Source organism: Camponotus vicinus, unplaced genomic scaffold (assembly GCF_025532165.1).
Source record: "Camponotus vicinus isolate PSW18456_S1 unplaced genomic scaffold, iyCamVici1.0 SCAF_7, whole genome shotgun sequence".
Classification (NCBI taxonomy): domain Eukaryota; kingdom Metazoa; phylum Arthropoda; class Insecta; order Hymenoptera; family Formicidae; genus Camponotus; species Camponotus vicinus.
In genome coordinates, this window is record NW_028141979.1 from 3377350 (window position 1) to 3618361 (window position 241012).

At 33.8% G+C, this 241012-nt stretch overlaps 10 protein-coding genes, 3 long non-coding RNA genes and 2 pseudogenes across 29 annotated transcripts; 7 read left to right on the forward strand and 8 right to left on the reverse strand.

The window, feature by feature from the left end:
* Positions 1–6448: 6448 nt before the first annotated feature.
* Positions 6449–12658, reverse strand: LOC145973988 (uncharacterized). Its single transcript, XM_083103696.1, has 3 exons — positions 12307–12658; positions 7578–8712; positions 6449–7320 (listed from the first exon to the last, which is right to left on the reverse strand). The coding sequence occupies exons 1-3, from the start codon at positions 12386–12388 to the stop codon at positions 7188–7190; spliced, it is 1350 nt and encodes a 449-aa protein (XP_082959822.1). The 5' UTR covers positions 12389–12658; the 3' UTR covers positions 6449–7187.
* Positions 12659–30718: 18060 nt separating this feature from the next.
* LOC145974558 (uncharacterized) lies at positions 30719–33118 on the reverse strand (annotated as a pseudogene).
* A 2956-nt stretch (positions 33119–36074) lies between these two features.
* Positions 36075–37881, reverse strand: LOC145973999 (uncharacterized). 3 transcript variants are annotated; one of them, XR_014439605.1, is made up of 4 exons: positions 37514–37881; positions 36972–37090; positions 36334–36596; positions 36075–36266 (listed from the first exon to the last, which is right to left on the reverse strand). It is a non-coding gene; the product is annotated as an uncharacterized LOC145973999 (long non-coding RNA). The 3 variants fall into 3 exon arrangements; XR_014439604.1 differs by having other exon boundaries at positions 36334–36466; positions 36972–37093; XR_014439603.1 differs by having other exon boundaries at positions 36972–37093.
* Positions 37882–40623: 2742 nt separating this feature from the next.
* On the forward strand, positions 40624–110272 carry Vacht (Vesicular acetylcholine transporter). Of its 2 annotated transcripts, XM_083103706.1 has the most exons (11): positions 40624–41077; positions 42832–43026; positions 66818–66909; positions 81102–81293; positions 104108–104280; positions 105353–105533; positions 105770–105944; positions 107239–107468; positions 109076–109287; positions 109495–109617; positions 109857–110272. In XM_083103706.1, the coding sequence occupies exons 1-11, from the start codon at positions 40822–40824 to the stop codon at positions 110224–110226; spliced, it is 2199 nt and encodes a 732-aa protein (XP_082959832.1). In that variant the 5' UTR covers positions 40624–40821; the 3' UTR covers positions 110227–110272. The 2 variants fall into 2 exon arrangements, with proteins under 2 accessions (XP_082959832.1, XP_082959833.1); XM_083103707.1 differs by lacking the exons at positions 40624–41077; positions 66818–66909; positions 81102–81293; ... (5 more) ...; positions 109495–109617; positions 109857–110272 and adding an exon at positions 45550–52435 and having other exon boundaries at positions 42888–43026.
* Positions 110273–110275: 3 nt separating this feature from the next.
* LOC145973996 (choline O-acetyltransferase-like) lies at positions 110276–119106 on the forward strand. Its single transcript, XM_083103714.1, has 3 exons — positions 110276–110714; positions 112195–112395; positions 113124–119106. Exons 1-3 carry the CDS (start codon positions 110304–110306, stop codon positions 113328–113330), a joined length of 819 nt encoding a protein of 272 aa, XP_082959840.1. The 5' UTR covers positions 110276–110303; the 3' UTR covers positions 113331–119106.
* Positions 113095–129185, reverse strand: Mekk1 (mitogen-activated protein kinase kinase kinase 4). 3 transcript variants are annotated; one of them, XM_083103698.1, is made up of 19 exons: positions 128741–129185; positions 127348–127473; positions 126685–126967; positions 126297–126488; positions 125951–126141; positions 125374–125784; positions 124941–125189; positions 124478–124702; positions 123684–124100; positions 123472–123579; positions 123228–123399; positions 122698–123154; positions 122130–122492; positions 121849–122036; positions 121596–121764; positions 121392–121514; positions 121067–121218; positions 120603–120795; positions 113095–113595 (listed from the first exon to the last, which is right to left on the reverse strand). In XM_083103698.1, exons 1-18 carry the CDS (start codon positions 128821–128823, stop codon positions 120619–120621), a joined length of 4086 nt encoding a protein of 1361 aa, XP_082959824.1. In that variant the 5' UTR covers positions 128824–129185; the 3' UTR covers positions 113095–113595; positions 120603–120618. The 3 variants fall into 3 exon arrangements, with proteins under 3 accessions (XP_082959824.1, XP_082959823.1, XP_082959825.1); XM_083103697.1 differs by lacking the exon at positions 113095–113595 and adding an exon at positions 118013–120381; XM_083103699.1 differs by lacking the exon at positions 113095–113595 and adding an exon at positions 118013–120381 and having other exon boundaries at positions 128655–128775.
* A 386-nt stretch (positions 129186–129571) lies between these two features.
* Positions 129572–159744, reverse strand: Moe (moesin). 3 transcript variants are annotated; one of them, XM_083103710.1, is made up of 11 exons: positions 159475–159744; positions 158579–158650; positions 151682–151735; positions 148354–148533; positions 136766–136888; positions 135862–136134; positions 135071–135400; positions 134471–134713; positions 134122–134297; positions 133825–134041; positions 129572–133605 (listed from the first exon to the last, which is right to left on the reverse strand). In XM_083103710.1, the coding sequence occupies exons 3-11, from the start codon at positions 151691–151693 to the stop codon at positions 133441–133443; spliced, it is 1719 nt and encodes a 572-aa protein (XP_082959836.1). In that variant the 5' UTR covers positions 151694–151735; positions 158579–158650; positions 159475–159744; the 3' UTR covers positions 129572–133440. The 3 variants fall into 3 exon arrangements, with proteins under 3 accessions (XP_082959836.1, XP_082959835.1, XP_082959834.1); XM_083103709.1 differs by lacking the exons at positions 158579–158650; positions 159475–159744 and adding an exon at positions 157428–157621; XM_083103708.1 differs by lacking the exons at positions 151682–151735; positions 158579–158650; positions 159475–159744 and adding an exon at positions 148921–149185.
* Positions 159345–168177, forward strand: Herc4 (HECT and RLD domain containing E3 ubiquitin ligase 4). Of its 6 annotated transcripts, none has more exons than XM_083103704.1 (18): positions 159345–159601; positions 161715–161901; positions 161960–162070; positions 162171–162293; positions 162402–162677; positions 162795–162946; positions 163027–163143; positions 163334–163594; positions 163793–163923; positions 164113–164281; positions 164360–164653; positions 164970–165149; positions 165268–165354; positions 165440–165625; positions 165743–166053; positions 166141–166290; positions 166368–166707; positions 166799–168177. In XM_083103704.1, exons 2-18 carry the CDS (start codon positions 161787–161789, stop codon positions 166949–166951), a joined length of 3156 nt encoding a protein of 1051 aa, XP_082959830.1. In that variant the 5' UTR covers positions 159345–159601; positions 161715–161786; the 3' UTR covers positions 166952–168177. The 6 variants fall into 6 exon arrangements, with proteins under 6 accessions (XP_082959830.1, XP_082959827.1, XP_082959831.1 ...); XM_083103701.1 differs by lacking the exon at positions 159345–159601 and adding exons at positions 159680–159824; positions 160992–161069 and having other exon boundaries at positions 165743–166290; XM_083103705.1 differs by lacking the exon at positions 159345–159601 and adding an exon at positions 159694–159824.
* A 94-nt stretch (positions 168178–168271) lies between these two features.
* Positions 168272–181198, reverse strand: LOC145973995 (uncharacterized). The gene is made up of 7 exons (XM_083103713.1): positions 181052–181198; positions 176342–176507; positions 174863–174963; positions 172914–172993; positions 171006–171278; positions 170575–170709; positions 168272–169674 (listed from the first exon to the last, which is right to left on the reverse strand). Exons 2-7 carry the CDS (start codon positions 176464–176466, stop codon positions 169396–169398), a joined length of 993 nt encoding a protein of 330 aa, XP_082959839.1. The 5' UTR covers positions 176467–176507; positions 181052–181198; the 3' UTR covers positions 168272–169395.
* Positions 181199–181229: 31 nt separating this feature from the next.
* On the reverse strand, positions 181230–185144 carry LOC145973997 (uncharacterized). 2 transcript variants are annotated; one of them, XR_014439602.1, is made up of 4 exons: positions 184983–185144; positions 183281–183364; positions 182357–182441; positions 181230–181367 (listed from the first exon to the last, which is right to left on the reverse strand). It is a non-coding gene; the product is annotated as an uncharacterized LOC145973997 (long non-coding RNA). The 2 variants fall into 2 exon arrangements; XR_014439601.1 differs by lacking the exon at positions 184983–185144 and adding an exon at positions 184203–184376.
* On the forward strand, positions 184546–189326 carry LOC145973994 (uncharacterized). 2 transcript variants are annotated; one of them, XM_083103711.1, is made up of 5 exons: positions 184546–184998; positions 186732–187059; positions 187134–187406; positions 187493–187675; positions 187868–189324. In XM_083103711.1, the coding sequence occupies exons 1-5, from the start codon at positions 184834–184836 to the stop codon at positions 188236–188238; spliced, it is 1320 nt and encodes a 439-aa protein (XP_082959837.1). In that variant the 5' UTR covers positions 184546–184833; the 3' UTR covers positions 188239–189324. The 2 variants fall into 2 exon arrangements, with proteins under 2 accessions (XP_082959837.1, XP_082959838.1); XM_083103712.1 differs by lacking the exon at positions 184546–184998 and adding an exon at positions 185497–185662 and having other exon boundaries at positions 187868–189326.
* Positions 189327–190146: 820 nt separating this feature from the next.
* Positions 190147–199800, reverse strand: Sam-s (S-adenosylmethionine Synthetase). Of its 2 annotated transcripts, none has more exons than XM_083104152.1 (9): positions 199240–199800; positions 196676–196753; positions 196129–196251; positions 195459–195571; positions 193406–193549; positions 192828–193046; positions 192520–192702; positions 192260–192393; positions 190147–191949 (listed from the first exon to the last, which is right to left on the reverse strand). In XM_083104152.1, the coding sequence occupies exons 1-9, from the start codon at positions 199352–199354 to the stop codon at positions 191844–191846; spliced, it is 1215 nt and encodes a 404-aa protein (XP_082960278.1). In that variant the 5' UTR covers positions 199355–199800; the 3' UTR covers positions 190147–191843. The 2 variants fall into 2 exon arrangements, with proteins under 2 accessions (XP_082960278.1, XP_082960277.1); XM_083104151.1 differs by lacking the exon at positions 195459–195571 and adding an exon at positions 194548–194660 and having other exon boundaries at positions 199240–199798.
* Positions 199801–201115: 1315 nt separating this feature from the next.
* LOC145974364 (uncharacterized) lies at positions 201116–204375 on the forward strand. The gene is made up of 4 exons (XR_014439645.1): positions 201116–201320; positions 201589–201871; positions 202001–202091; positions 203614–204375. It is a non-coding gene; the product is annotated as an uncharacterized LOC145974364 (long non-coding RNA).
* Positions 204376–210310: 5935 nt separating this feature from the next.
* Positions 210311–216772, forward strand: LOC145974526 (phospholipase B1, membrane-associated-like; annotated as a pseudogene). Its single transcript, XR_014439724.1, has 7 exons — positions 210311–210643; positions 212470–212556; positions 213260–213471; positions 213966–214148; positions 214465–214763; positions 214987–215168; positions 215531–216772. The product of XR_014439724.1 is annotated as a phospholipase B1, membrane-associated-like (transcript).
* Positions 216773–216912: 140 nt separating this feature from the next.
* LOC145974527 (phospholipase B1, membrane-associated) lies at positions 216913–226068 on the forward strand. Its single transcript, XM_083104419.1, has 9 exons — positions 216913–217420; positions 218740–219087; positions 221972–222081; positions 222223–222427; positions 222604–222780; positions 222909–223068; positions 223547–223706; positions 223933–224084; positions 225267–226068. Exons 2-9 carry the CDS (start codon positions 218983–218985, stop codon positions 225443–225445), a joined length of 1248 nt encoding a protein of 415 aa, XP_082960545.1. The 5' UTR covers positions 216913–217420; positions 218740–218982; the 3' UTR covers positions 225446–226068.
* Positions 226069–241012: the final 14944 nt, after the last annotated feature.

Genomic DNA, 241012 nt, shown 5'->3' on the forward strand with positions numbered 1-241012 from the left:
AAAAATATGATTCGGAGCCCATGATTAATATGACTTTAAGTGTTATGTAAAAATAACATACAAATTAATTAAAAATTACATGAAAAAATAATTACAATAACTCGTAAGAAATGTTGAGGACATTAACATATAATAGTAATTATTTTAACTTAAATTATTTGTAATAGAAACATTTGATTTTAGTAAATTTGATTATTTTTGTACGTCAAAGTTCAAGATTATTTGAAGATTCACTTTAACTTTTCTTAGAATGTTAAACTGACTTTGAGACATGTTGATTGTTTAAAATGATTATGTTAAAAAAACTCAAAATAATATTCCATTTCTAAGAGACATATACAAAGTGTTAAGTTATGAAGTTGACATAAATGTAACACATGGAAACGTCATAAAAATAATAACATATATGTTGTATGTTAATTTTACATTAAAGTACTAATCAAAATGTGGTAACACAAGAAAATTTTAACATATGGACGCACAATTTTTTAATGTGTTTGTAACGATGACGAAATTATTTTATTATTTGGAATTATTTCTTACAATTTTTCTCATAGATATTTCTTTTCTCGTTATGAAGATTCAACAATATTCTGGATATTCTTTGTCATATTGGCGATAAATATTATTCAACCGGCGCTCCTTCAAGGTGTGTTAGAAAGAAACTCCATCCATCCAGTATGCCATCCTATCGCGTCTCTCACTACAATTAGTTCGCGCTATAATTAGTTAATGTGCGTTGTAATGTCGGCTATCCATGTCGGTGTTAGGAGAAGAGCTAAACGAAGCTTTTGTACTTGCAATCGATCGTTCTTCCTTCGCTTCGTCCAGTCGAACACACAAGACACGCACATATACACATACCCACACACAGACACACATATCCATTTACGTGCTAGAGTAACAGAAATACATATGTAAATACATTGTTAGAACCGGGTGGCATCGGAGGATGATGTAGCTGAAGAATGGCCGCTCGTCGTAGGATGTCAGGTTCCTCGCGATCTTATTATGTCGATCACGCTTAAAAAAACGATTATTGCCACAGATTTATTGCATAATTTTGATATTTTTATGTCTGTTATAAAATATGAATGTGATATTGATATGAAAAATCAATATCAAACAATATTTTATAAAAAATTAATCCTAGAACTTTAGATTAATTTTAGAATTCTAGATTAATCGTGGGATCTAACTTCAGTTTTTCACAGATATATTGAAATTTTTTCATATTAAGCTATTAATATTTATATTAAATTAATGAATTTTGTATCGAAATTCTTTCAGCAGTTAATAGTTTGCGTAGTTATTTAGAATATTTTTTTGGTATTATAATATCATAATATTTTTGCATTAAACGCGACTTGCGAAATCTTATCAGGCAGATCGCTCGTAGCGCAGATCCGTTGTGTTTATCATATAGTATATAACATAAATGTATGATGTAATCATGAGCAGTAAATGCAGTAAAGAGAGCTGGGTGATTTAGCGAATAATGAGAAAACAAAGTTTTAGAGACCACTTTGTCTCTCTATCTCTATTTATATGTATACATACACGAATGTATACGTACACGTTATGCATACATGAGAAGACTAAAGAATCCATAGGTGTTAATATCGCAGGTACGAGTTATCGCCGCCATTGTTAATTTTGAGGATCCGTTTGTTACGTCGTTCATATATATATGAATATATATATATTATAGCGCCGTTCTCGAAGATACACAATATACGCGCATGAATTGCCTAGAAAAGATATAGAATATTACGCTCGTTATACCTGATTGCTCATGTATTATATCATTATTTAACGCCAAAGGATGAGGACGCCGCGTTTCGAGACTGACATCAAGAGGCGGAGATTTAAAATATGATAATTTTCGAGGAAAGGGGTATAATTGAGGGGGGAATTAAAAAGAAAAATATATGATGTATCAAATAATTAAAAGAAAATTAAAATATTTCCGAAAATCGTTGCAGAAAATTGTAACTGAAGCGCTTATGTTTTGTACAGATCCGCCTCTGTGATTTTCGTTACATGCGACTCTTCGATTTTGCAACATTACAAGCGTACTCACGGTTGCTTTTCGAAACGCGACGTTGCGTGTAATGAGATAAGATGAGATACTTTAGATAATTTCGTAGTTAATAGAACAGTTTTGTATAATCTTAGTTCCTACTCACCCGATGAATTGTGATAAGAGCGTCTCTGACTTGATAATTTTGCGCATGTAACGGTTAATTTAAAGTCGTATCGTTTAATCATTTCTCTTTTCACATCGTCGCGTGAATAACGATAGATTCATCGTGCTTACAAATCTCTAGTTACCATTTTTCCAGACAAAATGCACAGCTATATCGGTTGTTTTTACTATAGAGCAGTGTGTGTGAGTCGAGTATATTTTTCTAATTTGCAAAGACATGTTTTTATTCTCTTGTTAGATCGGAATTGCTCGCTTGTTAAATTAATAAGACTCACATAAGACTTGCCTCCATATTAAAATTTTTGAATGTGCAAGATTGTTATTTCATAGGCAAGTAATAGCTATGAAAATATGGAATCTTTTATATGTTTGAAACGAAAGAATTTTAATATCGATACTATTAATTAGATATTAGATATGGAGGCGCTTTTAATTTAATATCGTATGTGAAAGAGGAAGAAAGGGCAGGAGTGTACGTGTGATATATTTGTAATCCAAATATCAAGAGTTAAAGAAAGCTTCTTTTATACTTCAACGATATAGTAATCTGCAATATAAGGTAAAAATCCTTTATGCGTAAAAAATATTCTAAGTTATCCAAAATATGTACATATATTTTAGCTCCGCGTGTCTTTACTACTTTTATAAACTATTTATTTCAGAAAGTATTTTGAGTGTTGGAAATGTTAACATCTTTCTCTTCAGTTTCTAAAAACTGCTTATGATGATTCTTCTTTCCGCGAAAGACTAAGCACGTTTTAAACACCTTTTAAATCGTTCGTGGCGTCCATTCATGCGCCTTGTTCGTTCACGAGCTTCTCTTCCACAGAGTTATTCAATGAAATCGAGGTATCCTTGTGTCCGAGGATTCTTGTAGATCCCCGCAATTTGTCAGAAGTCGTTACTTTTGATGCGTTTTCTGATGCGTGCTCGTACTATCCGTGGTAAATCTCGAGATGTGAAATTATACGACACGAGGATGCTTCGAGAGAGGATGCGCTCGTGCTTCGCGATGCGCGACTGGAAAGTGGGGAATACGAATAGAGCCGAGAAGCTCGTCGTCTTGGCATGCATCTCCGTGCATTTCCGTTCGTTCGTCATTAAACTTGGCGGACTTTCACTCGAATATTAAAGACGATGACGAGTCAGGCCGGCTAACTAATCGGAGACGCTCGTGGACAACGAGACTCGTTGTTCGAGGAGAAGCAATTATTATCCTTATTATATTTCTGTCGAAGCTCGAAAGTATCGCGGTGCAATGAACCATGTTTAAGGCTCGCACTGGAATACGAAAGTATCACGAACGAAAGTATCGCGAATTATTTTTGTACACAATGTTCACTTTCAGCCTTTCAGCAGCTGTGCGCGGGTTTTCCGAAGAGTATAGTCGTGTTTTAGCAGGTCCACGGCTGTTTTCACGTTTTCGATGTCTGGAATATCTATAAAAATATGCATACTTTTATTTCTAATTCGAATTAAATGACTGAAAGTAATGAGGACTTTAATAGGCTTATGAATCCAATTTTGATGGTAGATAAAAATTTTTGAATCCATAGAATCTTGAGATCTTGTATTCTCATATTCTTGCATCTTTTCTTTCATCTTCGCGTTTGTTTCTCAACATTCTCACTCGCAAAAAAAGATACATTACATTTTAATGTAATTATTTTAAATTCATCTGCATTGATTTAATTTTCAATCGAGCGACAATGACAAATGTTTAGCTCGATCGATGTTTGATATTTCATGATCAGTAGTCGAGTGTTAAATAGTTTTTATCGTTTCTTTTCTACGAGCTTAAGGAAAGAGGATAAGTCGCGTGTCAAAAGCGCGGAAAAAAAACTAATAGATGTTATAGCTTATGAGACTGCTCTCATAAGACGGCCACGTATCATCTACATATCAATGAACGTTGTAATCAGCGATACAACGAGAAACCTATACATATCATAAAGTGTGCTCTATTGTATATTAGATAATTTAGTCGCAGAGAAAAGAGGAGATTCGTAATAAAATATATAACAATATGAGATATGTATATAAAACATATATCTCTTCTTTGGGAGACGTTATCATTTTTTAAAATCGAGGCGAAGGAGGTGCTCGTGCTTCTTTTGAGCCAAAGTATCTTTTTTTTAATTATTGAATGCGAAATTTTCTACATTTTTTTCATATAAAAGATTCTCATGAGTAATAATATGAATTATTTATATTACCATAAGATATTTTTAACTAATTTAATACATTAATTATTAATATTAATTTATACATTCCAGCTGTTTTTTCAGCGAGAAATTATTCGCTTTTAATTTTCGATTGGAAAACTACTCTTCAATCCAAAGAAAATCAACTTAATCTAGAAAAAAATTGCGTATTTAGAAATTTACTCCCTGTAGAGCGAGGTTAATTCGTCGCGAATCAATAGCCAATATTCTGTATTGTGTAAAAAAAAAGAATAAAGAAACGAATGCGAAAGGCCGCGAATCAATAGATGGATAAGGACGATCTCTCCGACTGGAAATCGTCGATCATTTTACCGTTTAGAGACCAAACAAATGGCGTATATCTATACTAATATTACGCATCCCAAACGCACGGGGTGACTACCTAATGTAGAGTATTTATTAATCATGTATAAAAACAACAAGCGGCTCTCAGACCCTTTCCCTCTTCCCTCCCCCCATCCTCTTATCCTTCTCGCCCGAAAGATTATACCTATGTATATGTATTACAAAAGCGTTACTGTATTATAAGAGACATTATACGTGTATAATTGACAAACGAAAGAAATGTTGATTGTAAATGTTAAAAATAAACGGTGTACAAAAACGTCGGACGGTTCTTATTTGGTCGGCAATTACGTCGCGACGTTCTATCATCTCGATGAGATGAGTTACAGCTTATCCGACATTGTCTTCTCCTTCTTCAAACTCGATCCAAAAATAAAGGTTTATTTACTTCGAGGATTGTGGAGTACAATGTTTCACAATAGCATCTTGAGCGAATAATGCAAAAGCAGATGAGCCAGTTCGAGAATTGCATACTTGAGGAAAGAGAAGAAAATTTAAAATTTTTTAAATTATAAATTTACAGACATGAAGAATCAAGAACTTATATTGTATAATAAAAAAAAAGATTATTGTGTGAATAATAATTTCAAGAAATGTTATTAACTCTCTCGAGTCGCGACTGTGAATGCCACCCTGTTATTAACCTATGCATCTTTCAAAGATTGTGAACTTTGGTATTTGAAATGAGAATTATATTCCACAGAAATTACGTTGTACAAATAATTAAAAAAAAGAATGAGAAAACAAATTTAAAAGAATCTATAAAAAATCAACTTGCATTAATTTGTTAAGATATAAAATAAATACGCACTAAAAAAACTACTTGATTTAAGAAAAAAATAAAGATTATTTATTAGTAAAATTATTATGTAAATTTTAGTTTTGTTATGTATGCCATAAATAGATTTATATCATCCTCATCGTCCTGGAAATGTAATGTAAAAATTTAATAACAGAGTGGAACCGGGAGCAGAAGCAGCTAGTTGCAATATTTACCTGGACCATCTAGCGAGAAACCCGGAGCTCTCTCGGGATTAATCTTTGAGCGTCGGAGAATTTCATAGCAGCCATTCGATTGCACGTTTCAATTTTGCGATCCCTGCAAACGACGTGGTCAAGAAACACGAGGGCATGACTCGCGTTGAGGTGGCCGCGACGGAGCCTCGGATATCGATATGTGCTTTTAGACATTCAACGGCAGGAATAGAAAGAGAGCTCTTAGTTATTCATGCCTTCCCGGTATCCGAGCCATGAGAATCGATAAATCGACCGTTTGCCTGTGTCGGCCGACTAACCTTATGCCAAGTTTCTCCGTCTCGCTGATCGTCTTTCTGTACGATTGGCCGAATTTTCGTCGAGAAGCGAATGCATTTCCACCGGACATTATGATAATTGACGAAATAAATCGCAAGTAGATTTTATCAGATTTTATGGAAGAGAAAGATGATTGCGCGATTAAGGAAGAAAAAAAGAACGACTCAAAAAATCGAAATTTTGCTTTCTGATTTTGAAATGTGGATCTAGATAATGGATGCTCGTAGCACAAAGTAACGAAAAATTCTCAAGCATGCTTATTCCACATGAAATGAGATGACGTTCCTGAAAAAATATATTAGTTGTTTTTTTATTCAGTACGTTGGAATGGAAATAATAAGTTGATAAGACGAGATTCTTATCAGCGTACAGCGGCTTTATTATTAGTACAAAAAGCGTCTTTACAAAATAAATAAGTTACAGGCTCCGAATGTGGAAAATCGAGCTTTCTTCGTCTTGTTCGTTTTTTACTCTCTTCCTCTTTGCTTTTGGCATATCTTTCGATATCGGCAGTAACGATGCGCTTTTCTGGAAGCGTACGGAAGAGATGACATAGCCGTGATTGTGAAAAAAAAGAAAAAAGATCGATGCCTTGTTCTTTCGGCCATTCGCAGGAACGCGCCTGCCATGCATCAGGTATCATAATATTTCCTTGTTCGCAATTTTCCCGACCGAAAACCCATCGTTGTTGTTAAATCTTTAGCACGAATTTCGCGGATTTACGATGCGACGAACGGTCTTCGCACGCTTTCCCCGTCGGCTGCCAAGAAGAAATGTTTCTACGGAAGACCTCGCAGATATATCTGTCTTTGTGATTGTCACTCACGTTTATCGAAGACATATTCAATGATAACGAGATATTTCTAGCGTGGATCTCCTCTGTTATATACGACATTATCAGCTCATGTCTAGGACATCTTCATTAATAATTATGAGCTACCTTTTAATTAAAATTTCCTCTCGATTAAGAGCGATCGACGCCCGTTTACTGATACACGGATCAAACCGATTCTTGATGTCCAGTCCGAGAAACTTGATGGAAGCCGACGCGATCGAGCACGGAGATCGTCTCGCCGAGTGAACACGTGTCTGGATTAGTATTGGTATCCTCCATTACTGGCGTAACTCTGTCCGCCTCCGCCGCCGCCGCCGCCGCCACCGAAGCTCGGTGCACCGTAGGTCGACGATGGTCTGCCACCTCCGCCGCCTCCAGAGTATCCGCCAGAGCTGAGGAGGAAATCATGAGAAGAAATCATGAGAAAAACGTTCGATCGATAAATTTATGAATAAATGATAAAGAAACAATAAAAAATAGTCATTTAAGTTTGAGATTTTAAAGTGAATAAGGAATTTCAAAGAATTGAACTCTCTTCATAAACTGTGATATTAAACTAGGTGTTACAATAAGCCAATATCTTGTACAAAGTTGATTTTGTATTATCACAGAATAATTTCGTGTTTAATTATCACGAATATTTTCTTACCCGCCTCCACCGAAACCACCACCACCACCATTGGATGGGGCACCATAAGACGTTGACGGTCTTCCACCACCGCCGGAATATCCGCCGCCGCCGCCACCTCCCGAAGGTGCGCCGTAAGAGGAAGACGGCGCTCCGCCGCCACCGAATCCACCACCACCGAATCCGCCGCCACCGGAACTAGGCGCTCCGTAGCTAGAAGACGGTGCCCCTCCTCCGCCAGAACTAGGCGCACCATAGCTGCTGGATGGCGGTGCTCCATAGCTGCTGGACGGCGGTGCCCCGTAGCTACTGGAAGGAGCTCCTCCGCCGAAACCACCCCCGAATCCACCGCCGCCACCACCGCCGAATCCGCCGCCACCGCCGAATCCGCCACCTCCGCTGGAAGGCGCGCCATAGGTCGAAGACGGACGTCCTGCGGATGGTGCTCCATAGCCGCTGGACGGACGGGACGGAGCTCCGTAGCTAGAAGACGGTGCTCCTCCTCCGCCAGAACTAGGCGCACCATAACTGCTGGACGGCGGTGCTCCATAGCTGCTGGACGGCGGCGCTCCATAGCTGCTGGAAGGAGCTCCACCGCCGCCACCACCGCCGAATCCGCCGCCACCACCGAATCCACCGCCACCTCCGCTGGAAGGCGCACCATAGGTCGAAGACGGTCGTCCTACCGATGGCGCCCCATAGCCGCTGGACGGACGGGACGGAGCTCCGTAACTAGAAGACGGTGCCCCTCCTCCACCAGAGCTAGGCGCACCATAACTGCTGGACGGCGGTGCTCCGTAGCTGCTGGAAGGAGCTCCTCCGCCGAAACCACCCCCGCCGAATCCACCGCTGCCACCACCGCCACCACCTCCGGACGGTGCCCCGTAGCTTGTTGAAGGGGGTGCTCCATAGCTCGTTGAGGGGGGTGCTCCATAACTAGAGGACGGCGTTCCGCCGCCACCGGAGTATCCACCTCCACCTCCACCGCCACCACCACCGGAATATCCACCACCTCCGCCACCTTGACTGGGCGCTCCATAAGTCGAGGACGGTCGACCACCTCCGCCAGAGTATCCACCGCCACCTCCACTACCACCCCCTAAATTAGGGGTGCCGTAACTGGTTGAGGGTGGCAGATAGTTGCTCGAAATTGGCGCTGAAAATAATATTAGATCCAGAATTGCCGTTTTGAATAAAATATTTCTAGGTGAGGGGGGGATTTAAAAAAATGATATATCTTATATATCTCTTTTAACTGAAAATTCTATTATATTTTTATTAATTTTACGTCCAAGAAGGAATAGTTATTCATTTTATTCAGAGATACGCACTTTCTTTGATTATACACATTCTTTGCTCTTGACTATTCTTTCAACTTTTACTTTCCTGCATTACTAATGACTTTTTATTATATCTGTGTAGTAATGTCTTGGTAAAATTACTACTAATGAGAAACTTTATTGTTTGCGGCGAAGTCATTGGTGATGAGATAGTAAATAATGAACTTCGACAGTAACATAAATGCTATTGTCGAAGTTCATTATTTACGATCTCATCGCCAATTGCTATTTCCTAGCAATCGAGAGTCAATACACAGTAGAAATTCGAAAACTTTATTTTCTCTTTTGTTCAACAAGAATTTAGAAAGATGTTTAAGTAACCTCATCACGATGATACTTCAGCGGAAGTTTTACTTGATCGTATATTTAATGACTCTTGAGGATAAAAATTTCCGAGATCAACAGCGCGTAAAGTCGAAACAATTTTCTAAAATATAATAGCAAAAAAAATCATATAAAGATTAAAATTTACTCGGCATATTTTATTATATTTAAATTCACTCTTTGATTAAAGAATGCACGACGTTATGAGTCCCTCGTACACACAGAAAAATTGTGTATTCAAGTAAATATTACTTATTTTAAATATATCATAAGTTTGTATATCCGCAAATATATCATAAATTCATCACAAGCATTAAATTTAATTGAATATATTCTGAATTTTAATAAGTGCAGTATTTTAGTCAAGAATATTAAATTAAAACAAAAATTTGGTTTGCTTACTACATAAAGTAAGTTTGATTTTTCTTTGATACAACTTTACAATATTCTTGAAGAGAAAATAAATTCTTCTTTTGAGTACACGATAATGAGATTTTCTAACACTTGTGATGAGTATATTTTAAGACTATTGTCAAGAATATATTCTTTGTTGAAGAAAACTATTACTTAAAAAAAGAAAAATAAACTGAGTAATCGCTTTTCTTGGCAGTAGAATGATATTTTTCTCTGTGTATGAGTGAAAATTATGCTCACGTCGGAGATTCTTCCACCGATCCAGTGTGCGACGTAATCAGACCGTAACGATTTCTTATCCGCTACCTGCTCGACGCATCATCATCATCATCGGCGGGTTCGTCATCTCGTCGTAAGAGAGAAAGAGTAATTACGTGTCGATTGAGACGCCAACGCGAAATTTTCACGATAATCGCACGCGTGGAATTTTTACGCGTTAACGCTGATTGAGTCACGCTCGCTTTCATCGCGCGCTGATGCACCGGAACGACGTCCGATTGATTTATCGCGCGAACGTGACGCTTGAAGAAGCGATTTATCGCCGGTATCACATTTATAGCTAGGATCGGCAATCGTTGAATCCCGGTGTGTTAATTAATCCTTGATTAGCGATTCGCCATTCTCTTTTGTACCCTTCTGTCTATTATACAAGCGCACTTTTAATTCCGCCCATTCAATCTCGCAATCGAAATTAGCTGCCGTCTCGATTTTAAGAGGAATGAATAATTCATATTAATGAAATCGAATAATAACTGAAATAACGCTCGGGCTTCAATTGCGATGCACAAGGATTGGATGAAACAGAAAACGGAGAATATCCGGTAAAACGTTTTTAAAATGGTTTTAAAATACATATAAATATAAAACATAAATATAAAATAAGATAGAGCGAGAAATATAAAGACGACTTGTGCTAAAAGCCGACACGTTTAGGTGAACAATAAGTCCAAGTTTCAACGAGACACCTTCGCTCATTAAACGACGTATCTCGCGTATAATCAAAGTTCTGCAATAATTTGCAGCTTAAACAATGACTAATCCCGCTGAGTATATACGTGACGTTTACATGTGTGAAATCGAGACAATCGCTGCACAAAAGTGTGATGAAGTTTCAGCTTGCACGCTTTCGAACTAGATTACGCTAGATCGCGAGTGATAACGTCCTGATTTATACACCGATTCAACACGCCATGCGCAGTTTGCTAAAGATGCTGACCGATAGCTCACGTCGCCCTAATGCTCGACTATTTCAGGCCTCGCGCATTTTCTACTTTTTCGTGCGCCCCGATTTCACAAATTCGCCTGTGCCACTTGAAAGATTGCGGGAAAAAATATGGAATCGTTGAAATGATCGAAAGAAAGATGAAGTTTAGGGAAATTTTTCGAGAACAAACTACGATAATCTGAGATACAAAAACATGTTTGGATAACGAGAGTGCCAATTATCGGTTATTGCTGTACGCTTACTTGATGGCGTGCGTTAAGTGCGTGCAACTGCATAAAGTAGTACGCCAACAAGAATGCTTGAATCGGAGACTTGTATCGATCCGAAACACTCTCGCACTTTGCAAAACATTCTAATTAGGACTAGAGTACCTATATAGCATCTAATAAGAAAATTAATAAAAACGTTATGCGCTTTACGCTTGAAGAGCGTTGAAAGCAATATGAGGAACTTAATCATCGTGATTTAAATAATTAATAACTTGTTTTGGATCTTAATTAGACATTTTGTTACCTTGATTTGTGATAGCATAATGAGTGCATTATCATGATAATATGAATTGTATTTTTATCAAAATAATATTTTTACTCGTACTTGGCACTAGTTTAGAAATTATAATTTTCATAAAATCTCATTTAACATGTGAATGCTGATGATTAATTGGTTGAGAGTGAAAACGTTCTTCGAATCGTCGCGCGATCTCTTCGCTATTTTCTCACTCGTGCAAAAACAAAGCGCATCGCGGGACATCTGTTAAGCCTAACCGCGGACTTTCTAAGTTCTCCTATATGTTGTATGCAAATTAAAATATTATAATGATGACAGTACTAATTAAAAATATGACACGAGCCTATTCACGTAATGCGTAAATTTAACATAATGTGCTTCTTATACACAATATTATCTTTTAGATTTTATTAAATTCCACTAAAAACGTTACTCGAGTAACTTTAGTAAATAAATTTAGCACGGCATGATATTAAAGAGGAAGGAAGACGATTAATGTGATGCAAACAACTTTAATATATTATAAAAGTATCCTTCAAAGTTACTAATGCCATTTATCTTGTTTCATGTAATATAAAATATATAATTTTAAGGCTATTTTTACTTTCGCGAAACATTAATTGATTTATTACACTCTTCATTTAATAATATAAAACATTAATTGGCATGGGATCTCTCAAATCTCTCTGGTGTTAATACAAAATTAATTCTCTACTTAATCCCACGTCTCATATTATAGAAAGTTAACACATTTTCTTTTTAGAGAAACCTTTTCAAACTCGACATGACATCGACGTGAATCCATCAGCTGTGATCTTTCATTCTGCATGTCACGATATATCTATTCTTTCATAATTAATAAAACGCGGTGGGGTAGTTTCGGCTCACGAGACTGAAGAGTCGAAGTTTGAAGAAAGAAAGTTGAGGATCCTCCTCTTACCCTCGGCGTAGATGGGTCTCAGCAGCAGGGTCGTGGCCAGCACGGTCGCTGCCAGAGGAGCCCAGCTTCTCGCGGGTCTCATGGTCCCCGGCGATCGAACTCTCGTAGATGCCTTTGGAGTCTCTCGTCGCGCCGAGTCACATGCACGAATTTGCGTTCCTTGCGTTCGACCGAACGCGGGTGACGTTGTAGTTGTCTCTCTCTCTTTCTCTATTTTTCGAAGATACCGTCTCTCGCGTACGTGATACGAGGTAAACGAAAAGAAACAGATGCGGCGGCTCGACGTGGCCTGCTCGACGCACCCGTGCGATTTCGTCTAACGTGCTTCAAACAGCGTGCATCTCGCTTATATAGTTGGCCGTCTTTCGGAGAAAGTCCTCGTCGCGCGAATGCAGGAGGATGCTACCGACCAGGTGAGACACCCGGGGAACGTGGGAGGTAGGTGCGCGAAGGGGGATGCCGCCGGGGGGAATAGACGAACAAAATACACCGCGTAAGAATTGCTCGAAGTGGGGATCGAAGGACCACCGATTGCTCTCCGGAGGATCGGCAACGGGATGCTCGCTCGCGGTTGACCCTGGTCAGGCGGCGCGTTAACGAGGCGGCCCTTTTTTTCGTCCCGATGACGGACGGACGTTCTCTCGCGGCGAGAACTTGGCGCTCTCGTTGCGAGAAATGTTGGACGGCTGTGGCCTTGGTGTCATCTGGCTCTGATCGGATCAGCGAAAGTAATACAGCATCGTTTTCAAGCTGTAAGCCCGACGCGAGGCGAGGGATTCGAATCGATAGGAGATAAAATATTCCATCGGAAGATCAATCGTGACTCACTCGAAACATCGTGAAGATTTAAAAAGGATAAATTTCGATTTCAACGATGCATAAAAAAAATAGAAAATAGAAAAATGCGGCAGTAAACGATTTTTTCTTTAGCGAGAATTTTTCTAACATTCTGTAGATGTAGAATATTTCTTTTTATAATTTTAAATTCCTAGAGAATTATTTTCCGTCCGTAATCCACATAAATATCGAGTGAAATGAAACGTTTACAAATCGATAATTTATAAAAAATAATACGGCACATTATGAATGCGCTATGAGTTGTTTGTTTCACAAGCGACCTAAGTAAAGTTTCGAAAATCTCCGCGTCATTCTTTCAAGTCCTTTCTCCCAAAAGTAAGTCCAATGAAGACCATCTGTAAGCAAACAACGTGCGATCGAAAATTGTTCGCTCGTTATTCGTCGCACGCGCAGCTTCACTCGAGAAGCATACCTGTCGACTAGGAACTAGATAACTAAATCGAAGCAGAGAGGATACAAACACATTATATTGGCATTATAATATCCCTCGAGATTGACAAATACGTCATAATAAGAAAAAATGAGAAAAATACATTTTATGCTCCTAAAATTATAAATATATATTATTAAAATAGAAAATAATTAATAATTATATGCTATAAAAATATGTATTTAATTCTTAAAATTTTAATGAAATTTATGATTGATTATTGCTCGATTAAACATTTTCAGAAGAAGTACATTTCAAAAGAACGAAGAAACTTACTATAATAAAACGAATTTTGCGATTTGTCAAATGTTATATAAGTGTCAATTTAGGACATTCAGGTGATATTTGAGCAATTTGCCTGAAATATGTTTCGCTCTAATCCATTGTGATTTCTAGGTCGAGGACAGATCTATCTATACAAGAAGCCGCTCGCAAAAATGACGAGATCGTCGATGAAATATCGCACATTGTCGCGAAGATCATTTCATGACAACCCACAACCTCAATCGATCCTAAAAAAGACAAACAAAGGTATACCCGATAATAAGATATCTCGCGAGCGTGTCTCTTAAAATCCCACGATATTTATTAATCTCTAGAATTACATCATTTTATAAGTGAATTCTCGAAATTTTTGCACAGAAATCGTTTTTTAAACGCTTTATGTCTAATAAATACCTCGGGTCATTAACTGCAAAGGAGTGATTGATTAAACGCGAAGAAAAAATGAAAGTTAAGCAAGGAAAGTTATGAAAGGGAACATAAACGCAGAGGTAAAGACTTCTTTTTTGCGTCTGAAACTATCGCGTATACATATATACATCTATATAGTATACACAAAGAGATGTATCGCACTTCATAATCGGCTAAGCGCGACGTTATTCCGGCTTGATCGGCGCCGAGAGATTCTGAATTCTTCCTCTCCGCGAACAATTTTACTCGTTGCCCTAAACGCAAATGGCGCAACATGTAGTATAATCGATAATTTGTAATAGCGGGAGTTCTCGTATAATTTGTGTTCCGTTTCGTTGCTTGTTTCGTAGCCGGAGGCGCGATATTGCGTCACGCCCCAAGCATAATAACTTAATAGCGCACACGCGGAACGAGATGATGGAGAGAGAGAGAGAGAGAGAGAATTCTGTTGGAGCGCATTTGACGCTCGTTGACGAAAATGATTAACGTGTAGTATGTTGTCACGACAATGATTAATAAAATAGGGAAATAAGGAATTATGAAATAGATACACGATGTCAGAATGATCGAAACGCTTCTTATTTAATTTAATCTCGAATTTATTCGGTAATACATAGGTCAAATCATATAATAACAATTATTCGGGATTATATATCTCTCTAGATGTAGTATATCTTCGCTCTTTATTAATTATATAAAGAAATTAATTAACTTAATTTTTTTACTTTTTTTAGACAAAATAATATTAAATAATATTTAATATTTATATTAATAAATTATAATAAAAAAATATATAATATTTATATTAATATTTTTATTTATTTAATATTTATATTAATAAATTATAATAAAAATATATAATATAAATAATAAAAATATTTATATTAATAAATTTAATATTCATATTAATATTAAATTATATTTAATTTATTCTCTCTCAAGAATTTTATACACTTTTCGTTTCTATAAAAATTGGAATATTTTACACTAATAATTTTTATTTATAAACGATCGATTACAAAGAATCGTGAACAGCTGATCGCTACCTATGAATAATCTCGACAGTATTTCAACCGGTATCGTTGGTAGCCGGTCTAATTAGCGCGCGTGACAAGTCGCGAAGAGGAATCTCTTTGCGAACGCGAAGTTCACGAAACGATCCCGACACCTACGACGCTCTCACCGATTGCTGAAAGAGCGCCGCTCTTGCTAAATCGACGATTTATTATTGCTCGTGTAGCAATAACGCAAGCGCGGCGCGAGATGCGCGCTTGTATGCGACTACGACAATATTGCGGTAATGCGGATCGCTTGCTGGCCCGGTTTCAAGTGTTTCGATCTTGATCGATCATTGCGACATAATTGATGTGACGTGCCGCAAAAAAATGTACGCGCGATCAACCGGCGCATTGATCGATGGATCATCGATTGGCAATATTTGACGAATGAGTTCCCTTTTTTTGCGCGTGTTTTTTCAACTTGTAAACAGTTTTACAAGTGTTTAGACACTCGGATCATCAGAAGAGTTATAAGACAATTTGAAATAAAACTTTTTATCGATTTGAGAAAATTTATTTATTAGCAAAATCGATATTTCTTATTTTGTTAAGTGATATATGTCATAGAAAAGTTTTATTATATTAGGCGGATTAATATTTATGAGATTTCGAAATTGATCCGTAAAAAAATTAATATTGGAATTTAAAATGATCTGCAATTATTCAGCAGAAAGAGAGAAAAAAAATTAATTTTTTATTATGATAAATAAAAACATTGAATGCAGGCAAAATACACGAAGAATTAATCGGGAGCGACGCGGGTTGATCCTTTCGAAAGTCCCGCACGTACATTATTATTAGTCTGATTTATAGCGAGAAAACTTATTAATTACTCTTATGCACGCGCAGCTTTATGTATGCCGTTAATTGTTGACATTTTTCTCTTTTACCATGTTGGCAATTGAATTACGTAATCGAAGATGCTTTACGTTCTAGCTACCGAGATTGCGATTCGTCTGTCGCGTCATAAATTAAAAACTAGACGTGACTAAATGAGGAAATATCTCTTCGAGAAAGCTATTCTCGCGCCGACTTAGTAGATTAATTTTTTTACATATTAAAAAAAAAGAAATATTTTCTTGTTCCTTTTTTAACTCAGAGAATAATATTGCAAATGTCGAGTCCACCGATATATCCCACAGATCGGAGCACGTTACTCTGTCGTGGACTGCACCTTGAGGATCCTCCGAAAGACCGCTGGACCAGAGCAGACATTTTTCTCTTTTACCATGATGGCAATTGAATTACGTAATCGAAGATACTTTACGTTCTAGCTACCGAGATTGCGATTCGTCTGTCGCGTCGTAAATTAAAAACTAGACATGACTAAATGAAGAAACATCTCTTCGGGAAAGCTATTCTCGCGTCGACTTAGTAGATTAATTTTTTTACATATTAAAAAGAAGAAATTGTTTTCTTGTTCCTTTTTTAAATCAGAGAATAATATTGCAAATATCGAGTCCATCGATACGTCCCACAGATCGGATCACATTACTCTGACGTGGACTGCACCTTGAGGTCCTTCGAAAGACGCTGGACCAGAGCTCTCGATCGGCGATCCCGGCACAAAGACGCTCTGATCGGATGCGGTCTGCAATTTGCTCGGCGGCGAGCGGTCTCTGTGACCGCGCGAGATTATAGAACTGCTGGTTATTCAACGGCTATTCACAATGCATCGTTCCAGGTAAGCGCCGCCTCGAACTTCTTTTTACGTTTATCCACACCGCAATCATGACGTTCGTAAATTAGAGAACCGTCAGTCGAGACTAGCAATCGGTTGATCCTTGTGACTCTCCTCTCTTCCCTTTGTCACGTACCGATGTTTCACCAGCATCACCGACAAATTTCGGCGATCATAGATCCCTGACCTGTGAGCTATTTCTCCGTCACGTAACAGACGTGGATCGTTGCCAATCTTCGGGTTGGGTTCCCGAAATAAACGTAATTAATTCTACATTTAACGTCGACTCGATTCGACGATTAATCTACTCGCTTGTGCGGAAAATGGATGCCAGCAGTCCTATTCGCGAAGAAAACAGGAACCGGTTGTGACGCAAATCTCTTTCGGCAAGCGAAGAGGAGGCGCTTCCTTTCATTAGCTCTCGGAGTATTTTGCAAGCGCGCGTGAAGAAAGTGCGATCCGAGGTTTTTCCAGAGGTTTAGGCATGCGTTCGCTGGGGGGGACCAGAAAAGACGAAACCTCAGCAACAACAGCAACAGCGAGCACGATGCGAGAGCAGTCGGTGGTAAACAGATGGTTATGTGGCAGAGGAAAAGCGAAAGTCACGTCGGCCCCGCGGATTCCTCTCCTCCGTCCCCCCTCCTTCTCTCTCGAGCGCATTGTGTGCGCATCTCTGCGCCCCAGATAATTAATATCCGTGGTCGGGGAACCGGCATTTTCTGCGGCCGCCGATACGACTTTGTTGCCTCACGTTTCGAGCTAATTGATTAAAGGGATCATCATCATTATTACGTCGACGGCGCGATATGCTCGCGCGATTCTCTCGCTCCGTCCGTCGTCGCTTCAAGAGGGACGGGAACGATCGACGTTTCGCAACGGCATCGGCACGGGGATCGTTATGACACGACGACGGGGGATCGGCGCTCGGGACTGCCGATTAATCTATTTGTGCGTGGCGCGCGCCATTTTCCGGCTCGGGACGCGACGCGATGTAACGCTACGTGAATGCGATACGTAATGAACAGTGATGCAAAGTACCTGGTACTTGCTTTTTTTTTTTTATTTGAATACCGTTCGCAGCGAGTGTGCCTGCGATCGTGCGAGATAGGACACTAGGGGGAGAGAGGTATCGAGGGTAAATGTTGAAAATTTGATGAATTTGCCCAGCACTTTTCGCTATCGAGATGACCTTAATAACAGATATCATCAGATCATAAAAAAGCAAAAATATTATATCCTTAATAACCAGTGCGATTAATAACGAGTTGAGACACGTTTTAGCTCGAATGTATTCTTAGTTTCTTCTGTTATTTTTTTTTTTTACCTGTTTATGGTGAATTCCAGCGATCGTTTCTATTATCTTGATTACAAAAATACAGACGGAAAAAAAGTCTCATATTTTATCGTTTGCGGACGCGTATTTGTATCTAATAATATCGTAATTAAATTTAGTGGATATAGTCGTCTCTTTGGTCGATACATTATACGCTTGCCATTCGGCGAATTAAATCGTCAAATTTAATTAATTCTTCCATTTTGAGCTATTTCATTTTTATCGCCGACAGGTAGATGGTGAATAAATTGTCTGTGTTTTATGATTTATAGTTATTAATATATCTGCTTTTTCATGATTCCATATCTGGCTATCATCAACGTTTATTCAGTCAGATGGTACATATCGATTCCGCTTGACCCGAATCGAGAAAATAGAAAAAGATCGAACGTCGTGACACACTCGCAGCCAGAAACAGTCCCCCTCGGGGCTGAAATTGCGCAGAATCATCAACCTCATCGACAATTGCGAGTACGATATGCATTTGTCTTGTTCATCGTGTGTTGGGTATAGATTTTTTAGAGTGACAGTTCCCTTCTTCAATGTAACAGGGAAAAGACGAAGACTCGCTTGCATATCAAAAGAATTGCGACACCTTGAGAGAAGGTTTTGAGTTTACGGTTGAACGTGTACGGATCTACTTCGCGCCCCGTTCGTTCTACGTAATAAATTTTTCGACAAATGACTCTCCCCCTCGTCGAGAAAAAAATGTACGCGCGCGTGTAACAATTAATTCGCGTATAATAATAATGTATTACCGCGTAACGCGTAATTAAGCGCAGTCCCGATGAAATATTTCCCGCAGTGGCGTAATTTTTACTCTTAAGGAAGTAACGTAAAGCAAAGAAAGCAGCATTTAGCGGAGAGAAGCATCTTCCGTGATACGAAACACTGTGATTATCGTTCAATTATCTCGGTTGGATTATCAAAGTGTTAAACAACATTTCCGCGCTTTGTGAAACTTTGCATTTCCCGTAAACGTATCGCGGGATAAGATCTGACGCATCACACTTTGGAGATTTCGTGCGATTGGAGCGAATTAGTGAAAAAAAAAAGAAATTCAAGTTGTAAATTCTGCTTAAAAAGAGATATCATTCGAATATCGCGCTGCAATAAATCATAATCTTATATGCACAATTCACGCGAATAAAACCTCAGGTGACAAATGATTATTCAACAAAGACCTTCATTGGCTATTCATATCTCTTGAACGCTGAAAGTGTCGTAATGCGTGATTTTTTAAACGTCGCGTCTTGAGCGCGATTTACCACAACGAGAGATTCTTTTGAGCGGAATGCATCGCGTCGTCGAACGAATAATCTGTAAAAACCCGGAGCCGATCTTTGTATTCGAAATTTATCAAGGTCGCCTTTTACTTCGCAGACCTCGTTCATACTTTATTTGTCGGAGGACACAAGAATCCAATAGTTCAAGGATTTTTTTAAAGCTAATATAATCAAGGAACAGAAGACTCTTCAGCTATTTTATATTTCAGATATCGAACAACAAAAAAAAACTAGATAAAAGTTTACTTTATTAAAAGTGAAAAAACCCACGTGCAAGAGTAAATTATTTTTATTTAAATATCATACATTATTTTTAAAAACGAAAAATTATGTATCTAGATACTTTAAACTTTCTTCGTGCGCACGAAATCGACGTGTCGCGCCTCCCTCGTTTTTCTCGGGATACTTGAGGATGAAGTTCGAGCATTATTTCGCAATGTCGCGGCATCGCGAGTCGAGAAGGCCCCATCGCGGGCAATTAATCCGAAAGGTCGGCCGCCCATCATAATAGCCGTCAGAGCCGGGGACCCTCAGAGCGGAGCCATGATTTATTCAGGTGGATGAGCGAAGCGACTCGAAATAACTCGATGTGTACGTCGACCTTCCTCCCTCGTACCGCTTCCCGCCCCATGGCTCTCTTCCCTCCCTTGTCACTCGAGACGCGGTTGATCTACATGGAGGGTTTACCGTTCCTCGCTGGAACGAACCAGGACGATGTCTCGTTGACGGATACAATAGGCTCATAATTAAATATTCATTTGCAACACGTGGCGGTATCGATCCCGGCCATTGATCGTGTGCGAAGCAAACGCTCTCGAATGTGTGAGAGGAGGCTCAGAAATGCTCTGGTATAGTTTGCGTTTACCAGTGACGTGATAACTTCTGATGTCGCAATCAGTTTCTTTCTTCTTTATTTTCTTCTTTTTTCTGTGTTATTTAATAATAATTTATATATCTCGTATTATATGATCTATCTTTGAAATAAATAGAATGGTTAGAATTTACAATAAAATATAAATTCATATCCTACGTTATTTAAGAAATGAATTAATCTAAAGCAATATATGTACCATTAAATCAATTCAATATCTATTCTAAAGATTCTACAAATTTTTCAAGAACGCGAATTTACATCGACAGATTAATTTTCATTAAAATGAATATAGGAAAACATTAAACTCTTTCTATTTATTCCTAAATAAAAGATAATATGAACTTTATTTTTGCGTGATTTTACAGAGGAAAATAGAGAGAGATTTTAAAAATAAATATTTATTACATTCTCAAATATACGAAAAGCATCAATATCAATATTCTTTATTTGACATCAGATAAACTTTATTACTTTCGACAGTACATCTTCAATGTATACATATTGCGCGTGCGATAGCCACGCACGTGGATACGCAAGGAGATTGTCACCGGTGACATTGCGATATTCCCGCGTCGAGAGGAAAGTCATAATTACGGCCGTCTGCTTGAGATTTCACGGTTACCACGTTCGCACATCCGCGGGTTCCGTAATCGCACGGCGAGATCATCAGCACTCTCGCTGGCTCACCGAAAGTCGGAGATGGATGAATGACACCGGCTAAAGATCGAGGGAAATGAGATAGCAATCGTGCGATCGAAATTGAATCATTCATTAAATTGCTATCGGAAAAATTATAAACGATTTTTGCGCTCAGTTCAATCTCTTTGATTTGAAAAGATTTTATTCTATTTTCCGAAAAATTGAAATTTTTTGAAATTGTGCGTGTGTGAAAAAATATTATTAATGTAGAAATTTAAATCAATTAATGTACATCAATTATTGAATAATCAAAATTATTTATTTAACGCAAAAAGAGAAAGGGAAATTGCATTTCGTATACATAATTCAAATTACACAACATCCCTCCTCCATTGTCGATCTACTCAATATTTATAAAATTTACATACATTGCATAAAGAAATATGTAATTTTCCTTTAAATTGAGAAACATATTTCTGCCGAAAAGAGAACATGATTTGCAATTGCAATGTAATTATTATCGTAATAAAATTATGTTAGCGTAATTAAGTGTCGCGATGAAAATAACCGCGAAAGGTTGAGCCACGGTTACGCTTGCACATCATCGTTATTATATTTACAGCCGTGGAATCGCCGTTGACATGCACCTCGTTTCCGTGTATACGCTAGAACGCGGGAGAAAGGAAGTTTCCCTCGTTGTCGCGTCGCCGCATCTCCTTGAACTGGTGCACCTTGCCGTCACGTTCCCCGTGTACTAGCACGTATGCTTCTCACAGCTGATTGAATCGGCGAGCGAACTACAGGGTGACCAGTAAATTCCTCGAAGAATTTAATTGACTTCGAAGAATTCTATTGCACGTGCGCGATATATCTTTTTCCTTTAAATTATATTTGTAAATTTATATATTAATTTATTAATTTATTGCGTATAAAATTGTCGACTTTAATTACGCGACGATGGATTCTTTGGTGAATTTAGAATTAATTATTCTTGAAAGAAGATTTTAAGAAAGGCCATTATGTAATATGAAAACTATATTAAAAAAACTTTAGCAACGTACAACAATTTATGTTTATCCCTTGGTTTGGATTTTTTCTTTTTTTGAGAAAAAAAACAATATTAGTATTTTGATATTGTATCATTTATTCAGAATTCATATAAAAAGAATGTCTTTAGAGGATAGTAAATACACTTGAAATTTGAATATCGCGAGACATTTGCATATATTGAATCCGAACGTGTTTACCGCGTATCTCTGTGTCATCAGGAGAAAAAGGCGACCCGACACAACAACGTGTATCTCGTGTGTGAAAACGTGCCGGGCTTTAGACGACTGTAAAACGTAGCGAATGAACGAAGCCGTGCTTTCACTCAGTCAGACATTGTACAAACGTAGTTACTTTCTTTCGCAGATATAAGAGCGCGCGTTTTCGCGTAGGGCTGCCTGCCAAAGGCATCAGGAAGCGCGGCTAACGAGACGGGATTGCATCGATTCGATCAAAAAGTACTAAAAGGGAACGGGAATCGATGTAATTCACGGCAACCGTATCACTGCTTTTTACGCGTACATAAATGATGCGATGGATTCTAATCACGCGATGAGGATATAATTAGATCTCGTGCATTTAAAAATATACGATATGAATAATTAATTGGTATATTTTTTTCCATAAAAAAGGTACTATGAATATATGAATAAAAATGTATTATATATTCTGCTATATTATTTACATTTTACTACATAATTATATATATTATATTTTTACTATATAATTTATATGTTTTTCCATAAAAGAGATACTATGAATATATGAATAAAAATTTACTATATATTATTTTCATTTTACTACATTATTACATATAATATTTTTACTATATAATTTTTACTATACAATTCTCTATGAGAACACAATATTAGTTTTTAATTATAAAGAGAAATTATTTATTTCTCTCTCTCTCTCTCTCTTTCATGAATTTATTAATAAATTAAGTAACACATTTTTTACGTTTCTTTTGAAGCTAAAAATGTACTGTGCTTACCTTTTTATTTGTTAAGCTTCAATTCTTTAACAAAATCGGTTTTCCATCCGTATTTACTCTATCGATTCTCTATGATTATATAGTACATGCAATTATACTTATACATGTATACGATTAAAATGGCAAGATGGGAGATATTTCTTTAAGTCCGATATAAATCTATAAAATACGTTAACAGCTTTCGAGCAATATTTGAGGATGATATTTGCACCTACGTGTCAAATTTATAATAAAAGGCCTTCTGCGCGACAATGTCGTAAGACAGTTTCATCAACGTACAAGAAGCAAATCATGCATCGAGTTTTCGCGCCGAGCTGAGATTTCATTTATGTCGCAGGAATCTCGTATAAAAGGATTTTACGGATTCACCGTGGTATTACGTCGAAAACCTGACTTTAGTCGTGGGCGCGCGCGCGAGAAGAAAGTTTCATCTTCGGAATCTCTTCATCACCGATCGCTATTTGCAGCTGCGAAAAACTTCAATATATAAATATTTGCGGTGGAGTAATTTATAAATTCCCCTTTGCGAAAAAAATTGAAAGAAATAATATAAATAGAAAGAAATAATATAATAATATAAATATAACGCACTTTTATTTCAAATGTATATATATTCTTTCGAGAATTTTGGCTAAAGGAAAATATGATGAAACGTTCTTTCATCTTTTTTCTTGCATTCACCCCTCGTTTCTCAGAAGAAATCACTGTGCCAAGAGAAGACTGCCAATTCTAAAATTTTAGCGTAACTTTCTCCAGCGAAGACGTCAATTCGCTAAGATCGATCAGTGAAAGCACATGATAATTGATAGCAAATATAAAGAGACCCGTGCAAGAGATGTCGGAAAAGTCGATGCAGAGATCAAGTCAAGGATCTATCCTCTTGTGATATTTCCGGATATGTAATGTCTCTGCTTATTTTTATTTCAGGGAAAACAATCAAATTAAATCTTTAGAAATATTATAAATATATATTATAAATATTATAAATATATATTTAGAAGATTAGAAATATTATTAGAAATATTGGAAATATATTAAATAATTATAAATATTATAAATATATATTATAAATATTATAATTTATTTTATTAATAGAAAATGCTAAGAGTTTTGCAATAATTTTTTGAAATTGAAACGAAACTATCCAGATAATATTCCAGATAAAATTGATTTTAAAATTACATAGAATCAACTTATATTAGAACTAACTTATTTTGTAAGACAGAGAAAAAATGCACATATACATTCATAATAATTGTTTTATTCAAGCCGGAATATCGATCGGGTCGATTGCTCTCGTCAATTATTTATATTCTAGAATTTATATTAATCTCAAATAGCGAAGTACATTCGTTGAAGCGATTTGTTAGATATCGACGACCTGTTTCCTGGAATAAATCATCTGTTGAAGATCACGGACGCGCGTTACATAAGTTATGATTGTTCGATCGATTCAAGCCTCGATAAAATTGCGTTTTCTCGCGAAGAGTACTTGCATACATCGAGAATACTTGGCGTCAGGATACTTCGAGCGATAGCATACGTAGATAGATTTACAAGATCGTTCCTTTGCAATTTTGACGCTGACAAAGATTATAATACGACACGAGGTAAAAAGCGTAGCCGAAGGCAGTACGAGAGGAATCATTTGCACTCATGATTAATGGATGACCGTAGAGATTATCCTTATCGTCATTGGATGTCAAGTGCCATTAATAGACGCTTTTCTCCTGACTCACGAGATCTCGCGGTACAAGATCAAACAGATGATAGATAATTCTCCTGGCGTTTTATTACTATGTGTCCCGTATATGAAATATTCCTCTATGCTTTCTTAGGTAAAATTAATTTTAAACGAATATTTAAATCGAAATAAATGAAATAGCAAATTGAAATTTCGAAGAAAGACACTGAAATTAACGTCAAGAAATTTATGACAAAAAACATTTCGCGTAAAATCCGAAGCTGTCCAATTAAGCTGCCTCTGGATCAGTGAAGAAATGCAATTCGAGCATGTGGATCACACTTGGTGGGAAAATGATATGACGCCGATAAAAATAGATACGGGGTAACATCAATTACAGAAGAGTGACGCGACATGTAACCGATTCCTTTGTCTATGGGACGGCGACTTTGGTATGGCGTAACTTCAGCTTAAAGTTTCACTTTGTCGTATAAATATAGCACACGACTTTTCATATATAGCCCCACGATGCGCGGCGCATAATTCACTGACGTGGAATCTGACAGAGAAAATATGTATGTGATACGCGCTAACTCTCTATTTGTTTCATGACATGCTAGAATATCTCGCGATTCTTGGACGTACGTTTTATTTGGACTGGCATACCGCGTATTTCCGTAAAAACAGAGCGAAAGAAAATAGGAGTTGTTATTTTATCAATTACTTTTATTCTTTCTGAGAGAGAAAGAGAGAGAGAGAGGGAAATTTAAGGTCATAAATAAAATAATGAATGAAGAAAGCTAAGGAAGAATAACATCACTCCCTCTTCTTTAAATCATAAAAGAACAAGAGCAATTATGAGAATTCCAGTTTAAATTTTAATAATTTTCGTAATATAATATACAAGAGATAAACATTTTAATTATTAATTATTACAACATTTCCATCATACGTATCGTTGTCAGTTATTCAGATTTACTCAATATTTTAGCTTTATGCAAGTTTTAATGTTTCTTGCGAAACAAAGCCAGTAATATGATGTACATTACAATATTTCATTTCGTTTGACAGAATATCGACATAAATGAAACATCAATTAATAAATGTCATTTTCTGTTGTTTCATACGTGATTTCCTTCAGCAATTCTTGCGGATTCTTCCTCCCTAAAATACTTTAAACGCATCACCTTCGAATCTCTACAAATCCAACGATGACGAGTTCAACAAGACGATCAAGTATTGACGTCACGGGTCAAGAGAGTCGATCTTTAAACATCGTTTCCGGATGCGTCGGGCCCGATCCGTCGGTCGAATTATGCCGGGGGTGAATTTCACAACTGCGTCGCGCGAAGGCGCGACGGGGGTTGCATCCGGGGTGCACCGCGCGAGTTTCCGGGTGGAAAAGCTAACGTGGGCGTGGCGTCGCGAGGGTGAGAGGCGTGGTTACACGCGATCAATAAAACCACCGACCCTCTCACCCCGTCCCTTCGACGGGACATGCGACGTCGACGAGGAACGCGAGGGGGGGCGAGAGTTGGCAGCGAGAAAGGGTGCGGAGAAGGGGGGAGGACGCCACCGAAAAGCGGGCGCGGGGGTGGCAGGGGAGGAGGGGGGAGGCAGAGGAGAAGGCCCGGAGGGGTAGTCCGAGGGTGCATACAGAGTATCCCGTCGTACCTCATCGATCCCTCTCTGCGAACCTCCTCCCATCCTCGCGGACGCCCGCGCAACCCTCGCCGAGAGACTCGACCTCGCATCGCAAGTACCATGGCCTCTGGAATTACGCGGGAGACTTCATTCGCGACACGCAACGGTCACGCATCGTCGTCCGGTTCCGAGTGGGTAAAAGGACTCGTCATTCACAATCGGGATGCCTAATCTGAAAAATACACACACGTTGTAATCTTTTCTATAATCTCTCAACAAAAGAGTATAAAAATATATTTTAACTTCCTAAAATTCTTTACTATTTTAAAGATCACGATTTAAAGTGAAAAAATTGTATTTTTCTTCTCTATTTCTCTCTCTCTCTCTCGACTCTTTTGATAAAACAAAATTGATTGGACAAGATTAATTGGAAAAAATTTGTGAACAACAGATGTTAAATACAGCAAGAATCATTATAAAAAATGAAAATTATAATTATTAAATGAATATTTGTTATCATAAAATGTATACATTAGTAGCTATGCAGAGATAATAGGAAAGCTCTACCTTTTACAATCAAGTCAAATAAATTTTGTAGATGTTGATTTAAATATATATGTAATACCTAGAGGCATGGATAACATTGCATAATCGTTTGTTGATCAAACTGAATAAGCTAATTTCTACGGAACAAGTCGTAAATTTATCAAAATTCCTGCTCAATGACATAGTTTGACAAGTCGTAAATTTATCAAAATTCCTATTCAATGGCATAGTTATGCCAAACCCCACTATTCCATCAATGTAATACAACATCGATCCTTTTCTCCTGACCATTTATATGCTTCAACGTGTTCAGATTGGAATTGTCGCGATATTGCGTTTCCACAGGTCTCATTCGGGACACAATATCACGCGAGATTCGATTTAACCTTGTTACACGACTTTTCGCTAATATCGATACGTATATATATGACATAGATTATCATATATCTTATTTTTTTTATTAAGAAATATGAAAATTAATCTTGAACGTGATGTGCTTAGCTTGTGTGTGAAAATCCCACTTTTTATATACATAATTAATATAAATTACTCAAGGCTGTCACCTTGCAAATTTTTTTCAGAAAAAGGTTGATTCAAAATTTGTCAAAAAGTTTGTCTTTAAAATTTTTTTCGCCCGATAACACTTTACTTTTTCTATTTAATGCAAAACGAGTGTTTTGCGACAATCACGCGCAGGTTAATCTATTCACTACATGACTGATAAATGACTGACGCGTAAGTAAAATTACGAAAGAACGATCATTTCCTGTACCCGAACGCATACAACAGAGCGACGCGAGAAAAATGAAAGTAAAAATAAAAGATATAATACTAGAAAACGACACGGTTATTACAGACTTTAAATAAAGAAAGTATCAAACATAATAGGACACAAAGCTTTGATTCTTGCGTAAGATTTTACGGATTTTGCAAGAATTCACTTAAACACTGGCACTGTCTTTTTTATCGAAAGCAAAAAATACGTTTCTCTTTTTAGCATAATTAGGAGAGTCTCTTGCCAGATATAATTTTTGTGATTCTCGATGATACGTCAAGTGTAATACAAGTTTTGGAATTTACCTCCAAGACTGATCCTGGACATGCGTATTTGGCTAAATACTTTCATAGCAATATTGCGATATATTCGATATGTAAACAAGCTTTTTATAATAATATGTAGGAAGAATTCGTTATTAATATTAATAGGAATGTTCGTTATTAATATTAATATTAATAGGAATAATAAGAATTAATAAGAATTTGTTATTAATATTAATATTTGCTATAATTATTTATATTAATTATATTTTATATTAATATTAATATTTGCTATAATTATTCAAATCATAAAGACAATACAATCTCATCTAAAAATTTAAAATACTCTTACGTCCTGAATGCAATATTCTTTATAAAATTTCTCTCTACATTTCATATCATATTTTTAAAACCTACGATAAAGATGTAAATAATATTTACAGAAAAAATTTTTAAAATGAATCTGTTAGTAATATTTTTTTTAAATGGATTTTTTAAAGTTTTCAAGTAAACACATTTTTGGAGTACAATAATTCGACATTCTTTTCTCACGTTAAATCTCGACTATTATGATATCTTCCGTTTATCTGTGCAACATATACTCAAGTCTTTATACATATATAAGATTAAAGTTAATGATTCATTTTGCGGGGAAGGCCGCTTTCTCCTACGCGCACTAAATAGAATGCACTGCAGTTAATTAGCCGGGTATTCAAGAGAGGAGAACGAGGGGGCGTTTTATCACGATTTGCGAGATGCATTGCGAAAATTACGCGGATCGGTAAATCTTGTCAATCGGCGCATCGGTTCGCTCGTGTAAGCGAGTGAATAATGGCGAATCAACATTGAACTCCCAATGACGCTTGGTAATTCGATGATATATCATCGAATTGTAGAAGCTATCTATCTTTCTCTAGAAAAATATGCATCTTCAGGATAATGCTGCAACTGCACGCCAAGTTCTCGAAGAAGAGGCTTTTAGAGTTCACGTAATAAATGTATCCTAAATGTAGCGTAACAAATGTATCCTGAATGCGATTGATGATTCTGGCAATAACGCAATGTAGAATCAATCCTTCATCAATTTTTAAATATATAAAGATTTAAATAAATTGTCTTTGTGATTATTTTTTGAAGATAAAATGTAAAATCAAATATCATGCATATTTTCTGTTGGCTGTTGTTGCCTGGAAAATTTAAAACCATTTCTTTCTTGATAACTTTTTCATTCGGCAATACAAATATTGCAAATTGCATTCGATATTATATATCAATATTCTTTTTCTATTGTAAATTTAGTTTCTATTAATACAAAGTTCACATAAAATTAAAGGAAAGAATTTCACTATTTATTCAATTTTTTTATCAATTGATATATTATTTTTAGCAAAGCAGAAATTTCTTGTCTGACATTACAAGTAATTTATTAAAAACTACAATCATCTTCTGAAATACATTTTTTCTTTTCAGAGATTTTTGCTTCACTTAAGTAACGCCTTTATATACATTGCATCAGCGGATCTCTCTTGTGAAAGACATTGTCGGAAATGTTCTTAGATTCCGCGATTGCCTCCTAAGAATAAAGAAAGAGTCGGTTATTGAGGGAACAATCATGTCATTCTCATGAATCACATGATGTCGGACCTGACGTTGACCCAGCTGATCGAGCATGATCCGGCAGTGCCACAGGACAAGGCCAACAGACGAGCGTTATCTTCAAGTAAAATGATTATGCATATATGTGAGAATCTAACTATGCCAGGTAACTTTCGAACACAACTCCGTTAAAGTTTGCGTTGTGTGTTTTGTGTGCGTTTGTATGTCTGTGCGTGCGCGTATGTGTAGATTATCGTATTCCCACTACTCGAATTTGCACAAGATTAATACGACGTTAAATTAGCTTAATCTGTTAACATTGATAATACAAAATTCGCAAATTGCACTTGTAATTTATTAGTATGGCAAGTAGCAATATAATAGAAACTATACAATCCAATTTAATTGATCTTTAGAATTTAACAGTTTCTCTTTTAAAAGGATAAAAAATTTAAAAGAAATAATAATCTGAAGCATCATATATCACTTTATTGGAGTTGGAAGTAAATAAAAAAGCACCAGAATCTCTACTTTATCAATGTACAACGCCTCTCGCAATTTTCCATTACTGGACCGTTCTGTAATAATGGTTGACCGCCCACATGTTTTATTCACAGCGCGCACTCGCGATTCTTGGTTTCGCCGTCATATCGAACATGACTTTTCTAGCTGAATCGTGCGATTTCCTCCTCTAAATTTTCCAATCATTTCCTTGAGAGATTACAGCGATCATGCGAGCGGATTTTGTAATTCTCTCGTCTTCCTCGCGGCGTTTCTTACGTCTCTTTACAGCGCACTTTTCCGTCCGTCGTGGAAGATATCGATTGACGCGAAACGGGATCGCGTTATATTCTTAAGCGAAATGTTTGCGTTGTTTTAAAGCCGTCAAGCTAATCGATCCCGTGCGCAGGCCATGGTCACCGCGATTTACATCGCGCATACTCTACGAGTTATAATCTCGGCGATTATCTATGCACCGGCTGTCTTCGGCGACTACGTCGCTCTTGTGTCTTAAACGACTGTAAAATATAGAGTGCTGTAAGACACCTCAGTAAACATGAGATTGCACTCGGCTAGTCTATATTAAATGAAAAGATGACGTCTTTATACAAACAGCAATTGACATATTGCTACACGTATGATACATATTATAATATTTTATTACACGATTTGGATTTTTAAAAATTATGTAATTGGAGATTTGCAAGGATTGCTAAAATATCGACATAAAAGTGATAAAATATTTTTAAACATCTATATATCTCTGAATACATATTTTAGAGCTTAAAAGCAGGTATTGATAGAAATAATATTATTATTCATGATTGGAATTTTCTGAATTTTTAACCTTTATCGGAGGTGATGAAACCGCACCTGTTTATATCGCTTTCCCCGACTATTGATGCCTCGTTCGTACTTCGTTAGGCGAGTTCGATTATTTGCATGAGAAGCCTTGTTTACATCGCCGACAAACGCAGTTACGTAAATGCCATTAGCCGGTTAGGCGACAATTACGATTCCACGACATGCGTTTTCCTCTTCGTTGGCGCCGGTGGAACGAGAAATAAATACATAATTGCGTCAATCGATTTTTCATGTGCGTAACAGTAGGATTCCAGAATTTCGCAAGGCGCCATGGGCAGGTTGCCCACTTGCAATGTCGCCTGTTTAACGGCTCCTTGCCTCGGATATTGTGCAAACTCTAGCTACTAGGTACAAAACTTTTGCAAAAGATTAGATGTATGGCATTAAAAAACTTCCTTGCGTTTCCTCGTGTGAATATTTCAATATCGCTACGTGACAGAGAAGCGAATTACTATCGTAAATGTAAAAAAATATCACTGCGCTTTCGACACTCGTATTTCGATATCGTTAAATTTTTTACAAAATTATTTATCAAAATAAAGAATAAATCTTGATACTTTCGAGTTATGTAAGATGAATCATTAACATCTTCAAGACTCTCGATCCCTCATCACTGCCATAATATTTAACTTTGTTCAAGAATTGATTTTGCAAACCTTTTCATAGATTTTTAAGACAAATATTGCTCGAGAGAGAAGCGTGGCTTGACCTATCCATAATAATCACGTCATTCGAATCCTCGCATGCTAGAACACTCGAAGCAGCGAGGACAACGAAGCAAATGGTAATCTGGCTAATTTTAATAGTTACACGGAAGCGCGAATGAATCAAACGACCGCGGAAACGCAACGGAGAGAAAAGCGAGCCCGATCTCCGGAGATTTCAATTCGTCGCGAGCGAACCTCCTCTTTCTTCTCCCTGATTATCCTTTTTACCATCACCCGCTTCCTCTCTCGCTTTCAACGCTCATTATTTCAAACTTGCCTTTCAATTTATGTAAATCGCGTTCGCTCGTAACAGCGACGATGACGAAATTACGTAGGGAGGACTCTCGAACAAAGTAGTTGAACATTAGCGTATTTCGAATGTTTAAATAACCGATAAAAAAACCAATTCAAACGTGAAAGAATTTCTAAAGAAAAGGTAAAAAGAGGAAATTTGTCTAAAAGTTCTTGAGACCTGGAAAAATTCTAAAGTCGAAAAAGTTAAGGATTATGAAAATCTCTCTCTATATATATGTATATAAATATTATTAATTTACTAAAAAAATCTTTCTGTAAAGAATATGTAAAAGCGTTTTTAAAATTTTTCTACTTATTATATAATATATTATATATTATATATTATATTTATAAATATATTTATATTATTTACAAATAAAATATATAATATATTTATATATTAATTAATATTACATATATTGATTACACATAAATTATATTTAAAAAGCGAGAAAACGTAGAGAAACGTACAAATATTTGAAAATATAACGACCGAAAATTTTAGAAATAAATCGATAACATTATTTATATAATTAAAATTAAACTTTCTCTCCGAACTTCATTTTCCCGACGTAATTCCACTCTTATTTAAACGGGAGTGATCCGCGATCGAGAACGAAGGTTAATGCGTACCTGCCACAGCCAGAGTGTTCCCTTCCACGAGACGAGGCCAAAAATAAATTATTGTTCCGGCTCGCGTTCCCGCTCGGGGGTGCCGTCGTTCCCCTTTGTTCCAGCCAGCCCCCCTCGGGCCTAAACCATCCCTCCGCGGCGGCGCATCCACTCCTCCGTCGTCATCCGCAACGGCGTACCTAATATAATATTCCAGGCAATTACAGTGTTTGCGGATCAAACAGAGGGACTCGTTTCACCCCCGTTCGTGACGCGATGCCCTTCCTTCCTTCGGGGAGCTGGCAACCCCCCGTCGTCGCGAGCCGGTGCGGTGGTGAGAATCGCGCGGGTGGCTGCTGCCGGATATACGAGAACAATTTTCTGTCTGGTGTGCTTTTTTAATGGACTCGAGAACATTGACTGGCGTTTCGCATGATTATTCTCCGGCTGGGGATGATGTTTTAAATTTAGAACCGTCGGATATCTCTGTATCTTTATCCTCAGAGATTGTCACTCTTCTCCGACTTACAGAGCCTTTCAAATTTTTATCTTAGATTGATTAGATTGACAAGTTTATAAATGTTCAATGTTTTAATGAATATTGATAAAAAAAATTAAAAAAATAAATCTTGTAAAATAAAATAAATCTTATCAAAAAAATCTTATAAAAATAAATCTTATAAAAAAAATATTGTAATCTTCTCTTCGGATATTTCTATTTAAACGTCTAATTTTATATAATTGCGTTTAATAATAATAATTTTATAAAATTGCGTTTTATATAAAATTAGTGAAGGCTACTCTTCAAGATCACTGTAAAATTATTCCGGAAGAATACAGTCTTCGAATGACTGAATCGTGGAATTTTAAACTTAATTAACTCTTTAAAAAAAAAAGGATGAAAAGAATGAGGAAGAGAGCGAAATCATGATTCCAAGAGAGAAGACAGGTTAACAGCGTTCTGGAGAGAGAACGAAGAAAGGAAAAGTGACAAAGTGCGTGTGCAGGGACGGAGACACGCGTTTCCATCGAAAGAACACAAAGATTAGAACGTCTCTCACGGATAATCGTCGCGCGCTGTTTTTTTTCCGCTCCGGGTAATCGCTCTCATTTTTTCGCTTTTTTTTCTTTTGGCCTTCGTACGCGAAGCCGGGCGTTTGCGTTCCAGTTTTTAATTCCGTCTCGGGGCGATGCATCGTGGGCGTACGCGGACGAACCTATTGCGCGATTTGTATTCTTCTGTTGCGCCCACCTGGCATCGTCCGTCTCTTGCGCGAGTCTCTTGCCTCACCTTAGGTTCCCATAAGTGTTAGCCTACATGTCAGATGCTTGTCGCTGCTGTTGCATCCTCGGAGCGTGGTAGATGATATTCTCAATGCCTGCTGATTGTCCGCGAGAATTTTAACTTTTGTCTCCCGGAATTAATTTATCGATTTTAAGATTTTTTTACTGAATTAATTCATGAAAATGTAATTTTTTTAATAATAATATATGATAATATATTTTTTTAATAATAATATATGATATTCATGTGATAGAATTTTCTTTTATAAAATCACTTAAAAAATTAGAATACATGCACATACAAATATCGAAATAATATATAAATTGATAAAAAAATTCTTAAATTTTGTCGCGACTTAGAAACTGTTTATAGTTGACTTGAGAGATATATTTCGCGTGAAAATATTCAATTAATATCTATGTGTTGTTAGTTTCAGATCGAGACGACGTGATTTATCTGCATCGAATATCACATTTAATAAATCCTGCGTTTTCCGGAATCTTCTGATTTTCAATCTCGCGTCCTTTCCTTTCGTGGCACAGATGTTGGCGTGTCGCAAACATGGCAGCGTGAGCGGAACACTTTGCGACATTAACATTACACGATAGATTGGCGGTTGTACGGGAGCACGTGCATCGATTCCCCGCGAGCGTGCTTGCAAGCTGCCTGCCTATGCTAATGACACTTGGCGCTCGAACAAGTTGCAACGAGGTCCTTTCTCAACGCCGGGGTTCCGTCAAAGTTGCCCGTGCATCGCATTTTTAATCGGCTGTTAAACAGCCCGCGGAGGCGTCTTGCCGAGAATCTGCTTCTAATATGTGCTAATCCGCGAAGTTTAAACATCCCTTGTAAACTAAACAATGATATAACGTTCGTTGCGTAGTTGTTTACGAAAGGTCAGTATAAATTTTGCCTGACTCGCTAATAGAGTTAAGTTTCTGCAGAGCAAGCTGTGTACATACCTTGCTTAATTAAGAGATACTACTTGCATTACTTTCCGCACACAGAGAGTTTCCAAGAGCAGAAACTTAGCATCCTTCTGCATCGGACGTTTCTTAATTAATTTCATTTTTTTAATAAAAACTTTCTACACCGTTTCAAATCTTTACTCGCGATTGCGTTGTCCTTCGAATGTGCTAACGCATGACGCGTCTCGCCTCTGGACGTATCGCTCTCGCATACAATGGCAAGAGCGTTATAAACCGGGAACACAGTTAGAAGGACGCCGTTTACGCAATACGCACGTTATGCCGTGCACGGGATTGCTGAAATCCGGTAGGATTTGATTTCCTGCGACTCTCTTTTGTCTCTCTAACGAGATTTTGCGAGAGATTTGGCGCGCGGCCGCGAGAGTCGGCGAACTCGATCGTAAGGAACCGAATTACACGGGCCGTTCGCTTGATATTCCAGTCGTCGACTCTCTTCCTCATCGGATACTTTCTTCTCCCCCGCATGACACTCCTTCTCTCTTTCTTCTCCATTTTTTTTCTTCGCCCGCCGCTCCAGGAGTTCCGCGACCTGGAACGTGCCGCAGGCCTCACGCACGTACACGCATTTTCGTAATTACGAATGAATGCGTCTAGCTGACGTGGATCTTTCACCTTTACGAGGATTTCGTTGCCGCGGAATTTCCCGTCTTTTTGCATGCAAAAGAGAGTGCACATCTATAGTTCTAGATATCTGCATCGAATGCAATTTTGCATTTCTCGTCTTTTTGTTTTTCCTTTATATCTCTCTCATATCTTTTTTCACACTTCCATGTTTCTTCAGTTTGATGCGTCGATATTCGACATTTTGACGTTTCTCTAATATGCTATGAAAAAAATGTATAAACAGGGTAGGCCTTTATGTACAAAATAATGAGAGGAATCAATTGGTGTAAAGAACACACATAATTGTTTTGAAAAGAAAAAAATGTAATTTGCAATTAACAATTACATTTTTTTTTTCGAAACAATTATGTGTTTTCTTTACACCAATTGATTCCTCTCATTATTTTGTACATAAAAGTATTAAGGTAAGATAATCGAAAAATGAATATTTTACAAGATATTTTACGGTTTATGTAAAATTAAGAAATGATTTCAAGCCTCATAATTCGGAAAGTACTTAACGAAAACTAATTTAATTATAGTGTTTTGAAAAGCTCTCGAGATGAGTTACAAGAATATGCAAAAGCATATAGGGTGTCCCATTTAAAAAGTTGGAGGTGACCTTCACGTGATCTTCAGGTGACTCTTCAAGGTCAAACTAATGGCACCATCTTATGTCCCCCACGAAACCATACAACTTTTGTCTGAAACATTTTTGTCTTAAACTTATGGATTTTGAGATATTTCAGTGCGTAGATTAAAATGGCCTACCCTGTATTATGAATCTCTAATGATGATACGCAATGTCGTTAAATAATAATCCCTCGGGCATTGTATAACAGCGACCCGTATATCATTCGAGACTCAGTCATTTGTACTCTCCTCGTTTTATCTTCTATTCTTCCTGCGGCGAAACATTCACGCAACTTTAGACGTGACTCGTCACGCGTTCACGTATACGCTGCGTAATTACGCATCGCCATATTAAGATATTGCGAGGAGATATTCGTTAGTTTATACGACTAGCTTCGAACCTGCCCGAAAGATAATTGTCGAGAAAATAATGATGATTTAAGTGAGACACTCGCGCAAAAAGAGAAATTCGAAAAATTATGATAATTCACGAAAAAGAGTGTCGAGATTTTACGATTATTATATTGATAGAAAATTATTCAGCAAAAATAATTACTGTTTTATCTCGTAAGAGACGGAAGATACTAATATGGCGTAGATAATTAGGATCGAGACAATAAAGACGAGTTTATTAACGATACGATGTACATGTGTAATCAAAGAAAGTTCGAATGCGGGGAGAGAATAATGCTTTCATCATCAGCATTATCGGAATGTTGGTGTTATTTCTGTACACAAAGTAGAAATACAATATTTTACGTTAATTGGTCTCTTACTTATCGTTGACTATTCCATCTCGCGAGTCTCTAAACATCTCTTTTGAATAATGGTACAATAGTGACCTCAATGCTGCCATCAAAACTATCTTGATATTAAACAAGCATTTGTTCCTTCTCTGCTGTTGAAATAATAGAGACAATGAAATTTTGAACCGTAAATAAGTAGAAGTTTTTACTATTTATTTTTAAATTTATATAATATTTAAAAAAATATTTATAAATATTTTTTTTCAAATTGCATTTGGCATACAAAAACAAAGCCGCATTTCTCGTTTAATTTCTTTTACCTTACAAATTAATACGACTTTATATTTACTCTATATGTGCATATATTGATATTCCAGTGATATCCCTGATTTTTCTTTATTATTATAAATTAATACGACTTTATATTTACTCTGTATGTGCAATATACATATAAATGACGTAGATTTCTCTAAATATCAAACTAGATATTTAAATATATCCTTTTTAACATAGTGAAATAACACAAAAAAGACAATTAACTAGTTGCACAATGGAATCCATATTTGCATTACTTTATTAAATTACGTAATAGCTGCGGAATATTAAATATCGGTTAAGCCATCCAAGAGATGTCACGAATTATGCATTTTATAATATCCTGCGGCACGCGTGCGTCCGTTTTCATGTCGCGAGTCAGAGAAACGAGTCGTGATCGCCGATCCCAAGTCTTTCCAACGTGGAAAAGTGGAGCTGTCAGATAAACGCGGCGCGTAGCGCTCTCAAAGGCCATTAACGGCATCAACCGATGATCATTTATTTCTGTATCCGCGTCTGTCCGTCCGCGAATGGATTTAGCCGCAGAATACAAGTCGCGCGAAAGTCGACAGTGATGGAAAAACGTGACAGGTCCCATCCTCCCGCGGTCGCAGGTACAACGTTACGAATGATCCTCTCTGCGGACGCTACGGTGGTTGGCACATACGAATATGCGCTCGCGTTGGCCAAATGTTGGGTCAACAGTTGGGTCGACTGATCGATATCTATTTTCGGTTCCTGAACGAAAAGACACGAGCGCGAGCCAGCAGGTATTTAACGTTACGCGGCTGTGGAATAAATGGTACGAGAAAAAATTGCGACAAGACATAAAATGCAGAAAAAAATGGTTCATTTTTTAATAGGTCCCATTATGTTAAATTAAAGGAAAAAAAAAGATACAATTTGATATTCATGATATTTTTTTTAATAATATTCTTTATGCATAATAAATGCCTTTAAACCATCACTGTCTTCGTTAATGCCAGATTTCTTAACAGATTTAATTTATTTTGTTTGAAAGTCAAGTACTTTGGAAGCGTAATCCAATCAGGACAATCTTACTCGGGAAACAACGTATCGATTAGAGTTCTTTGGGATATATAATATAAATTCGATATCCTCATTATCTTTTTTAATATAAGATATAATAATCTGTTACTTTGATACTCTAAGAGAAAAAGCATGGAAAAGGAAAACTAGCTTCTTTACTTATTAATTCGTTCGCTGACTATCCTGTCGATCAGGATACAATAGCCACGCGACGTGCCTGGTTATGTCATCAAATGACATTGAGCAAGTGACGTAACCGTCGCGATCCGACGTCAAAAGCAGCCTCTAATTTAACATTTGATCGCTTCTACAATGACGCCTGCGAAGGAAGTGGCGTCATGGGAAAAATGTTGTATGACATTAATTCCCAATAAATTTTTAGAACTATTTACAATTATAATTTTCTCATCGATATATTGAATATAGATTGTTTATATTAAATTACGTAATTTATACATTATCAGGTAAACTCTTTCTAGCATAAAACAAATATAATAAATTAAAATTAATAATAAAGTAAAATAAATGTAATATATTAAAATTATTATTTATGTTACAACATTTTGTTGAATATTTCGATCAAAATCAAATTTTAATAACACTACTATCATACGTATTAAAAGATTTATAAAACAGTAAAAATTGTACTGGTTATCTTGATTATTTATTTATTTAACTTGAGTTTTGAAATTTCGCCGATAAAAGAAATGGAAGAAACAATTTTACGTTGAATAATTAAATAATAACAACGGATGATATATTAGTTGCTATATCATAAAACCTTTAGGAGCTTTCCTCGGCTTTAGAGTTCTTGCTCGATATTGGAAACTTCAACAGAAGAAGCATAGAACAATAAGTGAATGAGAAATTCACTAGCCTATACTTTATGATTCAAAGTTTAAAAGATTCTCTCTTCTCGTTAGTAATATTTAATGGCAATCACATTATCTGTATGTCAATGATTGCAGTTTATTACATCAAATTAAACCAATAATTATATTTAATACAATAAGTTTATGTTAGAAGAAAAATTGCAAATTTTTTACATTTTTTTACTAAGTTTTCAGCTAGTTTTTTTTAAAGTAAGTAAGTTAATCCCACTAAGGATTTTCTCCTTTTTAGCATCGTATTTTTATATAATACAATCCCAGAGGGCTTCGATAAAAATAAAAGAAAATGTGAGGGAAACGAGAGAAGGTGTTGAACTCGTAAGAATAACTAGCGCGTTTTTTAAATGTTAAAAATAAACTATACAGAACATGGAATTTTTGATATTGGATTTGGTACGCGTGTCAAGTAACGCGTGTTCGCTTCTGCTCGCAACCGACATAAAAAAAAAAGTACCTTTGATCTTATATATCTATGATTAACATTGATCGGTTTACGCAGGATTCGAGAAAGTCTAGTAGCACGAACTCGTTACGCAGTCTCGGTCACTCGACTTTTGACCTCTCGTATCCCGTATTTCGAAGCTGATTCTCAATCCCCTTATTCGCAACTACCTGGCTGCCTTGAATTTGCCATGTGTATTCTTATTCTTACACGAAAAAAAGAGAATGAAATAATTTTCAATTTGATTGGAATAGATTTTGCCAGATTTTTTTATATATATTATATAATATGAAAAAGAAAGGATCATTTTTAATCACATTAAAATTATCTTTGCATTATACTTCCATATCGAGAAAGAGATTTTAATCTATCTTTTACGTTGCTTTCCGTTTTGTATCGATAGGAAAGGGGAAGAAAAGGATAAATTTCATAAAAAATTTTAATGCAGTATCAAATAATGTATATATGTAATATCAATAATCAATCCAATGCTATCGTATATTATTAATTAATTTTTACTTGTGGTACGGCCAGAAATCTGACCTTAGGTATATTTCGAAAATTATAACGTCACTGAAAGCAAAACGATCGTGAACAGAGCCCAAAATTAATCAAACAGACTCGATATGCAAACCCTAATCTTGACTAACGCGTAGCAGCGTCGAAATTACATTTACAAATGTTATCCTAGCCGAACGCGATGATGGCGAACGCGTGGCGAATCCTCGCTTTAAGTACCGGTAAACGATCGTAATCCTCTAGAGCCTCCAGAGCCTCCAGCAAACGAAGACGGAAGAGAGCACGATGGCAATGTCTCTTGGAAAACTGAAGCGCGCTATACTCACGACGGAGCCGCCACTCGGGACAGGGTCTCGCAACCTTCCACCTCGCTCTACCCTCGCGCGACCAGGTGGCGGGTATGCACGCGATCCGCCGGTTGAAGAGCACTGGTCCCAGAAGGGAGGAGAAGAAACGAGCGGGGCCACGTTCGAGAACCCCTTCGGAACGGGTGGCAGCCCACATAGTCGCCTCGCACAGGTGAGGCCGATATCGACCTGACGCCAGAAATACCGGGCAGCATCGACCGTCGTCGTCGTCGTCGTTATACCTGGTCTCCCCCGCCTGCCACCCTCACCCGCCGCCGTCGTCACCCCCGGAGGATGCCGGCGCCCGCGTACAGTCAATGGTGGAGGGTTTGGGGGCTGACGCACGGCCTCGCCGCCGCCAATCCCTGGACCCTGGTGGTCGCGGCTGCGCCCTGTCGTGTTTTCCGCAGCGGAACCGCCGCCGACGCCGACGTCGCTACCGCTACCGCGACGGCAAGAGAGGGCGCCGTGGCGACCCGGTGGCGGGGAGGACTACGAGGGCAGACGTTCTAAAGCCACCCCGACGGAGAGACACGCCGAGACGCCCCTGCCATTGGGAGCCCTTCGGTCTTAGTAAGTATCCCGGCCGATCTCTCGTTCCTCTCTGCATTCTCGCATCATTTCTTTCTCTCGCTTGCTCATCTCGCTCTCTCGTCTTCCTCCTCGTATTTTCAAAGGTGCACGCGTTCGTGGAATTTCCTATGAATCTTCTTGATCCTGGTGCGCAGCTTGCGGGCTCGTTTGGCAGGAATCGGTAGTTTCCAATACGATTCGAGAGAGAGAGAGAGAGAGAATTAGAGTCTCGTATAATTTATAAATGTTCTCTTTCTCTCTTTTCGATGTTTGTTGAATGATGAAAAATTATTCCTGATAAACCTGAATTTTTAAAAATTTATGTTGATGCGACGGTAATCGTTGAGACATGCAATGCTTCCGGTATAAATTGCCCTTTCGATAATTTCGTGTACATGTTGAGATTTCTTGATTCATAAGATTCAATCGAATTCTCGAGGGATTAATAGAATTCACGCTTCTGCACAATTTTTCTTCACGCTCTTTTCTAACTTGCTTTGTCTGAATAACATGTGAACTAGCTAAAAAAGAGTTTAAAAAAATATATGTATATTATATATATATATATATATATATATATATATATATATATATATATATATATATTTGCACAAATCATATCGCATTATATATTAATTTTCAATTGGTTGTTCTGCAATCATTGCATCAGTTTTTCTCTTGAATCAATCTTGATTTTTTTAGATAAATTTATGTTATCTTAAAAATAATTAATATATCTATCTCTCACTTTATATTTATATCTATTATTACAGTTTGTGGCGCAACAATATTGCTTTATTTGCAATACAATATTTTAAATTAAATTTGATCGTTAAATCACGAAATAAAGATTTTTACTCTACTTATTACAAGATATAATTGCATTCTGACAAAAAATATAATAAAAATGACAGGATTGAGAATTAGAATTTAAAAAATAGCATAGATTTTTTCGTATGAATTTAAATTCTCCACCGAGAATGGGGTTTGTTGTGTAACGCGTGATCAAATTGACACTAAGGAAATCCTAGAGTTACGGTTGAAATTTGCGATTACAAGAACGACACGGATAATAAGGGACATTACTGAACTCCTCCTGCAAACAACGACGTACGAAATAACACGTGGCTGTCAAATAACTATATTACGATGCGACGATGCGGGGGAGTAAAAATTACCTTGGGAAGTTACGCACGTGTGTAATGCCCGGTCTTCCTCAAATGTGCACAGTATAAGAGAGCCGGATGTTATAGATAGATGCAGAAACGGTAAATTTAACCTGCCCATTGGTATAACGCGTACATAAGATAATAGAAAGGTTAGTAAAAATTGTGTCGAACGTATATATATACACGATAGGACATGAATATGTAGAGTAAAAGCGATGTTGCCTCACGCGCGATTGCGCGAGTTAAAAATATGATGATGATGATGAATTTCAACTCGAAGGTTGACGGACTCTCCCTTTATTTCATTCTTAAACCAGGTTCCTCTACAAAAGAGAGAGGGGAATAAACACACTTTTATAAGTGTAAATCTGTTATTACATAATTTGCGTGTAAAACCTGTTGTTGCTCTAGTAGAGACAATGCTATTTTTGCTATTTCAGACTTATGATGCTCTTGCAAACACACATTTTCTCTCGAAAGTATACACTCATGCATGTGCATTTTTTTTCTCAAAATAACAAATTTTTATTGCTACTAATCGTTCATAAATTAATCTAATAAGTAGAGATGCTGTCGCTGTTGCAGGCTCAGTTGTGAACTCGGCTGAAAAGGTGGAGGGCCCGGGGACGCGGGGAGCCAAGGAGTCGGTGAACGACTCGAAGGACGAAGACGGATCGGACGTCGCCTCGACTCTGAGCGGCTTGCTCGCCGGTCTTCCGACCTTGGCGGGCCCCCAACGCCTCGCCAATTCCCTCAGGCAGAAATTCGCCAGTAACTCCGGTGAGTCGATGAATTGTTTTTGCGTACGGCGTATGTCGTCGGGGAGGCTCGCGTTCCAAGTCCGCCTATCGATCACATCCGGGACGACGAGGACCACGACGACGATCGACAGGCGTCGTTTCGCGAACGCGAGAACCATCGTCTCGAAATCGATCGACCCCTATAATTCTGTGCCTCGGATTAAATGTTAAATATTGTAGCACAGGCTACGAGTACCAGCTGAATCTAAATCGTACTTTTTTTGTTTTACATTCACGAAAGGTTTCGATGAATTAGGATAATAACGGAGTATGTGAATAATGGAGTCGGAGCACGCAGCAAATCAAATTAAGTAGATATTTAATCCAGATTGCGGCGAATTGTCGCGTTCCCGAAAAAAGTTGCTAAGTGTACTTTATATTAATTGCGCTTACCAATTTTTCCCGTTTTTCGGCTTGCGAGAGAGATGTGGCTCTAGTTTCTACTGCCCTCAACCCTTTCGAGACACCCATTGTTTTACTGTACTCTTAAAGTATAATTATCGTATTTTCATCGTGCTCTTGCACTGCTCTCTTTGTTAATTTAAAAGGAAAAACGGAGAAAGTGACAAAAAGGATTTAGAAACATTCATGAATTGTATTTAAAAAAAGAAACTGCCTATTTTAATGCAATTTTTTTTATATAAAGTATTTTAATAATTTTAGTAATTTTTAAAAGCGACTTTTTTCATTTTTGATAACTGACAGTAGATTATGAAAATTTGAATGATTAAATTTTAGATTATATGGACATTTAAGTAATTAAAGTTTCATAATTACACAATAGTGTTATGAAGTCTTCTTTCGCTTAAAAATAATATGAAGATATAAATAATGCATTTGACGTTTAATCGAAAATTTAGAGCTCGCATTAAGGATACTATTTGTACATTTTTGTCGGTAGAATTTGATGAAAAGAAACTGATGCATTGTAAGGTTCCCCTTTTTATTCTCGATTCAAACTATGTTTTCGGCTTTGTATTTCAATTAGATTTTTCGCAATTATTTATTTGCAAGTTTATTTATTACTGGTTTCTTAATAAGATTTATTCGGATTAAATTGATTTCTCAATAAGATTTATTGATTTATTGATTTATTGATTAGATTCGTTATTGATTTCTCAATAAGATTTGGTTAAGCTTACCATTAATTTCCTAATAAGCTTTATATTAAATAATTATTGATTAAATTAATCGATGATTTCTTAATAAGATCTATTTCTGAATAACACTTATATTTCAGATGTTTGTTGCTTAAGTTGTTGATTAGTTTTGTCACCGATTTCTTCTAATAAATTTCGACACGTTAATAATTTATTATGAATATCTCTGAGAAAATATTGTTTCTTTATTATCTTTTCTATTTTCCTTATTGTTTTTTCTAATGATTATTCATAGATATCAGGCGATGAATATTAACTGATTAGATCAGGCACTCTCTTTGATCAATGATCTTATTTATCGCGCGTTGCTGCAACCTCACAAGGAAAGATTCTTAGTGTCTCGTTAGTCTCGATTGAATGCATTTAAAAGCGACCGTGTACGCATCATTCACTCTTATCCGACGTTTCAAATCACTTTTATAAAATAACCGCGAACACATGCAAATCGAACAATCATCAATGCAAAAAAACTTCGCGAAAAGAAAGGAAAAAGACGTAAGACATTTATTAATTTGATTAAGAATGATTATGATTATGGAAATTTAATTACTTAAATTCTTTACTCTTTATTTCTAAACCAAAGGAGGCCCTCTAATATTGTTCATTGTTTTTTTTATATTCATTTTATATGATTGGTCATCATTTTCAACTATGACAATTCGATAAAACTGTAACAATATTAACAATATCGAACAGCAATATCGCCATTAGTACTCCTAGTAACGTTAACATTCGTGAAGTGATTAGCGACCTTGCCAACAAAGTCTAGCACGCGTCGACCCTCGCCCCTTGTTTTCTTGGCGCTTTCCCGCGCTGTTTTTATCTCCACCGTGTAACACGATACACGATATAGGCTCAGGTATATAGAGTCGATCTCGCGACGCCTTATCGTGGGGGAGCCTCCATCCGGTGTCGTGTTCTCTTTCAAACACGCGCGGGGAAGCAACCCGGAAAGAGAGAAATAGTCTAGAGAGCGGGTGTGCATTTTCCTTGCTGCACAAAAGTGCTGCTTATCGTGATCGCGTGGTTGGGTCGGACAATGGATTCTGGGTGGTTTGGATGGACATCGTCGTTTCGCGCTGACCAGGCCGGGTCAGGGCTCCCCCCCATCTTCTTTTTCTTCTTCTTCTTTTTCTTCTTTTTCTTCAACTCTTCCCAATCCCGAGTCTCTTCTCCGACGCATTTTTTCTGACGGTAATCTCTTGCTAATCCGTCGCGAAGCCTGTCGGTTGCCGTCGCGAAGAAGCGGTATTGCGTAAACAGCGTGTAAAAGAAAAAGAAAACTCGCGCGAATCGGTTAATCGAACGCGAGAGCTAATCGCCAACTCGGTGATCTGTTGTAGGTTACCCCCGGCCCGGCCTGATGCGCGCCGCCCCTATCGCGACGATCTCCTCGTCACGTTCGCTTCCCGAGGTCGCACGACTGGTGACCGCGGTTAGTCTCACCCGTTAAGACACATACAAAAAAAGCGGAAGAGAAAACCGGTCGCTCCGCGAGCGGCCACTTAGAGAACATCATGACGACGATACCGATACTCAACATGGAATTCGGCGAAGTTAAGGAAGTCGTCTGGTCGAAGCTGCAGGAACCCAAGTCTCAGCGCAAGCTGATTCTTGTCATCGTCTCCGTGGCGTTGCTGCTGGATAACATGCTGTACATGGTGATAGTGCCGATTATACCCGACTATCTGAAATATGTGGGCGCGTTTGGGCCAGTCGAGGAGACGCCACCCAACTCCACCGATGCGCCGAGTCATCCCGGTCAGGACTCCGCTACCGGGATACTATTCGCATCGAAGGCGATCGTGCAGTTGATGGTCAATCCGTTCTCCGGTGCGTTGATCGACCGAATCGGCTACGACATACCTATGATGATCGGTCTCTGCATCATGTTCCTGTCAACCAGCGTGTTTGCGTGCGGCAAGAGCTACAGCGTGCTGTTCTTCGCGAGGAGTCTGCAAGGTGTTGGTTCCGCATTCGCCGATACTGCCGGCCTTGCCATGATCGCTGATCGCTTCACCGAGGAGTCGGAACGTTCGAAAGCGCTTGGCATCGCCTTGGCGTTTATCAGTTTCGGCTGTTTGGTCGCGCCGCCATTCGGCGGCGCTCTGTATCAGTTTGCCGGCAAGGAGGTGCCGTTCCTGATACTAGCATTCGTCAGTTTAGCGGACGGCTTCATGCTGCTGCTGGTGATGAAGCCGATCAAAGAACAGTTACGCGCTCGCAGTCACGAGCCCAAGTCGACGATACCGATCTGGCGATTGCTAATAGATCCGTACATCGCTGTATGTGCGGGTGCTCTGATGATGTCCAACGTCGCGCTAGCCTTTCTCGAGCCAACCATCTCGCTATGGATGGAAGACACGATGACTCACGACAACTGGAAGATCGGTATGGTATGGCTACCGGCTTTCTTCCCGCACGTAGTCGGTGTAATAATCACCGTGAAGATGGCTAAGCAATATCCACAGTATCAATGGCTGATGGCGGCCGGCGGACTCGCGCTCGAGGGCCTCTGCTGCTTCATTATACCATTCTCCACTTCGTATATAATGCTGATGGTACCTCTGTGCGGCATTTGCTTCGGCATCGCGCTTATCGACACCGCACTGCTGCCTACGCTAGGCTACTTGGTGGACGTCAGATATGTATCGGTCTACGGCAGCATCTACGCGATTGCAGACATCTCGTATAGCGTAGCGTACGCGGTGGGTCCGATCATAGCTGGCGGTGTGGTCGAGGCAATCGGTTTCACCGCGCTCAACATTGGCATCGCCTTCTCGAATCTTCTCTACGCGCCAGTGCTCTATTATTTGCGGCACATCTACGATTTCAAGCCGTTCCAGGATGAAGCAAACGTACTGATGCAGGATCCACCCGATAAGGAATACCAGACATACGTGTTGCAGGAGCAGCGGCCGATCACCGGCGAGATAGGTAACCACCTGAATCAGACACGCATGGAGACGAATATCGACCAAGGTTACGATCAGAACTATCAGACGCCCATGCAGACAAGTTATGGCGGCTACGGCGCGCAAAACACGAACATTGGCTACACTCAATCCGCGCACGAACAACCGCCGGTTTACAATCAACCGCAGGCAGGCTACGGTCAACCCGGCGACTACGGCCAGCAGAGGAATTACGTGGTCGACCAGGAGCAACCAGGCCAGGGTGGCCAGGTTGATGTGAATCCCTTCAGGAGACAGACGGACCAACGACCGGCCGGAGACAGCAATCCCTTTAGACAAGGAATGTATTAAGAGCGATGGCCGCCGCTACCGGTGTCGTCAACGATCGCTCGAAAGTGTGCGTTCGAGAGTCTTCGAGACAGGCTTCCACAACTTAACGGCAGAGAAACGACGTCGTAGGGCAGTTCGGCGAGATCCTCCTCAGGAGCGACAGCGATCGGGACGCTCGATCAGCCTGCGGAGGATCGCTGATCGCGCTCGCCGGATTTCGATCGTGCTCGAGGTTATCATCGGTGTTTTGTCGGGGATGATGAGAGGCAACGACTTCCAGAGTGATTTCCTCGGACTCTCGCGGAAGGTCATCCTCATGGTGAATCCTGACGGTCCTGGGATCCATGTGTAGCATCGGTAATAGGAATTACGAGTACGAAAAATAGAGAAGAAAAATAAAGAGAAACGTTGTTGAAAGATGCAGGATAAGTCGTTGAAAGACTGAGAGACGACGATTGGTATAGAAAAGATTCGCCGGAAGCGAGAATAAGGACCTCGAGGGAGACGAGTAATCGCAACATCGAAATAAAATAAAACAAAGAGTGAGAAGGAAGAGAAATGTATCGGTGCTATGGAGAGAAGAAAAAGTAGCATCCTACATCTAGGATGCGAGTCGTTGCGTAAAGTGTAAGGGGAAAGAAAGAGAAAGAGAGGATTCACGGCCGCGACGAAGGCTTCCTATCAGCAAGGACCTTCGCTCGCGGATTGCCGCCGGGCAAGTTTTGAATTTTTATCGTTTTCGTTGAAAATCGTTCTGCTTGCTGAACGGAAATATCATATCATTAATTAAGGCGTCAGAGAAATCTAGGAAGTAAGGCTTTAAGTTAGGTAGCCGATCATATAGAGGAGGGTTGTGACGAGGATGATCGAAGCTCGCGTTCCGCGAATCGCTCTTTATTGACAAAGTACTTGTCTCTCTGCTTCGATCTTTTCAAAGTTTTATTACAAGAAAAATTTAGGAGTGAAACTTGGATTGCTTGCGATCATCCGAGGCTTTCACATTCTAAAATCGTTATTTGTTACGCGTTTATTGTTAGTAAGGTTCTTTTCTACAACTGGAATAATCATTATAAATTATTATTAATAAAGATAACACGTGAAGTCTATTAAACATTTTTAATTCAATGTTTGAAATTGTTTTACACTCCTTTATCTATTTTCTTGTCTTCGAAAAGGAAGAAAACCTCTCTTTTTACAATTTTAATGAAATAAAATATAAGTATTTTTCTCAATTACTTGATAACACTTTAATAATTTTCTAATACTCACATGTATACACACAATAATTTAAAAAGATATTGTTCTAAATGACCGATTTTTGTTTCAATCGTTTAATTTCTTCTTACACTAATCGAGTACTTTGCTGCAATAACGGAGCAATAGCAGTACCAAAGCGCGAGCGCGTCAAAGTATAAACATATCTGTATTTTTATGAGATTACTTTTCTAATTATAGAGATATTTCGTTCGAACCGGATTTGGTTCATGCGGGAAATCGCGCGATATCTAGACGTAGACATGCATTTCTATATGTATATAAATATATCAAACTTTATCATGTGTCAGAGTGACTCGGCTGTAAGATTTCGCAGCAATTATCGCGAGACATCATTGCATGAGGAGAATATTTTTTAATTATTTCAAATATTTAAAATTCAAATATTTAATCAAATTTTTAAATTATATCAAATATTTAAAATTTGCTTCGCTTAAAACAACAATTTCATTTCAACTTACACAGAAAAAGAATAAGTGTCAAATCAAAACTTATATACTTAAACTAACGCGTTCATAGTTTCGTATATACGCAACAATTTATAATCTTCTTAAAAGAATTTAATAATTTTAAATTTTAATATTATAGTCTTATTTTAATACTGTAATTGTCATCTGAAGAATATATAATTATTTAATTCTACTTTAAGAAAATTATAATCTTTGATTTAAAAATGTCATTTTCCATCTAACATTGTTTCTTTTTCATTCAAGAAAATTAAATCTTAAATCATAAGAATATATTTTTCTTGATTAAATTATATAAAATGGCTTCATTCAAGTAAGCAATTATTCAAGCAATTATATTTTTCTGTAATTAACGCAATATAATCTCATTTCAAGATTTCCATGTTAAAACTAAATATATTTTCAAAACAAGAATGTCCTTTTTTCAGAGTATCTTGTATGTGTTTCCTTTTTTCGTAGGAATTTTTATTGAAACATTTATAAAAACGACGAAATAGCGTAGACTTGTGTTTCTCGTAGCTTTCGATATCTCTGTCAAGTCTTACGACCGAGTGCACGGCACACATCCGTACCTACTCGTCAATACTAAGAAGCGTTGGGAAAAGTGAATAAATAAATAAGTAATTAATTAACTAACGCCGTTACATTGATCATCGCCGGCGAGAAGGGCGCTTAAAAAAAGGAGGGGGAGGGTTCCTCGAACTTCAGGGAATCCGTTTCGCTCGCTTCGATCTTGGACCTCAGGATCACACGCCCGTCGTCGCGAGGATCCTCGAGGGTCGATTTCCGCGGGTGCTTTGAGTTAACAGTGCCTGAACTTTGCAGTTTTTACCCCCGTCGTGTGTCGCGAGAGATTACTAGTACGAATAACCGTTAACAAAAGTTCTCCCCGTAAAAGATCCAAGCAAGTGTGTAACCCGACCTAACGTAACGTAGACTCTCTATTAGACACTCGCTATACATATGTACCTAAACGTAGGCTATACGTTTTTGTTTTATAGCTGAGGAAGAGAGTAAAGAACGTTTTATCTCCGCAATGGCATTTCGTTTCTATGAGCTGGCCTCTAAAGTTAAGCATTTTATCGTAACGTGGCAACGTATGGCTCGCCGATAATTATCATCGCGATTCCGCTAATAAATTGAGCGAAAACTAACGCAATAATACCCTTTGAAATGATTAAAAAACACAAACTCTGTGATTTACCTGCTACAAGTTTTTTTAATTAAATCAATTAAATATATTTTTAATTACAAGTGCATTTAATTACTTCTCTATATTTTTGCAGAAAATGTCTTTTTTCGTTATTTTAAAATATATAATCGTATATTACACAAAGCTCATGCTTTTTTCGATTCGATAATCGAGTAAAACCGAGTTATTCCCTGTCAAAGAACTTGCGATAATTATCGACAAGACATTGCATCGGTTGCATTACGATTATACATACACATATTACATGTATATCATATAAAGAATTATTCGTAGCTTCTTCTGTCTCTTGTAAATACATGTTATGCGCGAAAGAGAGAAAAAAAGAAGCTTCTTTCCTTCGTGCGGATGCGTTGCATATTGGATGTCCTAGAACTATTGTCATTTCTTTCAATTACATATTCTTTAATCGATATTTTCATAATATAATAAAAGCTCAAACTTTAATTAAAACAAGATCCATTTTAAATTTGATAAAAAAGAAGATTTTTATTTTATTTATCTTCACACACATATCTACAAAGCTATTTTAGGAAATTTGTTGCATTTTTGCTTATGATACTCGAGTATTTTCGAAGCTTTAACAATAAAATAAGCGTAATTTCTATTGCTTTTAGCTCTTAATATTTGTGGTCTTCGATAGTTTTGTGACATCCAATGTATATCTTGCCTACTTGTATCATATCGTTCATGAATGTTGTGAAAGCGATGATGTATGTGCGAATAAAATCCTTTTTCTTCTGCGTCGGGGGACTAAAGGCCAGTGATGGGCACAGCTATTATTGTCCTGACATTCGTCTGCGTAGAATCTGTGTGAGGACCTTAAAAGCAAAGTGAAGAAAACTTCTCTTAGAACGAGATTAGTTTCTTTTTGAATAAAATAGAAGAGACGCGCGTGCATTTTTCGCGGTTTCCAAAAAAATGTGGTAACATAAATGATTTTTCTAAAAATGTAACAAGTACATTAAGAATTGCTTTTACGACTTATAATTTAAAAAGAAAATTCTTTCGGATCTAAGAATGATCTCTCTCTCTCTTTCAAGAAGAGGAGCATCGGTGATATTATTTTGCTTTTGAAATCCTCACTTACTGAACAATACAAGAGACTCGCTGTTGTCAGAAATTTTGTTAAGTTTCGATGATTATAAGATGGTACTATTTGTTGTAATTACTAAGAGTGAGAGGGAAAATGGAGAGAATTTCTCTTTCTTCTTGTGTACAGAGAAATTTCTAAATCATGTACCGATAATCTGTAGATAATTACCGGATAATTCGCGGATGAGTCGTTGCTTCTTCTTTACTTGATAAAAGTTCAAACTTAATTTAAAATTTGAACTTTTTAAAATATATATTAGATACCTACGTAAAAGATTATCGTTGAAAAGCAGTTTCTTTGATGAAGCAAAATAAACCAAGTGTATTCCCTATATCGAAACCTCGCTCTGTTGAGAATGGTGTTTAAAATGCAAACGTGAACGCTAGTTTCTCAACAATATTTTTCTCACCTCAAAACCGAGTCTAATTCCCAAGTGTTGCGAGAAAGGGGACGGCGACGGAGTGCCGGAGATCGACGATCTCCAGTTTATCATATTACGACATTGTGCGCAATACGCGAACACATATCATAAGAGAGAAAGAGAGAGAGAAAGAGAGAGAACGGAGGGAAAACATGGCCACCGGGATTATATATCTAATTATCCGTGCATAATGCATATTATCCGTGCGCGATAAAGGAGTCGGTCGTGCATCTCGAGATTATCCGTAAACATAGCGTAACTTAATTGCAATACGTCCGCACTTTGCGCGTATATATACACATACAGACACACAGACATAAACGATACACACACTCGCGAGACTATATACGTATACCATTAAAAACACACACATACACATGTATGTATGTATATTTAATTGATGATGAAAAACCAAGTAATTCGAAATGCGTATGTAATTGAAATCCTATGACACTGTAATGTTGTTGAACCGGTTATTAAAGATGTCATTGTTACCGAAGAATATCATGTGTTGCACTTTATGCTACATCGATGGCCTTTATCATGATTTCTTAAATCGTTAATTGAATATTCAATTATCCAATTCATAAGACCTTTCGAAATTATTTCTTATAATTTTGATTGAAAAGTTAATTTTCTTTTACGCAATATTTACAGGCAATTATTACTGTTTTATATCAAAGCGTCAATAATGATAAAAAATAATGTTAAAAAATAAAAATAATATTAAAATAAAAATAATAGATAAAAAAATAATATTAAAATAAAATATAGATCGCATTATATTATGCTCTCTTATAGAGTATTAATTAATAGACAAATTTAATTCATTTCGCCGAAAGTCGATCATCGGAAGAAAAGTCTAGTGCAATCGCCACGAATTGATCATAAATCATTTTCACATTTATATCAAAAGTATGATACAACTGTTCATCTTTTTCTCGCGATACGCTCAAGAAAAAAGAAGAGAGAAGGAGAGGGAGAAAGCAATATCCCAAGACGAATTATACCGGTATCATATCGCGGGATGCTGCAAAGGATCATGAACTTTGATCGACAAGTGACGAGAGACGGGCGAGGAAAGGGCTGTAAGCCCTTAAGAACATTGTCGCGCGGCACGCGCCGCGCGGAATTCGGGCCTAATGAAAAAGCGAGCGCGGAGAAGCGAAGCGAGAGGAGCGAGGCATTCACGGGATGTCTGCGGGGCCCTAGTGTCACCCTAACCCCATCAAAGTGTAATAATATTTATATTAGGGCGCAGCCCCGACAGAGGGTAGGACGAGCCCCAGAGATGCTCCGGAAGGGGCGTCCGTCCCTCACCCCCTTCTGTCTCCTGGTAACGACCGGCCCGCGGCTCGTTCCGCAGATATCGATCGCGGCCTCGTAACGAGTACGCCGCATCGATAACGCCACCATTCTCCACCGTATCGATTAATCAGACGAGATACGCGGGGTACACGAGGACGCGTGGATTTCGCGATCACGTATATAAAGCTTTGAGCTTAGAGCGCGATTATGTCAATATGAATTTTGTCAACGTCGTTTGGCGCGAGTTTTGCGCTATAGTTTTAACAAAATATTGAATTTCGTGGACAAAGTTTATTTTTCATTTTTACTAAAAAATTTCGTTCGTCTCGTTGATATATGATATAAGATACATGTTTAACACACATATATTTTTCTTGTCAAAGATTGAATTTTCTCTCTCAAAAAAAATCGATATATAAGTTTTCAAGCTGAAGCAAAGAAGAAGAGATGTAAAAATTGCAGGAGATACCAATAAATGAGAAGATTTTAATCTTCAACTAATTCTAGATATGAAGCTCGATTGATTATCAACATATTTAATTTTCAAGCTATAATAATATTTAAGAAAATGTGCATGATATAATTAATTTTAGAAAAGTTTCAATTTTCTTGCTACGGCGGAGTGTTTCGTTATACGAGTCACTTATTTTGAGTTACATAAGTAATGTGTACATATATATTATACTGCGGTCGTGTATAATCATCTCTCTCTACTCAGATCTTTACATGTCCCAGATCTCACAAGGTTGTTCTAGATTAAAGTCGATGCGTCGGTGTGCATGAATATTGATCCCTTTCTATTCTCGCGTCTGTAACGGTATCCAAATATTTTATATTTTTAGCTATATATTAGTAAAAAATATAAAACTTATATATTCTCCTTCTTATATAATAAATATTTCTTAAATTTTCAACATTTAAAATTTGATCTAAATTCTTTTGTGAATAGACCGTTTAATAGTTCTAATCAATGAACAATATCCTTCTTTTGGAGATTTCAACAAGCTTCTCTACGATTTCAACGAATCGTGACAAATTAAAAAAAAAACAAAAATTATATGTATCATAAATGAGAAAACATTTATGAAAGCGCAATTCAATTATGACGTCTTTTCAAAGGAAGTCTGAACAAAAATATAACAACAAAAATATTTGTCTCTAAAATAAAATTGAATATAAATATAATTCGCACTCGTGCATTATTTTATATCAACCGAGATAAGAAAGGAAGCAATAATTATCCATGATACGCTTCTAAACCAGAAAACCAGCATTAATTGATATAATTTATATTTACTTCCACGAATAAGATTTATAGAAAATGTGCAGGATAAATATATAATTTTAAATTAATATATAATTTCAAATTTTATATCATTTTTCCGAAATGAAAAGTTACAGGATTTATTAATAAATCGTCAACCACTCGTGCATTTAACGTTAATTTTGGATTAATAGTTAGAGAACGTCACCGACTGCAGATACGAAAATTACTCGAGTTTGTCAGCGGGAATTCGGTCGAGTGTATCCCGGGAACGGTTCCAAAGCGGCAAACGAGTCGGCAAATTGGATTCACGGGATGCTGGACGTTACGTCGGAGATGCGTGATCGGGATAAGGTGGTCCACACCGAACTCGATTAGATTTCTGGCGCCTCTCCCCTCCTCTTCGCTCCTTATTCTGACTCGCGACCCTTCGAGATTGGCCAGGCACGATTAATTGACGGTAGTCCCTTCGAGACTCCTCGACGAGATTCGAAACGACAGCTACGAATTCCAGGAGGGTGCGAAGAAAGGCATAAGGGTGTACGCACTCGACATGGATCCGTGTTGGATGTCAGTGCTTTAAGATTAAGTCATTTAGCTTAACTTGTTGATCGCGAATTTACGCTACGCTGTCTTGGAACGCGCTGAGAAGAGGAATCTTGTTACAGTGTAATTAAACTGCCGTCGCGAATTTTCAATGGATTTTTCGATAAAAAATTATAATTACAAAGATCGCAAAAGGTATAATTACAAAGATCACATTTCTTTCAATTGAGAAACTTGGAATATTGGTAACAAATTTTCGTTACGACATAATTCATTTTAATCAACTATATCGTGTGTAAATAATTGTGTTCAATGTTTGAATATAGGTTTTAATTATTTTTATTTAATCGTGTAAGTGTGAAGATTCCTATGACACAAATGTGTTATATGCGTTCATCGATTACGACACGCTCGTCATTATGTATGTCCCTCGGGGTATAAATCCATTTATCATACTGATACGTGTGCCTATATCGTTAATGACCGATTGTTAATGCTTGCTAATTAATGATCCCGCAGCGACTACCACAGTCGAAATTCAGGATCTAGAATGAGGAGTTCACTATCATTTGTCTTCGGTCAAATTGCGTGGAAAATAAATATAAAGCTGACAATGAATATAATATATAATGTCACGTTTGAAAGCGATAATAATTTTGGAAGAAATAAAAAAGATAAAATAAAACAAGAATATTGTTATATATTTTTCTTGAATTTTAATATCGAAGAAATAAAAAAAGCACCATGAAAATAATTAAACATAATCAATTTTACAACAGAAAATTAATTAATTTTCAACTAATATAAAAAGAAAGTTTATTCGGAGATGAACCAGTGACATTTGCCGTTTCTAGAACGCGATCCATATTCATAAGCTAATTTGGGAAATAGCATGATACTTTGAATGTGCGCACATGCTGAATTGGAGATCCAATTTAGAATGGTATTAATCTTGGCATTAATCTTGGTATAAAAGCATTCTCGCTTGCGATATCTTTGAGGACTTTCGATCCGCGAATCGGTCAATCGGTCAAAAAAAAAACCCGACTGGAGAAAAAAAGAGGAGTCACGAGTGGCGCTCGCGGTGGCAAAAGAAACATTGATTGAACACGAAGGGTGCCACGCCGGTGTTGTCGAGGACCGATGAGGCGAATAATCGGATTTAGGGATTATCAGCTCTCTTCGATGTCGGGTCAGTATCATCGTCATCGAATTTGGGTATCGTAAGCGAGATGAACGAGTCATCATCGTCGCAGTCATCGAAGTTGAAAATCTTCGATGTTACAAATTTATCTAGATAATAATTATCTTCACGGTTCGTTTAGAATTAAAGGAGAGGAGGGGAGAGAGAGTCAAAGACGGAATGATATTTAATGTGCCTTGTCTAGTTACATTTATACGACGTGAATTTTTCAAAGACTTTTTAACAAAATATAATGAAAGATATTATACATTTTCTCGTGAATTTATTTCTCTCTAAATAAAAGTCCGCATCGACCATTTTCAAGATACAAATTAGATACATAAGACAAGTTTCCCGTGAATTTCGTTTCAGAGGCGAAAATAAAGACTGAAATAAATATGCGTAAATAAATATGGGTAAAAGAAGCGACGATTTTGCGTCAATTCGAAATATCTTATAGTTCATAAGATCTGACATGAGTACCTCGCATCGCTGCCGGCATTTCCGCTTGCGTAGGCTACCGAACCCGCCTTCACGCGCATTTTACGCTGGACCCTCTTATCTCGACAATAAATTTCTTTCGACACGCCACGCGCGTTCTCCTCCATTCCGAGAATCATCCCTGGGCTGGGATAACCCTATCGAGTACTGTCGAACCAGTATCTGCGGTTCCTCGCACTTTGGAAAGATCCAGATAGGGATGCTGCGTTATGGTGCGTGTGGCCGATAATAACGCTAGTTTATCGCATGATTTATCAAGCGCGATCGTAACATTGGGGGTGGAAAGGGGGTCGGGACCGTCGCTGTGACAAATTGCCGGTCCGCAGGAAGGGTGAGAGAGAAAGAGAGAGAGAGAAAAAGAGATACAAAGAGAGATCGGTCTACGCCTACATCTGTTTCCGCGCTAATACCTTGTATAACTCTTACGGGGGGTTGAGGACTTAGGGGACAGTGACGGGAAGGGAAAGTGTGGCCCGGAAGCGAGAAAGAAAGAGCTCAAGCGAGAGAAAAAGAGAGAAAAAGAAGCTCGCTCGAAGATGTATCGCGCTCGATGTGTCGCCGCGACACAATAAATATAAATAATGCATCCCGTTCTCTTGCGAGATCGCGGATGCAGAAGATCGATGTGTCGATTTCCGTCGCGGTCGAGCGATCATCCATCATTTCGCGGATCCGCGTGGACATGATCCACGCACGTCATTTTATTATCGCGAAAGAAGCTAAAATGTACTTATCGATCTCGAATATAAAAGATTTGTTCTTATTCCACATTAAATTCTGTTTTAAATCAAACTTAATTTTAATGAAACATGAAAGTCTGCATTTCTTTAGGAAAAAGATTAAAAAACTTTCTGATGAAGAGATATATTATATATTATATTTTGTAGGGATTAATAAAAATTGAAAGTTTATTTGGTCTTTAACTTTATATTTGATAGAGATACGACAATATATTTATTTCAGTATTTTTTCTTAATTAAAACATTCAGTATATATTAATAAAATATTAAAATTTAATTTTTTAAATATGTATATAAGACAATAAATTTAGAGAAATAAAAAGTCCAAGATACACAGAGCTGCAATCTAAAGTTTGCGCATTTCTTATGTTGATAGATGTATATGCTGAAAAGCTGAGGGGGATTTAGACAACCATTCACACCTGTGTCCTTATAAGAGTCACGCATTTGTCTTCGAATTCTCGCATACTCTTAAACTTCTGAAATATATACGTATATTCATTTATTTTAGTTCATTTTATAAAATTTTCATCTTATAAAATCTTGCAATTGTCTCAAATAAAGTGATAATGTATATAATATACACATGTAAAAGAATATTTAATTGAATGGGGATACACTAAATAAAATTGCATGCATTAAAATATGATTGATCGTTATTATCTCAGGTTCGCATGCATATCTTACATTTAGCATTTAAGATGGATTCTCCTCCTTTTTAGTCAGAAAATGGAATTTAATATATTAATATTCTTGAATAAATAGATAATACGTAAAAGACAAAGTAGATCTTCTTAATATGTATATACATATTCTAATTTAAATTTAATCATATTTAATCCCAATTTATATATCTTTGGTTTTCATACAATTTATAAATCCATGTTTCAAAATTTGACAATCGATAACCGCAATTTTTAAATAAAAATAAATCAAGATAAATAAAGTTGCAAAATCAATTTATTCTTTTGTTATAACTGTCCGAGTAGCATAACTATCTTTAAAATTAATAGGACTCGATATATCAATCATAAAATGAATCTTTTATAATCAATCGATTTCAGATCGATATGCTTCTTTTATATGAAGCAATTCCACTTTTCGCCATTATCATCGCGTTCAAAGCAAGTCTCTGAAATAGTCAGTGCGCTTGACATGCCAATCTAAAGTTCGTGAAAATTTGTTACCGGCGGGGAAGGGCGACAGGGGGTCGGGGAGAAGGAGGTGGAAAACGTTACCCCCGTATCCACTTGTAGTCGGATGTGGCCTGTCCAAGTACATTCCCTTCACGACTTACGTGCTTTATCTGCCGCTGGTCGCCCCGAGGCTGACAAGCCCTGTATAGACGGAGCCGAGGAGAAGGGGCTCCGTAACAAACGCGGATCGTGTAAGGGGTCGAGGAGATAAAATGAGATCGTGTCTCGGGGTCGGGTGGCGGCAGGGGAGCGGCTGAAGACAGAGGAGAAAAGAAATTGGTACATCGTCCGGGAAGAATGAGCCGGCCCCGTTTCCGATACGAATATCTTGCCGGTGTATCCTAAGTGCCAGTGTTCGTGAGAGACGAGAGGACATTGTCTTTGCCGTCAGAAGAGACCGGAATCGCCCGATCGACCCTCCATTGATCCTTCGATGCGAGAGAATCGGAAGATATATTTCGGAATCGGAAGTAAAAATTTTATTGAGAAATGTGAAACCCTTTTTATATTTTTATCTCTCCATATCTCTTCATAAATCTTTACTTTAAATTCATGGGGAAATAAAAATACCGCCGATATACATGTAATCAGTCTAAGTAATTCATTTATTACTCGAAATAAATATTTTATCAGGAAATTTACGTCCTACGTAAAACGTTTTCTAAATATGTACGCTGATTATTTGTGAAACATGTCGAAATTACGTTAGCTTTAAAAGTATTTCCGCATGTCTCTCCCGATCCACTTGAACGAACTGAAGCCGCATTTACGACCGAATAAGATAGCGCACGTTATGCTTGATACGCTTACGTCACGTCCGACGATGCGTATTTCTCGACCACGCGCGACTCGGTTTAACCACAAACTACGTCTGCGTTTCTATTATCCAGTCGAGAGATAGCATATCGCGTTTTAGCATTACATTATAAACAGATGAAATAGCAGTCGATTAAACTTGATGTAAAAGATAATAAAAGATACAGTAGATGATATATAGTACATAAGACAATTAATTTAAATATCAATGTCGTGTTAAGCTATAATCATTCAAAAAGTAAAATTAAAAGCTTTAGAAAATTTTATTCTTTTTAGTTTTAAAAGATAATAATAAAATAAAATAAATAATATAAAAATAACATAATAGATAATAATAAAATAAAATAAATAATATAAAAATAATATAATAGATAATAATAAAATAAAATAAATAATATAATAGATAATAATAAAATAAAATAAATGATATAAAAAAGATAATAAATTCTAAACTTTTATTTATTAAGAGGATACGCTGTATATATGAGATTAATTATATAGGAATTATGAATTGATTAATGTTTCACATAAATATAAATTCCAAGGAAAATGATTAGACGCTATCTGGAAAACGGATGAGCCACTTTCCGGAATGGCTGGTAATTCGGTCGAATTACGGGAATCGCTCGCCAAACGAACAGCTGAAATAACCAGGAAGTGCGCTCGCGGTGCGAATCGCTCGGGAAGCGCCAAACGACCGCACTTCCGGTTCGTGCGGCCAAGTGTTTCCTACGCCCTACGCGCGAGGGGCGGCAACCCCTTCTGGGTGGTTGAGGGAGGGTAAAGGGCAACAATGCCGCGAGCAACCACTCAAGCGCCCGGCCTTTGTCTGAAAATCTCACTCGAGCTCTCCTTTTCGCTTTACCCTCTATCCCTCTATCCGCTCCCCCGTTTCGTCTCCTGCGTATTCTCGCCCCACCTTCTCGGTTCCCTTTCCGTTTGCCTCCTTTAACGGCGGGACACGTGTGATTGCTGTTTCTTTGAATTTTAAGAAAAAGACTCCCATGGGTACGTCTTTGTCTCACGTTACTTTGGCGTTCTGATCAAAAGAAGGAGAGAGCGAGGGAGGGACGGACACGCTTATTAAGCGGTTGAATTTAAGAGGAGGCGCTAGAGTTTATGACTGGGGCGAGGATGTCGAAGTCTCTGTACGAATATTCAAATAATATTCAAATTGCGCTATTTGGCGTATTAGGCTCCATGATGAACTTAATCGATCATAATATCAAAAGTAATAAATTGCAAAGTATTTTTATGCATTGGAAGCATCAAGAAAAAGACAAAAATAAAATAATTCAAATTGCGCGATAAATATATGAAAAAACATAAAAATAAAATACGAGAATTAAATAATTAATATTCCTTAGTAAAAAATGAATCATAACGTTACGTCATTAATAGAGGTTTATCTGTGACAGCTGAAAATTTACTTTGACATAGTCGATGCGATTCACTTTGACACAGTCGATGCGATTTATCTTGCCACTTAAACATACATTCAAATTGCGCTATTTGGCGTATTAGGCTCCATGATGAACTTAATCGATCATAATATCAAAAGTAATAAATTGCGAAGTACTTTTATGCATTCGAAGCATCAAGAAAAAGACAAAAATAAAATAATATTCAAATTGCGCGATAAATATAAGAAAAAAACATAAAATAAAATACGAGAATTAAATAATTAATATTCCTTGGTAAATAATGAATCATAACGTTACGTCATTAATAGAGGTCTATCTGTGACAGCTGAAGATTTACTTTGACATAGTCGATGCGATTCACTTTGACACAGTCGATGCGATTTATCTTGCCACTTAAACATACATTTATGACAAATATCACCGTATTTGCTCGCAATTATCAGTTAATTCCTAACAGCCGGTCAGTATTTTGCAACGCGCGCTAATTTTCGTTTCTCGAACTACTGGTCTTGAAAGGACGGCGATGCAACGGAGATCTCTCGCTACCGTCTGCGTAATCACCGACGTTAGAAGTTACGAAACGGGTTACAAAGTCGATTCTCGAGTGATGAAAGGCGCACTATTACGAGCCTACGCGCCTCGTTGTCCACCGCAAAAGTAGATAATAACACGCGTACATGTTTCAATAATACGTGCAATACCGTAATCCTAATAAATCCTGTTACCGAATTACACGAGTGAATTCTCCGTGGATTAATTCGCAATCATGAATTTAAAACTTGTTGACTGTGTATCTTTTAAATATTATATAGCACGATTATGCGAGTGCGCGTAATTCTGGTTTGCGAATCATACATCAATAATATTTAATACATATAAACATTATTGAGAGAGGCATTATTTGTAAATTATTATAAATAATTAATACGTGTGTTGATATATAAAAAAATATTAATATAAAATAATTTTCATCTACATTTGAATGAAATATAGAAGGTAAAATTTATAATTACAGATAAAACGTTTGTGCATAAAATATTGTGCAAAATAAATATTCATAAAAATTTGAGCTTAGAATTTATATATCTAACAGTGTTCTAAGTGGCGCATTGCGCCATCGCGTTCTGTCACATTTTTCTCGAACTCCTTCGAGATTTAATGATCCACTTTGAAAATGCGACACTATATCCGAACGATCTCTTTCGTAACATTTCGTAACAAGAGTAACATCTAAGATCGCGCCACGACTTTCATCGTGTGACCGTACCATCAAAATCGTTCGTAAAAGCGAACCGCCCGGCCTTATGAATAAAATACGCGTATGTCATTCGGTACACAACGGTGGTTCTAGGCGACGAAAACGACGACGACGACGACGATGAGGTTTCCGCCCTTACGCGCGCTGGTACCATGTTGCGTTATGGGTATCAGCCTGCCCATAAAACGGCATTAGCGCTTCCCCCATATGCCACCAAGTTTATTCGAACGGGAGGGAAAGAGCGATTCTCTCGCCGTTGAGAAGATATGTTGTTTTTGCTTACAGGACGACAAGGATCGTTCGAAGACGATCGATATAAGGTGCTAGTTAATTATATAATATATATTATATATTTTCTTCTTATTTAAAAAAAATATATATATATATATTTTTAATAAATAAAATTTTATGTATTTAAATAAAAAAAAATATATTTTTTTAATTTAAAATATAAAGAATGATATATTGCTTTCTTTTTCGTGTCTATAATTTAGAAATTTAAAATTGAAATAATAACAGTAAATTTATATTTTAAAATTGACTTTCCGATATAATCTGATTGCTAGATAAGTACCGATTTTATCGTTTTAATCAGAGCACGAACAGTGTTAATAAAGGCGGTCACTAGGAGTTGCTAAAGCACGTTTAAAATAAAAAACACGCAGATGTAGAATAATCAATTTTCCGCGCGAATCAGTCAGTGTTTTATACGCAACCATTACTTACTAAAAAAAATGTATAATATTAGACATCCAGTAATTTATTTGTCAAATAAACGTAACAATAGAAAAATAGATGAAGAAATTTTAGATTAGTTTCCGCGATCGTTTTAGCACCGTAAAGAATCTTGGCTATCTCACTCTACTGCCGTTGTTAAATCTTGCAAGAACACGATTGACTTCGGCACTCGAGAAAAACGAGATGAAACGATTGCATCCTCTTTGAACGACCTTCAAAATGGTGCTGGTCGAATACGTCCTCGCAGGGTGAAAGGCTCTTTATCGAGCAGGAAAAAGAAGAAAAAAAACCACGAACGTGATCGCAGCGCACGGGCGAATAAATGGCATGGGGACGCCGTTCCCTCCCATCTTCTTCTTGCCCGGGGCACCCCTTAAGCCTGGTCCACCCCGATGGGGTAATAGCGGACCGGCAGGGTGGCCGCAGTAACGACGCGTCGTCAGTTAATCAAGCCATTTCGTTCCTGCGGGATCGGAATGAGGATTCGGTCATCGATTTTCCTCCGGCCGCAGTCGTGCAACTTTCCCAACTTCGCAGAGAATATGACCGGAGAAAGTTGAAGTTCTCGTCTCCTCGCTCGCTCCTGCTAGACTATCTGCACGTATTTTGCGGTTGCCGGAGGAGCGAAGGAAAGAGAAGAAAAGCGGGTTCTCTCTCGCGAAAATACGACATGTAGTTAACGTCAAGTTTAACTCTCTCTATAATTTAAGTTTGAATTACAATTTTTTAATTATACAACTCGAAACAGCAATTCAAATATATACTCTGTCGATATAAATTCGAGTTTTACTTGGGAACTTTAAATATGTCTTCTCGTTAACGAAAATGACGAGATAAATATAAATGTAATACCTATATCGTCCCGCGAATATCAATAAAGACATGCGATATGGAAATCTCGTCGTATGGCGAGATAAGTTTTAATATACTTATGGAAGTTTGGTTCGTCGCGGAACAAGATCAGAAACTCTAGCGTTTCAATAGAACGACTTTTACAACTTTCTTCATGGTTGGATCCTTTTAGGATCTGAACTTTAATGTAAACGAGCTCAAATGCTTTGTTAATAAAATTGCACGGAAAAATTGTTTAGTCGCATTTTTTCTCATTTTCGATATATCGTGGCAATAAAAATAATATTAACACATATTTAAAATACAAAAAAAAACACAACACATAAATTTTCTTTGTGTATGTGCTTCACTAATATTTAATTTAATTATGCAAAAATTTTGTTTCAACATTCTCTTGTTGAGGAAAAGAGAATTGTTTCGAAATTAAACAAAGAATTTCTCTCCCTTTCTTTTTTCGTCTCTAAAATATCTTGTATTATGTTGCATGATATTATATTAGCATTAATATCAATTAAATTTATTAATTTGTAAAATAATTTATATTTTTTTAACATAATAAATAAAAAGTCATGTTATTTTCATTTTAATATTAATTCTATCACATTGCATAGTTACATTAATAACACATTTCATGTTATATTTCTATAATATTAATTTTTTTCTGAATATTATATCACATTTTCATCAAAATTAAGACAAAATGCGCTGTATACCATGTATACAGATAGGAAAACCACGAATATTCGATGTCGCTCGGTCAACCAGAATCTCTTAGAAGATCAAGTGAGTTGAAGTGTCCTCTCGTCTTGCTTATACCACCTGAAAGACCAGCGGGATCTTCTTCGGTGGTCACCTTCGATGGTACACGAGGTGCATTTCGGTCGTGTATTGTCATTGAAATTCCCGGATGATCTCTGGACGCGATCGGAGAAGGGGAAAAGGGTGAGCACCGCGCACAATTTCCGCCCATCGAGGTTCGACGATCGAGGGACGGGCCCCAGTCCCGTCGTAATCCCGCGACTGAAAGCCTCGTTTAATATTTATGATTTATTTCGGTTTAATTCGACGCGTAAACCAGAGGCGTATTTGTATTCTAGCGACTGGTTGGTTCGCCGTCAGAGCGACTTTAATCCCTTGAAACCGGATCCTAGCTAGAAGTTCAGAGTTTCACTCCACATTTCGAGAAAAGAATGTTTTCTGAATTCTATTCTGAATATAACATATTCTATTCTATTTTGAATGCGCTGCAAGCTTTCCCCGCTTTGTGGCGAGTTGCATCATCTTTGATTTATATGCATATTATGTAAGAGAACTCCGTAAAATAATAAAGGAATATTAACATACAATCTACTTAAAATAACCGAGGATAAAATCTCATTTCTACTTGCATCTCTTTAATTGTGTAAAATCTCTTCTTTGTAGTTGGGAAGCTGTTTATATCTCAAAAATTACTTCATTTCTTGATTAATGAAAAACGTTATTTTCTATGAAGCATGTATCTTATATTTTCTTTATTAAATTCCTCGGGATGGGATTGATTGTCTTCGTTATGAACGGGACACGTGTTGGATAATGTTGCAAAAGGGTTAATCGATGGAAAATCCGTTAATATACAGCGAAACAAGCTTCGAGAAGGCGGCGAAGGCCGTTTTACAAGCGCGGAGGAATCGTCGGCGTTATTGTCCCGGCAACAATGCGCGATAGAAATGCCTTCACCCTCGCATCCGGCGGTCCTAGAGGCCTAGGGGAGAGAATTACCCTCTGCATTAACTCGCGTAATTGAGATTTATTAATCCGGCGGCCGGTTAGTGGCCGCGCACCAGCCGTATCTTGTTCTCCACCCCGACCGAGGTTGGGACGTAACTTTATTATTATTATTATAGCGAAAAATACACGCGCGCATTCGCCCGGTAGAATTTTCCGTGGGGCAGAAGAAAGGCATTTGTCATCTTAAATGATTAAATAATATAGAAAAAGAATATTTACTTCATAAAATAGAAATAAAGGTATATATAAGCTGTTTTATTTCCGATTCACTGCATCTCTTTGTCTCTCCTTCTTATTTTAATTATTTAAATACCTTTGCCGAGGAGTAAATTTTAATCGTTCATGAAATCGCGATATGATAAGACATAAAGAGTATACATGTTTGCAGAATAATATGGTTACCAGAAGTTACGATAGGACATAAGCCTGCAGGGAAGTTTCATATTGCTAGATTAAGCGTTCAACCTCCACCTTGGAATCTCTCTCTCTCTCTCTCTCTCTCTCTATCTCTCTCTGTTTTGTCATCTTCTCCGTTTGCGTCTTAAGCCGGCCCTAAGTTATAAGCGCGACTTTCATTAAACGGCCCGATGACGGATCACTTTATCTCGTTTGTATTAAGGGCGGTGCTGAAACCGGATTTAGGCGACGATATTATGATTTCTAGAGGCACGATTGTCCTTAATTCAAGACTTCCCGGCTACGTGACCACGATTCATTTGCACATTATTGGCACGACAACGATAGTTTATGATTATGGCAGGTTCGAAAGGAACATTAAAAAATACTGCAGTTCCACAAACTTCAAAAGTACAAACAAAAATTTCATTCAGTAAAATTCATCCAATGTAAAATTTTACGAAACGATTCAAGAGAAATCGAATACAAATTTTTTATAAATTTAATATATGTAAGTTTATGATTTTAATTTAATAATATATAAATACTTGAAGTTTATAAGTCTTTCTCTTACAATTATTTAATCTGTTATGAAAATTTCATTGTATAAAAATATTCAACATTGATAATACATATAATTCCAAGAAATTTTTATTATTAAAACTCTTCAATTATAATATAAAAAATATTTTTTAAATATAATATAATCCAATTATAATGTAATTTTTTTAGATTCAACTCCTATTGTGTCTGTTTTAAAAGAGATGCATTTTGTATGTTCGAATGTCACTTCATTATTTTGTCAGTTGCTAGTCAAGCCACTTCGCGAGGAAACAGATGGCACATTGCATGCTGGATGAGAAATGTCCATCGATGTATAATGCAATTTTGTTTCTTGCTTCTTGCAGAGGGATGGCGAGACTCAGTGTTGGGGGCCCCGCGTCGTTTATTGGTGACTCTCGGCAGTCTCTCCAGGGACAGTTCGCCATGTCCTGCCGCGGTAAGTCACCACTTTGTTCATCCTTTATCAACAAAAAGCCCTACTGAAGCGATGATTCTTATTTGCCGTACCTCGACAAAGCGAGATACGTCGGAAGGGACTGGTCGATAAGATCTGGAAAGCTTCTTCTTGTCGTCTTATGACGACGATAATACAAACTAAAGTATGATTCTTGTGGAGACGAAAGGAAAAGAATCATAATGTAAACGTGTTCAGAATTTAAATAACACAACTTGAAATATTCCACGTTGAGCGTGGATTTTTGTATCTTTACTGCTTTTTATTTATTTTTGTACTTTAAGAAATTCTAAAAAAAATATTTCAATGATTTTTATTTTCAAAAATTTGATAAGCTTAATTTTTTATATTTTATAATTTTTTAATATTTCGTATCTTTTCTTTTATTAGAAAGATTGTATCAATTTTTTATCGTCTCTTATATAGTTCGTGCTTTTTATTTCAAAAAAGCTTGTATTTTTATGATAACACGAAGCGCTTAAATCCACATACTTTCTGGTCTATCTTTATCATTTTTTGGTTTTAAGTGAACGAGAAGAAATTTTATGATATTCGCAAAATTTGCGACGTATTCGTGCGCGAAATTATGAGATAATGTCGCTACGAATTTCTGCAACGTTAAAGCAAAAATCGCGTCATACGTGGAATATAAATAATATAAATTTTTATTAGCATTTCGACACACAATTGGTGCTACTGATTGTGTTGCCGAAATTTATAGCCTGGAATCGTTCCACGAATAGTGCATGTGCATGTCTACTGCGTTGGCGAGTGAATAAATTGTAGGTTTATGATAATACAACTGCATCTATCAAATACCACTGACATTTTTCTGACAATATATCACATTCTAACTCTTTGAGATATATATATTGAGTCTTTTTTATAAATTACTTAATTACTGAATAAAGAAATAAAGAAATATATCAAATATATTTTTAAATAAAAAAGAAATTACAATCTAATATTATATATAAATATTGTAACTTACGAGGAGATAATTTATAGATAGGGTGTATAATAAATAGAAACGTTCAAGATAGGGAATGAAAATAAAATCGTGAAATCTCTCTCTTTCGCGAGCAACGTCAAGCGAGATTCGAAGGCAAATTCAAAAATCGATTTACGTTTTGAGAGGCAGCTACTCGTTTATAATTTCGCAAGTGTTTTACCTGATTCCGCCCCGCGTGCATTCGCGATCGAACTCCGACACTGGATCCGCATGCAATAAATTCTTCCTTTCTCACAATATCTCTCTTCACCCCGCACACAGAGAAAAATGTATACTGTATTCAAGTAAATATTATTTATTTTAAGTATATCATAAGTTTGTATATCCGCAAATATATCATTCACCACAAGCATTAAATTTAATTAAATATATTCTAAATTTTAATAAGTGCAATATTTTAGTCAAGAATATTAAATTAAAAAACAAAAATTTGGTTTGCTTATTACATAAAGTAAGTTTGATTTTTCTTTGATTCAACTTTACAATATTCTTGAAGAGAAAATAAATTCTTCTTTCGAGCACACGAAAATGAGATTTTCTAACATCTGTGATGAGTATATTTTAAAACTATTGTCAAGAATATATTCTTTGTTGAAGAAACCTATTACTTAAAAAAAGAAAAATAAACTGAGCTAATCGCTTGTCTTGGCAGTAGAATGATATTTTTCTCTGTGCACGGCTGTCGCGTCAGTAACGAGATCGTATCTGACGCATCATGCCGCGTGTCATTTACATACTCTTCACCCCCGAGGCGATGTACGCGGGACGGGGGTGAGCCGTTCGGCCTTAGTTTGATTTACATTTCCAATACGGGGCCGAGGATCAGTCGTGCCCTCGAGGTGGCGGATGCGGGGATTGGTGTAGATGACGGAAAGAAGCGCTCACGCGAAAGTCTTACCTGCAAACCGCCCGCAGGAAACGAGATGAGATGCAAATTTACTTATGAAATGTATCACACTTTCGCTCGACGGCATATTTCAACAATATCATGTTTTTTCATATCTATATATTTTTTCCGTATTTTCTGCGATATTATTTGTACAATTGTGTGAATGCATGTGCGCACAAAAATACAAAGTTATTAATAATAAGATGTAATATAATCTTATTAGCATTTTCCTCTTTATATTAATCTATTATTTTTCATATTTTTTGATATTTTAAAAATATATATTTCTGGAGAATATAACGAGTTTTCTTCTCTTTGATAAATAAACAAGAAGTTAATATAATATCAAGAAAATCTCCGATATATTTTTACACAATACATTCACGATAAACTTTTATAAAACTGAATACTTATATCTACATTAAAATTATTTATGATGTAATATTTTTTTGTTGTGCCAATGTTATTTATCGATCTTTCAAAACTTTAAAATACGCGAAAGTCGCGAAACTATATTAAGGCTAATTAAGAGAAAGAAGAGAATCCGGTCGAGTTACTTGGAAGATACTGCGCGAACTTTGAACTACACTAATGCTCTACAACAGACAGAGAAGAATAAGTATGTCGGTGCACAAGTTGGGATAATGAATTCCATTAGGGCAAGAACTCACATCCAAAAACGCGATCGCCGTTAGCCGGCAGAAAAGTACGGGGCTTGAGTGGAAATATCGGGGGAAAATTGTTAGTCGGGAGAATCGCCTGTGGAAAGTTCATCGGCCAACTCTCCTTCCTGACGTGAACTTTTCTCCTGCATGGTTTCCCTTAAGGGAAACTTTAGTCGGAAAATTCCATGCACGAACGTACATATAAATGTGATATATGTGCGCTGTACATGCGACATAGTTATGTATGCACATATTGGATGTATCATCTAACTTTATTATTTGAAATATTATTTATTTTTAGTATTTCCGAAAGTGGTTTTTTACAAAGTAAAATGTTGTTTATTTTAATCTAGTATTATAATTTTAGCAAATTGCCATTTAACATATATAAATTTTGTGTGCTATTTTACGATATATATTTATTACTAAATTAACAAAATTTGTACAACACGTGGCAATTTGTTAAAAATGTAATACTAGATTCAAATAAACAACATTTTACTTTATAAAAGACATTTTCGTAAATACTAAAAATAAATAATATTTCAAATATATATGTAAAACGAGACTTTAAAAGTTCTTCAAATTTTTTCCAAAAACATATTTTTTTATATAACATATAAATATATCTTTAAATAATAAAATATAAATAATTAATATATAAATAATTTAAAATATAAATAAATAATATATAGATAATTTAAAATATAAATAAATAATTAATATATAAGTAATTTAAAATATAAATAAATAATTAATAAGATAATATAAATAATTAATATAAATAATTAATAAGATTTATATTAAAATATAAAAATATTTGTAAAATAATCATATAATATAATCATTTATATGAAATATAAGTTGCATTTTAAAATATCTTATTTTCTAAAAATACTTCTAAAATATCTCATTCAATTAAACGCTAGGACACTTAATTCCTTGCAAAAATATTACTTTAATTTTAATATTTCATGACATTTAAAAATATTGAATCTGATTTTAACTTAATTTTCTATGACATTCTAATAAATTATTGTTCGCGAGTCGCAGGTGCCGTCCAAAGAAATTGTGGTAAACCCTGCCAAAAACTATGGATCATTCAATAAGGTTGAGTATCTTTCGCAACTTTTTACTCCTCGCCTCCGTTAAACACGAGATGTGCCGCCACTTTGATATTAAACTTGCACTCATGTATTACGTTAACACTTTATCGTGCCCACGTGACTACGTACGTGTTTTCCCTAGCTGTCGTCTTTATCACGCTATTCGTAAAAATACATCACATTACATTGCAAATAACACGGTCAATTTAACTGTTAACTGCACCGAAAAGAAAATTGTTTTACACGACGCTTTTTAAAACACGATGATAAGTTAGTGAAGAAGATAATTATGCACATAAAAAAATTAAGTAGTTTAGTAAAGCATTATAAATTACACGATTACTTGTTTAATAAATTAGAAGAAATTTAGGGAGAAGATGTATGAGGAAAAAATGTTATTTTAGGAAAAAAATCAATTTCTAATTTGAAACGCGGTTTAAAGGATCTCGATATTTCTTTGAAAATTTCACAGCGGACTTTTTTAAGGAAAACTCGAGCTAAACAGTTATTCAATATGCCAGAACGTGTGCGAGTTTATAAATTTAAATCCTAACGCGTTACATCGATCATTGCTTATTCGCCCAAAGAGTCTATAGCAAGTGAGATTCCAGACGCCCATAAGAAAATTACTTTCGCGAGATGAAGGCATAGGAGAATAAGAAAGAGGGTGGAAGAGAGAAGAGGGTGGAGGTATTCGCGGCTCGTCACTTCCAATATTGGTTTTATATTGGATTTTCGTTTCTCTCTTATATACGACGCGTCTTTGATTTCAGTTGCTCTAAAAAAAAGACAACCCAATCCCGAATTTTGCTCGCTCATTCCGGAAGTAAAAGGGCGCATGCAAGAGAGGTGGAATAGAAATAAACGCGCCACGGTAGGTTATCGATCGCCAAACCAGGTGTTACCACGCCCATGTCAATTAATAACGAAAAACATAAAAACTCGCGTGGATTTGATGATTGGATTTATTACTCGTTGACAGCTAAAACGATTAAAAAGTTATCATCTTTATTAATAATATCATAATCAATTAAAAAATGCGCTCTTTGAAGAAAATAAAATAAAAAAATTTGAAACTTTGTTTATTTGCTTCATATTGCATAGATCGCTTGTTATAAGAGATAAAAAAACATACTTGATTTTTTTTTCTGCAAATATTTCACATGAGACACGAGCGTTTCTATTCAAGATAGATTTAATTGATGCTTAATTACTTCTCATGCAGAAGGTGTTCGCTTGTAAATCAAAGTTCGACATCGCTTGGCGTCAAACGTGATCGGGATCGCGATTCGTGATCACGGCACACGTCGAATGGGGTGTAGGATTGGCGAGCCGCAAGTCCACTTATTCTACCTGAATGCACCCTCAATCCCTTATAGTGTATTAAACATGGTCGAGTGGTTGGCCTTATCTATGAGTAACATCGATATCAATTTATACACAGCAATTTTGTGAATTTTAATGTTCACAATTTTTTCTAAACGATATAAAATTCCAAAGTATTATTTTCAAAATACATTTCTATCGTGCATATTATCAATAAATTTGAAGAGAATATATATAACGATTTTTAATCAAACAAAAAATATTGAAAATCATCTTCCATTAAATTTAAATTTGTTTGCTCAATATTTCTTAAGGATGCACTGTCATGCGATGATTGTAAATAACGCGTTATCGCAAGATCCGATAACGACTAATTTATTTACGAATCGCTGGGTGGTGCACACGTGAGTCACGTGCCATCTGTCATCTGCCATCCGCTCTATTATGACACGAGGAGTGCACTATGTCCTATTATACGCGATGACTGAGTTTCTCCTTCATCCCCGCGAACCGTGAGTCGACAAATTCGCGAACCTACCGATAGAATTGGAGATTCTGAGCTAATGATCGAGATTATTGATAGAAAAGATCAGGATAATTAATGAATGCCATTAAATGTCAAAGTGATTTGATTAAATAAACTATATATAATTTTAGATTTTATTGATTTTATACTTTCATAAGTTTTCCTTCATTTTTTACTTTTTTATATTATTTTTTCTATATTAAATTACATTGTTATTCTTAACAAAAATAATACAGTAGAAGCAGCTGTTTAAGGTCAGACGCTGGCGCTAGCGAAGAATTAATCAATTTTTAGCGCATCTTTTAACGCAATCTTCGTCTATCATTTAGCATAATATCAGAGCCTAAAATCTGTTATCTTCGTCGGATAATCTTGTAAGCCAATATGAGCTAATTACGACATTAAAGGCAACTCGACACGACTAGTAAATTCCAACGCGGAACGTTCTCGGAAATCAAAGCATTTCGTTGATGCTTGCAACGCCTTAATGCCTTTGCTCGCGATAAGCACTGTTCCGATAACTATGAGTTTGCAGTACGACGAGATGTCTCGAGATGTTCGTACAGTCGATCCATTTTCGTTAATAAGCACGATCGAGGGAGGGAGCTTGTTGAACTTCAAAGCGCGGACGAGTGTCGCTAACTAAACTCCGAAGCGATCAAGAGTAAGAGAGAAAGTGAAAGAGAGAGAGAGAGAGAGAGAGAGAGAGAGAGAGAGAGAGAGAGCGAGTGAGTGAGTTTGCCGTTTCCAATCTGAGTCCATTTCGTGATTAAGCGCAAACTTCTGAAGCAGCCCCCGAGGACGCGCGTAAATACGCGCAACATGCGTTACGCGCCTCCTATTCACGAAAGCGCGACTGACCCTACTCGAATCGCAAAGTTCGATCGTCGGCGAATAAATGCGAGATGCGAATAATGCGAGAAAGTAACCAAACTCGAATCTCTCTCGTCTCTCCTTTCCATTTATACTATTTCACTTATATTATGTGAATTTGCATGAAAAAAAATTCTATCGAAACGTAAAGAAATGTTAAAATTTAAAATTACATCAGACATACTTATTAAAAAACTCACTATATATGCAAACTTTTGAGTTTTATATTGTGCTTCTTCTATTATTAAGATGAGATAAAAATAGAAATAAATTTATAATTATGAGGGAGGGAAATTTTCTTCGGTTACATAATAATAATATTAATCTAAAAAAATATAAAATACAAGAAGAAAAAGAGATAAATAATATATATAATAAAAATATTAAATAAAAATTAAAAAAAGGAAATGAAAACAAATATGAATAAATAACACAATGGCAATCATTAATTATTTAATTTATAATTAGACTTAATTAATATATATGTAGTGAATTAACGTATTCTTAAAGGAACTATGTATCTCCTTTAATTTTGGCACGTATAAGGACTAGATCAAGAAGGTCCCGTAAACGTACAAACGGGACACTTTCGAATATTTTAAGGCGTTTAAAGTTGCACGAACGAAAACAAATCATCAACGAAGGAAGGAAGGGTCTCCCCAATGGGTCTCATCGATATCGGGTTGCTAATGGTGTAAGCCAAACCGGCTGCCATAAAAACGCACGTTGGTATAATTGAAGGGTGGACCGTATCGTCATCTATAGCGACTCTCTATCATTTTCCCTCTTTCTTTCTCTTAGTTTTTCTCGTCGGTCCATTCCTCTCGTTCCCATCGCTCTCTCTCACTCTCTTAATCGCTCGCTGAATTATTTTCCGACGAAACTAAATTGTACGGAAATTTATGCTTCCGGACGCAGAGAAGTGCCGGATATGTTCTCGTCCGTCATTATCAGCACTAATCGCTAATCAAATGTCTTATTTGCAGCTTCCGGATGATTTCGCGCTCAGAGCGCAAAGAGAATGAATTTGTGCAATAATAGAATGTTGACAACATCGTGAATTTACATTTCATGATTTCTTTTCAATGCCTGGATATTCGAATGTTTTACTTTTCTCAAACTATAATATTCACATATTCACGTATTATTTTATCGATTAAGAATCGAGATTTTTTGCGAAACTAGAAATAGTTCTTAGTATCGTCAATTCTCAATAATCAACAATTCAAAATAAATTAAATTTTATAAAGAAGGCAGATAGATATAAACTTTTTGAAGAATTCTTGTTAAAATGTTCGCAGAATCAGGATATATATGTAGCACTTTAAATCTCAGTGTATGACAGCACGTGGAGATTTGTAACAAGATGAAATTTTCCGGTCCTCTATTCTTATTTGGGTTATATTAAATTATATAAGCATTACGATAAAAAAGCATACGACAACAGGAAAAAGATATGAATATAACATAGTTATATACACAAGATTATATCGCGTATATTACACTTATATATATTTATATAATTTTAAAAATACTGTAACATTATTTTTTTGTATTATGTAATACTATTTACATCGTAACTTGAAAATCTTATTTTTTCTATATTTCCAAGTCGATTCATTTCTTTATAAAAACAGAAAAGAAAAATAAAACGCGAAATGGGACCGTGAGTTTTGCTTACTCATGCTACACGATATAACTACTCCTTTGGGAGACATTCACTCTTTCAAAAAACCATGTTAAATCGATACACGAATGTATTAAAGTTTTCTTGAAAAGAACCAAACGACGACGATCCCACTCTGCTATTATCGAACATTGGAATAAATTCTAATTAATTCAAGCCGAATCACTTGTCGCAGAGAAATATCGCTTAAAGACATGATTAATTATTCGCAAAACATTAAAGAAATCGATACATTTACGCTTAAATACGCTCATTATAAATGAATTATTTATTGCTTTACAGTATTGTCACAAGAGTATGAATATTTAGCTTCCTCTTCAGGATAAATCTTCCAGGTATTAAGCCTTCCCATCAGCGTCAAAGTGTATTCGTTGAGAGGGTTATATAATCATATAATTATATATTATATAATTTTTATTTTGTAATATAATATAATTTGTAATTTATTTTATAAGTGAGAGCGATTACCTACATCACGTTTTAACATAAATAAATAAATATACAATTTGAAATTAAAGATCCTAAGAATCATAATGAAACAATAATTCATAATTTTTATTTCTACCGCCGCTCGATTTTTACTTGAAATAAATAATCACGCGGAATATGAGCGGTTCAACAATTAATATATTGCATATAAAATCTAATGTTTATTTAAGAAACATTAAATTTCTTTTCTTTTAATTTAGTCACATGAAGAAATTATTTGCGTAAATTAATTTAATATTATTTTATGTCAAGTTTTCATATTTCAAGAAGATATCTTTTTTTTTTTGCAATTTGATATTTTTAAATTGCAGTTTATTAAATAATATATAACGTAGGACAATAAGTGGCGCATAAAACATGCACTTTATAATATTCTAAAAAAACAAATATCGAGAAGCTACGTGAAAGAAAATGAACACGCGAGACCGCGTGACTTCGATGTGACGTGACGAGATTGTGCGATGTCGTGGAACGCTCATGCTATTTTTTTCTTCAAGGCCGCTTGTGTTTTTCACGATGTGTACGCGATCGACGTCATCGAGGCTGCTGACGCAAATCAGGAAGATAAATTCGGGGGTACTAGGCATTCTTCCATGGGGGTCAAGTTCTCGGTCGCCTCATTAGAAACGCGAGCGTAATCCCAACCCGCTCTCCAATTACTGTTCGCCCGTTCCTGGTTCAAACCGGGTTCAGACTCGAGTCAATGGCGTAGACATGTCGTCAATTGCAGAGAAAATCTAGAAGTTTGAAGCAATAATTGTTCTTTTTTAAAAAATATTCTTCGTGTCAAGAGTTTTATAACAAATAATTTTTATTCATCGAAACGTCAAAGAATCTAATTTTTTGTTTAAATTTATATTAATAATTCAATAGTTTTTAAAATCAAAATAATATATATTTTTTAAGAAAAAGAGAGAAAGAGACTTTTTAAAATTTATATAATAAAAGGTTTCTAAAATTTTTACGACTAATATTAATAATTAATGAAATTAGAAGAAAAAATTGTTCTTTCAAAAATTAAAATTTATATAATAATATGAATTACGCTCTTTTTAAAACTTTTATAGACAGTTTCACAGGATAATTAAATTGTTCTGTCGGATTTGCCTGAAGGGTGGCAAGCTACGCCACTGCGGTGAGGCAGAAAAACCCTCTCCGCGCCCTTCGCCAGCGTACAAAGAGTTTGCGCGTCGTTCACGCAAAATCCGTAATTGCTTCGCACGGTTGCACATCCCTGACTGTTTGCCAATTTGCTCGGTTTGCCGCTGTTTGTGTTACACTGAAAATGTCGCGGCGGCGTCGGCGGCCATCAGGATGGTTTTTCATCCCTTGAAAATTATTTTAAGTCTCCAGTTTATATATATCATAGATTTTATCATATATAATGTTTTGTACTAGTATTATAAATTTAAAACTATATTTTCCTTCCATCATCAAATATAATTGCAATGATAATTGAAATTTTTTATTCAATTCTGTTAAAATATATTAAAATTTAACTGGAAAAAAATTTGAAATGTCTAAGAAACTAAATCGTGAATCAAAATCCTGGATTATTTTCATTAAAGCAAACTTGCGACTTTTAGAATTAGCTAAAATTGCTCAAGAGAAGAGCGGCGAGATTTCGAGATATTTCATAAAAATATGAATATACTGCATTTCAAGGATTCGTGCTGCGAGATGCTGAGGCGGTTAGTCTCCTTCATCGCCGGTATTTCTGGGCAAACATCATTAAGATCGCGAGAGAATCGCGCTAACGAGGAAAGAAGGAGCCGTTAAGGAAGACGTCGAGGCAGGACCAACGCCCTACGGCATCCTTTTTAAGTCCGTGGTGGAATATTATGAAGCGAAATCTTCGTTGCGCTTATTCGCGCCGTGGATAATCTGACTTTGATCGTCGTCATTCCTCCGGAGAAATTGGCGCGAACTTTCGTGCCCCTGGCAATCGTTTCGTCCTCTCGAGCGCCGCCGAAAAACTTATTTTCTCCTTGAATTGAAGAACAACCCCATCAAAGGAAAAGGACAGTTCATTTAAGCGCGAGCGACAGTATTCCCTAGAGATTGTTCATCGCGTCGATTAATGAGCAAAAACAAACTAATTGCGATATTTTCTCGAGAAAATAATTTATCTCAAATTTGGCAAAATTAGAAAAATAAAAATTGCATCATCAATTATCGAGAAATTGAAATTTAAAATTTAGTTATAATACGAGAAATTAGGTATAAAATATATAGCAAAAGTTTAACAATAAATTTCGTACTCTGTTTGCAACCGTATTTATATAACGCTCTTGCCAATGAAGAGCAACCCCTATATACATATGAATCTGTTAATATCGATGTTAATTCATATAAATCAGTTCGCTCATGCTCGGAGAAAAATATCACTGCACTATAAATTAAAATCGCAGTTTTCAATCCACGTAGAAATCAGTTCGATGATAATTGTGCAACGTATGTTTACGTTGATACTAATCAGCATCCGAATCCGAGCAACGCTCGGCTGGCTTCGATCAAGCACCCTCGTTTGCTCGACTCAATAATAATCAATCGGACGTGGCTGCCATTCGAACGTACTGAATTCGAAATAATTGCCTGTCCACTAGTACCCACTCATTCCCTCCCTCTCTCACTCGCCCCATCTCTTTTCTTTCCTTTCTCAGATGTGTAATAATCCGCTCGATGCAACACATTTTCCAGCAAATTATCGATTTACAAACTAATTTCTCGTAGTCCATTCGTGCGGAATTGTTCCGTTTCACTGTATTGTTTTATTTTTGCCCTCCTTTTAAATGTTTGTTTTTACTTTCAATTCATCAGTATCGACAATTGGAATTATTTTGAATAGTACCTAGTCGATAGAGCAGAATTGAATTTAATTGGCGTAGAAAATCAAAGTCTTATTTACCTCATTTTGCTTTATACTTTTAGTCATAATCGCATTTTTATGCATTCATAATTATTAAAAAACATAAACAGCATTATTATAAAAGTTATCATTTCAAAAACGTTAAAGTAAATAAAGTACTCTCACTTTTTTTTGTATGAATCTTAAAATTTGATATAATAATTGCAAAATATATTCTGCGTTAATATTAAACGCTTAAGGGAAAATATCATTTCCAATGTTATATTGTGTATAATACACGAAATAAAATTAAGAATTAACATCGCATGGGAGCAAAATTGTCCCCCCGAATTTTCAGTATACAGTTCTTCTTTACGAGGGTATCTTAGATAATGTGCATCCTCTATCACGAGAGCGACGATTCGCAATCTCCCGTGGAAGTCCCTGGTGGACCGTCGCGGTATGCAAACAGAATCGAGATAGGTCGAAAAAGCGGAAAAGGGGGCCCGGCAGGGAGAGAATTGGGGGCGGGGGTGCGATGGACTGCGGCGAGGGGAATCGTCGGATGGTCGTCTAACAGCGAGTACAGCGGGAGTGTTACTAATTGGAGGGGTACCGAGGGGAGGAAACCTTGTTATCTCTTAATTGCTACGACCCTCCGCGCTGTTTTGCATCGATAAGGAGCGGCTCCGTTGTTTCGCGAACCGTGTCGATCGTACTCATCGATCTGACTCCTCGACAGGATTATTCGGCTAAGGGATGTAACAACCCTTCGTCCTTCTCTCATACTCTTTAGTTTCTCTTTTCTCGTCCTGCGCGCGATGTTTTCTAATACACTAGTGCGCAATGCGACACACAATGATAAATCTCTGCAGTTAAACTCTAGTCTCTTCTTTCTTACAATTTTACGAGTTTACGTGAAGTGCAAAATCAAGGTGCAAAAAATAACAACTTTATAACTAAAGTCGTTCCGGTCATTTTTCTAAACTTTTATCGCAGAACCACGGTGAGTATTTTTATATGTGAAAGCAATTGTCCAAGAGATTGTATCGGGGGTACGATAATCCTTCCTTCCTTCCCCTTCTTTATACAACTCGCGACGATCGGCAGCAGGAGACGCGATTCGCGATTCCGCGCACGAAACGAATCCGGGGAACGCATTCTCGTAACGAGTTCGATTATCCTGCGTGGCATGAGTCAGCCGATCCCAATTCCTGCACCTCTCGCGACACGACGCACGCCCTCCCCCTCGTTTCATTTCGCCTTCCATATAACGGGTGTACGGATTCCCAGGAGGTTTTCCGCCCCTTTTCAAGCCTCATTGCTATGCACCGCTCGAAACTCCGCTAACGACCTTACACCCCGTCCCGCCGTCCCTTTCCCGGCGATCCCTCCTTTGGAGGCCACTGCGTTCTCGTATCCGAATCGCTCGGCCCGAAACTCCTCGCGTGTGTCCTGAGCCCTTTGATCGCGCGGGAATTCGCGTCGTAACAAGTTTCTTGACACGCGCGTACGGTAGGATTCTATTTATCGGAGCAGATAATACCAAGGGAAAGTTCTCCTGAAGAAAGTTCGAGGATCGGTAAAATACTTGAGGAGTTGAAAGTAACACGAGAGAGAGATAGAGAGAATTGACATTCTGCAAAACTAGTTCTCCTCATTTTTTACTTTTTCCTTAGGTCAAATTCTAATCGATTGATTCACAAAATGAACAAAGCGTTAATTTTTAAAAAATGTATATATTCTTTCTAAAAAGCCAGAAATAAATGCGATTACGTATTAATTTCCAAGTCTTATGAATACATTAATTTTCATATTTTTTGCGCGAGGCTCAATTAAGGATACTATGTTATTAACACAAACCCTAATTAAAGTTTTATAAATTACTCAAAGGAACACGTGCGACAAAATGGTTGGCCCAGGGGCTAATGAGTCTATAAACACGCGAATATAGTAAAAAGGGAGTAAAGTCCATTACAGGACGACAGCGAGTCTCTTTCTTCCTCTCCCTACTTTTCTCTCGCCCATGCTAGTTCGCCGGAAACACTCAAGCTGAAGGACGAGGGTGTTCGGATCGCAAAGTTGGTCTTGTTAGGCCTGCAAAAGGGGATTCCGCTCAACCAACCGTACTAGCCTTAAGGGCCCTTACTCCACCAGAGGCACGCTTCGTTTCTCGATTGATTCTTTATTTTACAATCGCCGTAGCTCCGCAAAGGGCAACGAATACACGTAGGGCCGGCGGTGGAGACAGCGCCGTTCGTGACCCTTCCGTCTGCCAATTTCCGGTTGCCCTACGTCATCGTTTTCTACATCGTCTATTCGTTTTTGACTCTCGGGTACTACGTTACGCAATAATAGCCAACACAGCTTGTAATATATTTAATTTCTAGATAAAGAGAGCCACCAGCCTCTTACAATGCTTTTTGTCTTTTTCTATAAATGTCAATTAATTCTAAAGAAAAATAAAAAAATACAAAAAAATAAATATATGTTCAAACCTGCAACAAGTAACAGTTAAAATAAAACTGCATATATATGTGTATGTGTTTTTTCTTGTGATAAATTGTATCACTGAATAATTTTAGAAAATATATGTATGCGATAGATAATAATAGTAATATTCGCAACATATACACCGCTTCTATTAAAAATCTAATCCATGTTTTTCATCGTATTTTAGATATAATGACTCGTTAAACCCGACCTTCTTTCTCGTAGTAATCGCCTATTTCCGTCATTTGTTCGATTTGCAGAAGGAGGAAACTCTACCGAATCTTCCGGTTTCGGACCTCGAGACGACCTTGCAGAAATACTTGGCGCAGGTCGAAGTCATCACGCCGAATCACCTGGAAAGGACTCGGAGCTTGGTAAAAGCCTTCCTCTCGGGTCCCGGGCCGAAACTCCAACAACGTCTCCTGGAACGTAGGCAGAAGATGACCAACTGGGTGAGTAATCATGTTTTTTTATACAAATAACAATCAAATTGTGACATCCACCTTTCAGCAAAATATATTATAATAATCTTACAAGTAAGAGCGAAAATCGAACTCTCTATATCTTGTTTAAAATTCGGTTGATAAAAGAATCGATATTTCGCTTTAAGAGACATTACATTCCATTTCACGTCTATGCAAATCTGTCCATGTAAATCTTGAGTTTACGAGCTTTCTTTCTAAATCATCAATGCGAGATCGGCTTCTCTATTCCGTAACATCGTCGAGAAGACATCGGTTCTGTCTCGGAAAGCCGAGTCAGACAGCGTAATCCCTAATACGGTCGTCGCTTTAAAACGAGGGTCTATCCGGCGAAGAGGAAGAAGAAAAAGCCACGGTGGTGTGTCACAGTCATGGGGATCGACCGGGAGAGAGAGATCCTCTCCGCGGCACCTCTAAGTGGCACAACACCATTTTCGTTTCAGACTGCGATGCCTCGGGAGAATTTACCTCTGCTACACAGGGTGTTCGCTTATCATTCTATCAATCGTGATATCGGGGAAGAATGGGATCAGTTCTCATATACGTATGCAGATTAAAATAATAACGTGCATGTTTGGCATCTAAACAAGTTTTTTAGAACAATGTTTGCAATGTTTCAAAATTTTGCGCATAAAATTTGCGTGTTCAATTACGATACTCTTTTTGTAATAATATCTAGATTAAATAAGATTACTTGAAATTAAAGAGAGAAAAATTCTTAAAAAATTTGTTTGTTTATTCAAAATATTATATTTCTTATTTATTCATAAATATTCGAAAATCGATAAATGTTTACAAAACTCTACTTAGATAAATTATTAAATTTTAGAAACTGAGAAATATCGAAAAACAAAAAGTCATATCTCATCAAAGATGCATATTAAGGAAATCCTTCGCACGTACAAATTTCTTGAATTTTATTAAAATTTCAGAATTTTATTAAAAATTCTAAGTGTTAATAAAATACCTTGCATTTTTTATACGGATATAAGAAGGTACGCGAAATAAGACTTACATTTCTAATTCTGTCGAATAAAAAAAAAATTCAAAATGTAATTCTCACATCTCATTTAAATTCTCATAGGGAGAGAAGTCGCATCTTATACATTTTAACAGAAAATATGCACGAATAAGTAAACACCCTGTATATCCCGAACGGCGAGAAGCGCGCTCCTGAGACGGAGTCGAGTATCCGCGCACGTTTCCCCGTGACTTTTGCCATCCCCTCATCCTGTGCGGGCGCTCCCGTGGGATTCCCGGTTCGATGCATGCGCCGGCTATAAGCCGCGTCTCGCACCCCCTCGCCGGGGCCGTGCTCCCCCCCGTGGCACATAAATAAATAAATAAATGGATTTACGAGGGCCCCGGCGCCTCCCTCCGCCCCTCGCAACGCACCGGTGAAAAGGGACGGACATGAGGGGGTCGCGCGCGGACTATACCGGAACAATGCAAATATTGCCGAAGGAATAAGGAGGACAAGAAGGGTGACACGGAGTCACATTGTACGTAAGATTGCCGAGCAGAGAGGCGACTGTGTCGGTCTAAATATGCGAAAAACGTTACTTCATTCTCGAGGTCCAGATGGACTCGTTTTCTGGGAAAGGTTTATTATCAGTATATCAAAAGTACGGTTGCGTCAATATGTCAAATGTACATTTTTGCGAGAAGTTGGGCAAAAAGTTTTATTTCCAGCATAAAATATCTTCACATAAATGAGAAGATGCATTTACGTTGTCGAGAAATGACGATAAATATTTGCGAATAATATTATGCTTTAGTTGATTCCGGACAGCAGCTGTCAGAAGTGTGTTATTTCCGCAGAGAAGTTTATTTGCAGTATAAAATATCTCCGCCAAGAGTAAAAACAGTGACGTGAAGTCACTATATATAAAATTTTCTAGACGATTAAATAAAGTGTGACAATTATGTATGATAGAGCTATAAGTACGATTAAATTTTATTTAAACTATTAGATGAAAAAATATTTTTACTTCTCTCTACAAATATTTTTATCAGTATATTTTATCAATATATTTTATCAGTATATTTTATCAGTATATTTTATCTCTGAAAAAACCTTTTATATCTGTCATGTACTTGGTATGAAATATATAATTAGATGCATCCCGAAATTTTTTCAAGCAACTGTTTTGCGAAATTATATTCATCAGAGAATATATTTTTCCATAGATCTGTGGTGTGGTATGTGTCACAATTCATACGCATTTATTTTATGCCCGAATTTATGATATGCCCGAAACTATTTTCATTAAATTGCAAATTAATTTAGTGGAATCCACCGCAATTTCATTCGAGGAATAAATTTCTTTCGCGAGAATAGAATCTGTTTGCGCGATAATTCTTCCTTCAGTGTGACCTCCTACACAGCGATCTCTTTATTTCTTACCACTCTGGGAGAAGTCTGTTCTTCTTTCTACATTTTCTCTCTCTTATGTAATTTTTCTAATTTAGCCGAACGGTCCATTCAGCGGGAAACGGTCGAGGCGTTTGCTCGCACAATCGTCGGCTCCGGGTTTTTCGATTTGCCGGCATACATCCGGAAATACATTCTCGTTTCTCGTTTCTTTAAGAGTCGCCGACGAGGTCCTCCCTCACCATCCGAACCAAAGTGTCGCGAAAAGCCAGACCGAAAGCAATTTTCTCGCCAGCGGCGGCTGTCGCAGGAATTGCCGTCGCTCTCCTTCTTGCTTTCCCTTTCACGATATCTCTTCATTCATCTGATCGATGGGAATACTCGGCCGCATTATCCAGTTACGCGTTTTGGGATGACGTATCGCAAAAGCGAACGCCGGTCAATTTAAGCGACACGACTAGACTAATTTTTAGAAATATGTGTACCATATAAATAGATTATACAATTTTATAATAATTATTTACATCAGAGGGAAAAATTTCATTTCTAGTATTGCATGCCAGCATTGATTAATTCATCCGTGTGTGAATCTTCGCGCTCGATCCCCTTTAAACTTGACATTTTTTCCGCGTTTGTTCTCCGGTGATAGTCGTCGCTTCGGGGTGAGAAAGGTATAAAAGCGCGTAGCGCGGGGTCGACGCCGAACCCAAAACCATGGGTTTCGGAGAGTCGCGATGGCGACGGTAAGCTAATATTACGGTGCCCCGCGGCGAACTGGAAAATCTCATTGGGGCCTCCATTATTCATCCGCAAGCCCGGGCCTGCCGCGACCCCGTCCGTTCATTCGTCCGTCTGTCCATTCGTTGCTTCATAGTTTCCGCGGTGGTAAATTCAATTCGAATTACAAACGCCCGGAATTAATCCCCGTCGCACTCGTCCCTTCTCGCGCTCTTGTCGCAACGTAACTCGTCGACGATGCGATTATGAAACGCTCGTGACTTCGCCGGTATGAGTCGCTCGCGAATTCGCAGACGTTTCCCGGAAATTAATTTCGCATCTTCTCTCTACTTCCGTAGAGAGAAATTTCTTGTACAGAGCGCGAAATAACAGTTCTTTGCAATTATCTTTCGAATAACAAACGTAATAAACATTTACATTAATAAACATTTCTCGAGAAAATAAATTCCGTTTTAAGTCATAAATTTTTACAAGCGTGTAACTTTGTATGTAATTGTAATCAAAGAATATGGAATGTCTTGATATTATATTTAATTTTTCTTGAAAATTAATTCGATATAAACTTTCTCTATTTTCAATAAATAATACAAAAGTCATAAATATTTTCATTGCCAAAAATTGAGTTCAGATTGATCCAAGAAATCTATGATTAAAAAATAATGCAAAACAGAATATCCTGCGTAGAAAGAAAGGACATTCTTGTTTTGAAAATATATTTAGTTTTAACATAGAAATCTTGAAATAAGGTTGTATTGCGTTAATTAAAGAAAAATATAATTGCTTGAATAATTGCTTACTCTTGAATGAAACCATTTTATATAGTTTAATCAAGAAAAATATATTCTCTCTATGATTTAAGATTTAATTTTCTTGAATGGAAAAGAAACAATGTTAGATAGAAAATAACATTTTTAAATCAAAGATTATAATTTTTTAAAAGTAGAATTAAATAATTATATATTCTTGAGGTGACAATTACAATATTAAAATAAGACTATAATATTGTTGAAATTTAAAATTATCAAAATTCTTCTAAGAAGATTATAAATTGTCGCGTATATATGAACGCGTTAGTTTAAGTATATAAGTTTTAATTTGACACTTATTTTTTTTCTGTGTGGCAAATTTAGTCCAAATCCGTGAAAAGGATATTTAAAAATTAGAAAGATATCGCTAAGAAAAATTTTAATTATTATTATTTGAATGGCAATTATATATTATTACACATATATGATATCTTAATGATATCCGTAAAATAAATAATATTGATCCAACACATTCGTACATATTTAAATGAGTATGAAAGTAGCGCGATGTCCCACTATAAAGCAGTTAAAGTAGATGTATCCTCTTTGGACACACAAGAAGACGAGATAAAGAGATAGGATGGAAGAGCAGGTGGATGCCACCCAGAAATATCACGAGCACGTGCAAATGGCCGCGTGTCGGGACTCAAGAGGGATCTTCTTCTGCGGGGAGATACGACAAAGTCTCATCCCCGCGTGAAGCTGGGAAAGGAGTGAAGTACGGAAAGGAAAAAGCAATAAACTTTTATGGCCGTAAGCTCTCACTTGCGTAAGTGACGGTGCCTCTCAGGCCAGGCAGGCACATCCGAAACTTGGAAAACATAATTTCACTCCTTGCCTCGTAAAATTGTTGGCTTAGGAGCTACATACATATATCGGCGAATGAAGAAATAAATTGGACACTTTAAAGTATATGTGGAGTAAATATCGAAGATTAATTAAAAATTAGAAAAAGAGTAAATGTACTAAATCTCTTTCAAATTTATTTACTGCCATAAAAAAATAGATATTATGCTCTGTCCTGAGAGGAAAAAAATATCGCGCTGAGGACTCCTTAAAATATTTGCAAATAAATTCACGTTAAAAGATCGTAAATTAAAATGTTAATTTATTTTAAAATATAATATAATGCAAAATTATGCAAATATAAAATAGTACGAAATAAAAAATAGTACGAAACAAAAGCTTCTCTCTTAATAGCTCGTGAGGAAGAAAACTGTTAATCCGACAAAGTTCGCCAGTATTTATTACATTTATTCTCCGCGGATAAAGAAGCAAAACTGCCGTCAAACTGAACAGCCGAGGAAAAAGAAAACTTTTCTCAGAGACACACGAGAAGAGGAAAACGGCTGATCCTATGAAGCCGAGCGTTTACTCGAACGAGCGGATCGAAAGCTAAACCGAGCCGGTGCTTTTTCGAGAGAGGGGTGTTCCCCGCCCCAAAGTACGTAACTTTTCTTATGAATCCCTGCGGACAGGAGAGAAAACGCGGGGTTGAATGAGGGTGGCCGTTTTACTTCGCGATCCACCTCGTGCCTGAGAAGAGAAGGGACTCGTCTCGCGTAAAAAGAAAATATTTCTCCCGTCGACACGCACTGGAGGCGATACAAAGGATCCTAGTTGCGCTTCTTTCCTTCCTTCCTTCCTTTCACTTCCTTTTTGTTCTATTTTGAGACGCGTCAAGGATCGTCCGACATGGTTCGGACGATAGAGCTGAAACCTCGACGGAATCGATATGCCACAAGGATATATGTTCCTTTTTCGTACCTTGTCTACCTTTACGTCAGCCATTTTTTTCTCTTATGAAAGTGTTATATCCTCTGTCATTACTTTTAATTTTATATTAAATAAATTGTGTTAGAGCTTATATAGTACATTTAATTGTTATGCATGATGCTCTGCATCTTATTAATTAATCATGAAATAATAGTTGATGAAATATAGACTCAATAAAAATTATAAGTATCTATTTGATCGTTTAATCTGTAAAAATGTTGACTATTAATTTAGCATTACAAAATCATAATTATCCTACTAATCAAGTAGGAGATATATTGCGGGATCATAACTATCCCATTAGCATCACTATTGACCATAAGCCAAAGCATCTTATTTGCAACGCGTGAGTTGATTTAAAGATGTTAATATAAAAACGCGTAAGACAACAAAATTATTGCTTACAATCATGTTATCGGAAGGCGCGAAAGAATTAAAGACGTTTTCACGCTTTCCAGTCGTGCAAATATCGAGGATGTTCGAGATTGAGTGTGATTATTTGCACGCAATCCTGTGTTGTAAATCGCGGCGCGAAAATATATACATAAGGTGTTCCAATAGTATAATACTCTTTCTCACAATTACATATATATATTAAATTAAATTAAAAAATTGCTAGCACATCAGGCCATGAAATTTACATTTAAAAGCTTAAGTAGATGACAAAAAATTTCATCTTACATTTAATTTCAAGTAAATTTTTATTACAACTAGATTATTGTTGTATTGAAACACTTGATGTTGAAACTTTAAAAATTGCACAATCGATGACGATATTTTAGAACATTTTTACAGACAAATTCTCCGCAAATTCTCCGACAATTCTCCGTTAAATAGTTTCTAATTAAACAGGGACACAATTTCTGATACATCCTGTGTAGATACACGGCAATATAAGATATTGCGGGTACATAAATTGTCGCCAACCAGAGACACTTATGGAAAGGGTAAACATGTGTATGTGTCACACTTTAAAATGTTACCTGTGGCAAGACTGCGTTTCTCTTGAGGTTCTCATCGTGACGTCAAATCCACATAAATTCATTTTGCTTAAATTAGAAAGCTAATTATAATTATTAAAGAATTCTTTAATTATCACGGAAATCCCAATTGATAATAAATGCGAATTATTATTTAATTAAAAAAGATTGCACCGTTGTGGGAAAAAATGCTCTGAATTTATGATGAAGAAAATCCCTGAAGAGAAACAGAATGAGAATACAGACTATGAAATATCCTACAGATATACGTTCATGAAAAAACGTCGAAATATGGACAATTTCGTATAGATAAAAAATAAATAAATAAATAAAAAGATTAAATTATATATTTAATTAAATTATAATCCAAGTGAATAATATATTTAAATCTGCACTGCTCTAAAAGAAATACTAAACATGGACGATCCATGTTTGCAAAGAATTCCTCGGTGCAGCGGCATCTCTTCCCACTTCGCCTAATCTTGGCAATTTAAATGTTTGTCCCCGACGCGGACGCAGGTCCACAATGGGATCGCGTATCGCCTGGCTTAGGGACGCGCTAGTAATCCCTTGTTGAAACAGTGCTAAGCCCTTACGGATTGTCTGTGGGATCGCTACGGCGATACGACGGCAAACGACGGCCTATATCCGAAGGGCGGCAACCCCTATCCGATGTTTTCGCTCTCGCGGTTTGTCCTATTCGTTTCGCCTTTCGCTATCGCCGCTCGTGTCACCTGTGCTTTATAGGTGTGCTCATCTTGCATTTTATTCGAAAAATTTCTCTAAGACTCTAAGCTCTATAACATTCTCATTAGAAAGATGTGATCGCGAAAAGAAACACAGATACTGTGCGGTAAAATTTTTATAAATAATTTCCAATTCGTTCTATCGCTCTCTTCATCAATACTCGGAGAATAAAGGAATGGAAACGAGCCCAAGAGACACGAACGAGCGGCAGGAACAAAACGAGTCGTTCACGAAATTGGCCGATATATCCGATACGCGGTGGGTAAATCGTCCCTACGCGAATAAGGGGTGCACGAAGCCAATCTCACTCGGGAGATTCACGGCGCGCGAAGGACATAATGCGAGGCGGAGGTGAACGACTAAAAAAATTCACAATTCAAAAAGAAACACACACACGGGACAAGGAAGATGATCTCTCGTGCATTTAAAGTGTACGTCATATGCATTAAAAATTAATCTGATTAAAAAGAATTGATATCATTCAAAATACAAGAGCATTTGATAAATTTGCAAAATTTCGATAGTTGTATATAAGAAAATAAATATAGAAAAATAAAATGTAAAACGTGCGATTCTTGCATGATATTTCTCATTTTCGAGGTAAAACAGATCGCAGAGAATATTATAAATAAGATGAGTTCAAATCAATTGTACATGTAAAACCTCTTAGAGAATACTTCAATGACGTCACTGCCATTTTCGGTGAAGCTGATTAAGTCAAGATAATCGTCTTTTATTCAAAAGAGCATCCGTCAACTTGCAAAAGAGAGAGAAATTGAATCCGCTCGACGTGATGCCGAGTCTTATATTCCAGAAGCACTTAAGAACGCAAATATTTATGGTGTCTTCCAGTCTCGAGCGAAAAACAAAACCTTCCCCTTTCGTAGAACATGAGAAAAAGGAAAATCTGTCTCTCTCTCTCTCTCTTTCTATCTCTATCTCTCGAGTAGATATACCCCGCGGGATTAACCTTTAATTCTATCCCGTCTCGACAGCCCCTTCTTCGTCCTTGAAGAAGGGTCCTCAGCATCAAATGCTCTCCGAGCCTCGACATGGACCAGAAACAAAACCGAAATGAAATTTTCGAAATGGTTTGACGAGCGGTTTGGTTTACATCTTTGTCTCTCCGAAGAAATATCGAGATCAAGAATAAAAACAAGGCGAACATAAATTTGGAATAATATTAGAATTATTTACGACATTAAAAAAGGCTATTCTGAAATAGCTCAGCGAATAGGTATTAGGCATACGAAAATAATTAAGCTATTTATAAACATCATAAAAGCATGTAATAAAGGCTAAAAATGCGGCCTTTAGGAAAGTATACGATTTATTACACGATTTATATCGCACTATTCGTCCAATGTGCTTGAATTTTAGGAAAACTACAATCTAAATCTCTCTCTTAAAACTTATCACGCGACGCGATTCGAGGGACAAGTTCGTGCAAACGTGCAACCGACGAGGAAATCGTCTCCGGGTTCGGGTGTGTACATGCAAGAAAAGACGATGTCGGCAGAGCAGGTCAGGTGGATCGATGCAGGTTGCTTACGGCAGCCCGCACACCTTCACAACTACACTGCACACACGCGAGCGATCCTTAACTAGAGAAAGAGAGAAAGAGAGAGAGGATCACTTACATTTATACATAAGAAAAAAATGCTTATTTGGTTTGTTCGCACGTAGCAATTCTTCCGCAACATATTGCAAGCGGTCTATTTTCGAAATCTTCATTGTGTCGACGATAATTAAATATCCCATAAATCTTCAGGAAAATCCAGATTTCCATAACACATCATTAGAATTTAAACAAATATCGTTATTATCTCATAGATAATGGATAATGAAAGCTTATGCATGTTGAACATAAAACGGGATTATGCTAATTGTAAGTTGTAAAGTTGTTTCTCGGTGAATCCATTTATCGAAGTCGCAGAGAGATGCGAGAGATTCATTTTTATAGAAAGGAAAGAATCTAGAATTGTAATAATTTTATATAAAAATTAAAATCAAAAATTTCAAGGTAAAACTTTTTGTAATTACTATTTATTTCCAAATTTAATTTAGATTAATTTAGATTATATCTTCTTTCTCTAAAATCAAACATTCTTTTTAATAAGACTATTAAAGACGTAAGGAACAAATAAAATAATATTGCATTGATCTTCAAAGTTGCTCTTCAAGTTTTCACGTATAACTTTGAGTTTTATCGGTTCATTATTCCGTTGCTATTCCAATTCACGACTAAAACGCGCAAAGATGCGTGTTATCGTCCGCGGGAAGGTAAAGGAACGAAGGATTGAACCCGAGAGAAAGAGAAAGAGAGAGAATCTATGATGATGCGCGGCGGAGGCTCGTCTCGTAAAGGTGTCCTCGATGGTGCGATGAGAGTGCGCAGAATCCGGGGTAACGATTGCAGGCAGGAGAGCACCGGAGGCGGCCATAGCACGCAGGCAGGTAAGGCGAGGTAAGGCTCCCGATTTGGGTCACCGCGACCTCGTCCCAAAGGCCGGACTTGCTAGAGGTTACGACCCGCTTAAAGAGAGCCGGATCGATTCGCATCGACCGACCTCCTCGTCAACCGGACCGCTTCCATCTCGCGATTCCGGATCGAAATGTCATTTGTCCGCAGCATCAGCTGGATGAGAGATACATCTGTTTGGTGTGGGTATAAATATATATTCTCTCTCTCTCTCAGAGATCGCGTGCCTTCTTATCTAAATGTATTTTTCATTTGATATCGTGTGCTCGAGCAAACAAAACCTGAAATCGAATAGTACTAGCTTCTTGAGAGAATTTTGCCTCATTTTTTATTTATGTTGACACTGACGTATGATTTTTACATTACATTCCCATGATGATACGGTTGCAAGTGCCAAGTATCCATTTTTGCATCACGTTCACGTCTGATATTACTACACCATCTGCATGATGGGAAGACTGAAGCAATTCTTTCGCAAGACTTGCAAAATCGAGAGAGAATGAAGAGGTGGCTTCTAAATTTGCAAACGTGAGCAAATTTAATATCGATATTTTCTCAATCTTTTCTGGATGATTTAAGGATATAAATCATCTTTATACAACAGTGACACAACGAAGGATATAAACGCGTAAAAAAGCTTATTAGAAAAAACTTGCAAAGTTTGCGATTGCGAAAGTTACAGATCGAGCTTATGCAAGGATCTGATACGGGAATTTCCACAAATCCTCAAAGTGTCCAACAAAAGCCCTACCTCCTCCGCTTCCCCTCTTTTATGCATTCTTCTTTTTCCTCGCGTGCAAAAAAAAGAAACGTGATGAACGATGCTGCGGGAAGAGGAGACGGAAAATGGGGGGAAAATTAATTCGAGATTTTCTAAGGCCGCGGGGGGCTCGTACCAAGATTGAGAACGTACGCTTAGTTAATCCCGCGGTCGCGAGGAACTTCCTGATCCCGTTTTCCTCGCGGATCAACGGATTCCCCCGAGCGCGCGATCCGTCGAAGTCTCCTCGTCGAGGTCTCCGCAATCTGGCTTCCTATTCCTACAGCCGGGATCGATTCCGCTTTTCGCCCGCAAACGCGAGATCCCGCGAATCTCTCGTGAACGAGATACGTTTGTGCAGAAAAAAAATTATATACGCACTCTCAATTTCTTATCGCGTTCGAGAGAGAGAGCAAGATTTTATATATTATATCGAAGAATTTTTCAAAAAATTATTTATATCAAAGAGAGCTTTTATTAATAATATTAATTTTAAATTATAAATTAATATTAAAAATATTTAATAATAATAAATATTTAATAATAAATTTAATTAATATTAAAAATATTAAAAATATTCAAAGAGAAGTTATTTTTATATCATATAACTATCACTTTCTAAATTATTTCTACAAAGAAAGAAGTATATGTAACAAAAAAATCTCTTAATGGCTAAAAAAACGAAGCTACATTCTTTCGGTACAAAAATTGCAGTAATTAACTCAGTCGAGTTCCTCATCCGATTATCTCATGCCGAACAAAAGATCGGAACTAATCATAATCGTCGTTATATTCATCGCGACAAAACGTTTCCCACGTAATTAGCACTTTCTCAATAATTCTTAATGTGCATTCAGATGTGTTTGGTGATGTATATGCGTTATATCCGCATGTCGACCTATAGGTGTAACGTTAAGTGTCTGAATAAGAAAACGAAAGCCCATTATTCGTTTCATCAAGTAAGAAAGCATACGCGGTTATATTATCCTAGTGAGTAAAACACATTTTAGAAAATACTACGCACATCATGCAACATTTCATTTTCATCCACATTAATTTTTACAAAATATTTGCTTGTCACGATAACAGTTTGACATTTTATACAAATTATTTTTCCAGAAGAATACGAATGCGTGTAAACGTTTTGAACATTTTTAAATCAGCTAATTTTTCATACGTCGCTTTATTGAACAGTAAAATATACAACGTAAACATACGTCAAGAAATTTAAATTCTAAAGTCGAGTAAAATTTAATCTTGCAATTAATTTCAAGCTCTGACAGGGGATAGAAGGATATATAAATATGTCGATTAAAATGTCTTGTAAAATTGCTAATGGAAAATGTTGATGGAAAATAGATGGAATTTATATCGACAACGTTTCGTCCTATAATTCGATAATATCGATATGTAACGAGAATGTTAATGGCAAATTAAAACAAATTCATTGGCAGCATAATTACAAAATAATCTTTCCTACGTCCAATCATAATCGAGTAATAAAGTACAAACGTTCGCGCGGCTATCACCGATATCATAGGATTAACCGATGTCTGAACAAACAGATTTATGAATTAATATCGCGCGTACGGACGGATGTAATAGAACGAACACGACGGATAACAGTGTAATTAACTATCGGCGTTAGAGTCGCCCTCCGACCGGCTTTTCTCCGGCGTAATTGCGAGCTGCGACCGGGGAATGCGGCCAATAAAATTAACATTATCCGGACCGTATCTGCGTTTATGCGTGTCGAAATGATTCGATCTAGGCTTTTGCGCAATCGCTATACGTCTATGGCGCATCGCGAGATATCCAATTTCCAATTGCATTCTAATTGCGAACTGCACCGTATTACAAAATTATAATGCAATGTTATGCGATGCGTATCAAGTATGTCTCGAAATGGATATGATGGAGTCGCGAGCGAAAATTGCTCGTACACAGAAAAAAATAAGTGTCAAATCAAAATTTATATACTTAAACTAACGCGTTCATTGTTTTGTATATACGCAACAATTTATAATCTTCTTAGAAGAATTTAATAATTTTAAATTTCAACAATATTACAATCTTATTTTAATATTGTAATTGTCACCTTAAGAATATATAATTATTTAATTCTACTTTAAGAAAATTATAATCTTTGATTTAAAAATGTTATTTTCTATCTAACATTGTTTCTTTTCCATTCAAGAAAATTAACTCTTAAATCATAAGAATATATTTTTCTTGATTGAATTATATAAAATGGCTTCATTCAAGTGAGCAATTATTCAAGCAATTATATTTTTCTTTAATTAACGCAATGTAATCTCATTTCAAGATTTCCATGTTAAAACTAAATATATTTTCAAAACAAGAATGTCCTTTTTTCTGTGTAGGCGACACAGAAATCGCGACTAGAATCCCCCTAGAAATTTGCGTCTGCGATATTTCGCTCTTTCTCGACGCGAGAAATACTCTTCTCAAAATATAACGCTCTTTCAAACGTCCATTTCTAATTGTAATCGACGTCGCTGCGCATCGGTGTTAAAGAGCTCTGAAAGTTTGATGAACAGATATTACGGGCCATGCTCTTTCACGACACATTTAACGCTAAATATAGCCTGATTCTCTTTTCACGCTGACATCGATCGCGCTCTTCGTGTGCGAATAAAAATTTCAGAATTTGCATTAAAAGTTTTATAAGAATATAACTGCAAATAGTGGATATATGAATGCTTGCTTTGTTAATGATATGTTACTTTCAACATAAATCTGAAATATTCGCACTTCGAAACGAGACATCAAGATTTCATTGGGAAAAATCGCAGGGTCATGCAAATAAAACGTCCTTAAAAATCTAGAATTATATTAATCTTAATATGTGTAGCTTTCAACCTGAAGATATACAAGGGGAGCAAAGTTGTGTCCGAATCGATTGTACATATGAACGTGTTTTTTATACATCTTCGTCTTTTCTAATTCACCGCGAATCACGCGATGGGGTTACACACGTGAGGGGAAGAAGCAAGAACGATCTATCGATTCGAGAGCGTTGTAGGCTCTCTTGACCCGAGACGAAGCGCGTTTTCACCGTAGTTAATGAAGTATCGCATTAAACGGGAAACTCGATACACACCGTGTACAATCGCAGTGCAAGTTGTCTGAAATACGAGCAGTTTCTCGACGAGGGAGCCTACCGGAATCTCGCCAAATTTTCGTCATATAGGCGAGACAAAAAATATATTAATTTCTTTCATATGTATGTAATTAGCACACACATGTATAGCAAGAAAAATGAAATTATCATACAATATTTAATAATTCAAAAGGATATAACGTTTAGTGATTATGCAAAATAAATGTTTTAATTCTATGTGAATGCATGCGAGGCTGCCAAGCGCAATATGTTAATTATTTTCATATGTAATTATTAGATACTAATTGCATAAATATGCGTGGAAGTAACTGAAAGTAATTAAAATTGACTCCGACATATTTTACATACATACAATATCATATTGCGCGTGTAAAGAATATATTATATACAGGGTGTTTCTTAATAAGTGCGAAAAATTTTAAGAGATGATTCTTTTCAGATGGGCTTTTAATATAAACATTAAAAATTTTTAATAAAAAATTGAATAGGGATTGCTAGTTACAATACGGGAGGCTGAAAAAAATATTAATAATTAATCTTTTTACTAGTAGAAAATATCCACCTAATTTCATTTCTTTAACTTGTTCCAAATTTGAGAAAAAAGTACAAGCCTAATTTTTACCCCCATTTTTGAAGAAGTGTAACTCCACAGGGAGGGATGTAGAAGTATATGTTTACATGAAAAACCCTCCTTAATTTTCGACAAAGAATCATTTCCTAAAATTTTTCCGCGCTTATTAAGAAACACCCTGTGTAACTTTTTCATTGTATTATTTATCGCGCTATTAATCGCTATTAATCGAAGAGCAATTAATGTACACGAATATTATATTAGAGGTGAAAGTATTTCAAGAATGCCTAATAGATCGTAACGCGAATTAATAATTAACTTTTACGGCATTCACGGTCGCGACGCGAAGCATGCAAACCACGTCGACGAGACACCGCCGGACACACACGTGTCAGACACACGCGGACGGTTGAGTTTTATCCCTGACACGGGCTGACGAGGTCGATAACGCCGCGTTTGCGCCGACCAGAGCGGAGGACGAGAATCCGGAGGAGGACGAGAGGGAGAGGTAGGTTCGAACAAATCAAAAGGGCGTCGAGAGAATTCGAGAGCTCGCGACTCGCTCGCTCGCTCGTTCGCTCGCCTCGTGTTTCGGCTTCTGTTGAAATCTCCGTAACTCGACACCCCCTCCCGGAATGCCGAGCCTCAATAGAGCGACGGGATTGATGTCTCCCGAAAGAGCGTCCGTCTCGCGATCCTTCGGGATTTCGAAAACGCTGTACAAATTTCGCGAGGTTACTCTCCGCCACACAGAAAAAAATTAAGTGTCAAATCAAAACTTGTATACTTAAACTAACGCGTTCGTTGTTTCATATATACGCAACAATTTATAATCTTCTTAGAAGAATTTAATAATTTTAAATTTCAACAATATTATTGTCTTATCTTAATATTGTAATTGTCACCTTAAGAATATATAATTATTTAATTCTACTTTAAGAAAATTATAATCTTTAATTTAAAAATGTTATTTTCCATCTAACATTGTTTCCTTTCCATTCAAGAAAATTAAATCTTAAATTATAAGAATATATTTTTCTCGATTGAACTATATAAAATGGCTTCATTCAAGTAAACAATTATTCAAGCAATTATATTTTTCTTTAATTAACGCAATATAATCTCATTTCAAGATTTCCATGTTAAAACTAAATATATTTTTAAAACAAGAATGTCCTTTTTTTCTGTGCAATTTTGCGTAGCGGATATTGTAAAATCATATTAATCCTTTTAATTCTGCGGCTTCTTCTACTAGTTGCAGACGCGAATCACGCTTCGACGATCCGCTATGACAGGCGATGTAAATTCCCAGCGATTCCTGATCTGCATTTCGCAACGAACACAGTTTGATTCCTATAATCTCGCGAGGCTTCCATGGAACACCTTTCGATTACATAGCATAACAAAAGGGAGACATTACAACCGTAACCGTTACACGGGGACCATTATCTGATAGTGTTATTACATATCATTATGTACTGTTTTATCGTCGCGACATGAGTGCTCAAGGCTATATACGAACACCGATAAATTGTTCTAAGTTTATTTTCACAGCAAGAAAAACTTTCAAATATCGATCTTATATATAATACTAGATCTCAATATTGCCAATCAAAATATTTATACTTAAAAAAGTTAATCTTTAAATTAAATTAAATGTCATTTTTGAAATTCTTTATAATTATACTTCATATTGATATTTAAAAAAGTTAATCTTTAAATTAAATTAAATAATATCATTTTTGAAATTCTTTATAACTAAGTTTAACGACTCAATCTGTCGCATAATTAAACCAGACGGGCCGACAGGATATCACCGCGATAGCACAAGGAATAGGGTTCTTGGATATCGATAAATCGTTCTTATTTTATTCAAATCGATCTTAATATCAATTAATAATATCAATTTTTGTCCAATCAAAGTATTTCTAGTTAAAGGAGTTAATTTTAAAATTACATTGGATAAAACACTTTTGAAATTCCTCGCAATTTGATTTGATAGCTCGATTTGTCGCGTGTCAATCATAGATGAAGCAGACATCGGATAAGATACGGAGGACAAGGACGACGGAACCTAAGAACGATGTAACGATTACGGACGAAAGTTCGCGGTAACCGGGACGACCGCGAAATTAGCTCCGTCACCGCCATCCGTCATTCTTGCTATAGACAGAACAAATCGTCGTCGTCCCCCAACTCGTTCCCGGGATGAAACCGAATTCTCGACGAGAATTATTCGATTATACACCGTGCGTCCCCCGCGACATCGACGACGATTAATAATGTTGATACAGTCCCGTGTGTGCGATGTAGGTGTGTTTCACACGTTGCTAAAGATAAGTGGAGCAAAAGTGATCGTTAGAATTCATTCCGCGAAATTATGCATCGCTCTTCTGCAATTTTAATCAAGGATTGATAGAATCTTTATATATTTCTTCCCGCGCGTTGCCATTAATAATTTTTTTATTTTACGCTGGAATATATTACTTGGAGGCTACTAGAAAAGAAACTTATCTCTTAATCATAATTAAAAAGAGAGAGAGAGAGAGAATAATTTTTTTCATCTTTAACGTTACAGCTACATAATTATAAAAGCTTATCATCCACCGTTAGTTCCCGAGAACTCTTTTATATTTTCTCGCTATAAAGCTATCTTGATAATATCGCTATCTTGATAATAAATTTTCCTGGGAATTTTTTAACTATAAAACAGACCAGGAATTCTTAGGAATTCGTGAAGAAAGTTTTTTTAGCGAACCCGTGAAACTATCTTATCCTATATATTCCGTGTCTAGGTGCGGTGAATAACGAATAAGCAGCGTGATCGCCCAACAAATGATGCATTGAAACGTTATTGCATCAGTTTGTTTCCTCATCGAGAACGACGACGTAGATCTGTTCTCGTAATTCTGCTCGTTAACGTTTCGTGTATCGTAGAGTTATTGCGGAGAGCGGACACGCGATATCCGACGTGTAGGAGTCCTGCGCAATCTGGAGGATTTTACTTCGCGAAATGCACCGCGCGATAAACAGCGAAGAATCAGAATGATGAATGCGCGCGTCATTGTATGTATATAGCTTGCGGTTAATTTTCCTTGGTAAGAATAAGCGTTCAGTTTACCATCACCTACATCAGCATTCATCAGTTGAATGATTGATTCGAAAAGATATCAGAATTGCACTATATCGACCTAGTAAAAAATATAAATATATCATAATAAATAATAAATGTGTATATATGAAAAGGCTCGCATAAATTATTACACTACTCCCTCAGGACTAGACTTTTATTATTTAAACAGATGCGCGTCATATCGATTGTTTTGACGTAACATTTATTAAAGTTATCGCCATTCGAAGCTTACGCTGCAGATTAAAATTAGCGTTTAGGTTTTATAGTGAAATGTGTATCGTAGATGCGACGATTCTGATCGGATCTTCCATATTCCACGATGATGCTGCGACTATACCGATCACGTGCGCCTACGTGTCTCATTAATCCGCGAAGAGCGGCGTGTTCGCGAAACGTCAAACGTCAACTTATTTCGCAAACATTTATTCATGCGCCGCGAGCAGAGACGTTGCCCGATCTTGGAGGTCTTTTTTCACTGATACATACGAGCGTGAAATTTTAATCGAATAAAATTTAATTATTTATTCTATTCCTATGACTTATTTTTCATTCCTTCATTAATTGATCATATTTTTATTTACGTTCATATTTTTATTACGTTTTCAAAAATGTAAAATTTGTTTATATTTTTAATAAAAATTGTGTTAACTTTTGACAATGTATCAAATGTTCCTATTTTCCTAACTGCTTGTATTAAATGTGTGTTTTATTGTAGATATATACGAGTTTTCGTATCTAATGTTTGAGATCTTCAATTAGGGAACGCGTTAGAGAGAGTTCACGAGGTGCAAGAGCAAAATTACTTAAGCATCTGGTAATTGTTCGCGTGATTGCGAGGAAGATTGCAGACGAATCCGCTTTCGCAGATCTCCGACGACGACGTGTGAACGCTCTCGGTATCGTGAAACGAATCAAGCTCTCTTCGAGACTCTTTATCTCACGTCAATGGGATACTTACCGCTGTGCCTATCCTTTTGCGAGAGCACTAATTACGCATACATGCGCGAAGATGCGGTGAACACGTGGGTCTGAGTGACGCAAGACGTTCATAATGCCGCCGAGTGTCTTTTCAAGTACGCAGTTACATGTTGTTAAGGTAATTAGTTAAGCAGCGCGATTATTACACACGCGAATCGCCTAACGTGTTCATTTACGCGATTTATTAAGAGATAGACGTTCGTTAACCCGTAAACCTGGATAAGTAGCAGTTGACAGAAGCCGCTCAGTTTTGAAATAAGAATTCCATGTGTTATTACAGTCTGGTGTTACAACAGCTATTGCTGTGGAAACGTGCAATTTCATATTTTTATATATATAATAAATGCACTGCTTATTATTATAATTGACTTGTTGAATTGAAAGCAAACTAAAGACAGTGATTTATTCATAACGTAACTTCACATGCATAGTAAAAAATTTAATATTTCTGTGCAATAATTCATTCAATATTTCTGTATAAATTAATTTAATTAAAAAGATTAAACTGACATAATTTTTTGTAAATTCTAGAAATTGAAGGATATAGAATTTAATTTTATTTATTTAGCTAATCTAATTCTTCCTTCTTTTTACTTTTAATTTTAATCGCCCTCTCGGGGGACAAATTTAATGAAATAATTTATTTAATTTAAAGTTTGAAAAAAAATCCTATTATGCATGCTCGCAAAATTTTTTTCAATTTTAAAATTTGTCAAAAATTTTTTTCTCTATGTATCTCTCAATTATAAATAGCTTGAAATAAATAAAATATCTAACGACAAATTTTGGTGCATCCGCGCTGAAGATGGATTTGCGTTGTTTGCTCGCGTGCATCCTCGCATATGCACAACGTTGCGCAGCGTGTTGCACATGTGAATCCACGTGGCGCAACGCGTTGTCGAAACATATTCAGCCATGCCTGAAGAAGCTGCTCGGCTCCGCGATCGGCAGTCAAAGTCGCCGGCTCTCTTTGGTCGAACAAGTCTTGTCCAATGGATCGACTATGCGAGACGAGCTCCCTTGGCGTGAACCGATTTGCGCTCACGATGCGTTGCACATCTCGCTTTGCGTAACTCGGATTCGTAGCAGAGATGCGCATCCGAGCAGAAGAGCAGCGTTTATCATACTCGAGTATAAATTAATCGAATCACAAATCATGTTTTTATTTTTTAATCAAATTAAAATTTTCAAAAAGTTATGTAATGCAAGAAATCTTCTTGGCAGAAGAAAAAAGAAAGAGATTTTATTTATTGAATTGTTTGCTCTGTTAAATAAAATTTCTATTAGCCTAAAGTCAAAGTATCGAGTAAAATTTAGCCGATTTTAAACGACACAGATTTTAAAGAAGAGCAACGTTTACTTTTTAAGCAAAATGAGATTTCCAAAAAATTATGCAACGCGATGTATAAAAAATCTTCTTGGTAAAATAAAAAAGAGCTTTTATTTAATGAATTGTTTGCTCTGTTAAATAAAATTTCTATTAACGTAAAGTATCGAGTAAGATTTAACCGATATTAAACGACACGGATTTTAAAGTTCTATTAAATGGGAAACTAGAAAATGAGAGATTATTATTGAGTTAAGCAGGGCCTAATAATTGTTATATTGATGAAGAAATGAATAATGCAGAAGAGCGATACTCACCCGCTCAGCTTCTTTTTAATGTTCAACGCACGCGAGGTATAATGATACCTATAGTACTTATATACGTCGAACTTAAATGTCACAACAATTACGGATCATTAATTTCTGCACGAAACGCCATTTTTTAATAAACAGAAAATAGGAGTGTTTGAGGTACATTCTGTAAAAAATATTGTTTCCACGCGGTCAATTACGACGGCAATTCAAAGTACATGCAGATTCACGTCTCCATTTAAATCGTGATCATATTCTCGCAATCTTACTGCAATCTTAATCGCGTAATTTTCGTCGATTTCTATGTTTTTTGCGGAAACATCATCGAAAAAAATTCTATTAGACATTTCATTGAATTTAAAAAAAAAAAGTTACCGAGAAACTAGATTTTAGAGAACAAAAATCCGCGGTCTGCGGAAAAAAGAAAGTTCTCATCCATGCGCGATGCCGTTGTTCGCTCTGGATCACCGAAATTATATCGGCAATCTAAAAAAAGAATCTCCGTCGACGTTTCTGCCCGTTGAAACGGTGTCATCTTTGGTCAAATATAGCCTCTATTCTGCGAATACGAGGTAAGTCGGGCTCGTAAGTTCTATCTATAAACGATTCGAAAGCACGGAGCACCTGATACATTATATCGACGTAGGGGACGGACTTCGTGAAACATGCATGCGAGCTTCTCGATTCGTTACACTGACCTGGAATCGTGAGAAAGAAGAAACTCCGCTTCGAGGGATGATACAATTATTGCGCGTGACATGACCAGCATTAAAATATACGGTCCGATCATATGGGATATTCCGCTACTGAATATTTCTCTATCATTATTGAACTCTTTGATCTGGAGTAAATTTTTTATCGACCAAAAAGGAGGGCTTCATTTTTATCGCAAGCTTTTGGCATCCAATGTTTTGTATAGTAATTGATTCTTCGAAAAGATTGCTTGTTTTTCAAAAATTTATTATTTCCAAAATTGACTTTGAATTAAATAGAAACGCCTCTCTATGAGAGTTAAACTCCCTATTTATATTTTACTTTGTCGTGATATTGAATACGATTTCGTATTATGAAACGTTGACGCAAAACTGTCCGCGGACGTGCATATTTTCCTCGTAAATAAACGGGGTACGTTCTACTATAAGTTTCTCGTGCGAGAGAGACAGATGTTGCGGAAAACATTCTTCTTGACGCGGCGATAATACATATTCCTATATTTGTATCTTCTCGACTATCTCGTTATGCGAGAAAGTCTGCGAATGAATCATAAAATAAATAGAAGCTATCTCAAACATTTCGCAAAACGCGGATAAGCGACAAAATATAATCTATATACGTAGTATTAAGTAACAAACTTCGCACTCGTGTATTTCCCGTAATACATACATACATATATGCGAGTTTTAAATGATATGACAATGTTGAATAAGAGTATTAAACACTTAGCGTATTAAAACGAGCGAGATATTAAAGAATGTCGTTCTGGGAATTCCCACGTTTTTAAGGTGATTAAAGTTGAATGATCAAAAGATATTTCAATAAAGTACTTTTCTTCCAAGAGATTCTAAAGAGAAAAGAGAAACAAGATAGAAATTATAAAAATTATTCAGAGAGAATATAATTCTGTAAAATATTTTAAAATCTCTCTAAGGATTAGCTTTTTAATTTTTAGTTCATTCCTAGAAAGTTTTAGTTCATTCTCTGCTACACTTTACATATATTAATATAATAAAAAATCTATTTAGATGCTATGATTTATGTGTGCTATGATTTTTAAAAACATTCTTTGAATATGATTTTGAAGAGACTTTTCCCCTTTTAGAGCGAGCGACTTTAAATCACGCGACCGAAAATGAAGGCAACGACAAAATTCGATTGTTTAATCCGCATTTAATGACGCGCCGGGGCTAATCCCCGATTACCGAATATGAAAAACGACGTCGCGACGTTAAAGCGACGTTAAATTACGCGACAAATTACACGCAATTAAAAAAATGCAGGAAATCGAAATTAAATCTCGTGCTTATGATGTAATTTACAACGGAAGAAATGTCGGAGATGCAAGATTTAAAATATGTCGCTGACTTTCTTGCCTCTAAGAAACACATAGCATATATATTATTATTATTATATAAAGTTGCCTTTGTGTGGATTTTGATAAAAATTGCGTGCAATATTTTGTCCGAATGAGTGATTTATCTCCGGGAAGTGCAAATCTTTGATATATTAGCGTCTTTCTCGCACTTCACATTTCAGATCATTGTCGGTCAAATAATTACACTCGTGACTACTACTGATGCGATTTCCCCGACGCGCATCTCTTTTCTAATTTGTTTTATTTCGAGTGGTATAACCACTTCCGGATACTTTCACGCAACGTCGCGCGGCGTCATTTCGAGTAATTAACGTAATTATTATTATGCAATACTACAACCTCGCGATACTTCACTGCGCGTTATAACGTAACGATTGTTATTACCCATCACATAAATCGAAGACTGTTATATAATTTTGAATTATAACCAGCAATTAATAATCTTCCCTTTGTAATTATAATTTGCAATAATTACGTTCGTTCGATTACAATTTATAATTATTATTTGCGCAATGTGTGCATAAAGATTTATATATTTATTGACATATATTGATTCGTTTGCAGGCGACAGATTGGTGGCTAAATGACATGTACATGTCCATTCCACTGGCTCTGCCGATCAACAGCAACCCCGGCGTGGCCGCGAAGCCGAAGAGATTTGCAAACCAACAGGAAGCCGCGGTATTTCTCGCGCGATTTCTCTCCGAGCTGCTTAATTATCAGGAATTACTCGACAGGTAATGCTCCAATTCTCCAGCAGCTTTGTTCTTTCTCTCCGATGATCCAAGATGAAGGAGTTCCTGAAACAAAATTTCGTTAGATATAGCGGTGTTTTCTTCAACTTCATTTCCAATGATACATTTTCGATCATCTTTGGTATGATTATTTTTCTGCAAACACTATTGTTTCATTTCGAATGATACATTCAGGATGATCGTTATTAAAATCGAAAAGAGCGTCTTAAGATAATCGCGATTGACGCGAGAAAGCGACATGATGAGACGCGACGTGCCAATCGACTCATCGTCGTCGTCTTGTTGGGGACAAAAAGAAGCCGCACTGAAATCAATTTAGAGAGAGGGCGTACGTCTGCGAGGAAATCCGGACCGTAAGATCCATAGAAAGCGAGCATAAAGAGGAAAGGGAGTCGCGACGAGAATGAGCGGACGTTCCCGCTCCGCGCGTGGAGCGCGGCTCAAAGGATCCACGGTATCCTGCATCCGGACGGGAATAAGCCGGGGCTGCGCGTAGAGAGTCCTTTCTTTCAAAAACTAACGCAAATTCGCGGGAGGCCGCCGTCGGTCTTCTTAATAGCCCGTCTCGTCTCGCGAAGAAGAGGAGATATGCATTCTTGTGGAAATTGATCCTGCTCCTGTATGATTTCGGATTTTCCAAACCTCACTATTTTTATTATGTAAGATTTTTACCATCGCGAATGTGCAAATGTCTCAATTCAATTTTTAATAATAATTAATATAAGAATTTTTTAAATATTAATCAGTAATTTAATATTAAATATTAGTAATTTAATATGAATAGTAATTTAGTATTAAAATATATTAAATAAAATAATTTAATATTGACATATAATATTAAATATTAAGTTATTAATATTATTAATTAAGATTGATTTTTCTTCTGATTAAGAATTTCAAAATCAACAATATTTACATCTTTATGAGCATTTTTATACGCTTCTGTTCTTCATATTTTGATTAAAAGGCTATTTTATCTTACTTATATGACAAAAAGGAACGTGCAAAATAAAATACCACGATGCAAAAAAAATGAGCTTTAAACTTTGAATAGATCTGGATTGGAAGTTGAACGTGTGAAGTCCAAGGACGGTAAAACCATGCAACCGCTCTGCATGGCGCAGCATTATCAAATGTTCCGGATTTATCGGCGACCCGGTGTGAACGTCGACGAGCAAATTATCCTGGATAGAGCGTCCTCCGGCGACCATATTATTATCGCGCATCACAATCAGGTAACGACGTGAATCAAAGTTGAACAATGTTGTAATTAATGCGCATGAAATCTCGCTCTTAGTATTTCAAGAATTTCATTTATCGATTATATTTCACGTACTATTTCATGTTTATTTAGTTAAAAACTCAACTGTTTAATTCGCAACATCGATGTAATATTTATCAAGGAATACGATATCAAGAGAATAAATACATGTATTTTATGCGTGATGCCACTTCAATCATTTTGTTGTAGTTTTATAGTGTGCCGGTAAGAGCGTCCGATCGAGGTCGTATCACCGAAGTCGAATTGGTCCAACAATTATTAAAGATCATGGAGACTAAGGCCGATCCCAGAACACCGCCCGTTGGAATTCTCACGACCGCGAAACGACCAGCCTGGGCGAAGGCGCGGGAGGAGTTGATAAAAAGTGCGTGTAATATTTAAAAATGTCGATTAAACACGATCACCCAATTCGCGAAGAGAACATCCTACTTTAAGCCCTTTCTTCTTACGCTAATAAATTCTAAAAAAACCGCAAAAAATTGTCAAAAATTCCAAAACTGGCTATTACTTAATATTAAAATAAGTTAATTGAAGCAAAATCTCTCATGTGACTTTTCAGTTTTTCAAGAAAAGTAAGAGATCTTTTATTTCACAATTCCTTAATTTTCTTAATATATTGCTTTTACTATTTTTTATTTAATCTACAAAGAAAGTAAAACTTTATTGAATTATATACATGATATCTAATTTTTTATAAAAAATAAAATTAGAATAACTCAATCTCAATGTCAGGTAATCAATTTAAATTCGCGAAAATTATTTTCTGTATTACGATTTATCCTCGTTTTAAAGAGGAACGTGATGATCCAGTTACCCAAAAAATATTAGCCTAGTTGTGTCTTTAGACGACCCTCGTTGCCACGTGTCTACCCTCTTGCCATAATTATCCACCCGCGTTCTCCGCTTCACCAATATTCGCAATATTCCCATTAACTCTCTAATCCGACCTTGCTCAACGGGAACCTACGACCTATCTATCTACCTACTCCTACAAATCGAATGAACGGCTGGCAATAACGAGTTAACGGCGACATGCATTGATTAATTAACGGCGAGAAAATCGCGGATAGATAACGAAACAGAGAGATTGTAGAGAGGTCTCGTTAAAGTAAAAATATTCTCCGAGTTTCCCGTGTTATGACAGATCTCGCCAGCGCAAATGTGCTGATGTTTCGCACGATAACGCATACTAAAATTAATTAAACTATTTAAACTGCGTTACGTAACTCCAGTTGTTGTCTTTCTCATTTCGAGATAAAAAAAAGCGATTTTTGTTGTCTATATGCGTGAATATATCACAGCGATATATCACAGCGAAATTAATAAAAATCCTTACAATATATAAATCATGGATGTGTATCTTAAATCGATTTCAAATTTAATTTGTGTGAAAAATCTCTCTAATTTTTAAATGAAAAAAAATCATAGGAAAAAAATTGTTTTCCAAATATTTTTGAAAATAAATTGCAATTATTTCTTTCCAGTTTGATTCCTATCGCAGCTGCAGTGTACTGTTACTTCATCATTACTACATACCTATGCTACACACATAAACATTATAACAGAACATAACAATGTTAGACTCGGTGCGAAAATCCCCATATTATTGTAGCTGATTATTATCGGAATTAACGAGAGACACTACAAACGACTTCTAGACGAGCGCAATCGTCACAATCTGGAGCTGTTGGAGCGCTGTCTATGCGTCGTTTGCATCGACGACGATGTGCTGCCAACCACGTTTAACAATCCCATGAAGAAGGAGGACCGATGGATCGGCGATCGAGATTACGCGAACGTGCTTCATCACGCTCTTCACGGCGGAGGGTCCCGACACTTGGGCGCGAATCGTTGGTTCGACAAGACCTTCCACGCTATTCTCGGCAAGGTATGTATGCGTTTAATTTAACGGTCAAATTTAAATAAACGTAATTAAATGCAATCATAACATTAATTAACGTACACAGAAAAAAATAAGTGTCAAATCAAAACTTATATACTTAAACTAACGCATTCATTGTTTCGTATATACGCAACAATTTATAATCTCCTTAGAAGAATTTAATAATTTTAAATTTCAACAATATTATAGTCTTATTTTAATATTGTAATTGTCATCTCAAGAATATATAATTATTTAATTCTACTATTTAATTCTACTATTTAATTCTATTATTTAATTCTTTAAAAAAATTATAATCTTTGATTTAAAAATGCTACTTTCGATCTAACATTGTTTCTTTTCCATTCAAGACAATTAAATCTTAAATCATAAGAATATATTTTTCTCGATTGAACTATATAAAATGGCTTCATTCAAGTAAGCAATTATTCAAGCAATTATATTTTTCTTTAATTAACGTAATATAATTTAATTTCAAGATTTCCATGTTAAAATTAAATATATTTTCAAAACAAGAATGTCCTTTTTTTCTGTGTATGCAACATTAAAGATCGACATTCGATTATACGGGAAATCGAGCTCCTGATTAATGCAATACATTAACGTGCACAAGGGTGAACGTGTGTTCAACCAGATGTAAACAGGAAATACGCAATGCGGCGCGAATAATATACCCGGTACGCATAAAATAGCGCCATTCGCAATCCTTCGCGAATCCTCAATCAAATGCAGCTAACGACTCGCGGTGGATACCTATGTATTTTCCGCGGATGCGGATCCCCCTCGGTCAAATTGAACTTATCACTTTCACCGTTTCCAAGACTACCTTTCGATATGATTGGTGTCAGGGTTCACGGGCGAAATCGTTATTCGTGAATCTGCGACTTACGACACCGCGCTTTCATATCCTGTGCGATGAAATATCTTTTAGTCTTTTCTTATCGCGATATTTGTGCTTGAGGAACGAAAATAGCGATATAATTCAACCCAATTTCATATTATGCTATTTATGATGGAATAATTAATTTGTCGTGCTAGAGATACGGTATTTACAGCTTCTGTGTCTATAATTATAGTCTATATACATATGTATATATCTGCAATGATCAAATTATGTAGGTTTGTAAATTGTATAAATTGTGTAAATTAATGTAAATGAGATAGTTTAATTTTTCATTTTAGTCATGTATGTAGATATTAATATTATTTATTATTTATTAATGAAATCATATATTAATATTTGTTGATATAATAATTGAGTTTTTGTGTAATAATATGTGTATACGTAAATGGTAATAGATGAATTATAAATTTTAATTATATATTTAATACATTTATTTTTGTATTATATATTTATTTAAATATAATTAGCATTTTTTTACTTGCAAACATTTTTTAAATCATTTTCTCATGGTTTACTTGAATTAGAATCTTATGTATTTTATATATTTCCAAATCAATTGACAATAATATTATTATTTAATGAAAGTTATTCGTAGTTTCTAGAGTTTAAAAAAGAGTTTTTAAATGGATCTTGTTATTCTAGTAATAGCTACTGGTCTATGATTTTTTCATACATCTTTACAACGCAGGATGGAATGTGGGGATTGACGTACGAGCATTCCGCTGGTGAGGCATCGGCCATCTTCAAAGCTTTCGAGGACTTGACCGAGAAAGTGGACTCTATGTCACCACCGGATGAGAATCTAGTACCCTCGCATCTTCCGGCACCCGAAAAACTGGAGTGGTGCCTCACCGAGCAAAGTCTGAACGACATCAGAGAAGCTATGATAAACTTTGATGCGTGAGTACTCGGAAGAAGATCGAAGGCTTTATTTTTCTTTATAGCAAATCAAATTCGTGGAAAAAATTGTTAAAGAAAAATCGACTCGGAAAAATCTTTAATCTCTGATTTATAGCGCAACATCTTGCGTAGTTGATCGTCCTGTAAAAGAAAAGCTCCTGTGCCTAAATTTGTATCCACAATCAGAAATAATATTTTTATGTTTAGGCTGGTCGAAGATTTGGATCTTTGTATTTTATGGTTCGAAGATTATTCCAAAGACTTCATAAAGTCATGCAGAGTTAGTCCCGATGCGTATATACAATTGGCGCTTCAGCTGACGTATTTCAGGTAAAATATCTAGAATTGATGGAGTTGTCCTCTTTAAATTTAATTCATATTATTGAATTTTTTTCATCTTTTATTTTTTGATAACCTTTTGATGGCAAAAATCTTTTATTTTTCCCTTCTATTATTACATCAAACAATGAAAAATCTATCGAGAATAATTCGATGAAGAATCAAAGCATCGACAAATTAAATTTCGAGCTCTTGCTGATCTCATCGGAACGATCTTGGGATGTTTGCAGACTCCATGGGAAATTAGTGGCCACTTACGAGAGCGCTAGCATCCGAAGGTTCGCGTTAGGTCGAGTGGACTGCATCCGAGCAGCCAGTCCGGAAGCCCTCGCGTGGGCGAAGGCCATGTGTCAGGGTGATCCTCACGGTCAAACGAGTCAGTCCAACAACGCCGTTGACGGGAGTCCCAAAAGAGTTCAGTTCACCATTTACAGTGTAACTGAAACTTGGCATTTTTCTTATGCGATTCTCGTGTCGTGTAAAACACACAACTCGAGTAGACTCGACAGAGTTGCGACAAGGTCGAGCGGAATGCGTTTATTTATTTTACTTTTTAGCTTCGTTATTGCCTTATCCTGCCACGCTAATTGCATTTTATAAATAAATAAATTTTATTTATACATGAGTTATATATTATATATTTTGTATATAATTTTTATAATAATATAAAATAATTTATGAATAATTTTTTAATTAAGAAACCTATTTGGTTGCATAAAATAACGAAACCTTGTATACGTGCCGATGATACAAAATTTAAAACAATGGATATTATAATGATTGAAAGTGTGCATTGCAAAAATTTTTTTTACAATTTAAGAGATTGCCAATTAAAAATGTTATTTGCAAAAATCTTTCATATTTTCAATCGGGAATCTCTTAAGTCGGTAATTTTTCAAATGTGCATTTTAATAATTATTGCAGAGCAATTTTATTTTATAAAAAAATTTAAAGTAGTAAAAAGTGATTACTCAAAAATATTGTTATTTATGTATATCACGATATATTTTTTGCAGTGCTATGAAAAGTTTCTCAATGGTTGGTCGCATTGTCCATTTGCATTGCCAATTGAATCTACCTACAAAAAGGTTTCGATTTACGGTGCTTTTTTCCGTTTATAAACGTATGTCCCTTGTCTTTCGTTATTAAAAATTACATATCTTCTTCATTCAGATTAGATTATTATTATTATTATTTACATTATATTTGTCGTTGTTAATTTCATTAATTGATTATTTCAGTGTAATATTTTTATAATTACACGATTTTTTCAATGCTTTGCTATATATTACACTATGCACATGTATATTTATCTATAACCTGCACGAAGATATTGGCGTGTGAAAGTGTTATATGTGAATTTTTGTAAAAAAATTATTTATATATATACGTCATTTATTTTGAGATCAAAAGCATATTGAACAACTTATACTTATACTTTTTAATCATATTTAGATAATTCTTTTCTTTAAAAGTTTATGTTCTATCATACATAAAGATAAAAAAACATCAAAATAAGTTTTAATTTAAGAAATCCAAAACAAAGAAGAAGATACAATAACAAAAGACGGTATATCAAATGAAATTTATAATTTTGAGCAGCTGTGCCGGACGATGAACGAAAGAAAAAATAAATACTCTAGAAAAAGGCAATCAATTAGACCTGGCCGCGATAAAGTTCAGTTTCATTTTTCCTTCGCGATCGAGTGTTTACACGATCCTCGAGAGGCCCCGGGCAAGTTTCGCGAGGATATTCCGTTTGTTTCCCTTACACAAACCACCCTCGTTCGGAAAATACTGCGGCAACGAGCTGTTGTTTCTCATTTACCGCGCTCTGTTGTTTTCCCCTTTACAACACATCCCCGATGTGTTATCTCAGCCATTCCTTTTCCCCCCCATCGTCACTTTTAGACTTCTCATAGCGAATGTTCGTTATAAAAACATTGCTTCAAACAAACGCATCTTTTTCGAGAAACAATCCATTAATTTATGATATCTGCTTCATATCTTGATTGATCAAAAAACTTAATTATTTTATCAAAATATATATTCAATTATTTTTTCCGCCTAATATAACTTATATTTTAATTTAATTTGTGACATTAATTTTATCATTTTATTTTATTCATATATTATATGATAATATGTGATATTTTAAAAACATTTATTTGACAATAAATGTCTATTGCTTTCACGTTCAATGTTGCTTTTTACTGTGACACTTCAGAAGCAGAAGGCTTATCACACACAAAGTGTTGTCTCTATCACAAAATAATCACAAAAGAAATTCATTGTACAATTAAATCATGAAGGAGAGAAATTATTATTATTAGTTATAGCAAGATTGGCCTTACAATTCAAGGGGAATCTATAAATGAAATTTGTCGAATATCATAAAAGTAAATCAGCCATCTAATTCATATGATTAAAATAAAAGATGTAATAGTTCCTTCATAATTTCTCTCCGAATATTGTTGTTCGATATATCGCGAAAATCTTCGTCGAAAGAAGAATCACAAAATCGATCGCTGGACTCAATTGAACGTTGCTTCCGGCTCGCTTCTCCAGGCGGAAAGGATCAAGGAGCTGTTTGACCTGGCGGTGCAAAGGCAGACCAAAGAGATGAATGACAACATATATGGTCAGGGTATCGACAACCACTTGATGGGCCTGCGTTATGTGGCGAAGGAGGCCGGCGAGCCGATGCCGGAGCTCTTCACGGACGAGGCTTACGCGATCGTTAATCACTTCGCCCTCTCGACGTCACAGGTCAGTGATCAGGGACGATTCGAATCACAAGCCTCCCGAATCCGTCATCGGCGTCGATCTCGCAAAATTCGCGACACTTTTGCCGCCCAATTAATATCACGATGTTTATACATCGCACATATTTTACAAATTATTTATTATAATTAAATATACTTGCGTTATAAATGTATCTGAGAAATGGAAATTTTAATAGTGTTGATTTCTTTGAAAGGATGACAGCTAGTGGTAATTTAAAATCTGTTCAGAGTAGGATATTTTCTTTGCTTTTTAATTATCTGTTACTACGCCAATGCGGCTCCTAAAGACCGTTATTTAAAGTCGTCTGTCACGACGATAATATAAGTTAAGACCCGGACGTGTTACAATCTTTATATACAGGTAGTTAATGATTCGGACAGCTCGAGGTCGACACGATTAGTTTGTTTAAGAAGAAGTGATGTAACTAAGGTAGAGTTATGTGCATAAAATTCCAACGTGACATTTATTATCCTGTTATCGTGAGAGATATTTCTTTTAAAATATTCCATAAAATTCAAATCTTGCATTCCATTCACCTTGAAATCTCTCGTGTTTTTCTAAAAAATAAGATAGCTTCTTTAGCTTCATAATAGCATCAGAAAATGTCTAAATCTTGACTTAAACAAATAGAATAGACTTAAACAAATACATTCTCTTGCGACGATATTAATAACATGATACCTTAAATGAAGAGAAGATCGATTTTGCAGGTGACCACGAAGAACGACGTGATCGTCGGGTACGGGCCGGTGGTGCCAGATGGTTACGGGTGCGCTTACAACTTGAGGAAAAACGGCTTCATCTTCTCAGTCTCGGCCTTTCACAGCGATGGTCGGACCAGCGCGATGCAATTCGCGCAAACGCTGGAGCAGAGTCTGCGGGATATGGCGGCTATGATAAAGAATTCGAAGAAGTGATAGATGCGCGATTAACGTTCATAGAACCACAAACACAGCCTCCCGTCCATCTTGGCGGGGATGTAGAGGTGAGATAGAAGAGGATGAGCTTCTCACGAATCACGAGGGTGGTTCAAAACGTATTGAACCTACGAGACGCATGTTGAATGACAGCCCACTTCTTGATGTCTTTTGACACGCTGTCGAAACATTCGAATCGGTTTTACAGCAGAAACGGCATCTTTTTCTTATTTCCGTATCATCTTTGCGTCGTCAGACTTCAAAGCTGAGAAAAAGGCAGTTTCATATATCATAGATTTCGTACGATGAATTATTTGCATTTAACTATTCATTGTGAAGGAAACACGGGGAGCACGACTTTCAAAGCACCCTTGCACGTAGGAAATACTTGTCGTATAGATTTAAGAAATGCGAGCGTAGGCGTAGCGCAGAAAGATTTAGGAACTCGCTCCCGCACAATTCGTTAGATATATCGCTGGTTTGATATAATCCTTAGGGAGTACATAGAAGAGGGAAGGTAGATGAGCGTTGCCGAAGCGCGCAAACTCATTGAAAGCTGTCGTAATCCTTAAGGTACTCTTCGATCACATGGTCTAATACTAGAAGAACTTGTCTGTTTTTTAGAGGAGACTACATACAAAATACACACAAACACGTGCGTGAACATCATTTCGCATCATTAGCGAATTGAAGATCCTTCAGCGGTAGCCGTCAAATACTAGGCGAGTACGTTGTAGATCGTTTTAAAACTCTAGTCCGCTCAAGGAGAGAGGAGTAAAGTTTCTTCGAGTGTTATGCCCGAGCGCTGGAAAAGTCGCTCTTCTGCCACGTTTCGTACTTTCAGAAGCTTATACTTTAAGAATACGTCGACGTTTCCTCGACACTCGTTCATCGATTTGCTGAACGCAACAATTTTTCTCCTCGATAGCGTCGAACAAATAATGTTCCTACATCTTGAAATATGAAAGATATCGCGTTCTTAATCTCTTTCCATCGCAAAATCGACTCTTCAAAGAAGAACTTTTGAAGTCATCTGAGAGTAAAGCTATCCGCACTATCATTCTATAGCGTAACGATTCGCTTTTCTCGTAAATTCATCGCGTCATTCGCATTCTTTCTCATAGGTTGACCAAGTTACTGTTATTTTTTTAGAGATGCGATCCAATTTGCGAGACTTCGACGGTTGACTTGATATGAACGTTGATCTTATATCGCAGACGTAGCTTTCCAGCGCGCGGGGCTCGTCTACCGCAGGCAGGAACACTCTAAATGTGGCCAATCTCATCGTATGTTGGCGCCCGCACAGTAAACTCTTGTCCAATTCTTAGGTAGGTCGGCGGATCGCGCCGCTCGAGATTGTCAAGAGACGGGGTCGATCGTCGACGGTATAGCTCTATCTGTTGTCTCTATCGCGCTATTCTTCTACTTCCTACGATTTACAATCTAGATAGCCGATTACCTATACCTAGCCAGAGATTGAGACCGATATTGATATTGTAATTAACTACATCTATAACAATTGAAATTCAATGATAATTGCATGTGTAATTAATGTTGATATAATAGTTGTATATGTAATTAATATCTTGAGAGATATATTATACTTATATATATATCTATGAGATAATCTCTCTTTTGTTGAGATTTCAGATTTCGTAATATTGAAGATGTAAACAAAGATGATCTCATTGATATATGCTATACCGGTCTCAAACCTTGGTATTAATATGTGCTGATCTCACGAATTGGAGGAGATAGATCTTACCAATTCTGCAATTTAGACAAATTTATCGCTCGATGCGATTTCTATGCTGATATTGTTACGCTCGTATTAGGCCGCATTTATGATGATTTAATATGTATTATTGTTAAGGACTCTCTGAAAGAGAGTCAAATAAAAGCTTAAATATCGAAACGATTTCTTAAAAATAGTATCTTAAAGATGTTTTATCTCGCATTTTTTAATATGACGAAATTATTGCTCATTTAAATTTGAGTCATCTATGATTTCTTAATAATTAATAATGAAATATAAAAAAATTTTTAATTTTAAAACAAACTTAATAAAAATTTAATGTGTGGCTTTTTAGTCAAGAAAATGTTACATATATTTAAAAAGTAATAAGTTATACAATAAATATGATTATCTCTTTCAATATTTTTAATAAAAAAAAAATTAATTGAAATGAACTAAAGAATCTGCAATTAATATAATGAGATAACATCTATGATATTAAATATTGACTTTTTAGAAAAATCTATTACATATTTAAGATATATATCAGATGCACATGCATAAAATTATATTCATATAATAATAACTCTTTCATTGATAATTCCTTTTTTCTCAACAATAATACATTTGAATCATCTCACCGGATAAAAGTAAAAAAATTACGCACTTCTTCGGCGATTTAAATAATTTAGACGATCTGTTGTGCTCGCCGTGTCCTCTCGTACCGATTAGTGTTATTATTAATAGTATCGTGTGATTGTTCTAGTCGTAATGATGATTGATTAGCGAAAAGCACCATCTCGTCACGATTATTAAGTAAAGTGCTTAAGTATCGCATTTAATTAGCTTCCTAATTCTAGTCAATTAAAGCATAATTCTAGTTAATTGCTAAAGAAAATGAGGGAAAATCGATATAATAGAAAAGGCTTAGGACGAGGAAATTTTTTTACCATCTTTGTGCGGGAAATATCAACTACATATCTTATCATCTCATCTTATGATGTGACTTATCATCATAATCTTGATATCTCATGCAATTCTGATAATAAAAAAATGTTTATCCTTAACTTTTGATATATCGAATCTTCTTCATTCTTACTTATATATTATCAATGTTAAATGTAACAGATCCGTTGATGTTTTCATATTTTACGATATCGTGTTAGAGTCCTTTTTTCTGTTTTATTGTATTAATCTTTGTTAATTTGTTAAAAAAGCGAATTATCTTGCTCGTTCAATTAAAAATTTCAACACTTTTTGTCCGGTCTTAAAATATTCCGCCGCATCATGTCGTTTCTTTCGAGCTTATCATTGCCCGATTGATTCGTTATAAATCACGTCTTCGAATTTTGTTAAAGTTAATCGCGCGGGGAAAAGCAGGCGAAAAATTTATCACTCGCGAAATGTACGAGAGAGCACGGTGCCTCTTCGTTATTGTTAGAAAAACGGTGAAAGTGACAAAAAAATGTGTATATTATATAACGCGTGCGCGTTCGAAAGTATGTACATACATGTTTGTATGCAGGGGACAGCCACCAAAAATGTGCAATATCTGTTGAAAGCATTTTCGGAGCAAATCGCATCAATATTTGATAGTGTTCTTATGTTTAATTATAAAGTTTATTATATACATATATATATATTTATATATATTTCCGGTGCGACTCGCTCCCAAAGTGTATTATTTCCCCCTCCTCCCGTTTGTTTCAGTTGTACCCTGTATACGATATGTACAAGTATCCTCTATATTAGATATAAGAGAGAAAAACACAAATACTATATAAACTATTATTAATTTAAGACCAGAAAATACGATTAGAGATACTTTACTTATACATATCGCGAGAAACTATTGTGATCGCACTTTTGCGGCCAAGAATATCGTATGCATATCAGGCGAAAGCCAACGTAGCGAACGATCTTATTCCGGGATAAAACATATCCTGATAAATCGATAGGAACGCTTACGAATGTAATTACAAACATATAACTTGTGAGAGTTCTCTAAGTCTATAGTAGATAAAAATATATCGATATGTTACATTATTCGTTGTTTTTGGAGTGATCTCGATCTCGTACTGCGTGAACCGCGACAAAATGGTTCTATAATTCTTTCCACAATGTAAGTACTGCCATGTTTAATTATGGAACGAATAATAATTGCCAATCAACATTGATATTCATTTAAATGAATTTTAAGTATAAAGATTATACATTTAATGTATGTGTTAAATAAAAGACAAATATATGAAATAATTAGCAAAAGCCCGAAAAAAACAGCAGGTATTTAAAACTACGGCAAAAATTCTTATATATAATTGGCAATTAAAAATACTTCTCATAGTTCCAAAAATCTGTAAGCAATCGGTATATCTATAGTTATGAGTGATGGAAATATTATTTCTACAAACATGTTGATTATTAGAAAATATACACTTTAATATATGCGTTAAGACTGTTAATGTTAGCGTCACACGGAGTGGTAAAGCATAATAAGAATGAAAGTATAAATATATAATTATAGCGTATCTGTGAAAGTAGTATTAATAGTAATAGATGTAGGATTCATCTTATGGAATTATGAGAATTTAACGAAATAATTTTATAAGAGCAATTATCATATGCTCTTTTAAGAATATCAACAAGAAATATAAAACTAAGCGTCAAGGTTTACGTATGCGAATCGTTGTGTGTGAAAAGGTCGCTTTCATTGTTGTTAAAATATTCATTAAAAAATTAGTATATATATATATATATATATATATATATATATATACTAATTTTTTTGTACATTTACTGAGCTTTTTCCATTCTTCGATCAGTGCTTGAATCTTTGCAAGACTATGAAGTATGCTACATAAAACGAGAACTATAGGGGCACATGTGAGAATAATAATGTCATACTTTAGACTAATAAACGCCATTATAGGGAATGCAATCATTTAAGTCAGTTTTTAAAGATTTTAATTTGTGTCATACTTTTGTCTCTTTTTCTCATGTAATATAAAATATTATCTACAATTCTTATTCCGATTTATCTAATGTAATTTAGCAGTCCTTTTTGCTTTTAATTTTTTATATATTAAATATCATAAGAAAATAATATTCATGTGTTATGTAATAATGTTAAATATCAAATATAAATGATAATTATTTTGTTGTAAATATCATAATCGCTTTTTCATTATTTTCATAAAAAATCTTTAATTCTATTAAAAATTCTTATTTTATTATATTACATAATACATGAATATCATTGAGATATATATGATGTATTGCAATATTGTGACTCCATTGGTCAAATTCTTTGTATATATACCATACTTAATTTATTTCATCGTTTTATACTTTCAGTTTCTCATATACCATATGCAGAAGAAAAAATTAAATTATTGTCGTAACTGGATATAGATATAATAGGTGCAAAAAATAAAAAATAAGATCCGATACACCATAATACTGAAAAATTAAAACAATGATTTCTAGCTATATTTTTAACGCCATATATTATAAATAATTCATACACAACCCAATAATTTATATAACAGAAACTCTGACGCAAACATATTCATAATTTGACATACTTAGTTTAATATTTTAAATAATTGCCCATCATTTGCAGTTTGCATAAGCTCTTGGGTAATGTATGACTGATTTTAATTTTTAAATGAACAATTTAGATCTCTTTATTTTTTATAAGTGAAAGAAATTATTCAACCTTTTTGGCTAAAATTATTTATTTAGTTGAGCTACTTAATGCACTTTACAAAATAAATAAATGTACAATCAAAATTTGAATTTCTTTCCTTAAAGATAAAGAGATTGTTCAGATATAAGAATTAAAAATCATGGCGTAAGTTATATACCTTCGTGCGTAAAACGTTCGATAAATAAATGAATAAATACATTCGGCTTTCCGTATGCGCGCGGAAAGCATACACAGCATACCTCTGCTAAGTAATTGATCCACAAAGTATGTTGTATCATCACGTGTGTACGCGTTTCCTCGTGCAGAAAAATAAACTCCATCAAAATAACAAATGTTGTTGCCCGTTTTATTCTTTTATTCTCGCTTGTTTTATTTAAAATAGAATTTTTATTGTATAATAGTAACAAGTCATTCACTTCGTCTACGAAGCAAATTAACATAATGTAGACACAACATTCGAAGCTGCCGTTATATAAGATATATTACCTTAAAAATATATATATTAACAATACTTACAATTAATCACATCTCTTAGTCGCAATTAACGTCAAAACTTGAATTTTACATATCTAATTGAAAAATGGAGTTTGATGTGATATGAGTGTTTGACATTTAATGCTAATTGTGAAGTGTATATATTCCTTGGAATGTGAAGCGACTTGCGTTTACTGTTCACATATCAATTTATATCTAAGGTATGTAGCACTATGTTATATCTTATATGAACTATAAATGCAAATATAAAACAAAAAATATATGTTTTGCCTTTGTCTTTTAGATAAAACTAAAGAGAAATATACGTTTCTCAATTTTATATTTTATATACCTAAATACACCATATGTGTATTCCTTGTATATTCTTTTAAACATATGATACTATTTAATCAAACTAGATTGTATGTATAGATTTTATATGCAATTACATTTTCAAAATGCTTTCACTGCCTTTCAGTTTACCAAGCTAAGTTACTGAACTTATTCTAGCATGGTTAGCTTAGATCATTGTAATAGATCACACGTAATAGATATAAGGATACAAAGGGTATCTCTAAAATTACACTTTCTTTTTCTTTCCATCAAATATTTCTTAGTAAATCTTATCATTCAGTCTCTATCAAAGATTCTATTAGGACAAAATTTGTTTCGAATTATTTGTAAAATTCAATTTTGTTATTTACATTTTGCTAGCTATATATGTCAAAATTTAGTTTACAACAATTATCAGTGCTAAAAATATGTTATTAAACATATTTAGCTTCATCATTTATTAATTGTAGACAAAAGAAAGTGTTTTTCTTATGAAATAAATTCCTTATAATTATATCGTAAATTATATGATCACAATAGTACTTATGTATTATATACTGATCCGATCTGATCAATGGTTAAAGTATTCTCAAATACAATCGCCATTTCTTTATATAGTCTGCCATAAATACTATATACTTTTAAGAAAGTCTCATTAAAATATATATTAATAGCTAAATCTATGAAAAATGCAAATAAAAAATATAACCAACATATAATATATTATATGTCTTGTGAAACAATTTTACCAATAAAGTACATATGCTAGTTTTACATTTTCACAAAGACCAAGTTATTCCCTGTAAGAAAAGTAGATAAAGATAGTAGATAAAAAACAAAGAAATTAAAAAATTATATTCTTTTTTAATATTACATTAAATTTATGAAGCATTGGAACTTATTTGAAGAAATTATTTGTGTACACAACAAAGTCTATGCAAAAATGTATTTTACTTCAAAATCGCTAAGAGAAAAAGATTACATATTTAAAAGATTTAAAAAATTCCTAAATGATACTCACATCTTTCTGAATACTCTTAATACCGTGGCAGGTCAGCATTGACGTCTTCGTACTCTCCTAATGCGAAAGAATGTGTAAGAAGTATATTCGCAGTCGATCTTTTCTTTGGATCATGCTGCAGGCATTTCTTTACTAGATCTATGCCTTCTACAGAAAGATTCTTAGGAAGTGCTGGTGTTTCTCCCATTCCAACCTTGCAAAAGTAAAAAATTTCGAATTAAATGATGCTAATATGTATAATGCGTAAAATAATTTTAAAAAAGTTTCAGTTTCAGATACACATACACATGCGCGCGTGCGCAAATTCTTGTAAAAAAAAGAGAAAAAAGATAGTTTAAATTTAAATTCCTCAATTATTAATTTTAAAAAACTAATTCTTATCTTCTTAAAATTATAAAAATTATTATATATATAAAATTGCTTAATTTATAACAATTTATTATAAAATTTAATTACAAGGTTACCTTAAACATAATTTGATAATTCGAATCATAATCCGACCACGGCCGTCGTCCGCTCGCCATTTCAATGATGCAGCAACCAACCGACCAAATATCGACAGCTCTGCCATGTCCACTGCTTTCTGACTTCATAAATACTTCCGGTGCCATATAAGCTTTAAATAATCAAAGAATTAAGTGCTAAATAGAAATTAAGTAATAAGAATGTATTTTTCATATTCATAAAGAGATTCCCCAGATACTTTATTAAATTTTTAATATCAGTAATATAATAAATTGCATGATAAATCTATTAAAGATTTTATTGTATAATAATTGAAACACAAACCTTGAGTGCCGACAAAACCTTGGAGTTCCCCAGGCATCGTTGTATGCGCTTTAATCTGCACCGCGCTACCAAAGTCACCGAGTTTCAGGCAATTGCCTTCATTTGTTAAAAAGATATTCGCAGCTGTAAAAAAAGGTGCAGTTGTAAAAAATAATATAGACTGGATAATATTACTTTATGAAAAACTATCTTTGAATAATTTACTTTTAATATCTCGATGAACTATCCCATGAGAATGCAGCGCTGCTACAGCCGAAAGGAGTTGATGAGTATATTTCCTGATCAAAGATTCTGGCAATCCGTTGCCACTACCAGCCACCAAACTCTCAAGAGTTCCTTCCGCACAGAATTCCATAAAGATCAACATCTCTTCCTAAAAATAAAATTTATAATAATACATATTTATTGTGCTACAAAATGACATATCGTCTCGACGATTATGTTATGTTTATCGTACACGCTGAATTTCCAGTCCATAATATCGCACTAAATGTTGATGCTGGATTCCCTCGAATATCTGTAATTCCTCAGCAACACGCCTGATCGCTCTGTGATCGCCAGGTTGCAACTGCACTTCTTTCATGGCTAGCAGTTCACCTGTTTGATTGTTCACTACTGTGTACACTTTACCGAATCTTCCTTGGCCTGCATAATAAAATTCGTTCGTTAATATTATAATTATGAATGTTAATATATTTAATGATAGATAATTACCAATAACAAATAATTTTAACGTACCTATCTTAATACCTCTCTGCCACGTGAATGTAACTCTTCGCATCTTGATATGAACTCTATCGACTCCTTTTCTGTCAGTGATTTGTCCGATGAGCTCTCGACTCTTTAATCTTTCATCGAGATCGCTCTCCATTTTTTTGATCGCACGAATGACTCTCTCATGCCTCTGCATGCCCTGTTCGGATGTGTTTACTATTAAAAGGTTACCGTCAACCATGCTCGATGAGTTACATTTTTTCGCATTAACTAATAATTCGGGTGACTTCAAAGCTTCCCGTGGTTTTTGAGAAAGACTCATGCTCGTGGTTCTAGTACGACCGTGACTCGGCGATGAAGCTCTTGATCGCGACAGTCTTCTTAAATCTAAAAACAAAAAATATTAAAAATCGCAATAAAATTTATTCATTTAAACACTTTTATGGCCAAATATTTGAGATGATTGTTTGACAGAAACTTATAAAAAATTGAATTAATCTCCAATTAAATTTCATAACAGCAAAAAGTAATCAAGAAACTGCTGCCATAAAAGAATTACAATTTATAACAAGAAAATCATAGATTACTCTACTTTCTGTCTCCGGCGTCGATCCTACAACCGATACTGTTCCCACCACATGAGATATGCAACGATCCATGCATGTCTTCAACTCTTCAAACTCTTGATCGGTGAGATGTTTCGTGTTTTGAGGCTCGCACACCGTTATCAAGAACTCCAGACCTTGGTTCGCCCATCTGGGTCTTAAGCCGCGGCCACGCTCGCATCGCGTCCTTACGAATTCCATCCACAACAACGCGAATGATACTAGACCCCGCGCTAAAATGGCCTTTTCTTCTAGCGAGAACAATTTGCACATCTCCTTGTGAAATTCGAAGCCCATTCTGTAAGCTTGATGAAGAATCTCACGGATTCTCGATCGTAAAGGTGTTTGATCGTTCTCGGTGTTTAATTGTTCCACTTCATCGACATCTTTTTGAAAATCCTCGATCACTACCGTTATGCGATGCCTTAAATCTAAGACTGTATTCTATAAATAAAAAAAGGCAAGAAAATTTAGCATTTTGTTTAGTTTTCTCAATAAAGTCTACAAAATTCTTTACCTTCAACAGTTTCAATGATTCCTCTAATTTCTGATCAGTTACTGGCCATTTCTCGATATCACGTTTCAGGCATTTGGCAAGATTGATGCTCTTCACGATTTTTTCCCGAGCTTCTACAAACATTCCCTGCCACTCGCGGCCCACAAACAAATGGAATCTGAATTGTGTTTCACTGTAAAACAAATAACTATAAAGTATCTAAAATAAGCAAAACACAGGTAAACAAATTAAATTTCTGTCTTACTTGCATGACAATTCGTCGTCCTCTTTTTCTTCCAAATTTTCGCAAATCTCGCGAGTCCGTTCAGTGAGAAATTCATTAACTTGCTTGATCATCGTACGTGCAATTTCGCTATAAAAAATATACAAACATATAACAATAAAAATTGAAATATAATAATAATAATCGCAAAATAATAATTTAGGTTGTTTTATCTATTTCGATATTTTACTCACTAGAATTTCATGCCAGCAATCTTGTATCCATCACTTATGTTTCCAGCAATGGACTTGACAAACAACCACTCATCCATGATTAGATTCTTATGAAAGCTATCGTGCTGCACCATGTCCACCCACTGTTGAAGATAATCTAGATAGACCTCAAACACGGCTTTTAAGCTCTCATCGAAATACTTGACGTCTTCCTCGAACAGACTCTCGCAACCGGTTTCGTCGCTGGCGACGGCAGCGCGAGAGTGCGCAGCGAACCGGTCGCGATGAATACAGGCGATCCTGAGACCCTCTCGAAGCTCTCGCATGAGCTGTCGGACCGACAACGGACTCGGTTGCTCCGGCTTCTGTTCTAATCTCATTCTTAGAAATTCGTGAACTACGTCCAACGGTACACGTGAGAGAAACATGAAAGCTGCCCTACAACATAACAGTTTACAGCATGTTTAACCCTTTTCACTCTATCAAATTCAAATAAAAATATTGTCTGGTAGATTCAAAATCTGATCCAAATTATATTTAAAAATTTTTCTAAGAAAGAGTTCATCATTTAAAAGTACTCTATATTTTTTTTTACAGATGCAATATTATTGAAAATGTAGGTATTTATTTTATTTTTTCCTATTTTTTATTTTAGTTTTAATTTAATTCAATCTCATGGACGTTTTAGATTTAATTTGATCATCAAATTTAAGCTAATTTAAGCTCATTTAATTTAAGCTAAAATATTGGAATGAAATAAATTTCTCAATCTGAGCAAAGTTGGGAAATTCCTTTAAATAAAAAATTTCAAATACCTATACGATGGCAAATTTAACTCCTTTGCTTCGGGACTCCAAATGCCATATCGTCGTAGCTCTTTGTCACCTTCGTATTCTTCATTCGCATTGCTATCGCATCCCTCGCAGTCATTTTTTTCCAAAGTTAATCTTGCTTTTCTCAAGACAGATGTATGTAATCGATCCAGAAAATTTAGACTTTTTCTAAGGCCTCTCGTTTTCAATACATCCTCGATGTATTTTCTGAGTGTGCAAACAAAAATTATTTATATTATATAATTCAATAATATTTATATTGTATAACAAAATTCTAAATTTTATCAAATTACTTTGAAATAAAATAAGGATACAAGAAAATTTATAATAAATTTTATAATACCAAAAAGTTATTATTCTTAATACATTTAAAGTATTTAGATATTAGTATTTAGATATAGTAGAAAAGGGAGATTAAATATACATTTAAAAATTCAAAGTATACCTGTAAGCGTGTCGCTCGAATTCGACTAAATAGAAATCGAGTCGATCGATTCTTTCATCTTCCACATATGAGAATGAAATTTCCGGAGTAGGCGGCAGCGACTGTGATATAAAAGATAATCCTCCTACTGAGGAATTATTACTATTATTACTATCAGAGGGACTGGAAGTTTCGTCGTGTTGAGGTAGCTCAAATCGCACCATGCATTGTCGTTGCTCCGTAGAATCTACAGTGTCTGAAGATCGCGAACTAAGGATAGAAACACACACAATCGATTATCTAATTCTGAAATTTCTATATACATCAAACAGAATTTAAAGATGTCTCTATCTCGAATAAAAATAAAATTCTCATTTATAATGTATGAAGAAATTCGAAAAATACAATATATTTCAAATTATTGGGAGGATATGATGCAATTCAAATAATGTACCTAATGCCAGAGTCGTTGAAATCTTCCTGTTTCTTCTTACCATGCAGCATCATGAGCAATCTGCCCAATATTTGTAACTTGAGCCGATGGTGTTTCGTCATGTTGTACCAAAGACACATAGCTTTCACTCTATCGGTGAATTCTGGACTCTTGTATAACGGATAATTAACAGCAAATGCTTGGCAGGATGGATATAAGGCTTCTGCTGCCTCCAGACGAGCTAATAGACCTTCCACTTGTTGTAACGCTTCTCCCTGTGCACGCACGCACGCACGGCAGTACATGGAAAAACAACCCGGACATACACCTAATTCGATGTTCGGACTGGAACCAGGATTCGTGGATCGATCGCTCGCAGTGTCGCTAGGACTGATGCAACCTTCCTCATGCGTATCCGCCATAGGATCGTATCTAATGAAATAATTGCGTTTATTTCATACATATATATTACTATTATTTTTGTTTCTTACAATCAATTGTTGATATATATTGTGCATATTAATTTACAATTTCACAAAGAAAAGATCTTTTCGCATTTCTGAAGTAATATCTTGAAAATCTTAATGTTTTTGCTTACCTGTACTCCATTATTTCTGTAAGCAGAGCCTCTACTGTTTCGCGTTGACGACATAAATATTCATCCTGCGCCATCGGGCTACGATCTGCATGATGCGCCTGTAGTTCCAGCCATATCAAGTCCTTTAATTCGTTTTGCCACCTACTTTCTTCGTGACTCATTTGACGGCGACAATTTCGCTCTGTACTTCCCTGTATAAAAAAAAGATTTGCTCTGTAGTTTTGAAAAACTTGGTATTTATTTTATATTATATTATACAAAAAAAGTCAAATTGCTTTAATTTGTCTAAATTTATTAAATGTATAACAAATGTAAGTTTTATGTGCAATAAGTTTAAGATACTTACCAATTTAATTAAGAAAGAAAAAGTGTCGTGAAATATTCGTCTGTCTTCTAAGCTTTGCGTTCTCGGCGATTGCGCACGTAAACTCTCTTCGTTTATCAACACGCTTCTTTCGTTGCTTTCTCGCTGCACTTTTTTCTCTTCAACATCAACCGGCTTGGATCGCAAACAGCGAAATCTATTTCTAGTCTCAATCTGTGAGAAAGATTGACAACTGCTTGATAACATGCCAAAACAGTGAATAGTAAAAGAGCTTGTTTAGGGCAAGAGTTCAGAAAATTTAACACGAGTCGAATAATCGGCTTTTGACTGATAGATTAGAAATATACGCAGATATTATAATTATGCTTTCTAAATACAATTAATAATGAAAATTATTTTTTTGTCGAACCTTGATTTGATTCGGCGTCGACACCGTCGCCATGTCGCCATTATGTTTCTCGGCATAATTGTAAGCAGCTTCTACATCGAGCTTCAAATCTCTTTCATTACCGCGCAATAGTTTCAAACTTCTCTTGCACTTTCTACTGCCCTCCTTCGTATCCTCCTTCGCCTCGTTCTCGCAATCTTTGTCCGCTTTATCGCACATTTCGTTGAAGATAATAGTGTCCAGGGTGTTGCGCCTTCGAATAGTTATCTTCGGCCAAGCTTCTTTTTCTACAGATTTAAGATCACTAAAAACGACAAAAAAGCTAAAGGTAGTCACATACTTCATAGTTATAATTAGCAACGAGTTAGTCGATATAAAAACTACTTTTAATAAACAATGTTTCTATACTTTCTGTATTTGTTAAAAATAATTTCTTTATTTCTTATAATTACGAATATCCTTTCTGTCTTAAAATTATATATAAAAATATCATATCGTTTATACTTATTTTACAATTACTCATTAAATTCACTTATATTTAATATATTGCAAGATATATTACACAATTTTAATTATTTTTGTTAAAAAGTTATATTATGCTAAATGAAATATTTGTGTGTAATGATTGTTTTTTTTAGCAGAATTATTCGCGCGAATCTAAAATTTGCAGTTTTAATTATATACCTGCTAGAGAACTTTTGCTTCATGTGCCTTTTCTTGCGACTGAGACGAGTCCTGGGCGGAGTTTGTCCGTAAATATCGGACATCGCGTGTAGCGATTCCTCGAATTCGTTCGACGAATCAGCCTTACTGCAAACATGATGTTTAATCGAATATATATTTCCGCCGGAAGGTTTGTCGCTGATTATTGTCGGGAAAATTTCACAAGACAGGATGTTACTTTTAAAATAAATCATTATCTTCTAGAGAGCTATCTTTATGCAATTTCTCATTGCGTTTAATTATGTGATTTTTTTTTTAAGAATATTCAACATTTTAAGATATAATTCCACGAAAAACATTTTACTTTTGGATCTAAAATAATGTGAGTTGCAACATATTTATATGCTCGAATGTGGACTTTGATGACAATTTGTTAAAATATTTTTGTAACATAAAAAGAATCTTCAACTTTAACTTTGATATATAAAACTATTGCTATATTGAAAAGCACTACTTGTTTCTTACACTTAATGCAAAGTTAATATTTAATTAAATCGTAAAAGTTTGATTTTCATATTATTTTTATCTGTTATATTAATAATATAATAACAGATAAATTGTCGTTAAATTTTCAGATTAGAACATTTATATATAAATATGTTGCTTATTATCTTAAAGATATGACAATTTCCTTAATAATTATTACAATTACATCTATCAAATTAAGAGTTTATAAATTCGCATCAAAATTTCATTAAATATTCTGTTTAAAACAGATTCGTATAAAGAATCTCTAATTCTTTATTGTTGCAAACATTATTGTATCATACAAGAAAATATACATACATATCATACAAGAAAACATTCAACAATACAAATATAGAAAAGTGATTTTTTTTTATCATTTTTCTATTTTAGAAAAATTTCTGAAAAAGATAAACAAATAATTATATAATTATGTGTATGATGTAATTATAACAATGTGTGAACATATTGGATATCAATCATAATCTACAGTGTCAAGAACTGATAAACGGCAAGAAACTACAGATTTCGTCTACTGACAAACGGAGATGCGTCTTGCATGATACAAATTGCCGAGTTTGCAATAAAGTGTCTCCTTCGCGCTTTGATTGTCGATCATCTTGTAACTTCGATGCGGAATCGTCGCAAAACTGGCAACGGATGAGTGTCGAATGTATTCGAGGCACAAAAATTCAGAGAGACGAATATTCACTGTCAAGCGTACGTCAAAGTGTCGCGCATCAGTTGAACCGCCGAAAATAACCCGGCGGATAGCTAGCCTATGTAAACAATGAGCGTGTCACCTATAACGATGCGACGCGGGCGCCGGTTCTCATTATCGAAGTGCGCCGTAAATTACATGCGAAGCCACGTGTCACCAAGCACCCACCTGCCATAATCGGCGTCCTCGTCGTCGGTCGACTCGTAGCCGGGAATTCTCATGGCATGGTTCGATTCGACGAGACGCGACATTCTTCACACCTGCACGAGAAACGCGCACGTCGTCATTTCTGAAAATCATCGCCGAAGCGCATGCGCCGCGCGCCGTGACGTTTGCCGAAGATCACCGAAGATCACCGACAGCTGTCAAGGCGGTAATCTTCAAACGTGCCAAAGCTTGCATCTTTTTAAAGTGCCTAAAAAGAATTTTATAAAGAGTTCGATTAAGATAATTCATACATGCACAATTTACGTTTTAACTCTAAAGAACAATATTAATATTAATCTGTTACTATTGAACGATACTTATTTGTAGATTGCTGATATTTCCAGGATGATGTTCAGGTTTTCGGTTGTCCCCTCTTTGGTGATTCTTCAGACATCTTTTCTAAAATATTTTATTTTGTTCTTATATTATTTTTGTATTTATATTATATGAATAGTCTTATCTTATTAAAATTTTAATGTTCAAATGTCAATTCTTATATGGCATTTTATTTGACATTGCTAATTTATCTCGAAAGTTAGGAAATTTAAATTTAAGTATGCAAAAAAATAATCAATATTGAAATAATTTAATAAGAGCATATTTATGGATCTAAATAATATTCTAGCAATCCTAGATTTGTTATCACTTATTTCTATCTAGTTTTCAATTTTTTATTCTTTTAGTCATTTTATTGTAAAACTGTAAAGAACTTTAAAAATTTTAATTTTAATTCTTTATTATATAAATAGATTAATAATCTATTTAACAGAGGATTGGCAGCTGTCAGCCGACTTGAGATATGAATCTTTTATTTAAACAATCTTTAGTTTCCTCAGGAAAGTACAAGTAGTTTTTACATTATATCTTTCATCTCGCACCAACAAATAATATTCAGTTTATAATATTTAATTTTCACTAAAATATCTCGTTGTGTGTTCCGCTGTTCTCAATAATTCAATAATAATACTGTTACAAGAGAATGTTTCTTTCACAACTGCAGATAAGTGAAAAAGTATTGAATTGTGTATATAAAAGTATCGAATTATGTTACGATGTCGCAGAGTTTTGTTCAATAGCTTAAATAGAAGACGAATAGAACACGTGATAAAGGTGCTAAATGCACATTTGGCTATATTACAAATCTAAAGAAAATTACCATAGTACTACATGGTACTTTCATGAGGGACAAAATACAAACATAGTTTCGCTTTGTTAAGATCTACCTTCGTGAGTGCAAAGGAAAGATTAAGACATGTTATTTAACTCTAGAATGCACATTTCAAAGATAAAAATAATTTTACATAAACGCGACACAAAACACGTATTTTCTCGCTATGAAATTTTACAAATATCGAATCGAGCTGAGAATTTGTTACATTTATTTGTAAAAAATCATAAATTAGACAGTTTTGTTTTTTCACGCTAATTATTTATTTCAATCACATATATTCTAATATCTTGCAAATACAATCAAGTATTGTAATTTAAACGAATGAATATCTAATATCGTATTTCCACAAACGATACGAACGATTCGAGAATCTGTACCGATTCGGAAGCCAAAAGAATTGTACAGAAAGTGCATTTTAAAGTTAAGTACATTCCAAAAGATAAGTGGAAATTCATCCATTTTTTTTGCGAAGAGGCAAAAAAGGTCAAGGCGTAATGTTCAAATCGATAGTTTAAATGGAATATTTATAATTCGTTATTCACAGAAATTCAAAATATAGATCATGGAGATAAAGTACTTTACAGGAAATTCTTCTGGAATGTTTCAATAAAAATCCATCGGTTTCGCCAAAGCGTTTAATCGCCAAAGAATATCGAGACGAGTTCTCAAGTTTGCTCTCGCCTATTTTATCGACTATTAGAATGTCATCGTGCGATCTCTTTAATTAGTATGTAATATTGTTTCCATTTTGTTCGCACATATACATTTAGTCGCAAGTTTATACATTCTTAAATGAAAAGCTAAAACAAAATTGAGAATAACAAATTGTCAATTACTTTTTTTAGATACATCTATTCACTCGTAGGAAAAATTCGGCTGCACAAATATATATGTGCATAGAAAAAATTTAAAAAAGCAATTAAAAGAATAACGCATAAAAATATTAGAATCTTCTTCCCAAATGCACTGCTTCTTTAACATATCTAAATTGCGACTAAATCTATTTGCTAGATTACCTTACAGAATATAAATTGACGACTATAAAATGCTTCGCTTTAGTTTTCATTCAATATTATCTGTATAATAATAATAATAATTATTAATATAATAATAATAATAATAAAATAACGCTACTAAATTGTAAACATTAATATTAATAATATAACACTACTAATTCGTAAATTTTTAATATTAAATATAATCAAAAAATATCTATGGTTATTACTCCTGTACTTTTCCTTCCTTTTTGCTTCATATATTATTGTAATGCATGGTTGATGAGAATAATATAACAAAATACAAATTTTGGTACGACAATCATGTTTACATTTTAATAATTTCGCGATCTGCCTTCGAAAATGAAGCTCATGCATCTCTCATCCGTATCATATTTTATTATCGCTCTTTGTTTTCATTCCATCATATGAGAAAATTGGCAGCATTTCTCGAAGTTACACATTACTTCAAGTTTCGTTAATTTTAATTTCATTGCGTAGGATTCTCTTAAAAGGACAAAAAGTTTTAAAAATTACAATGGCATTAGACTTACCCAAATTGCCATAAATGTTTGTTTTCGATATCACTAGGCCTCTCTCACACGTTAATTACTTCCTTCATCGCATTCTCTCCCTCTCTCGCATTCGTTCCCTCATTCTTTCTTGGAAATCTTGGTAGCTAATCCATTCGCAGATATCGCGCAGTTCAATCTTGTGTTGAAAGTATGCGAGAAGATGAATCCTTTATGGCGCGATATCCTTACATCTCTCCTTCTTTCTCTTCGCTAATGTCATTATATTAGTATACTACCTACAGTACTTCGATATATATATATGTATATTTATATCAAGTAAAGGCCACGAGTGTGTTCAATATAAAATTGCTAATATTATCGAAACTCGCTCGTACGAAAATAGCTCGATACGGTTTTATCGGTAATGAATAGGCCACGCCATCGTTGAATCGCTTACGTTTAACCTGGGGTGATGGACTGCGCTGCGATAATGATTCGTGTGTGACGAACAAGGGAACAATATTTTTCACAACTACGATAGACAACACGTTTATTTTGAAAGAGAATTGTTATAATAAAATTTTGAAAATGAATTTAATATAGGTATTCTCATTTCTATACAATTGTCAAAATTTGTCCACAAATATGTATATTTCAACATATATACATAATCTAATTATTTTCCCAATAATTTCATATTGTTCAAGAACAATTTGTGGATTTTATTAATCTGAAATATGAGTAGAATCGAATGTGTCACGAGATTCCCTTGCTTGAAACGGTCGCTGCCCAATACGAACTTCAAGAAAATTACGCCTAAATTTCTACCTAACTCGCTACAATATAAACCGTGCTCCTAAATCTTGATTCCTCTATGGCCAATGTCCGGAAGTGGCTTACAAATCCGATTAACTATATCAATGTATAGTGTCAAGCAACTGCCCGAACAAACTCCTGTCTACAAATATGGCTCGCGAATTAAGCGTACAAAATAGAAGTTGTCCGTTAACGGGTAACGACCGCGAGTATCATCACGACGCATCAGTAAAGATGTAAATAGCTGTGATAATGATGCTGATGACGTGTGCTTTTTGAAAGCGATTTTCTTAATAACGAGGACGGACGATACGCGACGGCGCGATAAGGATCGCGACGGGCAAGGCAGAGCTTAGGTAACCAACTGTTAAAGATCGCGGAATAAGTGATCGGCAGTAAAGCTTATCGTGAAGCGAGACCAGTATTAGCACCTCACAATATATGAAAATGTTAGGCCCGTTGATGCGCGGAGAAAAGATTAAGTAATAAGATTAAGTAAAGGTAACGAACTGTGATGTAAATTTTCTTGCCATTTCAGCGAGAAGTATGTCTGCATCTAAGATAATAAAATTGCTTGGTAAATTATTAGTATATAGAAAATAATATAAGATTCAGAACTATTTCCAATTAGCTAGAGTATTTAAAAAAAAAAAATAAAATTACCATTTTTTTCACAAGACATACTTGCATAAAATAACGAGAAAATTTATCCGCGCTGCGGAGGCACGTGATGATTCTCGATAGAATCGAGATCGTGCAGCATTAATTTATGTGGAAGCATACGTGGAAGACGGTGCGAGTCGCTCGCTCTCGTCGCGTTCTCCTCGCCAAAAAACGTGCGAGCTTTGATTATCAGTTTGCATGAGGATAGAATCTCGTCATTGATCTAACGTGTCAGACAAATATCATACTCGTTAGTAATTCTCGATAATCACGACGTCATCCGTGCGCGAACTTTGAGAAAGGTTAAACTGATCGAATATGTTATTCAAATGATTCTATTTATACATCGATTGTAAAATTTATTACCTTTCTCTATTTCTTTTTCTATCTTTATCTTATCAGTATCTCGTTATCATTTTACTGCATTCCCCATTTCCACGAAGTCAAGTGAGAAATTGATAGGAAAGGATAAGGTAAGCGATTAGATGCACGTACACTAATTTACATGTTCTCGAACTGATCAACACGACGCTTGGTATTGCCCTTGCGAATCTCGCGAAGTGTCTTGTATTTGTCGCGACCTTGGCGCACGTTTTCCCTGTGAATCTTATCCATCACCGTTTCCTTGGTTTCGTCGCGCGACTGAGCGAGATCTTGTTTCAATGCCTGTCAATGGATATATTCTATAATTACAATAATGTTTCACGTGGTATAATAAAATAATGTTTCACGTGTATAAAATCAAATTTGTATTAAACATCGGAAACATATTTGTAAGCTTTAGAGAATAAATATTTGCAATATTTTAAATTAGATACAATTATAAAATGATTATTTAAAATTAAAAATAAAAAACCGAATAAAACGTATTAAAATTAAATATACCTTCAATTGATCGTGGAGACGTTCGTTTCTTTCTGCTAAAGTGCGTCGTTCCTCAACAGGATCGATTATAGTTTCGTCAGTCGCAAGGTCCTTAGTGACGTCTCCTTGAGGCACTTCATCCTCACCCTCTTCCTCGCCCTCTTCATTTTCCTCGACATGATGATGATGCGGGGTCTGATTGGCTTGATATTGCCGGTCAGCTTCTTCTTGTCTCAATCTTGCATAATAAGATGTAACATACAATTATTACCAATTATATTTAAAAAAAAAGGATGAAAAAAAGGAAAATTGCTATACTTGGCAGCTTCAAATTCTGCTTGTAATCTTCTAGCTTCCGCGTCCTTAGCCTCCACCTCTGATTGTATGCGTTGCACCTCCTCCTGCTTAGCTCTTATTTCCTGTTCGAGTTTAGCGCGTTCTGCAGCCTCCATTTCGTGCGAGAGTTCCAATTTTTCCATCATGGCTGTCAATTCCTGCACGATAACACGAAGATTAAAAAGATAACAAAGATAAAAAAAATCATGCATAAGATAAATGTGCATAATAAAACGAATATTAATTATGTGAAAATTTATAAAAAAAGTAACAATAGAATTATTTATTCTTGGCAATTTTAAACTACGTAATTAAATAAATTCGCTCTCACCTTCTGGCGATTTTCTAGCTCTTCTTTGGCAGCCTGTAACTGTTTCAGTTGTTCCTCCAAACGTCGAATCATTTCCTGAGCTTCATTCAATTCAGCTTGCCGCCTGTCCATTTCTTCCGCCATGTTTCTTAGCCTTTCTTCGTATTCCTGCTGTTTCTTCTCCGCACGTTCTCGGGCAGCTATTTCCAATTGCAGTTTTTCTCTCTGTTGTTGTTTTGCAATCTTTTCGTCTCTAGCTTGAGCCTAATAAAGAAATCAAAATTTTATCAATCTCTCATCACAATTTGACACTTAAGATATCAATGTTCATTATTATTATTCACTTTTTTTATAAATAATTAAAATAAATTTTAACAGCCATACATTTGTTGTATTTTTCAACTTCTTGTACCATTAAATAATATTATTTTAATCCTTAAACAAATTCAATATGCTATATAATGGTTACATAAAATAATGCCCAATAAATTAATCATTAATGATAACGTTATATAATCAAGATTTAGTAGATAAGTAAAGGTATATCAATATATATATAATTTACTTATATCGATTTCATAGTTCAAATATGACATATCATTGACACATAATATTCCATACCTTCATCTGCTGTACGTCGATCGTATCCGGCTTACGTCTGCGCATGTAGAGCTCGTGATTGCCCATACATAGTGCGAGAATTCTTTTGTTAATCTTCACTCTGCTAGCGAAAAAGACAAAGTCCGGTGCCTTCTTGTCGATTGGCTTGATTATAAATTTCTTATCGTTGAACGAGATATTCCGTATCTCAGACCACGGAAAGCCGATTTTTGGCGTAAGCTTATCGTCCTTCTCGTAGATGTTCAAACCTAAAGCATCCACACCCAACCAAAGGTCTGTGCCCTTCTTGTTGCGAATTTCAAAGTAATTCACACCATACATCTCTAAGTCCTACGGAAAGCAAGAAATAAAAAAAAAATACTAAAACAATACTAGAGACACCAAAAATAGCAGCATTTCTCAACTTTTCACATAGTAAAATGTAAACTACAAAAATAGAATTCACGTTAAAAAAAAATAAAAAAAACTTAGTTAAAAACTAGTTAAAAAATACTGCCTCCTAAACAAACATTGAGTTAAAATACAAGATTACATGAATAATTATAAAGTATAATTAAAACAAAACGTATAGTTATCGTAGATGCGACAAGTCTTCAGGAATGAATCAAGAAAGCTTACAGAAACAGAATTCGTAAAATAAAAATTTCAAAGATCACTTACACAATATATACAAAAATAATTTTGCAGTGAAAATAAATATCTATACACGCGCCATCTATCCGCTTTCGCCTGAAGCCTTCGTCTTTGTGGATTTCAGATTTACATCCTGTACACGCTACTTAAACAGATACCTGAGCAATTTTCAGATACTCCATCATGGCGTCTTCTCGCAACATGCCACGATGTTCCTGCCACCAATTTGTAATAGAACTATCCCATTCATCTTTGCTCATCTTATGTTGGTCAACGACGCGCTGTGGCAACAGTCGATCGTTCGCCAGGAAGCCAGTGGGATGATTGCCCTTCTGATAATCTCCATGTCTCGCTTGAACGGCGTATGAGGCCAGCAGGACGGATGTTTCCGGTGGGCAATATATTTCGTCCGTGAGGATAGAATTCTTCACCTGCAATCAATCAAAAAGCGTTGATTGTAAGATATCAATTAATAAAAAGATGTAATTAATTTTTTTGTATAATAATATTGATCAACGTGTATATTATGCTAAAATTCAATAATAAAAAAATCGCAACTTATATAACAAATAATTAATATAAAATATCTAAAAATAACGCGTGTAAATATATATTTCATGTGTTTGAGATAAAAATATTTTTTATTTAAAATTTCGGCGATAATTTGGCGAAAATCATCACTCTTCTCGAACATTGACCATATCTGCTTGTCTCAATAGCAAAAAAATTGAAACACATTTCTTGCAGTCGCGTATCCGTTGCGGAAAATAAAACGATGGGAAAAAGCAAATCAGATAAACGAATGACCATCCGGTACACGTGGCTTACTTGGAGCGACGAATAAATGAACTGCATTGTTGTTACGTTACTCGCTCTCGAATACGATTATATCGACACACGATCCAGTCTCACTGCTTTTACAGTGCATAACACGACCTGTTCTGTGACAAGGCTCAGAAATTATTTTACGAAACAGTGAAGAGCAGCGAATTAAATATTGTGTACATAAACTAAAACTGCATAAATATGATAAAGATAAATATTTGACTAACAATTTTTTACCTGAAGGTAAAAAAGTCGAAGCGTAATATCTTGTATCAGTTCCTCGGCGACGTCCTCGGGATAGAATTTTGCACGGAATTTGAACTGCAGTGGAGTCTCTTTCTTCACCTCCTGATTCATCACCTGTAAAATAAATGAAAAATAAATAACTCCGCTAAAATTATTCATCATGCTTGAGCAAAGATCACATTTGTCGCTCAAATGTGTAAAAGCATGCGGTGTTTAAGGATCGCGTTATGAAGATAATGATTAGACATGCGGAGAAAAGTTCTTGTGATGTAAGGATTATAGATGAATATACGAGACACACATGTGATAACGGATGTATAAAATACATTAAAATATAGTGAAAAAATTTGGCGTCAAAATATAATGCATTGAAAAGGAAATGTATTGATTTTCGCATGTTATATTTTATATATTTATATGTATTTGAATATGTATATGAAAATTAAACACGATATGAGAAAAACATTATTACATTATATTTTACATTTTTTGCTTGTAAAAAATTTCGATTTCACAAATTCTGATAAATTCTTTTTTATATATGTATTTGAATATTCATATCTCACCGCAAACATATTCATGTCTTGTTTGCATTGTTATTATCAGACAACAGTTCGTCATAATTATGTAACGCGCACGATATCAGCATTATCGATCAAAGACGAATATCTTTTCTACCTCTTTCTATTTCTTAAATATAATTCAAAAATATTCGTCGTTCGAAAATGTGTAATTATAATGAAAGTGCGTGTGTATGTACACTCATATATTCTGTGCTCTGGTGTTTGGCATTTGTGCCAAAAATCAAAAAGAATTATTCTTTTTTGTCCTAAAATATACGTGTTTTTCAAGCATATCATTTTACGTTAATTAAAAAAATTACGAATTAATTTTAAAAATACTATATTGCAAAACAAAAAAATTTTAAATAATAAAATATTGCATTGCTTACGAAATCACTTAACAGTAATTTATATTTAATAGCGAAATTTTCCCTTATTGTCAGTGGAATTTCCCATCAATAGCTTCGACAAATGGAATCGACCGTTCTTCCTAAAGACGCAGACGCGATTTCGTCTTCACATCAATTGATGACGATATAATCGCTTTTATTGGATTACATTAAGACACTCAAAATGATAATATCGCAAAAGTATTTCAACACGATGAATGTGTTCGTCTTAATCATTTATTTTCCATTCTCATGGAATCTTATCCAGGTGTATCACTGAAAGAACTTACGTCACGATAGTTAGCTCATCGAAAGTTTATACTTCTCGTGTTTGTCGACTATTTATCTATGAGTTTTATATATATAGCGATGAATATAAAAATATTGCTTAAAACAACATTATCTGCGCTATACTAGATAAGCATTGAAAGTTTCTGATAATTATCGCAATGAAAATTGCAATGAAAAATAAAAGTGCACTTTTTCGTGGTATTTCAAACACAATGTCTGAAAATGATACAAAACGTGTAATAATGCAATATATGCTACGTGTACTACTTTCAATATCAAGTGAGAAAGATTTAGTAATGTCACATAATACAGGACTCTTTATTTTATCATCTTTTTCTCTCGCATGAACTGCCAAACATAGAGAAATGTTAATTTATATTATATTTATTTTATAATAAAAATAAAAATCATAATAGTTGTATATTACAACTGATAATTTTTAAAAGACAGTGATATTTAAATTTATTATGCTGTTACATAATATTTCTAAGTAAATCGTAAATAAAAATGAGATTTATTATATGTCTATAATTTATTCTTCTTGTAAGAATAACAAGAATAAAACAAGATTTCGCTGTCATATATTTTCTACATAATTTATTTATAAATAGATACGAGATGTGCTCGATTTCTCGAATAAGTATTATCAGGAGTTATGTTTATTCTAGTGATTAATTCAACTAATATCAAACAAACGATGATAAACGATTATTCTGACATGTTATTTCTCTACTTAATTTGAAATTTTTTAAAAAATCTGGACATTAAAAATACATTGAAATAAAATGTGAGGATCAGAAAATTCTTTGTAATCTTACGTGGCAGATTTTTTGAAGACCGCACGGAATCACCTGCAATTATTTATCAATGTCACATATTGCTTTTACAATTATAATGTTATTGATGCATTTTTGCATCCGAAGATGATTTTCGTTTCATATGACAGATCAAAAAAGTATGTATTAATGTTACAGATAAAAAAAGAAAAGAAATAAATCGATTATGTGTTTGAGCAGCCATCTATCTAATATTAATTTATGATAAAATTATACTTTCGAATGATTATTTTACCAGCAAATTTCACTTATTTTATCAGCATATTTCGACACGCATACATCATAGAATATTACGTATATCCGTCAGAAAACAATAAAAATAACAAGGTTAATTGAATTACGGGAAACTCTAACGTATATATTTTTTACAACAGATGCAGCTTTTTTCAAATAAACGAATTGTCGCATCCGTATGTTAGATACGTTTCAAGGACAGCATTTAAAAAATCACCAGTCATGATTATGATCATGATTATGATGTAACGGCATTGCCTTTTTATTAAATAACATATGATTTGTTGCCTTTAACTATTTTCACGGCAAATAGTTAAGGCGATGTTTTTTTACAGCAACAGGTATGTAAAGTGCGATCGGTTTCTCCTTTAGAGAATAAATATTTGCAAAGAGAAGTTTTACACAAGTCTCAGATTTTTGTTAATCAAGATATATTTCAGGAAAAACAGCACTCGCGAGAGAGTTTGTGTCGCTAAAATCGTGCATCACTTCTCGTTTGGGCAACATGCAACACTTATGCTCAAAAATTATTCACAACTTACCCTAGACAAGAATGAAAGTCCACGCTTCCAGTTGTTAGTATTGCGGTTGGCATGCGTTTAAAGAATAAAAATATGGTAAAGTTAAAGTATTGCGGTGTATAAAACCATCCCGCGTATATCGGCCACGAACACACGTCCTTGAAATCATTACGTCGATTCGAGATATGTTGGATTTACGGTAAATCAGGTAAATCATGTCTTATAATGACAATAATAATTTTAAGGACGTCACTGGCACGAAGAAGAATTTAACTCAAGTCAGCAGAGAAGGAAGGTCGTCTTACATCCAATGTAATTCCTATAATTCTAAGTATAATGTCCCATGCATAACTAAGAAAAGTATCGCTATACTCTCTCGTAAAAATATGAAAGTATTTTTTTCCTAACGCAAATTAAAAATTTTGACACATTCAAAATTAATTCTTGTCGGTTTTGTGATAATAAAATTTGTAATTATTTTAATGGCTATATGTAAATTACGATTTAATTTTTTCCTTTAAATAATATAAACTTCATCCTTATAACTAATATATATACACAATATATATCACTTATTACATATAAAGAAACATCATAAATTTATAAGAGTAATTTATAAGAGCTATTCAGACCGTCAGGGACCGTCTCGAGGATAATATTCGCCGTTCCTGACGGAGTGACGTCTTCTAAATCTGTTCGATACCAAAAATAACTGAGAGCTATGAATTTGTAAAGTCTTATGTGGTCATCGATAAATAAAATCATATCCATAAATCACGTTATTGAACAGTCTAAAAGAATTTTCAAATTATAATTTAGGTATCATTTGCATGCATTTAATATTTAATGCTATAGTAACTTTAATTATCGATATTAATATTTTTAACATTAAATTTCTTCAAATTGATTATTCGTTCTTTATTGAAATTATAATTAAGTCTCTATCAAAATAAAATCTAATTAAAATTAATTAAGAAACGCAATAATTATTTAGATGTATATATCATTAAATTTTATTTAAATTTAATAAATGTTTAATGTTATTTTTCCAGTTTTCCCAAACTTCTATGATTGAGAGAAATTATCAAGTAGCTTTATAAGAGATCTTATAAAATTTTAAGAGTTTCCAAATTATTTAATCTTTTTTATAGTAATATTAATATTATAAACATTTCAAAGGCTTCTCAAGATCGTAAGACAGTTTGAGAATAAAATAACAAATCCCTCGCCACTTTTTAGTTCAATTTGTCCTCATCAGTTAGTGCAATACAATCACGGATTTGCATGCACAGCCCAGCGTGGCCTTACAAATATGCGCGATAACACAACAGGAATACCGCAGGAGAGAGACGCGGAGGATGGGTCGGAATGACACACAGAAAACGCACGTATCGGTTGCTAGATCCTGTAATGCAAACTGTTACATAACAGTCTACAGTCCACGAGAAGCGCACCTGTGCGAATTGTCTTCTTTTTCGACTTGTAACCTGTTACGGAGCGGTGATCAAGCATTCCCGGGACCAGCCGGTTAAAGGTTTGTAAAGAGTCCTTGAGACCGCATCAACCATCGTCTACTTTGAGACTATTTTTACGCGAGGCCTTTATCGCACTTTATTACGATCGCTCTCTGACAGTGACACTTACGCGATAATAAAATTAAGTATTGTTAGAATGTGGTTTAAACAAGAGAAATAGAAGAAAATGCGATAAATTGCGTCATTTCCTGTTTTTTTACGAAATAAAAACTTGTGTATTTATTTTATTAAAATTAAAATAATGTAATTTAATATTCTTTCTTAAATAATAAGGATATTGTATATCTTTCCATTTTATACGTTTAAAAAATAATGTTTATTTTTTATTTTTTATCTGTGATGCTAATTCATTTCCTGATTTACTTCTCCGCCATATTCAGTTATATTTCATCACTTTAATTTTATCAATGAAAGATTTTTTTATTGACGATTTTAAATTTTCCATGCTCTGCGAAGTAAAATTTGGTGTTAATCCCTATCTGAAAAGTACTTTGGATATTTACATGCATCATGCTTCATGGTTGCTACAACGAATTATGATCCAATTAGCGATAAATTTATCGCGCAGTTAATTGCGCGATTAGAAGCATTATAAGTTACTCATTATTATAGAATTCCGACTATGCCATAATCATTGATAACGCCATCATTTTACATCGTATTAATAATTAATAAATATAATAAATATGTGATGGCAACATATTCAGCAACATACCGCTGTCATCATCATTGCTTTTTATAAGTCGATTGATTGTTCGCGTAATTTTATTTTTTGAAGAAACGAAAAATTAAAAATCGCTTCACAAATATAGATAACTTGTGTGAAAGAAAATTAGTTGAAGATTAAACAATTTCTTGGACTTTTCTCATTTTTGCAGGTTCTAGAAATGATAAAAAATATCTCTTGATATATATTTTTTTAATTTAATATATATTTCCTAGATAATCCATGACGTATTCTCTATTATATGAAAGAATTTCTTTGTTGAGCCTTGACAGAAAAAAAATGCGCGCAATGTAATCTCGACAAGCGTATCGCACTCGAACAAACACTCGCAATTTGTGCGAGAGTCGACCTCCATTTAAGGGTTAATATGAATCCTAATTGGGAGAAAGTGACACATAGGAACACTTGAGAGAGAAGCGACCGAAGTAATCAACGATAACCGCGGCAAATTAGGATAATGCATAAAAAGAGATACAATCCAATCTCAGGACGAGAAAGAAAAAAAAACAGAGTTACAAGAAGATGTTCCCAGTGAATAATCCTTAAATTGTAATAAAATTCCAATCTTAGGATTCTGTAAAAAATTTGTAGTTAATTTTTACTGGATAAAAATATCAAGGCGTATCTCTCTTTTCATTAGAAGCAACTAATAAGGAAACTTTCTCGCGAAGAAATTCTTCAAGTGACTTCTCATCGCGTGACTCATCGAGCGGTATTTTCATATAAGTGACGTAACACGCTCGATTGGATCGTTTAATAAGCGACACGCATATCAGACAATGTACACGCGGACGATCTTGTTCGCGTTCCTCTTTCTCATTTCTCTCTTTTATCGTGACCGCGATACGATAAGGCGCTCTGCTTCTGCAAAACCGTCGCACAGCATAATGTTCTAGTTTTATTCTTTTTTTTTTTTTAATACCTATGCGCCTCATAAGTTTCTTTTCTTGCGAAACGATTGACTCAGCAGGATGTATATCTTTTTTTCCCAGATGAAAATACCAAGCGATGAAATGCGGAGATTCCATTTTTTACAAGTGTAACGCATAGGCTTTTATCTACAAATTCTTTCGAATCAATCTATTATACAATTTAAAAAAAAATGAAGAAAAATTTAAAAAATATATTTATAAATAAATATAAAAATTTTTTATTAAATATCAATTTTAATAGACTTAACATAAACCATCGCTATCGTTCTCATCACGTGCAAAAATAATCATCCTGCATACAATCAATCATCATCAAATTATTTTTTCATGATGCTCTCCCAGAGTTCTTTCCTCGGAACGTGTGAAAAGTTTGTGTCCTTTCGAGCTCTTACCAGACCATCGTCGAACTCGTCGTCGTCTGTATCCGAGTCTGAGCAGCCTCTCAGCTTTCGAACTTTCTTTTTCACCTCCTTCTTCACCACCCTTGCTATCGCGCTCTCCGGCTGCGTGCAATCGTCTCGTCATTAAGAGAAGAATTTAAGGAACGTGCACAAGGTGCCAAATGACTCATTACAGGAATGCTATCGGGATAATCATCGTTATCGAGCGACTACTATATCAGTTTACTGCAATGCTATGCAGAAAATTAAGTTAAAAACAATGACTCAAGATTTAATTAATGTATTATACTCATAATAATCGCTGCTATATTTGTATAACAGATAACATAATTTATCTAATCTTCTCGCTGATGCTTTTACAAATGAGATTATCTAAAGCCGTCAGAAGTTGCGGTAAAGCTCTCTATAAACAAGAAACGATTTAATCTTTCAAGACACTTTTCTCTTCATTTTTCTTCACAATCTGTACAAGTATTTCTCAGATTGAAAGATTCTTAAGTATGAGAAAAATAACTGGAAAAAGATTTCCTTTGCTACGTAAGTAATAATCTTGAGATTAAAATAATCTCAGGATTATTACTTTTACAAAGATTCGAATCTTATTTTAATATGCATCTTTTAATATTTGAAAGAAAAATCGTATATCTAAAGTACTTCATAAAAGAAAATTCATGTCATAAATAAGAAACGACTTAATCTTCAAGACACTTTTCTCTTCATTTTTCTTCACAATTTGTACAAGTATTTCTCAGATTGAAAGATTCTTAAATATGAGAAAAATAACTGGAAAAAGATTTATTTTGCTACGTAAGTAATAATCTTAAGATTAAAATAATCTCAGGATTATTACTTTTACAAAGATTCGAATTTTATTTTAATATGCACCTTTTATTTGAAAGAAAAATATATCTAAAATATTTAATATTTAATTTAATAAAAAAAAATTCATGTCATAAAGGAAGCTCGCGTTTCTCTCGTTAAAAGTACGAGTCGTAGTAAACGATTGTAGATATTTCCCTCGTATGTTAACACGTTAACCTATATATTTTTTCCCATCTTTGTTCTTTAACAGCTATTCAGTCGAGTTGGAGAGACTATAGTTCTGTGATTTTCATTTATCACATGGAAGTGTGCTACCGACGACGCATATCTACGTATACTGCAAGGTTCAACGTACGAACAGCGATTGCGAAATAACTACTGTGATTTATATTAATCTTGATAAATTCTATGGAAGAATAAAATTCAGGTAGTTTACTTCTTTATATATTTTAAATTTAATAAAAAGTAGAGTGAAACATCATTGTTAGGCCGATTTATTTCCATGCAATTTACTGCAATAAATTTAGAAATTTGATTTCTACTGTTAGATAGGGACGAAATTATTAATTATTGCATCGATAAAAATATAGAAAAGTTTCGAATGTGTTTTGAAAATTATTATATCGTTCAAAAAAATTAGGTTTAGCATAGTTTTAATGCATATAATTGATTGATACTAAATTATAATTTTAAGTACTGAAGATACAGAAACACGAGGAAACTATAAAACAGACGCGGTTATTTAAAAATGCCAAGATAAAACTACTTAAACGGGCATTATTGCCATGCCAGCTGGTTTTCAATGGCTAGTACAGACTACAAGTTCTTGCCTATATTCCATCCACGACAATTTTCACCTGGCAAGCACCTGTCGCGTCGGGTTTTTCTCCATTTTCCTGTTGGAGGCGTTTGAAAGTCTAAGTCCACGATTAGAACAAGAAACCTGAAAAGAATGAGTTTCCGCCGAGGCCTGATGTGAAAATCATTGGCCTGTTGGAAAAAAGGTGACTGACAAGTTGAACGACAAGTGGCGACTGTGTCAAGGTGAAGGCGCGTCGTCTCCGACACTAACCAGCCGGTGAAAGCCGATAAAGTGTCTGCTTTGCTCTGCGAATAACTGTACCTGGACTCGAAAATTAAAATTATTTGAATTTGCGGATAAATCAAAAAATTGAATGATCTATAGTCACTCACCAAAGGTATTAATTTTTTTAAAACAATTACGCTGATCAATTTAATTATATGTATTATAATGTCAAGAATTTCTTTCATAAGATATAGGGTCAGTTTCACCATCTCCGGTTAACTTAATCGGCCCATTAAATTTGTCATCAGAATTGCCAACCACAAGACGTCAATATTAATATTTAATATATTTAATAATACTTTTAATTAATTTACATACTTATTTAATATTATATGCACGTGGCAATAACAATATTACACACTCACTTAATAGCTGCTAATATGTATAATAAGATGTCTGTGAATAAAAATTAGTTTAAGTTTTGTAGTTGGCAATTCTTAAATTTAATCGGCTGATTGAGTTAACCGGAGATGGTGAAACTGACCCATATTCACGTAATCAAAAATATGCACTAGTGTAATCATAGAAAAAATTTGAATAAAAAATTTCTAAAAGACACATGTGCGATTAATTTTAATGTTTATCATTGAAAAAGTTTTGAAATACGTGCAATTTTCACAGACTGATATATAATTATAATTTTCTTAACTATAATCATTCCGTCAATTGTTTGAACAATATAATAATTTTCAAAATATATTTAAAATATATTCAAAACTCTTATCTATAGTTTTTTCCTTATAATAGCTCTACTCGTGCAATAAGCTCCTGTTTAGATGATTGAAATCAAATTCCTAGATTTTTTATAATAAATTATATACAATAAATCAAAAAATGTTGTTCTATTTAATTTTTTATAAAATATTAAAGAGAATGTAACATATAAAGATGAAAAAAGCAACAGATTCTTTCTAGACCGGTTATTTATGGATGCAAATCTTGCAAGGAAAGTACGCTTCGAAAGTTTCTCGAAGTCAATCTGATACGCATCGGGAGTCCCCATTTCCGACCAAGTTGCGATTCTCGAAAGTATCGCTCGTAAATGCACATTTAGCGAATGATTTTAATAATGTCTTTAAACGCGGTTTAGTATGAAAGCACAGATTCATATAAAATAAAATTTAGATAGGAAAATTCCTGTAGAATTAGAAAAAAATTATGTAAAAAATATTTCAAAATAATAAATTTGAAAAAAAAAATAAATCCAACAAATTTGAAAAAAAAATAAATAAATTAAATAACTTGTTTCTTATATAAATCTATATAAAAAAAAATCTATCTAAAATCTATTTTTCTCAAAACACATTTAAAAATTTTAAAATTAATAATAAAATAAGAGTCTTTAAAAAATGTCATTGAAATATCTGCAATTTTTTAATAGAGATTCTCGGGAAAGGGAAAGTTTGCGAGTATCTATGACGTTCTTCGAGAAATAAGAATCGTCAGAAAAACCGCATTCGTGCTACATCATGATTATAAAAAAGAAGGATAAGAACGTTCAACATGTGTCTTGCACTTGAAAACCGATGACATCAGCATTTGCCACCAATGAGCTAAGATCGAAGAAACCAAGAACTCTTTTACTGCTGCTGCATGAATGATTAAATAAAAAGCTATTGTGCTCCGATCATGCATACAATATTCGCTAATTAAGGAAAATTCAATTAGAGATGATATATCAATTGAAAATACGTAAAATAAAATAAATAAATTAGGGAACAAGAAGAAAAATGATGAATAAATTAATATAAACTAAAGAAAAATTTTTAAAGTAGCAAATGCGATAAGTAAATTAACGTTATGATTCGATTCAAGAGTTTTTGACTCCCGGTAAAATCCACAAGAATTTATAATTGAGGAACATTATGGGAATACGATCTCAGAAAATCTTGTCTGTCTGCCTGCCACATTGCAACCGCCTAAAAACAGGTTTCGTATGAATTGGCACAACATATTCCGCTATCAGACACCTTTAGGACCTCTACACGATATCGCCAGGATATTTGCTGCGTGCAATTCTTTAGGAAGTCAGCAATTATTTGTTACTTCTTGCATTAATTCCATATACTTCACGTGCGCGTAAGCGTGAATCTGATGCATGCTCAGCCGAGGAAGTTATACGCGAAAATCTGATACATATATATAAATTAAAGCGACCACAGTACACGCAAAATTAGTCGAAATTTATCTGCGGATGTAAATTTAAAAGATCGCGGTAAAATAATGAATTTTAAATAATTCTTGAAACGCGCGTGCGTTAAAAGTTCTCGCGAATAATTGTTTTCAAAGTAATATTTGTTCTTCTAGGAAACTTTCAAAATGTATATAGTTTTCTTATTTCCTTCTATACATTTATTTCAATTAAATTAATTAAACTACCTCTTTTGTTGATTTTTAATGTAATATAAACTGAAAAAAAATCGAACATGAAAAATCATCGACTTAAATATATTTAATATATGTTTAATTATTTATTTAATTACTTAAAGATCTATCGTTAAATATTTGTATTTAAAGATTTGTTAAAAATTTTCTATTTTAAAATACATAGCCATATATTTAGCTACTTAACTATTCTTAATCTACAATAACGTGTCGCTACACATGTTGAAATTACATTTCTATGACATAAGATTAGTTATAATAGTTTTACGAAGCAAAACACGTTATTTTGTACACAACGACGAATCAGATTAGATATTATCCGACTTAATAATTTTGACAATTTCCGTTTTCATTCATACGCGTCGATACGCGCGGGTGGGCCTCGCATATCACGCGATGATCACGGCATAAGCGGTGCCACGGGATTCGGTTTTCAGTGGCATCAACACCGAAAATTGATCACGATGGAATTTCACTTGCAACTAACACTCTTAAACCGCCAACGAAGCTAGCGAGGACTTCATAACCGGTTTTAATCTTCTTCGTATAACGCATTTTACAAATTATTCATAAAATACGAATAATTACCTATCTATTGCACAAAATTCATAAAATTATTTTTATTGCACAAAAATAAAATAAATAATTTTTAATATTAATTTTATGTATATTGAAATAATTTATAATAATTTCTTTCATATTATATATTCCGTTTATAAAAGAGAGAGCTCATTTTTCTGGAGATTCTCCAGCTAGTTATACATTGGATAAATCACAAACCACAGGATTAAATCTTATTACGTGGAAAAGGACAAAGCGTACGGGAAGAGGGCGCGAATACGCAAGTATATCCTACCTTTTTGTAGAGCTTGATCCAGGTGAGGTCGCCCTTATTGTCGGTGTACTGGAGACCGAAGAACCACACCTCGCGCAGCCCGATCGTCTTCACAACCTGGTCGAACAGTTGCTTCCCGGTGGTCGTCGCCTGGATCGCGAACTCCAATTCCGCGTCCATCGTCGTCACCCTCACGTTCATCTTCGCGGCACAGCACATGCAAATAAAACGATGTCGTCAGATAATGAGAGTCAAGCGCGTCACTCGGTAAAGAGCTCGAGGCTCTCGTCCTCACAATATGTATTATATATGTTTCTTTTTATTATACTTCTCAAGAAGACTATTTAGAATATTCTTCCGAGGCAATTCTTGTATTCTTTTCATAGGAATATTATTTTAAAAATATGCTAAGTACTACACATACAAAGACCTTAAGCTTTTATAAAATTTTATAATTTTTTAATTATTTAATAATTTTTTATAAAATTTCAACTTCTTAATTTTAAGATATTCCTCGACATTTATGAAGAATTTATTGCGTTCACTCTTGATACAAGTTTAAATTCGCACCAGTAATGGTCGGCTTACCATTTTGCCACCGGCCACCATGTCTGCGGAGAGATTCGTGGAACGTTAATAAGCAGGAACCAACGACAGAGGAAAATATTCGACGAGGAAACACGCGAATTGGAGAATCGCCGAGACACGACGCGACTGACGACGAAGACTACGCGTTCGGTCGATGGAGTATAAAATTCGACGGATCGCACGAGCGAGCGAGGTCGGCCTTCGGAGCCGGTCTCTCGAGCTGAACAATAGATCGAAACGCAAGTGCAACCGACAGCGTATCCCTCTCCTCGCTGTTCAAAGGAGAGACGCGACGAGGGCACCGTTTCCCCCGCTTCAGAATGAACGCGTTGCACGACGAGCGTGGTCACGTGAGGAACCTGGTCGGCCAATCGCGATCGGCGATACCGGAAGGAAGGGACCCCGGGTTAGGCCTGGCCGGGGCCCCGTTTAACGTTTTCGGATACCGGCGGATGCGCGGGTCCGCTGCAATCGCGCGCGCGCGCGCGCGCACGTTGATTACATAATTTTTTCGTCGCGGATTAACTTCCTGAGGAAGTCTAGGCGTTGCTCGCGCTTCTACTTATCTTCGACGCTGGTAAAATATTTTCGTAGGCGATACAGGGAAATGTGCACGTTATTCGTATCGAGTTTATATAAAACGATCGTAATCTCGTTTTATGAAGCTGACTGGTAACTTATACTGAACTTTGATTAGAGAGAGATATTTCAGCGATATAAGCTTCCATTTTACGCTATTTATAAACTTGTTTGCGACAAACATTACGATTGAATCAGTCTCTCTCTTTCTCTCTCTCGGATGCGTTAAAAGCCGATACCTTTCACGTTGCAACATATACGTGATTATATCGCATTCCTTATACCGTCACCGATCCACGTAGACGTACAAAACTTGAATTACTGATACCAATAAATGATAAGAGAGAAATTAAAGTCCAATTCGTTTCCGTCTTCGATGTTGGACTAATTTTTTAATACTGGAACCATTCAAATTTATTATACAGGGTGTTTCTTAATAAGTTCAAAAAATTTTAGATCATTCTTTGTCGAAAATTAAGGGGGATTTTTCATATAAACATATACTCCTACAATTTGGAACAAGTTAAAGAAATGAAATTAGGATATTTTCTACTACTGAAAAGATTATTTATTAATATTTTTTTTCAGCCTGCCGTATTGTTATAAGGGAATGAAACTAGCAACTCCTATTCAAATTTTTAATAGAACTTTTTAATGGGCCGGAATATAATCATCTAAAAATATGCATTAAAAAGTTTGATTTATTTAGAAACTTTTTTATTTCTTTTATTTTTTTCATAAAATCAATAGTTTTCAAGGAAAAAGAATAAAATAATTACGTGCACAACACGATGTTAAATAGCATAGGTTTCAAATTACAAGAAGTTAAATTTTAAAATAAAAATAAAATTAGAGTAAATGTTGGGAAAATTGGAACAAAAAATTATAATAAAAATCTAAAAACCTAAAAAATAAAAACCTAATTTTTACTCCCACTTTTGAAGGAGTGTAACTCCACAGGGAGGGATGTAGGGAGTATATGTTTATATGAAAAATCCCCCTTAATTTTCGACAAAGAATCATCTCCTACAATTTTTTGCACTTATTAAGAAACATCCTATATATTTTTTATTAATTTAATTTCAACTGTGAATCAGTTTTATGTAATCGAATTTTGTCAAACAATTAGTTTCTCCTAAATAGATCATAAATTTATTCTATTTTCCCTCAAATAGAAGAATAAAAAGCCCTATTTAATTATGATAACAAAATAAAAGAAAAAAATTTTCTTCCTCAAATCGAAATAAATTATTATGTATACAAATAAGAAGTCCGCACGATTACTTATGTAATAAATGTAGACGTTGTAAATAAAGGTTATGTAAAGAAAATTCAGCTGCAAACGAGCGACAAATGAGTTACACTGTCTACATAATAATATGATGTTTTATTTCAAAACGCAAGTGTTCATTACCATCGATAAAAGATATCATCTTATATAATGCGTTAAAAGCGATGTCTTGAAACCGTTACACCTTTTGCAGCCAGAAAAATATTTTCCGCACAAAATTATTAACCGTTTTCTTGCACTAAATTTCCTATTTTGTTTAAATATTAATTGAAATATCCAATAACGGAAATCAATTTAATTTCGCTGAATTTTAACTTCGATGATTGCTAGAACGAAAATGATGCACATGATTACTCGGAAAAAGGACAATTGAACAAAAGATTCTTTTCACACATCGAGCATTAAACAAATTAACAAACCAATTTTGATTCTGGTTCTTTTCGAATGTGATCTGATATTTTCATGGTCCATAATCAGCTCCACTCGTGACCGTACATTTACTTGCACAACGAATTGTATCTTATCGTACTGAAATTATTGCAACGATGAATGACGTCTTATCGTACAATTCGCACGACTATTTCGCGAATGTATGTAGATTGCGAATCGCGGCTCGAAAGTACATTTCGGATTCGCCCACGAATAATTTTTTCGCTCAATAATATATTTTTGGTAGGAACTAATTCTGATTTAGCAAATCTCAAAATTAGTTCTTATTAAAAATATTAAAAAGTAACTGAGCACACTATGCTATTTGGACCAAATATCTTTTATATTAGATATATTTGAAAAGTTTTAATCTAGTTTTAATCTAGTAATATTATCGATCATTTAAGATTGCGCGTTCCCCACTGTATCAATATAAAGCAAAATGATAATAAGAATACATACCGATTTCGGCATCGTGGAAGTTGTTTTCTCGTACTAAATAGTGGAACTATCCCTCTGAAACGAAAAATAATACATTGTTAGATAAAATTCAGTTTTTTAGAGTTTACAATTAATTTAAAAATTCGTGAACTATATTTTCAAATTCCGCACTTTTATTATACCATTCACTGAATATTTCGGCGGCATTCTTGCATTTTTATTTTTATAAAACAGCATTAATATGATATAGCAATCATTCAAATGTCCTTTTGGAATTTGCTAATGCTATAGCATGCAGATAAATTGACAGGTATAATGATTATATATGTGATATCGATCGTGTAATTATAATAGACTTGCTGTTAAAATGCTAAGTAACTTGTAGTGAAATCAAGTGTTACTTTCGCGGATTTTCAATAGTTATACGTATAATTAATCTTGTATAATTTGGATTTTTAAAAGAAATCGAATAATTTCATAAAAAATATTGCATTTGATTCAATAAGTGACATACGTCAATCATTTTCGGAAACAAATGTTATGAAAATGTCGATAAACCTTTGAAAACAGAAAAATCCTAATAAACTTGCAGATTTTATTTAACTATGCAATATTAATATCAAAATTTCATTATAAACAACAAGTTTTGAATGTCAGGAGATGATTATAAACTTTGAATCAAAATTCTTTTTAAAAAGCGAGATTTGTTTAATATATTAAATTGAAATAAATTTTATCGGATGTTTTATTATTATTGTAAATTATATGGAGACATCTTGTAAAAAATCATTTAAACATATTTACGTTATGTTAATAATTTTAATAATTTTCATTAGCAATATGTTTAATATCAAAGATTGCCAAATTATTATTAAATAATTTGTTGTAAGAACGATGCAACAAAATTTTAACCTCATTAAACTTTTTAATAACAAATTGTTTCGCAATGAAGAAACTATTGTGTCATAAATAATTAAAAACAAACATTTTAAGAATTTAAATAATACATTATTTAAAACAATGCTTAAATCACGTACGTAAAATAAATATTCAAGTAAACAAATTTTATTTAATGTCTAGCTATATAAATACACGAGATACTGGCCATTTGATCTGTTTCGAGCAATCATCTGTTGTTCTAATCTATGTGTGTAAGCTTTCTAATGTCTTTTTAAACTTTATATACTTTGCAATCTTTCTATTTGTTTATTTCTCCTTTCACAGTGCCAATAGATTTAAAGATTCAACGCGAAAACGAATTCTCCAGAAAGAGAGAAGCACGAGTTGTAATGCAAATCCGTGTGACCGACATCCGCTGTAGCGAGGAGTGCCCGGTCGTCTCGTCTAGCATTCCCCTTTTATCTAGGACCAAGCGACACGCACGCACGCACGCACGTTCATTGAACCGCACACGGTATCACTCCGCCCTGCTTTTGTCGGACTTTCGTGATCGAAGAACTGTCCACGCGTCCCGACGCGGAGACAGGATACGCATCTATTAATAGTAACAACCGGAAACAATCTCGCGACATCGCAACTGCTATCGTAAAATTGTAACATTACAATGTAAAAGACGAAGAGAAAATTGGAACATATTCCCTCTTTGGCCAATTTAAAAAGAACTTGTTCGAGAAAAAATCAAATTCAAAATACGTCAGAGTTAACAAATAATTATTTAAATTTACAAATTTATTTAATATAATTGTATTAATTTAATATAAATGTTATAATGCATTAATATTAAAGTATATATGGTATAAATAAAGAAGAGCAATTATAATAATTTTTATTTATTAAGACAACAACTACTCTTAAGATGATCTAAAATATTAATTACCTCGATATAAAATAATATTCTGTTTGAATTTTTTCGTAAGGAAGTACGAATACCTCGTGTTTCTTACGCAAGTATTTGCATGCGATTTGAATGATTATTTGTGCAATGAATTGTATCATGTATCCTAAGTACACATATATCTAAGAGCAGTGCTGGATATTATGAATATACATGATACGAATGTTATCGTATTATCAAATTACGCCATCAATTTATCTTAATTAATCATTAATATGTCTAGTACTCAATCGTGCCGCTTTAGCGATAAAAGAGGAATTCCATAGCGACGATTTCAACTGTCGCCTTCAATGCTAGATATGACCGTCTAATTATCATCCCATGTTTACATTCGATGCGATCTTGACATCGAGCAAATAAAAAAAATACAGAATCGTGCTGTGACAATTTGAACGCTTATCTCCATTTGGCGCCAGTTAACGTTGGATGACCATTGAATGTAATTTTAAGTTGGAGAAATGTAATATGAAGATTGTGAATGTTCAGAGAGCACCATAACGTGAAATAATAGATGATCAATTATAGGGATCTTTTTACTTAAATACTAAAAATGATAAAAAAGATGAGAATTTTTGATGACACTCTAATATATAATATTTAATAATCCCCGTCTCAAAGTCATTCATTAGTAAACTTTAATCACTAATTATCGTGTTTAATTATCTAATTATTATTGTAGAAATGTATTGATTTTTTATAATTAATTATTAATACTTTATAATTAATTATTAATTTGCCATAATAAAGATAAAAATATTAAATATCCTATAAACTTGCGTGATGATAAATTTTTCTTTAATATGATTCGCGGAAAACTTGAGAAATAAAATTTATTTCCATCATTAAATTAAATAAATTTATCCGATAATTTATAGCAGCAGACTTGATTGTGAATGTCGCTTGACAAGATCAAGAATTGTAATTAAACCGTAAAGCGAGTTCAATACACATGCAATTAACAGGTGACCTACGTGACGAATATCCGGTCTCCTTCCGAGAGAAATGTAGCTGTGATTTTTTTATGGAATAAGGTCTGGAAAAATTGAGATGTCTCTTCAGACGAGATATTCGATTTTTACATCTTACGTAAAAGAAATAAACGATTAGATTAAATCGATTTAGAATTTTATGACGACACAAAATTTCATCAGGACGTTGACAATGATCTTGTTTTATACTATTCGCAATTTTAAAAAATATAAAAATGTTTGACAGATTTTACATGTGATTTTACATGTGTAAAAAAAATAAGAATTAAACATGTACCTGTCGAAATGATTCTTAAATATCTTCATTGTCTATCATACCTCGCGAAATAAACATTGTTTGTCGCGGATTTCCTATTTATGTTTTGCGATAATGAAATTTGCAAACCAATGGGAGGGAAACCAAGATCAACAGTTGTGCCATTGATTTGTGAGCGGAAGGAAGCCGCGCGATCTACCGCGATAATCCTTGTTATATGACTCTGTCTGAAAGCGATAAACTATCCTTACCAAGTATCTGCATGTGAAAGAAACAATGATTCAATTCTTACAGCGGAGTCGTAAAATAAATTCAAGCGAATGTTATGAAAATATATAAATCATATATAACTTTTAAAGATTAATTTTAAACACAGCTGACTCTCAGTCAATAAATATTATTATTAAGTAATATGTTTATAAAAGTGTATATATATTCAAATTTGTTTTTTATATACATATGTAACATTTCCATTATTTATTATACAATTTAACACTTATTGTTCATGTAACTGTATAATATTTTACAGAGTGTGTACTTATTTCTCTTACTCTTTTCAGAAAATAAAATCTCTTGAAGAAAATTAAATATAATTTAAATAATTACGCGTAAATTAACACGTGCCAAAATTAATATAGCAAAATTCTTTGTGTAAAAAAAAATAAAATTCTCATAATATTTAGCAATGTATTTATTATTATTCGAGTCTTTTTTTTTTTCAAGAAAATTGAACACGTTATTAGTAACGATCTCAATCGACATAAACACGGGATATAAAGGCTGGCCATGCGGTGAGAAACATCTAAGGATTTCTCCGACAAGACGAGTCGAAAATCGCCGTAGGGTATAGGCGAATGAAATATCGTAGTGTAACGTAACCTCTGGTTACGATTTAGCAAGAGGTTAAAGAAGCCGAGTACAAAATGGCCAAGGATGAATAGCGAGCCGACAGGCATAGATAAATAACCGATCTTTCATCCCTTTCTCTTTCAATCGTATGTGTGTGTAAAATTCTAATTAGAAATAATGGAAAATGTGTCATTTATTGCTGAAAAACATCGTCGAGTCATCGACTTTAATTGGCGATAGCTTGTGAGTTTAAATACATTATAAACTTCACAATGAATGACCTTTATTTTGATGACAACTCGAAAAATTTAAAATTGACTCTTTTTATTTATTATTCGAAAATTTTCTCAATTATATATTTTTGTATCTAGAATAGCTTTGTAAATATACGAATAAAATTTGGTCTCAATATATTTGAAATTTATTTTAAAATTAATTGAAAATTAATGAAAAAAGAGAATGTGCTTTGTTGTTTATTCAAAGGTCGCCGCGTTTGTGGAAAGTCAAAATATTTGCGCCGAAATATATTTATCTATCAAAATATTTATCTCTCAAATTTTATTTATGTACATTTGTAAACTTAGAATATATTGTGTGAATGAAGACTAACAAATATATGCGTGCAATTGTATTAATTATCTAATCGATTTATCCTTCTCCTATTTTTTAAATCATCCTTGATGATACAAAAGAAAAATATAGTTAATCACATTAATGGTTTTTTTATTGACATAGTAATCGCTCTAATTAATCAATTTTCCTTTCTTGTGTTGCTTTTTTTCACATGCTACACATTACTACATAATGTGGAGCATCTAATTATTACGAGATTTGCTAATCGAATGAGTTTTGCCTCGTTTAATCAATCTTTTTTTTATCCTTTCACAAATCCGATAATTAAAGACGTCCTAATTACATATCGTTATTTCTATCAATATAAGTAGCATTAATTTTTGTATTAAATAATATGAATATTATTAATATATATATATGAATTATAGTTTATTAATATAAATTATAGTCAATACTGTTTAAAAAAAAAATCATTCAAATTACAATAAAGCTTAATCAATGTTGATAAACGTGATGCAAAAAAAATTAAATTTTACACAGATTTTAAATTGTGTGTGTGTGTGTGTGTGTGTGTGTGTGTGAATGTACACATACACACGTCAAATATATAATCGAACTAGTATAATCGAGTTTCCCGATAAACTTGAATTTTTTCATTCTTTCCAGCGCAAATCACGCGCTTTAAATTCTATACAATACACATAAAAAAAAACTACAAACGCGATTAACTCAATCTCGACGTATCTCACCGTACAACTAGACACTCATACATCTGTAATTCGCAAATGCTACTCAATTTTTTTCTTCGGATTGCGCACCAAAAAATTTCGCGGCGCACGTTTGTACATCTCGAAAAGAACGGCGTAATTAAAGTGCAATAAGAAACAATAAAATCGACGGTATTATCGGTCAATCGACGAGATCGACGATCCGCGCGCTCGCGAACGCGAGCCGGCAGCGCGATGGCAGGAGTCGGGCCTTTTCATCCCGTCGCCGATCGCCGGCCGCGAATTCTCTCCGCGTGCGAATCGCCGCGATGCGGCAGCCACGTACCACGGGAGGACGAGGGCGACGGCGACGACGTTGACGACGACGAGAGGCGAGCGACAGGAGCAACCGAGTCGTCGATCGACCGACACGAACGGGACGCAAACGAAACGAAACGAAACGAAACGAAACGAAACGAAACGAGACGAGACAAGACAAGACGAAACGTACACGCACCGCGCGACGCACTTTACGTACCTGATCTCTCTGCTCGCACGCACCCGTGAGGATCCTGTGACACGTGTGCCGCACTACATCCACGACGGTTCACCTGGCACTCGCACTATTACTTCGCGACACGGACAGCGAAATAGGAAATCGCGCGATCCACACCCAAAAATCCCGTCACGTTCGGAAAATACTGACACCTCACTGATAATATGGCCGCCGCCGCCCGCCCGCTCGATCCGTCGCCGCGAAGTGGGGGCAGGGAGGAGGTGGGAGGGGAGGAGAGGAGAGGGGAGCGCGAGTCATGCGCGTTGCCGGAGACGCGTGTCGCGCTCTCGCGCCGCGGAAACGATGACGTATAGAGCGGACACTCGCATCGTATTATTGTTCGAGCATGAACCACGTATTATTAAGATGCGTCTATCGGATATTTCCCCGCCGAGGATAACACAGTGATATAGTGGGATTAACTCACGCTATATTATTGCCCTCGATTCATACTGATTTTGGCGTGAGTTTGTTTCTTTCATGAATTTAAAGGCCTCTATCCAGACTTGCATAGGCGTAAATATAAGGAAATCGATTGATTTATTTTCTTTATGCTTATGTTTATACATTATACGAGTTTGTTTATATACTCTAAATAGTGATTTTGCAGGGACGACTTAATATTTAGTTTTCAAGTTTCACTTTGACATGTATACGTTTTTCAAATATAAATTTGTGAATAAATACTTTTGAAAAATGAAACAGAGACTAATTTGCTATTGCATAAAAAGAATACACCCATCTTGTATGCTAATGTAAATAACACTGTGATTAGCAAGAGATAAAACTTGAATACATAAAGTATGACTAAATACAATAAATATTACAGCAATATGTTTGTGTATGTTGCATGTGGCAAACTGTCAACATTGGCTTACAATTGTTTATGTTCGTGATCCTTCTATGGACATAATTTTTCTTCCCACTTTGACCATATGCTTCCATTATTTAAATTCATTTCGCTTCAATTTAATTTATTTCTTTCAAATTATATTAGATTCGAATTGAATTTTTAGTTTACATTATCTCTCACTAAGATATATTTTCCCAATGACTCATCTTTTGAAAATTTTGATAAAAGATATGTGATTTATTTATTTTATGTCTGCATATGTGCGTATGTTTTCTCTTACCTAATATATATTATTCTTTTGATAACTTTTGCACATATGATAATTAATCTTGTATCATGTATCCATTAGTATCTGAAAAATGAAAAATTATATTAATTTTATTTTATTTAAATAGCATAAAATTACTCTTCAATACTATACACATATATTTTTATAAAAAGATTGTAGAAAAAGAAGGAAAATATTTTGATATAAAATTAAAGAGGAATACCATACACATACATGCCTTACAAGATTTCGTATGAGAAGTATAAGCAACAGATGATATCCATTAAAAATCAATTATTTAAATCAATTATCAAATTTTTATCTGGCATTAAATATCAGAGGAATTTAGAAAAAGATAGATTCCTTACAATTCAACATAATAACAGAAATACCTTATCGTATAAATTTATACATATATCAGAGCATATATTTTTCATACATGTTCTGACATGCAATTATAATTCATGTAAAGATGTTTGATGTGTTTTAATTCATACATACATATGATTGATATTTGACAAAGATACCTATATTCGAGATTCTTAATACGTGCCATATAAACCGATGCTTTCTTAACAAATCGTACAAGTTCTATCTTCTACAACAGAGCTCTCGTATCAGGATCTTTTAAAACAGAGAAGGGGGTAATGAGATAAGATTAAATCGCATTGTTGGTAAACGAAACTCGATAAAACGTCACTAGCGAAACAAGTCGATGCGCTTATTTAAAGTGTCTCTGCCGGTCTACCTTACATTCTTGCGCCGCGGTTGTCAAGAAAGAGACTCGCGAATGAAAAAAAAAAGACTATATATGCTATATATACACTACACACATTCAATATACATGCAATATACATACACCTTGCGCGATGAACACAGTGTCTGTATCTGTATCTGTATCAACGTACCGGTTTAAGTGCACGTTAGATCGTTGGAGACGAAGATAATATGCGACTATCCCAAACGTTCGACGTGACCGACTCGATCGTGTCGCTCTGTCTCGGACGAGGCTGATGAAGCTCGACGAGCGAACATGTAAGTGAAAGCAGCGACACGCAGCGCGTAGCCTTAACGAGATCTTAATAGAGGAATCGAATTACGCACTCTGTTCCCTCGCGTTATGCTACGTCGGAGACGTCGCGTTCCCCCGGTTCCTTTCATCTCGCTCGCGCGCGTAGCCGTTCGATCGTCGTCTCGCGAAACGTCGAACTCATGCGATGACACGATAACCTAACCATTGCCGCGGAAAAGAGTTCAGGTAAGGTGCTGTGACCTGTGACAGCTAAAATCCGGCCAACTTCGAGTCGGTGATTCGCCTTATCTGCGCCTTCGAGGGAGACGGGGAAGATATTCGAATTTTGATCAATTTCTTTTTTTCTCTTCCGTAATTTACGTGTTAAATTTTCCTATTGATAATAAATAATTAATTTTCTCGACTGAAGGACGTAACAAGTTCGGCTGCGATGTTGGAAGATTCGATTTCGTTGAAAAAAAAAAACGAGGGAAAAAAAGCGTTATCTGTCGAAAATACTCTGATGCACTCGATATTCGTGCGGTGTCATTCCTTGTTCTAGAAGCGTCAAACGTCACGAATGATCGCGAACAATTCAGCTCGCGCACGGTTCGTTATGAAATATAATCGTTTGTTTGCATCATGTTTCAAAAAGGAATAAATCTGCCTTGAAAAGAATCATCTCTCGATCGTCTCGTCTTTTATTTTACTTATTTATCTCTTTAAATACGTCATAAAAAACCGGTAAATTTGAGTGTTAAGATATAAGAGAGGCAGTTCACTCTAGAATCTTCGAATGACAGCACATGACTTGTGTGCGAGAACATTCGGATTAACCCACAGACTTTTATATTATTCATAGTAGGTTACTGACAGATGTTACAGTTGAAGCGGGACAACCATTTACAATTGAGCAAGTACATATAAGTCGAGTGTTGATAATTAATTGTTTTTACACGTCTTATCAAATGACATGTCATCAAATTCTGTGATACCCGGTATAAATTCCACCTAATTGTAAATGGTTACCTTACATCTTACCATGTGAGACATGAGATGGTCGTGTGAGAGTCCAACACATATATACAGAAGTCTGTGGATTAACCTCTCAGTTGCACCAAGTGTCCGAGCGCATCACGTCCAAATTTTGTCCTTTCGTTACGTCACTCGCGTCAGTGTATATAAATACGCGCGAGATAAAAGAGACGCGTCTCCAAATCTTCGATTTGCCCGGTGATAAGGGGAATTTGCAGTCAGAAATTCTATGGTATTTCCGCGAATGTGAGGTTCACGATGCGATGTGCAGATAGCGATAAACGTCGTCGCGTGGCCGCCACAATTTGATTGTCCCCGACTCCGACACGATTGCCAGTCCGAATCGAAGTTGCCGCTACAAAGGAATATTATTTTTAGGACGTACCACGCGTCCCACATAAATAACATGTCCCGCCCGCAAGCCTGACGCTTTTATGAGAGATACAGATAAATATGGTTAGTCGCTGACACCATTCTTTTCCCGGCGTAATGCCTCATCCTCTTTTTAAGTATGCTCGGTTTTCTTTCACCTACGGATGATTCGTTCGTAAAGTGACGCTATGATTTTTTATGGTGCCACGTGTTACTGAAAAAGAAGCATCAGTGAACAGAGATATTTATTAATTTTTTTTTTATTTGTTTCAAAGGACAAGCTGTGTCTAATTTGAGAGTGTGATAATAAATATCAATGCATTATATTGATGTGTTTTAGATATATTATATTGACAATTAATTTATTAAAAACGGAATATACAAGAAATTTCCATCGATTAATTTATTGGCACGTTTAATACACAGTGTTAAAATAAAATATCTCAATGTTTAGTGAATTCATATAAATATATAAATATTAAGATGTATACATCTCTATATTGATAAATACTTATTATTAATAAACTAAAAATTCGATTTATTTCAATTTAGAAAATATTTACTTACTAATAATAAGGAAATAAACAATAACGAATATGCTTCCACATTATCTCGTAATTAATTTGATATTTTGTCGACTGAATAATTGATACATATATAATCTGACATCATCATTTGATGCAAATTTAATAATGTATATTAATGTGAAACATATATCTGTTAATATAGGCAAACAAGTCAAAAAGATATTCAACGAATGAAAGTAATATAGCAGCAAAACGATTCAAAATTTGCAAGAGAATGTTTTGTTGGGGCAGTACTATACATGGAGAGTTGGGACTGGGCGGAATTGAAGATGAGAATATTTTTATGCCTCGGCAAGTGGATTTTGCAAAAGCTAATGAAGTTGAACAAAGTAAGATTCTTGAATAATCTTATCAGAATATGCAAAATTTTTAAAATTCAATTTTTAGTTGCATGTGGAGAAAATTATACTGTAGCCATTACAAATGATGGGCAAGTGTATTCTTGTGGTAATAATGATTATGGACAACTTGGTCACGAAAAGGCAAGGAAAAGATTACGTGAGTATATTTTTTAACAATAAAAATTTTCAATTAAATATATGATGCAGTAATATTTCCAAGAGATTGCAAAATTTTGTATCAATTTTTGCTAAAATAGAACTGATACCTGGCCTGGATGCATTTGTATTCAAGAAAATAGCTTGTGGCAGTTGTCATACTTTGGCTGTGAACGAATGGGGACAACTTTTTAGTTGGGGCTGTAATATGAAGGGTCAACTAGGTAATATATTTGTTTACAATTTTATATACTGATATAAACGTTGGAATAACATTTTTAATATCTTAAAATTATAAATATAATAATTATAACTTATTTATTGTCCTACAGGGTTAAATAGCGTCGATTGTACAGAACGTATACCACGTATGGTAAAAGCATTGGGTACAAGCGTGATAGTACAGATTGCGTGTGGTGTAGAGCATTCAATTGCTCTGACTAATGATGGAGAATTATATTCATGGGGTAGTAATAGAGAAGGACAACTAGGAATAGGATCCCATACAGTTACTGAAATAAAACCAAAAAGAATTGTTACTTTAGCTGCTGTACCAATTGCATTTATTGCATGTGGAGGATATCATACTGTAGTTATATCAAAATCAGGCGAGTTTTTATTATTACATGAGCATATAATTAAAGAATCGAATCTTTCTCGACATCATTCGATTTCAACATTTATTTAAATGTATCAATATTATTATTCATTGTTTTCTCGGACAGGAGCTGTATTTGCATGGGGGCGAAATACTTTTGGTCAATTGGGATTAAATGATACACAACAGAGAATTGTGCCTTGCCAATTACGTACTGTAAGAAACGCAAAAGTATGTTATGCAACGTGCGGTGAGGAATTCTCTGTATTTTTGACATTGGTAAATTTTATTCATTTAATATTATATTTTGAAAATATATAAATCTCAATATAAAAACTTATCATCTGTGAAAATTCTAGGATGGTGGAGTGTTTACTTGTGGTGCTGGAATGTATGGTCAATTAGGTCATGGAAATGGTATGAACGAAATCTTGCCGCGACAAGTTATGGAATTAATGGGTAGCACAGTAACACAAGTAAGTTATAAATACAAAAAATATTGGATTATAATATGTATACTATACTATATTTCCTGTGTAATTAAATCGTATTAATCTTAATTACATAATTTATATTATTATATATTAAACAATTACATATAATATTATATACATATTTTATGCATTACATTATGTATATTAATATTGTATATATTACATTGTTTAGATATCATGTGGTAAAAGACACACACTTGCCTTAGTACCATCTAGAGGTAGAGTTTACGCATGGGGTCTAGGAGGTGCTGGACAATTAGGTAATCGCGCCTCGCGAAGTGCCACAACGCCACAAGTCGTACTGGGACCATGGTCCTCGGCGAGCGGATCATCGATGAAGTTCGACCTGTACCATAGCCCACAAATCGATTGTGTCGTTAGACACATTTTCAGCGGCGCTGATCATTGTTTTGCTACAATTACCACAAGAGAAGTGTGTGTTTTCTCATCATCTCGTGTGTTTTTACGCGGTTTTTTATTAATTTATCTCTTCCAAGTTTAAATTAGCTATTTTTTATTTTCTGATTTTTACAAAAAAAAAAGAGAAAGATGGAGCGCACAGTGAAATATTGAATCTCGCGTCGTTTCTGTAATAATACACGGGATATTACTTCTGCTTAAATATCTACAGGATAATAACCAGAATATAGAACCAGATGACTGTAGAATATTAGGATCCCAAATTCTTACAGTGACGGAGGAAAAGCTAGCTGACTGTCAAAGGGTCCCAGCAGGCTCACAAGTTAATCATGAGTTAATGACGTGAGTGGAATATTGTACTTTAATTTAAAAAATTGTATGATCTAACAAAAATTTAACTATACATCCACGAGCAAATATTCGCTCGCATTTTTTCTTTACTCTCGTGTATCAGATTACACAACTCTAATTTAAATGATTTGTGCTGTAATTTCACTTACATGAATTTCAATTATTTATCAATGTTTTCAGTTACCTAGAAACTGTATTCAAAAGTCAGGCATGTATAAATGCGTCTTTTTTACTTGATAATGATAAGCATTACGGTTGTTCAAGCAAAAATCATGGGGTCGATCTTGACCGCGCGATTAAATTATTCGGAATTATCTCAGAATTGGAGAATAATACGATACAAGAATTGGTATGATTCAAGCTGTATAATGTACAAAATATACTTAGATTGTTGAATGATATTAAATGGCATATTCTTTTATTTCAGATTTTTACATGTGTAATTGAAAGTCTGATGCCATCGTTCGTCGATTCTCCGCCCGATGTTGAGTCTTTGAGAGTGTACTTAACGTTACCATTGTATCATCGCTTTGCAAATCTATCAAACTACAGTTCTCTACAGATACCGTTCTGCAAAGCAGTGTTAAAACTGAAAGCGGAGGCTTATAAAGTTGTGAGCATATGGTGGAGTGCATATGCTTCGGCATACTATTTTGAGAGACTAGTGAGGATTTATAAATCCACTGTGCTACACATTGTGGAGCAATCGACAGTGAACAAGGTAACTATATGAAATAATGCAAATGATGATACACAGAAACTATCAAAGATTGTTTTTTAATTTTTGAAATTTTCAAGAATTTTCTCATAACACAGCTCTTGACTTATGCTGCAGTCTCTTCAAAATTATAGTATAAATGCAATTAAACTGGTACACTTCTGTTAACAGTATTTTGACTATAAAAGAAAAGTTCAGTATTACAAAACAATAGAATATTTTATGGAAATTTCAAAATATTATTAGAGAAAAGAAAGAAATCTCCTACACATATGGTAATAATATTTTGATAATAATATTATGCTTGTATTTTTTATAGATTGTTTTGTGGAATGAAAATCTAAAAGCTGTTCTAGAACTGTTACAATTACTATATAGATTAAATATAGTAGCTGGTATAAGAGTACCCTATGAGACATTTCACTTGCCAGAATTATCGGAACATATAGATATCAACCGCGATTACCTCACGTGGATATCGGAAGAAGATCGGTCTTATGTAAGTTTCATCTCTAGATTATCATAGCGAGTTTCTTAATCCACATGTACAGAGTAAATTATAAGAGAATAATATAAATATATTGCTGTGCATTGATAATTCTTGCATTTTTTTTCAGTATCGTAAAATATACTTTTGCAATTATCCTTTTCTATTTGATGCTGAAGCAAAAACTACATTGCTCGAAACAGATCAAGCTATACAGGTATAAAATAAATAGTACAAGTTTTTGAGAAATAGTATTGTATAATAAATATTGTATTTTTTAAAATATATTGTATTCACATTAGATGCAATCTGCAATGCATGAAGCAGTATCACGGGCTGTAAGAGATATAATGTTTGGTTTGGCTAGTGCAAATCCTCAACATTATAATCAATTTGTAATATTGAATGTATCACGGAATGATATAGTGCAAGATACTCTGACACAGTTATCTCAGTATGATTCTAGTGAATTGAAAAAACCACTTAGAGTAAGTATCTCACACTCTCTAAATCCAGATAATTAGGCGCATCATTCAAACATTTTGACTCTAAAGATTTTAAGAACTTATATATATAATTGCATGGTTGTATTCATATTCTTTCAGGTTAAATTTCACGGCGAAGAAGCCGAAGATGTAGGTGGCGTGAAAAAAGAATTTTTCATGCTTCTTCTGCGAGAAATTCTCGATCCTAAGTACGGCATGTTTAAAGAATACAAGGAGACGAGGACAATCTGGTTTAGCTCGGACTCGTTGGAGGATGAAGTTATGTATTTCTTAATCGGCCTTCTTTGTGGCTTAGCTATTTATAATTTCATAATCATTGACTTACCATTCCCATTGGCCTTGTATAAGAAACTATTGGGTGAATCAGTCGGATTAAATGACATCAAGGATATGTCACCTGTAATAGCCAAGTATGTTATATTTCACATTGTTCATCCCAGAATTATTGATCCTAGATGGATTGAAAAACTTAACAAATGTACAAATTATAATTGCAGAAGTATGCAGAATATTCTTGATTACAACGAACCAGACTTTGAGGAAGTGTTTTGTTTGAATTTCGAAATAACTAGAGAAGTATTTGGCGAGCAGAAAAGTTTCGATTTGATACCTGGTGGTAGCAAAGTTTCTGTAACATTAAAAAATAAGTATGTAAGCATTATACATATTATCTCTGATAGCATTGATAAAAATGTGAAAGATATTACTATTTTTGTCTATGTAGGCAACAATATGTGAATCTCTACATAGACTATATACTGAACAAATCGGTGGAGTCACAGTTCAAAGCATTTTACAAGGGTTTTCATAAAGTGTGTGGAGGAAGGGTGTTAGAACTCTTTCATAGTCATGAATTGATGGCGTTGGTAATCGGCAATCAAAACTATGATTGGGAAGAATTAGAGAAGAATGCTGCTTATAAAGAGGGTTATACCAAAAGTGATCCTACTATTGTGCTTTTCTGGCAAGTTTTTCACGAGTTGCCATTAGAAGAGAAGAAAAAATTTTTACTTTTCTTAACAGGCAGTGACAGAATACCTATACAGGGTATGAAAGCTATTAAGGTACGAAAAACATCGAATCGATACATATAACTACAAAATCTTTGTAAATCAAAAATTAATTTATCATTTGATAATTTTTTTTTTGTTGTAGATAACGATACAACCGATGTCCGATGAACGTTTCTTGCCTGCTGCGCACACGTGCTTCAATCTACTCGACTTGCCACGTTATCAAACGCGCGAAAGATTGAAATATAAGTTGCTGCAAGCTATCCAGCATAATCAAGGATTTTCGCTTGTGTGAAAACAAAAGACATAAAGCCTTTTTCATGACTCATATATAATTGTACAATTATTAACTTTCTATTTGCATATGAAATTACAAATTATAAAATTGATAAAAATTGAATATCCATGAAAAATAACAAGTTACTTATTGATGCATAATTGTGTTGATGGTGCATCAATTTGTTGCTTTGATTTTTTCTTCAATAGCTAATTAAAGATAATTGAATTAAAACCATATTCCATATTTTTGTTATAGTACATGTCTAAACTCATCAATCAATGATACAATATAATATATCCCAGTACATAACAAAATCGAGAAAATATATACAAAATTAAAATCTGGGAAACAATTTTCTATTGTGATATCGACTCGTTGCTGACTTACGAACTAAACAAGTTTAAAAATAAAATAAAATTTTTAAACCTTTTGCTCAAATAAAAACATTCAGTTATTAAACCGGCATTCGGATTTAAACCGATTATATCAATACTGTTTTTTATTTTATCAAACTATTAATATTAATAGACAGTATGATATAATAGAACTGATTAAGTTTCGTTAAATTTGTAAAGATTATGTATAATAGAACAATTACACTTATGTTTTACTTGCACACGGAAATCTATTAATATTACAAAAGAACTTTAATATATATAATTTGTTAGGAAATTGATAATTTTTAAAAGAAACTTGAAATACTAATTTGTAAATGTGCTTCAATAATGTATTTTAGTTAAAAAGGGACACGATACTCAGGGAATGTCGCTTAGTAATTTAATGAGAATTTTTTTAACGCGACAACCACGCTGACAAGTTTTCACAACTTTTCGAAAATTCTATATTTTTAATATCAGCTTGTACGTTATTTATTTGAGAGTGTATTTTCGAGCTTGTGTATAAACGTAATATTTTATATGTATTAAAAAGAGAAGTGCATGGATAATAAAATTAGCAATGCAACTCCGATTATGATGTTTGCGATAAAATAGTATGCACCGCGCTGAAGGAGAACCATTTATTTATAATCAGAATATATTTTTTAAGTTTGTCTTTTGCGATGCATTTTTTTTATGGACACAAGATTTAGACCATTTCAATAATACAGCATATTCGAGCTGTATTCTTTGGAAATTCCATATGAATGCATATGAAATAATTTTGTAAACTGTTGATATTTAGATGCGTTTCTTGTATTATCTATGAAGCAAGCGAGAAAATAAAGTTTATCGTTATGTATATCCACTATTTCATTATATAAATTTCGCAAAGTTTGATTTATATATACACCGGTGTTACATCATATTACAATATATGATGGTAGTTATTGGCACGTTTATCTAGCATAAATTGATATTTATTTATTCACATCGATATATTACATTATTAAAAATTATTCGTCGGTTAGTTAACGGGCAGACCATCGCGATAAATTACAAAGTGTATCGCACTTTAGTATAGATGATACTTCTTAATACGTTACCTTTCGCATAGTTTTTATTCGATCGTTTATTTCGCAAATTTGTCTATATTCGTGACGTTCGTTATTATATATTCTCCGTATCGTCATATTGTCTTTGGAATAAAAGTACAATCTCTGTCGCTATCACTCGAAATATTTAAGCGATTGTTTATGATCCGCCACTTTTTTGATTCTTATGGCAAGCGTTAGTTTTATAAACTTGTTTGCAACATTTTAATTCTATCACAACATTGAATTTATTCAGATCAGAAATTTCCAAACTGGAGACACGTTTACGCAAGCAAAAATTTCTAAATTGTGGAAAAAGATAAAAACAATCCCGCACGAAAAAAAAAGAGAAAAGATGTAAAATAACATTTTTAAATTATCTTCTATTATTTTTCGTTAAGGATATAAATACATTTAAAGACTCTTTTTCGATTACGGGTGAAAAAAGGAAAACGTGATATGAGTCTGGAAATCTCTGAACGATGATGCCCGGATAATAAACCGAATGCCGTAAGATACAAATTGGATTTTTGTATAGTAATTATTAATTTACTATACAGAAACTCTTATTACCTCACAAAGACGAAAGAAAACCGAGAATCAGTCTCTGTATGTACAGACTCGTACAAGTTCGAAAACCGGATTGGAAATTTTTTTCTCGAAAACCGAGAAGCGCATGAAGTATTACAAGCGAGATTTTTTAGTGTCTGGGCCACATTCTGAAAGAGCAACAGCACAGTATCTTGTGCGCAGATTTGTGACCCAAATATGAAAAAAAGCAACATCGTAATTTTTCACGCTTAATTTTTTAAAAATTTAAATCGTTCTTCGTGCGCTTCCCTGATTTCTCGGGATCTTGGAAGATCGGCGAACAGCGATCCTGAGCATCTCGGTAACTTTGAAAGCACTTGTAATCGGCACACTCGATCCCATTCGACGAGAAACTCAGGACAATGCTTCGTGTTCGTTGTTTAAAACGAAATATCTACTAATGATGATAAGCCGGTGTGAAGTACTGGGTACCCGGCGGTGCTCGGTAGCCCGGATAGTTACTGTTCAGAGCATGTTGTGCGAAGAAACTGCTATAGTCCTTGTTCACTCGACGGGGCCTAAAAGCCGGGCCCTTTGCGAGATCTATCCTGGCTCGGTTTTCTGCCTCGACCTGGGCTTTTACGGTCGCTGGTGGCCACTTTAGATCTCCTCGCATGTTGCCTGTTGCCGGAGCCTTGGTTGCTGCAGGTTGGGCCTGATACACCGGTGCTGGTATCTGAAAATTAAGAGAGACTTGATCGATAGAATGAAGATGTTGAATAAATGAAATAACGTTATTAAATTTTTTTTTTTTTTAAGAAGATTATTTCTCGCGTGCGCGCGATTGGAAAAGATTTAGTATATTTATTTTTACATCTTCATTTATTTTAAAAACACGATTCTTGGGATAAGATACTAGAGATCTCGCGGAAATATCTAAAAGAATAACATTTTTGTTAGTAATGTGGAAAACATTATTCTTCTTTGAAATCGACTCGGATTATAGGAATAGCTAGAGATGCGAGATATTCTTAGAGATAAATTTTAGACGAGCTATGTGTAATCGATGCTAAGAACGCCCGAAATATTTAACGGCTGATATGCTGCCAAAGGCTCGCCAGTCTAAGGCTTCCGCAAAAATATTATATCATATCACTTCATCTGACAGCTCGCGGTACTTTACTTCTCTCGTTTATTCGAAGCTTTCGTGTTTTCGTATTCTGTTTTCACTGTTTGAGAAGGCGCGTATAATATTACTGCATTATTTTTAGATTTTAAGATTAAAGTTGTGTAGGAGATGTGTAACATAATATCGACCACGTTTATCAACACGTTCATTGCCGAATTTTCGTAATGTAATACAAAATATCTGATTCATGTATATAAAAAAATAACTGAATTAATTATAACTTATATTATTTCATTACATTTTACACAAAGCATAAGTACTTGTGTGAAAAATATAGGATACGAATATTGTATTAAATTGCGTGAAAATATATTATTAATATTGTTTGTATGAAAAAATAATGAAATAAACAGTTAAAAAATGTGTATTTTAAAAAAATTATTAGAAGATATTATTTTTGGCACGAATATGAAATTCTTCTCGATCCCTCCCCCCCTAGATTCTCACCTGCGAGATAGGTGGCTCAGGACGAAGAATGATAGTGGAGGGTGGTGCCTCGAACGCCGCAGGAACAGATGATTGATAACTGGGTTGATTCTGTTGCCTCTGTGGTGTTCGGTCGTAGGGATCCTGGGAGTGTTGCTGAAACGCAAAGAGGATAAGTTTCGTCGCGCTCTATCATCTATTAAACCCACGCAAAAATATCTGTATCAGTTGCAAGTACCTTGCAAATCTTCGCTAAAAACATCTTTCTTACGACACATCGTCCCCGAATCCGAATTGCACGTAATTGATGATTTCGCGCACATGTTCTATTTGTCACATCCAATGCAAGTGCTCGCAATGTCATCGCACAGTTTCTCTTACCGAAAACTATTCCCAGCTCTTCCAAAATTGCGGAGGACCACGTCAATCACATCCATGCGAACATCACTTACCTGCCAAGGCTGGGTCTGTTGACTCGGAAGCGGAGGATGTTGCTGATGCGGGAGCGGCGAAGTCGCCGGGGGTGTCACCGGCGCCCAGCTCTTGAGATTCGTCTGTTGTTGCTGTCGAAAGTGCGATGGTTGTCGCAGAAGCGTGCCGCCAGGACTGACCGGTGACGGGGATGACGGGACGGCGCTCTGCGGTGCGATCACCAAGGATGGTTGGGGTGATGGACCTGACGTGGGACTGCTCTGGTACGAGCCGAGATCACCGTATCCACGGGTCTTACCGGAGGAAAACAGATAATTCTGTTCAGGCTCGAGCGAACGCGCGAATTAATCTGACGTCTCTTCTCGATGAAGAGAGGAATAATGTACGTTATTTTGTACAAGAATTTGTGAGAGACGATATATATCCGAAATGTAATTTACAGGTGATTTAGAGCATATGTTGAAATCCTTCACTGTCCACTTTAACTTTTAAGCCGATTTTTATATCGATTTTATTATCATTTTGTTTTCATTTCAAAATACAATATAAATTTATTTATAGATTTTAAGTTCTCTAAAAATATGAATTTATTATATTTTATTTAATTATTTCTTTATAAATATTTTCAAATAACTAAATTGAATATATAAAATGCATTAAATTGATATTTTATAAAAATTAAGAGTGAAAATATTGTTTTTGCAAATATGTTTAATCGATTTAACAATAAGATATAAGCATGATTTTTAATAATTATATAATTATAAATATATTGTTTATGAAATGATTATTTAAATTAATAAAACTTGTAAAATTTGATCGCGATTCGCTCGAGCCAAGTATTGTTTGATTTATCAAAACAATTATACACTGATTTAACCATTTTATTTTATTTTTTCTCTTTTTGGCTTCCGGCAAATAATTCTGTAGACCTGCTTCAACGATCATAACGATATGGTGATTCATGTATTCAAGAGTAATCCAGCTGTGTTTATGTTGGATGTTTTCATATTTTCATCTTTCTAACGATATCGATATTCACTGCGTGCACCAATTTATTAATAAAATCAAAGATGGAGAATAACACTTTATATCAATATAGTTTCTCTACTAATGAAAGATATTCATAATTTATATAATGTTAATTACAAATTTAGCAAAAAATTTAATTTGTTTAATTTTATGAATATATTATAATAAATTTCCAATTTTGGAGCTAATTATTGCAATATTAAACAATTTTTTTAAAAATTAAAATTAATTCCAACTTTATCAAGTTTGCTACCTTAATTCAGAATCATACTTTGTATATTATATGTACATATATGTAGTGCTTTCTCCATCTCAGCCTCGAATAAAATAAGATTGATATGCATACACACAGATAACGAATGTAAACAGTACATAAAAGAAACACGTAAACATTGTTGCATTCACTCTACACGCATGGCAAGATGCAGGAGGAGCTATTGCACTAATTGGACATAAATAATATTATGAAAAAAATGCATACAACATATAAACATTCTCATAAAGTGTCCGTGTCTTATCGGATGTTTTTAAAATAATTTGCACGATTATATTTGTCTTCTTCGTGTGAAATGTGTAATATGTGTTGTTACATGAGAAAAAAGACAGCGAAAATTGTATTAAGAATGATTTTATGAATATATTTTTGTTATCAATAGCATGTTATAACAAGAGAGTTAATTTTTTAATTGATATTTTATCGTCTTTATTTTTTTATTACTTTAAATATGTTAATTTTGCAATATACAGAAAAGATAATAAATTTAAGAATTAATATTAATCGTTTTTTATTAATTTTTATAACCGCTTTATTAAAGCGCGAAATGCGTAGAAACTTGAATATCTAGAAGGAAGAAATATATACAAGTAAACAAGTATTTAATCATTTATCTTCTTACCTTCGCTTGAATTGGAGTTTGCTCCACGTAGTCGAAGTCTTGATCTTCTGGAGGCGGTGGCCAAGCTACTCGTTTGAGACCTAAGAAACGATAATAATAGAAATTTGCAGAGCCAAAGCCCGTTCTAATTTTTATTAAATTTCTCCGTTTTTACGACATATTTTATAACATATAACTGTTTTCATAAGTTAACTTAATAAAAGTAATTAATTAAATAGTATTTTTTATAGAAAAAAATTACATTTTAATTTTGGACGATTTTTGAATTAACGGAGGTAATATAATATATATTTTTAGATACTGACGTCTTTGTAGATTAATATAAATATTCGAATATATTCTCTCTGACATCAACGTTTACTTTTAAGTATACGTTGTCGATACCAAGATAATTTTATTTTATAATTTTACTAAATTATTTCTAAGATGTTGTAAAACATAATCGATTTCAATCGATAACGAAAAATTACGTAACTCATTTATTTGTCACTAATATTATTAATTATTAATGTCGAGTATATTCACTTAAATGTGATCATTATTCTCAAAATCATTGTGTGTATGACTCATCTATCATATGTATAATGATCATATCATTACCATAAACTGCCGTCAATTCCTATCGACGCACTTGATCTAACGTTTATCGCACTACACGACGATCATCGATAATCGCAGCAATATTATTATATGACTTTTCCGTCAACATTTACTATTTTATCTGGAATAATACTTAATGACGTACAATCCTAATGTTAGACATCGATTGGACCGCACCGCGAGTGTGTCGCAACGGATGACCATTGCGACACCCATATGGGGAGTCGCGCATCGTTAATCGCGTTAAAGTGTGCGAATATACTTCCTGGCAGCTAATAAAATTCGCCTGGATTTTATACATCACATACCGATTCGATTCCCAGGTGGAATTTTCTGGTTTAACCACGGAATCGCGAAGACGAACGCGACTCTGCCAAAACGGACACCCGCCAACTACTAACGCCATGGCGAAGTCACTTGTATCTTTCATTATCGCGGAAACTAGCTGGCTACCGATTTTAGAGCTTTTCTGGTGACCGGCCAAAGAGTGGGGGAATCGACATTGTGCCCGATTAGCGACACGCAGACCGTGCCCTAGAAGAGGGTCGTGTCATAAAAAATGGCTGAGAGATCTCTATGTGTCTCAATAATCTTACAATAAGTCGAAAGATCCAGATTTATCTCAACAAAAATCTATATTACTTTTTAAACGCTATATATGTCACAAAAGAAATTTTTTAGAGTTAGGATAACAAATATAATAAAATATAATATAATATTATAATAAATGTACGCTTTTTTGTTTTCAAACATTAATTTTTTATTAATGTTTCTCTTTCTTGGCAGTCATTCAGCCAATAAAATTATTGCGTTTCTTGATCCCGCGGATTGATCAGAATCTCAAAAACATGCTTGACAATGATGAATTCTCTCTCCTAATTAGATATTTTCAGGAAGAAATTAATGTGATGTATCCACAAGGACGCCTTTCTCGAATATAACACTCGGTGTTTGCGCACTGAGAGACTCATGTGTTTTGCGAAAATGTGTTACTAATCCGGTGAACTTACGTCTTTGAGTCGCGGCCAAAGCGTGTGGTATAACAAGAGTAACGACTATGTCATGCTAAATTGAAAATGTGTTGCATACCCGCATTAATTTAAGAAACTGATGCCAGTGATTGAGTTGCCGATATTCGCGATATTTGCATTATTATGAGTCATCACAATTATTACGATGATGCAATAGATCTTAGTATATCACGAAGCCTATAAATTTATTCAAACAAGCAAATGTAAACTTGAACTTAATATTTCAGTATCAAAATACTTTAAAACAATCTTGAATTATAGGGATATATTTTCGAGGGATACATAATTTTATTTTTTAAGAAATGTTTCTTCACTTACCGGGTTGACCACCGCGCTGCCTCGTTTCTTCTTCTTCGAGCATACGTAGAACCGCGCTATTCTGCAAGTTCGCTGGCTTGGCTAACTGATTGAAGTCGATTCTGGAAGAAGAAAAATCATGTTTAAGCTCGGCTTATTAATAATTTCAAATGTTGCATAAATATTCAGTTCTCTAAATAATTTTGCATTCATTTTCCAAAATAAATGTTCACAGGTAACTATATATAAATAAAAGGAAGCACAATATCTTTGAAAAAAGATGGAGAATGTAAAGATGTTAAAATATTAATTTGAAAATAAAAAATTTTAAAATTTTACATAGAATGAAAAAACATATTTATAAGCAAATATTTCAAAATATAAAATTTTTTTGTAATAAAAGCTAAGAAGAATGTTTTTTTTCTGCCCTTTGCTTCGCTTTTACTCAGACCACCTATTGTTTCATGCATCATTGGCGAAAGTCGAACATTAACATTGAATGGAAGTGTCTTTGGCTGTCAACAACCAATAGACATAGAACCGCGAGTTGAAGAGCTGCCAAGTCGAATAAGATCACTTGCGAAAAGTAGAAATGTATTAATTTTCGAGAAAATTCGAAAGGAGATGCATTCCCTGCGTCTCTCATGCATTTTCTGCGAATCTTAAGAATTTGTGAAAATCGATGACCATCACCTTCTCGTGGCGATCATCTCGACGGGGTTCCCGACGCGACGTGGATAGCTGACGACGATGACGATGACGGAGGCGAGCTGGCGCGTTCGCGGTTCACCAAACGCGAAACTAAGTCAAGTACGAAGAGACGCGATGCAGCCGTCGGGCTTTGCGCAGGACGGCGATCAAGAGTCCGGCCTCTCCGGCCGTTTATTTCTAACCGCCGCCGGTGATTCGACCCTCTGAAAATAACCAACACCACGACCGGCATCGACGTCGTCGGCTGATTCACGCGGCGTCGTCGCGCGACCGACATCGGCCGCCGATCCGAGCGATCGAGACACGTGGACCGCAAGACGGAGGAGGCTGATGCGCGATGATTGACGCAAGGTGGTCGCATCAAGTCGACCAGTTTTAGATTCACCGGGCGGTTTCGACAGTAAAAGCATGCATCATGAGTCATTCAAGTCTCAATCGTGAAGATTCGTAGGCTGCATCGAGGTTACTGTCCGCTCCTTGTCTCTTGAATTAGGTTGAGGAATGTTATCGGGATAAATAGGACGGTGCAATGTTTTTCCTCATCAAGCTGATTGATGTAGTTGAAATAATATTTAAATTGAAATAATATTAAAATAATAATATTTAAATGTTTTTATTACAAAATTGAAATAATATTAAGGAGTGACAATTTATATATTTGTCATTAGAAAATTATTGAGAAGTCGTTTGAACTAGAATTAATAGAGAGGATTTTTTAAATCTAAAGATGTGTGTATATATGTGCATAATCATAAGTTTAAATTATTTTCGCATGAAAAGAAGACTTACCCGACTGCACCGTTAGCCAAAACTTGAGTCTGCTTATCTAGAGTCTCCTGTATCGCTTGTGGTGAATATAAATTAATGGGGGAATTGAACTGTTTGTTCACAAATCTTGCCTTTTGGGTGGCCATGGTTGATATCTTACTCTCGAGAGAGATTTATTCTTTAATTACTGCAACATAAAAAATATTCTTTTAAGAGAGAGCAATATATAGAAATATTAAGAGATTTCTTAAATGTTGAGAATTATAATTGCAACAATATTAATCTGATAATTGAAAATTATTTTCATAAAATAAGATTTTCAAGAGGAAAACACATTGATGAAAACATATTGATTTTATATAATTCTATTTCCTAATTCTAATTTACATAATTTTATTTCCAAGTTTTATAATCGTCATGTAAAAATAATTCTTAATCAATATTAAATGATAGAATAAAAGTGTTATGATCTAATAATACGATAAAGGATGTTCTAAATATTTTTTTATCTCGTTTATATAAAGCCAGAGAAAATAACATTATTTATTGTATGACGCTATTTTCTGAAGCATGTCACACGCGAATTATCATTTATTTGCCATCGCCGCGCTATTTGCACGCGAATTCTGCCAAAATCCACTATATCGAATCGCGTGTCTATAGAACCTTACAGCGCAAACATCTGCCTTACTAATAACGATTACGTATGCGTCTGCAAATTAAGCTCGGCAATAAATAACAGGAACAATTTTTCGTTTTGTGAAAAATTACGGTCATCAATCTGCCGTGATGCGATTATCACAGAAATTTACGTGACATGATGAACGACGACATTTCTACCTTGACACGTGAGTCACGCGTATCATGTTCCAAATCGATGGCAAATCGTGCGAGGCTGAAGAGCAAGCGCAATTTCGGAAATTGGGTCATCTTGAGAAGATCGTTCAACGATCGTTCGAAAATGTTTGCTTACTTGATCTCACCCTGAAGAGACGGATTCTACAGCTACAGCGCGAGATATTATTTCCAAGATTTGTGCCAAGAAATTCGCGCAGGGGCGCACGCACATGAAAAAGTATTATGTATTTAATTGGAAAAAAATAATCGATATTTTCCTCATGTAAAAACCAGCGATTAACTATTCTCGTATTTTTTTAAAGAGAAAAATTTAAAGTTACATCCCTTTCTTCTATCTCTCTTCATAAATCAAGTAGCATGCTTAGTAGATATATTAAAAAAATAAGCACATTTTAAACATTTTATACTTTACATATGTTTTCCTTATTTTCTTATAATTTAATTTAAAAGATGTGAGTATATTTATTTATTAATGATTTCTGAAATTAGTGTCGCAGCAATTAAGTCTGGTGATTTCAATAGCGATCAGACAGTCGCGAGTTCACTGACATACGTATGCGAAATCGCCGGATGATTTCTGTTTATTGCGCTTATTGCATCATATAATGGACCGCAAAAAAATATATCGACCCACGAATGACATCTTTATCACCCCCGCGTTATTTCTCTCGAAACATTTTACATCCCTCTTCGCGCATCGTTGCAAGATTTAATGCGCGTGTATATTTCGAAAGCCGGGAAAAATACTTGCAGACTCGGAGATGCAATTTACAGCAGATGAAGTAATCTGTTGGTAGTAAATATTTTGCATATATTCAACGATGTGTAAGAAAGTATTCGAAAATATATATGGATTGCTCCGAAATCCAATGCAATGCGCAAAATCTCTTCTCAAGGTTTTCTGTTTAAATTTATCGAGGTTTTAGAAATTTTTTTATAAACAGATACTTCATCTTATATTAGACTCTAGAAGTGTATAAATATACTTATTTTACTTGTGTGATATTTGAAATACTCTGTATTTTTAATTGAATCTTTCTAGCGGAAGAGATAAAATGATATTGGTGAATATTAATTAAGCACTTCTCTCTGTGAAATTACAGCGATCTATTTCTGATGGATTCTTTTTTTGATCTCGCGTATGCACTATTTTATTCATAATATTGAGCATATTTATATCTACCTATAAATGCTTGTTCTTGCTATTGTCTCTTTATCGTTAAATTTTTACATGTAATTATAAAACTTATTTATATAAATGACCACTATAATTGATTTTCGAAATAGTTACATTTGTTGTTATCAATTTTTTTATTATTGCCTTTTTATCTAATATTCTTAAATAGTGCTGCTTGAAAAATTCTTTTAGAAAAATTTTTGTTTCTAATAGAATAAAGTATATTATTTATATATTTTAGTCACGACTGTCTAAAAATCTCTAAAAATTGAATAATTACATATGACCACCTTTTCTTCTCTCCTCTAGCGATTCGATAGTACTTTCTGATATTCTGGCTTAATTGATCTCGTCGCGAATCTATTCAACTCTCTAAAATCTCTCAAATTCTTACTAACACGTCCCTGCTGGGCACCCACCGGTGGCCTATACCACGGTTATTTTTGCCTAGAAATTCCTCCGAATATATCTACATCGTCCGCAAAATCTCTACTTCTCCCTCCTGCTACCAGCTGGTCTTTGGAGCGCGCACTCTCCTCCGGGTCGTATTGAATTACATTAAAGCTCGTACGTCACAATAAAAATCGATCGATGATCGAATACATATCGATTTCATAATAGCACGTATATCGATATTGTTGTTTGATGAAATTGTTACCAGTAATTTCTTTAAATATTTTCACTATTTTAGAGTCATATAAAGTACTGATATCAAGGTGAAATAAAAATTAAAAAGCTCGCTTACATAGAACGAAGGTTAATTCCAATGAAGATTGATTCCAGTTTGTCATAATTATAATTCAGTTTTTTCTAATTGTTTTTTACAGACTAAATATGTAAGAATGTCAAAAATTTAGAGTCGAATTCTATCATCCAATAATTAGCTAAACGTACATGGTACTGTTTTCGCATCTTTCGAAATTCTCGAGGCTTCTTCTCTTTTTACATAACTCACATCTATTCTAAACTGCATATTTAGACGATATTGCGGTTTCATCGGAAGTTCAATTTTTATTCATGCGTGTCATAAATAAAAAATATCGCGCGAAACAATTGATTCTTCAAGATTATCCTTTATTTTAAATAAAACAAATATTGGATATAATCAACAAGTGATTATTAATATAATATTGCATTAGTCTGTTGCATCGAATAAATATGACAATGTAAGGATTTTTCAATAATAGCTAAATCACTATAGAATTATAAATATTAATTCATCGTAAGTGAATAATAAACAACAGCAACTTTTAAAGCAACTAGTAAATTTTACTTTTCTAGAATATTTTTATAAAACTCTATATATTAAATAGTAATATTAATTCTCCAATATTTAATCAAAATTTATCGTTATCGTTAAAAAAATGTTTTCTAAAGTCAATCACTGCAAGAAAATTCTGTAATATACTCATAATTGAACACCCATTAATTTAATTCTATTATTTTTTGTAGAGTCATGATACACACATGATTGTAACAATTTCGCATGACGCGATTGCATCAAAAGAGGGTGATGATTTTTCCGTTGTTTACCGATGTGACGCACGACGTGTCATCTATTTCTGGTGCATTGTTTCAACAATATACGAACATCGCGTATAACAATTTTTGGCTGTCCGAATTGTAACGGATTTATCTGTGGTAGTTACAGAATGTTGCGAATAGACAGGGCGGCGCGCCGAAAACGTGTCATGCAAATTGCAATCAACACTTCATTCTAAAAATCACAGCTTATTCGAGACATTTCGTTTTTGGCAATCTGCGTTTTCAGGCAATACATTCCTGACTTATTGACTCACAGTTCTAAACCGTCCCATATTTCTAATTTAATACAACAATAGAGTGTAAAATATCGTTGTCATGACACTTTGCACTCTATTTAATTAAATTACTCATTATCTACCTGATTTATGTACCATAAATAAAAGGAATAAATATAATTAAAAATATCCAAAATGCAATATACATATGAAAATTAGTTTTTTTAATTAATTTATCTATAAGCAAACTTATCTATAAGCAAACTTACAATGTACGATCCACAAAGCTTAAAATTTATTTAAAAGTTCTCCAAAGAAATTTTAGCAGTGTTTATAGTTACATGTATGAATCTATAATCAAATTATTTTGATTATAAATTACTGTTGATATAAAACATATTACCTTTATTGCAACTCAATGACTTTTTTACTGTAAATAATCTTTATAAATATCACAACTTAATTACTTGATCTACTTTTAATTAGGCTGCTGAGTGCCAAGGTGGCAATTGAGTATATAAATCTTGTCGCTTAATTAAATAATTATATAAAAAGGCAGCGATTGATCAATTTTTGAAAAAGAAAAATCTATAGAAAAGAATATCTAAAAGTCTTATCGATTTTTTCTAAAGATTTAAAATATTTCTTTTTTAATTTCCTTTGTTTTTATTTTACATTTCTTAATTTTTCTCCAAATTTTTATATTTTATTATATAGATTCCCTTTTATTCCTTTTTTTTTCCTATTCATATTCTCGATATTATCTTTCTCAATTTTTCACACTCCTCCCAGATCATCTATATCTTCCACATTTTCCACTTTTTCTTCGTTTTTTATTCCATCTGACCTTCTGTATCTTCCATTTCCTTGGATTTTTCCACCGCGGAATGCATCGATGACAACGAGTGATGCAACATGTGTGAACGCGGCACCTACCTTCGCGCTGATATACGTGGAGAACGCGGGTTCCTCGGGTAGCGAAACACACTGGACTCTCGGAAAAGCCAAAGCACCGGAGAGCAGCAGAAGACAACCATCGTCGGCCCCCTCCCTCACCCGGAACCGCCGAATTCGTTCTGCTCCCTGCCTCTTCCCTCATCGTGGTTATTTTCGATACTCAGGATGCTCTCCCTCTCTTTCTCTTTCTTTAATGTTTGTGGTATTCGGCGGATTTCCTGGCAATCGCGAGAAAGCCTCGTCTGCGTTTTCCCGCATTTCGTTTCCAAATAGTCACGTCGCGATTTATACGAATCTGAAAAGCAGAAATACGTTGTCAATAGCGTAATTAAGAGAGTAGGGATTTATTTTTAGTAAAAATATATCACTCGAGAAATCGGATATTTCTTTTCTTTTTTATTTCTTTGCGCGAAACACTCAACTGAAAACGACGCAATATAAAATCGCATGTAGATTGCGTGACGTTGAATTTTATTGGAATTTTTGCAAAATAAATTTTATACAAAATCAGCTAATACATGTCAACGGATATCTTCAATTTTTCAGATTTTCTCTCTCTTTTCATCCTTTTTTATTTGATATTTTTATAAAAATATCAAATATTTATGCATCATATTGTGTATTCTTGCATCGCGTTCTCATAAAATATGCAAGTTCGAAGCTTGGCAGAGAAGGGTCACGTAAATCACTTATATATGAGCCATTTATGAGTATTTCGCAAGTAACATGAGAAATTTGTGCCAATTTACATAATTTATGCGCAATTAAAATATTTTACCGACAAAGTGCGAGGCTTTTCGGAAGCGAGGTGGAAGAAAATAAACGAAACTTTCCCAGCGATTACCAAGAAATTCACCGAATACCGAAAACATTAAGGAAAAAGAAAGAAAAATTTTGAAAATAGATTCTGTTATTCGAAATTATCATTACTGATTAACTTTTTAAATTAATTAACATTGCATACAAGCATTATTAACTCTTATTATACATTTAATCTTCTTCATGTGTACTTATTTTCCAAAAGATTTTTCAATGATCGATATCTAATGATAGCATTCTTTATCTTATCCTGTGCAATTCAGCAATAGGACAAAACAAACGATTGTCTATCCACATTCGATAAGCTGTATTCGCAATATCTAGCGCAATCTTGTCGAGAATTCTACGCCATGAATTGAAGACGTGCCAACGTTCACAGCCGGTAAATCGTACGCTTTGTGTAATCTATCTCGCTAATGAAAATAAAAATAAATCAAACTAAAGTGTTTTAATGTTGTACTTTACTTTCCCAATTTTTTCAAGGCAATATTTCCATCGTTTTCACTTTGTTATAATATTCGACGTTTATTAAATCGGCTTCTATAGACACCTATAAAATTACAATCAGTATCATAATGCTATCGGTAGATAATCTATGTTTATGAGGAAATTAATAGCATTAATTAAGTAGAGTTTTAATCGAATTTTATGAAGTATTAGCCATTTAAGCATAAAATTAAATTAAAATTAAAACTAAATTAAAACTAAAATTATATTAAATATTAAATATTAATAAAATATTAAATTAAATTTAATAATAATTAAATATTAAATTAAATTTTAACACATTTATAAATATAATGTAAGTTGATAATTAAAAGAGTTTCCAAAATATGTATTTCAGATCAAACCATGTTACTTTTAAAAGATATATTAATTATTCAATTATTAATATTGAAAATAAAATATTTCTTAAAATTAAAGAAGTCTTCAAAATCTGTAAAAATAAATACAGAGATAAATATTTTTTCATCACGTTATTTTCCACACATTGCTTGTTGAAACATTTTCGTGTTTCATAATGTAGCCAAAAATATTTTTATCAAATGCTTCACTTCCGGAACAGGTGTTCGCAAGGAGTGTTTGAACCTAGTTTCTATTTGAGAACTTACTATCTCAGGAGCAAATTTCAAAATTGATCAAGTGTTTAAGTTTAATATAAATTTAATAACTCCAACACATCCATTGATATAGGAGCTTTATAATTTCGCGTGTGTCCCTTCGATGATGTTTCTTATCATGGCAATATTATTATAAATGGTGTGTATAATATTATGTTATCCCTTGCGATAATATCGATTATATGAAAGCTGCTAATGAAATCATGATATTTATTGTCTTGCGACGTTATCGTTGCATTCTATTGTGTGACTTTGTTCTCTGCCTTACCCTCTTTGGAAAGAGATCGGCGCCTGTAGCCGTGCAACCAGTTGTGCTGCATGTCACTGTTGCCCATGTTTCTGTGGCCATTTCCTGCACATCGATATAATTTCATAGCGTAAAATAATTTAATTACTTCAGTTGATTACACCGATATAATTTCCCAATTACTTTATGTTGATGAAACCATATGTCAATTGCATAAATAAAATTTTAATTATCAGTTTCTCAATAGGATACTTTTAAATTACGTTCAATTATTGAATTGAATGTATCTTTTATGAAACATTTTATAAGCAATTTTTAAAGAATATATCCCAAATAAAACATTTGCTTTCCCTTTCAAAGCACTTTTTGCAAACATCTGTTTCAAAAATAGATAAAATCCAATAAAATATCTTCGAATAGAGATATTTCACAGAGATATTTCAACATAGAAAACAATGCGACAAAAAAATACTCCATGTACAAATTTATCATTTCTCTTTCTCTCTTGTAATCTTCCCTTTTGCTCTACTTTTTCAATCTATACTTCTATAAAATTCTATTTTGCGCCGCGGCTACAATCTACGATATTTACGTGCGTTTTGCTGCAATAACGAATAATGTCTATTTCGATAGAAACTCAATTAAAAAAAATCGACACAAACAATTAACTTTCATATAAAGCTCGATAACGAAGAGGACCCGGATCTGCATATCGGCAATGAAATATTTCACCGGCGAGAGAAAACGAGAGAGAGAGAGAGAGAGAAAACGTGTTAAACTCTCGACGGTCCGTCGATATATTTACGTTACATCGAAGAACCCGTGAAACGGAATCATAACACGTACGCGTATCTTATTTTCCGCGAATACACCTTCCGCCCGTTTCGACTCGTGCCAAAGAAACGTCAAAAAAAGGAGGGAAAAAAGCACGCGGGCCGCTTACCGGGCAGGAATTCCCGTAGTCGGCGCCGGACGAAAAGGGTGAGGTCAGCGAGGCTCGCATTTCCCGCCGTTGGGAAGAATGGAAAATCAATAATCGCAATCGCCCTTACCGACTCCCGCGCGCACGAGGACCGCGCGCCGCCATTTGCCCCACCGCTCGCCTCCCCCTCCCCCTCGCGTTACGCTCCCTCCCGTCGCCGTCGTCGTCGCTCGCTCCGTCTCCCTCCCGCCGCATACGCGCGTCTCTCTCCGACTTGCGCGCGCGGGAGCAAATATGGCGGCGCCGCCGACGTCGGGGACGCGCAGTGCTGCCAATTCGCCGACAGCGCCGCCATTGACGGACGACCGCCATTATAGATTCCGTTGTGAGTGACCGAGCCTCGGCGAGTTGGCGTTGGCGATCGCGAACTTCTTACGGAAAGCTCCGTCGCGTTTTCGACATTACGCTCCGTCGTGCACTTGCCGTAAATTCGAAAGGAAGATTAGAGATAAGGATAGAGATAGAGAGGAGCGAGGGAGAAAGAGAGAGAAAGGGGGGCCGGAGAGAAATTAAACAGATAGATCTTCTCGGGAGGAGCGGAACTCGAACCGGAGCAGAGCTCGCCCGGAAAGGCTCGGCCGCACAAGCGACGATGAAAACGTACAGCAGGAAAAAGGGCGACAGCCCGAGCAACGTGATCATTCATGTGAACGAGCTGTGCCGACTGTGCTTGGCCAAGGAGGAGGAGATGGTGCCGATCTACGAAGACGAGACCGTGCCGTTGCCGTTGCGTATACTCGCCTGCGTCAACATCGAGGTGGGTTTACGCTTCGGTGATCGCGAATCGCTCCCGGATCCCGGATCCCGAGCGTCGTTTAATTATTCGATCGGCGATGATAATCGGCGGCTGATCGAAAAATAGGAATCTAGTTTATCTCTCCGCGCGCACCGCACGGCGTCCTTTCGCATTATCTCTCTACCCTCCCCCGCCCGCGCGTGTCGTGTCCTTCAATGAGGCGAGGTTCGCGCGTAAATACCGGGTCCCCGCGAGCGTGTGGGAGACTCGCGATGTACGTACACCTACAAGAGAGAGAGAGAGAAAGAGAGAGAGAGAGAGAAGCACGTATACACGTCGGTGAAATGACGTTGCGCGAAGCAACTACCGGCTTTACCGAGTTATCGACGAGCTGGTGGCGATAGGTACGCGTCTTTACGCGTCCCATTGCAGAGACCTAGACTGCGACTCTCGCTCGTTCGTTTACCCTACGGATTTATAGAGATCTGTAATATTTGTACGCCGGATACGGCGCGTCTCGTTTCGGGATAATCCCTTCGCGATGTAATAATTGAGAGCGACTTCTTTCGGAAGTCTCGTTTAATGTTTCGCGGTTCCCCTATAAAAGATGATCTCTCGATAGGATGTAGGAAACAGAAACAGTCTGAAGGACTTTCATACATAAAATCGATCTGAAACATTAAACGTAATAATTAAAAATATTGAATTATAATTTTTATGAATATTACATTGAGATTTTCTTAAATTATCTTAATATCGCTAGTAGAATAATCAAAGGATCATTAAAAAATATATATAATCGATCAAAACTAGCCAAAATTCTTATTTATTTATTAAAAATTACGACGTTTCGATGGTTGTGGTCCTTTTCAAGTATACACTGGAATAATGAAATTGATAATTAGATTTTTGACGGTTTGAATAAAACAGCAATAGACATGAATTGACTGAACTATTTGAGTACATACGGTTCAGATAAAAGAATATAACAATGTAAATCTTAACACTTTACACAATGAGAAATACGTGCGAAAGAGAGAAATTGCTGAAATGTTTTATATTAAAAAATTCAATAATTCAATCAACCTACAGAAGGACACGGATAGCTTAAACAACATCTACGACAAAATAATAAACGTCGTGTAGTTTATTATTTTTTGATTTAACATATTCAGTTTTTGACGAAGTCGCACTGACACAACGTTTTATCTCTCTTTTTCAAATGTGGCAAGACGTTAATGATCTTGTGATACGTGGAGTTTACAAAATTAAGATTTACATTGTTATACTCTTTTATCTGAACCGTATGTACTCAAATAGTTCACAGTCAATCCATGTCTATTGCTGTTTTATTCAAACCATCAAAAATCTAATTATCAATTTCATTATTCCAGTGTATACTTGAAAAGGATCACAACCATATGGTCGAAACGTCGTAAATTTTAATAAATAAATAAGAATTTTGGCTAGTTTTGGTCGATTATATATATATTTTAATGATCCTTAAATTGAGATGTTAATTAAAATATTAATTTCTCCTCACTATGCCCTTTTATTAACATTATTTACTATTATATTTTCAATATATTAGGAATAAAAACTATAGAAATAAGAACTAATACATTAATTTTAACTAACACATTGATACATTTAAATATAACATACTGTCAATTATAAATTAATGTTCTATATATTATATATCTTAATATAATTATGACAGAGAAAATGATAACATTTTGATATTAATTTTTTAGGTCTACGAACAGGATGGCCTGCCTAACATGATATGTCATCCATGCAAATATCAGTTGGAAAAATCTTACCAATTCAGAAAAAAATGTCAGGCTGCAGATGCCAAGCTGAGAAAACATATGAAGTTAATACAGCAATTGACTGGACAGGACGAAAAAGGTGAGAGCCAGGATAGCAGCAAGGATGATTCGAAGGAATCCACTACTGGCAAATCTAAACAAGTTAAACAGTTGTTAGCTGATCTAGTTTCGACCAAAGGTGACAGTAGCCAAGCGGATGGAGATCCAATCGAAGTGACAGAGGAGGAGCTTGTCGGTGGATATATCTTGGGTATGTTGCTGAATACTGAAGATTAATTTAGAATAATATTTGATTTATATATATTATTGTGTAATATTATATAGGAATGAATTCCGAGAATCCGGAAATGGAAGAAAATGTTTCGGAGGATCCAGAAAACATTACATTGGTGCCTCCTGAGGAACGAATGGCCAAAGCACGATGCACGATTAGAACAACGCGTATCAAGCAGGAACAAGAGTCTGAGGATGAAGCGGAAGATGTACAGAAAGCGATCGCGAACGCGGATCACAAAAATGTTTACATGATGGAACTTACCAGCAACAGTTCCACTCAAGGAGAGTTATTAAAACTGCAGCCTATGGGTGACACAATAGGTAAAAAACACTGAGAAAATTACCTATAATAGAGTAAAAATTGCAATAGTTAAAATTGTTATAAACATCTAAATTGTATCGTACAGTTGATGCAAATCCAGAATTGAAGGTGTTTAAATGCGAAAAATGTCCAAAAGCGTTTACCCGAAGAATAATGCTGAAGAGTCATCAGTCTGTACATTCTACACAAAGAGGTTTTACATGTCAAGCGTGTGAAAAATGGTTCCCGACAAGATCTGCGCTGGTGAGACATGAACGTACGCATACAGGTTAGTATTGCTTTATATTAATTTTGCACTTATTGAGAAAATTTTAATTTTTTTTTAGATAGAATTATATTCTAATAATATTTCATCGTTATATAGATATTTGCACAACATACAAATATACAAATACATGCCCAAATCTATTAAAGTTATTATAGAAATGCATATGTGTGCTATTTCTATTTTTGCTTGCAGGCGAAAAACCATTTGGCTGCAACATCTGTCATCGTGCCTTTGCGCAAAAGGAGATTCTATTCCGCCACTTAATGACACATTCTGGTCAGAAACCTTTCCAGTGTCAGCACTGCGAGAAGAGCTTCACACAGCGGGAGGCACTTAAAGTGCATATGCGCCGGCATCAAAAGTTGAATCCAAATGATATTCAGCTGCACCATTGCCAGCTCTGTCCAAAGGCATTCTGTCATGCATCAGGTCTTAGCAGACACTTGGTCACGCACACTGGCAGAACGTACAAGTGTGTCGAGTGTGAAAAGTCTTTCACCGATAAGAGTTCACTGTTGAGACATAGTCGTATCCATGCGCCCAAGAAAATCATAGCAAATTGAGCAATGAACTTTTGTTGTTCAGTTTGCTATGATTTTCCTGGGATGACCAGTGGATACAAAAATACTTATTTGAAACTGACAACCAGAATTAGACTTATGATTAATGTTGCATTAATAAGAGAAATCTCCAGAATAGATTTGCAGAGAAATTATTTCGTTGCAATAGTTTAGTTGTATAATCCTTTTATTTTTACATTAGGAAATGTAACATAGTTTTTTTATCTTGGTCATCCTTGTATAATTGCTATGGAAAGTGGTGCGATTTGAAGAGTAGAATTTTGACCAAACAATATTTTTGTATATACATTCTTCGAGGAATACAAACATACATAAGGTATATGGAGTTTAATATTTAGCGAATTTGATCATCTATACTGCACTGATGCATACTGAAAATTGCTATATATAAAGTTATTTTAATAGACATGATATGAGCATCTTGACGAATTTTAAATATCCATTATTATCGTCATAATTTGTAATAGCAAAATATATATTGTCAAAGTGCTTATATTGTATCCTTACACTTAATGTATAGTACAATTTTCAATGCACATTGGTATAGTGTAGTGTGGATGATTAAATCTGCTGTGACTTTTAAAGAATACAAGAAGTCTTTAAATATTAAGAAATGTTGAATGCAATATTAAATAAAAATATGGATATAATCCTAAGTAAAGTACACAATATTTCAATTACTCGACTTGTCCTTTGTGCAACATATACAAGGGTGATTGAAATAAACCTACTTAATTTTAAGTTTTGAGTATTCATTCAAATAACATAGTTTTACTTTTATAAGATTGAATCCCTAATACAATTGATTATATTATCGATTAAATCACATATAAAATAAATTTGAAATTAAATAATTGTAACATATTAAACATTACAGTCCAATATAAGACACATTTCGCATTTTTGGTACATTATTAAATGCATTGATATATAATTAGTTTTCTACTTAAGACAGCAATATATAATATTATATTATAATCTTATATCTCATTTATTACATTCTTATAATTATAATTTTTATATGGATAAAAAATTTATCTTATATGACTCCTTGTAATGTATGTTTATGATAATTCATAATTGATGTATATAGGTATAAATATAAAGACATATATATATTATTGGAATTTATCTCCTATATATATATATATATATATATCACTTTATATATTATCTCGATCATTTCCTAAATCTGTATATTTTTGTGCTAAAAAAATACATTTATGGATATTCTAAAATTTTGTATGTGCATATGTATATGTATATATATACATACACACATATATATATACATACATACATACATATGTATATACACACACAAAATTTTAGAATATATAAGTAATAAGGGGAAAAAGAATAAAAGTAATAGGAGAAAAAGAATAAACATTCTTAATTATAAAAGAAGATTACTTACAATATAAAAAGGGAAATTTTATAATATTACACGTGTGAAAATAAGTTCCACTAATGAGGATATGTCATATATATGTTTTATTTAAATCTGTTTTACTGGATGCTATGTGTATCTATAATATTTTAAAAGTATTGCTATAATGTAATAAAATGCGCGATAAGATGAAGGCTAATTTACAAGATTACGGGAATTATATATATTCTACATTTTTTTTGTAATTATTTGTACATCTCGTTATATCATCAAATAATGGGGAATGATACACAATACGTGCAAATGGATATAAAAATTGTTCGCTATGTACGCGATTTATATATAGCCAGTGTTTTGTGCAACAGAGCTCATGTTAAAAAAATGTTTACAGAAAATGCAATATTGGTCCGTTAGGTGCAATTATGCGTCACTGGGAAGATTGAGGAGTTATATGTAGAGAGAGAGAGAGAGAGAGAGAATATAAACAAAATGAACGAGTGTTTTTTATTAAAAAATCTGTTTTATTACGTGTCTTTCTTTTATACGATCTTTTGTGTACTATTACATATATATATTTTTTTTTGCCGATATAATTTACGTCGCATATCGCACACATTAACTCTGACAGAGACTCTGATTGAATTTTTTTATACAATTTCTCTATATTTATTTCTCATAAAATTTCCATTAAAATTTTTGATACTATGTCAAATTGTGTCGGTACCAAAAACAATTAAAAATTCTGCATTTTCGAGCTCCGTCACACGATCTATGCTTGATTTCTACTAGAATTGAATTTTTTTCCTTGTAATATCTTGTAATATCGCTAATTATTCTATTTAAATAAGATTGAATAGCAAAGAGGGAAATGACATTTCATGAAGCAAACACGTTTGTGCTATATTATATATATATATATTTGCGTGCACTATAAATCGACGAAATTCAATTTCTCGATAACAAAGCTTAATTAGACTAGCTCTTGAAATGATCCTTAAATATATATCTTAAAGTGTTAACTATGGACGTATACTACGTCCATAGTGTTAACAATGGTTTTTTTTCGGTAATGTATTGATCGATCCAATAATATGTCACAACTATTTCACGAGACTCGAACACAAGCGTCATTTCCTGCTTTGCTACATACACGCTAGACACATCACTGTCATCAATTATATTTCCCGATATTTTTACCGCTTTAACATGATTGTAATAATTCTAATGAAAATACGTACACGAAAGATCGATTATACATACATATATATGGCGCTAAATCTCGAGACAAGATAAAAAATGCAAACTTATTGAGATTTGTGATTTATATTTTCGTGCATTTGAAAATTACTATAATCAGATCGGAGGATCGAACTTTCATGTACGTGTGAATGGCTACCAGTATCGTGCTAAAAATCTATGGGATTACAATTATTTTTTTAATCTGAAAATTCGTATCGATGTAGCGCCTGTTTATACATTTTCTTTGCAGATGGGAAGTTACATTTGTTCACTATAACTTTTACTGTTTTTTTTTGCTTCCACATCATGCATCAGCGATAAAACCATAATCTGGTTATGGCAGACTGAATTATCTAATTGAACGTTAAAGAAAGAATTTCATTAGGACGTGAAATATGGGCTTACAACAATATGGGGCTCCGTAATAGATTCGATTCACCCCTTTCCCCGCGCGATGCGTTTATTGTACCTAGATGATTGTTTAACCGTGTTATTGAGAAGTATCATCACCCGAAAACCGATTCCGCGAAAAGTGAAGGAAGAAATGATTGTCCATATCCGCGTGTCGGATTATGAACGAGAGATTTGTACTATATGTCTGTCGTCATAATAATATGTATACAATACCGGGTGTATACTCTTCACGGCACGAAAAAAAAGAACTAGAAAAAGAATTCCTCCCTTTTCTCTTCAGTCCTTGCTACTGCTAACATATTGGCATTGAGAAATCGGTGGACTTGGTAATAGTTGCGGCACAGAGATCAAAAAATCTCCGAAAAAGGCTTCGGGCGATATTTTTGTTCATCATTTTTTATTTGATATAACACGATTACTGAGAGAAAGAGAGAGAGAGAGAGAGAGAAAGATAGATAGAGGAAGAGATAGAGAAACAGAGACGTTTTATCGGATGCCTATTTAATCGAAAAACGCCGAAGCCAACTTAAAGCCTACTCTCTCATCAATCGAGAATCAATTTTTTTGGTTGCTCCCATGTGAAACCATCCCGTCCAAAATGGCCATATGTACTGGTTTGTTGATAAATAGCATTGCGAAGATTCAGCTCCCTATATAAAGATAGTTATATACTTTTAATTATGATTTAAAACTTTTGTATGTGTGTATATATGTATATACACACACATTATATATATATATATATATATATATATATATATATATTTTTGCATTATATATATATTATATATATATATTTTTTTTGCTTATCAATAAATTATCCTACGATTCACCATGATATATGTAAGACATATTGAAAAACAATATTTATGACAACACATTGTGTAATAGATATTGATGTAACGAATAATATATGTAATTATGTAAAATATGTGTAAATAGATAATATAAGGCACATACTTGACAATCTTTCCCGGTCGTAAATCAAAGTTTTTATTCACTATATCTAAAAGCTCGTTCTGGGAACGTGTGGATGTGCCATAATCGAACACTGTGATTGATAATGGTTCTGCCACCCCAATGGCATAGGAGACCTAATAAGAATTTCAAATATATATTTTTATATATAAGATATATCGTATATAATCACATAGAATTTTGCATTAAAAACATTTTTATATATTTCCTTGACTATAAGAATACCTTGACAAAAATGTTACCTGTACGAGACAGCGCCTGCAGAGATCGGCTTTTACCAGGGACTTTGCAACCCATCTTGCGGCATATGCAGCCGATCTGTCTACCTTTGTAAAATCTTTACCGGAAAATGCACCACCACCGTGCGCTCCCCAACCACCGTATGTGTCTACGATGATCTTTCGTCCTGTGAGGCCAGCGTCACTCTAAAATGTTAATAAGAACAATCTCTCAACTTCTTGCAAGAAAATGTAAATTTCATTAAGATTTTACTAATTAATATCAATATTATTTACATTATGTAATATTTAATTTGAAACTTTTGCAATACCTGTGGTCCACCAATAATGAACAGCCCGCAAGGATTCACGTGAAAGATTGTTCTGTCGTCCAGATATCTCGGTGGTATCACGTCTTTGATGACTTTCTCCATGATCGCTTTGCGTAGCTCATCTAAACCGATTTTTTCGCTATGTTGCAGCGATACCACAACAGTATGAACTCTTATTGGTACACAAGCCCCATGATCCATGATATATTCGCAGGTCACCTGTTAGATATAAATTACACACTTTTAATTACTTTATATTAATTCAATGTTATGAAAAAAATATTGTAAAAATATTATTTTATATTTAATGGATTATTCTCAGTATTAAGTATTGACATCATGGCACTCAAGAGTAGCAAATACATACTCATCATTGAATAACCATATTATTTTATGTAAATCTTTTTTTTCTTATTGTAATAAATCAAGATCTCAAGAGATTTAAAATCGAATCCATATCTTTCAATTTGGAAACGAATGCTTTGAGCCAATGACACTACATATCAATATTCTTTTTTTTTCGGCAAGCGGCTCAGCGATTATGAATTAAGAGAAGTAAAAAATATAAGAAATCAAACCTGTGTTTTTGAATCTGGACGAGCCCACCATAATTCGCCGCTTCGTCTTAGTTCGGCAATTTTCTGATTTAATTTATGCGCCAATACGACCGTCAGTGGCATACATTCATCGGTTTCATCGGTTGCGTATCCAAACATTAGACCCTGATGGAAGAATTTGAGTTATTCCAGCTAAAATTTATGAGACATAAGCTTGAAACGCATCAAACAAATACTAAATTGTACATATAATCTTAAGTATGTGAATAAATTTTTTAAAATCAAAGCACACGATACATTTTTACACATAAAATAAAAAAAAGTTTATAGCTTAAGATAGAAAGAAAATTCATGAAGAATAAATTGTGTATACTAATATCTATGTAGTATTAAGCTATATAAGGCTATAAAGAAACTATAAATCTAACATGCAAAAAAGTGCCATATAGAGCAGAACAATAATAATAAATAAATATAGCAGCGAGGAGAGAAGATAATCTACTAATAATAGCGCTAAAGTTTAGTTTACAAGCTATTTACAATTCGCAACTGTTATCTACATAACTATAAGTTATCTACATAACTATAAGATCTAGCTTAATTACATAATTACACATACTATCTAATGAATTCAGATTACAATGAAGATTGTGATCTTACAGTTATGAGGTGGAATCTTTTCGTTTTAATGTGTTGTACTATTTAAACTAAAGTTAAGATCATATCAAGTCATAATTATTCTACTGAGAATGTTATCGATCTACAATGATAAAACATATCTCTAAATCCACATGAAAACTTTTGCATACAAATGTTACATACATGTATACATATCTTATACATTCATTCAATTTTGCATGCTTTCTACATCTTGTAGAATTGTTAGAGATACATGTTTGTAGTGCATTCACAAATGTAACATGGTGATAACGCAGTAAATATGTGAGGGGCATTTAGTATGTCAATCACTATTTTCATTTCTACAGTGAAATAAAGTCTACTGGATTGATAAGTGAAATAAAGAAGGTGAAGTAATAAATAAATGTTACTTGTTCAGCTACTAAAGAAATATACTTAGTAGCACGCAGGAAAACAATCAGAGAGGAAAACAGGAGATAAAAGAAGAAGAGAGAAAAAGTTTAATGATGGGAATGCTAATTGACCTGATCTCCTGCTCCCACTTCCTCGTCGCTACGGTTTTCGTGAACGCCTGCCGCAATATTTGGTGATTGAGCATCGAGCGCCAACAGAACATTGCACAGCTTGTAGTCAAAACCTGCAGAAATCATTACAGTGCAGTAAGAAAAATTATTCGCTATTGTTTAACGCGTCAGCATCCTTTTTCTACATCAGGTCCTCCTTTTTACATCACTTTTCATGATTCCGCCGTTCCATCTCGATGCATCTCGAGATTCTTGTTAGGCCACGTCGATCCTAATATAATCCTGGCTTCATTAAAACTAATGAACTGTTTTTTGCATGTACAAGTTCAGATATGATATGATATATATGTACTATTTGAATATTGGGAATATTAAATACATGAAAATTTTGTGGAAAATATCGCATATCTCGCATCATATTTTTACACAGATTATTTTAAACATTTATATACATACATACATGCGATTTTTTTATACTTGCGCATTTTTTATACTTGATCCGAACATAGTACATGCACACTTATTTTCTAGACATATTAATTAATATCGGCACTTTGTTGGAAACACATATCCTAGTGCTTTGTTATCTATTTCTGTCCAATTAAACATTTCTTAGTATTGTGCGTAATCTTTTTTAATATTTAATTTTACGATAACGATATCCTACACGCATTCGTTTAGATACTTGTACAGGTACTTGCATTTTTACCTGCACATATGTTCACATACATATACATACAAAGATATAATATACACGCTCTGTCACATAGAATAGCAAACAAATTTTAAAAACGCGTCTAAACTTTCGAGGAAAACGGAATGGGAAAGATTCAAAAAGCAGGAACAAGGAAGATCATTGACATGTCATTTTTTGGCTGTTCTGCGGCACGGACTGAGAATGAGTTATGTACCTGATCACCTGCACCCACGTCCATGTCTTGCCTGTCCGTATGGACACCATCCGCGATATTTGAGGATTGTTGTTCGATCGCCACCAAAAGGTTCAACGTACGCCAATCGAATCCTGCCACGATATTCTTACGTTACACAGTCTTTACGCATTTTCTTTACGTGATCTTTTTTTCCGAAAGATAATGAGCAGGATATACGAATTATCGATCGATCGAGGCATGAAATCCAAGTCAAACATCTCAATACGTATAAAATATAAAAATGTGAGATATACAAATTAAAACTTATCTTCATCTCAATATTACCAATATAATTCAAAATACTGTGCAAAAATTATTACGTTTGTGCAAAAATCGTAAATGATGTTTGGCACTTAAATCTCTTGTACCACAGTTCGATCGTGTATTTGTATAACGTTTGATGAAAGAGACTCATATGAGACGAACTTTAATAAGGACGAGGGAGCTGGCTATATTCAGCCACAGAGCATGCATGTGTTACTGTTAAATGATAAATGTTGATTTCTCGTGAGTGTAGGAGTTCTAATATTTCACGCGCAACATACATAATTAATATCCAACAAAGTGTCAGAGGCAATCGAAGGAAGTGCCAGACGTGCATTATCGAAATTATGGGTACATACGTAATGTAAATTAGCAATTATTATACCTTTTGAAGAATCGTCGTAACCAATGTGCTTTACTGTGTCTCGAACGATTTTTTGATAATCTACTACAGCTTTTGATGTAATTTCTCCGCACAAAAGTATCATCCCGGTCTTTGTTACAGTTTCTGTAAAAATAAAAAAATTCGTTAACGCACATGTTCAATATATCTGTGTAATATTATATATTTATGTAGCAGAATTATATTTATTGCAAAAATAATGTACAATATTATATTTTAATATTATATTTTACTAGAGAGAGAAACGATTTGAAGAAAATCATAAAATCAACGTTAAGACGATTATATTTTGGAAAATTGCTTCTTCTTTTTTAATCAATTTTTTTCTCTCTCTCAAAATCTTACAACAATTAACAATTTAATTACTTATTTCAATAATATAAATGCAAAGCAATAAATGCAACAGTCGTTAGTTCCGGCTTGAAACTAGTTCAGGGTTGACTAAACTATTTATAAATAGAGATGCTAATATAAATATATGTTCAAGTGCTTGAAGAAATTTGCGGTGCTTATTGTTAGTTGAACTTACCACATGCTACTTTAGCATCGGGATCTTGCTTCAGGTGTGCATCCAAAATGGCATCGCTTATTTGATCGCACATTTTATCTAAAATATAACATAAGACATGTTTATAAAATATGATAATAAAAGCGTGAAAATTATTCAGCAATTATTTTTAAATTATTTTTAAAAATTGTTAATTTTTAATTTCGATCCATAAGTTTTTATTTAAATCTTAGGTAAGATTTTAATTTTAAAAAAGGATAGATTATTATTCATTATTATAAATAAAAATTGAATAATGGGAAAGAAATAATAAATTAATAAATAATAAATTAATAAATTAAAACTTTTAATTTTTTATGTACCCATATAATATAAATAATTTAAATAAACTTATTGTATAAAAAAATAATAATGCAACGATAATTTTATTACTGTATTATATATATCAATATAATTATAATTTAAGAAAATGAATCTTGCGCTAATCTGAAATTAGTTAACCTAAATCGCTCGAGAGACTCATGCTGAACTTTCTTTCTTTATCTTTGTTATAATTAGAGCCGTGATGTAGTAAGGATAAGAGAGTCATAGTGAACGTAGAGATAATTAGCAATATATGAGTATATCAAATTACAAAAGAATAAATTATTGAAGATTATCGAAATATAGTCAAATTAAATAAAAAATACAGAAAATATGACTAAATTAAGATTTTTTAAGAGAATTTGCAATTAAAATTATAAGTACAGAAATAGATGGCTATTGTTAAGCAAATTTCAAGATATCTCTGCGATTTTTTGAAATTATCATAAAAACGTTTACGATAAACATCTCGAATTGTAATGTCGGAAGAAATTTATGCGAAAGTAATTTTTACATATTCCTTGTAATAAATAACATAAATGTTCACACATACATGTACAAAGTTATAAGTTATAAGTAAAAGCGTTTCTATAAAATAAATGTTGTAACTTTACATTAGTTTTATATGAAATTGCATTATATTTTTAAATTTTACGACTTGATGTAATATATATTTATTTACACTAGCTTTCTTGTAATAAAATGTCAGAAATGAAAAAAATAACAATTTTTTCCTCAACATATTTTTCCTCATTTCTGACGTTACATTCTAAGAAAACTAATGTAAATAAGTATACATAATCGTTGAGCCCATAGATATAATATCTATCGTTCTCAGCGATAAATTATAACCATGAAAATATCTTAGAAAAAAAAATGCGAAGTAAAAAAAAAGGAAAAAGGATAAAGAGCAATAATCGCCAGTTAATCATGAATTTTTTGTGATCAATAAGAAGCAAATTTAGAATTTCGATGCTTTGGACGTAACGGTATAAAATACCGTGCAATTTTTCTGTCAGTTGTCAGGCTACTTTCTGTCAAAATTAGACAAAAAAGAGAACCGGTTAAAAATAAAAAATTATTACAATAAATATAAAAATGTAAGGTATATTTTATACGCATATATGTATAAATGCGTAATGTAATCATCGATAAGAGAGATACGAACGAGTGATTCATTCATGTTTGAAAATCGTGATTGACGTCAGTCTCGCAGGATTCGCCCCTCACGTTGATTTTAACAAAAATCTATCTCCCACAGGAAATCGTAACACGTGCTCTCCTCAAACAATCTCGTCAAAACGACAATGGAACGCCTCGATACAGTTACTGTCAAGTGTCTTTCGCATTTTCTGAAGGAAAAAAAGCAAGATAATTTTGGAGTAGTCTTCGAAAGAAGATGAAAAAAAGGAAGCACAGACGAACAAGACAGATATCTTCGCGTCGGTTTTTGAACGTAATCAGCAGATAGACGTTCGGCGCAGCCGGCGTCTATCTTCGGCCGATTACGTTACTCGAACCACGAGCGACTGGCGTTGATCGCGCTGCGATCGGAGCGAGCACATGGCGACCAACGCTCACGGCCAACAATGTGCATCTCTGCTCGCGAACGCTTTCGCGCGCGCGCGAAATCGCCGATTTCGGCGGCGAGGAGAATTCGCGGGCTACGACACATTATTCGGCGAACGAAGCGAATGGAAGCTGAATGGAAGAGGCGAAACGATCGTCTCGCGATTCCATTTCGCTAGGCTACCGGTCGCGCGCGCGCGCGCACGCGAGAGGGACCGACTGCCTTTTTCTAGAACATAACCCCGGCCGTCCATCACGGCCGAGGAGAAAGATCAGCGTTACTTGGCCGAAGGCCAAAATGGAAAGATGAAGAAGAGTCAATCGAATAATCGCGATTAGCGAGATCGTTAAGCGCGAACGACAGGGTAGGACATATACATGTGCTATATAGGGAGAGAACGCGGGACGCAGCCATACACACGCGCGTTGCGAAGGTGATCTTGTCTTCTATGGCGGCATTATATACGCGACACGGTGGTAGCTGCGGGGTTCAGAGAGAAAGAGAAAGATAAGGACAAAGAGAGAGAGAGAGAGAGAGGGACGGGAAGAAATCGAAAAAGCTTTGACCGATATATAGTGCAGGGTCACTAACTCGCTGGGACCCCCGGGAAAGGGGTTGGCCGCGGTAAGGTAAGGCGCGGGGCTTCGCTCACCTGGGTGTCCCTCGCCGACCGACTCCGAAGTGAACAGGAAAGTGGTGTCCTGCTGCAGCTCGGGCGGCGCGTGGCCATTCGCGTAACCGTTCATGTGATGCGCGGTCTCCGGCATTTTCCTGCGTTTCGGGGTTGTCGCCGTCGTTGTCGTCGTCGCGTCGTAGCCGACCCTCGCCACTCGACAGAGAATGAGAGAACGAGGAGATCCCGCGCAGAGCACTGCCGCCGAGCTTCTCTGTCGTTTGGTCCGCTTCTACCGAGTTCCCTCCACGTGCCTCTTTGTCGCCGTTTTACTCGACCTCCGTCCTACGGAATTATCGTCGTTACGGAAATCGTGTGCGGATATCGGCTGCTCCGTTCGAGACGATCGCGCGTTTCGATCGAGGGTTCTCTCTGTTTCGGGGTAGACGCGAGCGAATTCGACGGCGTGCTCGAGATAGGGAGCGGGATCGGGTCGAACGTACTTCGGTTCTACACAAGCACACGGCACACCGCGTAATGATCGGGAACGAGCGAATGGACGAACGCGCCGCGGCGCGTAGCGGGAAGTGAAAGAGGCTCCCCACGCGTTGTCGCCCGCTATTTATAATCTCGGCGCGCCTGGCTGCGCGATCAGCCGGTCCGGCGGTCACGTGACGCACCTGTCAAATCGGCGCGGAATTCGAGTCGCTCGGAAGCTCGCTAGATCTGCGTGGCTCTCGTGTCGTCGCCCGGCCTCGTGGCTGCTCCGCTTCGTCGTCCACGTGCTCGAGGTTGCTATTCTGCGGAAGATAGATAACTGTACCTTATACAAGAGAATTGTGCGAGCGTTCATACGAGATTAATCAAACCGGCTTGTATTTATCGGACAGACTTTCTGCGCCGATAAATTAATTATCGTTCCGTTCGAGAATCGATGGACGTGCGGTACTTTACTTTCTCACTGTGCTAGAATAAGTACGAATACTCACCGATCTTTATATATTGATCATTTTAAATATTTTATCGTATTACATTATCATATGACTGGAATATTATAAATAAATAAATATAGAAAAGGAATAGATAAATAAAGGAATACTATAAATAAAATATATTATTCGCATTTGCAAAATAATAATACTAAGAAATAATAGGAATTTATAAGACTTGCAAATGTAAATTTACATAATCACAACTGATCTTTGGATCAATTAATTATGTATGGTATATTTTAAATTATATTTTAAATTATATTTTATAATTATTTTTTCGAGCTCACAGATATTGCTGGAAAACTTGCGTTTCTTATAGCAATCAAATAATTTACATAAAATACGCGGTAAAATTTCCACGACATGTTATGCACAACTGTAGGAAAATGTCTATCGTGTATTTTGTGATAAACATTCTATATGATAACATTTGTCAATAACATATGTATATTGATTTGCCAACACGATACTCGCGAAAATTTTTATTAATCTTTTCTATTGTAATTTTCTTTGTATGATGCTGAGTCATTAAAAATTAGTTAGCATAGTTGTGAAATTAAAATCATGTTCAAAGATAGAATTTTTAAAGATCTATATGATGTCCATATCTTTATAACTAGAATTTAGATCGAATAATTTTTGTATTTATATACAAAAAATATTTCAGCGAGTAACATTTCAAGAATGTCAATAAATAACATTAAAATGTAAGATTTTAATGACATTTTTGCTGTAAAATTGACATATCATCCGATATAATTAATTAATTCGAATTTTGATAATTTTTTCAATCCTTCAAGCAGAGAAAATTAAAGATAATTCTGTTCTAAAGTTTGCTGATTTAATTTAGATTACTTAAATTGTAATTCAAACTTAAATTGTAATTTAAACTTTTGACCGAGATTGAAAATATCTAACGATAGCCTTAAGGTGACGCGATGATAAATTTGTAACTTATCATAGTGCATTAATGTTGGTACTGGACTATCAATGTGACACTATGATCTTCATGACGAATATATCACGATTTGCTCAGTCATACTTTACATTTGGAGCTTTTAACGTTGCATCATGTCGCGCGATCTGTGAATTACGAAAAGAAAATGGTCCGTATCATCAACACTAATTGTAAGTATAATTGTTTAAACCGGAATTTTATTATACTCACATACAATTATTACTTATAGCTTAATAAGATACATTTAATACTCGTACATAAATTACATTCTTAACATTCAAGATGGTATGTAACATGAATAAAGACCTCGATGTATCCTTACCGATAATGCTAATCGAGTGTTTATCAGTGCGTGATTTTATTTTCGCGTGCTATAATTATCGTTACGCAAACGTCGAATTTTGATTTTAAATGATCACTATTATGTTTTCCCGATAGAAATCTGAGTCGCAATCGCGGAAAATAAAACCGAAATCACGAAAACTTGACAATATTATATCGTCACTTTTCGAAATTGTACTGCGAATGCGAGCAAACAAGTTGCACACTTTTATATCACTCGGCGGTAAATCGAGAAAATCTTGGAAGGGGATGAAGTTGATAGCCGAAGTGTAACAAGATGATAGGGTGACATATCAATTTTATAACAAATTACAAATGTTGCCTTATAATCTTTCGAAGTGAGATAGAGATGAATAAACAGAAATTTTTTTCTATTAAAGTGAGTTTCTCATTTTCGAAATTTGATTTGTCCTAGAGATATATGCATGTATTTTCAATGAAACGATTTTGAAAATCTAAAAATCTAGAATATTAAATAATCTCAAATTTAAAATTTTTGAATTAAAAGAATCAAAGGAGTAAAGAAGGAAAGAGGCAGAGATATACACAGGATACAAAAAAACTTGAAATTATAAAAACTGTAAAAAGTCTATGCATACGTAAGTATTTACAGAGTAAAAGATTTATGGACAATTTAAATTTGCAAAAGTAAAAACGCTAAAACTAAAGTTGGGAGTTTAAATTTAACTATTTTCGAACTTAAATTGATTCTAACTTTATTTTTAATCCTTCTTTTCTCTCGCAAATAATAAAACATTATTTATTTGACTAACATATTTTCATTTAAAGGAAGTGCATTCTTTTTCTCAATATTCAATTGTTAATATACGCATAAAGTGTTGCAATCGCAGTCAAGATTGTCTCTTTGTTGTTACACATTACTTGTAAATCAAAATTGCCAATCATTCATGTTATGCTTTACTTAGATATGATTTCACGAATCATGTTATTAAAAGTGAAATGATTGTGCGGTTAACTGGAACTTATATTAGCGATAGTGATTATCACCTTGTATCTAATATACAACATCGACATATATATTTGGAAATAATGTCGTCGAACTTAAACAGCTCGCTAATTGTGTGTAAATACAATTACTTGATTAGCATTTTATTGCAATTTTATTTGTGCAAATTTAATTAAATGATATAGATCATTACAATTTTTCCCAGATTTTCTTTATTATCATGCAGATTGCATAAAAAATGTCATACTTTCGCAAACGACAATCTAGAAATATTTATAAAGCATTCATAATAATTTAATCATGTCGCTGTCATTTTATTTTTGCAATTGCTTGGTTTATTCGTAAAATATTTATTCGTAAAATACTTAGTCTTCTTCAATTGAAAATATAATACAGTTACCCTCTTAACAATAATTTTAAATTTTAAAAATCTATCCAAATACGATTATATTTAATTTGATTTCTCAATCAATTGCAAATTTTCTCAAATGTTTGAATCATTGATATTACAGCGATTTTGAAGTAATTTCATAAGGATTTTATGTGTACGCTTGCATTTAAAAAATTTAAAGATAAATGGATTGATTCAAATTAGGTTTGAATCTTACAAATATTCTTTGTACGATTGTTGATCAATCTACGTACATTATTTTTTGTCGAAATAGACGGTTAAAAGAAAAAAATTGAAATAAGGGAAAAATTTTTCTTCATTTGCACATGATACCCCAATTACGTAATAAATTCATGAGCGAATCATGATAATTTTCGAATAACTTTAAAAATTTAATAGAGAACAAAAGAAAGGACCGCATGTTATTTGTCGATGAAATGTTATGGAAAAATATGTATACGTGTGTTCGCTCTTTATTGGATCTGTTTTGCAACTTTTTCTTTGTTGTTATTCTCGTAAAATGAATGCAAAAAATAATAATCTCATACACAATGTTATAAAAATTATTGCATTCCCTATATAATATCATTATATCTCGTTTTGGTGTCAAACTAATCTTTGAAGAACCATAATCGCAGATTGACGAAATGATTCAATTCTTTTTCGCAAATAACGTAAGATCACAATCGTAATCTATTTCATCAACAGTGACTCACTTGCTTCATGATGTCACATGCAGTTATTTTTATTTTTTTGCTTTCAGATAACTTTTTTTAGCGATTGGCATATTATTCTGAAACCATTGAAAGCAAGTCAACATAAATCAGTGGTGATATTTAATAGTTGATAAAAATGCGCGACTGTAATTTCTCTCTCTCTCTCTCTCTCTCTCTCTCTCTCTCTCTGTGCTAAAATTAAAAATTATTTCTTTTTAACTTAAGATGTAATTTTTAGCATTTGAAAAATAAGACATCATCAAGAGAAGATGTTTAATTATGTGATATAGTTTTATTTTCTTTTACTGTTTATTATCCTTTTTGTAATAAAGAATTTACATTATAAAAAGAGTTTGGAATTCCTTGGATATTTAATATATGACTATATTATTTTTTTTTAATAACATTCTTTCTGTGATATTTATAATTATTTATAAACTTTAAGAAAATTATTTCGTTATATAAATATGAAGTACGCAAGACATAATTAGCACAAATGTTACGTAGCATAATGTCAAAAATAGATGCTCATCGTCTTCTATAATATGTTAAGTATAATAGATTAAGATTATGAGAGATATGAGAGAATACGGTATAATCTGTATCAGCGGTAATTGATATAGCCAAGTAGCAATCGCTGAAACGCTTAGTCGTAAGAGTTACATGTACGTATTCATCTCACAAATTCATATTTGTTTATCTAAAAATTTTTCAATACGTCCTTTTAAACTTCAGGAAATATACCAATGTACACATTTTTAAAAATAAGTATGTAGATTTTAAAAAGACTAAAAATAAAATATAATTTTTTTTTACTTTCGTAAATATTTATGACGAAAGATATGCATATAATAAATATGAATGTAGGAAAAATATCACAATGCATGCGATAACATTAATATATACATTAATATATACATATATATATATAATTATTGGCATTAAAGCATTCAAATTATTTTATTTAATCGTTTCTTTTCTCTCACTTTCTCTTTTTCTCTATATAAGTAATTACTGTAATTGGAAACAAAAATTTCTTAATGACATCAATGACTAATCTTTCATTGCTAGTAATATCAATGATTAATCTTTCATTACTAATACTACTGATCATTAGAAGGGAGGAGCGAAGAAGCGAGAATTCTAATAATTTAAATATGTCAATATAATATCGATTACAGTTATTACAAATTTTATAAATAAAATCTTACTGCTTGAAAATCTGATGAAACAAAGTTGCATAGTAAATCTGATAACAATTTATGCTTTGATAATATCAAAAGCTGAAACTTCCGGAGATAAGCTTTTGCGCATTTATACTATCGTAACGAATGTTTACTTATTATTCAGAATCTAAATATCTTTTATCTTGTTCGAGATCGTAAATTTCATTTATATCACATTGACGTGCGCAGGGATTGCACGTTTAGGCGTCTCTTGGAATTAGATCAATATCGTTCGCAGGTTCATTGAACCGACACGCATACCGCGTATAAATCAGTAAATGTCTAATTAACGTAATTTTCACCACATTCATCGTACTTGGATATATCAGAGCCAAATAGCGGATAAAGTAATCCTTTGTACTCATTGTTACAAGCATGTACGATCAATGAATATACTAAGGTTTTAAATATCTCGAAGCTAATCGGATTTCTGTTGATGTCTCTTATAAAATAGTAAAGAAAGATTTACATTTTAATTAGTTTTCTTAGCATGTTAAGACATAAAAAAAAGAAATAAGCATATTTACTATGATAAAGCAGAAAAAAATTCTTTAACGCGTGAACTTTAGCTTGATCTTTATGTTTTATCACATTTATTTTTGTATTGTTATAGTTCTATAGGTTTATTATTATTGTGTATTATTATTTGCGTGTGCAGTAATGAGATGCATTTATGAGTTGAATCTTTTTGACACAAATTTTTCATATCTCTTTTTATATGTGATGCTTTATGTTATTAAAATAATACACAGCTTGGCCATGAGTGTATTGCATTTTATACTGAGTCTTTCATTCTTAGCTCGCTAATTCGAAAGCTGCGTTAATTATTTATAATATTGCAAATCTTTGCGAACAAGGGTCAGCAAAACATGAAGAACAGGCGAAAAATCCACGCGATAAGCCGCGCGTTTCTCGCTCAACAAATATTGTTTCCTCAATTCATGTTTAATTCTGCAATCATTTGGCGAGTTAAGGGTGATATACAGGTTAAAAAATCTCGATGGTTTTGTTATTATTGTTACCAGCTTTAAAGATATACGTAATTCTTCGATAATAATGCGTTCTAGTTATTTATTATTTATAGAAGACATTTCTGTGATTCTGAATGAACTCGATCTTGACCTGCCGATATCAGTGGTCTACAGAGATCTCGAAAAATCTTCGACAACAAAAAATCCGAAAAATCGTCATCTTTCATGATTTTTTTGTTACGATGTTGGATACAATTGATGTCTACTTTGCAAATCATGCTTCCTACTATCATTAATAAATAATCATTTTTATAGTCACAAATTCTACGAATATAAATTATTATCTTATCTTATATATAGCACACTTTTATATCACACTTATATATTTGCAGGAGATTTCAGCGACGTCATCAATAATCAAGCAATGTAATGTTGCAACAGTTATATTACATCTATAACAATTAGTCTATCATTATATGGAAACGTCTGTCATTATCTATCATATGAACCACACGTGTGGACGATTTTCTCATAAGATTGCGTTATACGATTCGTGTACAACGAATCATATTTCGTTTAGCTACACATTTTGACGGACAGACGTAACATTGTATAATTCAACTGACACATGTGACTTTTACTTTACGTGACGCATATTCTGCATATGCAGGAATTTTGCATCTGAATAGAGTAGATTGGATTAGATAGTATTATTGTAGAATGCAACGTAAAGAATAACGTTATATCTTTTTCATTTTTGTCCAAACTATACAAATCCAAACAATACGCTTTGTTATTATGATTACTTCTTTAACAATAAGAAAATTTGAAAAGTAAAATTGTAGATTTATATATCAATGAAGTGAGATATCTGTCATTCATTCGCAATTTTTGAAATAGAATTACATATAATTTATGGGTAACAAAAATTTTAAACTTATTAAATTAATATCTTTACTCTAATCATATATAATTGTTAATAATATATATTTTGGTATATGTGTATTCGCATTGTTTTATTATATATTGTGTTGAAATGTTAAACTGTAAGCTGCTTTAAAAATTTGTCAGAAGAAATTTTAATAAAATCAAGACACAAAGATAGTGATCTTATATATAAATATATAATTTTTTATATAAAGAATGATCTTATATGCAAGACTGTTAAATTTCGAGAGTTGAAATTATGAGAGCTCTACTCTACCATTGTATATCAAGTGTTGATAGCATTAATTCATTATCTGTGGAATAGAATTTCGAGAAGATAAGCCGGAGAGAACTTGGGTGGTCTTTGATTACGATCGTTTCTTTATATAATCTCAATAGGTATGATTTATTATAATGCTACTGAAAAATGATTGCAGAAAGAAAATTCCTAACAAAAGAAATTGTTAATAAAAATGAAATTGTAAGTGTTATTTTTCAATTGATTTGATTGCTTTACGCTGTAACTAGATCAATTTGAATAATCCTCTCTCTCTCTCTCTCTCTCTCTCTTTCTCTTCCTGGAAATTTATGTTCTCGACAATTTAGAGAAAGAAGAAAAAATTGCGAAGAAAGTAAAAAAGAAAGATGGGATTGAAAGAGAGAAAGAGAGAGGGAGGGAGAGACGAGGAGAGAGAGGGGAAGAGAGAGAGAGAGAGAGAGAGAGAGAGGGAGAGAAAGAGAGATGACGAGAGGAAAAGCAAAAAGAGGGAAGAACTCATTCGTTTCAACCTTGACCTCTGACAAATCCTCGTCTTTTACCAGCCCTCCCTGAGAAAGATTCTCTGCTCTCTCTTTTCCCCTTTCTCTCGTTCTCTGTCTCGTTCTCTTCTCAGATCCTTCGGTTTCAACTCCTTATATATACATATTTTACCTACATGGAAAAAACCCACGATCGATGCCCGACAAGAGGCGCTGCTGAAAATAGAAGTCTCCTAAATGTTGAAGCATGTCTCTCTCATCCTTAAAGCATCCTCGGCTGACTGAGAATTCGGGTACTGCGCAGGAAGAAGAATTTCGATAGAGACTGTGCAAGAGATGCATTAATCCTTTGTCGGGATATTTCGTTTGTCTTGTTCAAACCGGTTCGAATTTGCTTGTATTCCAGCTGCGAGTCACTAAAAATATACAAAATGATTTTTTGTCAATCAAGCTTTAAGGATATAAATAAATGCGGCATTATTATTAGTTAAAAATTTCATATTAAATGTTATCAGCAAGGCATTACAAAAAAAGAAAACGTAAAATCGAAAGTTATCGCTTAATAGAATATGTATATAAATGTATTTTTGCTCTCTTTGCTTCAAGATATCATAGAAATATACTAATGATAACACATGTAGAGTTATTTATCTCTCATGTGTAATATTTTGTCTATAGTAGATGCAAAATTTAAACTGAATATAATTTTTCATATAAAATTTCGTGAAAAAATTTTAAAAGAAAATAATTAGAATAATTATATATTCTTTATACGTAAGAATATAATTAGTAAAATTATAAATCTTATTAATATCCACTTGCATTATCCACTTAATTATTAATATTCACATTAGAGAAATATGACAATAAATCTTATTAAATAATTATATATATTGATTGTAACGTATTTTTCAAAACATTTCTAAATTGATTAATTTTTTAAATATCTCGCAATACATTGTTTTGTGTTAAATATGATTTGAGTACTTTGTTATCATCATACTCATCATACTCATCATACTTGTCATAATTGTAAATAAATACGATAATAAATATAAATCGTAATTAAAATAGCACTATGTAAATATATTTTGTCAAGTATATATTTATTAATGTTTCGAACCGTTTTTCCATCGTTATCATCATTTTAAATGTTTTAAAAATCCAAAACATCTGATGGTAAAATAGGCGCTGTTAATAACAGTCGAACTTCTGTTATGATCAGCTACAATAATAATATAATACAGTATATATATATATATATATATATATATATATATATATATATATATATATATACTGTATTATATTATTACGACATATATATATATATATATATGTATATATTGTAATATCGATATTATCACCAGTTTTGTGACTGTCGCAATCTTGCGGCACGTTTTATAAACGACTTGTACATGTACAGAAGAAATGTAGCAGAAGATAACTGACACACACTTTGTTTGATATGAAGATCCTCAATTAATCAGAATGAATCATTCAAAATCATTCGATTCAATATAATCATTCGATTCAAAAATAATTTGATTATGTAAGAGCTGACTGAATTATCGATCAATAAAAAAGGCAAACTTGAATAAATTTTTTACAAATAAATGCTAGAAAGAATGAAAAAGAGGCAATTTAATTCTTATTAAATTTATAATCTATATATTTATATTTCACATACACGTACACGCACACCCATACATAAAATAAAATATAACAACAAAATTATGATTTATTATTTACTAATTAATAATAATAATAGCAAAATATTATTAGTATAATAATTTCAATCTTTTTTCATATTTAATTTTTACAATTTAATTTTTACTTATACATATTACTTTTTTACTTATTTAAATTTAAATTTAAATAATTCAATATTTCATTTTTTATTTTATTTTATGTTAAAAAACTTCTTTTTTGTGTTTAACTTATTTTTATAGTTAATTTTATGTCTACTTTTATATCCTTTTTTAATAAAATCAGTACATGTAACACTACATACATGTAACAATACGTGATTCAATAAATATGCGGATGGAGAATCGCGGTCTTAATCAAATATATCATTTTTCAATTTTTTTTTCATCATTATCAGATCACTAGATCATTGCTTCTACTGATGTGCTAAATGAATAGAACTAGATGCATTTAAGATTCAGAGTCGTAATGTGTGTATAATCCCATTGTTTTTGTTTTGTTCTCATTTCTCGAAGAATAAAAATGCAAAGGACCCCGCACCCGCAATCAATGGAATTTGGTTCCCGGCCAAATTTGCTGAAACTGTAGTATGTTATTCATTATGACCTCTTGATCAAAAGTCTTAATGGACACAAGGTCCAAAAATCAATGGTTTTCGAGATACTGAGTTTCAAAAGTTCGATTTTTAGCTTTTTACATGTATGCAAGTGAACGACGAAATCGGCACATATCTCGAAAACCATTGATTTTTGGACCTTGTGTCCAAAGACTTTTGAACAGGAAGTCATAATGAATAACATGCTACAGTTTCAGCAAATTTGGCCGGGAACCAAATTCCATTGATTGGGTGCGGGGTCCTTTCAATTCTCTTTTTTTAAGTTTATAAGTATATTTGTCTTCAAATAATAAAATATTTATATTGTATGGATATATGATCGGCGTGACTTAATACACGATTGCCAAATGATTGAATCGAAGGACATAATATCAAACGACATAAACTATTTTTTACATTTTTTTTAAGAGTATTAAAAAAGTAATATAAAAAGCAGGGTAGTAAAAAAGATAAGATATTTGCCTTCATCGTGTTGTTTCCTACCATCGTAAAGCAATCACGATTTATTGTTTCTCATAACGGGGCGCAAAATGGGATGACCTTGTTTTTGATCAAGGTTGCGATTTTTGTACCGCATTTGAGTTTTCTTCGCAAGTTGGGCTGTGCGATGGGTCATTTGGTACTTCGATTTCGGGCAGTGCAATACGCTTTTATTATCAAACAGTTCAGGGATTGATGCGTCTCAAAATTTCAATCTTTTCTTCATCGGTTCTATCATCCCACAAGACAATGTTGAAGTGGCTCTACTGTATCCTGCTACTGCAATTATATTGGAGAGTGTCAAGTCAGCCCGTTAAGACTGCTTTAGATACTCCTTTTAACGATTTAATGTTTATCAGCCTCCGTCATTGGGTTGAGGGATATTATGGTCTGTATGTGTAGCTTATAAGAGATTATGAAAAAAAAGCTCATGTTCCTTTTCTCCGAAGTTTTTAAAGAATACACTTTAAAAGAATATAGAATTATCACTAAGATTTAGTCGTTCTGAAATTTGCATATCAATTTTTATTTCGATATAATAGATATATTTTATTCAGCATTATTTTCAAGTAAAAATATTCAAAACATTTAATATTTAGTATTTTTAATTCAATTTTACATTAAGATTATTTGTGCAAGTCTGTGCATTTAAGATTTTCAAATTTGTCATATAGAGAATATAAATTTTATATATTTTTATATATTTCTGAATCTCTCTCATATGCGAATCTCATTAAATGTGTCTAATTCGATAAATAGATATAGAATTCATGTACAAAATTATAAAAATTGTGAGTTAAATAAATAAAATTTGCTCGTTTTTAATAATCTTTCGATTCTAATTTATTCGATGAATATTTATGATTTCGCATAATTATAAAATCATAAACTAGTTATAAAATTTATTCATTTTTCAATTGTAACTCGATCGCATTCGATGGATATATATTAACGATTTCATGTACAAAATTATAAAATTATAAAAAATGAATTAATTATAAAATATATTTATTTTTGATAATTTTCAGATGCTAAATCAATCAAATTTGATGGATATGCATTTACAACATTATGTGAAAAATATCAAATCGTAAACTAGTTATAAAATTTACTCATATCGAATTTTTTTGTATTCGATGAGTATTTATAGTCACATGTGCAAGATTATCAAATCGTGAAGTTATAAAATTTATTTATTTTTAATAATTTTCCGATTCCCAATATTCGACGATTATACATTTATGACTTCGTGTATCATGTTATACAATCGTGAACTGGTTATAAAATTTATTCATTTCTGATAATGTTTTCGGAGTCATGCCAATTTGATTGGTATAATTCAATGTTATTTTAATTTTAATTTTATGTTAATAGATTGTATGTATGATAAGAGTTCTATGATATAAAAATATTTTAATATTTATAATATTTTGATATGTACAAAAAACTCACTCAACTTGTTTTGAAAATTTTGAAAAATTTTCGAATAGATACTAATTGGAATATCTAGTTCAATCGAAGGATACTATAGTACTTTCAGTCAATAAGCTTAATGAATAGCATGAATTATAAAAACTTTAAAGTAATTTAAATATCGCCTTTATTAGTAAACTTGATAAATTTTGAAATTGTAAAAATATAGATTAGGTTACAATATTTGTAATGAGTATACACAATTTCAATAATAATTATAATTTCTTTTTGTTTTCTTTATTTCTTTGTGCTATTTGCTACTTATCATACTTTTTTTTTAATTTAACATAAATCATGATTAATCATTGATTATATATGATTTGATAAGAAAATACTCTAACTTTGATAAGAAAATACATACATATATATGTTCTTTAACGTAATTTAAAGAAAGTAGTTTCTTTCCGACATGCGAAATAAACGAATGTAACTCGCGTCTTTGTAGGAAGCTTCCTACTCTGTGACTGTTTTGCATAATTCATTGTCCTGACCAATAATTCGACGCACGTATTGAATTACATTTAGAGAAGCGCGCATTATTTCGTATTCTATCATTATTTAGTAATAACAGATTTATTTGCTTTATCAAATAATTAATTTGCTTTGTTAGTAAGCAATTATTTGTTCTTTTCTTGTTATACATATATTTATGTACAATCCTTATTTTTTTTATTATCTATTTTTATTTAAAATTATATTATTTTTATAATAAATTGTAATATGTATGATTTAATCTTGTAGGACCGATAGAAGAATGGCTAGGACCACCGCCAGGAACAACGCAGGAACCCGTTCCCGAGAGTGTCCCATTTCCTTGCAATGTTTCAAGTAAGACATTTATTAGCATTTTTACTTGTCAACAATTATTCAAAGCATCACTTGTGTGCATAATTATTTTTATCACCTTCAGCCATTATTATCGTCATATTCTTTGTTACAAAAATAATATTTTCATTAAATATTTCAAAATTTCATGTCAATTTCATGTTAATTTGATCTGAAGATAATTTTTCCTTCTCTAATTGAAGGTGCTTAAAACAATGGCAAAAATTTTTATTTTTTTATAATTACAATATATCTTTATAATACCAAATATAGAAATTAATTTGTAAGAAAAATTAAATTTTCTCTTGAAATGTACATAGGGCACAAATTTTACTTGGTACGATACTAAGTGCTTAAATAATCTCAAATTTGAGATTCATTTTTTTAAATACTCTTTATATCTCCTTAAAAAAGCGTAAACTAGAAAACATCGTGCTTGAATTTGGACTTGAATTCTAAAAAAATATTTTTATAACTTTATATCTTAAGATTTCTTGATCGATTAAACCAAGATTCACTCTTTCTCTCTTTTTTCTCCTTCTTTTTTAAAATCAACTAAAAATGTGCTTAATAGTTAATTATTTTAAAATAACATATATCGAAATTAATTAAATAAAATATTATGTACTATTAGTGATGCAATATATAGAAGAGAAATACACACTATGTATTCCTTGTGAAACGCTACATGATTGATAAATTTCAGTTGGTCGATCAAAAACGCCACCAACTTCGGTGAACAAATTAAGACCGGGTGATATCCAATTAATTGGCACGCTGGGCGATTCCCTTACATCTGGAGCTGCCGTTTTCGCAAGGTGTTTCATAGCACTCTTCGTAAGCAACAGAGGAATTACCGCGGCCGGAGGAGGTGACGACACTTGGAGAAAGTGGCTAACTGTTCCCAACATCCTAAAGGTACACTTTTAAGACGAGCATCAGTCTTGTGACAATACATAGTGACATTTTTTATTTGATTAAGATTTTTAAGTTGACTATGGCAACGGCTATCGCAAAAATTTAAAAACTTAAATAATTACAACGAATAAATTCTATAATCTTGAATTGCATTGACACATGATAACGTGTAAAATAACAAACGCATTATTAGATTAAATAAAGACGTAATACGAAACGGTTAATAAGATCGCTGTAAACAAAATATTTTTAGTTTTTAATTCATTTTTTTAGTCATTTTATTTTTACGGAGAATTTATAGTCAAAATTAATATAAGATCTTTTTCTGATTTTTTTCTATGAACAATGATTGAAAAAATTAAAAAAATTACATAGTGTTCTATTGAATTGATGTTATGACATGTCCAGAGAAGGGCTAATTTAAAATAAAAATCTCATATAAATTTTCTATATATTCTATATATATTTTCTATATATATTTTTCTATATATTAGGAATTCAACCCTAACGTAGTAGGATATGCAGTAGGATCTTCTTTGGTAACTGAAGAGAATTCGGAATGTCACGTTGCTGAGATCGGTTCTATGTCAGTGGACTTGCCTTATGATGCACAAGTATTAGTCGAGAGAATGCAAAGTTATCCAATGGTGGGTACGACTTGGGACAAGGCTTGGAAGGTACGTTAATCAACTAATTTAATTTGTTACAAACACAAACGTCATGGAACGTAAGTGCTGTTATGTTTCACATGTTCCACTTGTGATTGAGTTAATCGTAAATAATTACAAGACCTTTTTTACAAGAGCTTTAAACCAATTTCTTCATTCATAAAAAATTTAATGAACGGCTTTCCTTATTGTTTCCTATAATTTTGTAACTTTTTTTGTTAGTATGTTATATTTACGAAATATTTTGCTATCAACGAGAGAGATTCTTTTAATTATAAAAAATATTATATTCTGGCAATTAGATATTAATAAACCTTATTTACAGTTCGTCTCGATGAATATCGGAATCAACGACTTTTGTGCTAACATATGCTATGAACCAACAGCTGAGAAAGTTATTGAAGATCATAAAAAAAATGTAATTGAAACTGTACGGATATTGAAGAAAAATTTGCCGAGAACTTTCGTGGCTATAATTTCACCTATAAGTTCAAAGGTTTTGGTCGAAGCTCAACAAGGAAACCCGTCGTTTAACTGTTCTTTCACAATGTCTTTCGAGTGCCCTTGTATGTTTGGCTTTTCATTTAGACCCCATAGACAATATTATTATGATATAATAGATGGGTGAGTTCATTATATTATTTTTATCAAATATCAATAATATATATTTTTGACATAACGCAATTTGGTTACGATCGTGGTTTTAAATATATATTACATAAAAATATTTGATAACAACATAATAAATTCTAATCGATATCTCCGAAATATAAAAATATTATTGTTATCCATATTATTGAAGAAGAAATGTGGAGATTGGGAGTAAAAATTGGAAAAAATATTTTAGGTGGTATCAAGCAGAGAGGGAAGTTTCCTTGATGCCAGAATTTCAGAGTGAGGATTTCGCAGTCGTATGGGAACCGATTATGACGCATTCAATGTTACCAAAAAATAAGAATGGAATTGTCCCTATACATGAATTTTTAAGCATCGATTGTCTTCATTTTAGGCAAAAAACTAATGCATGGTGTAAGTTCACTTTTCTCTAACAAGAAATTTTCTATAAATATCTTTCTTTAATCTTCAAGTTTTTTTAATCTTTTATTTCAACCAATCTTTTATATAAAACCGATTAATTTTATTTGTTTATTCAAGCTTGCTAATTAGAATGTAACTACAATAATTTCAAAAAATAATAATATAATAATTATCGATTACAAGTATTATAATCAGTTTGATAGGGCCGGTTATTTTATCAAATTATAACGGTTACATTAATATAGGATAAATCAAAATTACTATCAAATACAATTCATTATATATTAAACAAAATTTTAATTTAATATTGAAAAATTAAATATATCAAGAACATTTTATTCTGTTTTCTGCAGATGCAAACGGTCTATGGAACAATTTGTTACAACCAGTGGGTCATAAGTCAACGAGCTGGGAACCGCCTTGGAAGACGTTTCTATGCCCAACAGAAGAAAGACCCTATTTGGCTACAAATGCAAATTCAGGCGTATATGGTTAAATATAGTATATAAATAGATCGAGTATCTTTTTTATCTTTGAAATGCTTCGATATAAACATTAAGTAAAAAAGGAAGAGAAAATATCTAATAATGCATTCTTTCTATCATTCGCGCTTGTATGTGTGTATGTGTGTATATGCGTATACATTTTTAACGCACATTTGCATTCAGCTCTCTACTACTTTCTTTCATTAGAAAGAGATGGAGCATTTAGTTATATTTTTTCTTTTTTTTCTACTTATTCTTAAAATTATGTCATTATTGCTCGATCTATTTTTACTATATATATAATTCAATTGAAAAAAAGACGAAATCTCTAGTAAAACTAATTACTGCTCGTGTATGAGAAATATTGATACTTAAATATTGACAAAGGAGAAAGTATTGAGTGCGTTATTAGGTCATGAATCAAGCAATTGTAATATGATGACGTGACTTTTTAAACGTAGTTTCAATATTATAATTATTTAAATATAGTCAAAATCGTTATAATGTGTTTATTTATCCTTTATAAAGCAAATATATGTGAATGGAAAATTGTTCCGTGCAAAATTATACCAATTATTGTTATTATTATTTCATGATATTATGATTATTATTTCGTGATTATAACAGACACACAATGTTAAGTTGCAATCGTATTATGCCTGTTTTTCTTAGATTTTTTAATATATGTTCTATGTAGCACTTTATTTCATGTATTTACGATTACGTTGCAAACAGCAAGATGTAGCACTTTATTTCATGTATTTACGATTACGTTGCAAACAGCAAGATGTATAAATCAAGGATTGAAATCGATAGAAGATACCAGTATTTTCGGTTTTACGTAATAATATCAATAAAAGAAAAACTCCATTAGTATAGATATCAGATATTTGATGTCATTTACCGATTTAACATCTAACAATGTGATTAAACATCTTTTTCTTTGCTATTTTATAAGAATAGAGATAAACACAATACTGGTATATGTACAATTGGTAAAGACATTATTTCGATATTCAATCCTTGATATTAATGACATTTAATTGTAATTTCAGAGAAGCTGTTCCACGTAAAAGAGAATTTGTCAATAAATATTCAAATAAAGTGTAATATGTCTACGTCTATATGAAGTAATATAAGCGTATATTAATACAAGAAGAAAGGCGATTTACTATAATACCGGCCATCTAATGTCTCGTCACTTATGTATGCTTCTGTCTACTACGCATAGGATTACGAAAGAATGCAGGGGAACCGGCAATATGTTCAAAGGTGGGGGTCACATCGATGGGCACGAGAGCGTCTTTCTTCGACCCGGTTCATTCATGTTTAGTGGTGTCATCCGGTAATACCGTTGAAGAGAATCGGTTTCCTTCGCGTAACCGCCACTCGAAGTTCCCGACGTTTCCCGCGAGAACACTATCGCTTGTTAAAATTATAATTTTGCGCGACAGTTTGGTGCTTCGACAATTATTTGACAGTTATTTGTCGAGTGCTTTTGCGCAAGAAAATAACGATTTTTACGGCAAAAGGGAGGGAATTAGTCACACAATTTTCGACTTGAGGATGTTGTCATGATGAAAATATTCATGATTTGGGAGGGATGATTTTAGATATGTAAAAGTTGATTTACGCGTACAGTGAGAAAAAACATGTAATTTTAATGAAAAATTTCTCAATTTTTAATAACACGTTTCGTAACATTTAAACAATTTCTCAATTGTAATGATGCCGAATAACAGATCATCGAATAGCAAGGTACATATGTATATACACATATATATTGCGTATAACTGCTATAAGTCACATAATTTTCCCAAATTAAATTTCTATAAGTTGCAAAATTTGCAAAAACTATTTAATTAACTTTAATATATTTTAATTTGATCCATGAAAAAACATTACATATGAAATATTCATATAATGTTCATTTTTTATATAATATCTTCTTTTTGCTAAAACACGTGTTAAAAAGCTATTCGCATATTTATGCTAATATATTCATATATGATTCGATCTTCTGATAACAGATCGTTTCTATTTTTTTGCATAACAAATTGCATTTTCTAAAGATATGAAAAGTGATTTATGAAAATACCCAGCGGGGCTGGTACGCAAACTTAGACATCAGCGAAAGCGTATCTTTCGTTTCTTCAAAGGGGATTCTGTAAAGTAACACTTTCAAAGCCTTTGTCGACTCTTTCATTTATTACATCTTTGCAAAATTATGTGAAAACATTGTTCGTTTTTCCGGTTGTCCATATTCCTGAGAAATTAAACGAAATCACAGTGACTTTTTAGGAAAAAAATCATTGTATTGTTATATAATTAAAGATGTAATTTGATAAAGAAATAAAACAATTAAAATATAATATAAACTAATATATTTTTATGGGAAAGACAGGGGATTATATAAGATCAAATTTGATGTAATCGGAATCCTTGAAAGACATTCACTTTCTCTAGATTATAGATGTGATATAGAATACTAATAAAGTCCAAAAAGGTTAAATTATAATGTGTTTAGATATTTCAAATTCAAAGTGAAAAGAAAAAATTTCTTATATTTTATGGATCCAATTGTATTTTTTTTTTATTTATGAACTGTATATATGTATGTATATTCTGTGCTACGATTTCTATAACTGTTCCAAACCGAACATCAATACAAATGACACATGACAGATAAAAAACTTACATTCTCTATTCTCTTAAATTTATAATTATTAATAATTAAAATTAAGGGATAAATAAGTTTCGAAGAAAAACGATTGACTTTTTTGCCTGCATCGAAATTTAATCAGAAATGTTTAACATCAGACTATAAAACTGCATATAAAATGTAGTATTAAGAAAAATCAGAGAATATAAGTTTTGCATATTTATTTCTTAATGAAGATATTAAGTAGAAACTTATCTATTACTTGAAAAATGAGAGAAAGATTAACTAGACAACTCTCTGTCGCGGTAGATATCCATCGTTAAACAAACGGGAATTTAGTCTTGGCTTTATCGAAACGATTCTCTCACTCTATGCATGCGCAAATAACGTCTTGTACACACGTCAAAGTTTGCAGTTCTCTCCACTCGAAGACTCGAAGACTTGTCAAAGATGTTCGTTTCCTAAGATTAAGGAAGCGAATCGATGGCGACAGGAAGTCTCGTTCGATCGAGTCGAAGGCCAAACAAGATCTTCCAACATAAAATGAAAATTAGCAGTTGAAGAATAAAAAAATCTGAAGAAAATCAGAAAGAGATTTCTTTGGTCATCGATTGTCGAAACACTCCTTGATAACTTTCAATTCTGCTCCTTGAGAATCATGAGAATTCAAATAATTTACTTGTGTCTGGCCATCATTGGCTTTCATCCGGGCGATTGCATATCCTTCATGGATTTCTTGTATAGTATACTTCAAGCAGGCGGGGTAAGTTTCTGACACTAAGATCATGAAGTTAAGAATTACGAAATTTCATCTCTTTTTGCGAAGTTATTTGTCAAATTGTAACAATGCGATTCGTGAAATTTTTGTACTAAATCAATTTTAAATTACCAAAAATATACTATCTTGAGAATTAAATTAAATAAATAAATAAATAAATAAAATAAATAAATATAATTAAATAAATAAAAAAATATAAATATAAATAAATAAATCTAATAAGTTTTAAATTAAATAAATAATTTAGTATTAAATAAATAAAAAAAAATAATTATTTATAATAGAAATTATTTATATAATAGAATATAAGGATACATAAAATTCATAAAGCAAAGCTATGCAAAAAAAAGAAACTTGTCCCACTAATGTTAATTTCTGCAATTTAAGTTGTAACCGCAATATAACCGTTTAAAATAAAGGAAGTGAGAGTTACCAAGCTTGTAATTGTTCACAAATTTAATAGTATGACTGACAAAAGACATTATTATGAAGATTGCCGAAAATGTTTTAGTATGCAGATCATCCAAATGCGTTTCTACCAAACGAGAAATCGCGCGTGATTTGCAAATTAAAATCAATTTCTCGTTTACTTGGACGATTTGTAATTTCTTGTTCGATTCGTGAAAATATTTGCAAAAATTCAAATAAAAAAAAATATATACAGGGTGAGCCATTTTAATTAACGCACGCAATTATTTCGGAAACAAAGCATTTTAGAGAAAAATGTTTCAGACAAAAGTTTTATGGTTTCGAGGGGGCCATAAGATGGTATCATTGGTTTGACACTGAAGAGTCATTTGAAGGTCACGTGAAGGTCACTTCAATTTTTTTAAATGGAACACCCTATATATTTTTGCACACTCTTGTAGCTTATCTCGAGAGCTTTCCAAAACACTATAATTAAGTACCTTTTCGTTAAGTACTTTTTGAGTTATGAGGCTTGAAATAATTTCTTAATTTTACATAAACCGTAAAATATCTTGTAAAATATTCATTTTTCGATTATCTTACCTTAATACTTTTACGTACAAAATAATGAGAGGAATCAATTGGTCTAAAGAAAACACATAGTTGTTTTGAAGAAAAAATATGTAATTTGCAATTAACAATTCCATATTTTTTCTTAAAAACAACTATGTGTTTTCTTTACACCAATTGATTCCTCTCATTATTTTGTACGTAAAAGTATTAAGGTAAGATATTCGAAATCGAAAGTTATCGACGCAATTCGAAAAGAAGAATGCTTTGCATTCCACGCAATCGGAGAAAGGCCGGAACATTTTTTGTTGTTGACCTGCAGGCCTTGTGCCATATCAGATATGTTCAGGGCCGTTTCCGGATATATCCGATCTATATCCGGATTTTTATAAATTACATAATCATACATAAATAAACCTTGTACATTTTTAAAATTTTTGGTTTTATATTTTTTTAGATATTGTTTTTTTCCAAAATTTTATCACATTATAAACATTCTTCTTATAAAAATTACATATAGTACGACATTTAATTCGTGAAATGTAAAAGTTACTTTTTACTGATAAATATCTTTCTTAATCAATTATTTGAAAAAGTAGAGAAAAGTAAAATATATATTGTGATATTATAATAAAATACATGCAGCGATAATAAATAATATTTAGCAACGTAATATCTTGAATGTTGAATAATTATAGTTAAAATTAATAATGAGGAATTGGCTCAAATAAATAAACAAAAATTAAATCAAAATTGGCATAAGAGCCACAGTGCGGTAAATGAGGCGCAGGGGAAAAAATAAATATAGTTAAGACACATATGGATATGATATCCATTTCGATGATACGATTGACGAATTATTTATATGTGCCAATATTTAATTCGTGACGCGATGCTGTGCGCGTTAGAATGCAAATCGAAGAAAGCAAGAGTATAGACGTGTGTCGAATATCAAGCACGCTAATCCACACCGGTAATATGCTGTCAGAAAAAAACCGCAAGTGAAAAGTCTCGTTCTACTTCAGAGATATACAATTGACCGTAGAAATAATTCTTACGTATATTAGCACAGGAAGTTTTTAATGCGGGGATAAATTAAATATATTCTTAAAAATATTTTTAAAATTTTAACAATCATCATTGCAGGCTTTTCCTCGATCATGCAATATTTGTAAATTTCGAAATAATTCCTCTTTTTCAAAAATTTCATGGAAGAATTTTAATCAATCATTTACGCGAATGATAACGTCTGCATGAAGTGGAAATCATTATCAAGACTTTTTTTGCATTTTATCTGCAGGCGTTATTATCTCATTAACTTTACATGTTTTCTTCGAAATTAGAATTTATGAAGAGTAGTTGAATAATTAATAATTAATGTTATTCCAATAAAAAAATAATTAATGCAAAAAAGTTTGAATACATTGAGAGAATCCTATGTTGTTGTTCAAATTGAAATTATTATTAATGTTATAGTAATTAAATTGTAAATCATATCTTACGAGTTGCACTAACTCAAATTACTAAAACAAGTTTGACGATGAGTGTCATTTCAATGAAGATACGATCTCGCGTAATTAGATATTGTAGTTGGATATCAAAGAGTGGCATCAAAGCGTGTCGTATCCTATTAAAAGAGAAATTACTATTTTACTGCACAGTTGAACAGATTTTATAAAATAATACAATGAATTAACGAAATTGTATTATATAACGCTTGCATTTTGTTTTAAAATAATTTTGCATCATTAGAATTAATTATTGTGATTAATGCGCTCACGAGTAATAGATACATTTAACATACGATAAAATTTACATGTATAATCTTCATATATACGTAAAGCAAACAGAACTAAATCTGTGTGATTCATTCAAATCATACGATTTTCAGAAAAAAATGGATGCATATGAAATTTCGTATCCTATGCCAAGCAGCGACGTACGAAGACAACCAATAATTCCTGATAACGTTTCGTTTCCTTGCAACGTTCGTTCTGGCAGGTATAATTCCATTTAATTAATAATTTATGCAACACCACATGAATATAATTTTCTCGACGATTAACTAATTATGTGGCAAAGGTACGGTGAGTTCCAATCGATGAATAGATTTCAAAAACTTTTCCCTTATTCATCGCGCAGATCCATGTCAATACCAGACAACGTTCATCGGTTAAGACCAGGTGACATCGACGTAATCGGTGGTCTTGGCGATTCCTTAGTTGCTGGAAATGGCGCTATGGAAGAGTTCGCTGTAGGAACCTTCATCGAGGCACGCGGGGTCAGCTGGTGCGCCGGAGGCCAAGGCGATTGGAGACAGTTTCTTACGCTTCCTAATGTATTGAAGGTATGACGTGTGAGAGACGTCTGTATATTTATATTCATTGTTTCATCGATTTTCTAAATGTCACGCATAAATAGAGTAAAAAATTATGTAGGAATAAATATTCATTCTTTTCAATTCAGCATAGTGTGATTTCATCTATAATAAAAAAGCGATATTCTTCATTATTGCAATGACAGATATTCAATCCGAGGTTAATCGGATATTCTACCGGCACGGGTGAGTTTCATTCAACTTCGGCGAAACTAAACATCGCCTTTCCAGTTGCCGCTACTGAAGATGCGTTGCAGCAAGCGAAAATCTTGGTGCAGAGGATCAAAAGCGATCCGAAAATAAATGTGAAGAAACACTGGAAGGTAATAGTCTTGTGTGTGCCTCGTAATTTTTTATTGCAACATAACGTGATCGATGAGAAGAAACCGAGAAATATCCGTTATTAAAATTTTCATTTAACTCTAACAAAGTCGTTTCTCTGATGTTTCAGCTTATTACGATCCTATTTGGAGCTAATGATATTTGCTCGGCGCAATGTTACAATCCACAACAGTTTTCGCCAATGCGTTACGCCCTGCATTTACGAAGAACGCTTGATTTCTTAAGAATCGCGCTTCCTCGCACGCTGGTCAATCTGATTCCAACCATAGGTGATAATTTAATAAAAATTTAATGAGTCGGTTAGTTAGATGAAATCTAATTAATAATCAATGTAAATGAAAGCGGGTTAATAAGAGGTAAAATGCGGAAGTCGATTGTACTTCCGTATTTTGATTCTTATTAGTCTGGTCTCATTTATGTTAATTCTACAATTAATTCTAATATCACAGAGCTATCTTTTATTTTCGTTACATAATTTAATCGTTTTGGTAATTTTTTGTACAAATAGTAGAGAAAAGTTAATAAATTTAATTAGTACATTTTTTTATGTACTAATATAAACAAAAAAATTATTACTATTGCAAAGTTATTTTTATATATTGCAATACGTATCTTTGTTTTGCTTCCTTTAACGGATTTTGAAATGTTATATATATAAAATTATAGCATTAGTATTGGCTATAATCATATATTTTTCACAGAGACTTTATCTATGTATTTATATCTATTCGTATTATTTTTTGACAGATGTTACGGTATCGATTAGAGTAAAGCGAAGTGCCATGTGCAAGCTATTGCATCCTCTTTATTGCGCCTGTATGCACAAAGGTAACCGGCCGGAAATTGTTGCGTCAAACATGTCACGACTTTATCAACAAGCCGCCGAAACTTTAATAAACTCAGGAAGGTAGATCCTCGACAAATTCAATGTATAATGAAACATATTTTCCTTGATCAACGCCCTATAAATTTTTAATCTTTCTTTTGTTAAAGTTTATTATTATTAAAAAAGAAATTAAAATTTTTCTTATATTCAATATATATGTATGCTAAAAAGTTTAGTGTATTAAATTCATACACCTAATTACGATACACAAAATCTTAGTGAATATACTTATTATTTTTCTTTATAGGTACGATACATCCCCAGATTTTACAGTGGTATTACAACCATTTACTAAATTATTCAATGCACCTAATGCAGATCCTAATCATGCACCGCCGATCGATTCTACTTTGGTCACATACGATTGTTTCCATTTTAGTCAGAAAGGACATGCCCTCGGTAAGAGATATATTAATAGTATATAAAAAAATATGTTAATTTCCCGTTCTATTTTTGCTATTTTAAGCAAATATTTTTATTTAAACAAAATATTAACTTTATGTTAAACTAAATATTGTAAATAGCATATAATTGTAATAATATTTATTATTGTCATTTGCTGTCATCGATTGAGTTGCACCTATCAACATCGAAAAAAACACTAAAGTGTTAAAATAGTTGCACTTCACTAGGCGACACGGAAAAATGGCTGCGATAATAAATGGTCACAATAATAAATGAATGAATTTAGAAAGTATCGATAAAAAATTCAGTAAAATTTGTTTTCATACAATAATATTCATCTAGGTTTTATTAAAAAATTATTATTATCTTATTAATTTACATAATTCACTAAATTTTTTGAAAAATATTATATTGTTAATAGCAACGTAATTTTTAATTTTACATGTAAAAATTAAATTTTATTCTTTATTTTATTTCATTTTAAAGAAATGAAATGCAGATTGCATACAACATTATGTATCAACTGATTGCGATAAAGTTTGTAAAATTGCTTAATTTTAGTCACATTAAAAATCCATCAAGCTTGCATAATGTTAACTGTAAAAAATTAATACTAATAATCATTTGCATATATATTACATATAATGACAATCAACTAAAAATTCAATATTCCATGCCATCTAAATATAACATGTACACTGTTCGTTATATCAGAGATAATTATCAATTTTATATTCATAAATATAAAATTTATATTTATATTTTATTATTATAATCCAAAAGAATAAGGATGACAATCATGGAAATTAATTCACCATTACGGGATAATGAAAATCTTTTGCACGAAGATTGGTTAGTTAATGATTATTTAAAAATAAATAAATTTTTGAGCTTTCATGGGCAATAAAATTATCGTCTATTCCTTACAGTTCACATTGTAATCGCGTGTTCGTTAATAGCATGTGAATAGAGAGAAATCATTAAGTATCATTAAATATCTTTTAGATGATGTCAATGAGAGTCATGGTGAAAGAAATTATCATGCCAGCCTACTGTTGGCGCTCAATTCACATTGTCATATTTTATTTTAGTATCATTTTTCGCAAAAATAGCGAAATAAATGGTGCAAACGTAATATTTTTGTTTTTTTAATGTTTACCTTTTTCTTATTTTCAGGAGCCAATCTTTTATGGAACAATATGTTGGAACCGGTCGGAAGCAAAACGGAAAACGGATTGCCTAAGATACTGGAGAAAGTACTCTGCCCTACAGAGAGTGCACCCTACATTTTTACAAACGTTAATTCGCGCTTTTTTCAAATGACCGGTAGACAAGATGAAATTGTGCCTAGATAACGTAAGATTTGACAGTAATCGAACATAATTTACGAGAATATTTATGTGATACATAATAAGATATCGAACAAATTGAATGAGATAATAATCATCTTAATATATATTATTATTGGCATAAATAAATTTTCGGTTAAAAAAAACGTAATGAAATACTACATAATTTAAATATAATAACAATAGAGTTTTAACATGTTTTAAATATATAATTTATGTAATAAAAAGCTTAACGATAACTTTTCCAAAGTTTTGTATTTAGATATGTATGTAAAAAATTTGCATATATTGACAGCAGCAAAAGAGGGGTAAAAGACAGAAAAAATTGCATTTTAAACAAAATGCTTATTAACAGAAGAAATTCAAAGTGTCCATATAATCCAGACAAACTTTAAACGGAATGCCTGTTATGATAAAACCAGAATGTATATTTCGCAGAATATCCGGTTAAATGACAAAGAATTTAGCCAATTTTTTTCATGGTATATATGTATATGTTATGTCATCTGAAGTTTTTAATTTACATACACGTTCGAAGGATATCTTCGAATTTTTTGTATGTTGCTCTTACATTTCTGTATTAATAATATTTCTATGTTACTAATAATAGACAAATAACAGATGCAGGACTTATTGATTACAATTAATTTGAATTACAAGTATTTAAAGAAATCCTATCAACTAAAATTGAATTTATGAATAAATTTTTTATAAAAAAGATAATATCATCAAATATATTATTTTTATTTTTAAAATTATTATTTAATGATTTTATTCGCTAAACATTTAGCCTTGTGATTTATAAGCTATATTAATATCAAGATCTGACAAATATTCGGCTTAACAGAACAATCAATCTATTTTAGCATAATTATTGACAGTCCAAAAAAAAACGCGTAACGGTTTGGTTTTTTATGCTTTCCGCGAAAATTATAAATTCATTATTTTCAAACTTTCTTAATGCGATATAAATCATTCGATCTCGCGTGGATCAGAAATTTTTAAAGCATCATCGAGAATCAACATTTAATTTTGTTTCCTTATCCCACGCCAAATGTTGATTCCGCCAATACTAAAATAACAAAAAGTTCATGCCGCCAGCCAATTAAATACGTCTTTCAATCTATTCACATTGACCCTAATCAAGTTGAAGCATCCGCATGGCCAATTCGGAGAATCAGTTACATATTGCGCGCAAATTTTACGCAATCAACTTTGAACTTTGTCGCACACATCAATCTCGTAAGGAAAATGTACTAGACCGGTATCCTGAGTCCCTGAGAAAACTGCTTAAAAATACAGGTTAACAAGTGGTTTTATTTAATTGATAATGCAATGCACTGATGGAGGAAGGAAAACAAGATATGTCAAGGTCTTAACATGATCTTTCAAGAATCTGACTCTGACTCCGAAAAACTGTTTTGTATAAAACGTAGATAACAATAAACCGTAGATAACATAGATAACAATAAACAAGACCAGAGTGATGCAAATAGAGCAAATGTTTCTATTTACATTACATAAATCCTTTAAAGTTCGTAGATTTATCATTACTACATATAAAAAATATAGAATAATAAAATAATTATTATTAGCATGCTAATAAAATATAAATGAGGACTATTAATTTATTATTCAATTTTATGTATACAATGGATTTTAAAATAAGAGTTTTTAGAAAGCACACATCGTCGAATCTTTATATCTTATATTTGTGCAAATCATCGATCTTTTCTTGTTTTACAAACACACATGTCGTTAAGAAATTGACCGTTATTTTATCGTAATAAATATCTCTCCAGATAATTGATCTAGATATTTCTTCGATTTAGACTACTCATTATCTGAAGCTTTCGACATCTCAGATTCTAAGTCATAACGTTATCTGAGATATAATTTTGTAGACATTAGTGTAATCAACGTTGCACAAAATACTAAAGATAAAAATAATCTAATTTGTATTGTTTATTCAATGCATATCAAGTTAAAGAAAGTAAACAGGAAAGTAAACAGAAAATAATAATATGTTACGACAAAGGTATTGCCTCCTGCAACTATATCAAGAATAAAAGTAGATATTAAATAAAAATCTATTGAAAGATTGTGTTTAAATTAGTATTGTATATAATTGCTAGAAATAATTTCTGCGATATTTAATATTGAAAATAAACTGGGAGAGTTGAAATTAATTTTTATGCAAAGATGCAAAGATTACAAGCACTTTTTTCCAGTATATGATATAATGTATGCGGTTTTTAAGTGTTTCTCCTAACTTATTATATAAGTTCCAAAAAACTTTGAAAGAAAAATCTATAAGTTACGACTTTTTTGCATTATGTCGAACAGCTAACTTAGAAGATAATTTTATAATATAATCGAAAATATAAAACATATCATTATTCAAAAAAGAATACAATTTAATCGAATACATTCAGAGTAAGAAACGCAATATAAAATGATAATAATTAAGAATGCCTACACATTAAGACGTAAGAGCAATTAAATGTATGAGTGTGTGTGTACATATGTATATATCTGAAGTATTCTATAAGGAATTTTCTCGAATGATCGATTGCATATTTTAATAACAGCGTAACTGTTTCTGAATTCATATATCTAGATGACACGCAGCTAAGCTACCATTAAAATATGTAATCATTTGTTTAAAAATAATTCATTATATATTCTTTAAGACGAATTATAATGTCCTTTTTATTATATAAGAACATATTATATAATAATTATACATAGTTACTTTATTAATCTTTACTTAATGATTGTAAGACGCCATCAAATTCTCTAAAAAAACATCTGAAAATTATAGATAATTGATCGTCGCATATTTCGTGCATGTTACATGTGTAAGCGCATAATTATTCGTTATTCCACAATCGTACACTATTTTCCACTATTTTCTCGTCATAAATTAAAATATAAAAGCTTTAAAAAAGCTTTGTACAAAAAAAAAATAGTATTTGTATATAATTATATTATTATATTTATTACTATATTATTATATTTGTAATTATATTATTATATTTGTATATAATTAAGTTAGCTAATGAGATATAAAATATTATAAAATTAAAAAGATAATTAATTCAGAAAGAGAAAGAGAAAATATTATCAAAAACAGTAATAAGTGCAGTTTTCGATAATGTCGAACGGAATTAATATTTTGTATCGAAGTTCTATTAAAATTCTATTAATATATAATATTATATATTACTAGATTTTTTTTCTATCGACGAATAAAGAAGAGAGGAAGTTTTCCGAACTCGAATTCTCGATGAATTTTAATCCTGTTATAGAACGTGAATCACACGAAACACATCAACGAAAATGTACAGTTAGCATACGTTAACGAGAACAACATGAAAGAAGATACTACGCCGTGAATATTAATTGATTTTAAACTAATTTTAGTAACATTGCATGCATGATGTAAAAGTTGCCAAAAATAATGCGTCGGACATCATAAATAATTTATTTCGATTATCGGCGATATGGTATTCTAAGGTATAAATATATATAGGCGACTATATATGGAGCTAACTTTGGCTAACAATAGCTAATTTATACATATATTAGTTACAATAAATTGTCATTTATATAATATACTCCTGCCCTTTTTCCTCCGCTAGATATACAATGAATATATTACGTTAAAGCAAAATTTGTTAGAAATTATTGAATTATGTTGAAAAATTCTAATACAATATCTATTTTTGTTAAGTGTCTTTATATATTTTATATATTAATTTCACATCATGTTGCATGCATTTTTCTAGATTATATTCGTCGTTAATAAAAAATTTTTAAACGGCCAATATATTTCGTGATATTAATAAGTCCAGTAGATATTAATTTTATCTAAAGTTAAGTCAGAAATAAATATGTATATCAAAAATTTCCAAGTTGCTTTGCGAATAACTCGCGTATTCATATTTTCAAACATTGAACTCTTATAAAAAAAGAATAAAAATAATTTTATAAATAAAGAAAAATTCTTTTAAAAACAATTTTTTTCTTTTTTTAAAAGAAAATTTCGTAACAATCCATAAATTCCTCTATATAATAATGCTCGAGCAAATTATCCTTTGCTTGTCAAGCATAATGATGAATAAATTCATTACTAACTTCGTCGTAAAAGAGATAAATTGTCGATAAAGTTAAAATTATTTTCCACTATTTTATACTTTAAACTCTAAACACGATAAAATTGCTAACACATGTAGATGATGTATGTAATTAAATACAATTTATGAAATGAATATCACAATCGAATTAATCAACAACATTAAACTCACAAATTTTGTTCATTATTTGCTTTAAAACTTTATGAAACAAGTTCCGAGTTACAATGTATAAAGCAAATTGTTTTTCATTATACAGAAAAGCGCGTTGGTATATTTCTGATTACGAGAACAATACGGAGATTTGTTTGTTTAGCTAAAATGTAATAAAATGATTAATAGATAGATAATAAAAAATATATTATTTTACTAGTTATATAAAATATTATACATATTTAAATAATTGTAATTCGAAAAACAATTATTTAAAATATGATAATATATAATAATATATAATAATTATTTATCTTAGGATTTCAAAAAATAAATCCTAGAATATTTTGTTCATAATTAGTATCATGACAATGATGGAAATATTGCATCATTGTTAATAATACAGTATTACAGGAAATAACAAAATGAAAAAAAGAAATGCATTATAATAATAGATTTTTTAAAATTTTATTATTATATATGAAATTATCATTATTATAGTTTTATAGTTTATTATAGTTTATTAAAGGCATGAATAGCAAATTCATAATATTTAACAAATAAAGAAATATATAAAAATAAATATAATGAGGTTATCACAAATAACTAGGCATCTTTAATGATTCGATTGAGTATATGACTCTCATTTACATCTTCGTTTATCTGGTTTAAGATAAGACGCGTTTGTGCACATTTTCATCAGCCTGTATCGATGGTAACGTTTTTTGAATTAAACATTATCGTTATATTGCAATCAATTATTTCGTTCAATCATTTAATTATTTTTCATAATCTAAGCAAATAACACAAAATGTATTTTTTTTCTATCATCCTTCCAGTCCTTTCGATCAAATTCCAATCAAAACAAATCACTTTTTTCCTCCTTTTACCTTTTTTTATTACTATTCCTGATCTTTATCTTAAGGTCGACCGGAACACTTCTACGCAGCATTATGAATTAGATTTATAATGTCTATGGAGACATCAGACTTTAAACTCATGAAAAAGTGCGCCATAATCATTTTCGATCGAAATAATCAAGCTGATATTTACAATAGAAGAAAATAATCACGAAATGAGAATAATGTTATTCGGAAGATAATCGCGCGTCTTGATGCAATTTAAAAAAAATAAAGTAAAAAATAAAAAATTAAAATAAAATATATCACATTACTTGAATTAAAAACAAAAGAAAAAATATTGTGATAACTTCATGGAAACATTTCTTCGGAGAATGTTTTTGCGAAATAAGACCATATCATATATGGTGTGATTCGTGATAAATAATGGCAACACCGATATACTTATAACCCCCGCGATATTTTCTCTCATGTATCCATAATAATAATTGAAATACTCCAACGATGCTACATGTGCTATAATGATAAAAAATTTAGTACTATAATTATTTTATAACAGATTGATTTTATATAGAATATAGAATAGAATTTCATCGAATCAATATATATTAACTTAAATTTAAAGGCAATAAAAGCTAAACGCGGATGGTAGTGCGTAAGTTCAACGAGAAATAAGTTTTCGTTGAAACTTATTTGTGTGCACAGGGCACAAATTTTCTTGGTACGATACCAAGCAAATTTAAATAATTCTCAATTCGAGAATTTATTTAATTATTATCCCTCTTTCCCCCTGTAATGTTGTAGGCGAGAAAAATATCGGGCCGAAAGTCGCTGAATCGGGAATCGATATATATTAGATCAATATATATTAGACGAAAAAATTGTCTAGATTCTAGGTTTAATAATTAAGTCAAACGCATATATGTATATAAATGCATATATATTGTATTATTAATTACATATAAAGTAACGTACAATGTAAATAAACAGTGTAAAATAAGCAAAAAAAAAATCAATTTAGAAAGAAAGAATCGTCTTTAACGTAATGCAGTAAAGTGTCAAATAAATAAAATATCGCAAATCAATGATTTCAACGTTTTATAATCTTCATTTATTTTTAAATTTGTTTTTATAATTTTCATTTATTTTTAATTTCTGGTTTCCTTTCGTTAAATATACATAACAATCGACGTGATTCAAATTTCTAATATTTCAATGAGAAATCTGGATGTAAAAATACATTTCAATAGAGATATTTTTAACATAAAAATAACTCATAATAATTTAAAATAATAAAATAATAAAAAATTATAAAATTAATACTATGCTATTAAAATGTATAATACTATTGAAATAAGGTAATATTCGTAATTATAAAAATTATAAGAATTATAAAAATTTCTATTAAATTATTATTAATGGAATGAATAATTAATAAATGAATATTATATGTTGTATATTTATAAAAAGTATCTGAATATTTCCTCTAACGAATAATTGTACGATTATAGATTTAGACCGATTTTAGATGTTGACCGACTTTCGTGCTAGTGATAGTCTCCAACTACAAAGTGTGTTATAATATTTTCCCTTTTCATTAAATCGAAATATCTTTGTAAATATAAACTATTGTAATTAACTGCAATTAATGAAACTGCAATTGAGAGGATAGAAATTCTATTAAGGAATCTGAATGGCGCAAGAAGCGGAAGACAGGAGGTATAGAGACGTGGATATCAAATAGAAATATTTTAAAAAATAATCATTTATTTTTTAGTTATATCATACAAAAACGATTGAAATAAATTATATGAAAATGCGAAATTGAGATGTAACATTATGATACGACGTCAATTTTATGACAATGGATAGCTAATACTGGCTTTGACTAGTGATTTAAGATTGACGGCTACTGTTCAACAAAAGTTCAGTCGTCTTTTCTGCCAGTTTTCGTAAATCTGCGTTCCGAGTATCTTAGATCCTAACTAATTATGGCACTGCGAGGAATCACGACAATAAATTCGTTATGGTTCGTTATGAATGATACAATAAAATTAAAACGTTTATCGGATTATAAAGACGACTTATAAATAATATGAAAGAATCCAGCAGGGGAAAGGATCCCTGCTGTTTCTTGACAGTGAAAGAATAACTTTTTCCGGCTATTCTCAGAAACATTTTTTTGCTGTCGATCCAATCGTCGTCTTCGAATTCCTCACACGTCTTCTTTCACGATCCTGATGATGGCCTTTAAGTTTCTCGAATTCTTCTCCGATTTCTCCAATACAAAATCCATTACTTCTCTTCCGACTGATTCTTCTTAAGAAGAATCGTAGATTCCGATGGTGTAAATCGAGAAACGAATTGCCACACGTTCGACGAGTAAAGTGCAGTTGTAAACGAGATCAGATATGCTGCTTTTCCTCTCGGTTGCTTGCTTCATTCGAGAAAATACAAAACGATGCAAGATACAAATGCTGTTGCCGATGAGGCAAAACTCCGTATCGAGAAGATATATGCATAATTTAAGCATCGACATGGCATAGATATTGCTCTTCAGCGAAGAGTCTCTTCTCACAAGAAGATTACTTCCTGCCCCACGGAAGATTACCTCGATGACTATGTGTCAAGGAGTAATAGCGGCCGAAAGATCCATAACTGTCCTTCGAACTGTCGTTGCTACTAGAGCTCGAGACGCTCTCTGATCTCCTGATAGCCTTCTTCGTTGGGTCCAGCAGACGATCCAACATTTGGCGGATCGTGCTGTGCTTGCGGTTGAACGGATTCGTGTACATGATCGGTCTCTCCTCAAGTACTCGAGATCTTTCAAGAGACTCACACTTCACACCGAGAACTCGCTCAATGTGTGTGAAAAAATCAACTTTTTGTCCAATGGCACTTGACACTTTGCACTTTTTACGTGACAAATGTCACACCGACTATTGCGATCAAAAATAGATTGATCGATGCTGACTGGAAAATAGCTCGATGAATCGAGACGTATCAAGACGACGTTCTGCGAATGAATACACGATCCATCGGCCGGTCGACTTTATATAAGGCCGAGTCTCTCCGCGGCCTTCGGACGAACCGACAGGCTCGACTGACCGACGTCAGTTCGTGCGCAGGTATGCGTGCCGGGGATCTCGGCGCAGTTATGTTTGTCACGAAGAGATAGTCCACATGTTAATTCGTTCGCGCCATTAATGTGTTTTATGACAAAAAAAATTCGAGCAAACACGAATTAGAGATGCGTAGAAAGTAATACGGTAATCATAATTCCGTGCATTGTGACATTTTTGCTCGGATCTTTATTTATAAATAAAAGATTATTACAAAAAAAACGATTATTTTAAAATGAAGACTGAATTTTTGAAATTTTTAATTTAATCTGATTTTTACTTTATTTGTGATATAAGATTGAAGAATTAGAAAAAATTAGATTATTAATTGGACTTAAAGAGATAAAACTAAGTTAATGAGAGTTTTATCCAATTTTATCTCTTATTCTAGTTGTTCCCATGCTATCATATCGTGTTGATAACATGACTTATGATCTCGAGAAAGAATTGAAAAGTCAAATCATGATAATAGCAATGGATGTTACAATAATTCAACTAAATAATGCTCGTTTTTTATAAACAGAATTAGAATGCGAGATGTTATTCAAATATTTTTGTGCTTTTTATCATGAACTAAAATTTTAAAATCTAAATCTAAAATCTTATATCAAAATATATAAATAGATATAAATGAATAATTATTAATTAGAGTCCTCATTTTGTTTTTTTTTGTTTTAATACAAATAATAAAGAGCAGAATTTCTATGACGCAGTATTCTGACGTTTTACAGCTGTCTGGTTAAATATCGCAAAAAATTCGCATATTCATTTAATTGAATTGCTTGATTAGCAATGTCTAGACTTTTATTCGCATTTTGTAAATAATAGAAGCAGTGAATAATAGAAGCAGTAGCTAACACACATCAATAGCTAATATAAACAAAAAACATTACTTGAAAATATGAACACTTCTTATTTTATATTATAATTAATATATACTTTTTAATATTAATTGATAATGAATGTGTAGTTGTCTTCAAATATTTCGTTGAATAAAAATTTTAAATTTTATTTTTTTCAAAATAGCATTTCACTAATTACACGATCATTTTTTTTAAATAATTCCAATTATATAATAACTTCCAAACTTATAAGATAGATTAAATCAAGCGAACGAAGAGAAAGGAAAACATCGTTTCATTTTAACTTATTTTTATTTTTATTTATTGCATTTATTTATTTTATTGCAATTGAAAAAAATAGAATGTGCCTGCATTTATTTTAATAACAATCACGCAAAAAAAGGATCGTCTCAAGATGATCTCACGTCATTTAGTCTTACTTCCTATTCTTCTTGGTTAGCCAATGGAAGATTCGAGAAGCAAAGAAAAGACACGAGTTGCAAATTCATGCCTTTAACAGTTCGTAGAACAGCATCAATCGCAGTCTCTTTCAATCTCGGCTCACTAAAGCAAATTATACAAATGTAATATTACACATCTCTGAGAACTCCTATTTGCGTATTAACGCAGCGAATTCGAAACTCAATACAATGATTCAATTGATTAATCGAATAAAATTTTGACAAGAGATATTTTATGAGATATTACGAAATTCTATTATCATAACCATACATTAACTTTTAACCATGTGAGTTGCAACATCGAGACTATAAAAGAAATGAAATGTAAATTATATATATATATATATATATATATATATATATATACATAATTATATGCTTAAGATTCTTTTGATAAAAATATAGTTGATCAGATCGATGTGCGATGTATAAATGTAAAGTAAATAATACAGAAATAATGATAAAAATTTCTATAAAAATAAACATTAAATTTAAAATAGATACAATTATATAAATATCTAACGTAAAATATATTGCGATTTTATGATAATGTGCAACATGACGCGATTCATAACTTTCATGACTAGACTTTCCATGAGAGTAACTATCGGAAACATTATCTCGTCAAGATAAAAAATGTAGTTTCCTTTCCTTGAAAAATCGAGGAGAGTGAAAGGCAATTATTCATTTGCTATTCAAGAAAAATACTTCAGCATGTAAAATTTAGAAAAATTCCATTGAATTCCATTTGGATTGTGGGATTTACGCGAGATGTTTGTCATTATCTAATAATTAGAAGATTAAGTAAATTAATAATTGTTATTCCCCGTTAGTGCAACGTCATTTCGCATATACTGCGAATGATACAATTTACCTTGTCCCTCGAATGCGATCATCTCTATATTTCATACATATTCATTCGCAATATGATGCAAGTTTACAAGTTTCTTGAAACCTTTCCAATGGAAAATTGCCGTATGACGCACGGATTAAAATTCTAATGAGAATTAAGGACGGTTGAATAATATATGCGATTTAATAATCGCATAATGAGCCTTTTACATGAATCTTGCTTTGCAGAAGAAAAGTATTATGTAGTTGAAAACGAGTTCATAACAAAGATTACACGTGTGTTATTCGTTTCTAAAATTATAAAATTTAAAACTTAAAAATTTACATATTTTTAAAGTACTAGCAAAAAAGAGAAAAGTTACAAACCTATAACTTCTCTTTCTATTCTGCAGATCCGTAGATTTATAAATAATTGTAATCGATTCGAGAAGATAAATCATAAATCTTTCACAAATTGTTGCATGTATTAAACGAATGATACAATTTGCTTTAAACATTGTGGTAAATAATTTTTATCTCATAGTTCTTGTTGACGTTCATCAATAACTACGTCACGTATATCGCGTGAGCTATGACGGCTGGTGCCGTTAATAATGAATTTTATCCAGACACGAATCAAATGCTTGCTCGTCATAGATATTCCGTTTGCCTTCAGACATAAAAATACTAGTCATAATTGCGTGCCATTGCACAGCAAAATGTATTCTCACAAAAACCTTTTTTCACAGAATTACGCATGGTAATAGTAGCCACATGTTGACACTATCAGTCTTATTGAAATTGATTCCGAGCATACACAGCTATTTTATAGATTCTACGAAACTTTATATTTTTGAATCTTTTAACTGAGCATTATTTGATTTTTTTAAATCGTACTCTTAGTTATTATTCTAAAGCCATAAACACACACATAATATAATATACACTTGCGGGTTTAATTTTTCAAATATTTGAAATGAGTCATGTTGGAAACTTTCGACTTCCTCGCAGATTCTTCGCGAATTTCAAACACACTTGACAATATTTTTCAATTGCTTGTAGAAATTTATATCTAACAATAATAATAACACTCGTAGAAATGTTTATCTGGCAATAATAATAACACTACAAAGCATGATTATTAATTTTAAAATCATATAAAGCATAATTTCCCCAGTCGTAAGATTACATTTGATTCGATTTGTTTAAACCACGTCAGCAGTTGCAAATTATATATTATTTCCCAATGCGTTAGATTTTTTCACTAAAATCGTTCGTTAAAACGCGCTTACTTATACAAACAAGATGTCTCGCCGAGATAGAATTTATCGCTTGAACTTTAGCCCGGTTGGCGCCAAAAGGCAATTCAGAAAAGAGCGAGATTGTAATTGAAAATGTAGCATTGAAAATACGAGTGATCCAAATCTATCCATGAAAACTTGAAACGTTGAGAACGGCATAAATCTAAGCTATATTCAGGATAAAATTAATGCTATTTAATTGCATTTTGAAAATTATACATGTATGTATTGTATATATGTACAGCTAAAATTATATTTTAAATTATCTAATATTGGTACAATAATATTTATTTAACGTGTCGAATTTTCTGCGACTAACTCAATAAAAAAAAAGATTTTTTTTCTATAATTTGAAACTACGAAATTTCTTTTTACATTATTGCGTATTATATGCTATTAAAAAGTTTCTATATTAGAATAAAGTTTATTTTAAAATAAGAGTCATAATAAGAGAGATAGGTATATATGAGAAACTAACATAAAATATCGAAGCTTTTAAAATATTAAAATATTAATATAATTTAAAAATATAAAAATATAATTTAAAAATATTAATACAAGATATAAAGAGAATATAAAGAAGAAATAATTATTTTATACTATTGAATACTAACGTTACTCTTACACGTTATTCTCGATGATTATCTTTACATATGTTTAATAAAAGTACAGTTAAAGTCATCATGAGCGACTGCAGCCTTATTTTGCTCACTTCCTATACATAACCTTATGCATGATGTAATTTCTATTAATAAATAGCACATTTATGGTCAAGTACAATTCATCAGATTTTTTTTTACACACAAGACCCCCTCCTATAATTTTAGTGAAAGCTGAAGAAAGCTGACTCGCAACCCGATTTTTATTGAATATTCAAGAGCCTATCCTATAACTTCCTTGAATTTTTTGTAGTTATATATCATATTTTTTATTCTAATTTGAAAAGTTAAAAATGATATAGATTTATATACTTACTATTCATACAAATGAATAATTGTTACTTATAAAAATATGATAAATTATAAAATCGTCTTTTCGGCATTTTTTTTTCTCGATGTGAAACTATAACAGATGAAAAGTGTAGCTTCTCTCGCGAATCGCTGAGAGGTCAATCGGTACATTAAATACCCATTGACCCTCGTAAGTTGGTTTATTGGTTTAATAGGTTGCATAGACAGAAACAAATAGTGTTTGAACATATTCTTATTCGAAGATTTTGAGACAGTCAAGAAAATAATTTAAAAATCAAATGATTTTCGTTAAGAAGCACCGCCTCTTATTAGCAAAAATGATATGTGTAATAAATGTAAAAATAATTTTGACACACTACATAATATTAAATCTTTCTTATATATATATAAAATTGTGACAATTGTCACAATCATATTAAAGTCTATAATAAATGATTGCGGAATTTACGTCACATATTGTCGTCTCATACATTCGCATTTATTTTAGAAATTTTTATATTCACTTTGTTTTTAATTATTTTTACCAATTTTGATGGTCGTTCAATTTCAATGGAACGCATCTTTAGCTATAGTTATATATTAATAAATGATTATGAATAACTATAAAATTTATATATACAATTGTGAACATCTTCATAATGAGTGAATAAAGATTATAGAGTGAATAAAGATTATAGAGATGATTGATTGCAAAAATTACGTCTAACATTATAAAGAAACTTGCACTTTGCTCGATTAAATACTGTCGCGACAACCTTGAAGTAGATGAGTTATATATGTAAAATATTGTAATTATAATGAAGAAGATATAAAAAATATTCTCTAACAATACAATTTAAAGTATAATCGACTTTAATAGAATTAAATCTAGCATAATATATATATAATTTATTCCTCTTGTAATTACAAATATAAAATTAAAAGCAATATAAAAAAAAATTAAGAAACTCTATAAATTTCTTGTAAATACCCTTGAATCCATGTGAATCCCCGTAAAATGTCCTCGAGAAATATATCTCTTCCCCGAAGAGATTACATCTACTTAAGTATAAGAAAACGTGCAATCTGCGGATACATTTGGCCGTGTCATTAGAAAGAAACGAGTATATCCGGTTTCTCGACTCTATGAGTAACAAGGACACGCAAACCTAAAAGACAGAGCTGCGCGGACCAGTTGCCGATTTTCGTCTTACATTGAACTAATAAAAAAATAATAATAAAGAATATAGGAATAAATTGACGCACATAACGATTGTCTGTGAGTCTTCACTCGCTTTGTCGTTCAAGATTTCCGCGAAAAAAGAATTGATATGATTTCGATTTAATTGATATAATAAATGTTATACCGGTGCATCTCAGAGGAAGAAACAAGTCTAGAATTATCGAGATATTGACGTATTTATAATGTATCATTGTAATCGCAAAAAACAAAAGTTCTATAAAATGCAAAATAAATTAATATCAATATGCTATATTGCCGGAAACTAACAAGGAGTCTGTGACGTGTATACCTTTTTTATTTCGAGATATAATAGTGATACTTGTAATTGAATAATTCATGCCATTTGTAGCGACGTGTTCACTTGAATTACCTCTTGCGCCATATGTGCGAGTTAACGTCACTGTACGTAATTATGATTAATTAACTTGTTGCGTCGCTGAAACGTCGCTAGCGCGCTCGCGACGCATAAATAATACAGGTTAGTAATAAGTTATTTTGTTAAATCATTTAATTAAGATGATTTGGAGTTGTATTGATACTAAAGACAAGTAACATACGAGAAGTATAAATGAGGTATTCTGTCAAGTATCAATGTTGATTTTTTATCGATTGTCTGGGAGATTTTTTCAAGATGTTAATGCGGCGCATAAATTATCAAGAATATTATCTTTAGTCAGTTTAAAATTAATTTTCTTACTAAAAAATTTTTCGACATCATCATCTTTTTTTTCTTATATCTTTTTATTCGCTATAAAATATTTTTATAAATGCACGTTACGTTAATATTTCGTTAAAATAAAATCTATTTGTAATTAAAATGGACAGAAAAGTTTGATATATCTGGTCTGTATATAAAGCTAAATTAAAATAACGAAAGATTGTTTACATTTTCGATCGCTTGTATCTCAAAAAGAGAGTTTCAACTTTCGGAATTTTTGCAAGTTTATATATATATAATTTCCCAGTATTCTGAGGTATATATGTATATGAGCTAAGAAAGAGCCACTCCTAATTGTTTTTTAATTAAATCTTGTCTCATCATCTTCTTCGATAACGGAAATGCAAGTAATAGTTTACGCTACGTCTGCCTCCTCGAGATCGACACGTGTATCGTCGTTGAAATGAAAGTTGTTGAATCGAAATTTTCAAGGTCAGCGATGTATGTTAGATAAATTCTTCATCCATGAGGGTGTGCTGAGAGAGTTAGGAAAAGAGATGTTGCAGGTCGAACACGTGTTGGAGAGAATGTACTTTAGAGCGATCGCAAAAATGTATCCTATACTTAACCCGCGACTCTCTCGTGCTATTTGGTGCGCAGACACAATTTCTGCTTTGCGAAACTTCATACCATCCTTGATTTTTTACATGCACACACATCTGATAGCGTAAGTGAGAATTACAATCGATATATCTTTGACACACGAGCAAAACAACATCAAAATAATATCGTTTTTCAAAGAATCGTGTGTAATAGCTGCAATACTACTTGATAGACGATGCACGAACAAAAAAACAAGTGGAGTAAGAAAAGAATTAATATATGTATTAAGCAAATAATATTTGGTGCGCAGAGAGATATAATTTCTGCCTTGCGAAACTTTATACTATTTTTTATACTGGTTTTTTTACATACACACGTACTTTGATAGTGTAAGCAAGAATCACAACTGATAT

Bases quoted from the DNA above. Each gene is read 5' to 3' on its own strand.
- Herc4 (XM_083103701.1), top strand. The intron at 163,924-164,112 runs GTGAGTGGAATA...CAATGTTTTCAG, and splicing joins GTTAATCATGAGTTAATGAC to TTACCTAGAAACTGTATTCA. The intron at 164,654-164,969 runs GTAACTATATGA...TATTTTTTATAG, and splicing joins AGCAATCGACAGTGAACAAG to ATTGTTTTGTGGAATGAAAA.
- Moe (XM_083103708.1), bottom strand. From the start codon at position 148,941: ATGGTGGCCGGTGGCAAAATG. The intron at 134,714-135,070 runs GTATGGAATATT...TTTCTTTATTAG, and splicing joins TCGACGTACAGCAGATGAAG to GCTCAAGCTAGAGACGAAAA. The intron at 134,042-134,121 runs GTATAGCAATTT...TTATTATGCAAG, and splicing joins GCAGAATTTGAAGCTGCCAA to ATTGAGACAAGAAGAAGCTG.
- Mekk1 (XM_083103698.1), bottom strand. From the start codon at position 128,823: ATGTCGCGTCTCGTCGAATCGAACCATGCCATGAGAATTCCCGGCTAC. The intron at 126,142-126,296 runs GTAAGTATCTTA...TTTTTTATACAG, and splicing joins TTTCTTTCTTAATTAAATTG to GGAAGTACAGAGCGAAATTG. The intron at 121,515-121,595 runs GTAAATTATTCA...CTTTTTTTACAG, and splicing joins AGTTCATCGAGATATTAAAA to CTGCGAATATCTTTTTAACA.
- Vacht (XM_083103706.1), top strand. From the start codon at position 40,822: ATGGTGGAGGGTTTGGGGGCTGACGCACGGCCTCGCCGCCGCCAATCC. The intron at 41,078-42,831 runs GTAAGTATCCCG...TCGCTGTTGCAG, and splicing joins TTGGGAGCCCTTCGGTCTTA to GCTCAGTTGTGAACTCGGCT. The intron at 66,910-81,101 runs GTAAGTCACCAC...TTCGATTTGCAG, and splicing joins GTTCGCCATGTCCTGCCGCG to AAGGAGGAAACTCTACCGAA.
- LOC145973994 (XM_083103711.1), top strand. From the start codon at position 184,834: ATGAAAACGTACAGCAGGAAAAAGGGCGACAGCCCGAGCAACGTGATC. The intron at 187,060-187,133 runs GTATGTTGCTGA...AATATTATATAG, and splicing joins TGTCGGTGGATATATCTTGG to GAATGAATTCCGAGAATCCG. The intron at 187,676-187,867 runs GTTAGTATTGCT...TTTTGCTTGCAG, and splicing joins ACATGAACGTACGCATACAG to GCGAAAAACCATTTGGCTGC.
- LOC145973996 (XM_083103714.1), top strand. From the start codon at position 110,304: ATGAATAATTTTTTAATTAAGAAACCTATTTGGTTGCATAAAATAACG. The intron at 110,715-112,194 runs GTTTCGATTTAC...TCGCTTCTCCAG, and splicing joins TTGAATCTACCTACAAAAAG to GCGGAAAGGATCAAGGAGCT. The intron at 112,396-113,123 runs GTCAGTGATCAG...TCGATTTTGCAG, and splicing joins TCGCCCTCTCGACGTCACAG to GTGACCACGAAGAACGACGT.
- Sam-s (XM_083104152.1), bottom strand. From the start codon at position 199,354: ATGCCGGAGACCGCGCATCACATGAACGGTTACGCGAATGGCCACGCG. The intron at 195,572-196,128 runs GTATAATAATTG...ATATCGTGGCAG, and splicing joins TTACGACGATTCTTCAAAAG to GATTCGATTGGCGTACGTTG. The intron at 193,047-193,405 runs GTTTGATTTCTT...TATATCTAACAG, and splicing joins GTCCAGATTCAAAAACACAG to GTGACCTGCGAATATATCAT.
- LOC145973988 (XM_083103696.1), bottom strand. From the start codon at position 12,388: ATGAGACCCGCGAGAAGCTGGGCTCCTCTGGCAGCGACCGTGCTGGCC. The intron at 8,713-12,306 runs GTAAGAGGAGGA...TATTATTTTCAG, and splicing joins GAGACCCATCTACGCCGAGG to CGCCAATTTCGAGCAACTAT. The intron at 7,321-7,577 runs GTAAGAAAATAT...TTTCCTCCTCAG, and splicing joins GGTGGTTTCGGTGGAGGCGG to CTCTGGCGGATACTCTGGAG.
- LOC145974527 (XM_083104419.1), top strand. From the start codon at position 218,983: ATGAGAATTCAAATAATTTACTTGTGTCTGGCCATCATTGGCTTTCAT. The intron at 219,088-221,971 runs GTAAGTTTCTGA...TACGATTTTCAG, and splicing joins GTATACTTCAAGCAGGCGGG to AAAAAAATGGATGCATATGA. The intron at 224,085-225,266 runs GTAAGAGATATA...TCTTATTTTCAG, and splicing joins TCAGAAAGGACATGCCCTCG to GAGCCAATCTTTTATGGAAC.
- LOC145973995 (XM_083103713.1), bottom strand. From the start codon at position 176,466: ATGGCCACCCAAAAGGCAAGATTTGTGAACAAACAGTTCAATTCCCCC. The intron at 171,279-172,913 runs GTAAGAAGATAA...TCCTCCGGTAAG, and splicing joins AAACTCCAATTCAAGCGAAG to ACCCGTGGATACGGTGATCT. The intron at 170,710-171,005 runs GTAAGTGATGTT...TTTGCGTTTCAG, and splicing joins AACAGACCCAGCCTTGGCAG to CAACACTCCCAGGATCCCTA.